The sequence below is a fragment of the Odocoileus virginianus genome, chromosome 7 (assembly GCF_023699985.2).
Source record: "Odocoileus virginianus isolate 20LAN1187 ecotype Illinois chromosome 7, Ovbor_1.2, whole genome shotgun sequence".
In the NCBI taxonomy this organism is placed as follows: domain Eukaryota; kingdom Metazoa; phylum Chordata; class Mammalia; order Artiodactyla; family Cervidae; genus Odocoileus; species Odocoileus virginianus.
In genome coordinates, this window is record NC_069680.1 from 59247141 (window position 1) to 59511141 (window position 264001).

Genomic DNA, 264001 nt, shown 5'->3' on the forward strand with positions numbered 1-264001 from the left:
TAGAATTACATTGCTTACCTTCCAAATATTTGTGGATTTTCTGACTTTTTGTTATTTCTAGTTTAATTCTGTTGTGGTTAGAGACCATATTTTAATTTCCAGCCTCTTAAATTTGAGACTTGTTTAATGACCCTGCATCACGAACTTGATGTAGTTTTGTTATGATGGGAAAACCGGTGGATTCAGACTGTCATTTTTTTTTTTCTTCTTCCTGCTTTGGTTTTGTATAGAGTGCACTGTGGTAGCGCAAAACTAAGTTCTGCTATCTTAAAACAGTGTTCCACTCAGGGGTATGTCCTCTAAATTTACACTACAATGATTAGGATGAGGTTCAAGAAAGGAGTACCTCAAGGCTGTATGTTTGTCACCCTGCTGCAGCCCACGGGGTCGCAGAGTCGGACACGACTGAGCGACTGAAATGAAAGACAGTACTTTCGAGCAGCAGCATCGGACTGTTTGGGAACGCTTTCTACCCGTCACGGAATGGCAGGGCGGTAGAACTGTTCTGAGTCCGCCACAGCTCGAGATTGACACTTTACGAGCCATCTGTGTATCTCTCGAAGCAACGGAAGTAGTACCCTCTTTTTCGGGGGTGGGGATTGACTCCTCAGAGGTGACAAAGCTAATAAGTTCTCAAAACTCAGAAGCTCTCTGAGGGAGAGGATATAAGTTAGGCAAAGCTCGAGAATGGTGGCAGAATGCCTCTTCCCGGCATTGAGACAGCAGTCTCTTGCGACGTCTAACGAAACAGGGCCTCGGGTAACAGCTAGCCTTCAACTCCGCGGCCCCATAACCCATCCGCAGGGAGAGCCTCCCGCAAGAACCTTTTCTACCTTTTTTCCCAGCAGCTCAAATTTCCAAGAAGAGGAACTGGGTGTGGCAAAAAAAAAGTCAGTCAGGGAACCGCCTGTCACATGACAGGAGGGAGGACCTGGGGAGCCTCTGTCCGCCCTGGCCCCGCCCCCTTGACGCCACCGCAGTGACCCCGCCCCCTCCGCCGTGGGGTGGAGCACGAGGCCCCTCCTCCAAACGGCCTCGCCTCCGAGGGCCAGTCTGGCCCGTAGGGCGGGGCGAGAGGCCCAGAGGGGGCCTGGTCTAGGAGAGGGCAGGAAAGGACGGGTCACGTGCGGCCGGCGGCCTGAGGTCACGTGACGGGCGCCTGGGAGGAGGGAGCTGGGGCTAGGAGTTCTCCTGAGGGAAGAGGCGTGAAGTTGGGGGGGACGCGGCGCGGCGGCGGCGGCAGCGCTGACAATGGTGAGTGCACGGCGGCCCGCGCGCTCGCCCGCAGCCTTTGTCCCGGAGCGCGCGGCGGGACGGCCATCGGCGGGCCCGATGTCGCGGGAGCGGCTCTTGGGAGCGGCAGGAGGGGGTAGGCGGGCTGGGCGGGGAGCAGGGTTAGGCCTGTCTGGCCGCCGCGGGGCTTGGGAAGAGCGGGCTGCGCCGCTTCTTCCCGGTCTCGGCGAGGCCCGAGTACCTGCAGGTGACGAGGCGTTCTCCTGGCTTTGTCGGAGCCTCTGCCAGCGTTCTTCGATCGGCTATGGGGGGCCGTGGCTGGGTACTCGGACCCCGCCTCTGCGGGCCCGCCGCCGCCTCCCCTTCCAAGGTAGCCAGACCTTCTGCTCCTCCTGGGGAGCCTCGCTTCCTTTCAGATGGGGTGACCCAAGAGTCCCCCAGTTCCGGACTCGGTGGACTTGGTCACTGTCTTCCAATGTTGATCAGGCGCTTGATAAACTCCTTGAATCTTTTTTTTTTTCCTCTTCCTCTCTTCTTAAACTAGCATATGGTGATACCCTGCGATTTCCTGACCCCAGGTTAGCCTTAACGTTGACACTTGTAGAATGAGAGAGAAAAAGAAAAGGACGTTGGAGGGGAGGACGTGTTTAAGTCAAAGGCAGTAGTTTCGTGCCCGTTGGTTTAGACTTTGGCTCTCATTTCCTTCACCAAGCCATTCTGGAAACTTGTCTCTTTGGGATGTTGAACTGGCCTAGGGAGCAGAGGAGGGAGGGAAATCAGTACTTTAACCACAATTAGTGGGAAGCACAAGCGTGAGCACGATGGCGTTTAGCTTTGTGTGTGTTGGCGATTTCCTCTAGATTGGATCTCATTTGACTCATTTATGGTAATATTCATTTACTTGGTTCACTTAGCATGCATATGTTGAGCGCCTACTGTGTACTTTCCTTTAATAGTACCTGGTTTCCCAGAGCTCACCCAGTTCCATAATCTGCTTGAGATTTTTGGTTTAAAGACTAAGCTAGGTTTATTTTTTGAAAAAGTTATATTTGATAAATACATTTTAAAGTCAGGAATCGAGTTGCTTTAAATTAAAAAAAAGAAAAGGAGCACAGAAATGTTCATTCTTAAACTTCGAGCCCTTTTCTCTTTTTTTCCTCAGATATACTTAGGCGCTCCCAGGGGCTCTGAGCAAGTGAATCAGCCCTTGCTCTCTTGTAGCTTATAGTCCAGAAGGAGATAAACATTTATTTGTGTGATTATTTGTTTAACGTGGAAACAAAACAGCTGTGATAAGAAGGAAGTATTGGGGGACCTTGACTAGTCAGGGGGTTAGAGATGGCTTCTTTAATTGAATATAATTTGCAAAGAAAACGTAAAAGGCCCTCCTATTTTTTGCTTACATTTAAAATTACTCCTTTAATGCATTATTTTCAAGAACAATTTTTATTTTCAAGTTACTCGTGAAACAAATACAGTTGTAAAGCTTGAAAACACTGAAATAGGCACAAGTGAAATAATATATGTATGAAAATTTGCTGTTTCATTGCTCCTGTATGCACTAAGTGAATAGATTTTGAGAGCTTCTCTTCTGCCTCAGCTTGAGTTGCCTTTCTTTACATCCGAAGGATGTAGTGAAATTTCCTCAGTGAGGGCTATAAAATTCGTCTTTTAACATCCACTTGTAATTTTGCTAGATAGTAATGCTCAATGTTGGGTTACAAATTACGTGAAAAATCTTAGATTAAAGTTAGTGATGTGAAGTTTAGGATATGATTAGAAAACTGTGAAAATAATTGTTCTAATATTTAATTAGTCATATATATTGCCCTGTAGTTATTTAAAGGCTACCTAAGAGTTTTAATTTGTATAATTTCTAGTATTGCTCCTGAAAATCCCATATTTTGAATACACACTTGAAGATATCTTTTCTAAAAGATCTTGGCAGTCTTTCTCTTAAGATTTCAGAAGTGCCTCTTGTAATCTCAGCAGAAGTGTATGTTAATATATCCTAACCTTCTTTACAGCTTTTATTACTTTGCCTTGTAGTCTTCACTATTCTGACAGTTCTGTATTTTCCCCTCTTTATATGAATTAGAAGTATTATCATTTGACTGTGAATAATTTTTAAAAGATTTAAATTTTGTAACTTTTTGTTTGAAATGACAGAATGTGCAAGAAGATGCACATCTTGAAATAAAAACTTTGTTTAATTTTTGGCTACACAAGGTGGCTTGTGGGATCTTAGATCCCTGACCAGGGATGGATCAAACCTGTGCCCTTGGCAGTGAAAGTGCTGAGTCCTAACCACTATTTATGAAATACGTCATGCATGCAGAAAATGATTGAGGACAACAGATAGTTTTTACATATTTTTAATGCCTAACAATTTATAAGTTTTACATATGGTGTCAAAACAAGACTTACTGTTTACAATTACTAATTGTCATTAGTTAATTGTGAAGAGTATGTACTTTTAAGTCTGTTTTATACCATTTTAATTAGTGGAAACTTTGATATTTTATTTTTGATTATTGATCTTTTAATATCAACTCTCAAATCCCAATTCAGTTGTATATGTTAAGCATTATGTATGTGGGAAAAAGTGACCATAATATTTTGTTTCATTTGTAAAACAGTTCTTACAGTTTTCAAATCTCATTTTTCTTGGAACTAACTCTAAGGGGGAATAAGAAAAATAAAATATTTTCCTGCTTCGGTTTTATAATTCAAATTTTGAGACTGACATCGTCTATTCTTTGATAATTGTTTCTCTCATGGCAGCTCCCCACTACCTGCCCCCTTTGCTGGATCAGTGCTTTACAGCTAGTTGATGATTAGTAAATATCAGCTGACTGATTTTGACCTGCTATACATTCTCATATTTGTAGCTCTTAGGAGAATGTACATCATTTTGAGCAAGTTGTGAGTTTAAAACTAGGGGTATGAAAGCTAACCAGGAAGGGACAAAACGTCTTGTCAAAAGGAAAATTTGCTCTTTGTTGATTTGGAGTATAAGTACTAATCTGGTAATTCATTGAATTGCTTTCTTGAAATTATAATCCTTTTGTTAATAAAGGACTAATAAAAATAAAGAAGCAGGAATTTCCTTGTGGTCCAGTGGTTGCGACTCTGTTTTCACTGCCAAGGGCCCAGGTTTGATAACCAAGGTCCCACAAGCAGTGTGGTGTAGCCAAAAAAAAAAAAACACCCCAAAACAAAGAAGCAAACTCAGAATTTAGGAAAACACAGTCTCTGTTGATCATATTAATAGTATCACCCTGTGATCCACATAGCCTTAGCAGGATTGTTAACTTGTTTGCCATTACCCTTCCTCCTGAGCACAGAACTGAGCCTTAACTCAAGCTCCTTGCTCTAGACTTTACTACTGCATCAATGCCAACTTCCTGGGGGAGGGCTAGTCTTACCAAACATGCTAAGTTATGTATCCATTTATTTTTTATTATCAGGACAGTATGTGTTTTACTCAAAATTAACAATCAACAAGTATTTGAATGCCTTCTACTAAATGCCACATGCTGCCTCTGGCCACTGTGTCTTCAGTGTTGAGCAAAGGATAAGGTCTCTGTCCTCATGAAGTTTATAGTTCAGTTGGGGAGTCAGGTACTCAGTAAGTACACAGATTATAATAAATGGGCTTCCCTGGTGGCTCAGACGGTAAATAATTTGCCTGCAATGCAGGAGACCTGGGTTCAGTTCCTGGGTTGGAAAGATCCCATGGAGAGGGAAATGGCAACCCACTCCAGTACGCTTGCCTGGAAAATTTCACGGACAGAGAAGCCTGGTGGGCTAGAGTCCGTGGGGTTGCAGAGTTGGACATGACTGAGTGGCTAACATTTTTATAATAAATGATGAAGTAAACCTACATGGTGTTGCACTTCCCAAATTTGGAGAATTCAGTTTTGATTAGGAAGTTAGGGAAGGCCTCTTTATGGAGGTGAGTCACAGTGAAAGGACGACTTTGTTAGGATTACTTGGTCTAGGACAAGAGACTGGGCGGATTTGAGAACTTGGATCATTTGAGGCTGGTGTGGCTGGAGGGATGAATAGAGCAAGATATGCATAAGCCATGTTAGGGAATACATTGTATATGTGTATGTTTAAAATAGCATTTCATTAAAGTAAGTGTTAACTATAGAAGGGTGCAGAAATAAGTGTACAGCCTGATGAACTTTCACAAAGGCAATATACCTGTGTATTAAGCACTCAGATAAAACCAAACAGAACATTAACAGTACCCCCAATGCTTTCTTCCAACCACTTCCTGACTTCTAATGCCACCATAATGTGCATCACGTTTTTGATTTTTTAATAAATGGAATAATACAGTGTGTATTTTTGTGTTTGGTCTCTTTCACTCAACGTGTATGTGAGATTCATCTTTGTTTTCTGTAGCTGTAATTCATTCCATTGCCCACTGTATGAATATAGATAAAAATGTATGTATCCATTTTCTCATTGATAAATATTTGGATTATTTCCTAATTGGGCCTGTTGTGAACAATGATGTTATGAACATTCTTATATTGGTCTCCTGGTTTATGTGTGTAAGTTTCTGTTTAGGGTAGATATCTAGGGGTATAATTGATGGATCATTGATGTGTGTGTGTGTATATATATATATATATATATATATATATATATATCTTTAGCTTTCCCAGATAATGCCAACTAGTTTTTAAAGTAGTTGTTCCAATTTATACTGCCACCAGCACATTGAAGGATATGATTGGGTTTTCTGTTGCACTGCACAGCATTCCAAATCTTAGTTCCCCAGCCAGGGATTGAACCTGTGCGGGTGCAATGGAAGCGTGGCATCCAAACCACTGAGCCTCCAAGGAAGTCCCCAGATTTATGTTTTTAAGAAATAACTCTGTGTAAATTAAAAAAAAAACAACAACAACTAGAAAACTAGCTTTTATAGCAGACAAAAAATAGTCCACAACTATATCTGACATTGGAATAGCCAATGGATTCTGTATTATTTCCAGCTAATGCGTTTTGCCATTCATAAGCAATTGACCTTTGCTCCTTTACTTCTGTCATATTCAGGATTTACAGAACAAGGCTTATACACTCTGCTTAGAAAAATTAACAAATTTAATTAGTCTCCTCTATTAGAGCCAGTTTTATTTCAAGGGTTTACACAATGTAATATATCCTATTCAGACTTATATAGCAGTAGGTTTTCCATATGCAGTACATTGTAATAATTCATGAGTATTTGGGATTGTATGAGTTTCATTATAGCAGTATAATGAAAGAACCTCAAAGATGTATAACTAAAGGCAACTTTTCAAATCCAGATGATAAGATTAATTTTTTAGATTTTTGGGGTATGTTAGTATTTAATTATTTATAGTGGTTACTTTTGGAAATGATTGAAATTATAGTGTGTTTCAATTTGTTTAGTTTTGAGGGGGGCTTTTTATTTTATTGTGGTAGAAAACAAATTTATCTGCAATAAATTTTTAAGGGTACATTGCAACATTAGCTATATGCATATTTTACAAAATTTATTTAGTTTTGATGCAGTATTTGGTATGAATTCTTCCTTCATCCTGAATTCATAGGTTAACTTTAGGTTATAGGTAATCAAGTTTGAATTTTAAACTGTAGTGACTGACAAAACAATTGTGAGAATTTTTCTTTTATTTTAGAGTTTTCTTGGAGGATTTTTTGGTCCCATTTGTGAGATCGACGTTGTCCTTAATGATGGGGAAACCAGGAAAATGGCGGAAATGAAAACTGAAGATGGCAAAGTAGAAAAGCACTATCTTTTCTATGATGGAGAATCTGTTTCAGGAAAGGTAAATATTTTGTTTGGAGAATTATCTAGTTGTAGAATATTAGAATTAGTCGTGAAAGTGCCTTGTGCTGTATCTAAATTTGAATGATTTTATTAGAGATGGAAAATGTTTTTCAGAAGGTCAGCTAAAAGCTTTGATTCAACAGAACACTTGCAGGAAAGAGTCTTAAACTGAAATGGTTACTGGGCAGAGTCTAAAACTGTGTGGAGAATTTTGTGTTTGTGACCATGTGAATCTGTTTAACCTCAGACAGTTTCTACAGTGGGGCTGTGACCCACTCACAGTTTGTTTCTCCTTGAATTGAGTTATGGAGATTGGGGATAATTCTCTAGTGCCGCTTTCTAAAAGTGTTTTCTCATTCTTTGTAGGTTATCAGTCTGTACTACTGTCATTGTGTCTGTTGATCTCATTTCTTGATACTCTATAGAGGATTTAAGCACATTTAGAATGTGTCCATGCGTGGTCAGATACATTTGTGATACCTTATGTGGTTTAACTTTTTCCCCCTTTTCCTTGCCAAGGATTATTCTTATACCTTATGGAATATGATTACTACTCATTAATTTGTGATACTGAAGAATGGTAATATCCTAGATAAAATCAAATCATAAAACGTTTGAAATAATTTTTATAAATATAAAAGATTAAAAAAACATTAAGAGTTTTTCTCTCCTGCTTGTTAAGGTAATACATACACATGGCAAACCGTTTGGGAAATAAAATAATTATCTATAGTCCCATCATATGGAAATAACTCACTATTAAAATTTGAATGTGTTTCTTCCTAGTCTCTCTGCATTAGTTAATGTTTATGTATATGTAATATATTAAACATACCTTTTCCCTACTGTTGGATATTTAACTAGTTTCTATTTTTCAAATTGCTTGTAGTACATCCCCGTATCTTTAGTAATACAGACATTTTATACATAAGTTTTTCTTCAGATTTCTGTAGGATAAGATTATTTCCTTGGAATGAATTCCTAGGAGTGGCTGGACATGAATATTTGACATGAATATTTGAAGGGTATTGATACATCTTAACCTGGAAAATTTGTATGAAATCTCATGTTCACTTAATACCTTGTTTGACTCAGGGTAGAGTTGAATATGGTCACTTTTTAACCTTTGCTATTTCTGTAGGCAAAAATGATACTATTCTTTGATAGCATTCTTTGGTTACTAGATAGGTTGAATTTAGGTTTACTAGCTGTTTTACTGCATCATCTATTCTGGTCCTTTGCTACTTACTGGTGTCTTAGTATTAAGTCTGAAATAAATGTTTTGCTTTTCTGCTTTGCCCTTCCTTTAAAATGATGGGGAGAAAGAGAAGAAATCTGAAAGAGAGTGACAAATTCATTAAAAGGATGGAACACATCAAACAAGTAAATAGTGTTTGATCTATGGAAAAGATGAGTTGTTAATATGGTGGGATTAGAAGGGGTGGAAGGAAATGGCAACCCACTCCAATACTCTTGCCTAGAAAATTCCATGGATGGAGGAGCCTGGTGGGCTACAGTCCATGGGGTTGCAAAGAGTTGGACACGACTGAGCGACTTCACTTTGACTTTGACTAGAAGGAGTAGAGATACCAATCTAGTTTTTCTAGGGAGAGACTGAACCTCAGATTTTCAAAATTTATAGACATAACACCACCAAAAACAAGTCTTACCACACTAGTTTAGGCTTTGTAAAATGTCTGAATATAGTTAAAAGATCTTTGGGCTAGGGTTGGAAGATCTAGCCTTGGACTTTACCACTGTCTTGATAGGTAGCTCTGGGCAGTCATTTACCTTTCTGGATCTCACCTGTAAGTTGATGTTGGACTAAATCATTGATTTCCAAACTTTGTTATGCATTGTAGGAAGAATACTTCATGTATTAGAAAAAAAAATCTTAGAGACTGGAAGACCTGACATCCTACCCAGAGCAAGAATATTCCTGACTTGTGAGCTGTCTATGTATACCTTTTTTTCCAGGTTTTTGCTAAGAGTAGTTTTAGATTTATGTAAAATTGAGAAGGAGGTATAGAGATTTCCCATTATCGACATCAACCCCTAGAATGGTACATTTTTTATCAAGGATGAACTTACATTGACACATTATAGTCACCCAAAGTCTGTAGTTTACCTAAGGGTTTACTTGTGGTGATGTATATACTTCTATAGGTTTGGACAAATGTATAATGTATAATATATAATAATAATATACTCTACAAATGTTGTGTTTCCTTTTCATTAGTGCTTTTTGTATCCTATTTAAGACATCTTTGCCTACCTTGTGGGCATGAAGATATTCTCCTGTTCCCCCTATAATTTTAAGTAGTTTTATATTTCACATTTAGATTCTCTGTTTCTTTAAATTGATTTTGTCTTTATGACATGAGTCAGGGCTACTTATTATTTTTTTCCCCATATGGATATCTAATTGACCCAGGACATTTATTGAAAAAGCCATCCTTTCCACCACTGCATTGTAGCATCACCTTTGTCATTAACCAGAGGTTGTATGAGTCTGTTTCAGCCTCTCTGTTCTATTCCATTGTTTTATTTGTGATATATACTTTCATTTCTTTTTTAAAAAAAATAGCTTTATTGAGTTATAATTCACATATCATAAATTTACCCTATTGAGTATATACAGTTAAGAGATTTTCACTACTTTTGCAGAGTTGCGCAGCTGTCATCACTAGCTAATTCCATAATGTTTTCATCACCCAGAGGAAACACCATAACATCAGCAGTCATTCACTTGGCACCATATACTCAATGTTTGTGTCCTCATAAGATTCATGTGTTGAAACCCAATGCCTAGTATGATGTACTTGTAGGTGGGGTGGGGCCGAGTGGAGGGGGAAGGGGAGAGGCTTTGGGATTAGCATCCTCAAAGAAATCTTGTGTGCATCTTCTGACATGTGAGGACATAGTGAAAAGGCAGCCATCTGTGAACCAGAAAGCAAACTCTCCCAGACACCAAATCTGCTGGTGCTTTGATCTTGAACTTCACAGGTTCCAGAACTGTTAGCAGTAAATTTGTGTTGTTTTTAAGCCACCTAGTCTGTGGTTTTTTTGTTACAGCAGCCTGAGTGAACTAAGACACCTAACATCCACTAATCTACAGATGTACTTTCTTTCTCTGTGGATTTGGCCTGTTCTGGACATTTGTTGTAAATAGAATCATACCACATGCCGCCTTTGTGTTTGGCTTCTTTCACTTAGCATGATGTCTTCAAGGTTTATTACTTTTAAGAAAATTTTTGGTCAATAATATAATAAAATATGCTGTTTTAACCATTTTTAATGTATATAATTCAGTAGCATTAATCACATTCACAGTGTTGTACAATCATCACCACTATTTTGAAATTTTTTCATCATCCTGAACTGAAACTTTGTACTCATTAAGCAATAGCTGTCCTTTTCCCTTTTCTCCCAGTCCATGAATACCTCTAGCCTACTATTTTTCCCTGTAAATTTGTCTGTTCTGGGCTGCTTCTATTTCATGTAAGTGGTTACACAATATATGTCTTTTTGTGTCTGCCTCATTTCATGTAGCGTAATGTTTTCAAAGTTCTTTCATGTTGTAGCATTTATCAAAGCAGGATTCTTTTTTATGGCTGAATGATATTTTAGTATATATCTGTCTAGTATGTGGATGTACATTTCTTCATCCTTCAGTAGAGGACATTTCAGTTGAGTATACTTGGGTTTCTATTTATTGATCATTAACATTTCTGTACATTTGTGTATATGTTTTTGTGTGACTGTGTTTTCATTTCTCTGGAGTGTAGACTTAAGAATGGAATTGCTGGGTCATGTGTTAACTTTTAGGGGAACTTCCAGACTTTTCCAGAGCAGCTGTGCCATTTTATATTCTCTCCAGCAGTGTATGAGAGTTCGTTTCTTCACATTCTTGACAATACTTATTATTGTCTGTATTATTTTTTTGTGGGTAAAAAGTGGTCATATGGTTTTTATTTGCATTTCCTTTAATGATGAATAATATTGAGCATCTTTTCATGTGCTTATTGCTGTTTGTATATCATCTCTGGATAAAAGTCTGTTCATTTATTTGACCATTTTTAATTGGGTTATTTGTCTTTTGATCATTGAGTTGTAAGAGTTCTTTATGTATTCTTGATACAAGTCCTTTATCAGTAATATTTTGCAGACATTTTCTCTACTTCTGTAAGTTGTCTTTTCACTTTCTTGATGGTATTTTGAAGCACTAGTTTTTTGTTTGATGATGTCCAATATATCTTTTTTTAAAATTTCACTTCTCATGCTTTTGGTGTCATTTGAGAAAGTTTCCCATCAGAGATAATGAAGATTTACACCTGTGTTTTCTTCTAAGAATTTCATAACTGTAGCTCTTACATTTAGGCCTTTGCTACATTTTGAATTAATATTTGTGTATAATGTGAGGTAGGGATCCAATTTCTTTGTTTTGTATGTTGAGATTGAGTTGTTCTACCATTTGTTGAAAAGAATGTTCTTTCCCCATTGAATTGTCTTGGGACTCCTGTAGCATATACTTTTTTAAAGTTAAACTTAATTGCTGTTTGTCAAAAAAAAGGCTGCAAAGAAGGAAACACAATTACCCATAGAATTTTTCTTTTCTGTAGTTTAAAATATATAATTGGCATTATACTTGTATACAATTTGACCATGCTTCCTACATGTAACATATCATGCACATCTTCCCACATCATTAAAAATTCTTTGACTGTATTATTTTTATACTTTAATTATACTCCATCATGTGATATACTCCAATTTAATTATTTACTTCTTTTTCTGACATATTAGTTTGGAAGGTGAGTAACTTAACTCATCCTGGTTATAGATGTAGAAGATATAGAAGCATGAATATTTTAATTACATAGTTTATAAACAGAAGTATTTGAACTTCTTTTTATTGGTTCTTGATTTCTATTGAGAAGCATTGTTTGAAAGAACAGCTTTTAAGAGTCACATTACCAATATTTTTTACAGTAAAGAACAAACCTGGGAGTATATATTTTTTTGTATTTTAGCTAATCCGTAAATGGTTGAAATTTTGTTTTTAATATCTGTGTACTTTATATTTTGTCAAAATATATAATATTAAGGTTTCCATTTAGCAGATACAAATTTAGGGATTTTAGATTATATACTTTATTTCAAAAGTATGTAAGCTATATCATACTCAAAATTTAAATCTTTAGACATTCTATTTTTAGGATGTGTAGCAGACTCAGGGCAATAACTGTTGCTTTTAATATCAAAAATTATAGCAATATATGCTTGGTTATAAAAAGCTGAAAGTGATCTTTTAGGTCAGTTCTTGGAATTATTAATAACCTTTATATTAAGATGCTATTATAGAATTGTTTAACTATTTGACCAGAAAACATATTTGAATAGTTGAAAGTTTTCCCTTTTATTGATTCTTTGTAGTTCTCCAGCTCTAAAGAAAGATTCCTTCCTAACAAAGCAGATGCTTTAAATGTATGTATAAGTAATAAGTTCATTAGTGATTGTATAGGAGTAAGTTTTACCTTCTCTGGAGCTATAAGGTCATCATAATCTAGGTATGTGGTGGTTTCTCAGACTTCAGAAATGAACACCTGAAGTATTTATATATTATATTCATCTGGAAGCAAGCTGTTAGTAGGCCCACAAAGGATTAACATCTCTTATAATTTCATGTTTTGGCAGGTGAACCTAGCCTTTAAGCAACCTGGAAAGAGGCTAGAGCACCAAGGAATTAGAATTGAATTTGTAGGTCAAATTGGTGAGTTTTAAAATAGTATTACTTTTTTTGTTGTTAACTGAGTTTGAAGAGGCAGTTAAATAATTGAATTAGAGTTTAGCTTTATGGAAAGAAGGAATTGATTTTGCATAATAAAAGGATTTATTTTATAAACATTAAATAATCATGTTTCTTTTAATTCTATTAAATGATATTTGACTCATGCTGCATTTACTTGTGATGAAATCTGATTATTAAAGGTGTGAGGAATTATGTAAGCTACCAGTCTTGAAAAATAATTCAAGTAAATTAGGTGACTCCCTGAAATTTCCATCTGCCTAGGTTTTTCACCAGCTTTATTCACAATTAGCAGTGTCACCTTCATCCTTCACTTGCTAATTACTCATGCCATTTGTCTTCCGAACTTTTATACCTGTAGCCAGACTCACCTGTCAACAGAAAATTTCATGTGAAAAGGAAAGTTGTAATTTCTTCTTAACTTAGATCAACTTGTGTATGTTTCCATACATATATTTCTTGCTTTAGCAGGAGTTAAACTATATTGGGCAAATCCTAACTACACTAAAGGAATGAATTCTTTCATAACAGAAATTTTCATTTTGCTATACCACTTGAATTTTTTTATGCCTATGTGGAGCAAAATAGGATAATGGAATTCAAATCATAGCTCTGATATTTAAAGTGAAGGCAAATCCAAGTAATTTTTTTGATAAAAATTACTTGCTTTGGAAGTAGAAGTTTGGGTTTTGATGAGATGGATATCAAACATAATTGGTCTTTCACTTTTTAAAATTTCTTAGAGCTTTTCAATGACAAGAGTAATACTCACGAATTTGTAAACCTAGTGAAAGAACTAGCCTTACCTGGAGAACTGACTCAGAGCAGAAGTTATGATTTTGAATTTATGCAAGTTGAAAAGCCATATGAATCTTACATCGGTGCCAATGTCCGCTTAAGGTATGAATTGATTTTGTCTACATTTTATGTTATGCAAACCAGAAGGTAATGACTATTATTGAATGTCTTGAACTTCTAATTATAATTTTGGACTGGAAGACTTAAGATTTTGAAAATTCTTTCAAATATATATATATTTTTTGTCTGGCTAATCCATATCTGATGTAATAAGATCCTTCTATCAGGGGTGTGTGCGTGTGTGTGCGCGTGTGTGTGCACGCGCACTTAGTCATGTGCAACTCTTTGCGACCCCATGGACTGTAGCCTGCCGGCTCCTCTGTCCATGGAACTTTCTGGGTAAGAATACCAGAGTGGGTTGCCATGTCCTACTGTAGGGGATCCTCCTGACCCAGGGATCGAACCTGCATCTCTTGGGTCTCCTGCATTGGCAAGCGGATTCTTTACCACTGTTCCACCTGGGAAGCCCTCTATAGGATTCAGAGAATCCCATTAGAAGTTTTAGTCATATACTTCCCTTGTATGTACCTTAGTTTCTTAGATACTTCATTTGTCTTGTAAATGGAATTACCCTCTAAATCCATTAGTTTTTCAATGAATCTCATTTAGTCTATGGTTAAGAAGTGATGTAGAAAAAAAAAATAATCGATCTAGAGAGATGTCCTCAAATAAGCTTGATGGTAGTACTCCAAATTGATTTAAAAAGTATGTCCACTATTCTTAAAATTGAACTTTGTATTTTTTCCATGGTGAAGGCATTTATTTAAAAATGAAAACTTCTTCATGAAGTAAATTGATCCCTAAGGAATTTCAGCAAGGAGAAAGCTAATGTTTGCTTATTTAAAACATTGAGATATCTCACAGGAGATTTAACTTGTTCTCTCCATTAACTTTTGTAGGTATTTTCTTAAAGTGACAATAGTAAGAAGACTGACAGACTTGGTAAAAGAATATGATCTTATTGTTCACCAGCTTGCTACCTATCCTGATGTCAACAACTCTATTAAGATGGAAGTGGGCATTGAAGATTGTCTACACATTGAATTTGAATATAATAAATCAAAGTAAGTACCTTTTACAAACATAAATAGTCAGGGAAAATTAAGAAATAAACCTTTTATGTCTTTGTAAATTGGTCAAAGAAAGGATAAAATAGACATTAATCTGATGTTAACAGATCATCAGAATCTGTGAACTGAAAGAAACTTTAGTAGGAATTTGGTTTTGTTTTAGTAGGAATTTGACTTGGTGTAGATGTCTTTAGTATTCTATTCCTGGTAAGACTCCGCTTGGCCGTATTTTAATAGAGGATCTCACCATCTCAGAAGGCAGCTAATTCTGTAAATCTGTGAAAATTTATCTTACTCTTTTGGCATCATTTTAGCTGGTCATCTCTTTAAAAATAAGCAAAAATGCTCTTTTTTTCTGACTACATTTCAGTACTTTTTTATTATTAAAAAAATTGACAATGTAGAAAAGTCAAGGGAAATAAAAATACCACATATTTTCACCTTTACCACTTAACCACTATTAATATACTCTTGTATAGCTTTCCATGGGAGGGGGCATATATATTTATATATATTTTTTTTTTTTTTTTCAGAAATGGGCTGTTAATTTTATTTATTAATGTCTTTTTAAACTTTCACCAAAGTATATATCTAAAAATATTAATAATTTCTTAACATGTTCACATATCTAGTCAGTATTCATTTCCTTAAATGACTTATAAAGTTTGTTCATGTCAGTATCCAAACAAGATTTGTTCAAATCCAATGGATCCAAACTCACTTAACAAACACACTAATCAAAAAACATTTGGTTTTCTGATACTTAAATCTGTTTTATGTTTTCCGTTTTTATTTATTTTTTCATTAAAGTTTGTTTGTTGAAGAATGGTCATTCTTTTATCCTTTTCCTGTGCACTCTTCTGGTATATGAATTTTAAAAAATATATCTGTGTATTATTGACTGTGCTGGCTCTTTGTTGCTGCGGGCGGGGTCTCCTCTCTAGTTGATGTGTGTGGGCTTCTCATTGCAGTGGATTCTCTTGACATGGAGCACGGGTTTTATGGTGAGCACGCTTCAGTAGTTGGGACTCACAGACTTAGTTGCCCCATAGCATGTGAGATGGTCCCAGACCAGGTATCAAACCTGTGTCCTATGGATTGCAAGGTGGATTCTTAACCACTGGGCCACCAGGGAAGCCCTACATGATTTTAATTGCTTGTCATGTCCCAGTTTATATCACTGAAATTGTGATATACATGTGTTCAGAGTCTTAAATGATATTGTTGAAAAAATGATTAGGACCTAAAACTTGTCACTGGAAGTCTCCCTTCAGAGCGACATAATTGCATTAGTCAACTCTGGGGATATTATTTTGAGATTCAAACCTGAGAGAAGGTTTAAAAAAAAAAAAGCCCTCTGGGAATTACAGAAGTTCCCAGGTTTATTACCACATTATTTCAAGATTCTTGGGAAAATTCTTTGATTATTAGGTATTACAGCAAAAAACTCAAGTCTATGGAGTCTCTTTGTGACCAGGTGATTTTTTAACTGTACTATTCTAGCACTTGGAATAATACACTAAACAAATGTATAAAGTTTTAAATGTTTGGAACATCTTCATATGCCAAACATTTTCAGGCATAAAAATCTTAATTTTCCTCGCTTAAGTTCTTTAGAAATGAAGTTGACCTCTAAAGAGGTGACTAACAATTACTCTGGCTAATTTTTCCCTCTGAGGTTTACTGATGATTGAGTAAAAGTTTTTTTTTCCCCTAATTTTTATAGTAAAATGATGAATACTCTTTTGAAAAAAAAGGAACATTAAATACATGAATAGCCAGAATGTTATTCTTAAATAGTAATTATCCTAAGTGAAGTCACTCAGTCGTGTCTGACTCTTTGTGACCCGGTGGACTGTAGCCTACCAGTCTTCTCCATCCATGGGATTCTCCAAGCAAGAATACTGGAATGGGTTGCCATTTCCTTCTCCAGGTGATCTTCCCAGCCTAGGGATCAAACCCAGGTCTCCTGCATTGCAGGCAGACGCTTTACCCTCTGAGCCATCAGGGAACTCAGTAATTATCCTACAGATATCTAATAAACCTTTTCAGGACATATTTCACTCTTTGTTTTGTAAACTGATATTTAGTAAGTGACAAATATTCTTTCCTTAAAGGTATCATTTAAAGGATGTGATTGTTGGAAAAATTTACTTCTTATTAGTAAGAATAAAAATCCAACATATGGAGTTACAACTGATTAAAAAAGAGATCACAGGAATTGGTAAGTTAAAGGGTACTTGAAGTTCATTTTAGTTGAAATTTTAAAATCTTAAAATACTGTTTAAACTTAAATATCCACCTTGGCTACTAACTTTGATACTTAATATTGCTGGCAGTGAGTTACTCATTTATGTTTTGAAAAATTAGTTTTTGAGTAGATAATTCAAATGGTTCAAAAATAAAATGTGAATGATCATACAGTAATAAGTGTCCTATTTGTGTATTCCAGCTACTCATAGGTGATACAAGTTGTAAAGTCGTTTAAACATTTATTCATACACATGCAAGTGCCTCTTTATTACACCCTTCCTTTTAGTCAAGTGGTTATGTACAGTGCATACTGTAGAGACACTTCAGTTAACAATATCATTTCACATATGTTGGTTTATGTGCAAAATAAAATCTTAGAAGTGGAATTGCTGTTTCCAAGGATATATTCATTTGTAATTTTGATTATTGCTATCAGTTTGTCCTCTTTACGGACCGTACCAATTTGCATTACTACCAGCAATGAATGTAGGAAGGTGCCTTTTTTGCCATGTGTTCTCATAAGCACAATGTTATAGAACTTTTAGCTGATCTCATGGGAGTTGGGAAGAGGTTCCCCATTGTAGTTTTGATTCATTTTTCTCATTCTGAGTGAGGGTGAACATCTTTTCACGTGTATAAAAGCCGTTTGTATTTCTTTCCTATAAACTGCCCACCCATATCCTTTGCCCCATCTCTATTGAATTATTAGTCTTTTCCCTTTGATGTGTAGAAACTCTTTATATATTAGAGAAATCAACCCCATTTTCTGTATTAAGAGCAGCAAAATTTCCCCAGTTTGTCTTGCTTATGGTAGTTTTTACCATGTAGAAGTTCTTGACATTTGTGTAAGTCACATTTGTCAGTTTTTCCTTTTACGGATTCTGGCTTTTGTACCACAGTGAGAAAGGCCTTTTTTACATTGAGGTTCTAAAAATAATTTTCTGTGCTTGATTCTACTAAAGTAATACATTATAGTTTAGGAATTTTGTTTAAAGTTTTAATTCATTTGGAATTTGTTCTGATGTAAGCAAGAAACACCTATGGGTCCAGCTTTACTTTTCTCCAGATAGCTGATGAGTTACTCCAAATCATTTATTGGTTCATAACTGCTTTTTAAATTTTCTTTCTTTTTTTTTTTTTTTGGCTGCACTGTGGGGCTTCTGAGATCTCAGTTCCTTGACCAGGGATCAAACCCATGCCTCCTGCAGTGGAAGTGCAAAGTGTTAACCACTGGATCTCCAAGGAACTACCTATTTTTTCCCCTAGTTTTAATTAGTATATAGATTTAATTTGTTCCCTTTAACTTTCCTGGTTTTCTGCTAAAAAGAATTTTAGGCACCACTTTTTAAGAATTTATAATTGATGTCATAAACATCTGTAGTTTCTTAATCTCCATTTTTTACCTGCTAAAGTGATTTAAAGATATTAAAACCAAACTCAAGTTCCCCATTTGTTGTTTAAAAAATTATTTAAACATTTTTTCTAGTTATAAAAATTATGTTTGGGTGTTGTAGAAAATTTTAAATAAGAAACAATTTGTACTCATAATCCAGAAAAGAACTTAGTCTTTGTATGTTATATACTTTACAACATTGGGATCATTACTATATGTTTTGCTGTACTTTTTAAACTTGTATCATTGACTCTTTATAAAGAACTATATGTCAATTAAGTATTCACTTTGATATTTTATCTCTGTTAAAGTTAACAAGAGAAGACATTTTGGGTGTTAGAGAGAAAACCAGCATGTTGGTGCACTGCTGTGCCTTTCTGGTTTCTATTTTAGCAGATGTTAGAAATGATGGAAGGAAGTCTGAAGATTATTTCTGAGCGTATACAGTTGACCTGTGAATAACACGAGGTTTGAAATGCGTGGGTCCACTTACAGTGGATTTTGTTTAGTAGTAGATTTTACACTACTATATGATCTGCAGTTGGTTGAATCTGCATAGAAAGGACTTCAGCCCCTGCAGTTTTTCAGGTGTCTACTGAATTACCTTTGAGAAGAAGGGAGTGAGACCTCAGTTGGGTGGTAAATAAGTGTAGATCAAGAAATAGAAAAGAATGATCAACATTTTCACAAAAGGGGGAGTCAGGACTAAAATAATGTAGTCAGAAAATAGGAAGAAGGTGTAAGCCTAGAAATTATATTCTAGCAACATTTAATATCATTTACATTATTGCCCTAGGACCCAGTACCACAACAGAAACAGAAACAATCGCTAAATATGAAATAATGGATGGTGCACCAGTTAAAGGTAATAAACTTTTCTTTTACTTCTTTTGTGTTACAGGTAGTACATATAGCAGTGTTCATGGCAGTTTAGCTTGAAAGTATTTATTCAGTATGAATATGTGAATTCTTAAAATGATTTTTACAATGATTTTTAAGATCATCTTTGTATAAATACTGAGGAGACTGTAGTAGTACTTTCTGGTTTGAAATAAGGTTTAATTTTTTACTCAGCTTAAATTTAGGATTTAGAAAAGACATTTATGTATATCTGTTCCCTAGTTCTGAATTTATAATATTTTGTCTTCTGTTACAAGAGTTTCTCTCTAAATCTTTTTTTACTCATGCTGAACATAAGGTACAGTATAGCTGAGCATTTGTTCTGTGGGATTTTGGAGTTCTATATAGCCCCCAAGAAAATAAGCAGCTCCCTTACTAAATAATTTGCAGTATCTAAGATAATGAAGCCAGTATTTATCATTTTAAATTTTTGTCTTTGGCTTTTTCTCACTCTGTTAGTAATTACTTCAGAGAGTAGTTAACCATTTATTGAGTGCCAACTATTGATGAGGCATTGTATTCTCAGGTGCTCTAAAGTTCCCTTCCATATACACTTTGAGTTAGGTAGTGGTAGCCCTTATTTTATCCCTGAAACTGAGATGTAGAGGTTAAAAACTTGTTAGGGTAGGCAGAACTACCTCTATCCACTTAGATTTTCAGCTAGAATTCTTTAACAAAAGGTTAATAAGAGAAAAACAGTTTATGTGCATGCATTGCACATCACGCAGGAGAAACCTCGACAAAAAAGTAACTCAAAGCAGTGACTTAGCATTTCAGCTTATATAGCATCTTCAGAAGAACAATAAATTTGGAGAGAAACAATTAGGCAAATGAAAGCAGCTTAGGCTTCCAAGGGTGCAACTATGGGAAGGTAAATATGTGGGAGGAAACTAGCTGAGCAGGCTTGTTTGCAGATTCCTCTGGTGCCATCCCTGGGCTGAAGAGAGGCTGTCTCCAATCAAAGAATTTATATCCTGCCTTTAGGCAGAATAGGGGAATTCTTTTTTGCTTTCACTGCTGTTTAATTGCCTTCAGCTCTGAAATAATTTTAATGTCGAAGAGGCACATTTTTTGGTGACATACTCTTGGTTTCCTTCAAGAGATAATCATTGCAGAGCTGGCGTTTGAGCCCAGGCCTTTCTGACTTCGAGACTCATGCCTCTGTTACTTGGGTGTTATGCAACATTACTTAGTAAAATTCCAGCAGCCACAAATTTTTATGTAAAGAAACCAGTTGTATATCCTTTTACCCCCCTCTGGTTACAGCTTAGTTTTATTTGGTAAACAAAGGATGGAATACCCCCAAGGCATGACGGTGGGCTGACCCCTGAAGGAGTGGCCCCAACCCATCTGGCCCCCTCTTGTACTTTTTGTCTCCTCCCTCCAGCCTGCCCTACATAAATTAGGGCTAGCACCCATCATTGATCAGGAACAAGGCATGTTTGTTTCACCTGAGGTTTCTCCTTTGTTCCCTTTCCATGCCCTCGGTTGTATATCTTTAAGGAAATAGATACACATAAGAAAAATATTACATAAAAAGAATTCAAAACAGAATATGCCAGTAATTACTCTTAGGAAAAGAGAAGCCATCAAGTCACCAGAAATAGCAATCTAATAAGTATTCAAGAATTTATACACATGATGAGAAACGGCAAAATTCATGAAAGCAGAAAGTAACAAAAGTGCTAGGGTAGAACTTAACTGCTGGCACTGTTTTAAGCTTTTACATATATTAGCCCATATAGTCCTTACAAATTCTTTATAAGATGGATACGCTTGACTGGGAGTTAGAATTCGAATCCAGGCATTTGACTTTAGAGCTGGTGGTTTTCAACTAGTTTCGCTTTTACTCCCTCCTCCCCACAGGAAATTTGGCAATGTCTGGAGACATATTTGGTTGTCATATTTGGGGACTGTTAACTGGCATCTTGTGGGTAGAAACCAGGAATGCCCTGAACTTCCTACAGTGTATATGACCTTACCCACAACATAGAATTATTGGGCCTAAAATGTCAGTAGTGTCAAGACTAAGAAACTCTGGTCTAAAGTTTTTGTTATGCTCCCGTCTCAGGAGGAACTGAAGCGTAGTGTCTTTATAATGCTTAGTATTAAGTGTTATGTAACTGTATTTGGTCATCCTTTAGAACTAAACAGAAATTGCTTTTCTTTTAGGTGAATCAATTCCAATAAGACTATTTTTAGCAGGATATGACCCAACTCCAACAATGAGAGATGTGAACAAAAAATTTTCAGTAAGGTACTTTTTGAATCTAGTCCTTGTTGATGAAGAAGACAGAAGGTACTTCAAGCAGCAGGTATGGTGCCACCTACATGGTATTTTGTTCTGTGGTGGTTCTAGAAAAGCACTCACTTTTCTAAGCTTTACTGTACTGAACAAGTGGGGATTTCTAAGTGAATGAAAACACTGAAAATGTGACACAGAAGTAAGGCATGAATGGATCTCTGTTGTGATCAGTCTCCTCCCAGTCATTCTGCAGGATTCCAGGATGGGCTATAATTTGGCAGGGCTTTTATTTTTTTCTCTTGAAACTTTTGTTTTTTATAAAAACAATATCTGCTATTTGTTTTTTAAAAAAATCAGGCAAAAAACAATGAATTAAAGGTCAACAGAAATTCCACCACCATTGTGATAGTTTTCCGGACAAATTTGTGTATTTGTTTTTAGATCATATTATGCATGTTGATCTTTAATTTGCTTTTTCATTCAGTACTGTCTTGAAAAGATTTCCTTTATCAACAAATAAAGATTTCATTTTTCATGACTGTATCCACTTGATGGATTTTAGGTTTCCATTTTTCCCTAATTAAACAATCCTCTTATAAATGTCTTTGAGATGACCCAAATGTTTATCATAAAATTTGTTCTCATTTGAAAATCAGTTAAAAGCTTTTGGTGAATTCTGAGTAAAACCTGTGATTAGAATGGTCTTCTCTGTTCTGTATTGGAGTAATAAATATTCGAATGTCAGTTGAATGCTCAAAGCTAAATTGGAAATTATTCTGGGGGGAGAAAAGAAAGCATTCTGTGCTGAGGACTGTGAAGAATATAAAAGCTACCTTTTTACACATGGTTTTTCCTCACAATTCTCACATTGCATATATGTGGAAAAAGAAAAATTATATAATTAACGGAAAACTTATGGTTTGACAGCAATTTGAAAGAGAGAAAACTTATTCTGCTAATGCTGCCATAATGCTATATAATTAAACATAGGTGATTTATAACTTCAAATTAGATTATGTGAAATTTACAATTTAAAATCAATTACATATTATGACCTTATTGAGTAGTATATGCCTCCCATGGTCATTCATTTAGATGTTTAAATTCTGCTGTGTTGGTTAAAAAACAAACAGCCTGCTATGACTTCATGAAGCAAGTAATCTTAAGACTTTAGAAGATGAACCCCCCTGGTGGCTCAGGGGTAAAGAATCTGCCTGCTGACGCAGTGTCTGATCCCTGGTCTGGGAAGACCCCACATGCCGAGGAGCAGCTTAGCCTGTGTGCCCTGACTGTTGAGCCTGTGCTCTGGAGCCTGCGTGCCGCAGCTGCTGAAGCCCGCACGCCCTGCAGCCTGTGCTTCGCAGCAGAAGTCACCACAATGAGAAGCCTGTACACAGCAACTAGAGGGGGCTGCCCTCCTAGCTTAGGCGGTCAAGAATCTGCCTGCAACGCAGGAGATTGGGGTGCGATCCCTGGGTCGGGAAGATCCCCTGGAGAAGGAAATGGCAACCCACTCCAGTATTCTTGCCTGGAGAAAATCCCATGGACAGAGGAGCCTGGCGGGCTACAGTCCATGGGGTCACAAGAGTCAGACACAACTTAGCCACTACACCACCACCACCACCTGCTCGCTGAATCTTGAGAAAAAGCCTGTGCAGCAACAAAGACCAGGCACTGCCAAAAATAAAATTATTATTTTAAAAAAAGTTTAGAAGAGATCTCAGGATGGATTGGTTAGGGTAAGACAGGCAGAGGAATCAAGATTAGAAGAATATAAAGGGGAGGATGAAGGGAAGGTTTAATTTAAGGTGTGTTAGAGGAAGAGTGTAACCCAGTTTGGCTGGCGGGGTACTGGGACCTTGGTAGGGAAGAGTGATGTTAGTAAATTGGATAAAGGTTGTGGAGGACCTTGAACACTGGGTTGGAGATTTATCCTGGAGGAACTGAGAGCTACTGAAGAGTCATCCAAGCAATGTTTTACACTAGGCTGGCAATGATAGGTAGGACAGGTTAAAAAAGGGTTTCAGGCAAGGGAGGGAGAGCCATCTATCAGGAATCTAAAATATTTAGTGACAAGGGCTTGAATTTGGATACGGACAGGGGAAACAAACTAAATAACAGATTTTAGGGATTCTTTAAAGCAGTAGTAGCTAGAACTTTGTGTCAGTTTGGATTCATAGTGGTGGTGTACATAGGTGTTGGTGGGAGTAGCAGAGTTGGCAGAAGGGGAGACCCATTATTAGAATAGTATTAGAATTGGAAAAAAGGTCCATCAGGAAAAGAGTAGAGCTTTTGTAGGGAAGAAGTTAGTTTTCTTATGGTTAAAATTGAAGTGCATTATTTCTGTGGTGAAAATTTAAGGCATAATATGAGAATATTAATTTGAGTATATTTGTTATCATGCATTTATTTTCTAGGAGATCATTTTGTGGAGAAAAGCTCCTGAAAAACTGAGGAAACAGAGAACAAACTTTCACCAGCGATTTGAATCACCAGAATCACAGGCTTCTGCTGAGCAGCCTGAAATGTGAACTGAAAAAAAGAAAAAAAACCTCCTATATCCGTGGAGGTTTAGGTTTGGCTGGTTAGAGATGGTGGCAGCGTGCAGGCAGGGAAAAGGCCAAAACTCCATTTATAATAGTCTTCCTTTATCTTACAGTGCTGAATTTATTTTATGACATAACTGTTCTTCGTGTATATACATTTAAAACGCTTTCTTTGAAACACTGGAACTTTCTTAAACTGCAGTTTTTTGGGTTTTTGTTCGTTTTTTTAACTGCACACTTTGATAACAAGCACTCAGATATACGTCAGCATAAACATTATAAAGATTTTCATCTGAGTAGGTTGGTATTTGTACTTGTGCTTTTTTTCTGCATAATGTTGATTATAAATTTTCTTCTCCTTTCTCATGCTATGATTACCTCTTACTCTTTCTACATGCAAAAAAAATTTGTGTTCAAATAAAATTAGAAAACCTGAGTGGCCCTTACAGCCTGCAAAGATTTAAAACATGGCATCTCAATATTTTTGAAAACTACATTTATGTTTTTCTATATGTGTTTGAGAAATGCATACGAGTGTTTCGCTGTAGGTGCCTCTGAGTCTACCACTCCATGGCTCCCTGGATTTTGTTTTCTTTGAAATCTTCTGTGGCACATTAAATTGTCCCCCTAAGGGATCACGTAGCATGTCATTGCAGCTTTTTTTTGGGGGGGGGGGGACATATTAAGTAACCAATTTGCTACTGCTGTCCAACAGGTACCACTGTATGTTTTCTGCAGTGTGGAGTGGATTCTATGTTGGCAGTTTAGAATTTGTTAAAACTATATGATTGTTCCATAATACTTTGAAAAAAGTTTTTTTTGATTTAAGGAATCTTTTTAGCACTTGTACGCAAATATAAAGTTTCTTGCAAATATTCTCTTTTCAGGAGAAAATTGAGGATGAGGGCACTCAGGAGAACTGGTGAAGCATGTAGTTATCCAGATCTGGACAATTTCACACTTGTTAAATCAGAACCTTGACTAGTTCAAACTCAAATTTAAACTTCTTTGTCCACTATGTTTAAATTTTTTTAACATTAAATTCAAGCATTGTTCAAAGCCTCTAAAAAAGAAGGTTACAGTCATCTGTTTTTATGCTATGCATGGGGTATGATCTCAGATACACTAAATATGGGGCGTAGGAACTAAAACCTGATGTATGAAACTACTTTCACTTATGGTTCATTGGTTTTTGTACCAATATTTTTTTATACACTTCAGTGCAAGTCTTGTTAGTTAACCTTACTTTATGAGTAAACTAAGTAACCCAAATTACATTTCTTTAAGCCTATTTTACTACTGTGGCTCTTTGAAAAATGGTCAGTAACCAACTTCTTAACTGGCAAAAAGTTCCATGTGCTGGAGCACCAGTTATAAATGTGGATATCTGTGAATGATGATGTTTTCCTTCATGTAAGTGCCTGTTCAGAGTTTCAAAATTTTAAAATGCCAAATATTTTCATGGTCACTTGCATGTAGTAATCTGGAAAATATTCAAAGAAAAATTGAAAACCAATTGTATTTAACCAGCCTCAAATTGTGCAACCATGATGTATAATAAAGAATTTGAAACATATTAAGCTTGCTGTTTGAATGATTAAAATATTTATATTCTGAAATCTCTTCTCATTGTCATATTTATCTTTGAGGACAAAATTGCTCACTAGTTTAAGAAGCTGTAATTGTGATGATTAGAAGTTTTTACAAATATCAATTTCAATTTTAAATATATAATTACTTTTAACTAGATGGCTTAAAACACTGTCATAAATAGGATGCTTATTCAGCTTGCTTGAGAGTTTGTGCATAACCAATTTGAAAAATAAAAATTTGAACAGCATTTGGTGAACTGTAAATAAGTAAATCTGTTAATTAGAAATGAACTGAAAAAAATTTGTGTCTATTAGAGTACAGTATCTAATGCAGTGGTTCTCAACCCTGGCTGCATGTTCTTTCTTTTTTTCATTTATTTTTATTAGTTGGAGGCTAATTACTTTACAAATAATACTTTACAAACTGTTTTTTAAAAATAATCATGCCAAATCCTATCCAGGCCAATAAAATCAGAATTTCAGGGGCTCGGACATCAGCGTTTAAAAACTACCCAGTTATGAGAACCATTGTTCAAACCATTTAATTAGTTATTTCTCTCACTGGTGAAGTTTTCATTGTTTTGAATTGCTAGGGAGGAAAAACTTCTCTCTGCTGTCTTTTGTGTTTGAGAGCCTACTATTAAACTGACAGATTAGCAAAAGAAAAGGATTCTAATTGAGTTAGAGGACATTCACAAAAATGTGACTTACAGGGGTGGTTAGAATTTGAGAGTTGTTTACCATCTTGCTAGAGGAATGGGGGTGAAGGATACAACTGACTTAGTAGGGGAAGCTGTGGGGAGAAAGGAGCACTAATGGGAAAGTGGATGACTTTTAGGAAAGATAAAGGGTCCTTAGGAGAACAGATGGTAGATACGAGCATTCTGTAACCAAAGTCTGTTTAGGTGTTATGCCAGTTTCTCACAGTGATGAGTTAATCCTTCATTTTGCTCCCTGTGAGGGGATTTATGGCAGTGGAGTTCTGGGAGGCTCTGTACTTAGGCAGCCAGGATTTCAGGAACTCAAATGCATTCTATTAAGAATTTTATGCCACAGTGGTGTATTCTGGATCCCTTCAATGTGGATCAAGTAGTTGGAATATTCTAATTACTCTGTGAGTCAGCAGTGTTTAATTCCTTTGATATTCAGCTGAATCTGAACATACATAAAGGCCCTCTCGAGCAGGTTTATACGTGCCTGGATTGAAATGTAACACATTTTACAGTTTCAAATCAGATAAAATCAGAGTGAGGAAAATGTGCACCCTTAAAAAACATTGTTTTTTATTTAGGCTTGAGGTCTTATGTCACTTCCCTGTTCAGAATCTTTTAGTTAACCCAATTGCAGGAAAGGTTCTAAATCTATATTACAAAACACCTTCAGCTCCAGTTATGTCAGATTTCTTGGAGAATACGTTCCCTTATGCCGGCCCTTCAGTTAAGACTCCAGACCATTTTTGTCTGAAACCATCTCTCTCTCTTAAGTCAAAGTGTTACATGTCCCTTCATTGTGCTGACAAGTCATGCCAGGCACATCTCCAAGACTGTTTACCCCACTTTTAGAAGAGTTTTTAATTGTATGGACTTAGTATGGCTCTTGGGGGTTCAGCCTGTTTTGTTCTGCTATACTTTGTGCTTATAATACACATTAAAATATCTGAGAGAATGGATGACGCTTATTTTCCTAGAGTGATTATAAAATTAAAGTGGCCTCCTTTAGAAAAAAAATTGTCTACATGTAGTAACATTATGGTAAGAACTGTTAATGCAACTTAGAATTGTTAGAATAAAGGAAATAGACTAGATTCTAGGGATCTTATCAGGTTCTGGAGAAAAAGCAAGGCAGCAGAGCAGCACCATGTGGACACTACAAGGTCTACAAATGCACTTGACAGTTGGCTCCCTTCCTGACAGGGAGCCTGGACCAGATAAGCTCTGAGACCCCGTCCATGATTCTAAGGGATAAACAATTTGGCATCTAGATCATGATAACCTTACATTAGAAAAAGGCCAGAAATGTCAAAGTACAGAATTTGTAGGGAGATGTGAGGGGGAGAAATCTAGAATGCATTTTTGGGAAACTCATAAACCAGGTTTTGTTAACAGCAAAGACAAAGAAGAGAGAACTTGCTTATTTTATTCCCTACCACAAGAGACATCTTTATTTCTCCCACTTCCCTTCCCTGTCCCACATTTGTTTGTTTTCACACACACATTCAGCATTTTCCTGAGTGTTTCTTTAGTGCTGTTTTATTGGCCCTACCCTGAAGGAACTATAACCCAGAGCACTGGTTCCCAAAGTATGGTCCCCAAACCATCAGGATCAGTATCACCTGAAAACATAAATTCCAACCTTGGGCACTAGGACAAACATTCTGAATCAGAAACTCCATAAGTAGGGCCCTAACAATTTTAACAAAATTTCCAGATGACTCTTATGCACCCTAAAGCTTGAGAACTACTACTCAAGAGACACAATTAAGATACAATTTTAGTGCTGTAACAGCAGTTGCACTTGACACTCTATGAGATATGGACTTGAGAAATGATGGCATAACTTAACTGGCTTGTAGTTTTGACATGAATCATTCTTTGACCTCTCATTAGCTTATATATTATATAATTAGCTTATATATCATATAATTAATTTTGCATTAGTTAACATTAACCCTTCATATGACCAAAACCAGATCAGAAACTCTTTGAGGGCAAGAGGCTGTCTACTTGAATCCCTGATGTTTAGAAAGTATCCAGTGCATCAAAGGCACATAACATTGTTACTGAAATCCTACTTGACACAAACTATTACAGGTCACATGACATATTTCTTCAAGTTGCAAGACCTTGATGTTTTAAGTATAATAAAGAGATACAAAAAATCCAACGGCCTACCTTGAATTTAATGTTTCAACTTCATATGAAACAGTATCCAACTAATGCAAAAGAAACTGAACTTTGGCCTGGGTACGGGACATATTTTTGCTATGCGGTTGTAACATAGCAGCATATGATGTACACACACTACTATTAAAGTATAAGAATTTACACGCATGTCATACAAAGGGTTTACCTAAGAACTCAGAATTTCTACGGTCCTGAGGGTAGATCAAGTTATGTTCTCTAACGCTATTCTATCCGGAAACTAAAGTTAATTATCCAAGGAACTTAAGGGAAATGCTCTGCAGTTTCCAATCCGCAAGGAACGCTGGCGCTACATCCCAGTACCCGCATCTCCACCAGAGGCATCCACACAGCTCACAGCTCTGCCCACGTGCTTTGAACACACACCGGTTCACGGCCAGTTTGTTAACATCACGTGACACACTTCACAGGCCCCCGTCTCTCATCTGTGACATCCCCAAAGGTGCCTGATTATTTTCTTTAAAGAAAGCTGTCTCCAATCGCCGATAAAAGAGAACAAGGACTTACAGGAACGTATCTTTTCTAATTTTCACTTCGAGGTTTTTACCCCCCCTTTATGAGCAATTTTCCGGCTCTGCTTTTTCCTTATTGATCGGGCCTCTTCTAGGGCAGCTCCCCTGCTCTGGGTCTTTGAGGGCTTCCGGCACTGGCGGTTTGCGTCACTGTCGGTGGCCGCGCGTCACTGCCCGCCGCCGCGTCCCCCGGCTGCTCCAGCCCGCCTCCTTTGGAGCCTGCAGTCTCGATGTCCTTACCCCGGTGTGCCCTGTTGTGGGCTCGGCTCCCCGCGGGGCGCCAGGCTGGCCACCGGGCAGCCGTCTGCTCTGCCCTTCGTGCCCACACCGGGCCCTTTCCTGGGGCTCTGGGGCGCGTTCCTGCTATTGCCTGCGCCTCTTCCTCCGCCTCCGGAGGCTCCAAAGCGCCAAACACGTCCTTGTTCGTGCCGCTGACTGTGAAACCTCAGGGTCCTAGCGCAGATGGCGACGTCGGGGCTGAGCTAACCCGCCCTCTGGACAAGAGTGAGTGCAGGAGCCGGAGAGGGCGGCTAGGGTGCTTGGTGCAGGGCTGAGACGCTTCTCCGGGGAAGCTGCTTTTCCATCCCCTGGAGACCCAGGTCCCTTCGACCTTTGTCATTGTGCCTGTCAGTGCCTGCCTCCCTTGCTGGTTTTAAGCCCCTCAAGACTTGGGATTGTGTCTGATTGATCCTTTGATGTGCTGCCCTTGAACTGGCCTTCTCCCTTTCACTGTTACCCTGGGAATGGTCTAAGTCCCCTTGTAACGGGACGATTCATCTTTTTTGATCCGTTGGGTGCACGACCGACTTTCTAGAATAGTCTTTCTCCCCCCCCCCCCCCATGCTTATAACTGTTGCTCCCAGAAGGGACACGGGAGTGGGGTGGTGAAAAGCCAGAGGAAGACTTCTTTCAGGACTTTTTGTCCTTGACTGGGTACCTACGCAAACCAGACACTGTTAGGCTGTATGGTGGTTGCCAAGAGGAACCAGACTCAGATCCAGATCTCTTCCGCTCCAGAAACTTACAGCCTTGTGGGAGGAAGGACCGATGGATGACCAACTATACTACAAGGTAGAACACGATAAGGGTGAGCTTACCAAAGGTGGAAGGTACCCTGATCATCCAGGGCTCCAGAGAGAAAGCACTGGCTTAGCATCAGCAAATGGCAAGATCTAATCCTGTGGCACCCCTGCAAAAAATTGCTTAATGCTTTTCCATTGTCCCCAGTTTGAAAGGGTCCTCACCCCCTTCCTGATCTGGCCTGGGTAACTCTTGGAGAAGCTTTGTTGCACACCACTCTCCTTTCAGCCAGATTGATGAAATGGGCACTTGTGTTCCAGGGCTTTTTAGATATGCTACTCCCGCTGCCTAGAATATCCCTGTGGTTCCTTCTTTTTCTGAAAAATAACATTGGCTAACACTGAGTGTTAGAGACAGGTACTGTTCTAAACACGTGACCCATTTAATCTTCCTAAAAACCCTTATGAAGTACAGTTTTTATCCTTGACAAATCTTATTGAATGCCTACTATGTGCTACTTTCCAAGCACACTTCTAGTCACACAGTAGGTGTCTATGTATGTGTGTGTATATATATATATATATGAAAGTTACATATAATAATTAATATATATGTATAAAATATACATATTTTTCTGGTTGATTGTAACACATATATATAAGTATATGTATATATCATATATATACACATATATAAGTAAATGTATAAATCTTTTTTTTTCTGGTTGATCATAATACAATTAGGCAAGTAAGGGTAGACTGACTACAAGTAGAAAATGTTGCACATTTGTGATAGTCATATATCACTTAACTGACTGGAACAGTTTACAGTTTACTTAACCTTTTGTCCGTTTCCCAAATGCTAAAATATAAATAATATTTTCTCTGCCTGTATCTCTGGATTGTGAAAATCATGATAGCATGTTTGGCAAAGCACTTTGAAAAGTGTGAAGGGATGAATAAATGTAAACTAGTATCACTTGTACTAAACATTTGCTATTTAAAAAATGGAATTACCCTGCAGTAGAATCTGATGTGTGGAAGCTGGGAAAATTGTTTCCCTAGGAGGCCAGATAGTCTACCCCAACTATATAACATAGGTTGATGTGAGGATTTAACAAAATAAGTATTTTTAGGTTACTGTGTAAATAAATGTTCTAAGCCTCTCTTTCTTTTTAGGTTGTTAATGCAATCTCAGCTTGATTAATTTAAAATATTTTCACCTGTAAAATGAGTGATTGACAGTGGCATTTCAGCAGGCATCTAATTCAATCTCCTTTGCAGCATAGTAATTTCTCTGCTGTCACCCTTGAAATACAGTCATCTAAGCCTTACTTGAGTACTTTCAGTGACATGGAGCTGGTCCTTTTGTCAGGCAACCTCTTTTCTTATTCTAATTATTAGGAAGTTCTTATATAAATTCCACTGAAATCTGTTTCCCTCACTTCCCACTGACTTTAGTTATGCCGCCTAGAACAAACTACATGTAATTTGTTCTCCCTAAAATCATCTTCGAACTAGAGGTCATCCATGACTCCTTTAGTCATTCACATAAAAGCATGATGATCTGGCCCTTGCAGTATTGGTTATCTTTCAGCTAAAAGATACCTTTTAGCTGCTCACTATTAGATGTGCAGAATGGTTGTGAGTAAACCAAACAGAACATGGGTATCTAACAGTGACCTGGTGGAGGATAGAGTGATGCCAGTCCTATGGCACCTTGCTTAGTCTTCTGCAGTATAACGGGAATATTGATTGCATTGTTTGACTTTATACTTTTTCTTGACACTATTAAACCATAAAGAGTTTGTGATCAACTAACCTACCTTGAAGTTCTTGCAACACTCAGTAGACCACTGCCTTGAGTGTTAGGACTTCAAATTTCTTTTGCTTTGGAGGTATTTCTCTGTCTAGAAGACAAATGTTAAACGTATGTTCAATTTTGTTATCTTTCTTCCAGATGAAGTAAAGAAGATCTTAGACAAGTTTTACAAAAGAAAAGAAATTCAGAAACTGAGTGCTGATTATGGACTCGATGGTAAGGCTAATACCATTTCCATTAGAGATACCTTATTGGTGCTTAGATTACAGCTTTTTCATTATTGTGTGGGACCTTGTGTGGCTTGGACATAAGTTCATAGTTGTAATGTGGAGAATGTCCCTGATTTTTGCCTCTGTCCGGGCAGGAGATCGTCAGGATGCAATTGGTGAGCCAGACACATGGCAGAGGAGCTATGTGTTCAGCTTTCCTCCGTGTTGTACTAGAATTTCAGTTTTAGCCCAGATCACAACAAACCAGCTCTACTACAGGAAAGGAAAAAGACACTCTGATGAGTTAGGTGTGATGTGTATATGTACTTTTTAAAATGAGAAAATGAAATGAATAATGAAATGAAAGATAAAATGAAAACTAAGTTCTACCTGTTTTGATTTTGTGTTTCCCACAGCTCGTCTCTTCCACCAAGCTTTCATAAGCTTTCGAAATTATATCATGCAGTCTCATTCTCTGGATGTGGACATTCACATTATTCTGAATGATATTTGCTTCAGTGCAGGCAAGTGTTTAGAGACATTTTAAAATCCTTTGAACATACTTGCTAAAAAAAAAAAAAACATATTTGCTATTTCTTTCTTTTTTCTAGTTAGCTTATTTGCTTTAGCATAAGCCCTGTTAACATCCTCTAAATAATTCAGTGCTTTCATAGGAGGCCTTCTAGGTCTTTTTGCTTTATAGTAGGCCTGGGTTGGTTATTAAGTCACCCATGTGTCTTAGTCTGGAGAAAGACTGGGACCTCGATCTGTCACCATCTGCTCTTCACTAGTATAGGCCTCGGTGAGATGAATTCTCACGCAAGGTAGAGTTAACACGTAACAGCTTCCATCTGTTTTTGCCACTGACTTCTTTCTCCCTCATACTTTGACAGACCTCTTGCTGTAAAAGAAAAACAATGAGGAAATATATTATTTTATTCCTATAGGCAGTTTGACTTTGGTTATGTTTTTATGTATTTGACTATTAGACCATTGCCCTGGGCCAGGCACTGAGGTAGAACTGGGACACAAAGCAGAATGGAACTCAGCCCACCCTCATCAAAGCCATAAGGTGTGGAGATTTCTTGCTGAGAAGTCAGTTCACTTACATGTTTTGTTTCTCAGTGGTATCTGTAGTCTAAAAAAGACTGGTATCTGGGTCCTGTATTTTGCTTCGGTAACCATGGAGCCTTCTTGCTAATGTATATTACCAGGTTTTTTGTTTTGTTTTGTTTTCCATCCATGATCCTACTTTCCCAGCTAGGAATACATCCCGGGGCACTGGCAGTGTGAGCACTGAGTCCTAAGCACTGGACTGTCAGGGAGTTACCCCCTGGTTCTTTGTTTTTAATTTAACTTTCGTCAGTGCTGATCTTTACCTATTGCATTGAAGAAGTGGAACATGGTTGTTGACAGCCAGTTTTCTCCTTTCTTAGAAAATACAAATGAAATAAGGAAGAAAACATAAGGCAAAGCAGGATCTCAGGAAAGGATAGCATTCCTTGTTCTAGGGTTTACCTTTTTATCCTGACAACATCCCCTTAATGTAGCTCACTAAGAATAAAGTTTTCATTAAGTTCAGTTGTGAATAACATTTAGATTGCACATATTAATGCAATGTTTTATTTTCCAGCTCATGTGGATGACTTATTTCCATTTTTCTTGAGACATGCAAAACAAATATTTCCTGTGTTGGAATGTAAGGATGACCTACGTAAAATCAGTGACCTAAGAATACCACCTAACTGGTTAGTTTCTTTATTGTGGATTTGAAGTTTTCAGTTTCTGATCTTGGGAGATTAGTGATCACTATATATTTTTTTATTGTATACTAGATGATAAATCAAGTAGTCTAGATTGTTTTGTTTTCTCTAGAAATATACACAATTAATTTTGGCAGGCAGTTAGCTGGTATCTCCTCGTAAATCCTAATCAAGCTTGGTTTAAGGCTTTATTAGGGCAGATCTAGAGTAGGTCTTTAGGTTGTCCTTACAATTCAAGTGTGACTTTCTGGTGTCTCAACTGAATATGCTGTTAATAAGTTCTCTCCACCACCACTGTGCCTGGAACTCTAACATCTCCTAGCACTTGCCATTTCTTTGAGACTTTCCACTTACACTCTTAGCAAGCTCTCCTCTGCTATGCCCTGCATGTGTTCAGCCCAGCTGTTGGCCAAGGACCCAAGGAGCCCCCACACAGACTTCAAGGCTGTCTCTCTGTTGCACCTTTCTTCTCTTCCACACTCAGACCTTCAGATTCCAGCTGCTTCAGCAGCTTTACTCTTGATCGCTACTGCTCAGCTCAGTGGGACTGTTTTAACTTGCTTGGGTTCCACCTCCCTGTGCCCTCTTGGGGGCCAGTAGGGCTCATCTCAAGTGTTTCTTTCTTTTGGAGCTTATAGTCCTGCACTGCCTCTTGTCCATGTCCCCAGGGAGCTGCTATATATACTTTGTCCAGTTTTGTAGTTGTTTATTGTAATAGGTCAATGCCAGTACCATTCATGCTGGCCAGAAGCAGAAGATTCAGTCAGTTTATTGTGTATGCTAAAATTCAGAAGTCTGGGAATAGTCACTTCTAGGGCAAATGTAGAGAATGTGAAAATAATGTGAACATGTCTTTGGAGCTGATAGCAGTTTAAATTTATTTTAAGTAACTCCTGGGGAAAAGAAATTTGTACAATGGCAAGAATATCCAAGAAATTAATCTGCATTAGGGTTTCTCTGTCCTCTTGTTAGTAAATGCCATTCTTGGAAAGCAGTCATTTTGGTGTGGACATGAAACTCATCATTTAATTTAGTTTTTCAAAGATGCTGCTATTTTGTGAATGTTAAGAGGATGTTTCATTGGAAGTTTTTTCAGTTAAAACCTTTGCCAGGATTTGGAGGTTAATGAAATTAAGCTGTTTATCTACTCATGTTTTAGGTACCCAGAAGCTAGAGCCATACATCGGAAGATAATATTCCATTCAGGTCCCACAAACAGTGGAAAGACTTATCATGCAATCCAGAAATACTTGTCAGCAAAATCTGGAGTGTATTGTGGCCCTTTAAAACTACTGGCACATGAGATCTTCGAAAAGAGTAATGCTGCTGTTAGTATATTACCAAATATTCTCTTTTTCTTGCTAATTTGGGGGAAAGTAGAGTGAAGTGGGTGGAGGGAGAGGGTGTGTGTAGTAGTAATTTACTTTTAACAAAAAGTGCCATATTTCATTGCCTAGTTTAACTTAAGGCCATCATTTGTAAGATGTACTATTATTTTATGCAAAACTGAGAAAGAAGTTGATGCTGCCAACTGAATTCTGACGTGCCACCCATTGTTAAGAGATGTCTTGGTTTCAGAGATACTAAAATGTGAAAAAAATGTGTGTATTAGAATGAGTGAAATACAATATTATAGAATATTTTATATATACAGAGAAGTGAAGGAGTGACATTCAAATAACTTGAGTCCACTACCCAGCTCCCATCAGGTTCTAACATTTTGCCATACTTACTTATGTTCTTAACTTTTTAAAGAAATAAAATATTGGGGAATTTCCTGGTGGTCCTGTGGTTAGGACTCCATGCTTTCACTACTGTGGGCCTGGGTTCAATCCCTGGTTAAAACTAAGATCCCACAAGTTGTGTGGCATGACCAGGGGGAAAAAAAAAGCAGGAAATAAAATATTATTGATATAGATGAAACTCCCTCTGAACCCCTCCTTTACCCCCACAAAGTTACCCACTACTCTGTTGTATTCAGTTTACCTTTTTTTTTTTTTTTTATGATTAAACCTTTGATGTGATTGCTAGAACTAGTGATAAAGACTGAAGCCAGCTTTCCAAACTGAAAAGGACTGAATGCTCTGTGGTCTGAGGCATCATTTCAGAAAAGGGGCCACATTTTGGTTCATTGTTTTATTATGACTATAATGTGAGATTAACCAGTTTTGTAGGTAGTTTGCATCATGTTCTGGATAATTTGTATAATTTGCATACATAATACCTTCTTATTTATAAATACTTAGAAGTATTTCTGCAAAACAAAGACTTTCTTTTACAAAACTTAAGGATATTCATGTAAAGCAGGACATTTAATATTGATAGAATGCCATTATTTAGTCCACTGTCCATACTCAAATTTTGCCAGTTGTTCAGTAACACCACCACTACACCCCCTCCCTTCCCCCTGTGCCCCTGCCACCTCCAGCATTCTGTTAAGGGTCTCCTGCTATATTTTATTGTCATGTCTCCGGTCTCACCATTAATCTGGGACAGTTCCTCAGTCTTTGCCTTTTATAACTTGTACAGTTCGAAAGATTACAGGTCAGTCGTGTTGTAAGCTGTCACTCGGTTTGGATATGTCTGATGTTTCCTCATTAGTTTCAGGCCATTAGGGAGACCACCTGTTCAAGTTTGCCTGGACTTTCCCACATTTATTACCAAATGGTCTTTGTCCTGGGTTATCCCTCGGTTCTGAGTGGATTGGGATAGTTGACTACTCACATATATATACCATAGCACTGATATTAGTCCTTCTCAAAGAAATGTATTAGGAGGACTTTATATTCTTAAATTTTATTCATAATGTTTTTCTTGAACATAGAAACAATTTCATTTTAATAAACTAAAATAGTACAGGAACTATTGACATAATACACAGTGTATTTATTTATTTATTTAGTTGTGCCGTTGCCTTAGTTTGGAAGGCTCTTGTTGTGGAGCATGAGCTCTAGGCACAAGGGCTCCTTTAGTTGCAGCATTCAGGCTCAGTAGTTGGGGCTCACGGGCCCTGGATCACCGGCTCAGTTGCTCCATGGCATGTGGAATCTTCCTGGGCCAGGGATCGAACCTTTGTCCCCTGCATTGGCAGGCAGACTCCCAGCCAGTGTGCCACCAAGAAAGTTCAGTACAAAGTTTAAAAAATAAAAGTGCTTCAATTTCTCATGCTTTTGTTACCTGAGAATTTAGCTGATTTGAGATGTTCCAAGTTTACATAGGTTATATGAAAGTGGCTTTTATTTTTTATTTCAAATTTTTTAGAGGATTGGGAATATTTGTTTCAAGTATTAGACAAATAAATTTGATGTAATGGAAGGAAATGAAAAGAAAAACAAATGCAAGTGTTAATCACTCAGTCGGGTCCAACTCTTTGCGACCCCATGGACTGTAGCCTGCCAGGCTCCTCTGTCCTTGGAATTCTCCAGGCAAGAATACTGGAGTGGTAGCCATTCCCTTCTCTAGAGGATCTTTCTGACCTACTCTATTAAATACTCTATATTTAATAGAAGGAATACTCTATTAAACATCCACATCTTCTTTTTGCTGTTGTTTTCAAGGTGGAAATAATTCCAGTTTTCTCTTTGTCGTCCTAGGGGGTGCCATGTGACTTGGTAACAGGTGAAGAGCGTGTTACAGTAGACCCAGATGGTAAACAGGCTGCCCATGTTGCTTGTACTGTTGAGATGTGCAGTGTTACAACTCCTTGTATGTATATACTATTTTAAAACTTCATGGTTCAGTATTTTTTTATTTTAAAATACAGATGAACATGTGGAATGTGTTTTTTACTGTGAAAAAAATTTGTAATTGAGGCAAAGAAAAGACTAGTAACAGCAAATACCCAGTATTTAACTGCTACTTAAAAATGTCAAACTTTCCATCATCTTTGCTTTTGAATTTTCTTTCCATTTTTCTCTTAAAAGAACTGAAATGTTAACACATATGAATTTTCCTTTGTATCACTCCACAGTTCAATTCCTCTCCCCTTTGTGATCCAGTTGCTGTCAGATATTTGTTGTATACCTTTCCTGTCCTGTCTGTTTTGGCGTCACTTTTATATATTACCTATCAATACTACAGTTTGTGTGTTTTGAAATGTTTACATGACAATCATATTGTATTATTGCTCCACAGCTTGCTTTTTTTCTACACATGCATTTAGATCTAGTCTTGTTTACATGTATATATATCATAAATATATACATTGCATATATTCATTTAAACTGTTACATAGTATTCCATATTATGACTAAATTTATTTATTCCTTAATCTTCTATTAAATAGTATTTAGGTTGTTTTAAAGTTTTTCACTATTATATATAGTACCACAATATACTTCTGTATAAGTATGGTAGTTTTGAAAACATTTAAAATGAAAATTAACTTTTTCCTTACTATATAGACAATCATTCCTTCATTATAGAAAATGTAAAAATAAATGCAAAGAGAAGAAAAAAGTATTAACCTCCTAATTCCATCCATCCAGAATCAATAAGTATTAACCTGTGGTATGTATTTTCTAGGTTGTGTTCATATGCATATATTTACATGTGCATTCTGGGTGTGTATATTAAAATAGGGATTATACATTATGTACTGTTTAGTAGCTTGCTTTTTTCATTTTAATAATCTTAACTTTCTGAGTAAATGGATAGTTTTTAAAAATCAATTTATTGTAAAAGTAATACATTATAAATATTAAAATAGCACTTATAAATCAAAATTCCCTCTTCTGCCCCCTCTTTTCTAATTTTATTTGTATACACTCAGATATGCTAAGTAATTTTTAATCTGATGGTTTTCAGTATAAAATCAGCTTTCTTTTGTTTCCTCAGTGTCATTGTGGGCATATTAAATTTTTCTTTAAAACTTGTTCCTCTCAAATCTTTGGTATTTTGGGAAGAGAACTAAAATATAATTTATGTGACTTAGAAAAAATAAAATCATATGGTTGGAAGCATTTTGGCATTAGAAAATAAAATGAGGCTTTTTTTTTTTTTTAATCATAGTAATGAACTTTAAAGCCCCAAAGAATGAGCAGAGCTGTAGCTCAGGGAATTACACTTTCCACTCCACTTCTCCTAACGCCCATCTGAGTTCCTAAGGTGCTTTGTTTACAGCAGGGTTATCTATTCCTTGGTCCTGGGAGCTGCTTTCACTGCTGTGTGGATGTATTCTTACTAGGCAGATTCTGCAGGTTTCTTCTGAGATTGCAAAAAATAGGACAACTGAATGTGCTCAGTTTGGGAGGCAGTAAGAGTAGAGCCGGTCTGGGTTTGAATTTTATGTTTTAAAAAAAATGTTACACTTTGGTCAGTGATTTAACTTCTCTGGGTCTCAATTTATTCTTCTTTAAAATGTAAATGTAGGGGAAGTCCCTGGCAGTCCAGTGGTTAGGACACCACACTTGCACTGCCGAGGGTATGGGTTCAATCCTTGATCAAGGAACTAAGATCCTGCAAGCTGGATGGTGCTGCCAAAATTTTGTTAAATTAATCAATCATTTATTTGGCTGCATTGAATCCTAATTGTGGCACACGGGGTCTGTGAGCTTTAGTGTGGCACGTGAACTGTTAGGTGCAGCATGTGGGGTCTAGTTTCCTGACCAAGGATTGAACTCGAGCCCCCTGCTTTGGGAGCACAGAGTTTTAGCCACTGGACCACCAGGGAAGTTGCCCCCCCCCAATTTTTTTAAATTAAAAATACAAGTATGAGATTTTTTTAAAAAGGAAATGTAAGTAATGATGACACTTAGTGGGTGTATTGTAAGGATTAAATGAGTTGTAGTTATAAAGCTCTTAGGACAAGCCTGCCAGCAAAGAAGCACATAGTAAGTAATGATGATGATTATGGTGGTGTTGAAAGCTTCAATTTTGATATTGTTATTTGTTTATAATACTATTGAAGTAGATTGTCTTGCTCATGATAACTTTCTATTTTAAGATGAAGTGGCCGTGATTGATGAAATTCAAATGATTAAAGATCCAGCCAGAGGATGGGCCTGGACCAGGGCACTACTAGGTTGGTGGTTAATACTGTAAAATCTGTGCTTTGTGACATCTGCACTGGGATGCATTTATCTGCTTGGCATTGCCAAATAGAGCCAGCTAGATCCTGTCTTGACACAAATGAAACAAAAAAGTCAGCTAGGTGTGAGTTTTAATTTTCTAAATATTTTAATTATAGTCCATTTTTTCTGTTATAAAAGCATAATCATTTAATAAAAGTGTTCAAATCTTACTGTATTTACACAACCACTATTAACATTTTGGTGTTTCATGACAAGCTTTTTTCTCGTTTTTATGGTGTTTTGTGAATATATGGACTTCCCTGGTGGCTCAGATGGTAAAGCGTCTGCCTACAATGTGGGAGACCCGGGTTCAATCCCTGGGTCGGGAAGATCTGGAGAAGGAAATGGCAACCCACTCCAGTACTCTTGCCTGGAAAATCCTATGGATGGAGGAGCCTGGTGGGCTACACTCCATGGGGTCACAAAGAGTTGGACATGACTGAGCGACTTCACTTTTCTTTTCACTTTTGTGAATATATAAATTTTGTATTTTTTTTATTCCAGTGCATTTTCATAGACTTTTTTTTCATACCACATATTAATGTTGTATATTATCCATTGAAGAACTGTGCTATAGCCTTCCCTCAGTATCTGTGGAATATTGGTTCCTGGACCTCTGCAGATGCTCAAATCCCTTCCAGGTAGATAGGTTCTGCATCCATGAATCTGCAAATATGAAACCTGTGGATGTGGGAGACCAGTTGTGATTTGTCTCAGAGTTGAACATTTTTCCCTTTTATTAGTGATGCAATAAAAAATCTTTGTAGTCATAACTTTTTATTTATTATTTCTTTAAGATAGGCTCCTGGAAGTGGACTTCTTGAAGTCCACGAACATGAATGAATATTTCTTCTGCTCAATCTTTGGAGTGAATTTTTGATCAGCATGTTGTAGGGCAAGTGTTTTCAAATTTAAAAACAAATAGGTGAACTCTTTCTTTAAACCAACAGTGTACACTAAAGCCTGTAATATAAAATAGGTGAAAGTGTATATGCTAAGTGGTAAGGATCTTGGAGTTTCTTCTACCCAGCAGCCCCCACCCCCCACCCCCGAGTCACCTCAGTGATTCCATGGAGCCTGATTTGAAAAGAAAAGTATAGGACTGATGTTCAGTACTAACCATCAAAATGCCAGATTCTAGTTCAGACTGGCTTCACCATATGGTAGACTCAAAACCTTGGCTTCAGCAATTTAAAAACCCCAAGATTTATAAAAATAGTGATGATTTTTGCCCATTAGAAGATTTTTGTTTTCAGGGTTGAATCACAGAGATCACACTTATGAAAACACTTGTTAAAGTTGTAAAGCAGTAGGTAAGCAAAGTATTTTGGGTATGTGAAGTATTACATATTTACTTTTGTATCTTTAAAATTAAAAAAAAAAAATCCCAATTTTGCATTTAACAGGACTCTGTGCTGAAGAAATCCATTTGTGTGGAGAATCTGCTGCAATTGACCTGGTTACCGAGCTTATGTACACAACTGGGGAGGATGTGGAGGTACTCAGTTATATGCCTTGTTCTCAAGGTGGCATAGCAGATAGCCAGAGTACCCAGGCAGTGGCTTCATAGGCTCCAGATGATGGCAAATCTTTCAGAACTTGAAAGATTAGCTTCATTTTCCTGTAGTTGACTAGATCATGCATAGTTGGTTGAACCTCATGATCTAAAGTTCTGACCGAGTGGTTCTCACACCCTAAGTCTTCAAAAGTCCAAGCAGATTCCTTACCTTTTCTTGACAGAACCTTTTGGAATTTGAACAGATCTCTTTAGAATTAAATAAATCTGGAATGTCAGAAATTTGAGGCTCAGCAAAAGTTTGTAATTTTCAAAGTCTCAACTGTCAGATACTGGGGACTCTGATAGGTATCTAATTGCTAGAGATAGTTTGTATCCTTTTTTCACATTCCTAAAATAGGAAGCAACTCATTTCTGCTTACTCCTACTTTTTGCTTTCTTTACCAGACTTCTATAATAAAATGAAATATTTAAAAACTGGTCCATTACTTTAGTTTTGTACACAGCTTTCAAGGAGAAATAGTGGAGTATAGTGGAAGAAATTCTGGGTTTTAGTCTTGGTTTTGCTGTTAACTCACTTTGTTTTTAGGCAAATCACAGAAGGCTACAACTGGAAAGATCCTCATCAGACCTGATCTTTTCTTTTTTGGCTTGATCACTTATTAGACTCTATTTTGCTTTTTTCATAAAATGGAAGTAACAGTTAATAAACCTTCTGAACTTAGCAAGTTCCTGTACAAATCAAATATATATGAAAGTGCTTTGAAAATTTATGAAATCCTCTGTAACATTTTACTAATTTAGAAATACCAATGAGAACTGATGTTAACACTTGTAATATCAAAATAAATGTTCTTCTGTATTTTCTCTTGAAAATGTTGGAACTTGTCTAACTTTAGCAGTTTTTAGCTACTCAGCTGCTTTGTGAGTTTTTCACAATGCTTAGTCATAAGAAGTTCTGTTAGGTATGCTGTTTTACAGTATCATGTCCTTTATTGTAGGTGCGAACCTATAAAAGGCTTACCCCCATTTCTGTGCTGGATCACGCGCTAGAATCTTTAGACAACCTTCGGCCCGGAGACTGCATTGTCTGCTTTAGCAAGAATGATATTTATTCTGTGAGTCGACAGATTGAAATTCGGGGATTGGAATCAGCTGTTATATATGGCAGTCTCCCTCCTGGTAATTATTGACTTTTCTCATGATAGGATATGAAGTCTCTTGTTTTTACCATTTATTTTGAGATATATATAGAAAACACATTAAGATACTGAATTAAGTTGCTTGGTGTATAATTCGTTATAGGTCATATAAAGTACACACTTCTCTAGTCATCTTTATGGTGATAGAAGTGTTTTGATTATCTATAGCTCTTGTTAATTGTTGCTATTAGTAGACTGTATTTTAAATGTTGAGCTGATGAATGTCACTAAAATATGAAATCTGTTAAAAGTGTCCTCAGAAACGATATAGCTAGTGTGGTAGGAGATTATGTTGCTCTTTATGAGGTTATTTAGAGGAATAGAAATAAAAGGATAAGTGGCTATTTGAGAATAAAAAGAAATAAGTTTGAAACAGTGAGAGTTTTATCCATAAAAACGGAGAGTAAGAGGTGAGGGTTTCCAAGACACTACAAGGTACTACTTAATGTGATGTAGTAAAAGACAGAGAACATTAATTTAACATAAACTGTTCTTATTTTAGGGACCAAACTTGCTCAAGCAAAAAAGTTTAATGATCCTGATGATCCATGCAAAATCCTGGTTGCTACAGATGCAATTGGCATGGGACTTAATTTGTAAGTAATTTGTTTTTAATAATCATGGATATTCAGTGGTTTAGATAGCAATTTAAACACTTCTCAATGGCATTAGAATGACCAAACTCTTTGGCTTACGTGAATGGGTATTATAGTATAGATCATAGATTTATCTTGCTCACACCTGAAGGAATAAAATTAAAATATCACATAATGCTTGTACTTTTGAGTGCTGCTCCCTACCACTGCTAACCTATTATGTTCAATTCAGTTCAGTTCAGTTGCTTAGTCGTGTCCAACTCTTGCAACCCCACGGACTGCAGCATGCTAGGCCTCCCTGTCCATCACCAACTCCTGGAGTTTACTCGAACTAATGTCCACCGAGTCAGTGATGCCATCCAACCATCTCATCCTCTGTCATCCCCTTCTCCTCCCGCCTTCAATCTTTCCCAGCATCAGTCTTTTCCAATGAGTTCTTTGCATCAGGTGGCCGAAGTATTGGAGTCTCAGCTTCAGCATCAGTCCTTCCGATGAATATTCAGGACTGATTTCCTTTAGGATGGACTGATTGGATCTCCTTGCAGTCCAACGGACTCTCAAGTCTTCTCCAGCCCTATAGTTCAAAAGCATCAATTCTTTGGTGCTCAGCTTTCCTAATCGTCCAACTCTCACTTCCATACGTGACTACTAGAAAAACCATAACTTTGACTATATGGACCTTTATACCGTCCAAAGTACTGTCTCTGCTTTTAATATGCTGTCTAGTTTGGTCATAACTTTTCTTCCAAGGAGCAAGCGTCTTTTAATTTCGTGGCTGCAGTCACCATCTACAGTGATTTTGGAGCCCAGAAAAATAAAGTCTGACACTATGCCCATTGTTTCCCCATGTATTTGCCATGAAGTGATGGAACTGGATGCCATGATCTTAGTTTTCTGAATGTTGAGCTCTAAGCCAACTTTTTCACTCTCCTCTTTCACTTTCACAAGGGGCTCTTTAGTTCTTCACTTTCTGCGGTAAGAGTGGTGTCATCTCTATATCTGAGGTTATTGATATTTCTCCTAGCAGTCTTGATTCCAGCTTGTACTTCATCCAGCCCAGTGTTTCTCATGATGTACTCTGCATATAAGTTAAATAAGCAGGGTGACAATATACAGCCTTGATGTACTCCTTTCCCAATTTGGAACCAGTCTCTGTTCCATGTCCAGTTCTAACTGCAGTTCTAACTTCTTGACCTGCATACAGATTTCTCAGGAGGCAGGTCAGGTGGTCTGGTATGCCCATCTCTTTCAGAATTTTCCGCAGTTTGTTGTGATCCACACAGTCAAAGGCTCTGGCATAGTTAGTAAAGCAGAAGTAGATGTTTTTCTGGAACTCTCTTGCTTTTTTGATGATCCAGCAGATGTCGGCAATTTGATCTCTGGTTCCTCTGCCTTTCCTAAATCCAGCTTGAACATCTGGAAGTTCACAGTTCATGTTCTGTTGAAGCCTAGCTTGGAGAATTTTGAGCGTTACTTTGCTAGCGTGTGAGATGAGTGCAACTGTGTGGTAATTTGAACATTCTTTGGTTTTGCCTTTCTTTTGGGATTGGAATGAAAACTGACCTTTTCCAGTCCTGTGGCCACTGCTGAGTTTTCCAAATTTGCTGGCATATTGAGTGCAGCACTTTCACAGCATCATCTTTCAGGATTTGAAATAGCTCAACTGGAATTCGATCCATCACCTCCACTAGCTTTGTTTGTAGTGATGCTTCATAAGGCCCACTTGACTTCGCATTCCAGGATGTCTAGCTCTAGGTTGATGATCACACCATCGTGATTATCTGGGTCATGAAGGTCTTTTTTTGTGTAGTTCTTCTGTGTCTTCTTGCCACCTCTTCTTAATATCTTAATACCGATTATGTTTCCTTACTGTTTTCAGCGTCTCAGTCGGCTAGTGTGTATGCCTGTTAGGCGTGTCGGGCCAGCCGTTATCTTTAGGGGTTAACAATAGTAAGGCTAAATATTCCTCTGTGGGGAATGAAAGCAGCTATACCTTTATGAATGTGCTATTCAAAGCCATTAATTGAAGCTAGCATTTAAGAGTAGCCTAAGAAGACCTTGTGTGGTTTATTTGTAAAAAGAGTTATTAAAGAGCCTTACTGAAGTATAATTTACGTATTATACTTTTAACCCACTTTAAATGAATAATTTGATGATTTTTAGTACATGAACAGAGTTGTTAAAAAATGCTATTTAAAGGGAAGAAAAATAATTACTGACAAACCCCTTTACCTTACTTTGTAAACAGTGGGCAATATTGCAAGTAGGCCTAACAAGAATTAGAGTGAGCCTTTCTACAATGAACCAAATGATGGACGACTTTTCAGACAGCAGCTCATGAGATCATCTTTATTTCTATTTCAGGAGCATAAGAAGAATCATTTTTTACTCCCTTATGAAGCCAAGTATCAATGAAAAGGGAGAGAAAGAAATAGAACCAATCACTACCTCTCAAGCCTTGCAGATTGCTGGCAGAGCTGGTAGGTTCAGTTCAAAATTTAAAGAAGGAGAAGTTACAACAATGAATCGGGAAGACCTCAGTTTATTAAAGGAAATTTTGAATAGGCCTGTGGATCCTATAAGGGTAAGGTTTAATTAACATAGTAATTAATTACCTCTTCTCTGTGAAGGACAGTCCTTCCTTCCTTCACTCCCTTTCCAGACTTTCACCTCAGGTACCTGGAAACCAATAAGCCAAAGAAAATTTTGTGCCATGAAAATCACGTCAAGAAAGCCCTGCTTAGGAACTTCCCTGATGGTCCAGTGGCTGACTCCTCGCTCCTGGTGCAGGGGGCCTGGGTTCGATCCCTGGTCAGGGAACTAGATCCCACATGCCACAACTGAGAGATCCCACATGTGGTAATTAAGACCCAGTGCAGCCAAATGAGTAAAAATATTTAAGATGAAAGAACACCCTGCTTTATTGCTTTTGAGAGGCCTAATAGAGAGCCCGTGGTTAGAGAATGGTATGCAAGTGAATGATCCAGATTTTATAAATGTAGCAATAATGTAACAAGTTTAGTAAACCTGATTTTACTTAAATTTTTCCTGTAATTTAACAGGTGGGGATTGGGGCATGGTTGCTTCAGGTGGGCACATAGCTTTGTCAGCAGACTGAAAATTGCCAGAAACCTGATGTAGAAGAAAGCTCTGCATGTTGGGTAAAAACAGCATTAAGCTATACAGCTTTGAACCATTAAGGACAAGGTTAAATTTTGGTTAATGCAGTTAATGAGGCAGAAGTGTATGTATTTTAAACAAACTGTTACAATTTAAAGTTTGCCTGGAAAATTCACTTAATAAGGCTTATCTTACTTTTAGGGATCTGAGGTAAAAGGGTATATAAATGAGATAACACAAGGGAAAGTTCCTGGAGGAAAGCTGTGGCTGGAATCATTTCTGTAGCTTTTGTTAAGAGTGTAGCTGTGGGACTTCCCTGGAGGTTTGATGGCTGAGACTCAATGCATTGGGCCCAGATTCGATCCCATGTCAGGGAACTACATTCCATGTGCTGCCATTAAGACCTGATGTAGCCAAATAAATATATTTTTTTTAATGTTTTAAAAAAAAGAGTGCGGCTGATAATGGACCTCCCCATCTCCCTCCCGGGTACCTCCTTTTTTGTGTTTATTCTCTTCTTCCTTCCCATGATTCATCTCTCTCTTCTTTTCCTCTTTCTTTTTCCCATTCTCTTTCTTTTTCCTTTCTAATACTTAACTGTGGGCAATTCTTGAAATTGTAAATATTCAGGGAAAGAGATAACTGGCCTCCAGTTTAGACATTTTCTCTTCTGTATGTGTATGTCAATTTTATTGCCCTGGTTAAAGCGATTGGATTTTCCTTTTTTGTTCAGTGGAGAGAATTGAGACCCTGGAATGTACTTGTGTATGCTATCAGATCACCATAGATTTTAAGAATATAAGTAAAATATAAGCAAAAGATTAATTGCTCAGTGGGTGTGCTTGGTTAGTTTTACTGAATTATCTCATCAGCTTTCCTAGTTGGTAATAAATGGCAAAATATGATGCTTGTCTCTGTTTTACTCAAATTCTTGTCCCTTAACTCATTTGGCAAGGGCCTAACTCAAATATAGGACTTTTATCTTGAAATAACTTAAGAAAACTTAACGCTTAAAAAAAATAACCTTGTGGTTGTTTTTTCTTTTACTCAAGGCAGCTGGTCTTCATCCAACTGCTGAACAGATTGAAATGTTTGCCTACCATCTCCCTGACACAACGCTTTCTAATCTTATTGTAAGTAGAAACTGCTAAATCTCTTTCCTAAAAAAGTCAGTGTGTGATTTCCCCAGTGGCCCGGTGGTTAAGACTGCTCCCAGTGCAGGGGCATGAGTTCAGTCCTCTGTTGGGAAAAATAAAAACGTTTAAAAGGTGGTATGTCAGACAGTTACTGCTTAACCTCGTGAACGTGAATGGATAGTCTGTTTTTATGAAGTTGCTATTCATGAAGTTTATCTTGAAAATGGAAACTTTCTCTCAGAAGTTTTAGGGCTTTTATCCTGAGGAATTTTCTAAGTATTTCAGGTTGAGAAGGCTGGTAAGGACGTCTGTTAGCTTGAGGAGGCAGTGAATTAAGCAAGCCTTTCTAGACGTCTGTTAATGTATTAAAGTGATGATCTTTTATAGACTTGAGTACTTTATTCATGCCCAACTAGGTAGTTCAGTAATTTAATGTATTTTCCCCCCGCAGGATATTTTTGTAGACTTTTCACAAGTTGATGGGCAGTATTTTGTCTGCAATATGGATGATTTTAAATTTTCTGCAGAGTTGATCCAGCATATTCCGTTAAGTCTCCGAGTGAGGTATGTTTTCTGCACAGCCCCTATCAATAAGAAGCAGCCTTTTGTCTGTTCTTCATTGCTGCAGGTAAGCTTTTGTCTTTTTGATATTTTGATATTTTGAGTTGTTTCGGGTTGATGCATTTTCCCCAAACAATATTTTATTAATCAGAATAAAGAAATAAGGGAGTGTACCCTTTAATATGAAATACTGTGTAAGAACTTAAATAAAAAATGACTCTTTCGTTCTTTCAGATAATTTTTTGGGGGAAAGAGAATTCTTGCTTTGTATTTGGTTTTATGTGGTAGCCTTTTTGCAGAAGCTAAAATAAAAATAATTAAACATAATATTTTGAGAGAAAGGAGTCTCTGCCTGGTGGTAGATACACTTTTTCCTTGCTGGTATTGGGGAATATATCCTGGAAGGGAAGGGGCTTAGGAGTCAGTAGTGGCAATAGTATTCAGTTCTGTTAACTGCCAGGGACGGCTGTTTGTGTGATTTTGGTGCCAGGGTTCCAGCCCCTTTTCTTTTAACTCATTTGGGTAGAGAGACAAATCTCTGACTTCGGATCACAGGAGTCCCCCAAACAAGGAGCCAGGAAAGGCAGGAGAAGCTAAACTTGCAGTCTCCCACCATGTTCTCTCCTATCTCTGGGCCGCTGCTCTCCCTGTTGCCTCTGCGTGCTCTCCCTTCCCCACTGTGCCCAGAGGTCATCTCTTTAAATCTTTTCCTGATTCATTGTTGTCACTTCACTGCCATCTTTTTTAGAGCTGTTAACATTCTGCATGTTAGCTTTGTTTGGATCAAATCTATTTCTAAGTTTATGTTTTAATTATTTAAAAACTATGTAAATAATACACAAGTAGGTTTTTGCACAAAATTAAAACATTAGAGAAGATTAAATTGGGCTGCTACCCTGACATAACTGCTATTATCAGCTTTGCTATAATAGGTGATATCAGCTGTTGTCCTTGCAGACCTTTTCTGTTACATTTGCCTACATACCCATCGGAGTAGAAATTCTAGTTTTTGTTGAGTAGGTGTGTTCTCCCATAAATGCCATAATGAGTTAGTCTGCAGCTTGTCTTTTTCCTTTAATATGTCTTAGAGGTGTTCCATGTCCAGGTATTTACCTAGGAAATATGTTTCTTAGAGCTGGTGTTTGTGAGAGAGCTAACTAGTATAAGATTGAAGTTTATGGAACAAAATCTTAAACGTAAAAGACCCGAGGACTTCCTTGGTGGTCCGGTGGTTAAGACTCTGTGCTGCCAGTACAGGGGGTGTGGGTTTGATCCCTGGTTGGGGAACTGATCTCACATGCCGTGCAGTGCTGCCAGAATATTAAAAACATAACAACTGACCTGGATGGAACTGGAGCCCATGGACCTGACCCCATTTAAACCATCCTTCAAACTGCTAATAAAATAGCAGCATGTTACTAAGGAATAAGGAGTCTGGAAGCCAGTAGTTGCTTATGTGTTGTGTTTACAGGTTAAAATGTGAAATCTGGAGATTTTCCTTTTTCCTTAATCTCCATTATTACTGAATAAAAGAGCTCAATTCCGCTAATGGTCTCTGATGCCCCTTAGGAAGTAGTTTAGGAACTGTTCCCTGGAGCTCCTTTAGGTCTGTCTGTTGGATGGATCTCTCTCCCTCTCTGTCTCTGAGTAGCTCCATACTCACATACTGGGCTTCCACTAGTTGTTTGTGGCCTAAAATGTTAAACCACTGCTTGTGTAAGAGAACTGTGTTTGGCATGTTCTGCTTATTAGCAAGTTAATGTGGTCATGTTTCCATTCTTCATGGCCATCTTACTTGGCATGTATTAAACAGCAGAATGAACCAGACTGAAACTAATAAAATTGTAACATTATTTAACCACAGTTGTTCGAAAACTACCCTGTATTTTTAAAGTTTTGACCTTGCTTAGGTTAAATATTTGGAGATAATTTTCCCTAATTAGGAAATGAACCTTTCAGAATCACCTTATCCTTGAAGCTAAAGATTGTAAACTTATGCTTGCTAGTTTTTGCATGGTTTTATTATCTCTGTAGATATTGTGATGCATAATAGCATCTAGTGTTGTTTGGGAGGCAGCATGATTTGAGTGTCTTGGGGTTCAAGAAGGTGTGGTGACATGGTATTGAAGAAGCTGAATCACAGTGATGACTTGGCCAGAACTCTATAACTGGACAGCTGGTGAAGAGGCAGAGTCTCTTTACTAGTTTGATCAACTCATGGCCAACCTTGCACCAAGTCACCTGAAAGAGTTTCTTTTTCTTTTTTTCTGTATTTTTCTGGCCATGCCATGTGGCATAGGGGAACTTAGTTCCCCAACCAAGGATTGAACCCAACCCCCTTGCAGTGGAACCATGGAGCCTGAACCCCTGGACCTCCAGGGAAATCCCTCAAAGACTTTTTAATATAATAAGGGATGATATTGACAAAATACAAGCTCCTATTTAAGGCTATAGGACTGTTACATGAAGGGACAGAAGTCTCTGGGTACTGTCTGCCTGAAACTTGGAACTTAGCACATAAAATGTTCATAAATGTTAACAGGCAGTCCCTGGAAAGTTAGTTTATAGGCGTTTTATTGCCCTGGTTTTGGAAAAAGAAGGAAATCATTCCTTTCAAAAACAAAAATACCCCCCAAACTTTAAAGAGCATGAAATGTTCTTTAAAATATAGAAAGTGTAAAGGAGGAGAGAAACCAGCCTGCCTATTGATATAACAGCCACAGTTAACATTTTGTTGTGCTGTCTTTTTTGGGGGTTGGGGAGGGGTCACAGACCAAAGTGAATTTTGATTCTTTTGCCAAATTCCTTTCTTCTGTCTCTCTCAGTTTGCCAGACAGTATAGCAGGAATGAGCCCCTAACCTTCTCATGGTTACGCCGATATATTAAATGGCCATTACTTCCACCTAAGAATATTAAAGACCTCATGGATCTTGAAGCTGTCCACGATGTCTTGGATCTTTACCTGTGGCTAAGGTACCAAATTTTTCCATTACGTGCTCTCATTTTTCCAAGTAATAGGGCAAATCAAAAGTTTTTATGATAGTCTTTTACACTTTCAAATTAGGCACATACTTACAAGGTGTTTTATTGTCTATTTAGGCAGTTGAGCCTGGTTTATACCCATTCCAAAAATGACTTAAGAGTTCTTATGATTCTAGCTAAGCTAAGTAGGTGAGAAACTCTACTAGATCCTTGCTATGCAAATAGTAGTCCCTGGACCAAAAGCATTGGTATTGATTGGGAGCTTGTTAAAAATAGAGAATATTGGGCCCACTCCAGCTTTAATAAAATTCTACATTTTAGTAAAATTTCAAGGTGATTCACGTGTGTATCATGATTTAAGAGGGACTGCTGTAGATCAATGATTCCCAAAGGAGGGGCATGTCCCACTAGGGGAGCATATCAGAATCACTTAAGATAGGAATAGTGAGCAACTCTCATAACAACATATTCCTTAGGTGTGCTGGGGGCAGACGTAAAGGTTGAGCAAAGGCACTGGACATAGTTTGCAAAAACAGAATATTTGGAATTAATCAGTGTCAAGATTTAGTGACTTCATTGACAATAGTCCAGCAACTGCCCTAAGAACTCTTCCTATCATGTTACGTGTTTTTTTTCTTTCCAGCTACCGGTTTTTAGATATGTTTCCAGATGCCAGCCTGGTTCGAGATCTCCAGAAACAACTGGATGGCATTATCCAAGATGGTGTACACAACATCACCAAACTGATTAAAATTTCAGAGACACATAAACTGCTGAATTTGCAGAACTTGTCAGCAGAGAGCCAGTCCCGTTTGTCAGGCGCCACAAAGAGCCAAAGCAGAAGGAATCGGGGCACCAAAGCTTTGGGGAGTAAAGCTGCGGAGCCCCTCGGCCCTGATGCGGAAGAGAAATCCCTCGCTTCCAGGCTGGTGCAGCAAGGACTCCTTACTGCAGACATGCTGAAGCAGCTGGAAAGAGAGTGGATGACACAACAGGCCGAGCAGGGCAAAGCGAGACTGGAAACTGGGACTTCCTTAAAAGGCACAAGAAGAAAGAAGAAAGACCCTGATTCAGATTAGCTTTATTTCTATTTTTACAAATAAAAATATTTTAAGCTCCTTTTATCTTTATATGCATTTACTGCCTGCTATGGTATTGTGGCTATCTTTTACTGTGGTTTTTGGCTAAGAAAAATGAACTCTTAAGGGTAGCTATTTGTTTCATGTCTTAGAGGTTTATTCAAAGCTTTATTTAATGGCCTGTAGTATAGTACTCTTGACAATGCATTCTGAGGAACTCTGCATGGGGATAAAATCAGCATGGTGAATTGTTTTTACCAGTTTCCCTACACCTTTGTGAGGATGTCACAGGTGGCATTCTTTGGCAAACATTGCTGTCTGTTGTACCCACACACCAGAGGCTCTTCTGTGTGCTGGAAATATGTAATAAATGAAACAGTTAATATTCATGCCCTCATGGAGATTATATTTGTTATGGTGACAGATAAGAATGAGTTAACAAATAAACAATGTCAGCTCTATGAGGGCAAATATTGTTGACTGTACAGTTCACAGCTATATGTATGGTGCCTAGAATAGAGTAGAAGCACAAATGAATGTGAAATTAATAGATGTGATTTCAGAGATAAATGCTAGAAAGTAGTAGAATAAAGAAAGAGAATGGTAGTAGTTCGTGGGCTATTTCACACGGAATAAGGGGTCTTCTCACGTCCAAAGGCCAGTCTGATGCACAGTGGCCTTCGCTTGTCCAGTAGTGTTTTAAGCGTTGTTTGGAGACAGCTAGTAGGAGCCCAGAGACTTAGGCTTTGGAGTTGGGCAGATCGTGGTGTAGCTTCTGTCATCACTACCAGCTCAGTGACCTTGCCCTCTCTATGGCCTGGTCCCTACATTCAAAAAAGATGGATAGTAATGCCTACTTAGAGTTGTTTGGGAGGTTAAGTGGCATCTCATGACATTTAAGTCCTGGTATACAGGAAGTGTTTTATAAAGGAACCTGAAAGTTTGAGTTTGTTTTGGGCTGTGAATTGAGCTCTTAGGTCATTGGAAGAACTTACTTCTTGAGCAACTGCTAAGTTGAGGCTGATTACGGCCTGGGGATTAAAGTGATTTGGTGGCATTTGGGTCAAGGAATAGCCAAGTTTGCAGTTAGTCATCTCTCTCTGACTTTTTCTTCAATAGTTCAGAGTTCAGATGGTATTTAATTGAGATAGCAATGTTTATTCGTCTAACCTTTGCCTTCATAGACATAAAGGCTGAACAGGTGGCACCTACTATCTTTCTCCCTTACTCGTGTGTAATCAATCGTGAAATGCCTGGAAGGGCATGTTTCTTTTAATATTTTGTGCTTGAGCAACTTTAACTTATAGAACTTGCTTTCCACTGTGACTTACATCATAGCAGACATAGCCCATTCTTGCCCAGGTGGTGTCAAGAAATACCTGTGAACTGAATTGGATAATGGATTTGGTTTCATATTTAAGTGAGGATATACATCACTTGGGCTTCCCAGGTGTTGCTAATGGAAGAGAACCTGCCTGCCGGTGTAGGAGACATAACAGACGTGGGTTTGATCCTTGGGTTGGGAAGATCCCATGGAGGAGGGCATGGTAACCCACTGCAGTATTCTTGCTTGGAGAATCCATGGACAGAGGAGCCTGGCGGGCTACAGTCCATGGGGTCGCAAGAGTCAGACAGGACTGTGCACGCATGCACACGTACGTCACTTAGAGTGTTATTAATTCTCCCACTTTCTCCAGTTTGGAAGCCAGAATTGGTAAGTCAGCGAAGACGCTTTAGGCAAGACACTTGCAGACTCGGGCAAGTTTAAATGTTAGTGAAACCTCAGATAAGGTGGGCGCAGGGGGTGCTGTAAGCTGCTTGTACATTGAGCTAAAGTGTATTTATAAATGCTAGTGATAGTTTACTTTTCACCTGTCCTGTCTGGAGGGGAGGAAGAGCTCTGTGGTTAGGCAGAATAAGATTAAAGAAAGATGAAATCAGATGAAACAAACAAGGAAAAACATCATTGGAGTGGCCCTAATTAATTCTCTGCAGTGTGTTTAAAATTGTCACTGTGAAAACAAATCTTCCTTCTCTGCTACAAGTTGGACATGTCACCTTCTTTGGCCTTATGGGCAAGCTAAGTTCAAGGCATACTTTTCACTAAGGTGATGTTTTCAGTCTTTCCAAAACACAACTTTTTTTTGTTCTTGAAGTTTTCTAACAGATTTTGAAACACTTGTCTGAAAACCCTCCTTGGACTATTGTGGATTCAGCTCGACATCAGCACTGAATATGGACTAAGGCTTAGATACTGACTTCAGTTCTGTCAGTATAGATCTAGGTAACTTGGTAAAATGTGGTTAATACATAACTGGTTAACAATAATAACCAATGACTTGTAAAGCGTTGTATATTGTGTTTATGGACAAGTGTGAATCTACAAAATGGAATTGAATCTTTTGAAAAATGACTTCTTGTGAATCACAATGCTATCATCAGGAACCACCAAAGATTCTTAACACCTCGAAATTGGGAGTCTGTAATGATGTAGTCATTCTTTGTCCAATTCGAAACAAACCTATGAGTATATAATGAAAAGTTGTGGTTTAATAAGAAGAAAATGGATAAATGAATTAGGCTATTTCCTTTCTGTATTTCAAAGGTTATAAAATACATACACTTGAATAGAGATAGCAATGTTTGTAAACATCCTTCTGAATTAGCACTATTATCTAAAAGCTTGTCACTCAATGTAATAGGACATGTCCACACAGAGGTGATAAGCGATAGTTGTCTTTATGGGCAAAAAAGATGCCAGAGACGGGAAAAAAAGCTTTGTAAATAGGATCAGGCTTTAAAGATTGAATTTAAGAAGTTACTTTTGGCAAATTGGGGTTGAAGAGGCGATTTTGAAGTCCTTTAAGGCTGCACTCTTAGAATCTGTCCAGAGACTCAATATCAAGTGCTCCCTGAGCAATCCAGGCCCTTGAAAAGCCACTGGTGCTTGTAGAGGCGTGGTAAAGGCTTGTAACCTCAGTGACTACTTTGAACTGCTATTTGACACACCTCTAAAATGCAGCAAAACTGATAATTTCCTGCTGGGAAATCGCTTTCTTCTCAAGTGCTTGTAATTCGGTCAAGATCATATATATTTTTTAAAGTCCCTTAAGTAATTTGTAATGTTCACAAATTGCCTTTTTCTCTCCTCTTAACAGCTACATTTTCATTTTCTTAGCATGTTCATCACTCACTGTTATTCTTTAGCCACTTTTTAAAAAGTAATTTTTGTCAAGGGAATACATAGACATCTTTATTTATTTATTTGAGTAAAATTTTGGGTTTTTTTAAAATATAAATTCATTTTATTTATGTATTTATTTATTTTTTATTTATTTTTTTCCATTTATTTTTATTAGTTGGAGGCTAATTACTTTATAACATTGCAGTGGTTTTTGTCATACATTGAAATGAATTAGCCATGGATTTACATGTATTCCCCATCCCGGTCCCCCCTCCCACCTCCCTCTCCACCCGATCCCTCTGGGTCTTCCCAGTGCACCAGGCCCGAGCACTTGTCTCATGCATCCAACCTGAGCTGGTGATCTGTTTCACCCTAGATAATATACATGTTTCGATGCTGTTCTCTTGAAACATCCCACCCTCGCCTTCTCCCACAGAGTCCACAAGTCTGTTCTATACATCTGAGTCTCTTTTTCTGTTTTGCATATAGGGTTATCATTACCATCTTTCTAAATTCCATATATGTGTGTTAGTATACTATAATGGTCTTTATCTTTCTGGCTTACTTCGCTCTAAATTCATTTATTTTAATTGGAGGATAATTACTTTACAACATTGTATTGGTTTTGCCATACACTGACATGAATCTGCCACGGGTGTGCATGTGTTCCCCATCCTGAACCCCCTCTCACCTCCCTCCCCATCCCATCCCTCTTGGGTCTTCCCAGTGCACCCTGTCTCATGCTGGCGATTCATTTCACATATGATAATATACATGTTTCAATGCCATTCTCCCAAATCATCCCACTCTCGCCCTCTCCCACAGAGTCCAAAAGACTGTTCTATACATCTGTGTCTCTTTTGCTGTCTCTCATACAGCGTTATCATTACCATCTTTCTAAATTCCATATATATGCGTTAGTATACTGTATTGGTGTTTTTCTTTCTGGCTTATTTCACTGTGTATAATAGCCTCCAGTTTCATCCATCTCATTAGAACTGATTCAAATGTATTCTTTTTCACACACAACTTTAAAAACCACAAACAAGAACTTTCAACTCTATTATTTATTTCTTCTAATATTTACCTCATTGCCTGCATAATATACATTGTCTGCTAACTCTTGAGTCATTTTAAAGCATCAGCTACTGATTTCTTGTTATGTTAGGTGAGGATTTAGCTTTCTTAAATCACTCCTTTTCTCCATTTCTCTTTTGATATAGCTGTTATTCCTTTTTGTTTTGTTATTAATAAATAAATTATTAATTTTAAATCTGTATTTAAAATTATGTTCATGACCTTTTGGCTACTTTCTAGACAGTTTTTCCAATTTTATCTTCTAACCCCTTGAAGATTTAATTTTTTCTGTGAGAGTTTTCATTTCTTAGACATCCTTATTATTTGATAGTTCTTTATTTTTTATTTTGAAAATAAGAGGAGTAACAATAAACAGTGTAATGTCTGCATCTGAGAAGAGATTCAGATACACATTTGCTAAGAATCACAATTCAGAAGAATAAAGTGGAGTGTGGCAATGTGAGAGAAAAAAGGTAAGACTTTTATGGCTTGTTATGAGAATGTTGGCATTCTTAAAAAAAACGAAGTATAGTTGATTTACAATGTTGTGTTTCAGGAGTAAAGCAGTGATTCAGTTATATATACATTATATATACATATACTTTTCCAGATTCTTTCCTCTTATAGGTTATTACAAAATATTGAGTATAGTTCCCTGTGCTATATAGGAGGTCCTCACTGGTTATTTGTTTTGTGTATAGTAGTGTGTATGTGTTAATCCCAAACTCCTAATTTATTCTTCCCCCTTCCTTTCGCCTTTGGTAACCATAAGTTTTGTTTTCTATGTCTGTGAGTCTATTTCTGTTTTGTACATAAGTGCATTTGTTTCATTTTTTTTAGATTCTACATATAAGCAATATCATATGGTATTTGATATTTTGGCTGGCTTCACTTAGGATGATAATCTCTAGGTCCATTGTGTTGCTTCAAATGGCATTATTTCATTCTTTTTATGGCTCAGTAATATTCTATCATATGTATTTACCATATCCTCTTTAATCTATTCATTTGTTAGTGGACACTTAGGTTGCCTCCATGTCTTGACGGTTGTAAATAGTGCCGCAATAAACATTGGGGTGCATGGTATCTTTTCAAGTTATGGTTTTCTACAGATGTGTGCCCAGGAGTGGGATCCTTGGATCCTATGGTAATTTTTTTTTTTTTAGTGTTTTAAGGAACCCCCAACTGTTCTCCATAGTGACTATACCAATTTATATTCTTACCAACAGTGTAGGAGGGTTTCTTTGAGAATGCTGGCATTCTGACAGTCCCGAGTTCTTAGACAAGGAGGGGCTTTCAGCACTGGCCTTTTCTGGGTGGCTGTCAGCCACGAGCAGAGTCTCTGTCTTGAGGTGATAGAAGAATAAACTCCTGTGATTTAGTCTCCTAAATTCTGCACAGTGATTTAATTTCATCACCACCTGGTCCAGATGCTGTGACTTTTTATCCACTTATATATATAAATTCACATAAATTATTTCAGCTGAATTGTCAATTCTGACTCCTATTTAATTTTTAGTAATACTAGAACTCATGTGTTTTCACATATTCTTTTAACTATAATTCTTGCCCTGATCTTGAAAGTTTTTAGCTTTTCTTGCTTATTTTCTGGGCTTCCCTGGTGGCTCAGTGGTAAAGAATCCACCTGCAGTGCAGGAGACCCAGCTTCCATCCCTGAATCAGGAAGATCCCCTGGAGGAGGACATGGCAACCCACTCCAGTATTCTTGCCTGGAGAATCCCATGGACAGAGGAGCCTGGCAGGAGCAGTCCCTAGTATCTCAAAGAGTTGGACACAACTGAAGCAACTGGGCATGCCTATTTTCTAGGGTAATGCTCTTCTTCCCTTACCAACTTAATACATCATATCTTGTTGCAACAGTTTACAATGTATGGGTGTGTGTCTTATCCTTATTTCATTTGCAGACAGTTGTGGTACAGTATAGTATTTCTCAGGCCATTATCTTACTAGCAGAATTTAAACTGCTCAAAGCTAATTAAGGGCTATAAAATGTAACCAGAGAATATGAAAGTTTAACACTATCAAAAATAATTGGGAAAGGTGTTAGAGTATATCCTTATTCTCCAAAGTTTTATTAGGATGTTCTCTAAAAATTCATATAAACTTTTTATCAGTTATGGCTCAAAGTTAAATTTCTCTTTTTGAGCTTAAAATTCTTGCTAGGAAAAAAGTACAGAATTTTTTTGTGTGTGTGTGTCATATAATTCCTCTCCCACCCCCTGCTCCCACTCTTATTTTTGGTTATTATCTTGTTCTTGTTTCATGAATGTAATAATATCTTTTATTTCCCTAATGATATTATAGTTTTTGTCTTAAATTTTCTTGTTTCCTTTTTTCTTTCTTTCTCCTGTGGTTTCTGCCTTTGTTGTTGGAAACTTGTCTTGAGTGTCTAGTAGTCTTTGGCTATGTTCCTATATAAAAGTGAATTAAATTAATAGGAAGCTCTGTTTACACAGGTAATGATTTTGGGTTTTGATGCAGGTTGATTGACTCATAAGCTGGCTTTTTTAAAAACTGAGGAATAATTGACACATGATATTGTTTAATTTTAAGGTATGCAGCGTGTTAGTTTGGTACATTTATAAATTTCAATATGATTATTTTCGAGTCTAACACTAATACCTTTATCATGTCACATGTTTATCACTTCTTTTTTATATTAAGAGTAGTTAAGATTTACTCTCATAGTAACTTTAAACTTTATAACACAGTACTATTGTTATAATCACTATGTTGTACCTTAGATCTCCAGAACTTATTTATCAACTAGTTACAAATTTGTACCTTTAACATCTCCCCAGTTCCCCCATCCCTAGCACCTGATAACTGCCATTCTACTCTGTTTTTTATAAGTTCAAGTTTTAAAGATTGCATATATAAGTGAGACCATAAAGTATTTGTCCTCTGACTTATCTCACTTTGTATAATGTCTTTAAAGTCCATCTAGGGGCTTCCCTGGTTGTTCAGTGGTTAGGGCTTGGTGCTTTCACTGCTGTGGCCCCAGGTTCAGTCCCTGGCCAGGGAACTGAAATCCTGCAAGCTGCATAGCATGGCTAAATAAATAAAAATCTATCTTCATTGTCTCAAATGGCATGATTTCCTTCTTTCTCATGGCCATATATTATTACTTGTATAAATATACCACATCTTTATACATTCAGCTGCTGACCGATACTTAGATTGTTTTCATATCTTGACTATTGTGAGTAAAGATAAAATGAACTGGGTAGGCACATATGCTTTCCAGATACTGATTTCAATTCCTTTGGATGTATACCAAGGAATGGGATTGTTGATCATATGGTAGTTCAGTTTTTAGTTTTTTGAGAAACTGCCATACTGTTTTCCATTATAATGGTTGTCTCAATTTATAATCCCACCAACCATGCACAAAGGTCTCCTTTTTTTCCATATCCTCACCAATGTTGTTATCTCTTGTCTTTTTCAAAAAGCCATCCTGACAGGTGTGAGATGAAATCTCACTGTGGTTTTGGTTTGCATATCCCTGATGATTAGTGATATTGACCATCGTTTCATAGATCTGTTGGACATTTGTATGTCTCCTTTGGAAAAATGCCTATTCAAGTCCTTTGCCCATTTTTTATTAGATTATTTTCTTTTTTTGCTGTTGAATTGCATGAGTTCTTTATATATTTTGGTTGTTAGTGCTTTATCAGATACATAGTTTATGAATATTTTCTCCCATTCTATAGGTTGTCTTTTCAATTTATTGACTGTTTCCTTTGCTATTCAGAAGCTCTTTAGTTTAATGTAGTTCCACATGTTTATTTTAGTTTTTGTTTCCTGTGTTTTGGTGACTAATCTAGGAAATCACTGCCTGGACCAGTGTCAAGGATCTTTTCCCCTATGTTTTCTTCTGGGAGTTTTATGGCTTCAGGTATTGATTTTGAGTTAATTTTTGTGAATGGTATAGGGTAAGTCTCCTGGGTATTTTTGAGGGGTCATGCAACTAATCCCCCACAGATACTAAGAGATGACTGTACATGTATGATTCCAGAGTTATTAAGTCATGCTCTTGGGGAAAGCAGCTTTATCAACCATAGTACTCACTCATTTCCAAAGTTACTCAGGTCAGTGTCTTTTCTTCCCATCCCCTTCAGGGAGGCTATTTTTATACATTTGTAACATTGTTATTTTGTCATTCCCATTACATGCTTGAGCTCCTAAGTATTCTCTTAGATTCACATACATTAAATTCACTCTTCATGCTATAAAGTTGTATGGATTTTGGCAAATGGTTTTATTTATTTATTTATTTATTTTCCCCATCCCGAGCCCCCCTCCCACCTCCCTCCCCATCCCGCCCCTCTGGGTCATCCCAGTGCACCAGCCCTGAGCACTCTCGTGTCGGGTACTTACCGTCAGAGCATCATACAGAATAGCGTCACTGCCCTGGAAAGTTCTGAGTGCTCTCTCAGTCCTCCTCTCCAACCCCTTGCAAACACTGGTCTGTTTACTCTCTCTACGGTTTTGTCTTTTCCATGCCTGAGGTCATTTAGTTTCACCAGAAGAAAAACTGGATTCCCCAGCTCTTCCCAGTGGGGGAAGAAAGGGATATATACAGATAAATCCTTGCTGGTGGAAATGGGAAATAAGTGGTCTGGGTCTCACTGTGGACGTGAGGGTTTGATCTGTGGCCCTATTTCCTGTCTCGTGCCTCACTCCCACTTCCCATGGCGCCTAAGGGTCCCAGGTCCAGAGGCTGTTGGACTCAATCTCCCCAGAGAATAAACACCTGTTCTCCCCCAGGGGGTGAGATGCAATGGTCACTCATTGCTCTAGGCAGAGGAGCATACCTGGGGCCTAACTGCCTTTTTATATACAGTTTCAGCCAATCCCTTTTTTCCTTTCCTCTTGCTTTTTTGAAGTATCAAGGCCTCCAGTTTCTGAGCAGTTCTAGAGTTACTGATGTCATTATTCGTTTCTTGGTGGAATCACTCTCTGCACGCACTTAGGTATCGGTGTTTTCCCTGCTAATCTCTGTCAGCTTTCAGTCTTCCAAAATCAGTTAAGTTCTCTTGTTTGTGTGGATTTATGCCAAGCTTATGTATTTTGCAAATACATCTCTTAATGTATAGTTGTGATAAAAAATAATGTACAGTTGATTTCATTTTAAAAAATCAAATTTAGGTATCATTTATATAATATGCATCTATTTTTAAAATTAATAAAAAAGAAATCAACTATATTATTTTTATCGCAACTGTACATAGAGCTGTGTTATTTAATTAATTTTTTGTTTTAAGAACTATAGTTAACATACATGCTCATTTCTTCACGGGTGTTCCCTGGATGCTCTTGGGTCGGGAATAAACCTGTAAAAAAAAACAAAACTATCAGTAGTATTCTTTTGAAACTTGCTGAAGTTAACATTTCAGCTTCATTTGTGGTTGCTCCCATGGACACACCACAGTAACTGCAACTGCCGGCAGTTCGGAAGCTTCTACACTGACTTTCTTTTACGGCAGTTTGCTCTTTCACACACTCTCTTTCTTGTTCTTTGGCAGCAAGTGGAATACCAGCAGGTCAGACTGACTTATATTAGGTACATCTTAACTTTGTACATATTGTTAGAAAAAATCAAGGACAGAATTCAAGACCTGTTTTCTGTAGTAACAGGAATAAAATAGTTATAAAATTACTAATTGTTTCTATAATTCCAGTAAGTGAAACTGGTAACTTTTAGTGGTTTTGGTTATGGAATATTTTTAGGTTTATTCAAGTTATTTATTAATATTTATTATTGAGGTATAATTGGTGCACAATATTATATACAAGTTTCAGGTGTACAACTAGTGAGTCACAATTTTTAAAATGTTACATTCCACTTGTAGTTATTATAAAATATTAGCTGCATTCCCTATGTTATACAATATATCCTCATAACTCATTTCTTTCTCTCTTTTTTAATAATGATTTCACTAGACCTTTATTATCCTTTACTGTTTTCTAGGATTCTCTGCCATAGAACTTTCACCTTAGACTTTTAAAAAAATTTGCATTTATGTCATACATAATAGTTTGTACTTACTCTCCCTACTCCTATCTTGTCTCCCCCATTCTCTCTCCCCTCAGATAATCACTTGTTTATCTTCCATATCTGTGAGTCTGTTTCCTTTTTGTTTTATTCACTAATTTATATTTTGGATTCCATAAATAAGTAATATCATGGTTTGTAGTTATGTTTTACTGAATGTACTGAAAGGGTGGCATGTATTTTCGTATCCTAAGGGCTTTAATGGGATGAGATGAAAGCAATTTTAAGAAGGGGTACCTAGCTAGGTGAAGGCTTAAAGAGGTGCTTTTAGCGTGCCCACTGTGGGATGCATGGCTTCTCTTATGTGATTTCATTTAGTTTTATTCTCCAAATGACCACTGAGGGAACTATGAACACTTTACAAATACAAACTTGGACCCTTTGTCTTCAAACAGGGCAGAGCCAAACTGGGAACCCAGGGCCTGTGCACTTTCCACTGAGCACGTTTCCGTAGCTTGCGTTCCCTATTTCCTCTGTGCTTTGCTTCCAGGTCCCCTGGTGGCTCAGATGGTAAAGCATCTTTCTAAGATGCGGGAGACCTGGGTTCGATCCCTGGGTTGGGAAGATTCCCTGGAGAAGGAAACGGCAACCCACTCCAGTCCTCTTGCCTAGAAAATCCCATGGACAGAGGAGCCTGGTGTCCATGGGGTCGCAAAGAGTCGGACACAACTGAGCGACTTCATTTCACTTTCTTTCACTTTTGCTTCCAGGTTAGCAAGAGCCAGTGGAGGACAGTGGATGAGCATGGATCCTGAAGTCATACTGCCTGCATTTAAAGATCTATTCCATGTAATACCACTTGGGCTCTCTGCCTGTTTATTTGTAAAATAGAAGAGAGTGATAGCTGTTATGGGAATTAATATTGTAAAACATCCAGTAAACATTACACAAGTGTTTCCTAAATAATAGGTAAATTCTGCTGGATTTCTTATCTTTCTGCTATGCTCAGTACTTAAAGGAAAGTAGATATTATCTTCATGCCTTCCCCTAGGGGCCAGCTCTATGGAAACAGAAGTGTGTATAGATATCAGAGTTCCTTCTTACATGGAATGTTTGGGCCAGACAGATAATACATTTTCACTAAAATGTTACTTGGTTTCCCTGGTGACTCAGCCATGAAGAATCCACCTGCCAATGCAGGAAACAGTGGGTTTGATCCCTGGGTCAGGAAGATCCCCTGGAGAAGGAAATGGCAACCCACTCCAGTGTTCTTGCCTGGGAAATCCCATGGACAGAGGAGCCTGGCAGGCTAGTCCTTGGGGTTGCAAAAGAGTCACACATGACTTAGCGACTGAACAAAGAGAAAAAAAATGGTCACTTAGCTGGCCAACCCTCAAATAGTGTTCTTAAGCAAAATCTAAGTGCTTCTAAGACATGCATATCATTGAATAGCTACATAGAGCTTTTTTTTTTTTTTATTTAATTTTGCTGTGGCTTGTGGCGTGCAAGATCTTAATTCCCTGACCAGGGACCAAACCTGTGCTCCCAGCAGTGGCAGTGTAGAGTCTTAACCACTGGTCTGCCAGGGAAGTCCCCCACAGAGCTTTAATAAGGCTGAAAAATTCCAGTGGTTGTGCTGAAATAATCAGATGAAGGATGGCAAAATGATCTAATTACTTGGTCTTTATAAGTTGAGAGGGCTGAGCTAGATGACTCCAAATACATATGATCTTTATAGTCATTAGGCTTCTTGATTTAGTCACCCAATTCCAGACCTGGAATGTATGAATAGATGCCAATGTGCTCAGCTTGAAAAATGGAATGATGCAACAGATGAAAACCCTCTGGTGTCTTTTGCCTGATTAAAATTCCAGAGGCTGCCTATCTGGCACATAGAAGCAACCACAAGATTGCAGAGATCTTTGCTTATAGCTTTGTGTCCTTTTCTCCACGAGTCATCGTAACCCCTATCCCCATGTTGAATAGATTAATGACCTCGGTGCCACACTGCGTCTCAGAGGTTACTTTTTAAATGAAGGAATTAGGACAATGCTGTTATCCCTCGTGGGCAGGTGACCTGCCCGGGATGTTATCCTCACCCAGTGTAGACTCAGGGACAACATGATCCGTCTCAGGAAACCAACAATTCCACCTGTTGAGTCATGTCAACAACTGAAGATTAATCTTTGCTCGTAGGAATGACCAAGGAGCTGAGAGCATTCAGAGTCTGAGGGGCACACTCTGAAAAGGACAGTGTTTCTCCACCTGGGAGAGGGTTTTATACCAATCTGAGAAAAGCACGTGAGTCATTATAATCAAGCATGCTGGGCTCAGGCTAGACCTCTAGTGGCTCATCCACAGGATGGAGGGGTAGCGAGCACTGATTGGAGAATCAGTGCCTTCAGAAGAGGCAGCTGTTGAAGGTTCTTATCCTGGCAATTGTCTGGAAATTGTCTTGATTAATGAGATTATGCTGCTGAAAAGCAAACAAAACTGAAGCTGTTGAGCTGACCAGGAAACAGTGTTTTCCCTTTGTGTTGTAGAGCACGTGCCTATGGGAGCAGAGAAACACCGGGGTGCCCATCTGACCCTCCTTAACATCAGTCAGCTACTAATTTTAGGAAGCATTTGGTTAGTGTTTGGGACGTTATGCTCAGAAATTTCCTTATTTAGTCATTTCCCGCCACTGGGAAGATCCTGTTGTAGTAATATCTCTGTGTTTAGTTTTCCAAGTACTGTTGACCCTTGAACAACTCAGAGGTTAGGGGCACCAGGCCTTCCATGCAGTCTAAAATTTAACAGCTAACAGCCGGCCCACCATGTATGTGGTTCCCCCGTATCTGTGATTCCACATCTGCAGGATTCAACCAGCCCTGGATCATGGAGTACTGTAGTATTTACTGTTGAGATAAATCCCCATGTAAGTGGACCCATTCAGTTCAAACCCCGTGTTATTCAAGGGTCAACTGTAGTTGGAATTCTTGACAATAACCCAACAGAATGCTGCTGCTAGTAGTAGCTATTAATTATCCATCACATGGAAAAAGAAGAAAGGCAATGTTATGTATTGGTTAAGAGTTGGGCCATGAAATGAAACTCCTGAATTTGATTCTTCATTGTACTGTTTGCAAGCTTTGTGATTTTGAGTAAATTAACCTTTCTGGGCCTCAGTGTTCACATTTATAAAATGGAAATAGTAAGTGTTCCATCCATGTTAGCTACTGTTGTTAACGTTGTTGTTGGTTTTATTAGCTGACCAATGACGGTAGGAAGAATGCAAGGTCTGTTGTACCCATACATTGGATCCTTTATGGGCTCTTCTCACATCAAGTATGATGAGTGAGATACGTGAACCAAATATCCGAGTGGCCTGAGACATTTCCTGCTTGTGAGTTCTATTTTTCTCGCCAATAGCACAGTGAGTGCAATGAGTACAGTGATTTCATTCCTTCTCATGGGTATTTTTTCCCTAGGTCCTTATCTGGGAAATCAAGGTTTTCCGGCTTACCATTCTGAAAAGATAAACCTTTATTGATTTTTTTTTCCATTACCACAGGCTGTTAGCTAAGAGATCTTGATCTGTCACAAATGAAGGAATTTGCCCCAACATTCTTGAAATCTTCTGACCAAGGCAATACTTAGTCTTAATTAAGATAGTGCTCTAGAAGAGCAGGGATCCAAGAGTTACGTCCCTGTGTCGGGAAGAAAGGACCAAAGGGAAAAGCCTGAGACCAGACTTTTGGAGAGCAGCTCGGCTAGTTAGGAATTGGCTTTGTTTAATGGTCAACTCCTCAGAAGATTTTCCTTGGCTGAGTGGGCTTGGTGGGGCACTAGCTTGAGCATGTTGCTTAGCAACAAGATTTTGTGACAGCCAGTTCTCAAAGAGTCAAGCAACCCACCCCTTGCCTGCCCTCCACCAACCCTCAGCTACCACCCCGAGCCTCCTATTAGTGTGTGCCGGAGGGAGGGACCAGAGAGTGGGGGCGAAGTTTAATCATTGAACTAAGCAGCCCGCAAGTATTTAATCTGTAGCACCTAGTTCCCCGGAAGCCTCCAGGCTGGACTGGAAGTGGGCAGCTCTCCAGAGACGTGGGAGTAACCCTGCACGGAAACCTCCGCTCACCTCAGGAGAAACCAAACTTGGAGAAAATGTTTGCGGTACACTTGATGGCGTTTTACTTCACCAAGCTGAAGGAGGATCAGATCAAGAAGGTAAGCACTCTCAGAGCTGAGAGACACCTGGTTCTGTCTTCCCTGATAGAATTAACTGACCCCTACACATGGAAAGATTTGAGAGAGCTTATTAGAATAGGCACGAGGCACACAGGAGCAGTTAAAGAAAAACAACAACTCAGAAGGGGACAAAGAGGTAAATCTCCCACCAGCTGTACATTGCATACTGTCCTGAGCCTTCAGTTTCACTCGAAAACTCCTGGCAGACACCAGACAGGAAAGGGATGAGGAGAAAGTCTTTGGAAAGCCTGGAGATTATTGTGTTTGATGTGAGAGATGTTTAGGGGGGAGGGCTACAAAGGAGAATCATTTTGTTTTTGTTTTTTAAAGAGTTTGAGAACTTTAGAAGTAATTCACATGATTCTTCACATGCTTGAAAAGATATAAATGCAAACACCAAAAGGGGTGTGAGATTCCACATATAGTAATCGAAACATAAATTATTGGTATGTGCTGTTTGCCAGGGGTGTGCTATTAATGATGTGCATTATTTTGCCACTTTGCCCAAGAAACCTGTCTACGAAACTGATTCCAAGGTGGGCTGATTAAAAGTTGCCAAGGCTGGAGGCCAGCAGCATTCTCTCCTGGTAGCCTGGAATGAGCCCAGCCTGCCACTCTAGCCACACCAGTGGCAGGGCTCTAGGCACGAGAATCTCTCAATTTATAGATACCAGAGGTTCTCCCAGCAGGTCAGTTCAGTTCAGTTGCTCAGTCTTGTCTGACTCTTTGCAACCCCATGGACTGCAGCACACCAGGCTTCCCAATTCCCAACTTCCATCACCGACTCCTGAAGCTTGCTCAAACTCATGTCCATCAAGTTGGTGATGCCATTCAATCATCTCATCCTCTGTTCTCCTCTTCTTCTGCCAGTAGGTTGGTTTAGCCAAGATTACCCAGGTATTTAAGGTGGAGTAGGGATTAAACCCAAGACCCTGACTCCTCCTCCAGCATTCTTTCCATTGTGTCATGATGCTTCCTAGCCTTTCAAACTGAAAGGCTAGGAAGCATGGCACCTTTGTGCAGCTCCCTGCACTGGGTGGGATAACCTCCCACTACATTCTGTTCATTAGGGAGCTGGCTTGCAGTTTGCAGCAAATCTAAAATGTTGTAAATCAGTCAGAGTTAAGTTATCTGACTTTCCATTTGTCAATTAGATTCATGGAGCCCTCTACGAGCTTAAGGAGGTGGAAAAGTGCTAAACAACACTGCTTAAGAATTCATTTACTTCTTAGTCAAGAAGCAAGCTGCATGGTGTCTCTCCAGCCCCCAAGGGAAGTCTTTGCAACCTCTATACCTCCAATTCTAGCAAATGAGTTTCGTTTCTGTGGGCCCCTTTGTGGTGGTTAACCTTTAGTCACACCCTGGAATCAGGCTGGACATGTTTGTCCACCAGCGCAGGTGTAAGCCCAGGAGGCAAGGTACGCAGCCTCCACCAAAATCTGTTCTCGGTCCTTCTGGGAGGAGGATTGGTGTTTGTCAAGGCCTGGAGGTGAACCCTCTCTCTCCGGGAAGAAAGCTAAGGGTGAGGTGAGCAAGGATAGTCAGGAGCTTTTTCCAGCCACCTGAAGTGAGTGGGCCAGCAGGTGTCTGGCATAGGAAGGTTTTATGAGCTGCTTGGATGAGTCACAGGTTCAGAAAAACAACTCATTCACCCTCCTCATGGTGACAATACATCTGGTCAAAAGGCATGGGCTCCTTCTCCCTCCTGGTCAAGCAGCCAGTCCCCTCCAGGGTTTCTGTGCTTCCTGCATCGAGAGTTGTCAAGATCCTGGGCCCTACTTGCCTGCAAGTGTTAGTATTCAGAACCTGGGACGAGTTTTGAAACCTGCTTCTATCAACATTAAAATGAAAACAAAACAGGAAGAAGAAAGGGAAAGAGAGAGAGAGGGAAGATAAGAGAAAGGAGAAACCACTCTTAGAGCTGCTTTTCCAATTCCATGTATTGACATTATCTGACCTATTGATAGCATTGAGCTGAGCTTGGTCAGCATTGTTCATTCATAAGAGAAGGACTGGCTAGGGTTTTCTATGTGTACTTTTTACAGTTTAGTAAGTCAACATTGCAAAAGGTGGAGATGTTACCTTTAGTCCCATCCTTCTCATAAACACTGTCATATTTGCCATGTGGAAGACTTTGTAGTCGTTTTCCACAGTGGATGTTTTTATAGTTATATGGTGCATATTGTTCTGGATCTGTGTCCTTCACTTACTGTTATATCATAGCCATGTGTACAGATTTCTCCATAATTATCATTTTAATATCTTCCTAATATTCTGTTGAGGCTTTCCTGGTGTCTCAGTGGTAAAGAATCCACCTGCCACAATTAAAAAATAAATAAAAATTTAAAAAAAGAATCCATCTGCCAATGCAAGAGACATGGGTTCAATTCTGGGTCAGGAAGATTCCCCTGGAGCAGAATATGGCAACCCACTCCAGTATTCTTGCCCAGAAAATTCCATGGACAGAGGAGTCACTGGGCTACAGTTCATGGGGCTGTAAAAGAGTCTTAGTGACTAAACAATAACAATATTCAATTAAGTTGGATATGCCATAATTTAAACTTCCCCGTCTTTTTGGACATTCAGCTACTTTCACATTTTTTTTTGCCAATTAATATATTGCTATGTTAAACATAGACATGCATTTAATATTCTCCATGTTTGGGATTATTTCCTAAGGGTAGGTTTCCAGAAGTGAAATCACTGGGTCCAAGAGTTGAACCGTTTTATGACTCTCGATTCATAATATGGGACCTTTGGACTAAGTGATCTGTAAAGTCCCTTCCAGCTCCCACATTCTCTAATTCAGCAGCTTTGAGTTTACATTTTTGAATTTGCTCTTTATATGTTAATTGTGCTACTTGTTGGTTCTTTTGTTTAGAAAAATGTCTCATGTCACATGATTTGTGAGTCACTCCAAGAGTAGGCTTGGTTTTCTGAACTCAAGTACCTTCCTTGGTGCCTGCAGTGTGTGTTCCTGGTTATATAGTCCTCAAATCACCTGTTTGGGTTTAAAATATAGCCTTTTTGTCCCAGTATAGGTTTCATTCTTGCCTGGAGAATCCCAGGGATGGGGGAGCCTGGTGGGCTGCCATCTCTGGGGTCGCACAGAGTCGGACACGACTGAAGTGACTTAGCAGCAGGTTTCATTCTTCTTTTCTAGCTACTTTACCAGGTGTTGTGGAAGATTAAAAAATATATACAAAACAAGAAAGCCATGCTAGTTGACATTTTTTTGGGGGGCATAACTTTAACTTATTGAAACAGCAGGAGTAGTAACCCCAAGTCCTAAATGACTCTTTTAAACGTCAGCTGGCAAACGACTGCCAAAGGGCCTCAAAACCATTACTTACTTACAAAGGATGATGCTATGGGAATGCCTAGAGAAGCTCATTATTCTCTGGGGATGGGAAGAAATGAACAGTAGATTCAGGCCACTGTCTGAAGGGCCTTGGGGGTGGTAAATAAGCAGGTTTAGTTTCTGAGGGACACATCTCACCCTTGAGCCCCAGTTACTTGGGTCACGTCCTTTCTGTCGGTGGCCTCCTTGTCTGTTGCTGTGCCAACCAGTTAGTCATCAGCAGACTCAGAGTGAACAGAAGGCCCTTAATGAAGCATGACCTGGTTCTATCCTATCTCCTCAAATACTCTGACAGCCTAATTGTCCTCTTTTGTTAATGGCTCTCTGATGGTCTTCTGGCCTCTTTCTGGCCCCCAGGCCTCCAAAGCCATGGACCACTTCACTGGCATAGGACTCCATGCTGGCCCTGGACTGAACTGCGATGCCTGCCCTCTAGGCTTGGCTGAAGGCTGGGTACCTGTCTTGTGATAAACGTCATGTGACCCCCGGCTTTGGTATAATTTGTCTGTTGGACTTGCGGGCCCTGCACAAAGCTGTGAAGCTAAACCAGCCCATGGGAGTGAGGAACGTGCAGGAATTAGAGCCCCAGTGCCGCCCCTGACCCGCAGCTCTCCTAGTGCCTCTGAGCCTTGGGGTCCCCGTCTCTCAGTTAGGAGCCATCATCTTGGCCTTAGCTGGCTGCCTCAACGGGCTTCCCTGGTGGTTCAGACGGTAAAGGATCTGCCCACAATGCAGGAGACTCAAATGGGTATCTTGGAGATCAGATGAGGTATCATACACAAAAGCATTTTTTATTTATTTTTTTTACACAAAAGCATTTTTCAGACTGCAACCAATGTTCTTAGCCTCAGGGAAATGTGTGGGGAAGCAATTCCTACAGGAATGTGCCCAGATCAAGCCTTCTCTGACCTGGATGAATAGAGAGGCTGTTTAGTATATAAAGCAAGGTGGCAATACAGGGCGCCTGTCCCACTGTCCCTTCTCCTAATCCTCCAACCCAGCGAGCCCCGGGAGTCCAAGCCACACCACCGAGTGACCAGTGTTAGCAGGGGAGGTGGAAAGATGTGACTTCCTACCTTAAAATGGACTGTGTACAGCAAGAATAATTTTTACATCTTTCCTCCATTGGGGCATTTGTCCTATGTCCTGATTTTCTGATTATATGAGTGACATCCACTCATTTCCAATAGCAATTTGAGCTGGCTTTAAAAATTAAGCTTCATCTTAGTTAGAACAACCTCAGTTAAAAAGGAAATTTAAAGCACTGTACTTCAGAGATTGTACTCGGAAATTGAATTTAGCTTTGAGCTTCCTAGCAGCCCATAAACAAGGGGAGACATGTGAATATCTATTATTATCATTGCATAAAAGAAAGCTTCCCTGTTTTGGAATTTAAGCTTCACTCTATAAGTTAGTCTCTTCCAGTGGAGAGGCAATGGGAAAATGGTGAGGACCTTGAACTGGGAATTAGAAACTGAGTCCTTATTTTTGCTCCTCTATTTTCCCATCAGAAAAGTGGGGGAACCATTTTTTCCTCAGAGCTTGTCCTTCAGAGGAAGAAGTCCCTGTCCTCACCCCTCAGTTTTCCATTCCATTCTGTCCTTCTAAGCTCAGTGAGGGGTCAGGAAAGGGACCTTTGGGGATCCACATCAAGAAGCTGTCCCAGGGACTTCCCTGGTGGTCTAGTGGTTGAGAGTCTGCCTGCCGATGCAGGGGACATGGGTTCGGTTCCTGCTTTGGGGGGATCCCACGTGCCATATGGCAGCTGAGCCCATGAGCCACAGCTACTCAGCCGAGAGCCTGTGCTCCTCAAGAGAAGCCACCACAGTGAAAAGCCTGCTCGCCACAGCTGGAGAGTGACCCCTGCTCCCCGCAACTAGAGAAAGCCCGGGCACAGCAACGAAGACCTGGCAGAGACAAAAATAAATACATAAATCTTAAAAAAAAAAAAAAAAAAGAAGCTGTCCTGAGTCAGGAATGCAGCTTTCTGCCTGGAGTGGGAATTAACAGCGTTGAATGGAGGGCAGGTGCCCCCAGCAGCCAACCCTGATCACTCTGCACTCTGTTCCAGGTGGACAGGTTCCTGTACCACATGCGCCTCTCCGATGAGACCCTTTTGGACATCATGGCTCGGTTCCAGGCAGAAATGCAGAAGGGCCTAGGGAAGGACACCAACCCCACAGCGTCGGTGAAGATGCTGCCCACCTTTGTCAGGGCCATTCCAGACGGCTCAGGTGAGTGAGGCTGGGGGCGGCTGGAGACACTGCTCCCCCGGGTCCCTTTTGACGGATGGGTACCTGAAGTTGTCTCCTGTTTCCTGGCTTACCTCTCCAAGCCCTCTCTCCACACTCCCTCTCCCACCTTCCTGACTCTCCTATGTTTCAATCATGTTCCATATCAAAAGTTGTGAGCCAAAGTTCAAATGCATCTTGCTTTCTCCCTGTCTGCCTTGGCCCCTAAGCATTCTGTTCCCTCTCCTGCTAGAGCATCCCAACACTCTTCCCCTTATGAACACCAGCCTGGCCTTTCCACCTTAGTGTAGAGATCACTGGCTTCACCTGGGAAGCATCCCCATGCTGGGTTAGGTCCTTGTCACCCCGCTGTGTATGAGAGTCTCCCCACTGGACCAGTGCTCCCCGGGGGCTGAGTCTGCATCTTCTTCACCGCAGTGCTCTGAGCGCTGCACAGTCCTAGATGCATACTGGGCCTGAAATGTTTGCAGAACAGATAGTAAATGGCATTTCACACCTAAGTACCCAGGTTCTGGGCTACAGATGGCAAGTAGTGGAAGATAGTATAGTGGAAAAAATATTAAATGGTAATTGAAGAAACCTGAGTTCTAGGCCCAGGTCTGTCATTCATCAGTGACCTTTGGCAACATGTTTAATTTTTCTATCTGTAAAATGTGTTCTCTCTTGGTGCTGTAATAAGTTAGCACACACTTATTTGTGTTAAACAACACAAATTTATTCTCTTGCAGCCTCAGAGGTCAGAAGTCTGAGATGGGTCTATAATCAAGGGCTATCATCAAGATGTGGCTGAGCTGCGTTCCTTGTGGAGGCTTTAGGGAAGAGTCTCTGTTTCCTCACATTTCCCAGCTTTTCCTATGTTCCCTGGCTCATGCCCTTCCCATCTTCAAGCCCCAGTGTAGCGTCTTCAGATCTCTGACTCTGATCCTTCAGCCTCCCTCTTCCATACTTTAAAACCCTGTGATTATATTAGGCCAACTGATGAGCAATTTTGATTCTATCATCAACCTTCATTCCTTCTTGTCACAGAACCTAGTATATTCATAGGACCCATGATCAGGATGTAAACATCTTGTGGGAACTATTATTTTGCCATCAAATTGCTCTACTCTCAGCCTCTGGGTAAAGCCATAGGAAGGAAAGAAATTGGTATCTACTACACACCTCCTGTGGTCATGGGGTGCTAGGGACTCGCTGTCTTATACAATCCCCATAAGAACCCCATGGTGGAGCTCTTATCCCCAAGTCAAATGACAGCAGTGGGGACCCAGGGACTCCCCCCAATGTCAGAGTCCCAGTGCTCCAACCAAGCTCCAGCAGGGGCTTTGGGGCTTTCAAGGGAGCAAGGACTAAAGTTTAGGGAGCTCTCAGGGACCTTTGATTGGATTAGCAGTGCTCAGGGCCCCTCTGGGAGAACACCTAGGCCAAAGTTGCTTGACTCTGCTATTTGAGAGGCTCCTGGGAACTGTGATGGGAAAGACCCATTCCCTTGCTGGTGGGGGCTGGGTGGCATGGGTTCTGTACCATGTGGAGAAACACAAGCTCTGAAGAGAGACAGTCCTGCTTTGAAATCTCTGCTGAGTTCTGACACTGCTCTTTGAGAATGCTGAGAAGACTGTGGTCCTTGATGGGTCCTCTGGGGCCCTTCTGAGAAGCACCTGAGTCGTGAGGTGTGTGTGTGTTGGGGAGCACCGGGTCAGAGTCCTCCTGACTTCCAGCGCTTTGGCTCTTCTTGCAGAGGTGTGTCCCCAGAAGCAAGGGAAAGCGGCCTTCAATGGTCTGGAGGCTGTTGGCTGCTTCAGGAAGGTTTGGAATTGAAACTGACCAAGTTTTAGAAATTACCTCCTCATCAGGCCAGGAGACACCACCTCCTGACTTCATGGTCTCCTCAGAACCTCTCACTACACAATCAGTCTCACCAGGGATTCTGCAGCAGTGAGGTCCCTGGGCCCAGAGTGCCTGTGGAGCCACGTGCCTTTGTCAAGTCCCAGAACCACTGTTCTCATTAGTAAAAGAGATGTGGCCAGTTTGTCCACCAACTTGTAGGTTAATTAGCATCAGATGAGGTCATGTGCAAGGAATGCTTGAAACTCTCCAAAATGTCCCAAGTTCTATGGAGCTCCCGTGAGCTCCTGGTCTGATTTCAGGATTATTTCCTAATCTCTCGGGGCCTCCATTTCTGAAATGTGTGCAGTTTCCAGAAGAAATCCTTCAGTGTTGGCCTGCTCTCTAGTTTCCCCTCCTTCATCTGAACCTGACTGAGGCGGGTAACCGGATAGAGCCTGAGTTAGCTCCCAGCTGTCAGTCAGGGAGCTGTGCTTGACTGTTCACAAGAGCCTTAAAAGCATGGTGGTCATTTGTGCCTTCTCCTCCACCACTCACAAGGGAAGGGGGACAGGAAGTGCCCATCTTGTGATCTGAATGTGTCAGTGATTCTTTAGGCCCGTCTTCATTGGCCTTTCTTCTTGACCTGTGCCTCCAGGCAGCCTGGAGGCTGAGCCCTGTGGGTGAGGCCAGCAGCCTCTGTGTTATCAGCTGAGGGCCCCAGATGTCTGCACTGGGACAAAGGTCCCACACTTGTCTAAGCATAAGACTCACCTGGGGTAACTCCTGGGGGACTTACCCTAGGGGTCACCTGGGGGACTTCCCCAGTGGCTCAGACGGTAAAGCATCTGCCTGCAATGCGGGAGACCTGGGTTCAATCCCTGGGTTGGGAAGATCCTCTGGAGAAGAAAATGGCACCCCACTCCAGCATTCTTGCCTGGAAAATCCCATGGACAGAGGAGCCTGGTAGGCTATAGTCCATGGGGTGGCAAAGAGTCAGACACAACTGAGCCACTTCACTTTCACTTCAATGGGGTAATTCCTAAATATAGTTTCCCAGGCTTCTCCCCTTGGAGATCGTGAATCTCCAGAAATCTACCCATTCGGTCCCTGCGTACCTTTGGGAGATGCCACGCTAGAGAGTGGAGAAGGATCAGGGGCACAAGCCAGACACTGCAGAAGCCAGGGCAGGAAAGCCCAATGTCTATGGTTTCAGCCTACATCCATGTGGCCACCTTGGCTACCAGCTGACCTCTGGTGTGCAGGACACTTCCATTTCTGCTTTTACCACCCACTAGCAATTGCCCTGTGTTCTATGTCACACTTTACAAGCAGTGACTCCGAATGGCCAGCTGGTCCCTTAGATTCAGGCAGCTGTGTCTAGGGTCACATGGTACCAAAAAAAGGCCATTTGGGTGACCAGATTGGTGTGCACAGAATTTCATTTATACGTGACTTGGGTATGTGTCATGACGCATGCCTGGTACATGCAGCCAATTTTCCAGCACAGTTAATTCTGTACGAAGACTTGGTTCGAGGGTCTGCACACATGAGCTCCCATCGCATATCTGTGGCTAATGCTAAAGACACTGGCAGGTCCTAGGCAGAAATTCTGGCTGGCTGGATGCTGATGACTGAGTTGAAGTCATCAGGATGGGCCACATCACCCCAACACATGTGTCATTTCTACCTTCTTATTAATAGCATCTGTCTTATACTGGCCGAGGTCATGTTACATTTTCTCCTTTTGGAATGACTCTGGCCCAAAATATTAAGCATCCTTGGCCCCTTAAGGGCCAGGATTAGGTGTTTGTCTCCCTTCCCTCCTAGAGTATTTTCTCTCTGTCCATGAGACAGAGGCTGGTATGAAGCTGGTGTTTCTCTTCCCTGAAATCCTCCTGTCTTTTCTGCCTTATTTGCATTTTGTGGAGTATCAACTCTCCCTTCCTGGTTGTGGTGGTTGTGGTGTGCTAGAATAAGCTCCATCCTCAAGGCTCATTTCTTTCTTTCTTTCTTTTTAATTTTTGGTTGTGCTGGTCTTTTTGCTGCCTCCTGGCTTTCTCTAGTCACGGTGTGCAGGCTTCTCACTGCAGCATGTTGCCTTGTTGCGGGGCGCAGGCTCTGTGTGCATGGGCGTCAGTGGTTACAGGGCGCGGGCTCAGCTGAGGTGCATGGTCTTAGCTGCTGTGCAGCATGTGGAATCTTCCCAGACCAGGGATTGAACCCGTGTCCTTGCATCAGCAGGCAGATTCTTATCCACTCTACCACCAGAGAAGTCTCTCAAGGCACGTTTCTAATACCACCTGCCTAAAGTGCATTCACATTTGCCCTCTCCTGATGAACACGTTCATTCCTTACAGGATGGCCCAGTGGGCAGGGCTGAGGCAGGCAGACTTGGGTCACACCCCAACTTTGCCCCTCACTGGGAGGGTGCAAATCAACAGTCACACTTCTAGAGCCTTGGCGCACAGGCATACCTGGCTTGTGGGGGTGTGAGATTTCATGTTTATCACAGTCCAACTTCTAAGGAGCTTGTGTATAGCAGACTCTCAGTAAATGATAACTTTTGGGGGTTTATATTTTTCATAGAAAATGGGGAATTTCTCTCTCTGGATCTTGGAGGATCCAAGTTTCGAGTCTTGAAGGTGCAAGTCTCTGAAGAGGGGAAACGAAATGTCCAGATGGAGAGTCAGTTTTACCCAACACCCAATGAAATCATCCGAGGGAATGGCACAGAGGTACCAAGACCGGGGGCTCTTCAAAGGTGGTCCTTGGTACCAAGTTTCTGGATGACCTTAGCCCTGTGTCCTGTGCTTTCTCTTCCCTGCAGCTGTTTGAATACGTAGCTGACTGTCTGGCAGATTTCATGAAGACCAAAGAGTTGATGCAGAAGAAATTACCTCTTGGCTTAACCTTTTCCTTTCCCTGCAAACAGACTAAATTAGATGAGGTAAGGCTGGTGCAAGGAAGGGAATAAGCTGTGTAGGATTTGGGTTTGGGGCTGGAGAATGTGGCATGTGAGGGGGTCAGTCTGGGAACAGGAAAGATCAGCAGGACTTTTCTTGTTTGTGTTTTGTCTTTAAACAGTGAGGTGGATGTGTGAGGCAGAGAATATGGTAACACGGCTGCCTTGAGTTTACATTTACCCTGGGCATGGCACAAGGAATGAAATGTTTTCACCACCAAGCTCAGTGGTTCTCAGACCTTGGTTTAGTTGGAACCCCTGGAGGGCTTGTTAAACACAGATTGCTTGCCCCATGCGGGAGTTTCTTAACTAATGGAGCCTTAGATTTGTGTTTTTAATAGTTGCTGGGTGGCATGGATGCTGCTGTTCCGGCGACCATACTCGGAAGCACTGACATAGTTAACTAGAATAAGAAGGGGAAGGCTGGGGGAGTCTCCCTCTACAGTGAGCCCTTAGGAGGAGGCCTGAGGCGGGGTCACTGGAGTGACAGTGTTACTGAGCAGCCCTGGTGTCTGGGATGCAAGTAGCCAGCTGGGCACTTGGGCAATCCACCTCTCTGTGCCTCAGAGTATCAGTTTGTAAATGGGGAGAAGGTAAACCTGATCTTGCATGTATCTGTGAAAATAAATAAAGGGCCATATAACAGGACAGTGAGCTTTCTGGGGCCAGGAGGCTATTGTCTTGAATCAGGTCTCCTGCCTGGAGTGATGGTCCCTGAACTCTTGCTGCCCAGACTGGTCATGGCACCCAGTTCACAGCCAATTCATGGACCAACCTGACTTGGGATGTGTTTGATGTTGTTGGCTTGAGATGTTTGTTGATTATGGGATAGTGGAAAGGGAGTGGGTTTTCACATTTTATAGACCTGGCTTTGAATCATGGCTCAAGACATGTTTTGTCCCCTGGGCAAGTTACTTAACTTCTTGGGTCCCTTGTTTTCTTATCTGTAAAACAGGGATACTGTCTACTCACTGGGCTGAGGTGAAGCTTAGACAGAGCTTCTGTAATGTGCTGAGCACTGTGCCTGGTGCATCGATGGTAGCTTCAAAGTTTTAATGAATGTCTACAACTTGTCTCTTCATGCTTTTGTACCTTGTCCCTCAACTGAACAGATATTTCCGGAGGGCAGGCACTATTTTATATTGTTCTTCCTGTCCATTTCTAGGGTCTCAAGCACAGTGTCTTATATTTAATAGCTGCTTGATAACTATCTGACAATTGAAAGGTGCAATCAATCATTTACTGGATTCCATTGAATGGGAATTTACCATCGTCTATCTATATGGGATATGGGCTGAGGTTTACTGATGAGTTATTTTCTAAAGAAACAATTGGGAGGAAATTAGTGTAAAGGTTTCAGGGAAGTTAGGAGAGGACAGGTGGAGCTTTGCTTATCTTTGCACGCTGAAAGAACAGAGTTCCCCCAAGTCAGTAAGGGAAGTGGGGGGAAGTCAGGAAATCAGGCCTCAATTCTCCAGATAGTTAAACACCTCTTATTTGAGCTTAGGAACAGAGACCTTAAGAAGAAGGAAGATTATGATAATGATGATAGACTACACCTCAGATGTTTACACTTGTACTATGTTGAACTCTTCATGTGTATAACCTCACTAAAATCCCAAAGCAATCATATGAGGCAGATAAAATTATTTCTATTTTATAGTCAAAGAAACTGCAGTTCAGAAAGTTTAAGAGACTTATCCAAGGCCACACAGCCAAGAATTTCTCAGCCCAAGCTTACAAACTCTCTGACCACACTGATTTTCCAAACAGACACAGCTCTAGAAAGTTGTTTAAAATGCCAGCAGGGGACTCCCTGGTGATCCAGTGGTTCATCCTCTCTGCTCCCAGTGTAGGGGGGTTGCAGGCTTGATCAGTGGTCAGAGAACTAAGATTTTACATGCTATGCAGCATGCCACACACCCCCACGCCCCGCCCAAAAGTAAGTAAATAAAATTGTTTTTTAAAAAAAATACCAACAGTTGCCTGAAAGCATTTTGACCCATTTTGTGTTGTATCCCAAGGAGAGTTTTCAGATGACATTTAAACTAGGCAAGGATGGCTTGATTATATCAAGTGAAGGTGAAAATATTTCTCTTCAAAGTCTAGTTGAATTAGCCTGCATTTTATAAAATTTCCTCCCAGGCTGCCTTTCAGAGAAGTCTAAAGTAGAAAAGTTTCAGTCACAAGGAAATGCATTAGTAATAACAACCGAGAGTGGGCATAGCTGTTTAACCACGATTCTGCTGCATGTAAATTTGTGACATGAAAGTAAGGGCTTTGGAGAAGATGGAGTCTGATCAGCCATGTAGGTGCAGAAGGAGGTGGGAAAGGGAAGACTTCACGAGGACGTGTGACTGAGGAGGATTCTTAGTGACACTAAAAAATGATTAAAGAAGATCAGGGCATTGGACTTAAAGGAGAAGGTCATTTTGGTTTTGTTTTGTTTGTTTAAATGAGGAAACAGAAAAGTCTTAAAGAAAAATTTCTGTGTGTGTATGTGTGTTTCTGATGATAAAATGGCAATAATTCTTAAAGGTAGGGGGGAAAAGAGAGAGAAAAGAGGGTTGGAATTGAAAACTTTAAAGAAGAAAATAGAAATCTCCTCTAATCCCAACCTTCAGAGATACCCACTACTAGAATTATTGGGTTTTCCTTGCAGTCATGAATGTGTTAGTCACTCAGTCATGTCCGACTCTTTGGGACCCCATGGACTATAGCCTGTTAACCTCCTCTGTCCATAGCAATATCCAGGCAAGAATACTGGAGTGGGTAGCCATTCCCTTCTCCAGGGGAATCTTCCTCAACCAGAGACTGAGCCTGGGTTTCCTGAATTGCAGGCGGATTTTTTACCGTCTGAGCCCCTTGCAATCGTATCTATATTGAATACTGGTGTTAAGCTGTATGTACAGCTTTTTTCCCCCACTTAACAATATGTCACATGCATTTATTCACCACTCCCCTGTATATCTCCCTTTAACAGGTCCCACATTGTCCCTGGTGTCGTTTTTGCGGGGACACCACCAAACAATCTCTCCCTCTTCTGTCCAGGGGGCAGGAGATACCGTGGCCCAAGAGGGCAGAAGTTAGGGGGAGCTACCACTAGGCGGCGCTGTGGTGCAGGGGAAAAAACCTGATCTCTGAAGTGCGGTGGGGGGTTAGAGGGATGTGGGGAGGGGGTTAGCGTCAGAAACCTTTGTTCCAATTGGGCTCTCTCCTTCACTGACTATGCGACTCGGAGCAACTTCTTCTTTTCTGAAGCTTGTCTGCTTTATTCATAAGCTGAGGGGGTGGGGCTCGTCAGGGAGTTTGTAAGTTTGGGCTCAACCCCTCTCCACTAGGTAACCTTGGGCATCTTTTAATCTTCAAGTTCTCCTTCAGTCTGAAAAATCCTGTGATTATTTGCTATGTTAGACATGAAACTCTTTGAGAAGCACCACTTGTAAGCAGATAATTGATAATGCATATTGAGATCCATTTTTCCAAGTTGAAATTAAGTCCCCAAAAGAGTCTTACAAGGTAACATATTGGTTCTGCTTTGTGGGCCTTGCAAACTTGACATTCTGCACACATCACGTGTCTACCACATTCCGGGTACTTCCATCAGAACACTCCTGTGACAGAGGCAGGGAGGTGATGTTTCCACTTCCAGGTGAGTAAACTGAGGCTAAATGACTTGGACAGTGTATTGTGAACCCAAGCATTCTGACCCTGCAGCCATTGTTCTTTCTGCCGCTGTGTATAATATTTTAAACTGCTCAGATGAGAGTAATAAGCATGTCGAAATTATTAGAAAAGGCCTCTAAGGAAATGAAAGAATCAGTGCGACTCAACTTAAAGAGAAGGCTACAGGGGACCCACTGTAGTAAGCATGAAATTTCTGCAGCTCATTTTCAGAACCGAGTGCCTTCTTTGTTTTCTCTGGATCTAATATCTTCCCCCAGGGTATCCTGCTTTCATGGACGAAGAAGTTTAAGGCGAGGGGAGTTCAGGGTACAGACGTAGTGCGCTCCCTGACCAATGCTATGAAAAGACACCAGGTAAGGAACCCCTCTGAGTGTGGGGAGCTCTACTAGTTCTGGCCCTTATCTCTTGTGGGGGTGGGGAAGTGTTGTCTTCTACTGTGCCTGCCCTTGAAGGAGAATCAGAGAAGGACCTGATCCTAAGAAAGTTCTCACTGTAGCACAGACGTAGCCAATTTGGATAAACCCTTCTGTGGGACTGGTATGTGGCCAGTGTTCTAATCACTGTTGAAGGGAGGTCCCTGGGACCTCCCCAGCTGCCACAGCCTCTTAAGGGGGTCTTGGTTAGATTCGATGCTGTGTGTGATGCTCTGACCCTCACCTTTCCTCTCTGAGGCATGAAAGGTCATTTTCTTTCCTGTCTGGCTCTCTGTCCCATTTTCTACACCCTACTCATTGAATATCTCTATTTGTTGGATACGTTTTACAATAATTTAAAAAACTATTAAAGCAAGCCATGCTCCTGGCTGAGCTGAGTACACAAATTAACCCAATTGACTTGTTACACTGACAATGTGAGAAATATTTTGAAGTATACCCTTCCAGTCTTTTTTCTCTTTAAAGTTGCTATCATAGTCTTTTGTATACTTTTTCTCTTATTGTTTTCATTTTGCTTTAAAATACTCTCCCAAACCTTGTGGAATTGTGGTGCAATAACCCTGGTTGACTTGATAGAACAGGAAACCCCTGATGCTGCTCACAGAGAGGACTTGGCTGAGGCTGGTTAAAATGTCCCTGTGGGCGAGGACTTTGGTGTTTTTTCCTGGAAGCACCATTGCTGCTAGGATAAACATGATTCCTCAGGGTTCTTCAAGCATTGGCTGGAGTCTTGGAGATCTGTCCCTCATGTTTTCATTGCTCAGAGGCCTTCACCCATGAAACAGCAGCATGGGTTTCATTCATTCTTCAGTCTCAACTGCTCTTTTTCTCCCCTGGACCTTAAACCTTGACAAAGTCCTTCCTTCTTTTTTTTTTTTTAACAATTTAAATTTTTTCTAGAAGATTATTTAACTTAATTTTAATGTACAGTCATTAGAAGAAACAGAAACAATAGAGAGGAATAGCAGTGTATACATCACCAAATTGGGCCGGCAACCTACATCCATACTTGAACAACACTGGGAAGTCCCAAGTAATAGCAATCTGGAGCCCCAGTTGGGGAAAGGGTCCAAGGTGGTGCATCCACACCATGGCCGAGACTTCAAGTCGCAGTTCTGGGGGCTTCTGCTTATAATCCCAGCCTGCAAACTGATACTATTAATCGGTTTTCATGTAAAAATGCAGCTCTGGTTTTCCTTTAACTTTTACAATGCTATTCATTTCAACTTGTGAATCTTAAGATTCCTTAGACCCTGGGGACTAGTGAGATCTCCAGGGCCTTAAGAAAGTCCAACACCCACTCCTTTTCTTATCTAAAATGCCACTTGACTTGCTGGTAACCACCAGTGTGCTTGCAAGCAGACATGCAGTTCTGCCAAGGTCGGAAGTCAGTCAGAGGCCTGCTCCCCTAATTTTGAATCCTGAACAAGACTACCTCCATTTTAATTTCCCTAATAGTTCTTTCCTGTTTTGCTAGTTCATTTTGAGTCGAAGGTGTGTAGGATCTAGGGGTCAGCAGGAAAAGTCAGAACATCGTGACTGAAGGCAGACAACTGCTGTGGGACAAAGGCCTTATTTCTTACAGGCAGGCCCAGAAGGCAGGATCTGGTGATTCTCTGAACCAGGCACCTTCATTACTTTTGCTTCCCTGATGGGGAAAAATAAGGGAATAGCGCCTCCCTCCCACACACTGATGCCCTCTGCGACTTGTGTTCCAGCAGGACTTAGATGTGGACATCCTGGCTTTGGTCAACGATACCGTGGGGACCATGATGACGTGTGCCTATGACGATCCCTACTGCGAAGTTGGTGTCATCATTGGTAACTCAATTTGCCTTGCTCTTTGGAGGTGGGTTGCAAGGGGCTGGTTTGGGGCTTAGTTTCAGGAAACTCTGAGTAAATTCTGTGGGAAGAGTGTTGGCATTTTCTACTTAGAAGAAGCAACATAGGGAGATAGAAAATTAATACACGCATTCATTCACAAGTGTTTACTGAGTAACCATTGCGTGCTAGGCCTTGGGCTCTGTGTCAGATTCTCGATGGTGAGAGTTCCAAAGATTCCTGTACTTGTGAAACTTTCAGTGCAGAGGTGGAGGAGAGACCAGAAAGGCCTAAACAAATCATATCTCAGGTGGTTAGTGTGATGAGGAATATAAAGCGGGGTGATGTGACTGAGAGTGTGTGTAGTGGGGTTGTGAGGTGAGACCTCCCTGAGGGGTGACATTTGAGCAGGGACCTCAGTGGTGAGGAGGAGGGAGCAAAGCAGAGATGGAGAGGAAGTGAATCCTGCGGACTGTGAGAGGGGAATGAGTCTGGCCTCGAGGAGCCCTAAAAGGCTGAATGGTTGTGAATCAAAGGGGGTGAGGCTGAGAGTAGAAGGCCATTCAGGTGAGAAAGAGTGGCTGGGACCCGGCAGATCACCGAAGACATGGGACACGGTCCCTGGAAGGTCTCTGACTTTAAACCCATGGGAGACAGGGCACTAGAGGACTTTGGGTGGTGGATGGGCAAGAGGGGTGTCCACTTTGAAAAAGCTTGTTTGGCTGCTCTGTAGAGAATCAACTACCAAGGGTAAGGCCAGCCAAGGGGCCACGGCATAGTGGGAGTGTCTGTGGGTGGTCTCAACACCTGAGCTGGAAGGGGGCCCTCCCGGAGGGGTCCATGAAAAGGCTGTGTGGGGTCAGTAAGGCCAAATGGACCGGATTTATAAGCTGTTCTCAAATGTCCCTTCAACCCTCCTATTCCTTTGCTACTATTGGGGAAAGTTTTCTGAATTGCTTTTTCCTAATTTGCATCTCACTCCCCTCAGTCTGACTTTCCCAAAGAGCAGGATCTTTACATCTGGGGGTCTTGATTTGCCTTCCAGTTTCTGGAGCCCCACACCTCAGAATGGACCGGGCGCTTGCCCGGCATGGCATCTGCTACAGTCCGCTGTGTCTGTCTTACTGACTCTGTCTGATAACCTGCCAGTTGGGTGCCACTGTCTGTGCTTTTCTGAGAAAAGCCTTTCCCAAATATTGTATTGCAATCTGATTGCCTACATCTCTTATTTCTCATGTTGCTTTAAAATCCTGAGAACTAAACATCAGCCAGGGAAAGATACTTAAAATTAAAACAACAATAACAACAACGAAACAGCTTTATTGGGACTTCCCTGGTAATCCTGTGGTTAAGACCCCACATTTCCACTACAGGGGGCACAGGTTTGGCCCCTGGTTGGCCAACCAAGACCCCACATGCCACGTGTCATGGCCAAAGACTACCTTTATTGAAGCATAAAACCCCTCTCATTTAGGTAATAATTAGTGATTTTAGTGAATTTATAGAGTTTTGTAATTATCACCACAGTCCAGCTGGAACATTTCCATCATCCCAATCTGTCTCAAACAGGTTGTGCCTATCTGCAGCCTCTCCTCACTTCTCAAGTGTTTGAGGCATTTCCTTGGAGTGAATTTATGTTTGAATAATGGCATGTTACTGTCTTATGTGATAGCTCATCACTGTCAAAGATAAGGATGTAGCTTATGCTAGGAAGGATTTGTGGCAGGCTATGAGTAAGGAATATTTTTAGTATCAAATAGAGAAAAGGCCAAGTAGCACAGGGAAAGAATTAAAAATATTAGTGAGTCGGTGAATTTTTAAAAACATAAGATTCAGTTAACTCATCCTCCTCTCCGTAAATGTGCTCTGTCAGCTTTCATACATATTCATCAGGGACTTCTTCACAATCGACTCCATTCATAACAGCAAACCATTAACACCCTGACAAGTGTGGACTTGACATGTCAGCTTTATTCCTCATGAACTCCCGGGCTTGCCAAAGCTGCTTCCCTCAGCAAGAACCAGCCCCGGGAGTGGATCAAAAGCACTTTGTGGCGCATTCAGAGGACTCTCGGGCGGTTGAGAGTTTCCTGTCTTTGCCCAGCCGGGCGCCCTCGCGGCTGTCCGTTTTCTCTCTGATCCCTCGTCCAGGTACCGGCACCAACGCGTGCTACATGGAGGACATGAGCAACATCGACCTGGTGGAGGGCGACGAGGGGAGGATGTGCATCAGCACCGAGTGGGGGGCCTTCGGGGACGACGGGGCCCTGGAGGACATCCGCACTGAGTTCGACCGGGAGCTGGACCTCGGCTCCCTCAACCCCGGGAAGCAGCTGTGAGTACCGCGTGCTGTAATCTGGGCACCGGCGCCGGTGACTGTCCTCATGCAGATGCGCTGCGTACCTGGGAGACGTCTTAGCTGTCACTTGTTCTCCATCATGCGAGTTTAAGAGGCAAGGCTTGTATTGATATTTCAGTTTCACCAGATAGATAAGGAAAGGGAAGCCAAAGAAATCGAGTGATTTCTCCCAGGTCATATCGCTGATCAGATTCAATCCAGATGCAGGGGAGATACAGCTGTGAACCTGGTGACTCAAGTCCTGCGTTTTTGGCCCATTGGAATGAATGGTCACAGAACAGATCAGTGCAGCCCGAGGAAGCACACATTCCTCGCTAGTTTCAGGGCTCCGCTGCACCTCACTTCCTCCGAGGCCTCGTCACGAAGCGCCTGGTGGGACTTCCCCCCGGCCTGGGGTCTCACGCGGATGTCCTGCACTCTCACCCCACGCTCACATGTACTGTGAGCCTTCAGGTTCTGCCTCAGCTCTGACTGCATGCTGAACTCCGGGAGGGCAGCTACACTTGGGATTTCCTTCCCTTTCTACACATAGTGTCTTTACACATTGCTGCAACTTTAAGTGTTTGTTAAAAAACAAACAAAAAGTGTCTGTTGAATGAAAAAATGTTTACAATTTTTAAAAATAATTTCAGATTTATAGAAAAGTAATGAGACTAGTACAACCTTCAGTCAAATACCCAAATAGTAACATTCTATCTGTGTGTAAATGTATATACACAGACACATAAAATATACACCTGTATAAAATACACATATGTCTGAATAAAATTATTTTTCTGAACCATCTGAAACTATAATTGCAAATGTAATATCCCCTCACCCCTAAATACTTCAGAGTATTACCTGAGAACAGGTGCATTCTCTTATATAACCAAAGTGTAATTATCAAAATTAGGACATTAGCATTTAATCAGTTCTAATATCTAATTTATAGATCTTACTCAAAACTCACCTGCTGCCCCACTAATGTCCTTTATTTAAAAAGAAAAATTTTCCAGGTCCAGGATCACACATTACATGTTGCTGCTGTGTCTCTTCAGCCGCTTTCAATCTTCTGTAATATATTTTTGCTTTTCATGGTCTTCAAGAATACAGACCATGTATTTCACAGCATGTCTCTCAGCTTGTATTTGTCTGACGTTTCCCATGATTAGATTCAGGTGATACATTTTCAGCAGGACTATCACACAAGTGGTGTGTGTCCTTCCCAGGGCATCAGATCTGGAAGTGTATAATATTTCTTCAGTTACTGATGACTCAAATTCAAATCACTTGGTTAAGGGAATATTTGAGAAGCTTTTCCACCCCAAGGTTATTCCCTCTGTAATGAATAAGTATCTGGTGAAGAGATACTTTGAGACTATGCAATTATCCTGTGTCTCATTAAACTTTTACTCTCTAGTTTTAGCATCCATTGATGAATTTCTAGATCCATCATTCTCTCTGCAGTTATTAGTTGCTATTCTACTGTAAGGAATACTGTAAGGAAGAGCTATCTCCTCCACTTACTTCCTTATACTAATACAGATTCTTTTATAATTTAATGAGCTATAATTTTTTCCTATCATTATTTAATCATTCCTTCCTATCAAATTTTTTTTCAGATTTAGCCAGTGGAAGCTTCCTCAGGTAGTCCCTAAGAGCTTCTGACATGTTCCCGTCACTCTAAGTACCTCCTTATTTTCTTGCACAGTAAGACGCTCCAGGCTCACCATGTACTTTCCCAGTCCCAGCAATGGAATCAACCATTTTCCCAAGAAGCCCTGGTGAATAAACATTTTAAGTGCCTCCTGGAAACCACTCAACACTAGAAGTGAATATCTGAGGAACAAATTTCTGCTTTAGATGTACTTGTTCCCCAGCACACACCCATTCTGCTGGTGACACAGAACAGTCACAGCCTAAGGAACTGGGTCCATTGTGGTGACTTTAGCATCCTCACACTATTCATTTCACTTAACATAATTCCACTATCCCAAGCTCAGCTGGGATTTCTTTTTATTGTCTTCTATTTTTGTAATGTTTTACGACATTTTATAATGAAATGGATAAAGTTAATTAGGAAACTGGTTGTCCTCGATTTTGTATTTTATTATGTTTGCAGAATAAAAATTATATTTAATAGTTTACTTGGGAAACAGTAATTGCTTGTTGTATGCAGACTGAAAGTCCACATGTGGGTAACCTGGTGGGACATTTCACCCATATTATTTTGTGTGTGTGTCTTTAGATTTTATTTTATTACTATGTTTAAAAGTTTTATTGGAGTATGGTAGATTTATAGTGTTAGTTGCAGGTGTACAACAAAGTGATTCAGTTATACATATACATATATTCATTCTTTTTCAGATTTTTTCCCATATAGATTATTACAGACTATTGATAGAGTTCCCTGTTCTGTACAGTAGGTCCTTGTTGGTTATCCAGGTGACTCATATTATTGTAGAACCTCTCTGAGGCTATCTTAGCCCAATTAATAGATACAACATCTTTTTCTCTTGGGAAGGAACATGTAGGAGTTGGAAACATTTCAAATTTGGATTTGTCATGCTGTGGTTAGTGATCTTGGGAAAGTACCTAAATTCTCTGAAGTTGAGATTCCTTATATCTAATGTGAGACTGGCACCTCCATGGCCAAGGGTGATTTGAAGTAGAGATTCTTGGATTCAAGCACTTTGTGATCAGAAAAGAATCATAGGTTTCCTCTAGTTCAGTGCTCCTCTTTTATAAGTGGGGATAATGCAGCTCAGAGAGCTGCAGTGGGCTCTGAAGGGCCTCTCAAGGTGGGGCAAGGACTGAGGCCTCCTGACCCAGAAAGAGGCCTTTCCACTACTTGTGTTCCTGACTCTGGGCCATGGCTCATGGGCTTGGGAAAGGAATGCTGCATAACCAAAGGCATTGCTGCTACTTATCTGTTCACCAAATTGTAGGTTTGAAAAAATGATCAGCGGCCTATACTTGGGTGAACTCGTCAGGCTCATCTTGCTGAAGATGGCCAAGGCAGGCCTCCTGTTTGGCGGCGAGAAATCCTCTGCTCTTCACATTAAAGGCAAGATTGAAACACGGCATGTGGCTGCCATGGAGAGGTGAGCTACTGGCAGGGTCCCTCCCACCTTGACTCTGAAGGGGGTAGTGCGGGCAACCAAGGCATGGTATGCTCATGGGAGTAGTGCATAGGAGGAACCAGATCTTCCTTCTTCACCGGGACAATTTCAGACCTGCGCATGGCTTCAGGTGGATTAGCAGTGCCTGTCATGCCTCACATGTGGCTTCTGGTTGGTTTCAATAGCCAGGGATTCTGCTGTTGGAGGTTTACCCTCTTCTCATGTTTTGTTGCCTTTTTCCTCCCTAAACTGGTGATATAACCTTTTTAGGCTTGCAGACCCCTTGGAGAGTCTAAGTTCTGGACCCTTTACCCCCAAAATGCACACTTGCACACAATTTTGCTCATAATATCAGGGCATCCTTGGAACCATTAAGGCCCAAGCATGGAATCCAAGTTAAGAATTCCCACTACAGCAATAATCTTCTCTACCTGCTGCTGTCAGGGACTGCATTTGGTTTTCGCTTTGGCGGTTAGAGGGAAGAGCTCACACAAAGGTCTGCAGTAGGGAGCTGACTGCTGAGGGTGACTGGCCCGGGTTGACTCAAGATCCTATTCCTCAAGCTTAGAAACCCTGGCACTGCCCTGAGCTTTGCAATCAGCTTAGATTCTGAGCTCAGCAGGGTGACATCTGACTTCCAGAGTGTGTGTTTATGCAGAGCTTGGCAGGGACTGAGTTTCTATGGAAGGCAGTGCAGTACAGGGTGCCTAAGAGGGCGGACTCCTTAACCTAACTGGCTGAGTTCAAATCTTGACCCTTGCGCTCACCAGCTGTGTGCCTATGGACAGGTTACCTACCCTGTCTGTGCCTCAGATCCCTCTTCTGCACAGTGGGATAATGACGGTCCTCCCCCCAGGTTTGTTGTGAGGACTGAGTTAACACATGTCAAGTCCTTGGACGAGCATCTGGCACATAGTAAATGAGCAATAAGTGGTGGCCGCCATGATCATTGTTGAAATCATTATTATTATTATATGACGATGTGCCAGCCTGTGTATGTTCACAGTCCTGAGAGGTGGGAACACTCTCTCTGAGGGGGCTTCCCATGGGATGGGGGCAGTGTGGTCCTCTCATTCCTGTCCCCTGGCCAGGTACAAAGAAGGCCTAGCCAATACGAGAGAGATCTTGACAGATCTGGGCCTGGAACCTTCGGATGCAGATTGCATTGCGGTCCAGCACGTCTGCACCATCGTCTCCTTCCGCTCAGCAAATCTCTGCGCAGCCGCCCTGGCAGCCATCCTGACACGCCTCCGGGAGAACAAGAAGCTGGTACGGCTCCGGACCACGGTGGGCATGGACGGCACACTCTACAAGATCCACCCCCAGTGAGTACTGGCCGCCGGCCCACACCCTCCGCAAGCAATCTCCCCGGGAGCAGAGTCCAGTTTCCTTTCTAAACTATGCTGCTTCTCTGGGTTGCCAGAACCAACCATATTCTATGGTTCTGAGATTATACAGCAAAGGGTGAATTTAGAGATTACATTCATCTAGCTAGCAGGGCTGCTTTAGGGGCTCATTCTTAAAGGAATGTTTTGCTAAAGTCAATAGTCTGACTAGCAAGGCCATCCATCCATGTGCTTATCTATCTATATATCCCTATATTCATCTATCTATTATTATTGAATACTCACTATGTTAAGATAGGAAAGTAAGATATGTCCAGTTATAAATGGGGAAATATCTGGATGGCAGAGGTTGCCATGTTCACATGAAGGATACTGGTAGGAAAACACAGAAGAAGGGAGAATGAAAGCCCCTCTGACTCACAGAGGTGTAATTGAAAGTTAGGCGTGTAGACCTGGGAAGAGCTGGGGGAAAAAACCTTTCCCTATGGGCAGAGATGATGTTCAATCAATATATTATGAGCGTATGCACGCTAAGTTGCTTCAGTTGTGTCTGACTCTTTGTGACCCTATGGACTGTAGCCCACCAGGCTCCCCTATCCATGGGATTCTCCAGGCAAGAATACTGGAGTGGGTTGCCATGCCCTCCTCAAGGGCATCTTCATGACCTGGGAATTGAACCTGCGTCTCCTGCAGCTCCTGCATTGCAGGCAGATTCTTTACTGCTGAGTCACCATGGAAGTCCATATATTATGTGTGGATATGCCCTACTAGTTGTAATGTTAGTGATAAAATAACCACTTCTTTGAGGCTTCCAAGGGTCCCTTCCACTCCCTCAGATGATCTGGACCCTATGCTAGTCACCCCCATCGTCTCCCTCCATCCAGCAACTAGAGGGGTGAGCCTTGGCCCAGCAGGGCTCCCCAGGATGCTGTTCCACTGCTCCACTTGTATCTGTTTCTATTGGCTGGTCCCGGGCCTTTATGGTTTTTACATATTTTGCCATCACCCCTGCCTTCAGGTACCCGAAACGCCTGCACAAGGTGGTGAGGAAACTGGTCCCAAACTGTGACGTCCGCTTCCTCCTGTCGGAGAGTGGCAGCACCAAGGGCGCTGCCATGGTGACCGCAGTGGCCTCCCGCGTGCAGGCCCAGCGGAAGCAGATTGACAAGGTGCTGGCTCTGTTCCAGCTGACCCAAGAGCAACTGGTGGGCATTCAGAACAAGATGCGGGTTGAGTTCGAGTGTGGGCTGAAGAAGGATACCCACCCGCTGGCCACAGTCAAGATGCTGCCCACCTACGTCTGTGGGATGCCGGATGGCACAGGTGGGGCCCTGCGCCACTCCCTTCTCTGATGGGCCACCCAGAGCTCCATCCAAGCTCCTTAAAACCCAGTTAGGATCTTTGTTTCAAGAGCCTTGGGTTCGTGTCTATAATGGAGGGAGGGAGAGTACTCTGCTGAATCGGTTCTTTGGTTGATCCAGGGCACTGGCAGTGAAGAATGCCTAAGTTCGGTTCCATGTGTGTGAAGAACCAGGCACTGTCCCCGGGAGCTCCCATCTGGACACTGTGGCGTGTCTGGCTTGTCTTCTGCCCTTTCTTCTGGCTTTCTTCTTTCCTGGGGCTTGGCTGTCTTCCCCTCCCCTCTCTTCATTTTCTGCCCCTGACTTTTCTGATACTGGATCCTTTTCCTGGTCCTCTGTGCTCAGCTGACAGGAGCTACACAACAGTGAAGTCAGTTCTTCAGACAAGTAATTCCACCTCTTTGCATCTCATGAATCTCACCAAGATACAATGATCTTTGTAAAATGCTTCATCTCTTTAGTTTGCTTTTGGCTCTTTAATTTCATTTTGTGCTCACAACCACTCTGTATGTTATGTAAAGAGAGAATGATTCCCATTTTATGGATGCCAAAACTGAGACTCAGAGAAGTTAGGTGACATACTTAAGGTTATACAGCTGTACTTGGAATCTCTCAACAACAAAGATCTTTTCCAGAGCCAGTATCCTTCGAGTCTACTTGGGGGGAGAAAATGAGAGCAGGAAAAAACACTATTCGATTATTCATCCTTTCATCTCTTTTTTCCTTTTGCCTCCATTCCTTGAAATTTCATTAAGTACTTGCTATAGGTCAGGCTCTGTTGTAGGCACAGTGGCAGAACAGTAAAGAAAACACAGTCCCTACCTTTATGGAGCCTTTGTTCTGTTGGGCTGACAGACAGTAAACGAATAAACACCAGATGATGCCGTGTCATAACAGGGCTATGAAGACAAATAGAGCAGAGTCAGGAGTAAGAGAGCTGGCCGGGGGTGAGGGCTTTGGCAAATGCAAGCAACAGCAAGATGACCAGTGTGATTATAACAGAGTGAATGAGGCAGTCAGCGAGGGGAGGGATCACCAGAACAGACTATGATGCTCTGAGATGTCAGAGAAGCAAGAGGTGGTAATGGATGTTGGACTTGATATGGTTTCTTGTCAGTCTGGTGGGGATGTGGGAATCCAGGAATGGGAAGAGTGGGCCAGAGAATCATTTCATGCTTGGGATGAGCAGTTCCTCTAGGCCCTACAGACAGAATGGAAGTACCTTCCTGAGTCCACTGTAGTCAGGTAGCCTGACCTGGATTCACCCTCAGAGGTTCCTTGAGCATAAGTATCATGAGTGGCCGTTAGCAGACACTGAGGAAAGCAAGCTGGCCTCAGATGGGCTCAGGATGCCTGCCCAGGGCTCTGACACCATGCTTGCTGACCACCACGCCCCTGTGGCCCCTGAACTCAGGCCAGCAAGCTCTAGGGCTGTTCTCTTTCGGCATCTCTTCTTCCTCCCAATGCCTGCACACGAGGCCCTGCTCAGTGCATGCTGGTGGGATGCCACCCTCGCTTCCTCTACCACAGAGAAAGGAAAGTTCCTCGCCCTGGATCTGGGCGGGACCAACTTCCGGGTCCTCCTGGTAAAGATCAGAAGTGGACGACGGTCAGTGCGGATGTACAACAAGATCTTCGCCATCCCCTTGGAGATCATGCAGGGCACAGGGGAGGAGGTAAATGCCGGCCGGGGGTTCACCCTCCGAGGGGCCAGCCTGCCATCCACCCCGTACAGTGCAGGTCCAGCATGCTGCTCTCTCTTTCCCTGCAGCTGTTTGACCACATCGTGCAGTGCATCGCCGACTTCCTGGACTACATGGGCCTCAAGGGAGCCCAGCTGCCTTTGGGCTTCACGTTCTCGTTTCCCTGCAGGCAGACGAGCATTGACAAGGTACGACGGTCCAGCCTGGCGGGCCTCCCTCCTGCACCTGGGGTCTCAAGGCAGCTCTGAGTCACCGTTCACTTTATTTAGGGGTCTCAGGTTCAGGGCAGCTGGGGAGACATGATCAAGAATTTCGACTATTTAATTTTTTATATTTATTGTGTTCCATTTTCCCTATTACTGTTTCATGGACTGAAGTTTACAAAATGCTTTAGGGTTGTATAAAAGGACACGTGGATAAAATTACTGTTAAAAGAGAGGTCAAGTCATATTATCAAGAGATAAGAGGTAATGACCAGTTAAGGCAAGTTATAACTCTTAGTCTGTAATATTGCATGTGTCTTCCGGGGTGGTCAGTGTAAACAGGGAAACACAGTAGGTTGTAAGGCTTTTATTGTCTGATGAACAAAAGCTTACCAGTGCTTCTGAAGAAATGCATTTCTTTCCTGATATTAGACTCTCAGGAGACATTGATCACATTGACACATATTTTGTTGCCACTGAAGAACTTCATGGATGATAATTTTAATAAATTGTTCATAATAATTTAAAAATGCATATCACATGACTTTTCATGGATAAAAGCACCATTCACCTGCTCAAGGAGAACAGAGTACCCTCTTGCTCTCTAATAGGCTTATGTCAGTCAAGCTATCTGATCTGGTGTAAAAGCAGAACACCACTTTCAATTTACCGAGAGAACCCTGGTCAGCACAGCAAGTCAGGCAGAGAGCTCATGGCAATGATAAGAATGGCACCAAAATTTTAAGACTTTGTCTGATCCAGTCAGTCTCCATGATGTACACATTATTTTTGTTTTGTTTATTTTACCATCTTTTATTGTGGCAAAATTTATATAACATTTACCATTTTGACTGTTTTTAAGTGTACATTGGTTTTAAGTATACACTGGAACATTTAAAAAGTATGGCTGTGCTGTGGCATTAAGTACATCACATCATTGTGAACTATCACCATTATCCATCTTCTGAAGTCTTTCATCTTCCCAAACTGAAACTCTATACTCATTAAACAATCTCTCTCCATTTGCCCTTCTCCTAGCCCCTGACAGCCTTTATTTTGCTTTCTGTTTCTATGAATTTGACTATCTTAGGTACCTCATCTAAGTAGAATCATAACAGTATTTGTCATTTTGTGACTGGCTTATTTCATTTAGCATAATGTTCTCAAGGGTGATTCACATAGAATTCCATTCCTTTTTAAAGCTGAATGATATTTTATTGTATGTTTACATGCAATTTTTAATCACCGTTTTGTAGTTAAGAAAAGCAGAGGCACAGAGAAGTTAAGTTGTCCAGGTTACCATGTCTATAAACAGTGGTGGAGGGGTCAGTCCAGGACACCGACCTGAGAGCCCAGGTTCTTGCACTTTGCCCTCAGGACCTGGAACCCAGTGTTTTTGGACCATTTCAGCTATAATGCCCAGTATACTTACATATATATATATATGTAATTAAGACCAAAAAATCAAGAAATAGTACCTACCCTTGTTCTGTGCATTTTATTTTCTATCCTGTTCTTCATATGAGGAAATTGAGGCATACAGTCTCATCCAAACAGCAGTTGCAAAACCAGAACTGAAACAGAACTCTCCAGGGTTCTGAGAATGCCATGAAAACCCACTCACCAGGCTTACCTCTCACACCTAATCATTCAGAGAACAGGAAGAGTTCAGAAGGTGGAATTATCTGGTAATATGGCTAGATCTCTCAAAATTAAAAATGCTAGAATGCTAAGAGCCATAAGATCCATTTCTCAAGATTAATGAACAAGGATGTTCACTAAACCATCACTTTTTAATAATGAAAAATTAGAAATAACCCAAATGCCTGGCAATGGAAAATGACAAATAAAAAATGGACATAAATTTTCATTTCCCCTAAAATGAAAAATGACTAAATATAGTATATCACTCACATGAGATTACTGGATTTTTATTTAGCAAACACATACATAGTGCTTGTTTGGTGCCTGGTGCTGTACTAAATGCTTCACAGACATTACCTACCCAGTCAGGAGGCCAGCAGAGTGCAATGGTTTGAGAGCATGGGTCTGGAACCAGATTGCCTCAATTTGCATCTTGGCTTCTCCACACTTACTGGCTGTATGACCATGGGTGAATTACTTAACCTCTCTGCACCTTTTACTTCCTTACTTGAAAAATAGGGATTAAAATAGTACTCATAGGTATGTTTTGTGGCTTTTTAAATTTCTGTGCAGTTATACTTGAGGAGTATTTTCCATGTTAACTGACCAGCAATGGTATGAAAGATATATTACTGAGTGAGAAAAACAAGGGCTTCACCAGTGGCTCAGGGGAAAGAATCTGCCTGACAATGCAGGAGACACAGGAGATGTGGTTTCGATCCCTGGGTCAGGAAGATCCCTGGAGAAGGAAATGGCCACCCACTCCAGTATTCTTACCTGGGAAATCCCATGGACAGAGGAGCCTGGTGGGCTACAGTTTATGGATAAAAACAAATTGCAGTAGTCCACACACAGTGTGAATTTGAAAGCACACATAAATAGAGAGAAAAAATCTGTAAAGGTTCATTATTGGGCTGATAATAGAGGTTACCTCCCACATTTAGGGGGATGGGGAGTTAAAGGAGACTTTGTTGTTATCAGTAGCACTGAGTTTTTACAAAGGTAATGCATTCTTGTATTACTGCTGCCGTTAAAAATTAATACACATGGAAATGGAAGTTGGGGGTGGAGAGGGGAAAGCCACGTGCAGCTGTCCATGGTCCTGAGTGGTCCGCAGGCACCAGTACACAGCTGCTCCTCCTGACTTGGGCCACTGGGCCTCCAGGCCTCCCTCCCAGCAGTTCTGACAGGTTCATGAAGACATAACTAAGAAGGAAGGGAGACCAATGGAGAGCTTGGAGCAAAGACACCAATGGCTGAGGAGAAAAAAAACAACTTTCTTTAAAAATAATTGAAATGTAGTTGATTTACAATACTATATTAGTTTCAGGTATATAACATAATGGTTTGATATTTTTATAGGTTGTACTCTATACAAAATTATTGTAAAATACTGACTATATTCTCTTGCCATACATTGCATCCTTGTAACTTATTTATTTTATACCTAGTAATTTATATCTTTAAATCCCTTTTACCTATTTTGCCCCTCTCCTCACCCCTCTTCATTTTGGTAACCAGTAGTTTTTCAAAAAAGAGAGACTTTAAAAAAATATGATTTGGTATAATTGCAACTAATTAGAAAGATTTTTCAACTGGGGTTGAATCTCTAAGGCTCTACTTATATTCACCAGGAAAGAAGCAAGGAAGCCCAGCTTCCCAAGGACTGTGGAGAGAAGGGGGGAGCCCGGAGCTGAGGGCCTCAGGGTGAGGTGGCCGTTCATGCCCTGGGGTTCAGGTGCTGCCATTAGAGTTTCTGGCCATCTCTCCTATCCCAGCCACTCTCCTGGTCTAGACACCCCAGCTTTCCCTGCACTCACCCACCTCCAGCTCTAGGCTATGGAGTTTGAGGCTAGATACCTCTTGCTTCTGGCCAACAGTGTAACCATCTTCTTAAAAATTAGATATACTTCTTGGTATTATAAAAAGTTAGACATATTGATTTTAGGAAAATTAGAAAATATGGACAAGCGAAAAGGAGAGACCAAAGGTACCTGTAATCTTACATCTAAAGAGAACCACTGTCAACCCTCTGGTGTATGCATTGTTCCAGACCTGTTTCCAGATTTGAGTGTGTGTGTGGTATGTGTGTGGTTTTTAAAAGAATAATAGAATAGTTCACCATCTGTATTTGTTTAATGCGAGTTCACCTAACAGTGTGTGGTAAACATCTTCCTCTAACGGCTAACATTCTCTTAAAGTTTTATGTTTCTCTGACTCTAGAGCATTTCCTATATTGATATACAATGATAGATCCATATTGTTGGAAAGACAGAATGTGTGTGTGTGTGTGTGTTATTTACTCAGTTGTGTCTGACTCTTTGCGACCCCATGAACTGTAGTCCACCAGGCTCCTCTGTCCATGGAATTTTCCAGGCAAGAATACTGGAGTGGGTAGTCATTCCCTTCTCCAGGGGATTCTCCCAACCCAGGGATCAAACCCACATCTCTCACATTGCAGGCAGATTCTTTGCTGCCTTAGCCACCCATTTTTCCTGTAAAACCATGCTTTGACGAACATTTTGTAGCTCTTTGATCATGAAGATGTGATTGATTGGATAAATCAGAAGTGGTCTTTGTTCTGTGCAGTCATGGCCAGGGAACGTGAGTTGATGTAAATTTCTGCAGTTATTCTACTCAGCAGTAGACCTTGTCTGAGCATCATGCTTCATGGTGCCTCTGGGTCCAGTGTTAGGGATCCAGATGGAAGCACAGTGAAAAGCGTTTGGCCAGCAGTTAGCTGTAGTCCCCTGCGTCTATTTGATGCTGAGATTGTGCAGTGGTTCCAGCAAACTATTGCTCAAGTGAATTTGCCTTCCTTTCTTTCAGGGAACACTCATTGAGTGGACCAAAGGCTTCAAAGCTACTGACTGTGAAGGGGAAGATGTGGTGGATATGCTCAGGGAGGCCATCAAGAGGAGAAATGTATGATATGGTGTTGAAGCTCATACCTGACCTTGTCCCTTCCCCAAGGCCCCTGGGCTGTGTCATCAGACACCAGCCCTGCGACTCTGGCCTCTGCCCACCTCAGTCTGATGTGCCCCTCTTGAGACTGTTGGCCTGCCCATCCTACTTACAGTAGAGCTCTCTTCCTTTGCAGGAATTTGACCTGGACATTGTTGCAGTTGTGAATGACACAGTGGGGACCATGATGACCTGTGGCTATGAAGATCGTAATTGTGAGGTTGGCCTGATTGCAGGTGAGTGATCAGGCATGTCCCATTGGCCTGCTCCCATCTGATCTTTTGGAAGTTACCTTTTAACATACTGAGGGGCAGGGAGCCATTGTTCCTTTACATAGGGGCTCTGAAGCCAGCTTGTCCATGGCTGAGATGAAGTTAACATTGGGATTTCAGGTCTCCTAATTCCCAAGTCTTTACTTAATATCTTTTTCCCTAAGGGTTCTAAGCCAAGATTGTCCTTTCTGTTGAGGAAGAATAACTTGGAAAGAGGGAACTTTCACATTTGGGCCTTGGGGCAGATTTTACTGGGTGGAGGGAGACCACAGTTGGATCATGTTGGTTGGCCTGGAGCTGAGAGAGCTAGATTTCATTCCAGCTCCAACTTGTACCTCCTCTGTTCTCTGACCTCTTCTGGCTGTCAGAAGGTGCACAGGATGGGGAAGAGTTGGAAAGAAACCTAGGAGAGGAGCAGGGAGTGGCCCAAGGTATGATACGGGCATTTTAGGAGTCTTCTGGAAAAACGTGGCAGTGATTAAGGCAAGGGTAGATTCCAGAGGGATGACTGTAAGTGGTGAGGGGACAGGTGCATTTGAACAGGTGGAGACAGGGGCGGTGGGCATTCCAAGTGACAGACACTGGTTAAGTAATCCCAGAATCTGAGAAAGTTGTTCCAGCTGGATGTCTGGGTTTCCTGAGGGTAAGTAGTACATAGCACACAGAGATGGGGATATATTGAGATGTCTTCAGTGCCAAGGAGAGGTTTCATCTCACTCTAAACCTCACCTGCTTTGTGACCTTGGGCAGGTTACTTATTCTGTCTGGACTTGAGCTTCCTCATCCATGGGAAGGGTTGGGCTAGATCTGGGAGGTCAAAGAGGTGAGATTTGTTTGACTGAAGATGATAATCGCCTGGACTGTTGTCTTGAGAATAGTTCTGAGACCAGGTCATGGACAAAGGAGAAGAGGGTGGTGTTCAGATACCAAGTGTCTGCTTATCCAAGACTAGATGGTTCCTCATGGTCCCTGCCAGCTCTGTTAACTCTGTGACTACTTGGAGCTCACTTTGTGTGCCTATGGCTTATCAATAACGAGGAGGGTGAGGAGGAGGATAATGGTATCACAAGTACAAATTCTATGTGGAGGAAACTTACAGATATCATCTCATTTTTTTCTTGATAACAAATCTATAAGACAGCTGCTAGTTCCTTTTTACAGATGAAGAAATTGGATCTATGAAAGATGAAATACTTGCCTGTAGTCACCCAACTATAAGTATAAAGCTGAAGTCCACACCCAGTTGTATCTGACTCCAAACCTAAATTCCTATCTACTGCACCCTGCTGGCTCTGTAAGACCTAGTGGTGTCTTCTGAAGACTAAAGTCCCTTCATGATTCCTTCTAGGAACAGGCAGCAACATGTGCTACATGGAGGAAATGAGAAACATTGAACTGGTGGAAGGGGATGAAGGGAAGATGTGCATTAATACCGAGTGGGGAGGATTTGGAGATAATGGCTGCCTAGATGATATCCAGACCCAATATGACAAGGAGGTGGATGAGGGGTCCTTGAATCCTGGCAAACAGAGGTGAGAAGGGTGTGTGTGTACATTTCTGTAGGTCGTCCAACTTCAGCACATCTATGGGGGTGCCCTTTTCATATTACAGATATGTGTATAGCTTGTATATTTATGACAACTCTTCATCAGATGTCAGTGAAGTGTCTAATTTGAACAAAAGCAAAGGTGGCCCAGTGGAAAAGAATCCTCGTACAATGCAAGAGACGCAAGAGACAGGTTCTATCCCTGGGTCAGGAAGATTCCCTAGAGAAGGAAATGGCAACCCACTCCAGTATTCTTGCCTGGGAAATCCCATGGACAGAGGAACCTGACAGTTTACAGCCCCTGGGGTCACAAAGAGTCTGACACAACCAGAGCATGGACACAGAAGCAGCAAAATGTTATGATAAGTTTCCAACAAACAGAAAGTGTGCCTTTTTCTAATTACCATAAAGTTACCATAAGGTCTAGAGGTGGCTTTGGAAATGAGGCCAAGGTTGTCAGGAAGTCTATTCACTGTGGCCTTGATGTCACATGGCAAGGGCATGGTGGGCCTCTCAAGATGGTTTTCTAGTAAGTCCTGTTTAGAGGTCAACATCCTCAGTCCTTCAAGAGCAGGCTGCCAGGTTGCTGACCTTTGTGGTTCTGGGGTTGGGGAAGTAACTGCAAGTGAAGGATGGGAATCCTGGTTCTCAGTCATGACATCATGTCCCAGCATGGGTCACAATCACTTGTAAGCGTTATTCCAATTGCTAACCATACTAAAAATACAACAATGAATGGTTAAAAAAATAAACAGAAAACAGAATACATTTTCATTTGCATTCTCATACAGCTTCTTTAGTCGGAGAGAAAGGGGTGGAGCTAGCATGGGGGGGACTGATTATTAGCCTGGGCCCATCTATTTCTGGAGGCGTTGGCATGCTTTTTCTGTAAAGGATCAGAGAGTAAATGTTTTACTCTCAGACCATGTGGTCTTTGTCACGACTAAGCTCAGTGTCTTTCTATATAAAATAAGATGAAAATATAGATTTACTGTGAGAAAATATCCAGGTGGAAAAGTTGAGCTAGGAAATGGGATGGGATGCCTGGGTCTCAGATGCCTTGCTGACTATTCAACTGAGAACACTCAGTAGGAAGAGGCTTGACAAGACCAAGACCAGCCCTGTTGGTCCCACATCTTCCTTTGGCACTAATCTTGGTAGCTGGGAGGCGGGTGAGTTACCATTAGCCCAGCTGAACCAGGGGCCCAAATCACAAGGGACCTGAATCCCAAGTTGGGGCATCCAAGTTTTGTGTCTGAATCCTTTGGAGGTTCTCATTTCTGGAGTGGAGAGTGTTAGGGGGCAACATACTTGGATTTACTTTGCTGTCCCCATTGTTTGTCTAAGTGTTGGTTCCTTAGACTGATGAAATCCTGAGCAGTTAAGAGAACACAAGTCCAGCATATAAGTCTCAGGCACACTCAGATTTTCATTTGACCCTGCAGGCAGTGGGAGTCCAGCTGCACCTCATTGTTATTAATACTGTCACACATACCTGGGCAGAGTGCCTGGTCAGTGCCTGTTGATTGTAGAGCTTCTCTTGCCCCTTCCATCGTGGAGCTCACAGCCTGGTAGGAAGAGGGAAGGGAGCTAACATTTTGAACCATGCATGGTGTGTGTATACAGTTCAAATATGTTATCTCATGGAGCAGAAGCTCTGGTGGAGATTTCTTCAAATACAAAGCCAAGGTAAACTAGCTTTGGGGCCAGAAAAGGGACTTATTTTAGCTTCGGGTCTACCGTGCACCAGATGCATGGCTCCCAACAGCCTTGTGGGGTCAGTGATTTGCTCCCTGTTTCATAGATGATGGCTTATAGTCCTTACTCAGGTCATGCAGCTAATGTGTGGCAGAGCTGGAACTTGACTTCTGCTCAACATGTCTCCAAAGCCTGGCCTTCCCACATCATACTGTCTGTTGCATGCACTTCTCTGGGCCTGCTGCCCACTCTACCCCACTGTGACCCAGGCAGCTAGTGGATGCCAGTGGCACGCCTTCCATGGTCTGACGTGTGATCCTCTTGGAAACCACTCACCAGCACTGATTTTCCTGCTCTCACCAACCTTGTCTCTCCTTCTCTCAACAGATATGAGAAAATGACCAGTGGGATGTACCTGGGGGAGATTGTGCGGCAGATCCTGATCGACTTGACCAAGCAGGGTCTCCTCTTCCGCGGCCAGATTTCAGAACGTCTCCGGACCAGGGGCATCTTTGAAACCAAGTTCTTGTCTCAGATTGAAAGGTGACTCATGGTCAATTTCACCTGCTTGATGTAAAAGATCCTATATTGGGACATGCTGCTGTATCACCAGGCTCCAGCAGATTTGAAATTTAAAAATAGAGAGTAATAGCCTGGCTGGGCCAAGAGTTGCCTCCTGGGGCTGCTCCCACTCTCCAGCTACATCAGTACTAAGCACCCAGCTGAAGAGCCAGAAGCTTGTCTGGGCCCCTAGATTCCTAAATGGTTACGGAAGAGTTAGGTTAGGTTAAAAAATGATCCTCTTCTGGGACTTCCCTGGTGGCCTGGTGGCTAAGCCTCTGTGCTCCCAGTGCAAGGAGCCTGGGTTCCATCCCTGGTCAGGAAAATAGATCCCACATGCTGCAACTAAAACCTGGTGCAGCTAAATAAATAATAAAAAATGATCCTCTTTTGATTCTGAAAAGATGATGTGCTCATACTTTATTCTTTAAAGATGATGGAACTTTCTGGGGGTGACAGACCTTCTAGAATCTCAGCTTCTAAGGCATCCTGCTCCACCCTTGCCTCTGCTGGGACCATTTCTTCTCCTGCTCAGGCACCTAGGGATGGGGGGCTGTGAGTCCTGGGGAGCAGGTTCCAGGGCTCCAGCAATAGGTCTTGACATCCTGCTCTGCTTGCTGGCAGCGACCGGCTGGCCCTCCTCCAGGTCAGGAGGATCCTGCAGCAGCTCGGCCTGGACAGCACGTGTGAGGACAGCATCGTGGTGAAGGAGGTGTGCGGCGCTGTGTCCCGGCGGGCGGCCCAGCTTTATGGCGCTGGCCTGGCTGCCATCGTGGAGAAGAGGAGGGAAGACCAGGGACTTGAGCACATGAGGATCACCGTGGGTGTGGACGGCACCCTCTACAAGCTGCACCCACAGTGAGTGCTCCAGAGACTCAGGGCTGGGGGCTGAGGCTGAATGCGGACCCCTTTGGGGCTGACAGACAAAGTGGCTCTGCTTCCTAGTGCTGTGATGTGTGAGTGTTCACCACCCTCCCCAAACCCCAGGCTCCTCATCTGTATCAGGCAGGCAGAAATAATCTCTGCATCAGGGGCCTGCATGAGGATTGGGTGAGTTCATACATGAAAAGTGTTTTACACAGTCCTAGGGTGGTGCTAGTGGAACCCGCCTGCCAATGCAGGAGACAGAAGAGACATGGGTTCGATTTGTGGGCCAGAAAGATCCCTGGAGGAGGGCACGGCAACAGTATTCTTGCCAACTCCAGTATTCTTGCTTGGAGAATCCCATGGACGGAGGAGCCTGGCAGGCTGCAGTCCATAGCGTCACAAAGAGTCAGACATGACTGAAGCACCTTAGCACACATGCAGTAAATACAGGTGGTTATCATTAACACAGTCCAAACTGACCTCACAGGGAGCAATGAGAACTGAGTAGTTTGCACATCACAGAGAGTGTGTCAAGTATGAGCTCAGAATCAGCAGGCAGAAGGATGAAGAGTGAATTTGAATCCTGGCTCCACTGCTTAGAAGCTGGGAGGCCCAAGGCCAGTTTCTTAACCTCTTTGAGCCTAGTTCTTTATCTGTAAAAGGATGATAAAAATCATATCTACCTCATAGGTTGTCAGAATTCAGTTAGTGTCTGTAGACTATGTGACATATTACAAAGATGGCAATGATGGCAGCTTTTATTTTTATTTAATGTTTCACATTTTACCTTGGTTGGTAGCCAGCTTGTAAAAATTTCTAATCATGCTGAAATATATAGATAAACATATTATTACTATAGTCCTTGATGCTTAGCCCTTCCTATGATGCTGACTAATCCAGGATAACTGACTGACTTCTTTTCTTAATTCTTCCCTTGAAGTCACAGATTTTTGCTGTGATTCCTGCAAGCCTCTTCCTTTGAACCAACACCTGACCAAAGGACAAAAACCATATAATCATTTCAATAGGTGCAGATAAAACTTTTGATAAAATCTAGCACAACAGACTGGTTCCAAATAGGAAAAGGAGTATGTCAAGGCTGTATATTGTCACCCTGCTTATTTGACTCATATGCAGAGTACATCATGAGAAATGCTGGGCTGGAAGAAGCACCAGTTGGAATCAAGATTGCTGGGAGAAATATCAGTAACCTCAGATATGCAGATGACACCACACTTATGGCAGAAAGGAAAGAAGAACTAAAGAACCTCTTGATGAAAGTGAAAGAGGAGAGTGAAAAAGTTGGCTTAAAGCTCAATATTCAGAAAACGAATATCATGGCATCTGGTCCCATCACTTAATGGCAAATAGATGGGGAAACAGTGGAAACAGTGACACACTTTACTTTTTTGGGCTCCAAAATCATTGCAGATGATGACTTCAGCCATGAAATTAAAAGACATTTGCTCCTTGGAAGAAAAGCTATGACCAAGATAGACAGCATATTATAAAGCAGAGACATTACTTCGCTAACAAAGGTCTGTCTCATCAAAGCTATGGTTTTTCCAGTAGTCATATATAGATGTGAGAGTTGGACTATTAAGAAAGCTGAGTGCTGAAGAATTGATGCTTTTGAACTGTGGTGTTGGATAAGACTCTTGTGAGTCCCTTGGACTGCAAGGCGATCCAATCAGTCCATCCTAAAGGAGATCAGTCCTGGGTGTTCATTGGAAGGACTGATGCTAAAGCTGAAACTCCAGTACTTTGGCCACCTGATGTGAAGAGCTGATTCATTTGAAAAGACCCTGATGCTGGGAAAGATTGAAGGCAGGAAAGAGAAGGGGATGGCAGAGGATGAGATAGTTGGATGGCACCACTGACTCAATGGACATAAGTTTGAGTAAACTCCGGGAGTTAGTGATGGACAGGGAAGCCTGGCTTGCTGCAGTCCATGGGGTCGCAAAGAGTTGGACACAACTGAGCGAGTGAACTGAGCACCTTTTATGATAAGAGCACTCAACAAACTAAGAATAAAGGAACTCCTTCAACCTGATAAAAGCATCTGTGAAAAACCCACAGTTGATGCCATGCTTACTGAGAAGCACTGGATGGATTATTTCACCTTAGAGTTAGGAACAAGACAAGGATGTCCACTTTGCCACTGTTCTTCAACATTGTACTGTTTCTAACACTGCCTACAGATGATTGTGTGGTTTTTGTCTCTCAGTCAAGTCTTTAAAGAAGGGAGAGGCTTATAGGATCCAGGTCAAAAAATTATGTGACCTCAAAGGGAGAATCAAGTGTAAGTCTAGACAGGCAGTTAGGCAAGAAAAAGAACTAAAAGGCATCTATATTGGAAAAGTAAAACTACCAACTATCTTTGTTTGCAGATGACATGATTTTGTATATAGAAATCCTAAGGAATCACGAAAAACTATTGGAACTAAGAAACAAATTCAGTCAAGTTTCAGGATGTAAGATCAGTATACAAAAATCAACTGCATTTCTATGCATTAACAATGAATAATCTGAAAATGAAATTAAGAAAACAATTCCATTGAAATAGCATCAAAAAGAATAAAATACTTAACAATAAATTAACAAAAGAGGTATAAGATTTGTACACTGAAAACTACAAAACATTGTTGAAATTAGGAAAGACCTAAATAATTGGAAAAATATCCTATACTAGTGGGTTGAAAGGCTTAAGGTTGTTAAGGGAACAATTTACCATCTTTTTGTCTAACTGAAGTATAGTTGAGGGACTTCCCTGCTGGCCCAGTGGTTAAGACTCTGAGCTCCCAATGCAGGGGGCCCAGGTTCGATCCCTGGTCAGGGAACTAGATCCCACATGCTGCAACTAAGACCTGGTACAGCCAAATAAATGAATAAATATTAAAAAAAAAAATGAAGTATAGTTGACATGCAATATTATATTAGTTTTAGGTATACAACATAATTATTTGATATTTATATACATTGCAAATTGATCACCACCATAAGTCTAGTAACCATCTGTCACTGTCTAAAGTTACTGCAATATTATTGACTATATTTTCTATGCTGTATATTATATCCCACTGACTTACTTATTTTATAACTGAAAGTTTGTACCTCTTAATCCCCTTTACCTGTTTTGCCTGATCCTCTAGTCCCCTCCCTTCTGACGACCACCAGTGGTTTGTTCTCTGTATCTGTAACTCTGTTTGTTTTGTTTTTTTACATATAAGTGAAATCATGCTGTATGTCTTTCTTTGTTTGACTTACTTCACTTAGCATAATTCCCTCTAGATCCTTTCATCTTTTTGCAAATGGCAAGATTTCATCCTTTTTATAACTAATATACCATTGTGTGTATATGTGTGTGTATGTATCATATTTCTTTATCCATTCAGCTATTGATGGACAGTTGGGTTGCTTCCATATTTTGGCTGTTGTAAATAATGCTGCAATGACCATAGGAATACATGTATCTTTTCTACTTAGTGTTTTGTTTTCTTTGGTTGAATACCCAGAAGTGGAATTAGTGGGTCATGTGCTGGTTCTACTTTTAAATTTTTGAAGACCCTCCATACTGTTTTCTATAATGGCTATGCAAGTTTACAGTCTCACCATCAATTGATGAATGGATAAACAAAATGTGGCACATCTGTACAGTGGAACATTACTCATAAAAAGGCATGAACTACTGATACATGCTACAACTAAGTGCCAATGATGTTTTCCCTTTCTCTTTTTCTATAGCTTTTCTCGGATACTGCAGGAAACTGTGAAAGAACTGGCTCCTCAATGTGATGTGATGTTCATGCTGTCAGAAGATGGGAGTGGAAAGGGAGCAGCTCTGATCACTGCTGTGGCCAAGAGGCTACAGCAGGCACAAAGGGAGCACTAGGAAGCCCCTGGGGTTGGGCATGGTGTTCTTTGGCTACTGACCAGCCTTTCCTCTGGCAGATGTCGAGACCAACATGCAAGCTTCTGGCTGGCTTCACCTTCTGGATGGCCAAAAGAGAACCCCAGGTTCTTGGGTACTCTTAGAATTTTGTTACTGGCTTTCAACGGCATTAAATGACTCTCTATTTGCCATCTTTGTACCAAAGATGGGCCAACTTGTAAAACCAAAGCACTGGTCCCGAGAGATTCCGTTTCAGCAAATTTCTCAATTGAGAGCTGAGCTGTTAATTATCTGTGGCTTAGGGTCCTGTGACTGCTGGACTTGGAAGCAAACACACAATCTGCCCAGGTGGCCTGGCTGGCTGAATTCCTTATGGGAGTGCTTCAGTCATGGCTTGTAGCAGATTGGGCCATCTACTGGGAATGCACATTTCAGAAGGATAATCACCTGGAGATCTAATCTAACTTGTCATGTTGACTTCAAGCATGAAGTAAGAACAAAAACTTTGGAGTATTCAGCCCCAGGAAGAAACGTTGATTGCCAGGGATCCCAGAGGAAACTCTTCATGCTTAAAGTGAGTTATATCAGCGCTCTGTAGGATTTGTTTCTCAATACACATGAGTGACAGGGAGGATGCTGTTCGGGGCACATGTTAATCATTTTACAGGTGGTTTGTGCCACTGCTAATGATAGCTTTATAAAGAATATCAGGTATATGAAATCCAGTAAATAAAAAAATATTTGATTTCCCAAGAATCTTTGAATGAAGAGTTAATATTTCATCTGGGAATGAAATGATTTCATCCCTTGGGAACTCGATGCTCTGTTGGTGGAAGAAGAGACACACAGAGTCAGAAGTTGTGGTTTAAACTCTCTAGTTTAAACCTCTTACCAACAAGGAGAAAGTATATGGACTATTTTCTATAATATCTTCAACAAATTATCTGAATTTGATTTGAATGAATACTTCCTGTGACCAGGGCATTTACCACATGATCCTACAGCTCTTGCTTTGGAACAGCAGGAGTTGACCAGAAGAACTTTCATCTTCCAAACTGACCCCTACCTCTCTGGAACTCGGCCCCTCCTACATGCTCCATCTGTCTATTCTATCCTCCAGAACTAAGAGGAATTGGCCTGTCCTTGACCTTTTTCCCACTGGATGTCCTTTCTCTTTTTCTTTCTATTCATTTAATTCCCTGCTCTCATTCTCTAAACCACCTGTAACCTTCTACCTTATCACAGAGTTATCTGTACACATTTCTTTTCAGGCCTGGTAGATTTTAAGTGCTTTGTTAGATACATTTTTGTTCTGGCCCAGTGAACCCAGCACTGTGCCATTCCTATTAAATATTTCCTAGATAGAGGCATGATTGAAATAAAGTCTTCCAAGAAATTTTTCTTAGAATAAGTGTAGGCCATTATCATGGGTAACAAACTGAATAGAATGATATTTGATATTCCAGACCATGCAGGTTGATTTATTTCATGTACTTAATGGTGCTAATTGTCTCCATTTGCTAAAGCAGGACATTCAAACAGATAGAATGGAGGAGGATGGAGGGAGGGTAAGAGAGAGTTCAGTTGAGGCTTGGGGACAGATGAGGGAGTTCCCCAGGAAATATTTTTTCACACATTTATGAAATAGGTATGGAGAATACTGTTGTGGACAGGTTTTAGATTTACGAAAATGAACTTTTTTTTTTTTTGCATTGGCATTATACCTCTCTTCAAGGATGTTGTGTGGGTTTGTTAAAATTATCTTTTTGCATTTTGAGGTTATGCCTCTTTGGGGAAATGTTTCACCTTAACAGATTTTGCTTAGTTAGCCCCAGACCTTGTTGTCCTTATTATCCTTTCCCCAGTTCTGCTATTCCTAAGATACCCCCAGCTCCAAGTCCCTTTCTCTCCTGATTCTACTGGGGTCTCTCCCTTTGCCATCCTGCCTGGATGGATGACCTGGCCCAGAGATTCAGGGATCTGTACCACCACCTTTTCCTACCACCTAGTCTTTCAGCACATGTTTGGCAGGTTCGAAAGTCACCTGGCCTTCTTGTCTCTCGGGTTGGTTTCTTGCAAGAAAGAGAAGCCCCAAGGTATCTAGGCAACATTCTGACTACTGATAGCATCATAGAATCCTTGAACCAAAACGGAACTGCAGAGAGGGCAGATACCCTTTTTGCCGTCTTTGGACTGGCCAGCCCCAGAAACACCCGGGGCAATGGAGGGCTAACTTCTCGCAGTTTACTAGGCAGGACCAGCAACCACACAAGGTAAACTGTCCTCACGCCGCCCCCACAGGCTTGTCCTCTTAGAACAGGCATTGTTGTCTACCTTTTCTACCTCTGTGGGGACTCTCCCAGTCACCTTTTGTCCAGAAACAACTGATGAATGTAAGTGTAAGAACTAGAGTTTCCCCATAACTATGACCCCAGAACAAATGGGGTCATTCCCACTCTCTCTCTTCAGAAATCTTGTTTTCTCTCCTCTCCATCAGACGGAATGGGTGCTCCATGAGAATAAGGAGTTGGGTTTCATTTTTCCTGTTGTCCCCAGAGCCTACCCCAGTGGCTGGCATTGAGTACCACTGGACAGTTCTCTAAACGAACAAATGAATGAATGCTCAAACAAGCATGTGAATGAATTTTTGCTCTCCTTTGAATCACTCCATTCTTCTACCCCACCCAATGGGACTTGAGCCTTACACAAAATAGATACTCTATAAATGATAGCTCAACAAATGCTGAGCCCTGTTCTAGGCACTGAGGAGCCAAGGAATATAAGGTACCATTCCTGCTTCATGAGGACTCACAGGCTACCAGGGAAGGAAAGGTATATAAATATATGATACAATATGATAAACAGGAACAAGGTGAACATGCAATTCATGACCATGTGCTGCATCCTTTAGATCAGGAACTCAGTCTGTGTGTGTGCATGCATGTGTGTGAACGTGACCATAAACACCTTTGGCAATCATGAGAAATCTATGGGTCCTTTCTCAGAATGTTTTAAAATGCATTAAATACCTAGGATTACAAAGAAAGTCAGTGGTAGTGAATTAGAGTTATTAGAATATTACATTGGCAGTGTATTAATAGACGTGCTTATTGTTAATGCATTCTATGACAAACCTAATAACAATCATAGTCTTCCTGATGAGTGTAAACAATATTTTGAGACATTTGCAACAATAGCTCGTAAATGAAAATTTCCATGGTTTTCACTGGAGAGAAAGTTACAGGTGCAGTTGTTGCTCATATTTGTAATGGAAGGAAAGGCTAAATTTTAATTAGAAATGATTAAAATAAAGTTGAAACCCTTTCCCAAAGAAGTTTATGAACTCCTTGCTTTGAGAGTCATTGCGCCCTCCACCCCCCATCCCTCACCATGGGGTCCAGGTTAATAATCTCTGATCAAAATAGAAGTGGTGCTTACTTAGGGATAGCATATTAGATGGCAAAGAGGCAGTATGGTTTGAATTCAGAAGAACTAGACATGCTATTTAAACTTCCTGAGCTTCAACTTCCTCATGTGAGAAAGGAGAATACTATAACAGCCTAACACAGTTGTGTGAGCAACGCAAGCTGAACATGTGGACTTGTGGATAAGCTACAAGCCATTTGTACACATGTGAGGTGGTTGTGTTATGGTCATCATGGTTGTTATGGGCATCTTACCAGTGGTGTGATCAACTCAAATGTCAGCATCAAGGTCCTTCCAAGCCCATTGTCTGGACATATAAATGGCTAATGACTGGCAACTGAAGCAAATGCATTTCTCACAACCCCTTCTTTCCATCTCTACTGCCTTGTTATTCCCTCTCTTGCCATTTCACAGTTGAAATTCCTAGTGAACTATATTTTATTAAAGAAAGCAGGGGACTTGGGAGAAGTTGGAAAATAAATAATAGAGGAATCTGGTAGCTCATATTTAGGGTGAAGTAAGAGGTGATTAAAGTAAAAGAGTTGGGTTATTTTCCACTCCAGTCAGGGGAGGAATGAAGCTGGGGTGAAAGTGAAAATACAAAAACTCTTCCAGTTTTTTTTCTTTAATTTTTTGTTTTTCTAACGAGAAGGAGAGAGAGATAGGAAGAAAGGTAGGTTATTGACAAGCTTGGGAATCAGAATGGCTTGAGGGATTGACCTCAAGAGCAGGGATGGATTAACAGCACAAGAGACAACTGCAAGGTCTGCAGTTCACATCATGATCTGTATGTGACCCAGTTCCTTTCGAGTCACCTGTGTTAGCTCACATGGTCTCAAGTGGCCTTTCACAAGGTATGTTCTAAGTTTAACTGGATATTCCCAAGTTCACTAGTCCCTGGAGTCAGTCACTGTTTCCTTTAATACTTGAATGAAATGACTTATTTCTCCATACTTATTTCCAGATACTGCAGAAAGCTCTGTCCCCCAGCCCTAGTATTTCAGCAGTTCCTAAAAGGAATGCTTATATCCTCCCATTACTTCTCTAACTCCTGCCTCCAGTTTGCTTCCCACTCATCTCAGCTGATCTCACAATTCCTACAGCTGCTGCCTCTCTGTTTTGCCTGATCTGTGGGTCTGTCCCTTTTTGATTCCCCAGAACACCATTAACTCGAGGCCAGTGACTGGAACACACTTAGCTAAACATCTGGGGACTGTGGAGGGGGACTCCATCACAGAATAGGAAACAATTAATTGATGGCATAAGATGGCAGAATAGAAGGACATGTGCTCATTTTCTCCTGCAATAACTCCAAAACTACAACTTGTTGCTGAACAATCATTGACTGGAGAATGTTGGGTCCCACCAAAAAAAGATACCCCACACCCAAGGGCAAAGGAGTAGCCCCAGCAAGACAGGAGGGGTGAAATACCATTTAGAATCAAACCCCTTACCCACCAGAGATGCCAGGAGGGCTCAAACAAACCTTGTGCCCACCAGGACCCAGAGACCTCACAGAGACTGAGCCAGAACTATGTTTGAGTGTCTTCTGCAAAGGTACAGGTCAGCAGTGGCCTACCACAGGGGCAGGGACTCTGGGTGCAGCAGACCTGGGTATGGCATAAGCCCTCTTGGAGGAGGTTGCCATTAACCCCACCACAGAGCTGCCAGAACTCACACAGGACTGGGTAAACAGACTCTTGGAGGGCACAAACAGAACCTTGTGTGCACCAGGACCCAGGAGAAAGGAGCAGTGACCCCACAAGAGACTGACTCAGACTTGCCTGTGAGTGTCCAGGAGTCTCCAGCAGAGGCGTGGGTCGGCGGTGGCCTGCTGCAGTGTTGGGGGCACTGAGTGCAGCAGTGATGCATGGGACATTTTGAAAGAAGTTTCCATTATTTTCATTACCTCCATCACAGTTTGGCCTTGGGTCAAACAACAGGGAGAGAACACAGCCTCGCCCATCAAAAGAAAATTGGATTAAAGATTTACTGAGCATGGCCCCACCCATCAGAACAAGACCCAGTTTCCCCCTCAGTCAGTCTCTCCCATCAGGAAGCTTCCTATGAACCTCCTATCCTTATCCATCAGAGGGAAGACAATGAAAACCACAACCACAGAAAACTAACTAAATTGGTCACATGGACCATAGCCTTGTCTAACTCAATGAAACTATGAGATGCCATGTAGGGCCACTCAAGATGGACAGATCATGCTGGAGAGTTCTGACAAAACATGCTCCACTGGAGAAGGGAATGGCAAACCACTTCAAACCACTTGCTTGAGAACCCCATGAACAGCATGAAAAGGCAAAAAGATAGGACACTGAAAGATTAACTCCCCAGGTTGGTAGTTCCCAAATATGCTACAGGAGATCAGTGGAGAAATAACTCCAGAAAGAATGAAGAGATGGAGCCAAAGCAAAAACAACACCCAGCTGTGGATGTGACTGGTGATAGAAGTAAAGTCCGATGTTGTAAAAAACAACGTTGCATAGGAACCTGGAATGTTAAGTCCATGAATCAAGGCAAATTGGAAGTGGTCAAACAGGAGATGGCAAGAGTGAGCATCGACATTTTAGGAATCAGTGAACTAAAATGGACTGGAATAGGTGAATTTAACTCAGATGATCATTAAGATCATGGCATCCAGTCCCATCACTTCATGGCAAATAGATAGGGAGACAGTGGAAACAGTGGCTGACTTTATTTTGGGGGGCTCCAAAATCACTGCAGATGGTGACTGCAACCATGAAATTAAAAGACACTTGCTCCTTGGAAGGAAAGTTATGACCAACCTAGACAGCATACTAAAAAGCAGAGACATTACTTTGCCAACAAAGGTCCATCTAGTCAAGACTATGGTTTTTCCAGTAGTCCTGTATGGATGTGAGAGTTGGACTGTAAAGAAAGCTGAGTGCTGAAGAATTGATGTTTTTGAACAGTGGTGTTGGAGAAGACTTGTGAGTCCGTTGGACTGCAAGGAGATCCAACCAGTCCATTCTGAAGGAGATCAGTCCTGGGAGTTCATTGGAGGGACTGATGTTGATCCTCAAACTCCAAAACTTTGGCCACCTGATGTGGAGAGCTGACTCATTTGAAAAGACCCTGATGCTGGGAAAGATTGAGGGCAGGAGGAGAAGGGGATGACAAAGGATGAGATTGTTGGATGGCATCACCAACTCAATGGACATGAGTTTGAGTAATCTCCAGGAGTTGGTGATGGACAGGGAGGCCTGGCAGGCTGCAGTCCATGGGGTCGCAAAGAGTTGGACACGACTGAGCGAATGAACTGAACTATGGGCAAGAATCCCTTAGATGAAATGAAATAGCCATCATAGTCAACAAAAGAGTCCAAAATGCAGTACTTGGATGCAATCTCAAAAATGACAGAATGATCTCTGTTTGTTTCCAAGGCAAACCATTCAACATCATAGTAATCCAAGTCTATGCCCCAAACAGTAATGCTGAAGAAGCTGAAGTTGAATGGTTCTATGAAGACTTACAAGACCTTTTAGAACTAACACCCAAAAAAGATGTCGTTTTCATTACAGGGGTCCGGAATGCAAAAGTAGGAAGTCAAGAACTACCAGGAGTAACAGGCAAATTTGGCCTTGGAGTACAAAACAAAGCATGTCAAAGGCTAACAGAGTTTTGCCAAGAGAAGGCACTGGTCACAGCAAACACCATCCTCCAACAACACAAGAGAAGATTCTACACATGGACATCACCAGATGGTCAATACCAAAATCAGACTGATTACATCCTTTGGAGCTGAAGATGGAGAAGCTCTATACAGACAGCAAAAACAAGACCAGGAGCTGACTGTGGCTCAGAACATGAACTCCCTATTGCCAAATTCAGACTGAAATTGGAGAAAACCACTAGGTCTAGGGAAAACCACTAGACCATTCAGGTGTGACCTAAGTCAAATCCCTTATGATTATACAGTGGAAGTGACAAATATATTCAAGGGGTTAGATCTGATAGAGAGAGTGCCTGAAGAACTATGGACAGAGGTTCGTGACATTGTACAGGAGGCAGTGCTCAAGACCATCCCCAAGAAAAAGAAATGCAAAAAGGCAAAATGGTTGTCTGAGGAGGCGTTACAAATAGCTGAGAAAAGAAGAGAAGCTAAAGGCAAAGGAGAATGCAGAGTTTGAACGCATTTGAATGCAGAGTTCCAAAGAATAGTAAGAGAGATAAGAAAGCCTTCCTCAATGATCAGTGCAAAGAAAGAGAGGAAAATAATAGAATTGGAAAGACTAGAGATCTCTTCAAGAATGTTCAAACTACCATACAATTGCACTCATCTCACATGCTTGCTAGCATCACTTTGTTAAGTGATGCTCAAAATTCTTCAAGCCAAGCTTCAATAGTATGTGAATCATGAACTTCCAGATGTTCAAGCTGGATTTAGAAAAGGCAGAGGAACCAGAGATCAAGTTGCCAACATCTGCTGGATCATTGAAAAAGCAAGAGAGTTCCAGAAAAACATCAACTTCTGCTTTATTGGCTACACAAAAGCCTTTGACTGTGTGGATCACAACAAACTGTGGAAAATTTTTAAAGAGATGGGAATACCAGACCACCTAACCTGCCTCCTGAGAAATCTGTATGCAGGTCAAGAAGCAACAGTTAGAACTGGACATGGAACAACAGACTGGTTCCAAATTGGGAAAGGAGTACATCAAGGTTGTATATTGTCACACTGCTTATTTAACTTATATGCAGAGTACATCATGCAAAATGCCAGACTGGATGAAGCACAAGATGGAATCAAGATCACTGGGAAAAATCAATAATCTCAGATATGCAGATGACACCACCCTTATGGCAGAAAGTGAAGAACTAAAGAGCCTCTTGAAGAAAGTGAAAGAGGTGAGTGAAAAAATCGGCTTAAAACTGAACATTCAGAAAACTAAGATCATGGCATCTGGTCCCATCACTTCAGGGCAAATAGATGGGGAAATAATGGAAACAGTGACAGTCTTTATTTTTTTGGGCTCCAAAATCACTGCAGATGGTGACTGTAGCCATGAAATTAAAAGATGGATGCTCCTTGGAAGAAAAGTTATGACCAACCTAGACAGCATATTAAAAAGCAGAGACATTACTTTCCCAAAAAAGGTCCATCTAATCGAAGCTATGGTTTTTCCAGTAGTCATGTATGGATGTGAGAGTTGAACTATAAAGAAAACTGAGCACCGAAGAATTGATGCATTTGAACTGTGGTGTTGGAGAGAGTCCCTTGGACTGCAAGGAGATCCAACTACTCAATCCTAAAGGAAATCAGTCCTGACTATTCATTGGAAGGACTGATGTTGAAGCTGAAACTCCAGTACTTTGACCCCCTGATGCAAAGAACCGACTCATTGGAAAAGACCCTGATGCTGGGAAAGATTGAAGGCGGGAGAAGGGGATGACAGAGGATGAGATGGTTGGATGGCATCACTGACTCGATGGACATGAGTTTGAGTAAAGTCTGGAAGTTGGTGGACAGGGAGGACTGGCATGCTGCAATCCATGGTGTCACAAAAAGTTGGACACGACTGAGCGACTGGACTGAACTGAATTAATTAATTAATTATTTGGCTATAACACACAGCTTGCAGGATCTTAGGTCCCTGACCAGGGACTGAACCCTGACCCTGGCAGCAAGAGCACTGAGTCCTAACCACAGGACCGCCAGGGAAATCCCAGGAAAAAAAATAAATATGAATATCGAAGTTCTGTCACCATCTCTGCCCCAGAGAATTTCTCACCAGCCATCTTTCTCCATAGGCTGTGCTGGCTACATGTTTTTTTTTTTTTTTTGTTTTTTTTTTTTTTTTTTTAAATGTATTTCAAATTTACTTTAAATATTTAAAAAGTCAGTTATAAACACATACATACACACAAAACTGAGCTGGTCAATGAGCTGCCTCATCCAGCTGGGGATAACAGATGACCAGTCGGGGATTCGTAAAGCAGGGTTTTTCCAAAGGTGGTTCTGGCAACAGTGGCATCAACATTATGGGAACACCTGGGAACTTGTTAGAAACGAAAACTCTGAGTTAACCCCAACTTACTGAATTTGAAACTCTGGGGATGGGGTTCAGCAATTTGTTTTAGAAAGTTCACCAAGTGATTCTGATGCCTGTCCAAGCTTGAAAGCACTTCTCTCATGTATCTTCCCAGTCTGATATTCTGTGATTTCCATAAGTCTACAAAGGGTCCATCGTACACACCTATGTTGTCTCCCCCAAACACCACTCTCACTATAAGAGTGCCACACTACTTATTAGATCAGGTTCAAAGTCTTCACCTGAGAGTCAACATCCTACTTGTGCTACCAAATTTCTTCTTTCCCACTATGGTTAGTTTTTTTTTTCTTTTTTTTTTTTTTTTGTTTACTTTGTCAACAATTCCTATCTTTATTTTATTTTTTTTTTTTTTAGGCTAATTACTTTACATCATTACAGTAGTTTTTGTTATACATTGATTTGAATTAGCCATGGATTTACATGTATTCCCCATCCCAGTCCCCCCTCCCACCTCCCTCTCCACCCGATCCCTCTGGGTCTTCCCAGTGCACCAGGCCCGAGCACTAGTCTCATGTACCCAACATGAGCTGGTTATCCGTTTCACCCTAGATAATACACATGTTTCAATGCTGTTCTCCTGAAACATCCCACCCTCGCCTTCTCCCAGAGTCCACAAGTCTGTTCCATACATCTGAGTCTCTTTTTCTGTTTTGCATATAGGGTTATCGTTACCATCTTTCTAAAGTCCATATATATGTGTTAGTATACTGTAATGGTCTTTATCTTTCTGGCTTACTTCGCTCTGTATAATGGGCTCCAGTTTCATCCATCTCATTAGAAGTGATTCAAATGAATTCTTTTTAATGGCTGATGGCTACATGTTTTATGGATTCTTCCCACTTTCTCTGGAGACTTCTTTCTCCTCTTTTCTTAATTCTGGACTCCTCCATAAAGTGAAAACTTTCTATAATTTTTTTTTAACAGAGTAAATGATTTCTCCTGTGGTCTCCACCTACTTCTAGGACAGCCTAAGGAACCTCACCTTTCCCAACCAAAAAGACCCATTGAGGTATTTGAATAAAAAGGATTTTCTCCCTAAAAGGAAATCATTCTGCTCTCTTATCGTCAAGTTACAACAAGCACTTTTTCTTGACATGCAGTAAACTGCATCTATTTAAAGTGTATAATTTGATATAATCTGATGACCTCATTACTAAAATTAAGACAGTGAACATTATCCATTACCAAAACTTTCCTTGTGACCTTTTATGATCTCTCCTTTCTATCCCTCTCTTCCTCATCCATATTTGGGTAACTACTGATTTGCTTTGTTTTTAAATAATTTCTTCTGCATTTGCTAGAATTTTATATAAATGGAAGCATTTGTTGTTGCTGTTCAGTTGCTCAGTCATGTCCGACTGTTTGCGACCACATGGACTGCAGCACTCCAGACTTCCCTGTCCTTCATCATCTCCTGGAGCTTGCTCAAACACATGTCCATTGAATTCATGATGCCATCCAACCATCTTGTCCTCCACTGTCCCCTTCTCCTGTATTTTTACTACATCTATTGATGTACTTAAAATTTTTTCTCAATTACTTACAATAATGAGTATCACCTATTAATTTAATAATATTAAACCATCCCTGCAACACTGGAATAGACTCATCTTAGGCATGGTTTATTACCATTTTTTATAACTATTGAATTTGATTTGCTAATATTTTATTTAGAAATTATGCATCTTTTCAAGTGGAATAAGCTTATAATCTTTCTTTTTCGTATTGTCATTGTCTTGTTTTTGTAAGGTTATACTAGTCTCATAGAGTTTTTATTTTCTGGAAGAGTTAATTGAAAGTTTTGTGAAACCCGCCTGTAAAGCCGTTTTAACTACTTCTGCAATTATTTTGAATAATCAGACTATCTAGGCTTGCCATTTTTTTCTTGAATCAAATTTTAGATTATATTTTTCCAAGAATTATCCATTTTGTCTTATTTTTTAAGTATATTTGCATAATTTTTTAGATTTATGTAATTCATATGACATAAAAAGCACCAGTTTAAAGTGTAAAATTCAGTGGGTTTTAGAGTATTAACAAGTTGTGAGACCATCACCACTATGTAATCCCAGAACATATCCATCACCCTAAAAACTCCTCTCTGTGGATTTGCCTATTTTGAAAATTTCATATCATGGAATCACACAATATGTGCCCTCATGGGTCTGACTTCTCTCAACATAATGTTTTCAAGGTATTTATCCATGTTGTAGCATGTATCAGAATCCATTCCTGTTAAATGCCAAATAAGTTTGTTTGTCCGTTCATAAGTTGATGGACATATGCTTGTTTCTACCTTTGGCTATTAGAAATAATACTACTATGAACATTTTAAAATAAGTTCTTGTGTGAACATATGATTTTGAATCTCGCAGATATATATCTAGGGTGCAATTGCTGGGCCAAATGATAATTCTGTGTTTCAACTTTTTGAGGAACTTTCAAATTGTTTCCCTAACTGACTGCATCATTTTACATTCCCACCGCAGCAGTGTGTGTGTGTGTGGTGTGGCATCACACCACCACATCCTCACCAACACTTGTTACTATCAGTCTTTTTGTTTACAGCCATCCTAGTTGGTATGAAATAATATCTCAGTATGGCTTAGATTTTCGTTTCCCTAGTGACTAATGATACTGAGCGTCTTATGTGCTCTAGGGCTATTTGCCTATCTTCTTTGGAGTCATGTCTACTAAAATCCTTAGCCCATTAAAAAAAAAAAGTTATTCCTCTCTTTATTGTTGAGTTTTTAAGTGTTCTTTATATTCAGATGTATGGTTTACAAATAATTTCTCTCATTTTGGTGAGTTATCTTTTCATTTTCTTGATAGTGTCCTTTGAAGCAAACAACATAAATGATTTTATTATTTCTTCTGTTTCTGCGTTTGGTGTTATGTCTTGAAAACCACTTCCTAACCCAAAGCCAAGAAGATTTGCCCTTCTGTTTTCTTTTGTAAATTTTACCTAATTTGCCTTAACCCTACTCAACGAATTCTTTTTCTTCCTTTCCTCCTTTCTCCATTCCTTTCTTTCTTCCTTTCATTCTTTTTCTTTTTTTGTTTTTTACAAAATATTATATGAAAAAAACTCTTATCACAGGACTTGAAAAGGGGAGTGCACAATAAATTATCATTAGGGTGGGTTAAGAGAAAATGTTTTTTGTTATTTTTATATTGATTTCTAGTTTTATTGGGTAATGATAGTAGAATGTCTTTATGGCAACATAAGTTGATATTTATAAATAAAAATTTTATTGACATAATAGTGTTGTATTACTTTCAGATATATAACATGACTTGATATATATACATATTGTAAAATGATTACCACAATAAATTTAGTTAAAATTCTATACCATACATAGTTAACAATTTTTTTCTTGTGATGAGAACTTTAAAAATTTAGTCTTTGTAACTTTCAAATATACACCATGATATTAACTATAGTCATCATGTTGTACATTCCATCGCCAGGAATTATTTATCTCATAACTGGAAGTTTGTACTTTTTGATCACCTTCACCTATTTTGCCCATCCCTTATGCCTCGTGTTTTGTAACCACACAAAGGTTGTATCTGTGAGTATTTAAGATTCTGCACATAATTGAGGTCATACGGTATTTGTCTCTCTCTATCTGATTTACTTAGCTCAGCATAATGCCCTCAAGGTCCATCCATGTTGTCACAAATGGCAGGGTTTCTTTCTTTTTTATGGCTGAATAAGATTCCATTCAGTATACATGAATACCACATTTTCTTTATCCATTCATCAACTGATGGGTACTTAATTTCTATGCCTTGACTGTTGTAAATAAGGCTGCAATGAATATGAAAGTGCAGATTATCTTTTCAAGATAGTGATTTCATCTCCTTCAGATAACTGCCCAGGAATAGAATTGCTGATTCATGTAACATTCCTATTTTCAATTTTTTGAGGTATCTCCATATTGTTTTTCCTAGTAGCTGAACTGATTTATATTCCCATCAACAATGCACAAAGATTCCCTTTTCTCCATATTCTTTCCAACACTTATTTCTTGTTTTTGGGGGGGAATGGGGAAGAATGAGGGCAGGAGGAAAAGGAGGCAGAGGATGAGATGGTTGGATGGTATCATCGACTCAATGGACATGAGTTTGAGCGAACTCTGTGAGATGGTGAAGGACAGGAAAGCCTGGTATACTGCAATCCACAGGGTTGCAAAGAGTCAGGCATGACTGAGCGACTGAACAACAAGCCTACATATTACCCTGTATCTAGCTTTTTTGGCTTAATAATATATCATGGATAACTATTAGAATCTATGTCTTTTTTTTATAGCTCCTGATAAGCTTAAATAAAATAACACTCACCAGCTACCTCAGTGCTAATGAAAAACAGTTATGTTTTACAGGGAACTATAGAGGAACAGGGCATAGGGCTGGGCACAAAAATAAATCTGCAGGAGCAGAGGAAAGGAGGTTGACATTTCCCAGAGAAACTGACATGTTTGACCCATGTCCCAGGTCAAATCTATCTTCTTGCAACCACCCAGCAGTTCCTCTGACACCTAAAGCACTTGGTGCAAAGCTCACTGCTCACACGGTGGCTGCGTGGCTCGTTTTTAGATGCATGCTTAATCTGTTCTACCAGCTCTTCAAGTGCCTCAGAGTCTATTCTGCCCTCCCACTCCCCACCACTCACCCATGCCCTTCCCCTATTGTGTCTGGTACACAGAAGGCAGCACGTACTGGCTGAAATTGGAGATCCATCTATCCTCTCAGAGAAGGCTGGAGCAAAGTGGTCAGCCTCTGGGCCCCAGATTCTCGTCTATCTAGATTTCTGAGTCTGTTAATGAAGCCGGGGAATTCTTTGAGGGGGAACACAGGGTGGACTGTCCTGGGACCGAAGCTTGGATCTGAATGGTTGGAGAGTATCTGGAGTTTTGTACAAAAGAGAATTGAATTGTGAATGGGCTGGGAGGTTATTGTGATAGCCCTGGTGCCCTGCGCCTCCAGGGGACTGGAAGCCTGTGGGAGCACATAGCTGGCATTTTTTGCTTGAGATTACGAAGCCTTTTGCTTACTCTGAGTAGAGGCTTGAATTCAATGAACTGTTGTGGTGGGATAGAGTCTTATTTTTAGGAAAAATGAAACAGAGATTTGGCTCCAGTTATTACGAGGTGGTGGGCAAATGAGCTGACTCTATGGCGTTCGGTGGAAAGCCAGTGTAAGAGCATGTGGTCACATTTTTGTTCGGCATCATCAAGAGCACGGAGAAGCTGTGATTCCAGCCTCAGAGGAAGGAGCTTTTATCTCGATGTGATTCTCCAAAGATCATCTTTATGCAAGAAATGTCAGAGCCCCATTTCATAGTAAGTTTCTTTTGATGCTTTATTTTGGTTGAAGATAAATTTCATATCATCACTCAAAGACTGACATCATCTTCAGAAAGTGGTGTTTGGAGAGCCTTCCCATGCCTGGGAGGTGCTGAGTGGTGGTGGGATGACCAGGCTGGGAGGCTGATCCCTGTGTTGTATTCTAGGTTTCTGTCTGGCTTTCCCTGGGCTGATCATCTTTCTACCCTCTTCCTCGTGTTGCGAAGAAAGTTGGGAGAGCATGAAAATGCAGATTCAAAAGCGAATTTAAGTTACTCTTTCACACACTGTCACATGTCTGTTTCTCCAGCTCTTTCGTTAGCAACAGCTTTGGAGTAGAACTTACCTAGAGTTCTCTTAGGTTTTTCAGCTTGGAGAAGAAATTGGGTAGTGCCCAACTACAAGTTGATTGAGGAGGCTAGACTGGACTGGACGTGCAGAATGGTTAAATGAATGTGTGAATGAACATACAATTGGTAGAATGTGATCGAGAACCTTAGACTGACACAAGAAACATGTTCTGAGGGATGTTTATTCCAGAAACTAAGTAGATACTAGCTGTTAAGTAGTTAATACCCATAAGCATTGATAGTTTACATATATAGTCCAAAAACTTCTTCCTAGCCAGCCAAGTCATGAATGCAGGACTTGAAATAAACCACAGGCTAGGTGTCATGGGAAGCTTGGGCCAGAGTTTGCAATCAGATCCTTGTAACTTTTGTTGAACATTCTCCAGAATGTGAGACAGTCTGCAAATCCACCTTCATGTCAGTCGGCCCAGCTGAAAGGCACGTGTACTTGTAGTTGTCTCTATCGTGTTCACTCTTGCTTTAATAAAAGCATTTATAAGTCTGGGATCTTCTCTTATATTTCAGTTGGTCAATTATTGTGTCTTCACTAAGAATCTTAAATAAACAAGATTATCATCCTTGGGAGGTCATAGGAAAGAAGACTTCTTTGCAAGAATCCAGAGAACTAAGGTTGATTAAAGGAAGTCAAAAGGAGGCAGATTTTGGGGCTTCCCTGCTGGTCCAGTGGTTAAGAATCTGCCTGCCAATTCAGGGGGCATGGGTTTGATCCCTGCTATGGGAAGTTCCCACATGCCGTGAGGCAGCTAAGCCTGCGTGCTGCAACTTCTGAGCCCAAGCTCTAGAGTTCGAGGGCTGCAACTACTGAAGCTCATGTGTGGCCTGGAGCCCAAGCTCTGCAATAAGAGAAGCCTACCACAATGAGAAGCCTGCGCATCACAGTGAAGAGTAGCCTCCACTTGCCACAACTAGAGAAAACCTGCAGACAGCAACAAAGATCCAACACTGCCAAAAATAAAAATAAATCTTTTTTTATAAAGAAAAAAGAAAAGGAGGCAGATTTCATCCCAGACATGATTAGCCATCAATGGAAAAGACTACTTTAAAGGGTGGGGTATCACCTACCCAGATCTTGTCTTGAATGGGGTTAGGAATAGGATATGATATGCCAGTTCTTTCCAGTTTTCAAAGAATCTGATTTTACCTCCTGGAGTCTCATGTCTGGGGCAATGGATCTCAGACTTGCTAAAATGTTCGTATTTTATCCCCCATTCTCAACACCATCAAATCACTTGTCCCATTTCTCTCTATAGCTGCAGATCCCTATCAGGCCTACTTGCAGAAGATCATCTGTGAATTCCTCTTCCATAGGGAACACATGAGAAAGTGGGAGAGACCCAGAACCTATCATACTTTTAGTGGGTGAATCCACTTCACTGTAGGTATCTGGAACATAGCTCTCCACTTCATTGGTTGCAGAATGGCCATGAGGTCTTGTTAAACACAGATGGTTGGCTCCATCCTCAAAGTTTTCAGTTCGATAGTTCTGCAACAGGGCCTAAGAATGTACACTTTAAACAAGTTCCCAGATAATGCTGCTACCACTGGCCCAGGGAGAAGAATTTGAGAACCGTTTGAGAAACCTAGAGGCCCAAGCCAGTTCACTCTCAGTAAGACCCAAATCTGGAGGGATAGATTAATAATAAGTTTTAGGGCACACCCTTCTTCATCCTTCTCTCCTATTCTTTCCTTTCATCGAGATTCACTTCTCCCTGGCTCAGAGGCCTCAGAGAAAACTCTGAGGACTTCCCTTGTGGTCTGGTGGTTAAGACTTCGCCCTCCAATGCAGGGGATTCAAGTTCAATACCTGGTCAGAGAGCTAGGATCCCACATGCCAAAAAACAAAAATGTTAAACAGGAGCAATATTGTATCAGATTCAATAAAGAATTTTAAAATGGTCCACAACAAAAAAAATCTTTTTTTTTTTTTTTTAAAGAAAACTCTGACCCAGACCAATGTGTCCCAGATCCAAAGTTTGTAATGTGTGACTTTTAAAAAACTTTCTATTATTATTTTTGGCCATGCTGCTTGGTTTATGGGATTTTAGTTCCCTGACCAGGGGCTGAATCCACACCTCAGCATTGAAAGCGCCAAGTTCTAACCACTGGATTGCTAGGGAATTTCTGACTTCTTTTCTGAGTTGCTTTATTATTTATTCTTTACAGTTATATTATTGAAGTATTATTAATGTATAATATTATATGTTGCAGGTGTACAAAATAGCGATGTACAATTTGAAAGGCTATACTCCAGTCAGAGAAAGCCACTTAAAATTTTTTTTAATTTTCTTTTTTTTTTGGTCCCAAGGTGTGGCATGCAGGATCTTAGTTCCCCAACCAGGGATTGAATCCTTGCCCTCAGCAGTGAAAGTGAAGAGTTCTAACCACTGGAGCCAGGGCATTCCTTCATGTGATTTCTTAATTAATCTCTCTCTCTTCCAAAGATTCTAAGCTCCATGAGGGCAGGATTTAAGCAGGAAAGAGGTGGAGGGACAGTAGTAGATTACTCCCAGGATTGTGAAAGAAGGTGGAAGAACAGGGGGTTTTGTCCTGAAAGAAGGGCCTGTTGATGGAAGGAGGAAAGAAGGAGGTGGCCTGGGACAGTAACTGGGACTTTTGGCTCAGGTCTACCTCAGCTCAGTCTGGCACCAACAGATGAGGTTGGTGTGTGTATGCTTGCTAAGTTGCTTCAGTAGTGTCTGACTCTTTGCAACCCTATGGACATATAGCCCCCCAGGCTCTTCTGGTCATGGGATTCTCCAGGCAAAAACACTGGAGTGGGTTGTTATGCCCTTCTCCAGGGAGTCTTCCCAACCCAGGGATCAAACCCGTATCTCCTGTGGCTCCTGAATTGCAGGCAGATTCTTTACCACTGAGTCACCAGGAAAGCCCAGATGAGGTTTACCTTCTCTATTTTTTTCCACCAACCTGAGCACTTCATTTCTTCCCAGATTTAAAAACCTGAGTTGGTTTTACTAATTCTGAGCCACTTGCTAGCTCTAAGCCTCAGCTACTGGACCCATAAAATGCAGAAGTCAAGTCCCAGGATGGAAGAGATCCGAGTTCAAAAGCCAGCTCTGCTTTTTCTGCTGTGTTTCCATGAGCACCTAACTCAGCATCTCTAAGCTTCAGCTTCCCTAGGCATAAGGAAAAAGTTTCTACTTCCTAAGGCTGTTGGGAAGCCTCTGGAAATCTTTAGCATAGAGCCTGGCACAAGTGAGGGCTCAGTGCAATGGGCTTCCACTGTCATTACCATCCTCTTCACCACGGTCACCATTCCTGTCCTCCCCACCCAAGGCTTCTGTGAGATCCCAGTGGGACAAAGAACTTTACAACCATAAAGCACAACCATAACCTTGACCTCTGAACGCCAAGGGCACCAAGGTCCCCAGCCCCTGCCCATAAGGCCATAGTAACATCCCCTTCGTTGGAAACAAGGCCTGTGTCCTTCCATCCTCAGGATGCTGGAGCAGCCTCTACCCCTCCCAGTACTTCACTGGGTGACCCTTGATACAGCGACAAATGCATCTCTTGTCCCTTTCTGTTCTCAGGACTCCAACTAACCAGCTGAAGAACTGTTACCCAGCGCATTGTTCCCAAGGAAGAAAAGAACCAAACATCCACCCACACTTGCTTTGTGCCAAGAATCTACAGTTGGGTTGCCAGGCAGCACATGTTGTCCTTTTGGAAAAATGAAAGTGAGACCAGGTGAAGAGCCAGCAGAGGTGTCTCAAGTCATCCCAAGGCAAGTGAGTGGGCGGCCAAACCCTGGTGGTCTCACTCCACCCGGAGCGGCGCCCTCCCTGACCTTTGTATTAGACAGCTTCCTGTCCTGCGTAAAACAGGATGAATAAAGAGATACAATGATCTCAAAGGGTAGATCCTGGAGCTCAAACCCACTTACTTGACTAAGGGCTTCCCTGGTGGCTCAGTCAAGAATTCGCCTGCAATGCAGGAGCCGCAGGTTCGATCCCTGGGTCAGAAAGATCCCCTGGAGAAGAGAACGGCAACCCACTCCAGTATTCTTGCCAGGAGAATGCCATGGACAAAGGAGCCTGGCAGGCTACAATCCATGGGGTTGCAAAGAGTCGGACACGACTGAGAGACTAACACTCACTTACTTGACTAAAGAAGCCCAGAGAGGGACAAAGACTTTCCTAAGTTTACACAGTGATATATTTATTTATTTCTGACTGCACTGACTGGGTCTTCATTGCTTTGCGCAGGCTTTTCTCTAGTTGCAGCAAGTAGGGGCTACTCTTCGTTGCAGTGCACGGGTTTCTCACTGCAGTGGCTTCTCTCGTTGCAGAGTATGGGCTCTAGGTGCGTGGGCTTCAGCAGTTGTGGCACATAGGCTCAGTAGTTGTGTCACAGAGGCTTAGCTGTTCCACAGCATGTGAAATCTTCCTGGACCAGGGATCGAACCCATGTCCCCTGCATTGGTAGGCAGATTCTTAATTCCTGAACCACCAGGAAAGCCCTACACAGTGATTTTTCAACTGGACCCAAACTCACTTAAGTCTTCTGGTTTTAAATAACTGGGCTAACTGTGATTTTTTTTTTTAAGGTAAAAACTGTACTGGTATTCATCATAGCTTAATAAACTGTAAAGTGTCTCTCTCCCCTGAGTAACATTTGCCCTTCTTATTAATGTCAGCGTTTGAGCTGACGCTCTGCTGTTGAGGGAGAGTATAGTACAGAGGTGAAAAGTGCAAGAGCTGGAGCCAATCTGATCTCCAATCTCAGCTATGCTACTTACTTGCTGTGTGACCTTGGGAAGTTACTTGATCTCTTTGAGCCTCAGTTTCTTCATCTGTAAAATGGGATAATATTACTTATGATATGTTCTTGTGAATTAGTGTCTTATTTGTAGCAGTGCCTGAAAAATAATATGCTCTCAATAACTGCTAGTTACAGTCACCTCCAAGTGAGTTGTTTAAGGGAAAGATTTGAAGTCAGTTGATTAGAAGATTTGTGCTCTTTCATAAAGTCTCAGATGATGCCATCTGAGAAACCAACAAGGAATCTGATCACTGGTATGTGCAAATGAATTGTGGATTTTTTTTTGTTGTTGTTATTAAATTCAGGTAAATGACTTAAATTGACTTAAATTTAATGACTTAAATTCAGATAAATGACTCAAGAAATGAAGCATCTGTTTGGAAGTTGTGTTAAGATGTTGACTGTGCCAGGTTTTTTGGGAAGGGCAACTCTCAGTTTACACAGATGTAAACTGTGTAAACTCCCTCCTCTAAATTCTGAGGAGGGAGTTGAAGGAGACTGTGTGAGTCCCAGAAAGAGGACTTATGGGCTTACAGGGTAATACCAGCTCCTAGAAGGAAGGAGGGTGTTTGTGCTGATAGAACCACAGTGGGCCAGTGGAAATGCAACCAATTTCCACATTAGCTCTGGGCCAAAGCAGTTTCTTGACAAAAAGAAACACTGCTTTGAATGACCTTCACACTGAGTGCCCTGGGCCAGTCCCGAGGGTTTCTTTCTCCCCTCATTCCCATCTCCTGGGTAACAGCAGATAGGAAGCCAGCAAAGAAGAGGATGAGAGCATAATCTTCTCAGTCACATGACAGACCCGTAGTGTCTTTAAGAAACAAATACCAATGGGAAAGATGGACGTTTATTCCCTGTTAGGTTGCTTTGGTGATCCAGGGTAGTGTTTGAACTAGACTTGGGAAGCTGCCTGGGTATCAGAAAGGGTGCATGTAGAATGTGTTGATGAACTGCTTTGAATGCTAGTGGGCAACTCAGCTCCTGCAGACTCTCCTTGGGGAGGGCCTGGGCCTGGGGAATGTGTGATTCACTCCACTCCAGCCTTTAGGAGGATGAGGCATGAGGAAGCGTGGGTGACATGACAGAGACTCTGGAGGACAGGCAGCTTGTGGAGGGGGACAGGGTCTCAGGAGTCTGTGAGATCTTCCTCCATGCTTGTTTCCCTGTGTCCTGCCGTGTGACCTTGAACAAGTTACAGCACCTCTCCGAATGTCCGCATCTTCTTACAACTGAGTGTTGGTCATATTATCCCCCTTCCAAAGCTGTTACCAGGATCAAAGGAAAAAATGTATAAGAGGTGCAAATGCAGCTCTTTCTTCTTATAGCACTATTAATTATTGGAAGGCAAAGTTTCTTTATGGCCAGCTGCCATTCAGGCCATGCTGATAGCTCCCTTGAGGGATACAAGTAGTTGGATGAGATCTTTGCAATGACCTACTGAAGTAGACAGGAGAGCAGCTGTGATCAGGTGACACTCTGAGGCTTGCAGGGGTTAAGCATCTTCTCCAAGACTATTTAGGTAGCAGCTGGTAGAACCAGGCTAGAGGGAGGCAGTTCGCTGACTCCTGGCTCAGCACTCTCCTGTTATAGATGCTCCTGGAGGGCTCAGTTATTTATTGCAATGTTAAAAAAACACCCCCAGGGACTTCCCTGGAGGTCCTGTGGTTAAGACTCCATGCTTCCACTGAAGGGGGCACAGGTTCAATCCCTGGTCAAGGAACTAAGATCCTGCATGATATGTGGCATGGCCAAGAAATTAAAAAGGAAAAACACCATTCTTTGTGGCTTACAAAAATAAACTTGAGATTCTGTGTTACAGCAATGTAGGCTGGGCTGAGCTGGGTGGTTGTAAAGGAAGATCCATTTTATTTCTGTATCTTCTACTCACTCCAAACTCTTCTGGTCACCAGGTGGATGGGGTTTCTCTCCCAAATCAAACAATTCCATGACACCAGAATTATAGACTGTCCTGTAACTTAATTCTGACACCATCTACCAACTCCATGGGTTAAGGGCTCAATCCCACAAGGCCACCTCTGTACCCCCACATCAATGCCAGTCACAAATCCAGGTTGTCATCTGTGCTTCTGACCAAATGATTCTGTAGATTGGAATTTCCCACAATCCTCTTTTCAAGTTCAAGTTTCTAGAGCAGCTCACAGGACTCAGGGAAACAGTTTACTTGTTAGACGACCTGTTTATTATAAAAGGCTGTAACTTGGGAATACCCTTGTGGTCCAGTGGTTAGGACTCCGTGCTTTCACTGCTGAGGATGCAGGTTCAATCCCTGGTCAGGAAACTAAGGTCTCTCAAGCTGTGTGGCATGACCAAAAGAAAAAAAATTATGAGTATTACTCAGGAACAACGAAATGGAAAAGATCCATAGGGCAGGGTAGGTGGGAAGGGGCATCCGGCTTCCATGCCCTCTCCGGGCACACCTTCCTCACAGAACCTCCATGTGTTCATCAACCTGGAAGCTATCTGAACCCCATCCTTTCAGGTTTTCAAGGAGTCTTCAATACACAGACATGACTGATTAAATCACTGATATTAATTCATCTTCTAGCCCCTGTCCCTTCCCCATGGGTGGTGTGGCAGTGGGGTGGGGAGGGGCCTGAAATTCCAATCCTCAAATCACAGGGTTGGTTCCCCCTGGCAACCAGCCCCATCCTCATTAAGATAAACTCTAAAGGGGCTTGTGAATAATAAGGCACTCCCCTTTATCACTTGAGTTGTTTCTGGAATTGGAGCTATTTGAGGACAAAAGACCAAATATTGTAACAAAAGAGTCTCCCATTGTTTTTATCACTTTGGAAATTACAAGGGTTTTAGGAACTATGTGCCAGTAACAGAGACAAAGACCAAATGTATATTTCTTATTGTAAATCACATTATCACAGTGGTACTGCAGATCTGAGGCACATGTGGCTGGTATTGGTCAGACTCACTTCTGCATTTTTGTCAACTCCCTGGTTGGCTGGGGGCTGGCCAGCCACAGATACTCAACTAGGATGGCTGTTTCTGCCCCATTGTAGCTCCTCATTAGCCAGTAGGCCAGCAGGGGCTTCTTCCCATGACAGCAGTGGCAGGGCTCCCAAGAGCAACAAGAGAAAGCCCCTTATGTGTAGGCAATTTTCAAGTCTTTTCCTGTGGCACAGTTACTGTTGGCCAATTGCCCAAGGCAAGTCATTGGTGAAACTTGGGTCTTTGTGTATGGGAACTATCCAAGGGCATGGATACAAAGAAATCTATCCACAGTTGCAGCATTCTGCCATGTGTACAGTGACGAAAGGGAGAAGATGAGTGCCAGGGCTCCAGTTTTTATTCAACCTGGGATTCTGTGCCATGGGCCAGAGGCTGGTGTTCTTACTCTGAGAAGTCTCCTTGGATTCCTAAAATATAGTTCAAAATATAGTTCCTCATTCTTCCGCATCACAGTGCACTACTGTGATGGGAGTAGTGTGATTGGGGGAGTTTGTAATTTCTTCAGTTCTGTCTTGCCACAGCAAAAATTTGAATCGACAGACGGATCGGTGTCACAGCTCAATTTTATTTGGCATGCAAAGAAAAATACATCCTCAAGGCGTGAGGGTGGGCTGACCCAAAAGACGTGAAGAGAAGAGAAGCTCAATTTTGGCTCCTCTTTTTATGTTTTTTCCTCCTCCCCCTGAGCCTGCCCTATGTAAATTGGGCTAGCCAGGAGGGCTGTTTGTTTCACTGAGGTCAGTCCTCGGAACTTCCTTTGTTCTATTTTTGCGGGCTTTTCCCTTCTTTGTCTTTTAGCTATCCCATTCTGGACTCCTTTTCCTTATTCTAACTACCTAACATTCTCCCCTCAAGAGAAGGAGGCCCAATTCTTTGGGAATTGGGGCATCAAAGTCTCTCTGGCTACTTCCTGCAGAGCTGGGATGGCGAAGGGGCATTGGGCCTCCTCCTCTTGCTAGTCTCAAGCCTCAGAGTCCTTATAGCAGTGTCCATCTAAGGGTGAGTGATATTTTCTGTGATCGGGTGTAGTTTTATATATCCTTGTTGAACTGGCACTGCATGTTTTAGCTTGTTGACCTGGGCAGAGACAAAATGGGTTAGACAATTGATAATACATGAGGCAATCTTAAGCAGCATCAATATGGTGATAATAAGGATTAGTAGGGGCATTAGCCAACTCCAAATTCCCTCTCGCCATGAGAAGGATCTCTCAAAGAGAGATCGTAGTCACTCCAAGAACTCTCCAGCTCATTCTTTGAGATCCTGTAGGATCTGAAGGTTTTTCTTGAGCACTGTAAGACTTTCTTTAACTTAGTTGGAAGTATTTACCCAGAAACAACACGTCTCATTCAAGATGTCTCAAGTCTCTCCTTGTTTGGGGATCAAGAGATCCCAGTTCAGTCACTCAGTCATGTCCAACTCTTTGTGACCCAATGGGTTGCAGCACACCATGCTTCCCTGTCCATCACCAACTCCCAAAGCCTACTCAAACTCATGTCCATTGCGTTGGTGATGCATCTCCTGTCTATTTGGAGTACAACCCCTGCCAAGCTGTGTTGGCTCTTTAGAGCTGTCCTGAGAAATCTTATCCCTAGAAACTTAATTTTGGGGTTGTTCATTAGAATGGCACTCATTTGTAGTCCTGAATAGGTATCTGAGAGCTCCCAGCGGCTCACAGGTATATTGAGTGTCTTCTTTTGTTTTCTTCCATGGTTTGACTCATGAGTAGTGAATCCAGGAGTCATGTCCTGGTGCCTTAACTGCTGTGGGGGTAGAAAGTATTACAGGGTAGGGGCCCTTCCATGTGAGCTGGAGTTCAAGCCTTTGGGGACCCATCTTTACAGACTTTAATTAGGACTTGAGTCCCTGGAGCATATAGTGGTGACTCTTTAGAATCTTTCGGGTCCTGGTTGACACCCCACAAGTGTATATTTGTTGGAATTGCCCAATAGTCATGGTAAAGACTGGAGGGTCTGAGCCTCTGGATCTAGGAAGAGGTCATTGACATAAACAAAAGGTCTCCCATAGAGCATCTCCTAAGGACTAAGACCAACCTGTTCCTTAAGGGTAATAAAGGTGCAGAGGAGAGCGATTGGTAAGCCTCCTTCCATCCCAGGGAGGTCTCCTGGATTATCTTTTTTACCGCTCATTTTAAGAATTTGTTGATTCTCTCTACTTTTCCTGAAGACTGAGGAAAATGGAGATAAAGACTCCAGGCAAAATGGAGATAAAAGGTAATGCCCAATGCTTTAGAGACCCCTTGGGTGACCTTAGTAAATGTGTCCCATTGTCACTTTGTAATGACCTGGGCAGACCAAATCTCAGAATGATTGCATGGAGTAGTTTTTTTTTTTACCCCTCCTCAGCCTTCTCAGTGTGGGTGGGAAAGCCTTCAATCCATCCTGTGAATGTATCTATCCTAACTAGCAGGGGTTTATATCCTTGAAAAACTGGCATCTGTGTGAAGTCCATCTGCCAGTCCTCTCCTGGGTAGGTCCCATGTCATTGGACGGGCTGGGCCAGCTGGGGTCTTCGAGCTCCTTGGGGGTTGTTTAACTGGCAAGTGGGACAAGAGGAGACCACTTGCCTCATAGTTGTTTGGAGGCCTGCTCCTCTGAAGGACCTGTCTAGTCATCTTTGGAGGACCTTTTCCTCTAAATGAGTGGTGGCATGTAAGGAGTTAACCAACCTCCATTGGAGGTTCCCAGGCAGAAAAAGAAGTCCCTCCTTGTGGAACCACCCCATATGATCTTCTTGAAAGCCCTCACTCTTAGCTTTAAGAGTTTCACCTTCAGTATATGAAGGAGTTTCTGGCAAGTTAGTCTGTGGAACTAAGGTGGCAACCCCATTAGGTCATGGTTCTGTAATGCTGCTCTCTTAGCTGCCTGATCAGCTGCTTGGCTCCCTCGTGCCACTTCCATGTTCCCTTCTCTGGTGTCCTTTACAGTGGGAGACTGAAACCTCAGCGGGCAGATGGACTGCCTCCAAGAGTCTAAGGATTTGATCACCATATTTGATTGGGGACCCTCGGGTGGTCAAGTGGCCCCTTTCTTTCCAAATAGCAGCATGTGCATGTAGCACCAGAAAGGCATACTTGGGGTCAGTGTCAATAGCTACTCTTTCTCCTTTTCCTAGCTCTAAAGCTCAAGTCAGGGCTATGAGCTCAGACAATTGGGCTGAAGTACCTGGTGGCAAAGGTTTAGCCTCTGTGGTCTCAAAATTGGAGACTACTGCATACCCAGCTCTTCTTTTTCCATCCAAGACAAAGCTACTTCCATCAGTGTACCAGATTTCCTCAGGATCAGAGGGTCTTCAGAGGATAGTCTGACAATTCCTCTTGGGGTTTTGTCCAGTGGTCCAAGGTTTCTAGGCAAGAGTGAAAGGGGAGAGAGTCCTCAGGGATAGGCAAGAGGGTGGCTGGGTTAAGAACCTCACAAGGGGATATAGTCAGGCCCGGATGTTCCATCAGCACTATTTGATATTTGAGGAATATTTGATCAGACATCCATAAATGGCCTCTCCATTCAGGAGTTGTTTCACTTGGTGGCTGATAAAAATAGTTTGTCCGCAAGAGAGAGTTTTAAAGCATCTTCTAACAGGACTGCAATAATTGCAAGATTTTGAAGCAGAGAAAGATCTCTTCCCAATAAGGGAATAGGGCACTCAGGGACCACCAGAAACTGGTGGGAAAATATTTGTCTGTCCCAGCAATGAAGAAGTGCTCGGGTGAATCTTTTTGTAAGTGTTTTTCCTGTAGCACCCTAAATGGTACAGCTTTGGGAGGAGAAGGCTCCAGAGTAGGAGGTCAGGACAGAGTAGGTAGGCGCTGTGTCAGTCAAGCAATTCTTGGACCTATCTGCCACATCCTGTTGCACCCTTGGCTCCAGCCCCGTGATGGTTACCTGTGAGAGGCGGGTTGGCTGGTGTGGGCCGCTTCAGTCCTGTTGAACCATCGTGAGGGAAGGCTTGGCGCTTGACCTTGAGGCTCTTGGGTCCTGAGGGCAGAGTACCTCCCAATGTCCCAACTGATGGCATTTGTAGCACGTTTTAGGAGACTTGTCACAGTTTGGACACTCTTAGGCCCAATGTCCTGCCTGTGTACATATTAGGCATTTGCCTTGTGCTTTGTCCTTTAAGGACTCGGGGTTTGCCATAGGGCTTCCCTGGAGGGCGTCCAGCATGCTTTGTCTCTTTCCTTTTCTCCCTTTCCTGGACCTTGGCCTCTCTCTCCTGTTCTCTGTTATAAAGGCTATTGGTGGCTGTCTGGATGATCTCATCTAAAGAGGCAGCACAGTCCTGCTACTGTAGCTGTTGTAACTTTATCCTGACATCTGATGAACACTGGGACAGGAAATTTGTCCTTTAAAATCACCTGTCTGTCATAAAAGTCTAAGTCCAGATTGGCAAACTTCTGGAGGGTCTCTTTTAACCTTTCCAGAAAGGCAATGGGGTTCTCATCGGGCTCTGGAGTTATTGCTGAGCCCTGGTCATAGCTGATTACTTTCTGCTGGGCTGCTTTTAGTCCTGCCTTTACACAGATAAGAGAATGATCCCTTTCCCAGATGTGCTCAGGGTCATTATAATTCCAATTAGGATCTGAGAAGGGTACTGCATTTCCCCCCGCTGGGTATTTATCTCTTGACATGTGAAGCCCCATAACATACCTTCGGGCTTCCTTTAAGACCCTAGCATGCTCAGGCTCAGATAAAGTTTTACTAAAGATGACCATGATATCCTTCCAGGTCAAGTCAAAGGCCAAGGGAATGTGTTGGAATGTATCTATATATTTGCCTGGTCTTGTTTGATTTGTCTTAGTTCTAAGAGGGAGAAGGGCGTATGACCTGGGTTGGTCTGAATTCTCCAGTTTCAACTAAGGGGCACACTCATGTTGGCTTTCATGGAGGGGGTACTCCTGGATATGGGGGCACGTTTGGATACAAGGAAGGCGTGCCAGGCAACTTGGGAGCCATGGGAGGTGAGCCTTCACGAGGAGCTTCCCTTTCTTGGTTCTCTGTGCCTCACACCATTTGCCTAGTAGGCTCATTTTAGGGCATACAACAATCCCATACTTAAGACAGAGTTCCTGCGTGTCTCTTAGTTGGAGGGAAATTTGGACATAGGGGATCTCCGTCCATTTCCCTTGTCTTTTGCAGAATAATTCTAGCTGCATGCTGGTATTGTAATTTAAGCTCTCATCCTCAGGCCAGTGTTCCTTGTCCCCCAGAGGATACTGTGGCCATACAGTGGCACAAAAGAATTTTAAGTGAGTTCTCCTTGGGGTTAGAGGATCGAACAGCTTCCAGTTATCAAGGATGTATCTCAAGGGCATCTATTGGGAAGTGGATTGCTTATTTCCCATCTGAAAGACAGTGATGACAGGCAGGAAAAGAAAAAAAAAACTAATAGGCCTACTTCTATTTTTATGGGTTGACTTCATTAGGGGTGAGTCTTTCTAAAGTTTATCCTACCAGTATTGTTGCAACCTGAGAGCCAGGCATCCCTGGGTCAGGGTGCAGATCCCCAGGTAGGCTGAGACCTGACAGCCTCCTGGAGATCTAATCCCCAGGCAGGTTGAGGCATGTCGACCTCCTGGGACCCCTGAACTGGCAGATCCCCAAGTAGGTTGAGGCATGACAACCTTCCGAGGACCAGATCCCTAGGCAGGTCAAGGCAGGTCGACTTCCTGGGGACCCTGGACTGGAGTTGGGCATCCCCAAGGTCTCCGGCATGACCTTGGTAGCTCCAGCGTGACCTTGGTAGTCTCCAGTGCTGGGTAGAATTAAGGGGTTGTAATATTAACTCATTACTGGTTTGTCCACTGTGGATGGGAATAGATACCATGATATAAAGCAATCCAAGTCAGTGCCCTGAGGCTGAGAACCTAATTAAACAGCCATAAGCCTTATCCTCTTATTGCTCTGAGGGAATGTAAATCACTGATTTGCTCTCCTAGTCTTCCATAAGAGCAGTTTAGGGTGTTTTCAGTGGTAAACATTTCATTGTCATAGACCCACTCTAGGTAATAACAGAAGTAATGACAAAGGAGTGGGTTATCTGGTCCTGTTAGAGGCATTAAGAGTATTTTAATAATAAGTGGGATGGAGCAATGTTACCTACAAGGGGGGACGGTCCTGGTTGTAGGAGTTAGTGGCTTAAGAACAAATTGATAAGAGGCAACAAACCAGATGTTCCATAAAAGTGGAGTGGATATTTGATCTGGGGGTATGTTTGTAACTTTAGGAGAAGGATGGTAAGGATCTGGGCCCAAAGAGCCTGCAGGGCTAACTCCCAAAGTGGCAAACATTATCCCTTGAAGCCCAATTGCCCTTGAAGGGATGCCACCAACAGATGGACTTCTAGCAGGCATTGTGTGCCTGTCACCCACCGTAGCGGGCTCACTGAGAGATGCTGTTGTTGCACATGTTGTAGGAAACATGGAAGATGAAGGCCTGAATATCTAGAAAGATTGGATATTATGCAGTATTCCTCTTGCAAGGCCTAGCTATCTTCTGTTTGTCCATCCAGAAGATTGTAGAGGCAACATTGTGAACCCAGACAACATTATGGGCTCAGGAAAACAGTATGTAACAGGAGAGAAGGGCGAAGGGCACAACTTTTGAAAGAATGACATGGCCCAAGGGCATTACATAAACTGATTAAAATCAAATGGGTTCAAGATGACAAGTCAAATTCAACTAAACCTTGATCCTTAATCTGCAAGCTAAATGACACACCCAGAGGTGCCAGGACAGTTCCAAGGCACTGTCTAAAGACCAAGAAGTCGGTGGTTCCCCAATTGTTGGGATGGTCCTCCCACTCATTAGCATATGAAATCACCCAGCTTGGAAAAACTAACCATACCACATTCCATGGCCACCACACTCATCCTCTTTGATGGCCCACATCCTGTGGACTATACTTCTCTCTAAATCCTAACAAACCCACCTCTCACCTATTGCTGTGTCTCTCACTGAATTTTTTTGCAATGAGCCATCAGAAGCCTGGGCTTCATTAGGCCTTAAAACCAGGCACCATGGGTTTTGGCCAGGCTCAAGTCCCAGGAGAGAGGACCTGAAGGATAGGAGGGAAAAGCAGTGGGAAAAAACGTGCTGAGGAATCCCCTTCATAACCTGCTGGAAAATCTACTAAATACCTGACCTGTGCTCACAGTTGTCATTGGCCTGATCCTTGGCACAAAGAAGATTAAGGACAGAAGAACCCCCACCCGCTTGGGCAACAGCTACAAGAGCGCAGAGGATAGTGGAGCCTTTGTGACACACTGGGGAGTAGCCTCTCCAGAGTCCCTCAGTTGCACCCACTGCCACTGGCCTGTTTGCGGGGGAGTTCAAGGAGACAAGAAACAAGAGATTGTAAAGGAATTAAGATTTTGTTAGCCATATGTCCTTCAAGCCATAGGGGCGAGGACTTCCTACTGCAACCAGAGGCCTTCTGGAATCTGGGACTGAGCTGCATGAGCTTTCTGCTGAGTTTGTTTTTGTTGTCCCGGTTTCCAGCATGCTGGGCTTCTTGTCACTTCCACTGCACTGAGGTTTCTTTGCATTCAGCTTCCACTGCAGGAGCATTTGCTGATTTGGGCTTCTGCTGTGTTTGGCCTCTGCCTTGCGGGAACCAAGCTGAGCTTGTTTCAGCCAGGTTAAATCCGAGAAATGGCACCATAGATGTCAGGGGAGTTTGTAATTTCCTCGGTTCTGTATCATGGCAGCAAAAATATGAAGTGACGGATGAATCAGTGTTATAGCTCAGATTTATTTGGCAAGCAAAGGAAAATACGACCCAAAAGATGTGAAGAGAAGAGAAGCTCAATTTTGGTTCCTATTTTTATGTTTGTTCTCCTCCCCCTGAGCCTGCCCTATGCAAATTGGGCTAGCCAGGAGGGCTGTTTTACCTGAGGTCCTCAATCTGGTCCTCAGAACTTCCTTTGTTCTATTTTCACTGACTTTTCCCTTTGTCTTTTAGCCACCACCATTCTAGACTCCTTTTTCCTATTCTAACTACCTAACACTATCATTGCTCTCTAATTGTTATAAACTCTGCAAGGCAGGGACTGTGTCAATCTTTTTCACTATGGTGCTCCTAACATCTAGTACAAATAAATTGTCGGTGAATGGATATCTTTATAATTTCAGTTTTGAGAATTACAGAGAGGTGTTCTCTCATGCTTCATAATGGGGCTACATCTGGCAGCTTGATACCCACACCTGGGTTTCTCTGGGTTAGAATAATCTGTTGCCCGCTCTGAGTTGGTAAGTGTAGATATAACATTAATAATAATAATGGCCATATTTATTTAGTACTAATATTTGTCACTTATTAAGTACTTATGTATGCCAGGCTTTCCACATTACTTAATCTGCAACGCACATCAGGAGAGTTCCTAGACGCTACTAAACCTCCAGATTTAAAGACTGCCACAGGCCACACTTGGCCCCATTCTGCATGCAAGACTATAAGACAGGAACCACAACTTGCCTGCAGGACAAGTCCGAGCGCTTCTTTTCTAAAGGAGTCTGTGTCGCAGTTCACAGATAGGAGGAGACAAAATCTCATCAGGCAGGTGCAGGATTCCTCTTAGCTTAAAATCCCCCTTCCCCACAGGAGACAAATTCTCTTGTAACAATTCCACGGAGACATCTTCCAGGGTCCCTGTGGGGACAGGACAAGAATCACCTTTCTGAGGGACGCCCAAAGCTATGGCATTCTATCTAGTGTTTATAGTTCATCCAACCAAAAGCAATCTACCAATCAGGGATGATCTTTATCCTAGGAGATGTTGCTTAGAAATAAATTTGACATACTACCCTTACCAGGTAAGTAGGGGAACAGAGCTAGAGCACTAACTAAGGCCATGTTCTAGTGCAAATAGGAGTGTACCCTGGTGGTTTAGTGGTTGGGATTTCAGGCATTCACTGCTGAGGTCTGAATTCAATCCCTGGTGAGAGAGCTCAGGGGCTTCCCAGGTAAATAATCCATCTGCCAATGCAGGAGATGCAGGACACTTGGGTTTGATTCCTGGGTCGGGAAGATCCCCTGGAGGAGGAAATGGCAGCCCACCACAGTATTCTTGTCTGGACATTTCCATGGGCAGAGGAACCTGGCGGGCTACAGTTCATGTGGCTGCAGAGTCAGACACAACTGAGCATGCACACACGCAAGCATGAGAAAACAGATTCCGCAAGCCATGTGGTGCAGCCAGGAAAGAAAGTAGAGGAGGGTCATTCACTCTCACCTATTATGACCTCCACTGTATAGACAAGCAAACATAGAGAAGTTCAGTAAGTAGCAGAGCAAGGATTGAGCCCAGGTCCTAGGCTGCATTGCTATTCTGTTAGTCTACCTAGCATTCTTTTTATAAAAATAGAATTAAATCATAAATTACAAAGCAAGCTGTTTGTTGCCCATAGGTCATACTTTTCTTTGGACTGTGCCAAAGATTGGAATTTCATTAGTGCTAGATTGATAGCGCCTATTACCTTTTGTTAGTGCCTGTGGAGCAAACTAAGAGGAACCAGGCATAGAACTAAGCTGGCTTTACACTCCCAGCTGGATGTCTCCAAACTTTTTTGGTCATGCACTCTATTGGTAAGATACTTTTGCAGGCACATTCCCAAATGCATGTATTTTAATTATTTTGAGATTGTATACACATATGATACCACATATGTGGAATGTTCAAAATAGGCAAATCCACAGAGAAGAAAGTAGCTTAGTGGGTGCCAGGAACTAGGGTGGGGAGAGTGAATGGGGAGTACCTGCTGATGGGTACAAGGTATTTTTCTTTGTTTTTTTTGGCTGCACCACCCTGAGTGTTCATTGGAAGCACTGATGTTGAAACTAAAACTCCAATACTTTGGCCACCTGATGCGAAGAGCTGACTCATTGGAAAAGACCTTGATTCTGGGAAAGATTGAGGGCAGGAGGAGAAGGAGAAGATGACAGAGGATGAGATGGTTGGATGGCATCATCGACTTGATGGACATGGGTTTGGGTGGACCCTGGGAGTTGGTGATGGACAGGGAGGCCTGGTGTGCTGCGATTCATGGGGTTACAAAGGGTCAGACATAACTGAGCGACTGACTCTTCTTTTGGGATCTTAGTTCCCTGACCAGATGTGGAACCTGTGCCCTCAGCAGCGAAATCAGGGAGTCCTAACTACTGGACAGCCAGGGGATTCCCTACAGGGTTTCTTTGAGGGTGATGAAAATATTCTGGAATTAAATAGTGGTGATGTTTGCACAACCTTATGCACACACTAAAACCACCGAAGTATACATATACTTTGAAATGTGAATTTTTTGGTATGTGAGTTATATCTCAATTTTTTAAAAATTATATACATTTAGTAAGGTACTAAAATAATGTACACATTATAAAGACTAGCCTAAAAAAAGTTACAGGGTGAGATTTAAAAAGTTGTAAATAAAAGTCCTGATAGCATCTTCAGTCACCCCAACAGACTGTCTTGTGTTCCCTGTGGACTCACTTCTTTAAACCATCTCTGAACAGGCTGTGCCCCTAATTATAAGTCTTTTCTGGCTCTCAATAAAAGCCCTTTCTACTTTCATGGCTGTTTTGAATTTCAGTAAATTTGCTTATCAATCAACAGGAATGATGGTTAACTAACATATCTTGAGTATGCACTAGATACCAAGCTTCTAAGTTTATGTACCTCATTCCTATGTGGCTCTATTATTATTCTCCCCATTTTACAGTTGAGGAAACTGAGACTCAGATAGGCCAAGTAACTTTTCCAGAGTCAAGGCTATTATGTGGTTGAATAGGGCTCCAAACCAAGTAGCCCAACCTCTAGACTATGTTCGACACCTACTATGTACCTAGAACCAGGGAATGCACAAAGTCCCCATATCCTGGGAGCTTATCCTCTGATGGAAGAGCTGGGGGGGGGGGGGCAAATTATCAAGTAAGTGTCAAAGTACTGATATTTCTAAATTCTCTGAAAGATATTTGATAGCCAAGTTCGTGTCTTTTCTCTTCCAGAAATTCTTGGGATAAAGGAATTAAGTGTGAACTTTAAATCAAACTTTGTTGAAGTAAACAAATAACAAAGCAACCCCACAAGTTTTGTTTATGCCTCTGAGCTGAGCCAGGGAGGCTTTGGGGTGTCAGGGGTGCCCCAGATATCCTGCCAAGACCAATTCTGGCAGAATTCACACACCCTGAACTGTTGGGATTCAGTGGCTGCATGCCCAGCTTACGCTAGTGTTTAGAAGCTTGGACTCTTGGCTTATCCTCTGAGAACTGAAAAGGCCTCAAATTGTAGGGAGGCTTTGGATTTGCTGCAGGACCCTAATTGCTAGGCAAATCACATTATATTTGTAAGCTCTTCATGATATGTAGAGACAATAATATTGCTATGAATTTTAACTTTAGGCTATTGAATAAGGATTCTTGAATTAGCCTTTCTGTATACAAATTCTAAATCTCTACCCAGTGTAACAAACAAAAATGATGAGATCTTGATTATTGTTGTTGTTGTTTAGTCGCTCAGTCATGTCCTACTCTTTTGCAACCCCGTGGACTTTAGTCCAGCAAGCTCTTCTGTCTATGGAATTTCCCAGGCAAGAATATTGGAGTGGGTTGCCACTTCTTTCTCCAGGGGATCTTCCTGACCCAGGAATCGAACCCACATCTCCTGCATTGGCAGGCAGATTCTTTACCACTGAGTCACCAGAGAAGCCACTGAGATCTTGATTAATTGACATGAAAGGATTTTCATAATATAGCATTCCACGGAAAAAAGTAGATTTCAAAAGTATATTATAGCATGATTCCATCTTTGTATTCATATTGGTATGTAGTTATCTGGAGAAAAATATAAGGAAAGGGCAGGTACCACAGTGTTAATAGAGCTTGTTTCTGTAGGAATGAAACTGATCCATAATTTTAAACTACTTGTCTGTATTTTCTGACTTTTATTGTGATGAGTGTACATTGCTTTTGTAATTAGAAAATTATTTTTTTACACAGAGATACTCCCTGAAAGTCACTCAGTCATGTCCGACTCTTTGCGACCCCATGGACTGTACAGTCCATGGAATTCTCCAGGCCAGAACACTGGAATGGATAACTGCTCCCTTCTCCAGGAGATCTTCCCAACCCAGGGGTCAAACCCAGGTCTCCCGGGTTGCAGGTGGATTCTTAACCAGCTGAGCAACCAGGGAAGCCCAGAGATACTCTCTACCCTATTTGTTTATTTTTTTATATGGACTATTTTTAAAGTATTTATTAAATTTGTTACACCACTGCTCCTGTTTTATATTTTGGTTTTTTGGCCACTAGGCATGTGGGAACTTAGGTCTCCAGCCAGGGATTGAACCTGCACCCCTTACATTGGAAGGTGAAGTCTTAACCACCGGACCACCAGGAAAGTCGCTACCCCATTTTAGACATGGGAGAAGAATGATACTGTGATGAAGATCACACTTCTGAAACATTGGAGTTATCTTGGCTAATTTCTGTTCCTACTTGGTTCCTTCCCCAAAGGAGCACCCAAGACCAGACCTCTTTCTAATCAGAGGAGGCTAAGGCTGGGATGAGACACCACCTGCAGACTAGGTTCCTGGGAATTTCTTATGGGATGGTAACCTGCCAGAAATCTTAGGACAGTTTACTTTTGGAGGCATGGGCCTACATTCAGTCCCTAGTCCTCAGTATCTGCCTGTTTAGCATCCCAGCTGGTGAGGACAGGAACAAGGTTGACAAGCCCCTGACGCTGCATCCTCTGGGCTTTGCTTTTCTCCAGGCGTCACTGCCCCTGCTGCTGAGAGTGGAAGAGAGGAAAGGACCTCCAGACAGCAAGCGTCCTCCCCACCATGGGGCAGACCTGCCAGCGAGGATGGGTAAGAGCTCCTCTAGCTTTCCTCTGACTTCACAAGGTCACATGCGCCCCTTCCTGCTCAGCCCACTCACTCTGGCAGGAGTTACATTAGGGTCCATTTTACAATGGAAGCCCCAGACCAAGAGCCCTGCAGGGACTTGTTATGGAACAAGTCAGGAACCCCTCAGATACAGCCTTTTTCTGTGCAGTTTAATTTTCACTTGAGCTGGAAATGTCCTGACTAAGGCGAGCCCAGAGGATTATTCATGTAACCCCTCTGTTTAATTACTTCCTAGATAGTCATCTGCAAAGTCACAGATGCGTGATGTAAATAAGACTGTGACCTTTTTCTAAGAGAAGACTTCTAGGGCTGTTTTCCATGTTGCCATGTAAAAGCTAAAGCCCTTTCTTGCCTCTTACAGACAGCTTTGCTGCTCCTCTGGATGTTGAAACACATCCTGGAAGATGTTTACAGGACAATGTTCTAAGTGGGCTGGCTCATTTTAAATTAACTTGTACTGCAGATGGCCCCTCTGGGCAAGGGCACACTTGCTCCTTTTTAAAGTTATGGAAATAGAGGCACTGCCGGGTTTTAAGCCCAACAGACAGTCAGACAATCGCAGAGCTAAAGTTTTGGGGACAGAACTCTCACACCAGCATCTTACATCTCAAACACTCCTGTGGCCCCAGCACTCCTGGGTGTCAAATTAATTCCCAAATAGTGTTTGAAAGTGGGGAAGTGTGTATGAGCTTGTGGGCTGCGTTAGCCTCTAGGTGAGGGGCTTCGGCACACAGGAGTGGGGTGAGGTGAGGACTTTTTCCCTCAGGCCTGCAGGACTGGTTTAAAATGTGCCGTTCTTCATCTCTGAGATGGACTTTGCAAAGTGTAGCCCAGACACGTCCTTCCTATGTCGCAGGGTGTTGAGAGAATTGGATTTCATCTCATTTCTGACTCCCCAGTGGAAGCTCAGTCTCTGTCTTCTGTGGAATCTGAGGCACCTGTCTGGTTACAGTCAGAGACTGTGAGTCCCTGGTCTTCAACTTCTTTTCCTTCCCTTATCTCCTTTACTCCACAACCAGAACGAGGCAAGTTGTGTCTGCTCAGAGGACGAGGCCCTCCCAACTGGAAGGTTTGTCTGGGGTGTCGTTGCCGCCTCTCCTGGTCCCCACTGTCCCTTTCCTGTGCCCCTGCCTGATTTTGCCAGCTCCAGGCAGAATGCCACTGAGTGTTTAAAGCAGGCCAGGCCAGCCTCGGAGAGGGTCACAAAGCAGCCAGTGTCAGAGGTGCCAGGTGGCAGTCAGCAGGCTTGGCCACTTGCACTTGGAATTCGAGGTCAATCCGTGGGTCTAGGACTGGTCCTCCATGGTACTTGGGGGCCCAGAGAGAGGAACATGGGCTCCGGGGTCTCAGACACAAGCTGAAAACTGCCGAGTTGGAGGCCGCTTTGACCTCTCAAGTAGCCCGGAGTGAGTTGGGGTAAGTTGGTGTTGTTGCCCTGTGCTTCTGTATAAATCCATGATCCATAAATCCATACAGCCGCTGCCATTTCAGGAGCAGTACCCCATGCCAGCCACTTCAGTTTTCATTCCTTTAATTTTCAAAAAGGCCCAACAAAGCAGGTGTTATTCCTATTTTACAGATGGAGAAACTGAGGCTTGGAGAGGTTAAATTACTTGCCTAATTTTGCACAGTTAGTCAGTGGAAGATCTAGGATATAAATTCAGGTCTCTCTGACCCAAAACTTATGCTTTTTGTAACTTCACATCAACCTTAAGGCTCAGGGCAAGGCATGCCACTCAAACCATAACTTCCTCAGGGCAGTTCTATTTCCAGTTGTTTCAAGCTTAGGAATGTTGTGCTTGGAATATTGCATTCCTACTCTTCATCTAACAAAGGGCCAAAAATTATATGGTTCATTCAGTTTCTTTTTCTTTGGTTCCCTGGCTATCCCAAGCCCCAGACAATATTTTTTATTGACCGCTCTCTCTTCTTTCTAGGCCTACAAATATTTGTAAGATATTTGCAAGATTTCATGAGAGTCCTTTCAGGGAAGCTTGCTCTCATGGAGTATCAATGTAAAGCCTAGACTGTTTGGGTCTTGGGCATGCAGAAGACATGCCTGGATTGTCCTGGTCATGGCTTTTCTTGTTTTCCCAACTTCCCTAGGACAATGATTTATTTATTTCTTTTAGTATTTATTTATTTATTTTATTTGGCTGCACCTGGTCTTCGTTGCAGCTCACAGGATCTTTGATTTTTGTTGTAGCATGAGGGATCTTTTAGTTATGGCCTGAGGGATCTAGTTTCCTGACCTGGGATTGAACCCAGGACCCCTGCATGGGGAGCGTGGAATCTTAGCCACTGGACCACCGGGGATGTCCCAGGGACCATTATATAAGGGCTTCTTTGGTTTGGAATCTGCTTAGAAGAGGGTGTGGCTTCTCAATTTATAACCGCCAACATTAATTGAGCACCTACTCTCTACTTGAGGCAGGATAAGAAATGCTGAAAAGATAGGGGTTGCCTTTCGGAGGGACGCAAATTTTCCTGCTGGTTCTCACAGGGTCTTGCTGCATGTCTGCAGGCTGCCATGCGACTTTCTCGAAATCTCAGTCTCCTTCCTTGAAAGGAGGATTTCCTCTTGTGCTCTGTCACTCTGGATTCCATTCCCTCTCACCCACTGAGAGTGGTGTTTGCAGGAGTCCCAAGAGCAGCAGGAGGGAGCAGGCCCCAGCACAAGCCATTTTTCAAGTGCTTGCATGCTGATACCCCTGTCCTTCTGGCCAAAGCAAGTCACAGAGCCAGTCTCAGAGTCACTGTGGGAGGAGACAACGCCAGCGCATAGATACAGAGAGGCCAACTCTTGTGGCTGGTTTTTTTTTTTTTGGTGAACAATTTACTACTTATGTCCTCCTTATCACCGCAGCTGCCATGATGAAGAAATCCACATGAGCCTGTCTTGTTTGGCAGTCCAGTTCAGTCACTCAGTCGTGTCCGACTCTTTGCGACCCCATGGACCGCAGCATACCAGGCCTCCCTGTCCATCACCAACTCCCAGAGTTTACCCCAACTCATGTCCATTGAGTCAGTGATGCCATCCAACCATTTTATCCTGTCGTCCCCTTCTCCTCCTGCCCTCAATCTCGCCCAGGATCAGGGTCTTTTCCAATGGGTCAGCTCTTTGCATCAGGTGGCCAAAGTATTGGAGTTTCAGCTATAACATCAGTCCTTCCAATGAAGGACTTGATTGGCAGCAGCTCCCCAAATCTGTTTGGCAGGGGAAATTGTTAGAGGGTTATGGGAGGGCGGGGTGCTAACTGCAGGGCTGAGATCTGGGAAGCGTCTCACTCTGCAGTCTTGGGGATTCGGTGGGGCCAGTGGCTCAGCAGAGACAGACTCCTGTGTTCCCACGGCTTCCCTACCCACCTCTCTAGCAGCTAGCTCAGCCAGCTGTGCTTTCATTACTGATGAGCATGTCTGTCTTCTCTTGTGGACTGTGGCTCCCTGAGGGCAGAGCCACTGTCCTTTTTCATCTTTGCACCTCCACCTTCTGGCACAGTGCCTAGCACATTTGTAAATACCTAATAAAGGCCGATATGAATGAATTCATGAATCGAAGATTTCTGAGCTCGGCTGCATTTCATCCAGAGGCTCATTTGCCACTATAGGATATGCTTAGGTATTTCAAGGTTACGTATAATTACTTTCACTTTCTGAGCATAGTTGGTTAATTACAAGCGCCAATGTGCTGTGAATGCAAGTTGCATGCCTCTATAACACCTTATCTTGTCTTGTCTTTAAGGGCACAGAAACTGAAAATTCAATCCGGCCTCCACTTACTGAAAATAAGGTAAGAGACCTCAATGTTATTTCCATTTCCTTCTGTAATGTTTTCTGTAGAAGAGACTTAGTGTATGGCAATTCCCTTTGGAAACTCTGATCATAGTTTTACTGAGAAGCCCTGCAATAGATTCTGGGGTGAGGGCCCAGACCACCCCTCCAGGCAGAGGCTTTTGGAGAGGACTTTGTTCCTAGGCTCCCTTCTTAACGCCCCCCCCCCTTTTTAAAAAATATTATTGGGTTTTCCTGGAGTGTAGCTGCTTTACGGTGCTGTGTTAATCAGCCATACATACACATATATCCACTCTTGTTTGGATTTCCTTCCCATTTAGGTCACCACAAAGCACTGAATTAGGGCTCCCTGAACTATACAGTAGGTTCTCATTAGTTATCTATTTTACACATAGTATCAATAGGGTATATGTGTCAACCCCAATCTTCTAATTCATCCCACCCACCCCCTTCCCCTCTTGGTGTCCATACATTTGTTCTCTATGTCTGTGTCTCTATTATCATTTTGCAAATAAGACCATCTATACCATTTTTCTAGATTCCACATATATGCGTTAATATATGACACCTGTGCCCTTTCTTAGAAGCAAAATGCTAAGCATCAGAGCAAAACATGGTGCTCCCCAGCCTTGGAGCTGTGTGGCATGCTGACTGTGGGAGACCCCGGGAGATGGAACGGAAGGGTCTCGCGCCTCTCTTGTCTCTTCCAGTATGTCAGGGAACTGATGCCCACTCCTCCAACCCAGAGGATGGATGGGTCTCAGATCTTCCCTACTGGCATCACCCATGTGCTCCCCAAACAGAATGTTCTGTGCCATTTGAGGCGGGCATCCCTCTCTCATTCTACAAGCTGGCACTTCACAGTGCCTTTAAAATTGCAACAGGGAGTTCCCTGATGGCCTAGTAGTTATGATTCTGGGCTTTCACCGTCATGGCCTGGGTTCACTCCCTGGTTGAGGAACTGAGATGCTGCAAGTCATGCTGGTGTGGCCAAAAAAAAAAAAAAAAGCAACAGAGTAGATCTGAGGTGGATTGCTTCATGCAAAGCTGGTAAATTAGAGTCCTTAAGAGCCAATTTGCTGGAAGAAAAGCAGAATAATTCGATTTCTCCTGCATCTGGGTCCACTATCTGGTCCTAGGTGAGGCTCAAGTCTGGGTTGGCATTCATAGCCATCTCTGCCCTGACCCCTATTCCACTGATAGTACAGCTCTATTTTTCTCCTTTCCAAAATAAATAAGAGTCTCCAGTGTTGAGGATTTATGGTTGAGAAGTGAAGCTCAACAGAAAAAAGTTATAACATAGGGTGACATGTGACTTAAGAACCAGATGATGGAGGAATCAGTCGTGTCTTGGGAAGAGAAGGAAGGTTGAATAGAAGGGGTGAGATTTGCAGAGGGTCTTGGTTGAGGAAGGAATTTTTAAGGGCAAGATAGACATGCCCAGCAGGGAGTCGAGCCTGTAGCAGATGGAAGGGGCCTGGAGAGGCTGTCTGGTGTGACGCTGGTGTGGAAGACACAAGGGGAGGCTGATGAAGCTGGGGAGGGGGCGGGCACTGGGTGTCTGGTTAAGGACCTCTAGCGACTGAGTCCAAAAGATCTTTAGGCTGAGGCATCATGTGATTACATTGTATTCTATCAGGTAGTGGCAAGGAGCATGAGCCTTGGGCATCCAGGAAACTCAGACATGGGGATGAGGGGATATGTCTAGAGAGATCCCCAGAGGTGTGTGTGCAACATAATCCACTCAGAGTGGGAAGAAAATGTTACAAGTTCCATTGTAACCAATTTCTTGATGGTAACCTTGCTTGGTTAGACTTTCAGATGGTTAGTAGTATCATCTTGTACCTAGGGTCTCTCACAATGAGAAGTGGTTGTTAGCGGCCCCTTGCTTTGTTTCCTGAACCATTTTAAGCGTCTTATGAGGCTTTATATCTTCAAACTGCTTGGTTGAAGATTTTTTGTTCTTTATTTTTGTTTTTTTCATATGTTTTGTTTTTCAGTTTTCTGGGCAATGTTTTATTTTTATATAATTCCAAACTTAAACTAGTTGAAGTTTTATGTATGACATTATCTGGCTTTAACTAGAACTGACCCTTACGAAACAAGCAAGTGGCTGAGAAAGATTTCTACATAAAAACTGGATTAAAGCTAATGAACAGTGAGAAAACAAGAGTGCTGATTACTTTCCTGTCTCTAATACAAGCTACTCATCAGTCACACCTTGGGGTTAAAAGAAACAAAAGGTCTGACCAAATATAATAAGTAATCAGTCAAAACAATTAAAATGAGCAAGGCTATTTGAATTCTGTCTCTACTTCATATATCACTAATGATGAGCTAGTCCCTATATACATAGAAGGCCTTGAAATAATTAGCTAGTGATACATTAGGCCACAGCCTTTTAAAATAGTTTATTTCATCTTTATCTCTTTATTTTTATTAAAGTATAATTGACTCGCAGTCAAATGCATAAATCCTAAGTGTTAGATCAATAAGTTTGAATACATGTATGCACCTGTATGTGCTTCAGTTGGTGAAGAATCCACCTGCAATGCAGGAGACTCTGGTTTGATCCCTGGGTTGGGAAGATCCCCTGGAGAACGGAAAGGCTACCCACTCCAATATTCTGGCCTGGAGAATTTCATGGAGTGTATAGTCCATGGGGTTGCAAAGAGTCTGACACGACTGAGCAACTTTCACTCACTCACTCACTCAGTGCAGCTGTATGGGCTTCCAGGTGGCTCAGCTGGTAAAGAATCTGCCTGCAATGCAGGAGACCCGGGTTCGATCCCCAGGGAGGGAAAATCCCCCGGAGAAGGGGATGACAACTCACTCCAGTATTCTTGCCTGGGAAATCCCATGGACACAGGAGTCTGGTGGGCTACAGTCCATGGGGTCCTCACAAAGAGTTGGACATGACTGAACGACTATGACTCACACTCATATGCACCTATATAACCATCATGCAGTTCAAAATATAGAACATTTCCATCACTCCCCAAAATCTCCTCATGCCCCTTTCCAGTCACTGCTTCCCCATCCCCTGTCCTGAAGTTAACCTTGTTTTGATTTCTAGCACCACACGTTGGGTTTCTTGTTCTTGAACCTCATGTAAATATAATCATATACATGTCCTCTTTGGTACCTGGCTTTAGTGTTTTTATATTGCTGCATATATTCATTCCTACATGATTTTGTATATAGAAGATCCTAAGATACACACACACATACCAAAACTGTTAGAATTAACAAACACATCCAGCAAGGATAGAAAATCCATACACAAAAATCAGTGGATTTCTAAATCAAAATTTATTCTCTGCTCAAATGTCACACACTCAGAGAGGCTTCCCTTATCCAGCCTATCTAAAATGATACTCAGATTCTCTATTGTTTTCTATTGTAATTTAGTTTTTCTCTCTCAAGTTCTGGAAATCTGGAGGTCATCAGTGTGGGGTTGATATGGGATCCCTGGGTGAGAGGGAAATAAGCTCTTTCTATTTCATTTGTTGCTTTGTTTTGTGTGGCTGCCAATCTCAAGGTTATCTCTTAATCCAAGTGTAGATTGGTTATCACCAAAGATTGTATGATTCCATTTATACAAAATGTCCAGAATAGGCAAATTTGTAGAGACAGAAAGCAGATTAGAGCTTGCTTGGGGCTGGGGAGTGTGGAGTTTGGATGGGAAGGGACAGCTAATGGATATAGGGTTTCTTTAGGGGGTGAAGAAAATGTTCTAAAATTGACTGTGGTGAGGATATCACAACTCTGCAACTGTATTAAAAATCATTGAATTTTACATTTTAAATGTGCATGGACGGTAGTCAATTATATCTCAATAATATTGTTACCCCTAAAAAAGCACTTGTTTTTTATACCTGAGAAGTATAAAGTATGTATGGGTGTACTACAATTTGTTTATCCCCTCTCTTGCTCATGGACACTTGGGGCTTCTAGTTTTGGCTGTTACTGATAAAATGTTATGAATATTTGTACACAAATCTTTGTAGGGACATATACCTTAATTTCTCTTGGGTAAATCCCAAGAAAAGGTATTGCTGGGTCATGGGGTCAGTGTCTATGAGACTTTACCAGAAACAAACAAACAGTTCTAAAGTGGCTGTATTGTTTTACACTCCCATCTGTCTCATCCATTTTCACGTCTAGCATAGACATTTAGGTGTGTTTTACAACATACTTATTAGTATAGTAGTATGCACTAATAGTTGTAAAACATTTTTACTACATTGAGATACATGATCAAAACGTTTTTACTACAGGGATTTCTAAACAGATAAGTTATGGAGCCTGGAGCTAAGAGAGAGTAGATATTGTGCTAAAGAAAGTGTATTCATTTCCTAGGGCCACAAGAACAAATTGCCACAATCTTGGTGACTTAAAAAAAACAGGAATATATTGTCTTACACTTCTAGAGGGCCAGAAGACCAAAATCAAGGTGTCAGCAGAGCCAGGTTCCTACCATGGGCTCTAGGGAACTTCTTCCACTGCAGGGGGCTCTAGGCATCCTCTGGCTGGTTTTCACGTGGCATCTGCCTCTGCCCGCACCTGGCACTTTCCTTTCTCCTCCTTATGTCTTGTCTTCTGCCTCTTAATGAGGACAGTCATGGGATTTAGGGCCCATCAGTAATCCAGGATAATCTTGAGATCTTTAATTTAATTACATATGCAAAGACCTTTCTTCCAAATAAGGTCACATTCACAGGTTGTGGGGATCAGGCCATGCCTTGGGGGGAGGGGGGTGCCATTCAACCCACTCCAGTCCTGCTCCAGCAGAATGAATCAGAAGGAGGAGATGGATTCAAGACAGTCTGTAGGTTTGATTTGTGTTGTGTTTGTTCTCAAGACCCAAGTATAAGTAGACTTGATGGGGTTTGGTGACAGATTCTATGTGGGGCACTTGGGAAGGGAAAGGGCTCAAGGATGGTGTTCAGGTTTCCAGCTTGGGTGGCAGGGAGTTGGTTCTGTCTGGAACATTCTTTTCCCAAGAGAGAAGAGAAAGCGCAGGCATGGCATACTCCCTCCTTTTATTCTGGTCTCTGCTCAAATGTCACACACGCAGAGAGGCTTCCCTTATCCATCCTATCTAAAATGATACTCAGATTCTCTATTGTTTTCTATTGTAATTTAGTTTTTTTCTCTCCAGTTCTGGAAATCTGGAGGTCACCAGTGTGGGGCTGATATGGGATCCCTGGGTGAGGGGGAAACAAGCTCTTTCTATTTTATTTTGTTGCTTTGTTTTGGGTGGCTGCCATTCTCAAGGTTATCTCTTAATCCAACACAGTTCCTGGATCTCCAGCCAGTCTGTCTGCCAGCACGAGGGAAGGAGGCGGGATGGCAGAGGGGAAGCTGCGCAGTCAGGAACAGCTCTGGGAAGCTTCCATGAGATGTTCTCACTTTCCTTTTGTTACTGATGGAACTTGGGTCCTTCCACCTGATGTGCAGCAAAAACAATCTACAGACAGCGGGTGGGTGGTAGAGAACAAAGTGCCAAATACCGCCTGTACAATGTTTACTGTGGGACACCAAGGGGCAGCACGTGCTCGGCAGACTTTTAGGCAAGGGTTTTTTGTTGTTTTTTTTCCAGGCAAGGGCTTTTTTAAAGGGAGCATTAGGGGTAAGGGTAGCAGGGTGTGTGATAGGTTACCAGACATTCTTCTGATTGGTTGGTGGTGAATTAACAGATGTTTCAGGAGTCTTATTCATCAGGCTTCTAGTTCCAATCAGCCTGGGGTGTACATGATTGGGGTCAGTAAGTTACCACCCTCCTGAGTGGGGGTCTTACTTTCTGCAGAAGTACTCAAAGATATACACATGCTTCAGATGTTATCTTGGTCCCTTCAGGAGGCCCAGGACCATTGTTCTAATCATTAACTCCAGGAGTTGGTGATGGACAGAGAGGCCTGGTGTGCTGCAGTCCATGGGGTCACAGAGTCAGACACAACTGAGTGACTGAACTGAACTGAAATACTTTTTGGGGCTCAGGGAAAGCCAAACAAGAAGGCGGATGGGGATTTCTGCCTGGGAAGACCCTATAGGGTCCCATTCAGTTTCAGACCCCCTTTTCTTGGATATTCCTCAAGCCTGAGGGGAACAGGGATGGGAGAAGAAAGGGAATAAAGTTTTGCTTAGGTTAATGATAAACTTGGCAAGGGAACTCAGTTTTGGGGGACTCAGGGACAAGGTGAAATAGAAATTGTAGGAGGTAGTTGTGTGGCCAACACTTTGCTTTATTTTTCCTCCTACCACCTGATATAAGGTATCTTTAATTTGTGATTTGTTTACTGTCTCTCCCCGCAGAATGTAGGCAGAGACTGTCTTGCTCACCTACACATTTCTAGTGAACTAGGAAGTACAGGGCATCTTAAGTGTTTCACAAGTATTTGTTGAGTGAATAAATGACAAGGAGAGGAACCGAGAAGAAAATAAATTTAAGAAGAAATGACTGTGATGGGAGACGAATTGAGTTTCAGGTGCCTGTGGGAGCTAGGACTGGATATTTACAGGCAGTTGGAAATGTGAACCTGGAGCTCAGGAGAGGTGGGGGCTGCAGCTCTTGGCAAACTAGAGTGATTCTTTGGGTAGGGCAGGCTGGGATGCACCCACAGGAGACTCAGAGAGCAGGGAACGCTCAGCTCCTTTCACCAAACGAGATGCCCCACCTCCATCGCACTGGGAGGGGCCGCTGCTTCCCCACCCCCCTTACAGGCCCCTCTGTCACTGGATCGGCCTCAGCACTTGGTCTGAAAATGCCCTTTATAAGATGGCTCTGCAGAGCTGGGCTCCACGCGCTATGTTTTATACATCTAACCAAGAATGGCTCAGTACACTAGGGGAGACAGGCTCCCCAACTCAAGTGCTTGGACCCAGCTGTGACTGAGCCATCACTGGGCTTGGCTGAAATAAGAGAAATAAGGACAACTTCTTAGAGCAGCAGGGTGGTTTTGAGTCAGACTGCCTGGGCTTGGATCCCAGCTCTTCCATCAGTAGCCCTGTAACCTTGGAGAAGTCACTTAGTCTCCCTGTGACTTGGTGTTTGCACCTATAAAATGGGGATAAAATTGGTTTTTACCTCACTGGATTGTTCTGTGGATCAAGCATGTTAACACATGTAAAGATTTTAGAACAATACCTGGTGTGTAGTAAATCCTACCCAAACACTATTATTATAAAGGGGGCTTCCCAGGTGGTTTAGTGGTAAAGAATCTGCCTGCCAAGTGGGAGATACAGGTTTGATTCCTGGGTTGGGAAGATCCCCTGGAGAAGGAAATGGCAACCCACTCCAGTATTCTTGCCTGGGAGAATCCCATGTACAGAGAAGCCTGCTGGGCTACGGTCCACAGGTGGTAAAGAGTCAGACATGACTTAGTAACTGTGTGTGTGTTGGTCCCTCAGTTGTGTCCAACTCTTTGTGACCCCATGGCCTGTAGCCTATCAGGCTCCTCTGCCCATAGGATTTTCCAGGCAATAATACTGGGGTAGGTTGCCATTCCTTTCTCCAGAGATCTTCCTGACCCAGGGTTTGAACCCAGGTCTCCCACATTGCAGGCAGATTCTTTACCAACTGAGCCACTGGCGAAACCTCAGTTTCATGACTAAACAGCAGTAAACATTATTATAAAACCAAAGTATTCAATTTAAAAAGCAGCCCTTATTTTTACTTCTCTGGGATAAAATGTATTTTTCTTTAGGATATTATGGTGAGAGGAGATGGAAATTACAATGAAAAAAAAAAATCTTTCAGCAAAACAAAAAGCCAGTGCCTAGGTTTTGTTTGTGTTTAATTGGCTGGCCTGTGTGATCGCACAGGCTGGGGACCCTGCCTAGGTGTTGACATGGACTCTCCCATGGAAGCGTTTCCCTCTATATTTTGGAGCTAATTCCAAGAGGCAGGATTGAGAAACTTTTTTTGGACACATGAGGGTGGTTTGTGTGGGGGCACTGGGGAGAAATAGCCCAGGAAACTCAGGGTAGCCAGCAGGGTGATTTAAGATTGCTCTGTTCCAACATGATATGGGTGTCCTTTGGGGAAGGAGCTGGCCTCAGATAAGGAGCAGGCCTGAGGCCAGGCAGGCCTCAGCAGTCTCGTTAACCCTTCTTCCTCCAGGCCATTATTCTTTAAGCACAGGAGGCTCGTAGGGTTCAGAGGTAATGGGAGGAGAATGGGATGTCCGGGGATTGACAAGACTGGATTGGGTTTCCCTTGGCATCCCTGAGGGAGTCATCCTTAAAGGAGAATAGAGGCCTTTGGGGAAAGAAGTGGAACAAGGTATCTCAGAGGTGGGGGGTGGTTTCAGGCCCTTTCTGAACCAGGTAAACAAGTCAGAGGTGAACAGAAGCAGGCATGCAGGGACTTGGATGATACCTGAGAGGGCTGGGACTTGGGTGAAGCCAAAGAGGTGCTAAGAGTAAAGAACTGGAGATGACAGAGCGACTGAGCATGCATGCACACATGTGGGTGCGAGGCCTCTCTGACCTCGGTCCCGGCTCTGACACCTGAGGCCTTGGGTCTATAAATTCCAGTTATCAGTTGAAAGTTGAAATGCCTACTGGGGCCAGTCAACTGTGTGTACCAGTAAAGCAGGTGGACTGGGTGGGGTCTGGGGCAAGCTGCAGTATCTCGGCCTTGTCTGAAGGGGGCAGTGGTGCTCAGTGCCCGCTGATTGTTGCCAGTAATAACATGGGCTCTGTGAGGCTAGACTTTAGATGCCAGCAACCTGGATTTTAAAGTGACATCTGGGACTTCCCTGGCGGTCCAGTGGGCAGACCATGCTTTCAACATAGGGAATGTGGGTTCAAACCTCTGTGGGAGAATTAAGATTCCGCAAGCCAGGCAGTACAGCCTAAAACAACTTAAAAAATAAGGTGACATCTCCTAATTTTCAAGGGTTGACCCATACATATAAAACATTGTGTATGTGTGCTCAGTCATGTCTGACTCTTTGCACCCCTTGGACTGTAGCCCACCAGGCTCCTCTGTCCACAGAATTTCCCAAGCAAGAATACCAGAATGGGTTGCCATTTCCTTCTCTGGGGAATCTTGTTGACCCAGGGATCAAACCTGTGTCTCCTGCATTGGCAGGCAGACTCTTTACCACTGCGCCACCAGGGAAGCACATAAAACATTAGGTGGGTCCAATATGATGCTTCAGCCTGGCAGATTGCCAATTTGTAACTTCTGTTTTGAGGTTGTTGGAAGGCAGCACTTTAGGCAAATGAAGGAGGAAGGGAGGCAAGCTGAGGTGATTTTACGACCCCAGCCACTCCTTACCCTTCTCATGCAAGAAGCAGAACTGTGCAAAGTTGACAAGAAAGTCACAATGAACTTTCACCCCAGTGTTCTTCAGATCAACAGGATCACTAGGACCCTGGAGGAACCACGGCTGGAGGTGTCTGAGGGAGCCTGGTAAAAGTATCACCGATCAATTCATTTCAGACATTTCCTTCAGATGTCCCCTTAGAAAGTTAGGGTCTAAATCAGTCATTCTCATTCGTGACAGTCCCTGGCATTCACCTAGGGGGCCTTTAAAAGGCTGTTTGGACTGCACCACAGATCAATTCAGCCATCATCTCTGGGATTACGGCCTGGACATTAGCATTTATAAAAACTCTCCAGGTGATTATTATTATTATTTTGCTGCACTGCCTGGCTTGAGGGATCTTAAGTTCTCCAACCAGGGATCGAACCAGGGCCCACAGTAGTGAAAGTGTTGAGTCCTAACTGCTTTCACCACCAGGGAATTCCCTCCAGGTGATTCTTTTAGGCACCTAAGTTGAACACCACAGATCTAACTAACAGAAACACTGGGTCAGTTTCCCCTCCTGGTGGTGCTTTTCAGAATGTGTTGTGCATGTATGACAGGCCCCCCCACTGTCAGTATTCCAAGATGCTGCCCTAGTGTGGGTTTTCTTTCTTCGCTTTCTCTTTCTCTTTGAGAACTTAAACAAGTTCTATAAGCCCCATAACCCTCATTGATTAAGTGGGGATAATGATATTTGCCCTTCTAACCTCACCAGCCTGTTATCAGGAGAAATGAGGCAATAAATGAGAAATTACTTTGTAAACTGTCAACATTACGCAAGCATCGCTGTTACAAATGTGCTGCCAGATGCTGGGATACAGCTTTGATCCTCTGCAGAGAATTTCTGGAGTAAAGTTCCTAATGCCCATGGGGTTGATGCGAATGGTTTCATTCTGACTTAGCTGCAGCTCTCACTTTCTTACCAGCAGGGGTGTTTCATGGCTTGGTAATCCAGCAGTCTGATCCTCTACCCCCACCCCAACTTGAACAGAGAAACCCAGCAGTCTTGCAGGAAAGGGGGGGGGGCATCTAGAGGGGAGACCTATGGAACGAGGTTTCCCGTGGTCCAGATCTTTGCTGCTCTTCCTCAGGGTCTGTAAAGTAATTAGCAAAGGACTTCACTGGGGTCCAAGAGATCTGTGACAGCAATAAAAAAGAGGCAGAATAATAAAGGCGTACAAGGGGTGATAAATGGCATGACATAAAGGGGAAATTCTGAGCCCAGTATGGGACACAGCAGCATGGGCCCAGCCTTAGGAAGCTGTCTGATTGGGGCAGATAAGGCCGCCCAGCCCCAGGCCACCCAGCCCCCAGAAGACAGCCAATATCAGGCAGACTGTCGTGACTCAGTGTTACTTATCTGTGGGCCAGGCTCACAGTGAGGTGGTGAGAAAGGATGAACAGGACACTGGCTGGGCATCCGGACTGGGTTTGAGTCCCAGCTCCAAACTCTACCACAACCTGACGCTGGGCAAGATGGACCACCTACTGCTCCTCACGTTCTTACTCTGTAAAGAAGAGCCTTGGTCTAGATCTAGATGGACTCTGACCACAGTCTGAGTTTGCCCTGTGGAAGTGCTGAGGCCTGGGAAACTGCAGTGAGTAGCCATGGTCAGGGAAGGCTTTATGGGGAGGGTGGGAGAGCTGGGTTTCTGGCGAGAGGGACACTGGTCAGGTGGAGGTGAGTGGAGAAGGCTGAGCAAGCAAGGAAATAGTGCAGGGACTCAAACAAGATGGACCTGGTGTGGGCCAAGGACAGGGGGAAGTGGCCTCCTTGGGGTGGAGAAAAGATATGTGGGGAAGAGTGGAGTCAGATCACATAAGGCCTCAGACACCAGGCAGAGATGTTTGACTGGCTCCATCAGGACGGAGGGGGCCATCAAGGGATTTAGGGCATGGTTATGATGTGATTAGGCTGCCTTTTAGCAGGAATAATGTGGCTCAGACCTCAGAATGACTTGGATGGCAGGAAGCCAGGAGCCAGGAAGGGCAGCTAGAAGACTTGTAATATTTCTGGCATGGGCTGATGAGGACTGAGGGTTGGGAAGAAGCAGCGGGGCAGGCCTAGAGTTATTTCTCAGGAAACCTTGATAGGCCTTGGGACCTGGTTGCATTCTGGGGATGGGGAGGAGTGAGTCCCCTTAAGAAACAGATTCTCTCTCAAAGGCAGAGAAGAGAAAGTACTGGCAGCCTCCCTGCCTGCAAACAGAACATCTCAGGGTAGCCTGGCCAGTGGAAGGGTTAGTTTTTCCCTGGCTCTGGCTCAGATAAACATCTCAGTTGTGATGGGGGCTTGGTGATGATGCTGGCCGGGCCTGGGTAAAAGGGTATGTGTACTTCTGATCACTGCCCTGGACTCATTCCATCTTTGAGTGCCAGGCCCTGGGCTAAGTGTGAGATAGAGCAATTAACAAAGCACAATTCTTGGTCCTTGTGAGTCTGGCAGAATCACATTTGCAAGACTTGAATGGCACTTGAGAGCAACCAAATTGTTCTCATCCTCCCAATTTTGCTTTATGGAATTGCAGGTGGTGTGAATGTTTGGTGGCTGCCAGGAGACCTCTCTGTTCCTGGCTTATAAGGATGCTATCCATGGGGCGAGGCTTTCCTGATGGCTCAGCAGGTAGAGAAGCTGCCTGCAATGCAGGAGATACAGGAGATGCGGGTTTGATCCCTGGGTCAGGAAGATCCCCTGGAGGAAGAAATGGCAATCCACTCCAGTATTCTTGCCTGGAGAATACCATGGACAGAGGATTACAGTCCAAAGAGTTGCAAAGAGTCAAAAAGGACTGAGCAACTGAGCACACATCTAGGAGGCAGAGCCAGGTTTTGTGAGGCTTGTAGCTTAAACAATTTGGGGGAGCCTCTTTGGAAAGTAATTCAAAATTACAAAATAAAATTGTAGGCCCTCTCAGGGCCTAGACTCAGGGGAATGTGAGCAAGAAGCCTCAAAGTGTAAACCTCATCAGCTTCCAAGTCAATCTTACAATACTCACCATTTATTAATTGCATATTATAAGCAAGTATTTTATTTGTAGTATTTCACAGCAACCAAGGGAGGTAGGTGCCATTAGCATCTCCATGTTATAGACGAGGAAGCAGGCTCAGAGAGGTGACTTTGGATGCCACAACCATAAAGCAAGGGGGTGAGGGTTATGCTCTGGATTGACAGCTCTGGGCTCCAGGGCCACAACTGAGATCCTCTTCAGTTGATGATGGCAAAAATCATGCCCCTGAGGTTCCTGAGAAGTGTTCTGGTCCTAAACCATCCACTCCTGACTCCACTGTACCTTTCTCAGGCCTGGCCAGGGGCTCCCAGGATCCAGGGCTCAGGTAGAGGTTATGGGGCTGGACACTGGCCATCTTGCTGCCTTGGTTCCAGGACCATGGCCTGTTTAGGCAGAGAGGCTACCTACCACCGCGAGGACACAAAACCCAGGGGTGAGCACTGGTTTGAAAACACACAGACTCAAAGTCTAATCCTAGATCTACAGCTTTCTGGTTGTATAGCAAGACACATGGCCTCAGTGAGCCCCCACTTGCTTACCCGCTGAATCAGTAACCATTTCTCTGTATTTTGAGTTCAGTTCACGTCCTCGCGTAAGGCAGTAAAGCGCCTGGTGGTGTCTGGCACACAGAAGCAATTAATCTAAGAATCCTATGGCTGCCATCAGTCCCAGCAGCAACACAAACACCTCTGATTCCGCACCTCCCTTCCCTGTTTTAGAGCCGAATGGTTTCCCGGTGATTCCTCCCAACCCGGCCAACTTCCTTCAGGAAGTGAAAAAGATGGCATCTAAGAGGGGCGCCTAAAGGGCCCCCCACACTCCACCGAGCCTGGGTGCTCAGGAGCCCAGGGGTTGGGGCCAGTGCCTGAAGCTCAAGTCCCGCCCAGCGGCGTGCGGCGTGCGCCCTTGGGGAAGAAGGCTGAAAGAACCGGTGACTCAGGGGCGGACGCTGCGGGGAGTCGCTCTTGGTTTAGCAATGCAATCCTCCAGCCGGAGGATCAGGCCTGGAGGCGCTGCCGCTCGGGCGGGCCAGGGTGGAGTGGGGTGATGCCCCGTCTGTGAGGACCCAGGTGGGGCTCCGCGCTCGGCCCCTTGGACCCGCGAGAGCTGGCAGGCGTGGGGCCCTGGTGCGAGGACCGCCAAGCCTCCCAAGCCAGGCCCCGCTGGCTTTTCACGCCCACTTCTTCGAGTCCCCTTAGGGCGTCTCCCCTTCCCTGGAACTAACAAGGGCGAACCCTAATTTCCGAGGAAGGGACTGCCTCCCCACCCCGCAAGGCTGCCCAGTTCTCCAGCCAGCCGGGCCGGGCGGTGCCGCCTCCCTGCCTGCGCCCCGCCCAAGCAGGACGCCGCCACGCGTGGCGGTGCGCGCGCGACAAAACCTCCCGCCCCTGCGCCGGCTCCCTACGTGGGGGACGTGCCGGGAGATGCCTGGCCGTGGGGGATTTCGCAGCGTCGCCCGCCCTCTTTCAGACGCTGGGAGGAGCGGCCGCCGCGCCCCCCAGGTCCTGGCCCGCCCGCCGCCGCCGGGCGCAGCCGAGGCGCGCGGCAGCCAATGGGCGCCGAGGAGGTGGGCCGGCTGGCGACTGTCACCCTCGCGCGGACGGGAGCGCGCAGACCGGGAGCGCGTGAGCCGGCGCCGCGCTCCGGGTCGTGGGGGAGGAGCCGCCGGAGGAGGAGGAGGAGCCGCGGAGCAGCCGCCAGAGGACCACGGTTCGCCCGGGCTGCGGAGGACAGACGCCGGCCGCCCGCCTGTCGCCCCGAGCCCTCGACCGCCAGCATGATCGCCGCGCAGCTCCTAGCTTATTACTTCACCGAACTGAAGGATGACCAAGTCAAAAAGGTGAGCCGGGGCCGCTGCCGCCGCCCGGCGCTCTGCCCGCAGCCTTGCATTCCGGCATCCGCTCGCCGCCGCAGCCGCCTCCATCCTCCCGCGCCCAGCCTCCCTCAGGCCAGCACTGGTTGGATTGTCGGGCGGTGGGGAAGTCTTCGCCCTTCGAATCTTCCTGGGGTCGTCTGTGTATATGTTGGGGAAAGACCCTCGAGACTGGGCTGCCTGCTGCAGTGTCCTTGAAACGGGCTGTGGAAGTCAAATGGGCCCCCGGGCCATGCGGGGAGGTGGCCATGTGGGGACTGGTGGGCTGGTCCGCAGCGCCTGTTTGGTACGGTCCTAGCGCCGTGGGCGGAGTGATCACAGAGATGCTGGGGAGGTGAGTGCGCGGCAGGCGGGGGTGCTGGCTGGAGGCCAGGCATCCTATATTTGGGGTTCCCGGTGAAGGGCGTCGGGGGTCCTGGAAGATTGTCACCCCAGCTCTCCCAGCTATTGCTATTGCGGGTGCTCCCTTAATCTTAGGACCGAGCGACCCGCATGGCTTCCTGAAACAGGGAGGGGCGCGGAGGCCACCGGAAACTTTGCTCATAGGCCTCAGGTCTGGAGCGGTACCTCTGAATGGAATTTTTTTTTTTTTATCCCTCTACGTGACCGCTCTCTTAAGCTGTAATTTCCAGCCAGCCCAAGGGAGCTCAAATAAGAGACTGCTCTTTTGAGTCGGATGGAGGTCTTGACTTGTATGCTTGTGGCATGTGTGTTCTTGCACAAGGACACATCTCCCTCCCCTGACTTCTAACATAAAAAACTGTCAGCTGGCAGGTGTGGAAGGTGTATCTCTCTCTTCTACCAGCTTTGGCACCAAGTTTTTAAGAAACAGCCTAAGCTGTAGGGAAAGACGCCCATTTTATCATTGCCGAGCCTGGCAGATGCTCCTGACCCACACCCAAAGTGAGTGACATTATTGCTGGGATAAGGTGGGCTGGACAGCAAAGTCAACCTGACTTTGGAGTTCCAACAGGGGAGCACGTCTGTTCTCCTGGGACTCAGGATTATTAGAGACCACTTACCGTAGGGAGCCAAGGTAAGTCCTCCACTTGCAGGACTCCAAGCCCTGTTCTTCCTGTGGAGCTGGGCCCTGCTTGCAACCCGATGAGGACCCAGTAAAGACAAGCCATGATGATTCAGCCCTCCAGCCCTAGGTGGCCTCTGGAGCACTGGAGACAGCTCTGGCATCCCCCACAAATCCTCATCCATCTCCTTGCCCTCTATCCTGGGAGTGGGAAAGGGGAAGACAGAGATGGTGCCAGTGAAGGTTTATGGGATTGCTTGGGATACCAAAGTGATCATGAAAGGGTATCTCTTCTCTCCCCATTGCTTATGGGACATCAGTAATTCAACCTCATAAATACATTCTGTGTTGAAATGCGCCAAGCATCTGGCTTCCCAGCATGGATCGCTGTTTTCCATACTGTGTATGCATAGTGTTAGATGATGGGGTGCAGTGAAAAGTGTGCCCTGGCATTAGGCTTGTGTGCATTCCATCCATCAGAATTCTAGCCACCTGTTAATTCTGCAGCTAGAGCCTGTGTCTTTTGACTTCCAGGCAGCTTTTAACATACCTCTCCTCTCGCCTGCTTCCTCCACTCGGGTTAGCCATTAAAAGCCTGAAGAAAGGTGGAGGGTTACATAGTGCTCTATTCCTTCAGGAAAGGAAGATGGGCCCTGCAAGGTTAGAACTTGGCCTCTAAAGAAAGGCTAGACTTCCTTACCTCCAGGGTTGTCAGAATGGTGAGCAAATGCCAGTGGATTTTCCCTGGGAGGGATCCCCATGCTCAGATGGAATTCCCATAAGCAGGTGAGCAACAGGTGTGATTTGTCCAAAGTCCTCGAGTGCTTGGTTCGCAAAGACAGAGGAGAGTATGCTTAGCAGTTACAGGGCTGCCGAGTTCTAGTTCCCTGAGGCCCAAGTGTCCCAGTGGTGAAAGCAAGCAGTTAAGAAATGGCTGTTTCCTTATTGATTGGGGGTGGGGTGGGGGGAGTGTGAGAGAAGTGATAGAAAGCCATCACTTGCACCTTTTGATCTGGTGTTATGCAAATACCCAGTAAGAGCCTCACTCCCTGGGGAATCTTCATTACACAGCCCCTGTCCCCTCTACCCTTCGGAAGTTCCTTGGAGTTCTCCGCCCAGAAAATCCCCAACAGTTCCTTTGATTTGACAGTTTGGGATTGTCGTGAGGGAATAAACTGGGAGTGCGGGTGGGTATGAGGGACTTTCACATCTGGCCATGCTGTGCCGTCCTCCCACACTGCTCCTGTTTTCTGGAGAAAGCATGGGCAGCTTTCTCCTCGAAGGACTGTGTGCTTGTAGTCAGGGGTTCCTGCCTGGTAGAATTAGCCACTGGAGTCAGCTCTGAACATGCCTGGGGAGGCCCTGGGGGAGATGCTGGAGAGGCCAACATACAGCTCTGTGCCCAGGGAAGTAGTCCTGGCTAGACCGCCAGCATCTGCTTAATTGATTTGAGGACCTTTAGAGTCAAATCTGATCATGGGAGTGCAGTCATTTCCTCAGAAAATGTTTGAGTCCTTTAGTATGTGCAGAGTACTGTACTAGGCTGGAGTGATGACTATAAACCTGGAAGAAATAGTCCCTGTTTTCTCATGGAGTATAAATAATTATCTGCTGTCATATGATAAGTGCAAAGCATAGAATGCTATGAGAGCTCTGGGGGCCATGGTCAGATCTTTGGGTGGGAAATCACTAGCCTAGGAGTTGCTTAAAGTCATGCTCTAGGGAATTCCCTGACACTCTTGTGATTAGTACTCCATACTTTAACTGCCAAGGGCCCTGGTTTGATCCCTGGTCAGGGAACTAAGATTACACACGTGCTGCGGCAGGGGTTGGGGGGAGGTGGGGATGGCGTGGCAGGGAAGCTAGACTCTAAATGTACAAATGGGAATATTATACTTAAAAACTTCCTAAGAGTGAGTCAAATGGATAGTTACCAAAATGTAGTTTTGCCTTCTCTTTTTTTAAATGGTTCTCTTTTTAAAACACCTTCTGGGCATATGTGTTAAGTCGCTTCAGCTGTGTCCGACTCTTTGTGACCCTGTGAACCGTAGCCCACCAGGCTCCTCTGTTCGTGGGATTCTCCAGTCAAGAATACTAGTGTGTTGTCGTGCCCTCCTCCAGGAGATCTTCCCAACCCAGGGATCAAACCTGTCTCTTAACGTCTCCTGCATTGACTGGCAGGTTCTTTACCACTAGCACCACCTGGGAAGCCCTATCAGATATCAATTGTGTATGCAGATATATATGTCTGTCTGTATCTAACAATACACACAGACATACTGACACCCACATGGGCATGTGTGTGCTTTCATCTGATCTTTCAGAAACCTCAGTGAGGTTGTCACGCCGGGAAGTGTTATCCCCAAGCGTCCCAGGGCGGCTCCGTCCCCCTCACTGCTCCTTCCCTGCACATCCTGCTGCCTGTGGACAGAAGGCAGAGATTTTATTCCCCTTTTAGAAACGGGGACTGGCTGGAGGCCCAGAGGAGATAAGTAACTTTGTCAAGGTCTTAGAAAACCTGGAATGGGATCCAGAGGGCTGTTGTTTTTAGTGATTTAACTTGGAATCTGTATTTTAATTCTCTCCCCCCACCAATCAGTACATAAGAGTTAATTTTTTATTCTGAAATACTCAAGGTGCATAAAAAATGTTGAAGCTAATACAACAAACACTTGTGTATTCACTGCAGAGCTTGAAAAGTAACAGACACAATTGCAATTTTATTACAGATACAACTGAAACTGCTTCTATGCCCTTCTTCAGTCCCATTCATTTCTCCTCCCAGAGGTGACCTCTGTCCTAAATTTGGTGTTTATCATTTCCTGCATGTTTAATATTTTTTATTACATATCATGTATCTATTAAGCACTGTGTACTGTTACTTTATTTGGCTTGAACCTTTGTAAATGGTGTTATTCTGTTTTTATCCTTCTGCAACTGGCCTTCTTTAAAAGCTCAACATTGTATATTTGAGACTCTTCCATGTTGATCCATGTACCTCTGTTTCATCAATTTAAACTGCTCTTACATTGTGTGAACACACTAAACTAATTTATCAATTCTTTTGGTGTGCTTTTGAGTTTCTGATTTTTTAAAATTGCAGTGCCATAGGGATCCTCTGTCCACAAAGAAGTTGCTCTAGGCTGTGTTTCTAGGGCTGAAATTGCTTGGTGGAAGAGTGTGTATATCTTCCCATTTTTAACGTTTTGCTAGGTTGCCTTCGTCATCAGGCTTCCAGTTAGAAGTTTTGTACAGGTTCTGAACTCAGTTGCCAGGGGGAGGAAGTGGGGAAGGGATAGCTAGGAACTTTGGATTGGACATGGACGCACTGCTATATTTAAAATGGCTAACCAACAAGGACCTACTATATAGCACAAGGAGCTCTGCCCGATGTTATGTGGCAGCCTGGATGGGAGGGGAGTTTGTGGGAGAACATGTATATGTATAGCTGAGCACCTGAAACTATCACAACATTGTTAATTGGCTAAACCCCTATAAAAAATAAAAAGTTAAAAAAAAATAGAAAAAACAAAACAAAAAAAGTTTTGTACAGGTTCCTGTGGTTCCATGGCCAACCCTTGGTGCAGTAAAACCTTTAACATTTTTAATAGACAATTTTAAAACAGACTGTTTCTTCCCAGACATTTCCACGCACATGACAGCATTTGAGCTTGGTTTAAAAATGGCCATTTCCTAGTTTGCCTTACGAAGGGAGCCCTTGCTGCCAGAGTATTACTGACTGAGGCTGAAAACTCATTGTGAGCAGTGCCCGCCTCCTCGGCTGTTTCCACAATGCATGCGGAGGGGGTGGAGGGTGCAGAGACAAGCTTGTGAGGACTCTCTGTGTCCCCTTGTGCTCTAGTGTGAATCCTGTAAACTTTCCTGGGAATTGAAACACACAAGTGTGCTTTTGCCTGCGCGCCCTCTCTCTTCCTAGGTGGATCTGGGTGGGCAGGGCTGGCTTATCAGCCCCCTATACGTTTCTCTGTTAGAGAACGCTCAAAGCTGGCAGACTCAGACTGTCTTCCCTAAAAGGAGAGGGTGGCTGTGTCCCCCGCGGCAGGGAAACAAATGTGAAGTCTGCAGCCCAGCCCTTCGCAAATAGAAGCAGATCTTGTGAGCCCTGTGAGAGGCAGAAAATGTCGGATCATGTTCATCCAATTCCACGCTTAGTTACCGGCTTGCAGGCGCCGAGGCGTTGAGGGGACCTTGGAGGGAAGGTTGCACTGAATGCCTCCTAGGGGCCTGTCTTTCCTAAAATGGTTCTTATTTAACCATCAGTAGTCACAATACTAACCAAAGCCAACTTGTGATGCCTGTCCTGTTTGCTGCACCGAAGGCATTACATCCCCCCAGCTCCCCTGTTAGTGGGGATCGCTTATGATCACTGCTTTTGGATGAGAACCCTGAGGCTCAGGTATAAACAAGAAGAGTCAGCATGCAGACCCATCAGGTCTGCTGGCAGAACTCCTGCTTTTTTTTACGCTGAGATATAACTCACATACCACAAAACTTCGCATTGTAAAGAGTGCAAGTCTGTGGTGTCTAATACATTCATGAGCTTGTGCATCTGTCACCACCATGTCATTGCAGAACATTTTCATCAACCCCAGGAGAAACTCTGTACCCGTTAAGCAGTCACTCCCCATTGCTCCCTACGCCTTGGTATCTACTAATCTGTTTCTTTTTAAAATGAATTTACTTCTGAATATTTCTTATGAACAGAATTATGTAATAATGTGACCTTTGTGTGTGGCTTCTTTCAGTTAGCATGTTTTCATGGTTCATTCATACATATGTACTCATAAGTACGTGTACTTCAGTTCTTTTTATTGCTGAATAATATTCATTTGTGCTTACATACCACATTTTGTTTACACATTTGTTAGGTCAGGATGTTTGTGTTGTTTCCACTTTGAGGCTGTTATGGTAATGCTGCTGTGAGCAGTTTCCCTGTGTGGACATATTTTCATCTCTTGGGTATGTGTATAAAAGTGGACTTGCTGGAAGAGACCCTGCTTCTGTCCCTCCCGAGGAAGGAAATGAGGGAACTGAGACTCCAAGTGGTGGAGGGACTTGCTGACCACATGGCTTGTGAGTGATAGAAACACTGTCAGCTCCCCTAACTCAGAAACCTATGTTCTTTCTACCATAACACATCCAACTCTCATTTTGCTATTAAGGGAAACAGATTCAAAGGAGGAAAGAACTGGGGACAAGGCAGAGCTGGGCATAGAATCCTCAAAATCCCCCTGACTCCCATTTCCTATTCTTCCCCATCCTCCCCAGCACCAGCACTCTGGTTTGTGCCTGCCCATCGCCACCCTCCACCCCTCACCTCTCCACGCCCCACCCCTCCACCCCCATGCTGCTCAGTGTTGACCAACTCCTTCTACCTGGGAAGGAAATTGACCCAATAAAGTCTTTTACAGTGAATGTTAGGGATTTTCTCTGGTTTTCAAATTTCTCTCTGTACCCTTTGTCCCTTTGTCCTTCTCCCTCCATCCTGTTTGCATGTAAAAGAGGACATTTGGGGTGGCCAGTGCTCATGTTGCAAGACCTCCCTGTGCTCCCTGTAAGGCGTTATCAGTCTCGCTTTCTCTCCCAGCGTCTGCCTGGCCCTTCTGTAAGCAGCTGCTTTCCTTGATTGACTGATGCATGGAGTTCGTCTGCAGCCTTGTTATTCAATCTGACCTCATTTCTCTGATGTCCCCCAGTGCCTTCCAGGACCCTGCCAGGGTGGGTGCAATGAATCAAGTAGGAGACTCCAGGCCATCTTTGTAACAAAGACACTGCCTCACATTTGCAAAGTTCTGTTTCATTTTCGAAATAATTTTACATGCTTGATTCGGTGGAGTCCTTCCGGCAAGCTTGAATGTAGGTGTTTCTTCCCACCTCTTCCATGTGGGGCAGGGAAGCCTCAGGAAGTGGAATTGACATGCTCTTTGTTGGCCAGAGCTGGGATGGGGCACAGGTGTGCCAGACCCTAGTGAGTGGCTCTCACTCCTCATGCAGATCCAGGACTTTGGTCCAGGGCTTTAGGCTTCCACCGCCGTGCTTGGCAGTGGCCTCCCAGCAGAAATTGTCACTCAAGGCTCCATGATGGAGATGTGACTGGAGTGCTAGAGCCCTGCTGTCTGGAACAAGAGCCACTAGCCATGTGTGGCTATTGAGCACTTAAAATGTGGCAAGTCTGGTTTGAGCTGTGCTGTTGAACATAAAATGCAGGGTTTTGAAGACTTTGTATGACAAAGAAGATATATAAAATAGCTCATCGATAATGTAAAAGATTAATTACATGTGAGAATAATAGTTCGGATATATTGGGTTAAATAAAATGTTATTAGAATTAATGTCACCTTTTCAAAAAATGTAGGTACTAGAAAATTTTAAATTACATATGTGCCTTGCATTATATTCCTGCTGGAAGCACTCTGCTAGAAGTGAATTTTATGGCTCAGAGGTTTGGACAGAGGCGCTCTGCATTTAAAGCAGTAGGTTCCTGGGGTCCTTGGGCCTTGATTTCCTCATCTTTAAAACCAGGAGGCTGGAATCCTTTATCTCTCAAGGATCCCTGTAGCTGTAGCAGTATTGTTAGGTGGGCATCAAGCTCTTTGGGTCTCAGTTCCCTTATCTGTCAGATGAGGTGATTTGTGTCTCACTGCCCATTTATTAAATCAGAGAATGGATATGGAAACACTTGAAAAGTGTCCTGAACTACGTAAATGCCAGGTGTTATCATTGTTCATCCAGAGCACACCTGTAGGCACCTGCATAAGGAGTGCAGCTTCCTGGATAACAGAGGGCAGGTGGCCAGACCCCCGAGCTGGGCAGGAATCCTGGGTGCCATTGGCCACCATAGGATTCTGAAAAGCTTGTATTCTGAGGAATCCATGGTGTCATGGAGCTCCGGTGCCCACTGTATGTGACGACAGGAGGGTAGTTTTCAATGATGCTCTTTTACTGACAGGAAAAACACAGATGGAAGTGATGTGCCCAGGGTTATAGGAGGAATCCGTGCAGCTGGAGGAGGCCTGAGGTCCTTTGCTTTCCAGACTGTTCTGCCTCCCCCCCACTGCAGTGCTTTGGAACCATAACTCGGGGGTCTGGATGTCTCCTGGTGAAAGCAAAGCTGTCTATACTTCGGATCTTCTCTTCCCTTGCTTGGAGGCACCTGAGACGTTGGAAACTGTGAGTCTGGAGCCTGGCTCCAGCCCAAGCCATTGACCACAAGGCCCAGAATGAAGCCTGTTGTTCTTGCCCTGCCACATTCCAAGGCTGTTCTGTTCACGGTCAGGGACTGGGTACCTGCTTTATTTTTAGCTAGTTCAGTATGACATCTGTGTTCTCATCCTGGGCAAGGGCTTGGTCTCTGCCCAGCAGAAAGTGCCTCACAGCAGGAGCCAAGGTCACCAGGAGGACATTGGGCATGACCTCTGGCCTCCTGCGGTCTTCCTAGCAAGAGGAGTCTGGGGAGCACCAGGTTGGGGTCTGAAGCCAGAGCCGCCCTAGATCCTAGATGCTGGATGTTCGGGCCTTCCCCTTGGCTGCTTGACCCCAGGTCCGTCCCATGTAAAATGGGTCTGACAGCACCCACCCTTCACGTGTGCTGCTTAGATCAGGGCAGGTGGAAGTGTCCAGCAGGGCCTCCAGTGCTGCTTACTATTATCTCGGTTCCCAGAACCTCAGTTTCCAAATCAAGAATGGGGATCCCATTTTCCTCCTGATTTGTTGGGATTAAACAGAAGTGTATGAACAGTGCTTGGTGCTTAGTGGGTGCTCAGTCCATGCCCATTGAAATGGAACTAACCGTTCAGAAGCACAAAGGACCGAGAGCTGTATCTGAACCTTGGAAAGGGCCTGAGAAGGGGAGCCTCTGAGGACAGTGTTTGAACCTGCCGAAGGGACCCTGATGCTTTAGGGATGTCTGCACACACAGCTCTCACTCAGGAGCCTCTAAAATGGAATTTAGTTTCCTAAACACGTTTCCTCTCTCAGGTGTTCAGCAGCCTCTGGCCACCTTGAATAGAGGAGACTCCTGATTATCTGTAGAGCTTTTGTGTCCCCCCGGACCCCAGGGTGCAGATGTTGTGAGGGGTGGGGGGATTGGACAGCGCCTGGAGCAGTCCCTCCCTCACAGAGGGGCTGTTGGCTCCACACAAGTCACCGTGAGGCTGAAGTCAGGGGCTGGTGCTGGACAAGGGCTGTGTCATTCAGGGAAGGGGACTCTCCTGCCTTATCTGAGCTAGCAAACCCTTCCGAGAAGACCTCCTGGGTTAGGCGTCACTGGAGGCCTCCGTTCACCCAGGAGAGCAGCCCTTCAGCCCAGCTGAGAAGCCTCCTGAGGGGGTGGGGACCCCAGTGGCCTGGAAGTGTGGCCCCTGCACCCCTGGCTCTCACGGTCTGGCGGGAGGCACACACCATGAGCATGTCGCTGCGGTGCCCGGGGAGGACTCACTGCCCCTGTCCCCAGGCAGGTTGCTTCCTCCACGCTGAGCACAGGGGCCAAGGGGATGCTGAGAAGAGTGGCAGCTGGTGCCGGGCAGGCGGATCACCTCGCCCTTCGGGGGAGGTGCGTGTGGAGAAAGGAGCTGGGTGTTGAGCGGCATTGATGGGCCCAGGCAGTCAAGTGGAAGCGGATCTGTCAGGAAGGACCATCAGTGGGGCAGAAGGCAGGAGGGTGCCCGGGACAGAGGATTCTGGGAGGGAACCCAGGGCGTCCAAAATGTCTCTCTTTGTGGCCAGTGCCCTGCCTGCTCAGGGCCTAGCTGCCAAAAGTAGGATAGAAAGGTAGGTTTCCTGGGCCACCACCCTCAATGATGAGGTGGGGCTTCAGGCAGGAAGGGGGTTGGACCTGCCAGAGCAGGGCTTGGGATGGTACCCACCATGGCAGAGGGTGCCGTTAGGCCAGGACCTTTGGATTTGCTATGGCCCTTGAGCATCTTTCCCAGGATGGTGTGAAAGGGAAAATGAAATGAGCAGTTCAGATGGCTGGTGGCTGCTGGGGGGTGAACCAGTCCTCCAGAATAATCAGGCTGGAGGGTGTGCTTTTGGTGAGGCAAGGGAGCATGTACACTGCTTCTGTAGTGGATGGTATGGTGGCATTAATGCCACCGTTTTCCCACATCTCCCTGCTCTCTGACCCTGGGGCTGGGTTCGCCTGGGCTGAGCAAGAAGGGTACCGAGGAAGGGACACAGAACCAGGAACTTGGTGTCCACTCCAGTTTTCTCGCTGACCAGTGATCACCTCGAAAGTGTTCATCGCTCAGTCATGTCTGATTCTTTGTGACCTCATGGACTGTAGCCCTCCAGGCTCCTCTGTCCATGGAATTCTCCAGGCAAGAAAACTGAGTGGGTAGCCATTCCCTTCTCCAGGAGATCTTCCCGACCCAGGGATCGAACCCAGGTCTCCTGCATTGCAGGTAGATTCTTTACTGTCTGAGTCACCAGGTGGTCACCGTGGCCAGTTGAACAGCCTCTCTAGACTCTGATTTTTCCTAAGGGCATTGGATGTGATGGCACCTGCCCTGCTTCTCTGGACAGGATAGCTTAAGAATCTGCACATGAAAGCACCATGCAGAGTAGAAGGCCTTCGTAGGTCAGGGTCAGGTGAACACAGCCACATTACAGATGGGAAGACTGAGGTGCCTACAAGATGGCAAAGCTGGGGTCCGATGCAGGTGTCTACACTGTTCAGTCCATGCTGTATCCGTGAGCCAGGCAGTGTCCTAAAAATCTAAATTGGCTTAGTGTGAGTCTTAGAGGCAGTTCCCAGAAGAAACAGAGATGGAGTTAAGGTTTCAAAGGAGAAACTGTTTATAAAAAAACCAAGCTCTGTATGTATGGATGTTTAAGTAGGAAAACTGCCCTAGAACATAAAGCTGTATTAGCAAGGAACTTCTCTAGGGAGGTTGAGGGAAGAACTCAGACTCTTTATTAGCACTTCTATGCATTGTTTGTGTTTTTTAGTAAGTATATGTAACTTACTGTTAGTTTAAAAGAAAAGAATAAAACAGTCCAAACGTTTCAGAGGACTTTTGTGAGAATCTTTCATTTGCTGTGATTTCAGGCAAATGTCCACCTGCCTTTCGTTTTCTTTTCTACAAGATGGGTTAGTAATATCTGATAATCAATACTTTTCTCTAGATATTTAGATAAAGGGAATTAGGAACGTGTGATTATGAGCTAGACAGGCGAGTGAGAGGGATGGATTCCCTTTTGGTCATTTCAGTGGAAGGATGGGAAGAGTTTTTGACACATTATTAAAATCCTCCCAGTAGCTTTCTGAGGTGAAAGTATTGCGTGTGTGCTCAGTCGTGTCCGACTCTGCAATCCCATGGACTGTAGTCTGCCATGTTCCTCTGTCCATGGAATTTTCCAGGCAAAAATACCAGAGTGGGTTGCCATTTCCTAATCCAGGGGATCTTCGAAATCCAGGGGTCGAACCTGTGTCTCTTACGTCTCCTGCCTTGGCAGGTGGATTCTTTACCACTGCGCCATCTGGGAAGTGAAAATATTATTATTCCCATTTAAAAGAGGAACTCAGGAATCAGAGAGATTAAGTAACTTGTCCAAAGTCACACAGTAATAAATGGTAGGTGTTGAGCTCAGTTCTCTTCATCCACAGCCCTGTGTTCTTCCCACATGTGAGAAAGAACAGAAATCCATAAAGAGGAGCCCCAAAAGAGGTGTTGGAAGGCCTGGAGTCTCGATCCAGCTGCCACTTACAAACCACGTGACTGCGTGTGAGTCATGGGTCTCCGTTTCCTCAGCTATAAAATGAAGATAATGATATCTTTCCTGCCTGCTTCACTGACTTACTGTGCTGGGCGAAGGGGACTACCGCACTGAGCGCCCACTTCATGCCAGCCACCTGACATCCATGAGCTCGTTTCTTCCCTTTCTGTGACATCCAGATGGGATAAGATGTGAAAGGCATGTGTATAAATGGCAGAGTCCTCTGCAAACGTGAGCACTCGTTAAAATAATATTCATCACCCTGCACCCATTCTTTCTTTTCCTGAGTCAGTCCCCTTAAGAAAGAGAAGTGCATCTGATGTTGAAATCTCTGCTCTGCCCTTAAGCAAGAGTCCTTCTTAACCCTTTACTGCCTGCTCCCCAGTTTCCTCTGCGAGTAAAACATCTCACTTGGGACGTTCACTTCACAGGCCTGTGCTGAGCCACTTCGGGCACATCTGTTGCTCTGCTGAGAGAGGGAGTGGAAAATTTTCCATGGCTGTGCCCCTTCCCATGAGGGGTCAGAGTGCCCGAATCACCAGTAGTTACAGTGCCTCCTGCCACAACTGGCCTGTTCACTTGGGCATGTCCAGTCTTGAATTGTTTTTTATGCATGTCTGTTGGGAGCAGGAGGTGGTGTCGGGCACAGATACTTTTGAGTTTAGACCAGTGTGGAGCCACTGGGTACTTCCGCTGGCTGGATGGCTCAGTGGGGCTTGGTGAGGCTGTGTTCTCTTCCAGCATCCCCCCCTGCCTCTGAGCTGAGTCTGCAGGATCCAGCCCAGCGTGTGGTGTCTGGGACCCTGGCACCCCTGCCCCCATCTCCTTCCCAGTCTGACCGAGTCCTGCATGCTCGTGTCAGACACCAAGTGTGAACGTGAGCTCTCAGAGCCCAGGGAGTTGCTAGCACAGACTCCTGGGAGCCTCTGTCTGTGTCTGTGATAGACATCCTATGACAGATGGCTTGCAGCTTGAAGCCACCAGAAGAGGTGCTGTGCCCTCCTGTCCCCAAGATGTAGGGCTGGGAGCTGAAGGCACATGTGGGATGCGTTGGACACCAGCGTTTGGCCAGAGCAGCAGAGTTTGGAGGCAGTATCCTAAGGGAAGAGGAATGTGGAAATGTGAGAGGTAGGGAGAGAGAGTGGGGAGGAAAAGATCTGGAGCTGTTTGGAGAGGGACAGAAATAGAAAAGCTGAGAGGACCATGACTTTGGCCAAATCTCCCAAAGCCAGAAGTTGTCCTTCTCCGGCCCTGCTTTCCTCCCTCATTTTCCCCTCCTGGGCTTCTGGGCCCAACTTCTCTAGGAAAAACAGCTCTCACACTGGGGTTCTTGCAGAGCTCTGGAGCAGACAGGCAGGAGAACTTACTTCCTTTCTACCTCCCCCCTACCCGCTGCCCATTCCCAGCTTCTTTCCCAGGTAGACAGAGGGCAGCCCAGCCAGCTGCCAGGCAGGGCTCATCTGATGAACAGAGGAAAGAGGCCCCTTGTTTGATGAGGTTCTGGGCACTCTGGCTCCCACGGAGTATCCTGCAAGTGTCTCTTGATGTGGCTCCCATGCTTCCTGGGCTGCTTAAAGGGCCACAGTCCGTATGATGCGAGTCTGCCGAGCCCCACACCAGCTGCCTGCCTGGCCGGGCAGTGTGGGGGGTCCTGCAGCCAGCCTCGGGATCTGTGCTGTTGTTCATGCCCCCTCCTGAGCATCTGAGGACCAGGAAGGTACCACCTGAGATCCTAGAGGCTTCAGAGTCAGTTCCAGCTCTGCCCTGGGCTGTGCCCTTTTTGTGGCCCCGATTTCCACATCTCTGCTGAGAGGAGTTGTACCATGTGATGATTCATGAACATGAACCAGAGGGGGAAGGCCCTTCCTTCAACACTTCGGGGCCAGGTTGTCATCTGTTCCCCGAGCCTGCTTTACTGTATGAGCTTCTTGGCTCTGTTTGGGTTTGACGGGCTGTCCTAAAACATTGGACTTCTGGGATCACTGTCGCTGTGCTGACCTGCACCTTGAGTTAGGAGGCAGGCTGGCTGTGGAGCCCTGCTCTTTCTAGAAGTTTCTCCCTGTCCAGCTAGAAAGTCTCAGCAGCTTTGCTTGGGCCTGATCCCCGCACAGTAGAGGGGACTGGCCTTCCCACTCCCCAAGGGGTGGGAACGGTGGTAGGCTCCACTTAGCTTCTTGAAGCCTCAATTTCTACAACTGGAAAATGGGGATTAAGAATGTCCCCCTGACAGGGTCATTTTGAAGGTAAAATGACGTATTGGATACGAAAGCAGTTGATATACTGTAAACCCTGATATAAAGTATTCTTGCGCCCAGCATTCGTTGAATTCCTCCTTTGTTCCAGGAAACTGGGTAGTTTCGAAGGTCTCCTTGACATGTTTCCTTTCCCTGGGAAACTCATGAGTTGTCAGAGGAGAGAGGCATGTCAGTACACAGATGATCGTAAGGAGGGTGAAGAGTGTGGTAGGGAAAACACGTGCAGATGCCAGAGCAGCGTCGTGACTCTCTCTTCTCTGCTCCCGCTCACCCATCCCCTCCCCAGCACACAGCTTGATCTTTCCGAGACACATCTCACTGTTGAATACTTGGTAGAGTCACATTTAGAGTCTAAATTTGTCCACCTGTCTTATCAGGCCCCACTCGGCTTAGCTCCTGACAGTCTTTCCAGTTGCTTCATTCTTGCACTATGTGCTCCATCATCGCACAGACCACCCTCTGTCCCTCGTCTTTGGCCTTTGCTCTTGCTTGTGCCCTGATGCGGTCTTGCACTCAGTAGCCGCCCCTGCCACCCCCCCCACCCCCGCCCCGGGCACTTCTGTGGCTCATGCACGCGCGACTGCCTCTTCTGACCAGCACCTGGTCGCCATGACTTGCAGCAAGAGCTGCCGATGGGCGCTGCCAGCCTTGGCGGTAGAACAGAGCACGTCTCCTGGGGCTGTGTCCTGGCCATTTCTATTCCAGCTCTCAGCGGTTTCTGATTGCCCTTCTCTTTATTGTGGAGGGGAAAGGAAAAGGTGGTTGTGATAGAAGCGATGGGGGTGGGGGCAGGGCCCGCAGAAGACACTGGGGGACTCCTGCCTTGTCTGGGAGACAGGAGACAGGCGGGGCCAGGAGCAGCAGGAGGCAGGAGTCCAGAGCCAGAAGGCTGCCGGAGAGCAAGATATGCAGAAATTACTCTGTGTCCTTGAGTTGAATGTTTCCAGCCACCTCGAAATGTAAGCATGACTTCCCATTCTCAGAAGCCAATCAGCATCAAAGGCCTTTTCAGCAGCCTCATTGAGTCATGAATCAGTCTCTTCATCGACCGGGAGCTTGCTATGTGTGAGGCTCCTTGTGAGGCCCTGGGAGGTCAAGGTGAATGGAGCAGACGCTGTCCCCATGACAGGTGTAGCAGGCAGTGAGCCAGGCTGGACTGTGTGGAGAGATAAGTGCTGAGGGAGCCATTATCTGTACCCTGAGGGTCTCAGACGTCTGCTGGAGGAGGTGACATTTGATTTGAACCTTGAAGGGGAGGTGAACTGCGAAGAGAAGGAAGGGTGGTTTGACAGGAGAGCCCAGGCACCTCCCAGGAATGGTAGGAGTGGTTTGGCTGGAGTTCAGAGAGCCCAGAACTGCACCTGCAGAGCGTAGGGGCCTGGGACGTGGGAGGCATTGCAAGGTTTTGAGCAGGGGAGTGAAGTGATCAGGGTCCCAGTTTAAGAAAGCGAAATATCCTGAACAAGCCCCCTGCCTCCTGCCTGCCCCCTGCAAAAGGCAAAACGTGGTCATGGTGTAGAAGATAGGTTAAAAAGGGAGAGAAATTGAAGACTAAAAACCATTGCAGTGAAGGGTCAGGAGTCAGGAGTCCAGGCACATGGTTATCAGGGCTTCCTAAAGCAGGGCGTGGCAGAAAGAATGAGCCAGGACACAGAGAGACGTCTGGTGAACTCCATGAGGACAAGTGCCTAACCCAGAGCCAGACATGGAGTAGGCAGCCAGTTAATACTTTTCGGGAGAGTCATTGGGAAGGTACTATGAAGAAAGAGAACAAATGACGACAAGGACGCCTGAGGTTGGGAGCCTGGGATCCTTGAGGAGAGTGGGTAGCCCAGGAAGAGGGGCAAGTTGGCTGAGTCCTGGTTGAGTCAGAGGTGGTCTGATCTGGAAGAGTGGGCACACAGGCATGGGAACTTGGGCTGTCCCAGACCTTTTGGGGGTAGTGAGGTTAAGGCCTCTGTGCCCTGGGCCTGGAGTGCCATGTTCTGAAGGGCTCCAGCTCTTTGCTCACCATTTCCATTCACCTAGAAGTCATGCCCAAGGAAACCCACCAGCACCACTGCCTCACGATCCTAGTAACAGCTGATGTTTATTGAGCACTTTCTGTGTTCTAAGTGCTTCTCTGTCTCCTTTGATCTTCTAACATTCCGCGAAGTAGGTTCTGCTTATCATCTCAGTTTTTCAGTTGAGGAAACTGAAATTCACACAGCTGTTAAGTGGTGGAGCTGGGATTTGATCCCCAGGTGATGGCTTGGGAGCCCTTGTTCTGCGGCACTGCCATCCATGTGAGGATGAGCCAGAGGGAAGGAGTCACGTGGAGGCTTAAGGTGCCTCTGGCATGTACTTGAGGATCAAAGGACAGTTTCCATGTAATATTCGAGGGTTGGTAGGGACCTTGGAGGTGTCTCGTTCATTTTACAAGAGAGGAACCAGGGCTCAGAGCATTTGCAAACCTGCTCTGAGCAGCATGGTTGATGGCAGCTCATTGATGGACCAGCATGGGTGCTTCAGAGCCATGGAGCTGTATTGTCTTAGATAGATGGGTACCTTACCCTGCCCGCCCTGTCCTCCTCCAGCCAGACTGGAGCTGAAATGACCTTCCTTAGCCTTGGCCTCACTTTCTTTTCTTCTCATCCTTCCTCCAGATTGACAAGTATCTCTATGCCATGCGGCTCTCTGATGAAACTCTGTTAGATATCATGAATCGTTTCAAAAAGGAGATGAAGAATGGCCTCTCCCGGGATTTTAATCCGACAGCCACAGTCAAGATGTTGCCAACGTTTGTAAGGTCCATTCCCGATGGCTCAGGTGAGTCTCTCGCCCAGAGATTGGGCTCTCAGGGCTGTGAAACCATCCTTCCAACTTTCATTCATTTGTTCATTTATTGATTTCCTTGCTCACTCATCCAGTTATTCATCCATTCACCGTTCCATCCATCTGTTCTTCCATCCGTCCATTCACCTATCCATCCATCCATCCAATTTATGTCCGTTGAGATTCTGTCATGTGATAGGGGACACCATGTTTGGATGAGGCTGACTTCCCCTGATCTTCCTGACTTGTCTAGTGACTTGCAGAAAGAAAGCAGAGTGTTCATGGATCTTCCAGATGCTGTGTGAGTTACTCTTACATCTCGAGGACATGGAAGGTTCCAGAACAAGCCAAGAGTTCATGTTAGGAGAGTCTCTCCATCAGGGCACCAGGGCCTCCCTGTACTGTCCCAGATAAGCAGCAATCCTAGTGGCCAAGTGAGTCTCAGACCCAGGGAGGAGATTCAGGTCCCCATTTGAACAAATTTCATAGATGCTAAGTCAGGGTAGCCCCTCAAGCAGCGGAATGGTGAGGGGACTAGGGTTGGAAAAGGGAAATTATCCTCTTGGTCTGCATCTGGTGGCTCATGTCCCGCAGTGGGCATTTGGGGGCTTCCTGAGGGTTGTCATTGCCCCCGCCCTAGGGGAGTGGCCTCAGTCCCTCCACTTGGCAGAGTGGAAGCTGAGAGGGTGTAGCCTGGCCTTGGCCTGCTCAGTGGAGGTCGTTCTGTCTGGCTGACCCAGTGGTGGGTGTTGTGCCTACCCCAGCTTAGCACATGCCCAGGAATCCTGCCTTGAGCTGGGTTCTGTACTCTAGGCTGGGGATCACCTGGTGTGTGCAGGGGAGGGAGAGAGATTATGAAAGTCAAGTTTCTCTTGGGGTTTTGAATACACACTCCGAGAATATGGCCCTTACACTTTCCTGCTATTTCTTCCCTGCTCTGGGGACTCATTTAAAGCTGTGATTTGAGGCATCTGATATGCAACCTTCAAACTGGACATCAGGAAAACTGTAGCTGTTTCAGCTGATGTTTATGAAAGGTGGGCAGGTGCACTGCATGTTGGAGTGACTGGCTGCAGTGGGAAGGTCCTCTTGTGCCAGCAGCTGGCCTTTAAAGTCCTGAACGAGATTGGGGCACCATGGAAGGGTGGGTGCTTTGTGTGCCCTGTGGGCACAGGTGGGGTTTGCTTCACACACACACACTGGTCCTTGTATCTCTCATGTTTCTTAACTTTTAAAAATCTACTCCACTTTTATCCTTTTGTTTTCCTTGAGGTCTTGCTTACAGCAGTTTAGGCTCTTTTATGACTACCAAAGAGATTCTGGCCATCAGAGTGACCAGACCACAGTGTCCCCTGGATTTTTTTCTGATGTCTCTGGCTTTGTAGTTTGCTCCTACTTTTCCCAACCCCGAATGGCACCCATGTCCAGAAGTATTTGTGTCTTTACCGGGTGAGTTGAATTCTATAAGAGAGATGTGGCTGTACATGCTGTCAGCTGAGAGAGGGGGGAAAAGGAGGTAAGATAGGGGGGCAGCCCCCCAGGGCCCCTGCTCTGGCTTCGCTTAGATAACTCAGAAGGATGCCTGATGCTTGGGGGACCCCTGATCCTGTGTGACTGGTCCCTGACTGGCATGTCCCATGAGAGGCTCCTTCCCTCTCCTCCTAAATGCTGCCTGCAAGCCAGCGTCCCTTCCATGGACCATGTGTCGGCAGGGGGTGCCCTGCCTCATACATTCACACACCATTTTTAGGGCTGAGGGACTCAAAGTGTGATCCAGATACACTAGTAATCTAGCCATTTGAAAACAGGGCTCCAAACGCATTCTTATTTGGGAAAAACAACATTTCCAAAGATCCCTCTTAGAGATTCAAAGCAGGGACTTGGTAGTCCCGAGGTTAGGACCCTGTGCGTCCAGTGCAGGGGGCCTGGATTTGACCCCTGGTCAGAACTGAGATCCCATATGTTACGTGGCATGGAGAAATCAAAACGAAAACAAAAGAAGAGATCGGAAGGAGATACCAGGGTGCTAAAGGCCCTGAGCAGTCCTGCAGGAGGGAAACCTGTTAAACCCGGCTATCTGCCTTTTCCCCAAACCTGTTTGTGCTTTCCCCAATATTTACTACTCTATTTCATCTATTTTGAGACCCTATTTTTGTCTTTGTTTTTGAGTCCTCTGAAATTAGCAGTGCACTGTGCAGCAGTTGCCTCTTTAAATTACTGTGAGCAGCACTTTTTTCTCTCTCCGCATTACATAAAATAATGGTATGTCCACAATCAGTGGTGTCTCAAATGTGATGATGTAGGTGGTGATTACGCCCATGTTGGGAAATGCTGTCCTAGAGTTTGTGGAGCTGGAGCCAGCAGCCTGGGCTCCATGCCTCCTTCTGAGCCTCTCTCTGTGTCCAGGGTGAAGTGAAGTGAATGGACTAAATGTTCGGGGCCTCTCGGGAGCGCAGAGCAGTGCTGCGAGCAGGAGGAGGAGGAAGGGGAGACCCGAAGCCCTGAACCCCAGGGACCCACCTGAGGCCCTGGGCCCCCTGGCCTGCACCGCTCGCCCTTCCCCAGCTCCGCCTCCCTCTGCCCGTTCTGGTGACTGCTTCTTCTGCTCTGCGTTACTTTCCAAGGCAGCCGTAATGACGCACCGTGAACCGGGTGGCTTTAAATGAGAGTGATTGTCTCACAGTTCTGGAAGCTTGAAGTCCAAAATCAAGGTGTCCGTGGGGCCGTGCTCCTTCTGAGACACTGGATTAAGTCTTTCCTTGCCCCTTCCTGGCCTCTGGTGGTGGCTGTCAGTCCCTGACCTTCCTTGGTGTGTAGCTGCATCTCTCCATTCTCAGCCTCTGTCGTCATGCGGCATTTTCCTCTAATAAGGATACCGGTCAGATTAGAACCCACACTCATGACCTCCTCTTCATCCGATTACATCATCTAAAAAGATGCTTTTCCAAATAAGGCCACATTTACAGGTGCCCAGGGTTAGGACTTCTACAGAAATACCTTTTTGGAGGGGGAGGGGATGGATACCGTGCAACCGTAATATACTGTATAGCTCTTCTCTCTATGACTGTTCCTAATATTCATGGGTGGGCTCAAGTCAGGTGTCCAGGGGCCCACACTCCTCCTGGAATGGTCCCTCCAGCCCCACATAGACACTGACACTGATGCCAAGGCCTTGGCTACCTGACACCAGTCCAGTCCCTGCCACTTTCTGATGGAAGTGCCTCCAACCTTGAGGTCCCTTGGAGGAGCCAGAATGTAGGTCTCCTTCATAGTAAACCATGGTGCCAGTCTCTTTTCGAGATGTTAATTACTGCTTCACCTGTATAATTAGTCAGTGACAGAATTAGTGGTAATCCCAAACCACCAAAGGATAAATTGGAATCACTGCAGTGGAGAGGTGGCCCTGCCCTTCAAGCAGTGATGTGACTTCCAAGTCAGAGGGAGAAACAAGCCTTTCCTTTCCTGCTGACCTTGACCCTGATGACTGGATTACTGAAAATTGTTGATTTTTGAAACTCTATTGATTTTTTTGAAAATGTTATCAGCCCATTTTTGTTAATTTCCCCCCTTTTGACAATTTTAACGGGCAGTGCTTTTTCTTTAATTGCTCTCAAGTAATCTGTACATTAGGTTAAAAAAAGACACAAAACCCTAAAGTGGCTTTTAGCTGCTGCATATCCTTTTTGCAATGGGAAAGATATGAATAATACATAAAGGAGGAAGATACTGAAGCCTTTTTATGCTGGTGACTTGGCTAAACAGAAACCCTTGATCAAAGGTGCCCAGTTTCTGGGGATAGCTGCCCACCTGTATACAGCTTCTGTCAGAAGGCCTGCCCGACTTTGGTTCTCACTTGGGAAACCTCCCCTTTTTTTCTCATCTTGTCATTTATCACTCAGGATATTGTAAGTATCAATTAGATTGTAAGCTCCTTGCGGGTAAATTGAGTTGAAGATTTCCTTGTTTCTGCTTTTTGGTTCCTTAGAGTGCTCTCACCCAAAGGATGAGCTTAGAATGTTTGATTTGCGGTGTGGTCTTGGCTTTCCCTGGTGACTCAGGTGGTAAAGAATCTGCCTGCAGTACGGGAGACCCGGGTTTGATCCCTGGGTCGGGAAGAACCCCTGGAGAAGGGAATGGTAACCCACTCCAGTATTCTTGCCTGGGAAGTCTCATGGATAGAGGAGCCTGGCAGGCTACAAGTCCATGGGGTCGCAAAGTCAGACACGACTGGATGACTAACACACTGCTTCATGGACTTCCCAGGTGGCCCTAGCAGTAAAGAACACACTTGCCGATGCGATGCTGGAGGAAGGGCATGGCAACCTACTCCAGCATCCTTGCCTGGAGAATCCTCATGGACAGAGGAGTCTGGCGGGCTATAGTCCATAGAGTTGCAAAGAGTCAGACATGACTGGAGTGACTTAGCACACTCACAGTTAAATTGGTGGGGCTTAAGATATACTGCTTTCCAGCCAAAGGAAGGAAAACATTTCCTTTTCTCCCTGCATTTGGGCTGTTGACTTACCTTTCTCTGTCCTTATGTGGGAAGATGGTTGGATTATCTCAGAAATTCTCCCATTTGATGAACTCTCCTAAATGCCTAGCGTTCCAGTTGGGTTTCTGATGAAGGTGTAAACTCTCATTGGCTAGCAGGATGGCAGACGGGAGGCTTTGTGTCTCGTGTACAGGATTAATTCACGGAGCAGGCAAAGGGAGGCATTTCATGAACGCTGAGTTTTTGTTTGCCCTGTATTCCAGCACAGGTCTGGACTCAAGAGAGACATCTGTTTCAGTGTTTGTTTTCCATTATTTGCTGGTAATAATGGCTGTCATTAGAAAGTGGAGAGTTGCCAGGGGCCCTTCAGTTGCTTTGTTTAATGAGCCTTCTATAGAAGAGCAGTTCTTCTTGGCTTCAGTGGAAATGGGAAATGTAGGATGAAGTCTCGGCAGCGGCAGGCAGAAAGGTTGAAGCCAAAGATTTGAAGAGGAAGTTAGAGGAAAGCCAACTGCTGCAAGGAGACTGAACTTGAAACTGAAGGAAAAAATAGAGTTTCAGACCACTGGATAATCTCTGCCTCTGCTGCTTATTATCTGTGTGACCTTGGAGAAGTCACTTAACTGCTCTAAGCCTCCATTTCCTCATCTGTAAAATGGGTGTGGCAGTCCTGCTGTGCCTGCCTCACAAGGCTGTCAAAAGGATCAAAGTGCTTTGGAAACTGAAAACCACCGTGAGAGTTACCAAGAGTCATTGTTCTGCTGGTCATCATTATAACTTAATGACTAACTTTCTAAGAATTCTTTATGAGCTTCTCTGGTGGCTCAGTGGTAAAGAATCTGCCTGTCAATGCAGGAGACATGGGTTCAGTCCCTGGGTCAGGAAGATCCCCTGGAGAAGGAAATGACAACCCACTCCAGTATTCTTGCCTGGGAAATCCCATGGACAGAGGAGCCTGGCAGGCTACAGTCCATGGGGTCACAAAAGAATCGGGCACAGCTTAGCGACTGAACAACAATGAAGAATTCTTTGAAAGAATTTCCCAACTTTGGAAGGCCCTTCCCATCTGATGTGGTCAAAGGACCCCTACCCATCAGACCTAAATGTAGCAGTCTAGCCCTAGAGGAAAATGTCAGAGCTTTTCAGAATTCGCCAGCATCCCTGTGATGTTATGGGAGGGAGGAGATAAAAAAAGGGGGGAAGCGAAGGCAGGCTGTCTCACCCCCACCCCAATACCCCGCATAATGTGGATGAGCCCACAGACTACAACTCTGGTTCCTCTGCAGCTGGGTGATTGAACACCACAGCTCTGACTGGGGGGACCAACTCAGATAAAGGTGAGGATACATCCTTTATGGAGGGCAAGTTGCTATTTGGAGCAGCCATTGCCTAGTAAAGAATATTGAACCCAGCAGCCTAGCAAGAAAGGGAATTCTAGGTTCACATAATGGAAAATGTAATTGTAAGTTGGCTCCTGTAACCAAGGCCTCATCTGTCTCTTAACCAAGGCTTCATTCATAGGCTGCCTCTCCCTTATGGGGGCAGAGATAGCCCCAGCAGCTGTAGCTGACACCTCATCTCCAAACTAGAGGTCCCAGGGTAGTCTTGGAGAAGGTGGTGATTGGCTGATGTGGGTCATGTGCCCACCCTGAACCAATCACATTGGCCAAAGTTGGGGACTGCTCTTGGGTCACATGTTGATTCCCCTGGAGCTGGACTAGGCAGTCGACCCCACCCCCAATTCATATGAAAAAATGGGAAGGGTGGTTATCTAAAGAGACAGACAAAAAAAAAAAATAAATAAAGAGACAGACAGCAAACAAAGCTTTCCAGAAACCTTGCTGTCCTTGCCAGAAGTTATTTCTTGGTGTCCTTTGCCTGAGAGAGGATAGGGCTGAACAGACCATGCATTTAACCCAGGTAGGGCTTCCCTGGTAGCTCAGACGGTAAAGCGTCTGCCTACAATGTGGGAGACCCGGGTTTGATCCCTGGGTCGGGAAGATCCCCTGGAGAAGGAAATGGCAACCCACTCCAGTGTTCTTGCCTGGAAAATCCCATGGACTGAGGAGCCTGGGTAGGCTACAGTCCATGGGGTCGCAAAGAGTTGGACACGACTGAGGGACTTAAACTAAACTGAGTTCTAACTGAACTAGCTGCAAACATTTTCTGATTTGCCTACTGTATGTGGGACTCAGTACTGGGGAGAAGGAAGCAAGCATGCTAAATTGCCCTTGCCTTCAAATTGCCCATCACCTAGATGAGGAAGATAAAACTTTTATGTGTATATATATGTGTGTGTATATATATGTAAATGAGCATCCCAGTATTTGCAAGTATATGAGTGACTAAGGAAAGGGAAGGGCCCTGGCCTTGCCGCAGGTGTGACCATGAGCAAGTCATTCAGCAGGTTTGGTTGGAGCTACCTTATCCATAGGTTGAGAAGGCGAGTTAATATTTGTCCCATATTTCCTGAGCTGCAAATGTGATTTACAGAAGAGATGCCAACTGCCATTTCTTTTAGCAAGCACAGACACACCCTGGAATCAGGGTCACTGCTCAGGAAAGGATCAGGGACTGCATTGGGCTTAACAGTGACCTCTTGTAAAATGCCTTCAGGGAGAGGCCCCTTCACAAATCATCTCAAGGTTAACTTTTCTGGTCTCCTTCTCTGCCCCTAATTCCCTGAAACCCTATTGACCTGTGTTTGTTAAAAAAAAAAAAAAAAAAAAAAAAAGGAGAAATGGGGTGGACAGACTGTGGTGGGAGGCTGGGATGGGGCAGGGGTCTTACAGAGCAGAAGTGTGGGCCGGCTCCATGCACCCTAAGGCCAGGTTCTTCCCTGACCTAGAGGCAGATGAGATCATTTAAACTTATCCTGCTTGAAAACTTGAGACCTGGGGCTTCAGAGGTACTGCCTGAAACTGGATTCCTTCCTGCACAAAGGGCTAAAACTCTTACCTGTTGTGTGTTGACAATGACACCAGTAAGCAAGAGATCCCCCACCATCACGTGGAACTTGAGCACAAGAACCTGCTTTTACTTAGTCCCTTGATTCAGCTGAAGATGAGACTTTTGGCCTGACTGATTTATCAAGATTTCTCAAGCTATTTTTTTAAGTTATGATGAAAGCCGGTACAAAATGTAAAATAAATAATGGGCTTTATTTTTTAAGTTAAAACAGTAAATAAATTAATTAAATAAAAATGTTAGGAAGGAAAAGCACCCATATTTTTATCCTAGCACAGTGTTCGCCTTTGTGTGTACTGTTTCCCTGTATACAAGTGGTTTATAGAGAGATGTAGCCATTCCTGACGTGCTGACATCTCACTCTAATGCCGTCCCTGGGGATCCTTGTTCCTGAGGTCTGTCCAAGAGGCAGTTGTATCCAGTGGCTATGAATTTGGGCTTTGGATTCAAATTCTGGCTCTGTCACTTACTGGCTGTGTGCTTGGGCAAGTTCCCTAACCCCTCCTAGACTTTACTTGCTCATCTGCAGAATGAGGATCATAATAGTACCTACTTCATAGAGTAGAGAGGGGTTAAAATTAAAATGAGGCATAAGAAGTACTTAGCAATTGGAGAACAGAAAGGCTCAATGAATGATAGTGAAGATAGTGTTTCTGATGTTTTAGTAATTCATTCTCCTGAGAAGGAACCCTCTCATACCAAATTTTTTTTTTTTTTTTTTACCCAGTAGTAGTGTAAGCACTATTGGAATTAGGATTATGATGGGAACTCAGGGACAACCCTAAACTAATTTGAATGACCTATAACATCAGGGTCAGAATTTCTCACAAAGCTGAGACGCCTTCTTCCTAGCATTCTCACTTGGCCTCTTTCCTTTGGAACATTGTTGTTCAGTTGCTAAGCTGTGTTCAACTCTGTGACCCGATGGACTGCAGCACACTGGACTTCTCTGTCCTTCACTATCTCCCAGAGATTGCTCAAACTCATGTCATTGAGTCAGTGATGCCATCCAACCATCTTGTCCTCTGTCGCCCCCTTCTCCTCCTGCCCTCAGTCTTTCCCAGCATCAGGGTCTTTTCCAGGAGGCTGGCTCTTCACATCAAGTGGCCAAAGTGTTGGTGCTTTAGCTTCAATATCAGTCCTTCCTGAACATTCAGGGTTGATTTCCTTTAGTACTGACTGGCTTGATCTCCTTGATGTCCAAGGGATCAAAGAGTCTCCTCCAGCACCACAGTTTGAAAGCAACAATTCTTTGGTGCTTAGCCTTCTTTATGGTCCAGCTCTCACGTCTGTACATGACTACTGTAAAAACCATAGCTTGGACTATACAGACCTTTGTTGGCAAAGCGTTGTTTCTGCTTTTTAATATACTGTCTAGGTTTGTCATAGCTTTTCTTCCAAGGAGCTAGCTTCTTAATTTCATCAGTGCAGTCACTGTCTGCAGTGATTTTGAAGCCCAAGAAAATAAAGTCTGCCATGGTTTCCATTTTTTCTGTATCTATTTGCCGTGAAGTGATGGGGCTGGATGCTGTGATCTTAGTTTTTTGAACATTGAGTTTTAAGACAACTTTTTCACTCTCCTCTTTCACCTTCATCAAGAGGCTTTTTAGTTCTTCTTTGCTTTGTGCCATTAGGGTGGTATCATCTGCATATCTGGGGTTGTTGACATTTCTCCTGGCAACCTTGTTTCCAGCTTGTGATTCAGCCAGCCTGGCATTTTGCTTGATGTACTCTGCATTCAAGTTAAATAAGCAGGGTGACAAGGAACCTTGACATACTGCTTTCCCAATTTTGAACCAGTCCATTGTTCCATGCCTGGTTCTAACTGTTGCTTCTTGACTTGCATACAGGTTTCTCAGGAGGCAGGTAAGGTGGTCTGATATTCCAATCTCTTTAAGAATTGTCCACAGTTTGTTGTGACCACAGAAGCAGTTTTAAAACAGCAGCATCATGTGGTATATCCATACTGTGGAATATAACTCATCACAGAAAGGAATGAGGTACTGGTATATGCTTCAATGCAGGTGAACCTTGAAAACATTATGGCACATGAAAGAAGTCAGCCACAGGGGACCACATATTGTATGTGTCCATTGTAATGAAATGTCCAGAATAAGGAAATCTCTTGAGACAAACAGTAGATTAGTGGTTGTTAGTAGATGAGACAGTTTGGGAGGAAATGGGGAGTGACTGCTAATGGGTATAGAGTTTCTTTTGTGGATGATGAAAAATTTCTGTAATTAGATACTGGTGATGTAAATATACTAAAACTCACCAGACTGTACACTTCAAAATGTGATAGATGGAGACTTCCTTGGCAGTCCAGTCGTGCAGTTAGGACTTCACTCTTTTATTGCAGGGGACATGGGTTTGATGCCCATGCCCTCTTGAGCCATGTGGCATGGCTAAATAATAAAAATAAAATCAAATGTGATATTTTAATTATTTCTCAGAAAAGCTATTACTAAGAAAACAAACAACTAATCAGTGGTATAACTGCTTCCTGTTTAATGAACAACAAGCCAAACTTCCTTGAATGAATGAATGGGCCACCAACCCTTGTGATCAAGCAGCTATCAAGCACTTATTGAACTACCCTGGGTACCAAGGGCACATGTAAAGAATCCTAAGTTGTGATTTTTCCCTCAAAGAGCTTGAGAGGATAAGAACAGAAATTCAGTTGTAGATGTCTTTGGTTTATTCCTCGATTCCTTTGCCACCCTCATTAATTCAAGTATCAATATTGGTTGTGTTCATACTATCTGCCAAACAACCATTCTAAGTTCCAGAAATAGAGCAGTGTGTCAGAGCCTAAAGTTTGTTGGAATCAAATACAAAGAGGGTGTCAGTTTATAAAAAAGAAGTTTAAAAAACCCAACAATCCATTACTTAAAAAAAAACTTCAAGGGGCTCAAAATAGTGAAAACAATGTTGCAAAAGAAGAACAGGGTTGGAGGACTTTTCACTTCCCAGTTTCAAATTTTCGGAAGCAGTCAGGTCAGTGTGGTACTGCTGTTAGGGTAGATATACAGGCCAATGAATCAGAATTGAGCGTTCATTATGTCAATTACATCTCAAAACTGGGGGAAAAAAAGAATTGGGAGTTCAGAAATCCATACATTTATGGTCACTTGGTTTTTGACAAGGGTGTCAAGACTTTTCAGTGAGGGAAAGAATAGTCTGTTTAGCAAATGGTGTTGTTTTTTGACATGGCTACCCCGTAGCTCAGTGGTAAAGAATCTGCCTGCGAGTGCAGGAGACATAAGAGATATGGGTTTGATCCCTGGGTTGGGAAGATCCTCTGGAGAAGGAAATGGCAACCCACTCTAGTATCCTTGCCTGGGAAATCCATGGACAGAGGAACCTGGTGGGTTATAGTCAGTTGGCTTGCAAAAAACATGACTCAGCAACTAAACAACAAAAATCCATGTGCCAAAAAAAAGCTGACCCTCTACTTCAGACCATATACACAAGTTAACTCAAAATGAATAAAATACCTCAATGTAAGAACTAAAACTATAAACCTCTCAGAAGGAAACATAGGTACAAATCTTTGTGACCTTGAATTTGGCAATGGATTTTTTAGATATGACACCAAAAGCATTAACCATAGAAGAAAAGATAAGTCGCACTTCATCAAAATTATAAACTCTTATGCTTCAAAAGTCATCATCAAGAAAATAAGGTGATAGTGAGACAGTGATAATGTAACATCAGAAGTAAAATTAACAGATTTTCATTGATTTTGGAGGGTACCTAGGATAAAGACAGATGATGGCTTAGTGGTTTGGTTTCTCATCACGGCCACCTCCATTGGTGCTCTATGGTAGTCTTGACATGCAGGCCTGTTGTCTTTCTCTAACTCACTGAGGTCCACCCCAGTCACGCTCACATTGGTCGTGAGGAATAAAACCAGTTCAAGCCAGTTCACTCTTGTGTGACCAGGAGGGACTTCTGTTAAAAACATTTCCTGGGCAGAAACAACACGAGTGTCCGGTATCTGATGAATGGATACACATACAATGAAATATCATCCAGCCTGAAAAAGGAGTGAACTACTGATATAGGCTATAACATAGATAAACCCTTGAGACTTGAAACAATGTGAAATAAGCCAGACACTAAAGGACAAATACTGTATGATTTTGTTTATGAGAAATATCTGGAGTAGGCAAATTCATAGAAATAAAAAGTAGAATAGTGTTTGCCTGGGGCTGGGGACAGGGGAAATGGGGAATTACTGCTTAATGGTTATAGAGGTTCTGTTTGGGATGATGAAAATTTTTGAGAATGGTAGTGGTATTGTGTGACATTGTAAACATATTTAATGTCAATGAGTTGTACGCTGAGAAATGGTTGCAGTGGAAAATTTTATGTTATGTGTATTTTACTATAATTAAAAAAAAAATCCCCTGGGGAATCAGTGGAGCTATGGACTAGCTGGAATTGGTGTCTCATGGGGAAGGAACTCAAGGCATGGAATAGACCTCAGATGTAGGGTTTTCTCTGAGTTGAAATGCTGTTTTTATTTTTACTTTATGTATAACATAGCCATTTGTGAGAAGGGGTAAAGAATTGGAGAATGATGGTTGGGACTTTAATGAAGTCCATACTTTGGTTCTCCTGCAGTTGGGACTGAGCAGGACTGTGTGAAGCTGTCTGCCTAGGGATGCCTGGCTGGGCGAGGGCTTCTCTTGCCCACTCTTCCAGGTGGGGCTGTAGTGTGATGGGGTCTACATGACTCCTGTTCTGTGGCCCAAAGCACAGTGCAGTGGGGCCAGACCCTGTTGAGAAGTAGGTGAAGCGTGTGGCCTTCCCAGGGCACTTGAATCTGATGTGATGTTATTGTCTCCCTAACAGAAAAGGGAGATTTCATCGCCCTGGATCTTGGCGGATCTTCCTTTCGAATTCTACGGGTGCAGGTGAATCACGAGCAGAACCAGGCTGTTCATATGGAGTCTGAGGCTTACGACACCCCAGAGAACATCATGCATGGCAGTGGAAGCCAGGTGGGTCTCTACTTCCCTTCTGACTAGCCCCTGTGGCCTAAGCGTCAGGCTCCAGGGTATCCCCAGGAACCAGCCCCAGAGCAGTGGTGGGCCAAGCCCCTGGACGAGTCCATCATAGGCACACATAGAGAAGGACTCCTGGGTGGAAGGGTATGACTGCCTGAAGAGATCCCCACCGTGTGAATGAACTGGTGGATGGGAGGGGGCTACTGGGCCTTTCAGGTGAGGGGTATAAAGAGGAGGCCCAGCGGGTAAATGCATTCATTCCCTAAGGATCCTGGGGTGGTTCCCCAGCAGAGGGAGAACAGAGCCCTTGGGTGAAAGCACTTCTTCCAAGTCATTGTCCTCCTCACCCAGTTCCCCTGAGGCCTAAGCCTTGTTGGTTGTGGCTGTCACCTTGTGGGACAGCAGGAATCTGAGTTCAGAGCCCCAGGACTATTCTAAAGGGCTCCTGGCTTCCCAACTGAATAGTCTCCTACGAGACCTTGGCGTGGAAAGCAGCGAGGGCAGGGCCTTGCCTGGAAAGTCACCATCCCTTCCTCTCACACTTGTAACCCCAGCCAACGGAAGGGCTGCCTTCCTTTGCTGGCCGAGGCCATGCGTGTGCTCAGAAGGGCCTGTCCGCCCTCCTGCGTCCCCATCTGGTTGTGGTGGGTGGTGGGCTCACTGAGAGCCCTGTGATCAGGCTGTGGGCAGCCCTGGGCAGGCTTGCAGTCATTTCTGGTCCTGTTCTGCTCCTCCCCCTCTCCTGCAGATATTCTGACCCCTCCCCTCCGTTTAGAGCTCGCCTCCTAAGTCATGGCTGCTGTCAGGATATGTATTATTCAGAGCTTGCCAAATATTTGTTTTAGGGAGGGTGTGTTCACAGCAAGGTTCATGACTAAGTTCTGCAGAAAACTTACTGGCTCTGGGCTGGACTTTGAGTTGAAGCCCAGTGCCTTCTCTTGACTCCACTTTGTTGCTGAATTCCCATGGTTGGGACCTAATGCAAACTCTGCCTTTTCTCTCTACCAGAGAAAAGGGCTAATCCTGGTCTTTAACCTGCTGCCGAGGAGGGGCGGGGGTTGTGTTCAGAGCTTTTCAGACTGTGAGCATTGATGGGGACACTGTCCTTAGGTCGCTTTTCATCAGCCACTGAAACGGGTGCGTTGCTCATCGGATGCCGGTGCCTGGAGGTCTCTCTGCTATCCCTCTGTAACAAGGCTGCAGAGGTTGGCTCATTGATTCATTGTGTGCATGAAAGCTGCCAGTCAGTGGGTCTCCTCACCCTGACCAGTGCTTGCCACATTGCTCCTTTCTGCAGGTGGCCAGCAGCCTCCAGTTGGCATCTTCCTCCTTCTGTTTGCCAACAAATACTGATTAGTCACTCTTTTCCCCATAGCCCTTGAAAGGAGCCACCTCTGCCTCCTGCCTTCGCCTTTGGGACTTGCACCCCCTCCCCCCCCATATCCCATGGGCATTCATGTGAGCCTTGCCTTGACTTTTTAGGAGCAGGGTTTGTAAATTAAGGGGATGCCCTCCTTCAGGTGCACGCTTGCTGCATCACTTCTGCAGTGACTTTTAAAAAAGATTTTTAGAAAAACATTTATTTCTTAAAAGTTAACATGTGCATACTAGGAAACCAAAAAACACAAGAAGCAGAAGACACAGTCATCCAAAATCATGAGCAGTTTACCATTTGATGTGTCCTTCTAGGTCTCGTTTGTGTATTTACACAACTAAGCATCCATTTTTATGTAATTAAGATCATACAGTTGTGTATCATACTTTCTCACACGTCATGAATATTTATTGTTTTAAAGTTCCAAAGCTAGTGACTCTTCTAATTGCTGTCCCCAGGACCTTGTCTATTCCAGCCTCCTTCCCCATCTTCCCAGCTCCAAGATTGCTTTGTTTCCAGCTGTTTCTGCAGCTGCCCCTTTCAAGCAGTTTGCTAAGAAAAGATGTTGATGTTGATGAGGATAATGATAATGTTATATTATTAGAGCAAATACTTGCATAGAACTTGTTATCTATGTCACTGATATAAGCCCTTTATACAGATTAACTCATTTAATTATCATTACAACTCTGTGGGTAGATATTATTATTCCTGTTTCACAGATGAGAAAATTGAGGTTCAGATGTTAAGTGATCAGCCCCTAGGGTCACACAGCACATAAGTGATAAAGCTGGGATTTGAACCTGGGCAGTCTGGCTCTGGATGTGACAGTTTTAGCAATGTGGGGCACTTTTAGACTGGGTCTTTGTTTTTAATTAATTAATAAATTAATTTGTACTTTTACTAAAAATTTTTGATAGTGTAGAAATGTGAGGGCATGGAGGAAGATTCAAGTGATTGAGGGAGGAGAGGGTTGGTAGTTGAAAAATAGAGATAAAACGGCAACTTCTCAGCTAGAAGTTTGGTGTGAGGTTAGCAATAAATATTGGTGGCCCATTTTTCTGATATCTCTTATTGACCTATGGAATACTCTAGTCCACAAAGGGCCCCATTTTGCCCATGAAGCAGCTCAAACTCACAGCCTGTGAATTGTGCTGAATTCTTGGGGCTGTGATCTCATTTTCAAACATAGGCAGGAATTTTTGATAGATTTTAAAACCTTTTACTCTAAATAATTTTAAACTTTCAGAAAAACTTTAAGATAAGCACAAAGAGCTTTTTATATCCTTTATCCAGTTTTCTCAACTAACTATTTGTTTTACCCTTTTTTCTCTCTTGCTCTACACACACACACATAGCACACAGAAACACAAAGTATCTTGAAAGTTTCAGCGCAGTTTTAAGCTTTAATAATGTCAGAAACATAAATGTGACCTTCTTAAAACATCACTTATTTAGCTTGGGGAATTTTGAATACTAAACAAATAACTTAAATTTATTTAAAATAAATGTGCATGTTATCGGGAAAGAAAAAAAATGGTTTTTAGTCACTAAAATTTTGAGTGCAGAGAGGCTGGGTAACTTCCCTTTCTGGTTAGTCATAGACACGGGTTAGCCTGGGGGAAGCTTCCTGTCTGTTCTGAGCAGGCTTGTCACCCCTGGGTTGGGGCATTCCACAAATGGCATTTCCTTTTTAGCAGAATGCAAAGGGGTGGGTGTGTTTGACTTCAATCCAGAGGCTGCTTCCAGCACCCCAGCCCTGTGTAACTCACTTCCCTGCCTCTTCCTGCCCGCAGCCTGCCTGCCTTCCGCCCAGCCGGCTCCCCTGAGGGCCACGGGGAGCCTGGAGCTTCTTCCGGCAGATGACGTGGGGCGAGCTGTCGGGCTTAGTAATGGGTTTACCTCGCTCAGATATGTAGGTCGCAGGAAGCTTACTTAGCTGGGTTCTCCCAGGGAGGATGGCCATGTGCCTCCTTGGTCAGAGTGGCCGCTGTCACCATGGACTCAGGGACAGAGGCTCCCAAGTCAGAGCTGACAAGTCTTCCTTTCCTTTGGCAGGACGATCAGACTGCAGGGCTGGGTCAGGGACATCTGGGGAAAGATGGGGATGGGAATATTGACTTCCGGCCTCCTCTCAAGGAGACTCTCCAGAGTGGCTGTCGGGGTAGCTGTGATGCCTGGCCCAGCTCTGGCTGGGCCCTTCCGGGGTTCCTCCTACACAATTTATCCGACGTTTTATTTTGGTTTCCTCTGTCCCCTCAACCTGTCAGGGAGCTCCGACAGAGTGGCCCGGCGTGAGGAGACTGTGGTTTTGGTGAAACTGTCTCTTCTTCCCTGGAACTGCAGCCCTAGTGGGGAGAGGAAGTGGGTGCTGCTTGTGGTCTAGTTGTGTTTTGTCTGTGAGTTCAGTCTGGAATCAGAAAGCTGTGGCTTCTGGCTAATGGTCCTTGTGCCATTCCCCCACTCCTCCCTGGTCTGGTTTCTTGTTCCTCCATGGTCCTTTATCCCGACACTGCCCCCACGGCCCAGGGACCAGCGCCCTCCCCGCGTCCCTTTAGGCGAGGAGGGAAGAGAAGGAGAGGGGAGGGAACCTGCCCCCTCCTCAGGCGTTTGGGAGCGATCTACCCCCATGGACTCCACCTTTTCCCGTGGGCTCTCTCCTCGACACATTCGTTAAAATCAAACCTGAATAGAACTATAAGTTTAATATGGGGGGAAGGACCCTGCAGAGAAAGCCTTCAGGGAGTTGGCCTTGCCTTGGCTGAGCTTGCTTCCTGTGACTGTGTGGTTCGGTCCTGCGAATGCTGCATTCTCTGGGCTTCAAGAAGCTCTGTTAGTTGTGCCAATCCCATGTACGTGGGAGGCCTGGTGTTAGATGACAGCCATGTGAAAAAAAAAGAGGGGTTACCTAGACTGTGGCACAGTTGCCAAAAGAGCATATATATGGTTTGGTTATATTAATAGAGGTAGAGAGCTAAGAGAAAGGGAGGTTCTTAATTCAACTATGCTTTTTTTTTTTTTTTTAAATCAGAACACATGTGAAATATTATATTCAGTTCTGGATATACTTTAGAGAAAGAGGGAGGTATTGGAGAAATCCAAAAAGTTGCCTTAGAGGTGATGAGCTTGCTGTCATTGACAGTATTCACACAGAGGCTAGGGAAACAGTGTTCTAACTTCTTTATAGTGGATTCTAAGATACACATGCATATCCTGGCAACATGTTGTAGAGCCAGCAAGTTCTACAACATGTCGTAGAACTTAAATTGCAGTTCACTAAATAAATCGTAGTATATTCACACCATAGAATACTGTGCAGCAGTGGGAACCAGCCCTGGATCTCACTGCTGTAGAGACGCACAACTATGTGGATGACCCACACACATAATGTAGAGGAGATGAAGGCAGACGCCATGGAGTGCCCACACTGCTGTCCTTTTATACATAGTAGACAACCATGCAAAGGGTGTTGGAAGTCAGAGTGGCTTGCGATTGGGTGGCAGTAGCAGTGACTGCACGGGAGGGTGTCTGGGTGCTGACACAGGTGGGTGCAAATTGTGAGAATCCGATGAACCCTATACTTAGGATGCATGCACTTTTTTTGCATGCATGTGGAACTTGAGTCAAAAGTAAAAATTGGATAACTTGAAGACTGTGAAATCACTCAAGTGGCCTGGAGGCTGGGGAATTGCCTCACAGAGCTTTTGGAACTGACAGAGTGAGGGAGAGAGAGATGGAGTTAGAGAGAAGGGGCCAGATGGTCACTCTGCCTGGGTGGCTGTTGGCGGTCCATGGCCTGTGTGTTGTGGGGCATGAACTGTTTTCCTCTTATTTTCACATTTCCTAAGTACCCAGATGATACATCTTAGTACCCAGGTGATACACGAGAGGCCACGTGAAGGCTTAAAAAGGCTTCCTAAGCCGTGCTGGCCCACAAGGCAGGCTATTTTCAAGGGACTCTTCTTTGTCAGTCATGCACTTCTTGGCTTCTCTTTTCCTCTTTTTTTTTTGACTGTGCTGCACATCATACATGATCTTAGTTCCTTAACAAGGGATCAAACCCACATGGAGTGGAAGCATGGGGAGTCTTAACCACTGAACCTCCAGGGAAAGCCCCACCTGCAGTGGAAGCATGGGGAGTCTTAACCACTGAACCTCCAGGGAAAGCCCCACCTGCAGTGGAAGCATGGGGAGTCTTAACCACTGAACCTCCGGGGAAAGCCCCACCTGGCCACCAGGTGCCTTGGGGATGGGCAGCTAGGGTAGCCAGGCTCTTTTCTGTGTTGGGCAGAGAATCCCTCAACATTTTTCCTGAAATGCTCAGTCCTCTTTCTCCCTTCCAACTGCTCTCTTGTGCTTCCTCCAGCTTTTTGATCATGTCGCTGAGTGCCTGGGAGACTTCATGGAGAAAAAAAAAATCAAGGACAAGAAATTACCTGTGGGATTCACGTTTTCTTTCCCTTGTCGGCAATCCAGAATAGACGAGGTAAGACATTCTGGGATTATCAGGCTTCCCAGACACCCCAGAGGGGAAATGCTAAGGAACCCTTTTCCTTTCTCTTACTGGATGGTCTGCGTATCTTGTTTTTTTTTTTTTTTTTTAAAGCATTTGTAGAAAAAAATGTAAGGTCATGATAATCATGTTTATTTTTCAGTTGCTTTAGTTATATGTGTATTTTTCATGACAAATCATGATATTTGTGGCCATTTGGTAGAGAAAACTGTTTCTTAAACTCAAGCAAGTGAAAGAAAACAAAGTAGGGTTAGTGGCCTTTCGTGAGGACTGTTGTTAGTACTGGTTTCCCTGGGCTTTTGAGAGCTGAGGCTTGACAGCCACACTCCCTGGGCAGAAGACAGGGTGAGACATCCCTGCTCCCGCCAGAAGAGGTAGGAGATGGGCTGGGAATGAAGTGGCTGCTGGCTGTTTGCTTGTCCATCAGTGGCCGTGGACTGAGTGCCATCCTTGCGGGTTGGGCTAGGCCCTGGGATAAAGCTGCACACAGATATAGCCTGTCTGGCAGAGGTGCTGTCTTCCAAGTAAGGAGGCGTGGCAGAAGTGGATGGGGAGCGTCCTCGGGGGCACGAGAGCCCCACAGGGCAGAGCAGAGCAGGTGGTGCCTGGCAGAGAAAGAGCCGAAAGAGTGGCCCCCACCTGCCAGCCTTGACCCTTCTCTGGGGGGGGCTTGCTCAGTTGGGCATGCTGCCTGCCAGGAAGCCAGTGGATCCCAGGATCTAATTACCCATCTGGAGGCCTGTGCCCACTCCTCAAGGTTGCCTGAGACCTTCAAGAGTGTCTAGACCAGCTGCCTTTTTTGACAGATGAGCAGAGTCACCCTCAGAGGAGTTGGGAAAACTGCCCACGAGGAAATGGACAGAAGTGGTGGGGATAGGATTGATGTCCTGATTTCCAATCCATGTTCTTTCCACAGCATCATGTTTGCCAAGGCTTTGGGGGGCCTGAGCATCGAAAGGGTGATAACAGTGTCTGGGGGCTTTTGGAATGCCTGGTCAGCTGCAGGCTGCTGCCTGCCCTTCCTGATGCATCCTGCATGGAGGCTACCCGGCTTTCGGAGAGCAGGGCAGCCCAACATGGACATTTCCTCATCCCTGTGTCACCCTGGAGATGATGGGGCCTAAATAGCAGCTCTTCCCAACCAAGCCGCATTTATAATGACTTCTGCACTCAGAGAATAGTCACATAGAACAATATTCTTTTCTTGGATCCTTGATTTAAAGAAAAAGATACAGAAGCAATAGGTAAAACTATTGAAATAATTTAAAGGTGTAAAGCAAAACGTAAAATTCCTATGCTTCTCTAGTCTGAAGTGAATAACCACTGGGTATCTGTCCTTAGTGTTTCTCAAGTAATATACACACAGAAATGGATTGTACTGTGTCATAGAGTCATCGCTTACAAATGGGAGTTACAGTCCAAACTTGGGAAAGAGGCATGAATCACAGTTAGTGTTATACTTTAAGCTCAGGACTTGGCTCTAAGAAGCACAGTAGCCAAGAATTATCTTAGCATTTTGTTTCTCTTCGAAATTTGACTCTGACAAAAGTTCCTTGGGGCCATGGAAACCAAGGTCTGGTTTGAAGATACAGAAAGGTGATCAGGTAATAACAGTGTTTCTCTTTCTAAATAAAGTCTGGCTGTGCAGTTGACACCAGTTAGATCTGCATGCTGTGAGACACCACTGCACTGGCCAGCCACGGACTGTGTTTGAGTGTGAGCTGCAGGGTTTTTTTTTCCTGTGGCAGCCCCCAGAGAAATGCATTGTGTGGGTGGATAAACAGGAGAGAAGAGTCTGGGTCTGTTACCCGATGGGATGTGTCCCCCCCGGGCCTTGAGCAGGCTCCCCAGGGACTTGGAGGTTGTGGAGGCCTCCTAGCCCTCTTCCAACCCCTCTGTGCTCTCCTGTGCAGGCCATCCTGATCACCTGGACAAAGAGATTTAAAGCGAGCGGCGTGGAGGGAGCCGATGTGGTGAAGCTGCTTGAAAAAGCCATCAAAAAGCGTGGGGTAACTTCTCACTAGCCACTTGCCTTGACCACCCAGAGGTGGGGGAGTGTGGGGAGAAGGCTTTGAGACTAAGGTTCTTTCGGGGTACAGTAGTGCATGGCCTGAGGCATTACATGGTGGTGGTGGTGTGGTGGGTGTGGGTCCTTGAAGACCCAGGCAGGTGAGCATTGAGAGCTCACAGTCTGGAAGGTCGCGGCTGGTTCAAAGCAGAGCCATCCGAGGTGCTACCAAAGAGCCAAACTCTTGGGCAGGGGTTGACCTCCTTTTGACAGGAGGGCAGCTGTGCAGGGAGCTGGCGTGATCGAGTGCAGCATGCCAGGGTTGCAGCAAATGCAGAAGGCACACGGATGCATTGGGATGGGCTGTGGCTCTGTGAGTGAACTCCACACTGAAAAGAATTGTAAACCAAATAATGAAGGGCACCTTTTCGTCTCCATAATGTGATCACTGGGCTTGAATCCAGTGAATTTGAGTGCCCCCAGTGATGAAAGCAGCAGTGGAGGCTATGAAATGGGAGCCCTCCAGCCAGGCTGTCTTAAAGGCTGGTGATCTCTGCTCCACGTGTGAGTGGGCAGTGACCCCCTCTTCTCTGCCTCCAGGATTATGACGCCAACATTGTGGCTGTGGTGAACGACACGGTGGGGACCATGATGACCTGTGGCTATGATGACCAGCAGTGTGAAGTCGGCCTCATCATTGGTAACGCCCACCCCGTCCTTGTCCCTTCCTGAAGCCGGCGTTTCCAGCAGGCGCTGCCGTCTCTCCCGTGACGTGGTGTGGTCACAGCTTCTGATCTCGTCTCTCTCTCCAAGGTACCGGCACCAACGCGTGCTACATGGAGGAGCTCAGGCACATCGACCTGGTGGAGGGCGACGAGGGGAGGATGTGCATCAACACCGAGTGGGGGGCCTTCGGGGACGACGGGGCCCTGGAGGACATCCGCACTGAGTTCGACCGGGAGATAGACCGGGGGTCGCTCAACCCCGGGAAGCAGCTGTGAGTCCCACCCTTTCTTACTACTCATATAGAGGACCTGTGGGACACTTAAGGGGAGATTTGGGGTGGAAGGTGAGAGGGTCAGGAAGCCAGGTGATCACCAAAGGATCACCCATCAAGTGTATGTTTTCTAACTTTTTTGGAGACACATACAGCTGTGGTGTCTGCAGCATTGAAAGCATGTTTTAAATTATTTTCTCCTTGTTAATTTTTATTGAAATATAGTTGATTTACAATGTTGTGTTAGTTTCTGCTATACAACAAAGCAAATTGCTTATATTGATACATTTATCCACTCTTTTTCAGATTCTGTTTCCATATAGGTCATTCAGTGTATTGAGTAGAGTTCCCTGTGCTATACAGTAGGTTCTTATTAGTTATCTGTTTTATATATAGTAATAACATGTATGCATCAATCCCAATCTCCCAATTTACCCCCCCCACTCCACCCCCAAATTTCTGTTTAATTACACTGTGATTGTGTCCTTGTGAATGTTTTAAAAATTAAAAGCACAGAATCATTAGCCCGAAGCTAAGGTTTAAAAACGTTTCCATATGATGTCCTCAGTAAGGTTTGCTGCTGAGGGTGGGAGAAGCCACTCAGCATGTGGGGTGTCTGGTGAGCAGGGAGAGTGAGTGAGTGTCCATTCACTCTGCACACACTTCTTGAGCAGCTGAGATGTGCCAGCTCATTGCTAGGCTCCAGGGATACAGAGTAACATCTTCCCTTCCAGAACTTAAGGTCCAGTTGGGGAGGGAGGTCACATACGCAAATATCTGTCATGCAGGGGAGTGGTTGGGAGCCATGTGAGTCATGCAGACTGTAGGGAGACCTTCTTCCATGTCATGTGTAAGCCAGATGGGTCACAACTGATAAATAACATAACATCAGGCTTCTCTGGCAAGTTGGTCTTGGCCTTGGAGAGCTCTGGCCACAGAAGTATGAGTGATATCATTCAGGCTGGTGTGGGCATTGCTTCCTATGAACTCCTTGTTTCCTGAAGTGCATATTCATATTTCTCTGTGATGCTAGCATGCTGCCCTCTTTGATTGACCTCCCAGCAGCCTTATTCTGGAGTTGGGTGCTGTCAGCACTCTGGGAGATGTTCATTGACCCTGTGAGCTTAATTGCCCTTATCCTTTGCTAGAGAGACACTGTCAGGGAGTTTGTCATTTTGAAATCTGTCACCCAAAAGATCTCAATCCCCCAGGCTGGCTGATTGGGCTTTCTACCTGAGTTAATGGAATTGCATAAATGGCCAACCTCCCTCCACTGGGAGTGGTAGTGGTGAATAAATGAGGTCTCTCACTGGGAGAATCCTGAGTTCTTAGACCCAGCATTGAACATCTGCTCTGCATGCCAAAACACCAGCTGGGTAATAAAGAGCCCCAGCTCTGATAACCAAAGGTTTATCCCTCTCAATCCATTGACCTAACCCCCAATTCTAAAAGCTGACCCCGGCTGCCTTGAAGCTATTTACTTGCATGTTTATATATGTCACTGGAGATCTGTGCTTGGTTATAGTCCTGCCTCAGGCACCTCTGGGGTTATTCTGTACTATGCGGTACGTGTACCATATTACATTTCTAAAATCCTCAAATGTCCACATTCCCAAGCAAATGTGACCCAGGGGTTTCAGATAAGAAATGATGTACCTGTAGTTACTGTCAATCACTGAATCTGAAAGTCACCCTTCTCAGCAGAGCAGGTTGGGCAGTTACCTGCGATAACTGAGCAGATAAGGCCCAGGGCCTTGGCTATTTACTTGGCCTCAATGTAGGGATCCTGCCTGGCTTGGGTGGAAACCTGGATTTTCTGTCATCCATTTTGATGTACTTCTGAATTTCTCTAAAGAGTTGAACTGTATCCTCAGGCTGAAATGTGAACTGGCCTCACAGTTGATTTTCAATAAACATATTTGAAATGGTGGATAGATAGAAGATGGACACGCAAGGATAAGTGGATGGATGGATGGATGGATGGATGGGGGTTGGAGGATGAGTATTGGATAAGAAGTGTGGCTGGGAAATGGGTGGGAAATAAGTACATGGATAAAAGAGTGAGACAGGTGGGGTAAGGTCCATCTCCATCTTCCCTGCTGACTGAACCATAGGTCAGGTCTTGGTAAGAGCAGTTCTGAAAAAATGACAGATTTTGAGTTGTATCATATGTTGCTAGAAATAGGCTATTGGTCAGAAGGTTTTTTGCCAAAGTTACTGTAGCTGGTCTCCTAGGCATCTGCCTGATTTGGAGGGTCTTCCCTGTGTCTTCTGTATAATGTCAAGTTCTTCAAAGCCGTTTTGTTTTCCTTGTACCAGGGAAAGGTGTTTGCTCCATTTGACTGATGGGGAAATTAAGACACTAGGACACAGGACAGAGCAAAGCTGGCCTAATTTGAGGTTTAATTTGGCTTAGGTTTGTGGTTTTCTGTCATGCTGGAAAGTACATGTTTTTCATAGTGAACTTCCAGAATGTCTTAAGAGGCATTTCATCATTTATGAGCAAAAATTATCATGAATGGTCTAAAGGAATATTTTTCTTTTTTTTGGCTGTGCCACACAGCATGTGGGATCTTAATTCCCTAGAAGAATTCCCCAGAAAGTCCCCTAGAGGAATGTTTTTCACTAAAATTACATTAAAACATTTTTTTTTTTTAAAGGGGAATTCCCTGGTGGTCCAGTGGTTAGGACTCTGCGCTTTCACTGCCAAGAGTCTAGGTTCAATCCCTGCTCAGGGAACTAAGATCCCACAAGCTGCATGGCATGGCCAGGAAAAACAAAGAAGAATTCCTTCGAGACCTTTAAAAAACATATTGTTGCCTAGGTATTTCCCCACCCTACCCACCTTCCCTCCCAATTCTACTTGGCCTGGGCTGAGGCCTGTCTTCAAGAGCCTGCAAGTGATTCCAGTTTTTAACCAGGGCTGAAAAACAGAGGTGTGTTAGCTCTATCTAAAGGCTCTGTGCCCAGGTGGGCTCTAGACCACTATGCATCCACTCATTTGTTTTGATTGAAGTTTACATTTGCTGAGTACTGACCATATCCAGCTGACAGCGGCTCTGTGGCTCCTGGCTTCGTTGCTGACAGCTGCTTCAGGACCCCTCCCCTCGCCCCCAGGTTAGAAGGATTCTCCCTTAAAAGGGACCGGACGTGGCCTTCCTTCCTCCCTGCTGCCCTCTGTCCTGGTTCCACCCCTGTCTCCTACTCTCGATGTAGCCCCACCCTCTTTCATTTTTCATTTTCCTTCTCCTCTTCTTGTCTTCTTAGGCCTTTTGCCCTTCGGTTTTCTTTTATTTTCTGCTTTGTTAGGAGTTTTGAATCCCATTCCCCTGTGATTCCCTCTCGCATCTTTCAGTGTGAAGGAGACACGGCCCCTCAGAGCAGCAGCAGCAGTGATGGTGACAGCAGGGAGGTCTGCCTGGATGGTGGTGGAGTAATTGCACCTCTTTTCAAGTCATCCCCCAAACACCTTCCTTGCTGTTGCTCTGCCTGACCCATAGACTCTCTCAGCAGTTCTGATCCTCTTTAGGTGCCCACAGACCTCACCCTCCTTCTCCGTCCCTGGGCTGCCCGTCGGAGCAGACCCTGGCTGCCAAAGGCACTCCTTGTTGTCCAATCCCTTGCCCACCTTTCCCAGCCTCCCCCCGGCCCTGTGGGCCACAGCACTGCCTGTGCCCACCAGCATGCAGCGAGGCTGCAACACCATGGTGCCACCCACTGGCCTGTGGGCGTAGGTATCTGACTGCTGAGCAGCAGATCTCAACTTGCTGGGTTTCTCTGGAGGCTTGTGAGAATGCTGTTTCCTTGTTCTGCTGCTCCAGCGGGGACTCTAGGGACTGGGAAAGGACAGATTCTTGGCCTCAGGCTTCCTTTATCTGAAAAGAGGGATGGCAGTGTCTATGTGTCTAAGAGATCATCGTGTAGAAAGGGGAGCAGGTCATTCTGAGTGTCTCCAGAAGGCAGAGCAAGAAGCAGTGGGTAGGACTTCCCTGGTGGTCTAGTGGTTTAGGAATCCACCTGCCAGTGCAGGGGGAGTGGTTTGATCCCTGGTCTGGGAAGATCCCACATTCTGTGGGGCAACGAAGCCTGTGCCCCACAACTGCTGAACCCCAATAGCACTAGAGCCCTTGCTCCACCAACTAGAGAGTAGCCCCTGTTCCCTGCAACTAGAGAAAGCCTGGGCACGGCAATGAGGACCTGGCGCAGCCAAAAATAATTTTTAAAAGAAGAAGCAATGGTAGGGAGGTGCCCAAGGCTGACTGTAGCTCACCTTAAGGGGGAGGAACCTTCCTGTTGTCATACTTGCCCAATAGGGGGTGCAGGCTGCCTCTAGGCGTGAGCTGGAGGTAGACAAGCAGAGGCTGGGTTGGGCTGGGGCTGGTGGCTGCCGGCATGACAGTAATACAGGTGACTTTTAATGACACTGTCCATGGGAGAGACAGAACAGTACAGTGCTTAGAGCATGGAATCTGAGGCTGGGTTTAACTGGATTGAAAATAATGAATTTGCTACTCATCAGCCCTATGACTGTGGGCAAATTATATAACCTCTCTATGCCTCAGTTTTCTCATCTGTGAAATGGGGATAATGATGATGTCTATCTCATAAGGTTTATAATAAGGATGAAATAAGTTAATACACATAAAGTGCTTAATTAGGTAGGAGACATAGCGAGGGCCATGGCTCAGTATTAGTCAAGCACTGGAGCGTTTTACCTATATCCACCTCTATCTTTCGTACAGAAACCTTATAGGTGGGCCCTGTGTGATCCCCATTAGGCAGGTAAAGAAACTGAGGCCCCAAAAGGTAAGTAGCTTAATAAAGTGGCAGGGCTGGAGTTCAGTTCAGGCACTCTGGCTCCTGTCTGCTCTGAGATTCCAGTTTGGGTGGCACTGAAGCTGTTCCCACAGGTGCTTGGGGCAGGAGCTGGGTGGGGCAGCTAGGACTCAGCAGGGTGCTCTCCTGCTAGGGATCCTCATCACAGCCGTGGCCAGGGCAGGCCCGTCTGGTCCTGTCTGAACAATGAGAGCTAGTGTTTCCCCACTCCTTGATTTGCAGGGGGGAGGGCCGCACGCTCAGGTCCCAGCAGCATCCCTGGCTCCTGCACCTGGCTCTGAATGGAACAGACTGTTTTGCTGTGTCACAGCCAGCCCTGGGTGTGCCAGCTGGGCTCCCTCAGAGGAGAGGCCAGCCGCCTGGATGTGGACCTGCTTCTGATCTGTCTTGCTCTGGGCTTCCTCCTGGCCCCTCGTCAGCCAGGACTCAGGACCTGGCTCCGGCTCCGATATGGCTTCGAGCCCTAGTCCCTGGCTGCCTCTCCCCTGCAGTGTTGGGCTCGAAATGGCTGCTGCAGTCACAGCACTCACACCGCCCACCACACCTCCCAGGGGAGGCAGGAGGGCCGATCCACTGTGATTGGCCTGTGGCTGAATGTGGCCAGAGTGGTAGGAGGAGCTGGCTGGTTTTCGGCTGCTCGGGAGCCCTCTCCTGGAGTGTAAGGGCAGGTCAGTGGGGAAGGAGTGAGTTGCACAAAGCACTTTCTTGGAGACCTTTTTTCTTGGTCTCTCTTGGTTGGAGAAGGAGAACATGGGTGCCAGGAAGGTGACCAGCGACAGAGGTCCCATGGGGAATGGCTGCATTTCAGCCCTGTCATCTTCCCTCAGAGAAGACATCTACACTTTCTGAGCTGGGAAATGGGGAGAATACTTCCTGACCACCTTGCCACAGGAATTGGAGAGCTTCCTGATAGAGGGATGAAGATGAAAACCCTTTAAAAAGTACAGTAATTGGAATTCCCTGGCAGTCCAGTGGTTAGGACTCAGTGCTTACACTGCTAGGGCATAGGTTCGATCCCTGGTCGAAGAGCTAAGATCCATGCAAGCTAAGATTCTTTAAGCCGTGTGGCATGGCCCAAAAATAATAAAAATAAAAAGTAAGGCATAAACTTTTGCACGAGATGATCGTATCCTACTCATTCCTGTCTAGGTCCCTCCTCATTATCCTCCATCTAAATCCTGATGTTCCCTCTACCTCCAGGCAGCCTTCCCTGACTGCCCCTGCCCCTTGGTGCTCTCCTCCTGTTTCCTACCTTGGGAATGGGTATGGGGTCTGGATAACCCCTGTTCCCCACGTCTGTTCATTGTTTACTCACACAGATGCATGGTCTTGCCTGCCAGTGAGACTGTGCACTTGTGAGAATTGAGGCCACGCCTTCCTCTCCTTTCACGTCTCTCCCACCAGTCATGAGCTGCCACAGTGGTGAGTACGTAGGAGGGACTGACAAGTCCCTGGTGCTTTTCTCCCACAGGTTTGAGAAGATGGTCAGTGGCATGTACATGGGCGAGCTGGTCCGACTGATCCTGGTCAAGATGGCCAAGGAGGGCCTCTTATTTGAAGGGCGGATCACCCCAGAGCTGCTCACCAGAGGGAAGTTTAACACCAGTGATGTGTCGGCCATCGAAAAGTAGGTGCCTCCCCTCGAGGCTTTCCGGGGGGCATGGGGCAGAGAAGGATGGGTCTCTTGTTACCTGCTTGAGTCCTGGTTTGCTGGGAGTGTCAGGGCGCTCTGGGCCGGTCTCCCCTCTCACTTAGCTGATCCACCCTGGGCTGCTCTCCCTATGGGCACCTGGTGGCACCAGTCAGGCAAATGTTTCTTGAATGGTGTGATTACCAAAGCATCCCCTTCTCCTTCACCCTCCCCCAACCCCACATACACCTGATTCTGGAAGTGAACAGGAACTGATTGAGCTCAGGCCTAGGTTAATTCCCCCTTGGGATATCAGGGTCTTCTCCAGACAGTGTTCCAGGGAACCCTACTGACTTCAGGATCATTAGGTGTTCCCCGAAGAAAGGGTTTTGCAGCCTCTAGGACTGGGAAATATTTAGAGAAGTATAAGTATTCATTAGCATATAAAAGAAAGTCTAGTTCACTTTGGTTAACTGGTCATTTCCCAAAATCCTTTTGTGCCTGAAGCACCCTCCCTACTCTGCCTACCCCACTCACCTCTCTGTCTCCTGCCCCCCCCCCCCCCCCCACATTCTTTCACTTGTTCACAGCCACATATGTTCCTTGGCACAAGTTTGAGAAGCATTGGTTAAAAGATGAGATAGGACAGATAGACATAGAAGGACAGAGTCCAGCCAGCAACCCTGGCTTCTATCTTTTGACCTTAACGTAAGGAACCTAGACTTCTCTGTCTCAAGTCCACTCAAGGCCTGTTATTTGCAGGCTTTGGGTGGACTTGCTGCCAGGCAGCTTGATGTAGCCAGGCAGCTCAACGTCTAAAGAGCACCTGTCCTGTAGCTGGTCCCATGTGCCACCAGGTTCTATTCCTGGTTCAGGAGACTCCACATAGCCACATGAGGCCACCTGTTTAAAGATAGGGTTAGCTTGATGCTAGAAATGCCCTTTCATTTCTGCATGAGGTGGTCATTCCACTGCCCATGCTGTGGTTCTGGAAATTCAGAGCCGGTTGGCATCATAGCTCTGACTCCAGGGAGAAGATGCTGATATAAATGGAAAGGGGTTTATCTGAACCTACTCTTTCTGAGTCCCGGCCTTTGTCCTAGAACCTCTTCTTCAGGATCTGCAGCGCTACAGTCAGTAGGGAGCCACAGTACTGAGTTTCCAACAATCCCCCTTCTTAGGGTCTCTTGATCAGCTGTTGGGAGGGGAGGGAGCCTGAGACGTGTGGCTTATCTCAGAATCATTGACAAAAGTCAGGAAATGCCTGCCTTCCTCTGGGGCTGTTTATGGTGTTGGCTCTTTGGTTACCAAGAGACAAAACCCACTTCAACTAGCTCAAGAAGGCATATGTGTTGTAATAAAGCCTATCTCAAAAAAAAAAAATCTATTAAGAACATCGTACCAGTGAAGATATATTAGAAGCATTCTCTTTAAAATCAGGACCACGATAGTATCACCTGTTTCTTTTTTTTTTTTTTTTGATTGGAGGATAATTGCTTTACAATGTTGTATTGGTTTCTGCTAGACAACAACATGAATCACTCATAAGTATACACATGTCCCTTCCCTCTTCAACCTCTCTTCCACCCCATCCCACCCCTCCGGGTTGTCATAGAGCACCAAGTTAAGCGCCCTGTGTTAGTATCACCTGTTTCTATTCAGCATTGTCCTGGAGCCTTAGCCAATAGTTTTTTAGGAAAGAAAAAAGGAAAAGAAATTAAAGGCATAAGAATCAAAAAAAGAGAAAGTAAAACTGTATTAATTGCAGATGTATTTGTATAGAATACCAAAATAATTCTAGACACATGATTAGAATGACAGAAGAGGTTAGGAATGATGTCTGGAGATAAGATACAAAGATTAATTATATTTCTATGTATTGACAGTAATTAAAATATGTATGTATTTTAAAATCTTTTAGACTATTTTTAGAATTACAGAAAAACTACAAAGATAGTATATATCTCTTAACCAGTGTTTCCCATTGTTAACATTTTAATATGGTACATTTAAAATACGTGTGTATATGTGTTTTTTTTTTTAAGACAACATCTACAATAGTAATAAAGCTATACCCTCCATGATATACTTTAAATCCAACAAAAGCTATACAAAGCATGTATGCAGCAAATTATGGACTTGCCAGGCGGCTCAGTGGTGAAGAATCCACCTGCGAAGCAGGAGATGTGGGTTCGATCCCTGGGTGAGGAAGATCCCCTGGAGAAGGAAATGGCAACCCACTCCAGCATTCTTGCCTGGGAAAACCCCATGGGCAGAGAAGCCTGGCAGGCCACAGTCCACGGGGTAGCAAAAGAGTTGGACATGCCTTAGCGACTAAATAACAAAAATGCAGGGAATTAAACTCTGAAAAAATCATGGAAGAATGTGTAAGAACCCAGGGGCACACGACAGACCCAAAGACCGTCTGATTCCCTCACCTCTCTGAAGCACTGAGCCCTGGGATGGAAGCAGCTACTCCTCCACCTGATGAGAGCCCGTGTGCCCTGGCCTCTCTTCTCCATGTGCCTGACATAACTTAGCCATAACAGTTCTTCCTCCTGCTGCTTTCCGACCTCTTATGGAGGAGACCCCTTCTCAGGGATTTTTCCTTTGCCGCACACACACACACACGATGAATGATGAGTTCACCTCCCCAGGACCTTCACGCCCTCTGCTCACAGCACTGCACCGCCTGCTGTGGTCCTCAACTAACGGGTATTGGCCTCTGACTCCACAGGAATAAGGAAGGCCTCCACAATGCCAAAGAAATCCTGACCCGCCTGGGAGTGGAGCCATCCGATGACGACTGTGTTTCGGTTCAGCACGTGTGCACCATCGTCTCATTTCGCTCTGCCAACCTGGTGGCCGCGACCCTGGGTGCCATCTTGAGCCGCCTCCGAGATAACAAGAGCACGCCCAGGCTGCGGACCACGGTTGGTGTCGACGGGTCCCTTTACAAGACGCACCCACAGTGAGTCCCCTTTGCTCTCATTGGCACTCAGTACCTGCCCTGGCGAAGGACCGTCTCCAGAGGTCAGACTTTTGCACCCAGTGAAAGTTTTTGGCAGACAAGTCAATATCTAGTGTTGGACAGAAGGATCAGAGTTGCCCACTTGGAGAAATATCTGGCTCTCAGCTGATTCCCACTGGTGTTGCTTCTGCACTGCTCTGTCATCTCTCCTCATTTCATAAGTCTTGTTAGAGACTTCTTTAACTGCCAGGAGCACTGGGTGGAATGTGTCTGTATCTTCAATTTTCTTACTTGTCTGCATTTAATCAGGACTGTCATCCTCGCTGTAGTTTGGAACATACATGTGCTGCCCATTTCCTATGTTAGCAGCTCCTGTGAGTTTCTAAAGCTCCCCAAACACTCGGATAGTACTGTTTAAAAATGGGCAGCTTGTCGACGCTTTGCATCTGTAAGCCAGTGAGAGATTAGGTTGTCAGTAGTCCTCACCTAGATGCTGCCTTCTTGTCTGTTGGACTCATTAGTGTCAGAAGCCTTCTCTGGCCACTAAGAACATGGTTTGTATTTTTTTAAAAGGCTAAAGGTGAATTCTAAGTCTTTATATACTGAGTTTTATTTATTTATTTTAATTAATTTTTTAAAGTTTTTTTTGATGTGGGTCCTTTTAAACATCTTCATTGAATTTGTTACAATGTTGCTTCTGTTTTTTTGGCCAGGAAGCATGTAGGATCTTAGACCCCCATTCAGGGATTGAACCCACACCCCTGAATTGGAAGGTGAAGTCTTAACCCCTGGACTGCCAGGGAAGTCCCAGTATTGAGTTTTAAAAATGACTGCCTATAAGATTTTTTTTTTTTTTTTCAATACATGACCTCAGATATTTCTCCCATTGTATATATAATGTGCCTGTGAAGTGGCCTTGCAGATACTGTGCCTTCATACTAGGTCTCGAAACAGTTAAATGAAGATTGACTTAAACTGAGATAATTCAGTGTTACTGAGGGGATAGGGTTTGAGCTAGTTAGCTGTTATCTGCCAGGTTCACAATTTTATTGCTTTGTATTCTTAGAGTATTTGTAAAATTCTTGATAATGCAGTTAGCCATTTTTAAAAAAAATTTCTTGGCTAGTTTTTGGACGAGAAAGCTTAGGCATTTACATCACATTAAAATAATCTAGTTGTGTTAAATACACATAATATAAAATTTACCGTCTCAACCATTTTTTGAGTGTACAGGTCAGTAAATTTAAGTTCATTCATACTGTTGTGCAGCCATCACCACCAGCAATCTCTTGAACTCTTCATCTGCAACTTTATTTTTAAAAAAATAACTGATTAAATACAGATTAAAATACAAAGTAACGTATTTTTGGTATAGAAACTTCAAATAGTTCAAAAAATGTCAGAGAGAAGTCACTTTTGATCCCATCCCCTGGAATTGACCACTGTTCATTTTGGGGCTCTAGATTCCCAGTCTCCTTTGGCAAGCAGCCTTCCATACTTACAACAGACCGCAAACCTGGAGAAAATTCTGTCTTACTGAGTCTTGTCCTAAAGTCTTCTAACCACTAAAAAATATCTCAGCTCTTGGGGACTGAGGGAAAGGGCCAAGTGAAAATGAAAAACAAGAGCAATTCTTTATTGAGCCCCTGCTTAGCGTCAGTTATTCATTGAAGCATTTGACAAACTCATTTGAGTTCCTTCCTCATCATTGTCAGCTAGATGCTGTCATCTGCATTGATTCCAGGATTAAGCAACAGGCCCAGGTCCCCTGGTGTGAAAGTGGGGACTTTTTTTTTTTTTTAAGATTTTTTTATGTGGACCATTTTTAAAGTCTTTATTGAAGTTGCTCCAACACTGCTTCTGTTTTATGTTTTGGTTTTTTAGCCCTGAGGCATGTGGAATCTTAGCTCCCTGACAAGGGATCTGACCTGTACCCCTTGCATTGGAAGGCAAAGTCTTAACCACTGGACCTCCAAGGAAGTCCCTTCTGGTCTGACTTTTAAACACTGGGCTCTTTCTTAACCAGTGTACTGTATGATCTCTTTGTCATGGTGGACAACAGATTTTTGAACCCTGAATTTTCTGTACTCGATACTCTTCTCATTTTTTTGGCTGCATGGTATGTGGGATCCTAGTTCCCTGATCAGGGATCAAACCTGTGCCCTCTGCACTGGAATCATGGAATCCTAACCATTAGACCACCAGAGAACGCCCCTGATATTCGTATAATAATGAGAGCCCACTCTTTGTGTGTGACTATGGGTGATTTCAGTTTTCCTTTTTTACCTGTCTGTGTTTGCTAACTTGTCTACAGTGGATGTGTTGTATGACGAGGAAAGTGAGTGTAGAAGATGGAATTAAAGTGTGGAAAAAGAAAGGGATCCTAGAGGTTCCTCCAGTCTGGCTCAGTCTGTCTACTGCGCGCCCCGCCCCCCAGGTATTCTCGGCGTTTCCACAAGACTCTGCGGCGCCTGGTACCCGACTGCGATGTGCGTTTCCTCCTCTCTGAGAGCGGCAGTGGCAAGGGGGCCGCCATGGTGACTGCCGTGGCCTACCGCCTGGCTGAGCAGCACCGACAGATAGAGGAGACCCTGGCCCACTTCAGTCTCACCAAGGAGATGCTGCTGGAGGTGAAAAAGAGGATGCGGGCCGAGATGGAACTGGGGCTGGGCAAGCAGACGCATGACAAGGCTGTGGTCAAGATGTTGCCCTCCTTCGTCCGGAGCACTCCTGATGGGACTGGTGAGGACCTGAGCTGGGGGCTCACACGTGCCTCCTGCTTCTCATACGAGCGGCCGAGTCACTGCGGGGCTGCTGGGAGGTTGGCTTCTCCAGGGGACACATTGACAGTGGGATGGGTAGCATGATTTTGGCAAGAGTTAGAAACTCACTCAAACCTCTCAGATTTTTTTTCGATGTGGGCCATTTTTAAAGTCTTTATTGAATTTGTTACAATGTTGCTTCTGTTTTATGTTTTGTGTTTTGACCATGAGGGATGTGGAATCTTAGCTCCCCAACCAGGGATCGAACTCACATCCCCTGCATTAGAAAGTGAAGTCTTAACCACTGGACCACCAGTGAAGTCCCTCTCTTCCATTTTTCCCACCGACTTGCTTGCTGCATGTGAGACTCAAGGCAGCTGACCTCCCCTGGTCTGGACTCCCAGGCAGGCGCTGTCTTTAAAACCACAGCCCTGATTCCGAATTAGAAAGTATTGTTTAAAGATCAGAGCTGGGTGGATTCTGAAGCACTGAGATTGCTTGTAGGTCCTTTGCTAAACACAGTAAGGCAGAAGAAGGATAAACAGTGCCGCCTTCCTAGGTGGAGAGAGTGAGAGGCCCGCAGAGGCCTGGGGAGTTTTACATCCAGGCACATTGGAGCTCCGCATCCAACCTGTACTGTGACCTTGCTGGTCCTGTTGGTTCATCCATGGGGCCTTTTGTCTTCTAGTGTGGCTTGGGACTGTGGTAGTCATGAGTTCGTGCCCACCTCTCTGAGCCTGGGCTGTATGCTGAGAAAAGACTTAACAGTTTCTCCCCTGTGTTTAATATGGGGTTCCCTCCCTCGAAAGTTTGAAGTTTCTGGCTGCCAGAAGGTGAAATTCACTCTTCTTGACCTGCTTGATATTCTTGACTGCAACAGAGAACGGTGACTTCTTGGCCCTGGATCTTGGAGGAACGAATTTCCGTGTCCTGCTGGTGAAAATCCGTAGTGGGAAGAAGAGATCGGTGGAAATGCACAATAAGATCTATGCCATTCCCATTGAAATCATGCAGGGCACTGGGGAGGAGGTAAGATAGTGTTGCTTTTCCCTCGCCAAGGCATGTGTGCGTCAAACACCTGGCCAGTGGCCTTGCTGAGCCCCAGAGCCTCCATGTGATACATGCTGCAGTGCAGTTGGGTCCGGGCAGCCCGTAAGTGTCAGGTACCTTCAGCCACGCTGGGCTGAGGATGCTCGGGCCCCTCTGAAGTTCTGAGGGAGGGCTCTGCCTGTGTCATTGTATGTTTGTGTGTGCACTGAGGGTGTGAAACCAGAGGTGCATGAGTAATCCCTTCTTTTCTTCTAAAGCTGTTTGACCACATCGTTTCCTGCATCTCTGACTTCCTGGACTACATGGGCATCAAGGGCCCTAAAATGCCTCTGGGCTTCACATTTTCGTTTCCCTGCAAGCAGACGAGCTTAGATGCGGTGAGTCTCTTTTCTCCAGACCTCAGACATCGGGCAGTGCTGACCGACTCTTGGCCAGTGTGGGTCAGCTCTTGAAGCCTCCTCCAGACCGTGGGTCACCCCTCGATTCTGGACAATTTAGCTGTCACAGAGGGTTGACCCAGCTCTTAAGCCATACCCTCCAAAACATCTACAGACTCTTCTCTACTCTTCTTTTATCATTTAAAGCATTCACCTCTTCTGGGAAGCCTTCTGGGCCTCCAGGCAACAAGAATCTCACCCTCCTCAGCATTCCCTTTTTCTTCTAATGTTGCCTGGTTGTAGCACTTTTTACCCAGTTTTTAATGCTCTCCTGTGTCTTTCTTTTCTTCAATGTCATTTGATTCTTGAGCCAAGGATCTGTGTTCCCCACAGGCCCTAGCCCAGGGTGCTAGCAGAAAAGATGCTTAATAAATGTTTATTCAGTAAATGGAATGACACAGAGTTCAAGGTCAAGGCCTGAGCACCTGCTGAGGACTGAGAACTGGGCAGGCAGTTCCTGCCCCCAGGGAGGCCCCAGTCTAGTGGAGCATCCCGGCCCTTAGACCAGCAGCTCCAGCGCCACGCTTGGGGTCCTGGTGGGGCAGGGGGACAGTCCATGTGAAAGGAGCTGACTGTGTAGAGTCGTGCAGGCAGGACCCGTCCTGTTGTTGCGGGAGCCTGCGTTTTCCCAGGTAGGGGTATGGCCAGGGAGGAAGCCGTGGTGCTGGCATCACATCACATAGGTCTTAGGCCAGGGTTTGCAGCATATGATTGGCAGTTGAGAAGCTGGGTAGGGCCACCTGCCTCTGGAAGCCAGTTAATCCAGTCACAGTGCTGACTCGGGGCTTTTTCCCTCTTAAAGGCTTTGAGATCTCAACAGGTGGATCCATGTAAACTTGGTTTTGGCAGTTTTTAAGGGTGATTTGTTAAAGGTCTGGTGGTTTTTAAAAGCAGTTCACTTGTACCATCATCATAGTGAGTACACAGCTAGCAGGTATATAAACTACAGTCCAGTCAAGCCTAAAGCTGACTTTAGGTAGTAACAGAGTTACTAAAAGTTTGTATTTCTCCACTTCTGTTTTTGGCAAACTGTTCTTCAGGGGAACTAGTTGGTTATACCACAGGCAGCACCGTTAACTTTCTATGCCTCAGTTTCTCTGTTTGTGAAGTGGGGCTCATAAACCAGACCGCTGTGAGAACTGTGAGAGGGGGCAGGCCTGGGAGGACTCTTCATATTCTACTTGTTTGTGCCTCAGATGTTCCAGCATCATCTCACTGTACTGTCTTAGCAGGTGTTTACTCTGGAAGGAGGGAGTGACATTTTGTGTTCTGCCTGGAAGGATTAATGACAAGACTCTGCGGTGCCCTTCTTGTTACAGGGTATCTTAATCACCTGGACCAAAGGTTTTAAGGCAACCGACTGCGTGGGGCACGATGTAGCAACCTTACTGCGGGAGGCGATAAAAAGGAGAGAGGTAACTGTTAAAAGGATGTTTTAAAAAATCTTGACTACTTTTTTCAGGTTATGTTTTGATTTTTTGGCTGCACCATATAGCATGTGGGATCTTACTTCCCCAAAAGCAGGGATTGAACCCTCGGCCCTTGCATTGGAAGCTCGGAGTCTTAACCACTGAACTGCTCCTTTCTTCAGATTATAAAAATTGTACTTGCTTGGGAATTCTCTGGTTACCCAGTGGTTAGGACTCCACAGTGCCACTGCAGGGGGCACAGGTTTGATACCCGGTTGCAGAACTAAGATCCCACCAGCCACTCTACAAGAAAGGTTGTACTTGTGTGTTGTATAGAATTCAGTCGATACAGAAGTATGCGACAAGGGTACTAACGGTCCTCCCAACTGATGGCAATAAAAGATCAGAACAGTTTCGTGTTATTAAGGGATGGTTTAAGGAATGGATCTCCTCTAGCTTGAAAAAGGGAAAAGCAGCTCCTGACTGCGGGGCACAGCCTGGCACTGTCGTGGGGCACAGCCCCCATCACAGGCCCCCTGCGACAGTGATGGAATCAGGTGAGATAGAAGCAGTCCATCATCACAGCAGAACTTGGCAGACATTCGGAGATGGCCCTGCCTCCTGACAGCACCCAGTCCAGAGCCAAACCCCACTTCTTGGCATCCTCCCTAAAACCACCAGCACAGACTCAAATCCTATATTTGTGCTTTCTAACACATTCTGAGTCACCCCATGGGATGTGTTTGCCTGTGTTGCAGCCACCCAGCCAGGAAGTCCAGCTTTATCCACTGTGGGTGCATTTCTGTGGGTGTGGTCTTTGGCTGGAGGACATTACCAAAATGTAAAATGAAAAATTAGCTCCTTAGTTAATGAGGGAATCAATAAGAAGTTAAAAAAAAAATTCATTCAAGTCTGTCCAGTTCAGAAGAGCAGATAAATACACAGGCAGTTAGGAAGGCTGAAATGAATGGGCACGAAGAGGAGCCGGTTGTTCCTAGAAGCATATGCTAGACAACAGTTAATGTTTCATTGAAAAGAAATCTGATGACTCATTTTGCCCATTTCACAAAATCTTAGTGTTCTTCCAATGTACTTTCCATGTGTATACAAATATATACATATTTTAAAAATGGGAGTCATTCCATATATACGATATTACAGCTGTTTGGTTTTTTTTTCTATTTAATATGAAACCAGGAGTCTTTCATGTTACTACATAGAGGCCAACCTCACTCACTTTCTTGGCTGCACAGGATTCCAGGGTTTTCCTGAATAGGGTCTTCCATAGCCCCCTTTGATCTACATTCCAGTTGTTTTTCCTGGCTCTCCTGAGTCATGGAGAAAATATGCTTGTATGTGCCTTTGTGTACTTGCTTGTCTGGACAGATTCTGAGACATGGATTTGGTATTTCCATCACGCCCTCTGAAAGCTATCATTTTTACCTGCCAAGACAAAGAGCTGCGTGGCCATTACCCCTTGGCTTTTCTCCATTCCACCTTGCTCTCTGGGCTGCTCTAGTATTCAATGCCATCTATGAAATGGGTAGAATGCATCCTTTCTTCAGAGTTCAAGCTTCAGATGCACCTTTCATAGCAGATGTTTAGTGAAGGAGCATCTCATTACCTTTCACAGGCTGGTAAGGAAACAGTTTCAGATGACGCACCAGTGACTTTCTGACTGGCATGCAGCAGAGTGAACCTGTAGACCTCAAGCTGGGCAGTGCATGTCCTTCCCCTAAAGCTAAACTTTTCTTTTCTTTCCAAAGGAATTTGACCTGGACGTGGTGGCTGTGGTCAATGACACGGTGGGCACCATGATGACCTGTGCTTACGAGGAGCCCACCTGCGAGGTTGGACTCATCGTAGGTGGGTGTCCTGGAAGGTCTTTTTCCGCGGCAGGGAAGGCTGGGTTTTCCTGTTTTGTGGGGCCCTGAGTCAACATCTCATGCTCGGTGGGTGACATCGTACATCTGTCAGCACTGTCCCCTTACACCTCCGGAGTTGCTTTGTGGACTGAGGCTGCAGGGCTCTCCAGAGCTTTCCCCTCCTAACACCCACCCCACGAGGCTGTGAACTGACCACGAGCAGATTGTCAGAAACTGAACTCTCCGGGACTGAGGCTCCTGGTGGCTCTGATGGCCCCAGTGGACAGGGTGGGAGTGCCTGGAGCCGGCCTGGTCGGCAGGGCAACTCAGAGGGCTTGTATGGAGGGACTTGGGCAGGTGTTGCAGGGCCAGGTCTGTGGCTGGGAAGGAAGCAGAGCCTGCTCTTTTCCTGACCATAGAGAAGGGCCAGAGGGCAGTCTGGATGCCATTTGGCCTTTAGCAGCAGTGGCCCGCCAGCTGCTGAAGAGGGAGGCACGTTACTGAGCCAAAACCTGGGTCCACCCGCCCAGTAAAGCCAATCTACTGACACTGGGATATGGTGAAGGAAAAACCATTTTTTTTTTAATAGAAAAAGAGGTGGTTTATTAGCATAGGATAAAAGTACAGCATTTACTGTAAGGTGCCATACAAGGAATCCAGGACAGTCAATGCTCAAAAAGCCTGAACTTCCCAGTTGGTTTCAGCAACGCCATTTTAAAGGGGGTTTAATCCCTGGGTTGGGAAGATCCTCTGAAGGAGGGCATGGCAACCCACTCCAGGATTCTTGCCTGGAGAATCCCATGGACAGAGGATCCTGGTGGGCTACAGTTCATGGGGTCCCAAAGAAGGCCAGGTGAGGGGGAGAGTCCCATAATGTGATCAGCTCATGCACAATTCTCTGACTGGTTGATGGTGAGGCAGCAGGGTGGTGTCACAGGGCTTAACGTTATCAATCCTTAGGCTCCAGCAGGCCTGTGGGCTGTGTGCCCAAGGTCAGCAAGTAGCTAGTATCTTCCATTTGGTAGGGGTTTTAGCGTTTGTAAAATAACTCAGGAAACGTATTATCTTCAGACGTATTATCTAGGCACTTCAGAGAGGCGCTAAAGCAGACAGTGTGGGGGAAGGGTATGTCCAGGGAAGGCCCCATGGGTTCCTGCTTGGTTATAGGCAGAAGGATTATCGTTTAGCTTTTCAGGTTGTTTCTTTATAATCCAAATAGGGGTCTTGGCCTTGAGAGCACAGAATTCCAGAATCATCTTGATTTAGGTTGCAAGAAAACCATTTGTCTAGCAGATCCTGCTCCTAGTCTCAGGAATGCTGAGAAAAGGCCCAGTTTCTTAGTCAACACCTACAGACCCTCCCTGGGCAGAGAGGGTTGGCACCCTGCTGCGTAGACCTGGGCGATTGAGAGAAGGCCCAAGCAGGCTGCCTTCCTGGTGCCAGGAAGACCTTGTCTTTTATTAATCCCCTCTTGGCTTCAGTGGAGATTTAAAAGACTGAGGAGCGGCTCCACGGGAAGGTTGGTTGAGGCCTGACTTTGGGGTGCTTCATTTCTTTCTTTCTTTTGCAAAGCTTGCTTTCTCCTCCTGGTCCCTTCCCCTGTCTGCTTATGAATGGCCTTAGGTGTGAAATGCAAAGCTAGAGTGACTCAGCACTTTCTCTGCTTCCGGCCTGACTGAATCAGACCCACGGATGTAGGGGCAGGGGTGTGGGGGAGGTGTAGAAGGGGTTCTGCTGCCTTCAAGGTCACTCTTTTGCCATCAATTGATCTCTGAGCAGAACTCCCCCAGCAAGAAGTATGGTTTGCATATTTTAGTTTTCTTTGTACCCCTTCCATTTCAGGGCCTCTTCTCTCAATTTTACCCTCTGGGTAAAAGGGAACTGAGAAAGCAAAAGTAATCCAGTGATGTTAATCCAAAACTGGGTTGGCTTCTTGGTGGGCATCAAGCCAAAAGACACAACCTAACCAAAGATCAGAAGGAGAACACTGGGGATCTTTCCCAAAGCAGTGTCTCCTACGACAGAAAAATTGGGGAAGTTTTAAGCTAAGGGTATTTGCATATTCATGAAATACCTTGGGCTTGGGCAGAGGAGAATTCAGTATAGAGTTGGGGCAAAGGTTGACAGAGTCCAGGCTTCATTTGATTTAAGTCCTGAGGGTCAGAAAGATCAACATCATCCCTTTAGTCAGTTCAGTTGCTCAGTCGTGTCCAACTCTTTGCGACCCCTTGGACTGCAGCACACCAGGCTTCCCTGTCCTTCACTATCTCTCTCTCGTAGATTTCTCAAACTCATATCTATCAAGTTGGGGATGCCATCCAGCCATCTCAACCTTTGTTGTCCCCTTCTCCTCCTGCCTTCAGTCTTTCCCAGCATCAGGATCTTTTCTACTGAGTCAGTTCTTTTCATCAGGTGGCCAAAGTATTGGAGCTTCAGCTTCAATGAATACTCAGGACTGATTTCTTTTAGGATTGACTGGTTTGATCTCCTTGCAGTCCCAGGGACTCTCAAAAGTCTTCTCCAACAGCACAGTTCAAAAGCATTAATTCTTTGGCGCTCAGCTTTCTTTATGATCTAACTCTCACATCCATACATGACGATCTGGCAGTTAAGTGTCTGAGGGGGGTTTAAAGTCTGCAAAACAGCTCAGGAAAGTGCTTCAGGCTAATCTTTAACATGAAACAGAACTAGGAATCTTTACAACTGATTTATTATTTTTGCTATTGTTACTTCTTTTTCCTGGTAATAATTTGTTCTTTTGTCCCTTAAGATCATTATTACTGAGACCTGTTGAAGAGCAAGAATTGTGGCCAAACTTAGATCACAAAATTCATTAGGCCAAAATGGCTTCACTAATGTCAAGAAAGTCATGCCTGTTTGTCTTTTTCTGGGGATGCCTACCCTATCTGCTTATAGTTACACAGTCAGAAGCATCTGGAAATTCTACTTAAGTTTCTTTAAAGGGCATAAAACAACCTGAGCCCACGTGTCTACTTGGTAGGGGTGTCTTTGTGTCCCTTAATAATGTTGAAAATCCATCTACCTCTGCATCCCACCCAGGGTGGGTCCATGGTGCTCTAGGGCCTGTGACTCTTATGTGTGGTCCATGGACCAGCAACATCAGCATCATCTGAGAGCATATTAGAAATGCAGGGTCTTGGGACTCACCCTTCACCTGCTGAATCAGGAAATCCATCTTCACAACTCCTCAGGGGATTAAGGTATATAGAAAAATATCTATGTGAGGGACTCCTTGGTTGGTTGGTTGGTTTTTAAATTTCCCGTCCATTCACTGAGACAAAGCCAACAACCACAAGTTTGATATCTGGCAATTAAAACTGTTACGAAAGTTTTAGAACACTTCCTCCCAGCATCTGTACCTAAATCCTCCTGGATGAGAAGAGCAAACAGTTTGGGTTCCAACCCTAGTCTTTAAGGGGCCACACTCTGAGTAGCCCTGTCCTGGGTGATCAGGGATGGAAATCAGAGGCTCCTGACTCCCTGGAATCCATTTGTCAGACTGTGTGTATACAGTGTGTGGTTACACCTGGGGAAATGTCCCTTTTCTCAGGAGCATGTGTGTGCTAAGTTGATTCAGTTGTGTCCGATTCTTTGTCAGGTTCCTCTGTCCATGGGATTCTCCAGGCAAGAATACTGGGATGGGTTTCCATTTCCTCCTCCAAGAGATCTTCCGGACCCAGAGATCAAACCCATATCTTTTATGTCTCCTGCATTGACAGGAGGGTTCTTTACCACTAGTACTACCAGTTCCCGGGCCAGGGATTGAACCCCAGCCCCCTGCGTTGGGAGCACAGAATCTTAGCCTCCCTGGACCACCAGGGAAGTTCCTTTCTCAGGAGAATCATCAGAATTTCAAAGAGATCAGTGATAACAAAATGGTGAGGAACCATTGCTTTAGAAATACACCTGGACATGCTCAGGACACTGTCCTTCTATGAACTAACCACAGGCCTCATTGTAGAACACACAGGAGAGTTTATCTAGGCAGAGTCCATGACCAAGTTTGATGAGAAAAGATATATGGATATATGTGGCTAGATAGTAGACAACCCCTCCATGTATTAATAGTATTTTATATATGCATGTGTGCTAAGTCGCTTCAGTTGTGTCCTACTCTTTGCGACCCCATGGACTATTGCCTGCCAGGCTTCTCTGCCCAAGGGATTCTCCGGGCAAGAATATTGGAGTGAATTGCCATGCCCTCCTCCAGGGGATCTTTCTGACTGATCTCCTGCTCTGGCAGGCAGGTTCTTTACCCTCTGGGAAGCCCAATTTCTTATATATATATATATATATATATATATATATATATATATATATATAGTGTGTGTGTATATATATATATATAGAGAGAGTGTGTGTGTTTGTATCTGTGGCCAGTGTGTTGGGGGGGGTAGGGGAAGAGAAATGGAGAAATACCTTTTCAATCTGAATGCTGCATAAACCTCCACCACTTTTAAGATGCATCCCTTTGCTCTAACACCATTTTGTATTAAAGTAAGCATAGCCCTGCTTGGTGGAGAAGGAAATGGCACTCCACTCCAGTACTCTTGCCTGGAAAATCCCATGGACGGAGGATCCTGGTAGGCTATGGTCCATGGGGTCGCTAAGAGTCAGACACGACTGAGCGACTTCACTTTCACTTTTCACTTTCATGCATTGAAGAAGGAAATGGCAACCCATTCCAGTATTCTTGCCTGGAGAATCCCAGGGACAGGAGAGCCTGGTGGGGTGCCGTCTATGGGGTTGGTCGCACAGAGTTGTACACGACTGAAGCAACTTAGCAGCAGCAGCAGCCCTGCTTGGACAGGTGAACATATGAGGCTGTTAGTATTGGTGCCTTGGTATAAAGTGAGTTAATCAAATGCTCTGGGCAGTTTTCACCCTAACTTTCCCATTATATTTTGAGATTTTCCTGGAAGACATAGGGAAAGTAAATGTTCATCTCAGAAGCGTGCCTCGGTGGAGCCCCAGGCCTAGTTGCAATCCTCCTCCCCACTAAGCATGGTGACATGGCCATTCATTCCCCACTTTATGTATTTCAGGAACTGGCAGCAATGCCTGCTACATGGAGGAAATGAAAAATGTCGAGACGCTAGAAGGAAACCAGGGACAAATGTGTATCAACATGGAGTGGGGTGCCTTTGGGGACAACGGGTGTCTGGATGATATCAGAACAATCTATGACAAACTGGTGGATGAGTTTTCTCTAAACTCTGGGAAGCAAAGGTAATTCCACCTGGTAGAGAAGACAGGATGGTGGCTGGGGGTGGGGGGGTGGTCAGGGCACGTGGCTGTTTCTGCCTGTGTTTATTTTTTGGCCGAGTCATGTAGCCTGTGGGATCTTAGTTCTCTGACTAGGGATTGAACCTGGGCCCCCTGCAGTAAAAGCGTGGAGTCCTAACCACTGTACTGTCAGGGAAGTCCCCTGCCTGTTACAGTGGAAGAAGTTTCTAGTGGGAGGGGCCTTTGCACAGAACCTGGAGACTCTGGTCCCTCAGGTTAACTCCTGACCTTTTCTTTTGGCCCAAAGAGAACAGAGAACTTAGGGGTGGCAGCAGCACTTGGTATAAGATGGCCCAGGTTGATGTTCTGTCCAGGTGCCTCCTCTGGGTACAGGGTGGCAGTGGTCACACCATCCTCTCAGTGACCATGTTAATTCTGGAATATTCTGGTCTTGCTGTTGCTCTGTGTTTCCTCCCCGTAGACTGATAGAAACCTCTTGGTCAGCAGGCTGTTCCCTCGTTTAGTGGAAGCAGAACACACTTGACTTGCAGTTGTTAATGGGCAAGGGAAGTTAGGATGTTGCCAGTGGGGGTGAGGATGGGAGTGGGGGGCTCCAGGTCAGGGCTGAGGCTTAGGCCTGCCGCCGTTTAGCCTTCCCACAGCAGACCTCTTGCAACACCTAGTGGCTATTTGGAGCTTTGCAGCTTGGGTTTCAGGGACCCTCCCCAAGATGGTAGTGTTCCCCCGTCCCAGCAAAGAGACAAATGATCTCTTGTCTCAGGCTTCCAGGGATCAGGCCATCCTCTGCCAAAGCCAAGATGGGGTGGTCTTAGTCACGTCCCCAGGAGCAGAATGAAGAGCTGGGATAGTACCTCTCAAACATAAGTGGCAGACCGGCTAACCTCAAGATTTATGTCTTTTCCAAATACCACCTATGCTACATGTTTTTCTTTAAATCAGCTTGTATTCTTGAGTTTAATGAGAGAGGAAAAAGCCAGTATTACCATAAAATGGATATAGTGAAGAAGAGCGTTATTTCAGTCCTACCTACTGTGCCCACCAAACGCTCTACAGGAAGACCCTCTTTGTTAAAAGGGAGATCTGTAGCGGTTGGAAGGGGCTAGAGCCATATCAGCACCAAACTGTTCCCCACCAAGGAGATGTCTCCTTGATGGACTGAGAAAGACTAGGTGAGAATTGATGATAGGTGTGCTGTTTCTTAGGTTTTTTTTTTTTTTTTCCTATGGAGCACCCCAGAGCTTCTGGAGTATCCAGATTCCAGGGGAGTCTCCCCAGCTTAGGGACCCTGAAATGGCGTGTGTGCATGGAAGCAGTTAAGCCCCTTGTCATTTCTTGAGGCCCTTGGACATGGAGAGGGCAGGAATTAAAAGCCCCAAGAAGAGGTGGCCCCCAGGGGTGTGGTGGCCGCCTGGGGCCCCCAGCCTGGGTGGCTCTGTCACTCTGGGTGCTTGACCAGCACCCTGGGTTGCGGCAGAACCTTCCAAAAATCTAGTGGAAACATTCCCCGTGTTTGCTGTTTCTACAGCAAGCTGTTTGCTAGTTCTACAGTTAGGTATTGAGTGCTTGACTGAGAGCAGCAGTGTGTTGTGCTAGGCCCTGGGACACAAACCTGAGCAAGATAATCATGCTCTGTCCCCTCGAGGCTTTCACTGCGGGGATGCCGAGAGGCGGAGGGCCCGTGTGTGTTGGGAAGAAGGGAGGGTGCCTGGAAGCTGAGACAGGCAGGTGAACCGTGGGGAGGGCAGACCCCTTGGAGCAGTGATGGTTGAACTGAGAGCTAGGAGCTTGAGTGGGACTTCACCAGGCAGAGGCAGGGAGTTGGGTGAGGAAGAGGATGATCCAGCCATGAAACAGCGCTGGTGGTAGGTATCGCGTCTGATCCTGGGAGGGTTGGGGATTCCTCAGCCGGGTCTTACACTTTGCCTCTGCCAGGGAGCACAGGGCTGGGTGCGCGGGGTGGTGATGCCCGTGAGGCACAGGAAGGAGCCCGTGGTTACTGCGAGACCAGAGGCCTAGAGATCCCCCAGCCTCCCTCCTCTCGTTCCAGGTATGAGAAGATGATCAGCGGTATGTACCTGGGTGAGATTGTCCGCAACATCCTGATCGACTTCGCCAAGAGGGGCTTCCTCTTCCGGGGGCAGATCTCTGAGCCGCTGAAGACCCGGGGCCTCTTTCAGACCAAGTATCTCTCTCAGATCGAAAGGTGAGTGGGCAGGGCCTTCAAGTCATAGGTGGACCTGGCCAGGGGGTTGTGTTGGGGGTGGTAGGCAATCTAGGGGACATTTTGGCCGTTTGTGAGGGTTTTCTTCTTCTCTGGAGTAGTATACCCTGAGCAGTTGCATGTTGAGTTTCCATAATTTTACTGTAAGTCATTCCCTTTTATTAATTCTGTATGTTAGGGCATTATATTGATTTGTTTGAAATCATCCTGTGTGTAAGTAGGTTACATTTCAGGATAGGAAAGGTGCATCACAGATATTTGAGTTGAAGGAGCATCGAGTCCAAAAGAGCCAAGCGCCACTGGTCTGACCTCACCCTCTTCTCCTCTGAAAGGCAGCTGGGGATGCAGGGCTCACCACCCACAGTGTCCCAGCAAGCTGCTTCTGTCTTCCTCCTGTTTTTCTCACATGGAGTGAACGTTTCATCTCTACCATCGCCATCTTGCAGTGTACTGTGGGAGAAAGTAGGAAAGTGCTCAGCAAAAGCACTTGTGCAGAAGCCTCCTACCTTTTAGGATGGTCATGATAGTGGCATTGGGCCAGGGCCCGCTCCTCACTTTCCCCCAAGCCTGGGTCTGTAACCTGCAGGTGAAACCCACTGTCCACCGGAACCCATGCAGTAAAGTGCTCACTGCTGTAGACAGCAACCCCGAGGCTCCGGCCTTGGAGGTCTTGAGCACCCAGAGTGGTGGCATTTCACAGCCTCAGGGGAGGGAGGGGCCTTGATAGGGAACCAAGTTTCCCACTTCCTTCTCTCTTCATTCGCAGTTCACCCATGAGCCAAGTGTGGAAAATAGCAGCCAGATAAGGAGAAGAAAATATCAGTGAATATTTCTTGTTAATACTTTTTTATCATGGTGAAGTGAAAGTCACTCAGTCGAGTCTGACTCTTTGCGACCCCATGGACTTCTTTATGACTTCTATCCGTCCATGGCATTCTCCAGGCCAGAATACTGGAGTGGGTAGCCGTTCCCTTCTCCAGGGGATCTTCCCAACCCAGGGATCAAACCCAGGTCTCCTGCATTGCAGGCAGATTCTTTACCAGCTGAGACACAAGGGAAGCCCTTTTTATTGTGGTAGATAATCTACATAACGTTAGCTTTATCATTGTGACCATTTTGGAAGTGGACAGTTCAGTGGCATTAAATACATTCACTTTGTTGTTCAACCATCAGCACCATCCATCTCCAGAACTTTTTCGTCTTCCCAAACTGAAATTCCGTACCCATTAAATACTAACTATCCATATCCCCCTCCCCCCAGCCCCTGGCAACCACTGTTCTACCTTCTGTGTCTATGACTGTGGCTTCTCTAGTGACTTCATGTAAGTGGAATCATACAGCATCTGTCCTTTCACATCTGGCTTCCTGCATTTAGCATAGTATCTTTAAGGTTCATCCATGTTGTAGCATGTATCAGAATTTCCTTTTTTTAAGGCTGAATATGAATAATTCCTTGTATTGTATACACCACATTTTGCTTATCCATTCATCCATTCATGGACACTTGGGTTGCTTACACTTTTTGGCTGTTGTGCATAATGCTGCTATGAACATGAGTGTGCAAATACACGATCACGTCCCAGCTTGCAATTCTTTTGGGTGTATACTCAGAAGTGGAATTGTTGGATCACATAATTATTTTATTTATTTATTTGGAGGAACTGCTATACTCTTCCGCAGTGGCTGTACCATTTTACATCCCACCAACAATACATACAAGGGCTCCAACTTTATATCCTCACCAACACTATTTATTTTCGGTTTTTATTTTTCTTTTAATAATAGCCATCCTGATGGGTGTGAAGTGCTGGGGAAGGTCTTTTCAAGTGTCATATCAAAGGGAGAAATAACAAAGAGAAAATTGCAAATTTTAGCTGCATGGTTTCTATAAGTTAAAAACAATATCAATCATCAAGCTTAAAAGACAAAACAGCAAACCAAAGAAAACATTTGCATTCTATATGACAAGATACAGAGCATGGCATGGTGGGTGAGAGCTTTGGTAGTTTGGTCCTGAGACCTGCTTTACGTCACTGGCTGTGAGCTCTGGGTGTTACTCAATCTCTTCCAGCCTCAATTGCCACATCTGTAAAATGGGAACAATCAAATGTGGATCAGTTGGCTGTTAGGAAGAGGCGTGAAGTGATATATATAAACACCTGTCACATAGCGAGTCCTCAAAAAAGGCTCATTGCTCTTGTCACTGTTGTCATCATCCTTGTTTCATTGTCAACTCTTTCAGTTTCATGAGGAGACAAATATCCCAGGAGACCAAGTGTCAACTTTCAGAAAGGCACTTGGCTTCTGGGTCAAAAGCCCTTTGACCCAGAAATGTATCCTAAAGGAAAAATCTGAGTTGCACACAAAGACTTATAAACAGGAATGTCACTGGAGTGTTACTTTATAGTAGCAAAAAATTTCAACTTAAATTTCTCTAAATAAATTATGGTCATTTCCAGAATGGAATACTATGGCAGCCTTTTCAATCCTGGCCTTGGATAAGGAGGTAGGAACTCCCTCAGATACATGAAGAAAAGGGCAAGAAAGAAAACCATATATAAAGGGCAAGCCCGCAACATTATTAATCAACTATGTGAAAGTGAAAGTCGCTCAGTCATGTCTGACCCTTTGTGACCCCATGGACTATCCAGTCCATGGAATTCTCCAGGCCAGAACGCTGGAGTGGGTAGCCTTTCCCTTCTGCAGGGGATCTTCCCAATCCAGGGATTGAACCCAGGTTTCCTGCATTGCCGGTGGATTCTTTACCAGCTGAGCCACAAAGGAAGCCCTAATCAACTATACTCCAGTATAAAATAAAAATTTAAACATAAATAAATGACAAGCCTATTTATATATCAGAACAAATGCAGTTTAATGATATTCAAGAAAAATAGATTGGAAGGAAATACATTTAAACCTTAATAGTGTTTTCCCCAGTGTTGGGGTTGTAGATAAGTTTTAATTTTCCAATGTTAACTTTTCTAGAGTTGCCAGTTTTTCTACAACTTGTAATACTTTGCGGGTCATTTAAAAAAAATATTATTTTGAAGGGAAGAGAAAACCCCATGACCCCTTTCGTGGATAAGCTCAGTGATTTGGGGCTGGCCCTGGCCCCTGCTGCTGTCCGGCGGGTTCCCTTTCATCTGGCCTCCTGACTTTCGTCCCCCACAGCGACCGATTAGCGCTGCTGCAGGTCCGGGCCATCCTCCAGCAGCTGGGCCTGAATAGCACGTGCGACGACAGTATCCTCGTGAAGACCGTGTGCGGGGTGGTGTCCAAGAGGGCGGCGCAGCTGTGTGGCGCAGGCATGGCCGCCGTGGTGGATAAGATCCGCGAAAACAGGGGGCTGGACCGCCTCAACGTGACTGTGGGCGTGGACGGGACGCTCTACAAGCTTCATCCGCAGTGAGTGAGGCTTCCATTGGGGTGGGCGAGGCCCCTTTTGGTGCTGGGACACCGGGATGTGATTTCCCACCGCCCAGTAAAATTCCTCACCAGGAACACAGCCGGCCTGCAGGCTGTGCCGTCAGGGCGGGGCTTGTTTGGCACGGGGAAGGGACGCAGAGAGAAGTGGCTTAACTTGGCCAGCTCATCCTGTGGTCCTGACATTTCCTGCTTGCTGCTCCTCGCGGGCCCCTTGTATCCTGAGCGGGGAGCTGGAAAGCAGGTAAGGGTGGGCGCGGGCTTACCCATCAGCCTGGGGGAGAAGCTATTTTTTAGAAGCAGGGAGAGGGAGTGAAGGAAAGGGAGAGGACCCACTGTCTTGTTAACCTGCTACATCAGATTCTGTCAAGAGCCTTGGAAGGCAGGAGCAATCGTGGCCCTGGGCTTTGGACCATGGAGGCGGGTGGGATCAACCTCCTTTTGGCCTGGAGTGCCACATCCCATGCTGCAGGAGAAAGGGTGGGCCTTTCTGCTCTCTGACCGGCCGCATGTCTCAAAGCTGGGCTCTTACGAATGGAGTGACCTTATTATTGTCGGAACAGAGGTACTTTGGCCAGTCGAGAGAGGGCTACTAATAATTACACTGGGACCGTTCCCAAGTAAACCAGCTATAATGTTACTCTACTTGAAAGCAGGCCTACCCAACACAGCATGGACATTGCCTGCTTACCTCACGGCTGTGGCTTGGGATGGAACAGGCTGTCCGGCTCCATCCCCACCTGTTTCTTCACCTTCGTCACTGTCCTTGTTGTCACTGTGTTTATTTAGAGCTAGTCTTTGGAGCCCAACATGGACAGGCTTGGGTTTAATCCTGACAGCACCCTTTATAAGCTGTGCTCAGCTGATTCATCTCTGTCAAGTCTCCTCTTCTTTGTGGGATAATAACCATTGGCAGACTGGACATTACATATATAAAGTGTGGGACACCTAGCAGATACTCAGCAGAGGGCAAGCAGTATTACCTCTAGGAGCCCTGCTGCCCTGAGCATTCTCACTTGGCCCTATCTCATTTGTAGCACAAAATGCAAGAAGCCAGAGTCGCCTCTCATTTAGAGATTATGCTTCACTTGGAGGCAGAAAGGAAGGCTCCCTGTCAGCTTCAGGTGCTGATGGGCTGGGGTCTCAGAGGGCTGCAAGCTAGGGATGGGTGATGTTTGTTTCCATGAAGCCTGCTGAGCTGAACAGCTGACCCGGCCTGGCCCGCCTCAGCGGTCCACGCCCAGGTCTTGGCATCCCCTTCTTGGATTTCGGTCCTCTAGGATCCTCAGGCTCTGAGGATGGGAGCTGTCTGGGTGTGTTACTCATGCCATTGCCCTCAGAGCTGTCCAGAGGAGCTCATTTTGGATTCTCCTTCTTGTCTCCCTGCTGCAAATTGTAATCAGATTGGCCGTAAACCCGCTTTCCTCCTAGCCATTCTCAGTAAGTCTCCGCTGCTTCAGAGCAGTCCCACCCCTCTCACTTCCCTCCTTCCCTTTGGCTGCTTCAGCATCTTCAGCTGGGTCCGGCATCTCTCCTATTCCTCTACCAACCCATCTCTATTTTTTGTCCTTTTCAGCTTCTCCAGAATCATGCACCAAACTGTGAAGGAACTGTCACCGAAGTGTAATGTGTCCTTCCTCTTATCTGAAGACGGCAGTGGCAAGGGAGCCGCCCTCATCACAGCGGTGGGCGTTCGGCTCCGGCAAGAAATGAGCAGCTAAGAGTCCTGACCCCCAGCCTGCTGCCCTTCCAGCACTTCTCTCTTCAAGCAGCAACCCCTTATTTTGCCCAGCGAGCTGTGCTGGGAGACGCCGGCACCAGAGCCCGCCTGCATCACCGCAGGGAGGAAACCAGAAGCCCACTAACGGCGCGTAACATAGGGTACAAAATAGAGTGTGCTGTTGATAATCTCCCTGCCCTCCAGGTCCCTCCTCACCTGCCCTGCCACTCTGCATGATTTGATTTCAACCCGTCGTATGTTCCCCACGTGTGAAGTTTAGTGGCGTCCGTTTCTAATTTATGCAGTCGTCCAGCAGTTATTTATTGGCCCAAGATGAAAAGTCACACCATCTGACAGGCCTTAAGGGCCTCCGCTGCCCGTCCCTGGGGACCCATCCCCCATGTGCAATGTATTATCACCAGCAGACACTGCCGGGACTTCTCCTCCCCTGGGTGCAGCGGCCGCCACTTCCTCCCGGCCCCGCACCTGCTGCTGTCTGGTGTCCCATCTGGGCATGGCAATGCCACCGAAGTGTGTGTCCGTGGAACTGGTCACAGCCACATTGTGACAGTCTTGCTTTCTGTCTGTCTTGGGGAGGGGAGGTGGGCAGTCCTGCGGGAAAGTGTCTTGTCTCCATTCAGGTAAAAGGAACCAATCAAGAAACAGTACGCTCATTGGAATTACCCATCGCTTTTGTGAGCCATGTTGTATGACCTAGTAAACTTTGTACCAATTCAAAGACCTGAGTGACGCTTGATGACTGGGGAGCAGGGAGGATGTTGGGGGATGTGGCAAAAACCAAACCCTGGGGGGTTTTGTGGCCTTCTGGGTCGGAAGTTTGAAAGGAAGGCTGTGTTCTTTAGCCCACAGCCTTCTTTTGGCTCAAGGACTTCTGTGCTCTCCCCATGTCTTCTAGCACCTGCCCTCCAGGCTCCTTGCTGCAGCCCCAGGGGCCTGCCTTGGGGAGGGATTCCTGCACCCCCGCCTTGACCCCTTTCAGAAGGTAAAGCCTCTGTCTTCCAACAGCCTGCCTTCCTCACCCGTAGCTGGAACAAAGTAGAAGCTTGGCTTGCAGGGGCTGTTTGGGTTTCCCGAGAGGACGGGGCAACACTGGCCCCCGCCGCTCCCGCTGGTCCCGAGCAAGTCCTGCCTTCATCATCCTGTCCGCCAACTCCAAACTCCAGGCCAACAGATGAAGAGACCCCCTGCTCTGAGTAGATGAAGCCTTGCAGCAGCCCTGGGGAGCAGGGTTGTGGTGCTCTCCACCCCCGCCGCCTCGAGGGTGCTGTTCCACTCAGTGGCTGCCATTTTGGATTCCTCCCCCCAAGCTGGTCAGTGGACCCCACATCTGTCCACATTCTGGTACCTGTGACTGCAGTGCCATGTGAGCATCCCCGGCCATGGTCACCCCTCTGCATGGTTTTCCCCAGGACTGACTGCATGTTCACTTGGTTGGTGAGACCAGGGTCCCTTTATTGGCACTGCCAGTGCCTACGGCACAGTGATTTTGTGAAGAACACAGGTAACATTAAACTCTAGGTGTGCGTTTACAGCATTATGTGGTTCTTCTGGAAGGGCCCGAGGCAGGGAAGGTGAGTCAGCAGGCAGGGTGAGGTGTGGACCCGGCTGGGCCTGGAGCTTTCTAGGGGATGGGACAGTTGGTGTTCTCTGCCTGCCAGCCTCTCGAGCAGAAGTAAGGGTGATGGCTGTGTTGCTGACTTGCAGAGGCATTCATGTCAGACGGCTGCCATAGTAGTAATGAAAGTCACGGCTGCTGTTTATGAGGGCTTCTCAGGTGACTCAGTGGTAAAGAATCTGCCTGTCAATGCAGGAGACACAGGTTTGATCCCTGGGTTGGGAAGATCCCCTGGAGGAAGACATGGCAGCCCACTCCAGTATTCTTGCCTGGAGAATCCCACGGACAGGAGCCTGGTGGGCTACAGTCCATGGGGTCACAAAGAGTTGGACATGACATAGTGACTGAGCACACACGCTGTTTATGAAGCACTTAACATGTATTGGACTTGCTGATTTATGGGCATCTCTCCCATCATCCTCACAGCCTCCCTGCAAAGTAGTTTTGCAACTGAAAGAAGAAGGCAATGTGAAGGTCTTTGTCTTGAGACCACCCAGCTGAGCCTCCTTCTGACCCCTTAACCATCACCTCCCCTGGGGTGGATCTGGGTTCTTAGATGCTAAAGCAGAGAAGCCCTGGATTGGCTCACAGGTTAGGGGCTTTGCAAAATTCAGAAGCTTCTTTCCTTGTGTCTTTATCCTGACAATAAATCACTGTCATGGTTGAGTACTGCCCACAGGTGTGTTTTGTTTGGTTCGCACAACATTTATAAAAATGCGAGCCAACTTTACAATTCTGGAAGTTTCACAAACTTGGATTTCTGGCTTTTCTTGAAAGATGTAGAAGATCAGTCACATGGCAGCATTTGCCAAGAACTGATCAGCTACTGTCCCCTTTGGATTCCTATGCCCTCCAGTTTGCCACAGTCCCCACCATTCCCTATTGCCCCAACACTGGAAGTCAGTTATCTTTTATCAATATATCTACAACTTTTCTTTTATACTGGGTTCAATTTACTCATTATGTTGTATGCCCCAGGAAGGCATCTGACCTTGCAACTCCTGGATTAGACAAGTGTTAGTTCACCCTGTCTTCTTTGAATTATTGGATCCCTGAAGCACTGTTTGAAGGGCTAGCTGGGAAAGATAGCACCCACTGCAGTGTTCCTGGCCCCATCTCGTCTTTCCATTGATATACTCAAGGGTGAAGCATGGGCCAAACTTTCAGATGTGGTCCTTTCGATTGGCTATTTCTCAAAGGTGCCAAGCCTCCCCCTGCAGCCAGGCACTAGACTTTAGGGCTCAGTAGACACTCCAGCCTGGGGGCTTTCAGCCTGCCCATTGACAGCCTCACAGGGGGCCACATCCCCAGACATGAAAAAAATCTCTTTAGTGTGACACCTGTTGACCCTCGTGGAGAGGGATGGAGTGTGGGTCAGCTCCATCTTGTCCTCCTCGGTTGGCGTGACCCATGGACAGCAACGGAAAGCAAGCCGGAATCCAGAGCGAAACCTGAAGAGTGGAGGATCATCTTGAGAAATGGAGTGAGGGAAACAGTATGGGAACTGCCCTGTGGCTGCCCCACCTCCAGGAGCCGATCTCCCCTTCGGAGGAAAGTTGCTTCGGAAATTCACTCCTAAGAGCTCAGGGTCTCTGGAGGACTTCCCTGGTGGTCCAGTGGTTAAGAATCCTCCTGCCGATGCAGGGGAGGAGGATTCGATCCCTGATCCGGGAACTAAGACCCCACATGCCTGTGCAGCTAAGCCCATAACCACAACTACTGAATCCCAAGCGCCCTAGAGCCTGTGCTCCACAAGAGAAGCCACTGAAATGAGACGCCTGAGCATCGCAACTAGATAGCAGTCCCTGTTCACCGCATCTAGAGAAAAGCTGGCGTGTAGCAAAAAAGACCCAGGGCAGCCAAAATAAAGAAAGAATAACAAAGAATTAGAGAAAAAAGCTCAGAGACACGTTCTTTAGAGGATTGGGGTTTTGGAAGCAGCCAGAAGTAATCTGGAGCCAAGTCCAAGTTTGAAGTGGGTGATTAAGCTGGACAAGACCATTTGTTATTACAAACAAACAAAAACAAACCAAGGACAATTATAACACAACAGATTTTCTTGTTTGATTTGTTAATTGGCTTCCAAAGGAGTATGCAAAGAGGAATCTTAAGAAATTGGGGCTTTGGCAATGTTGGCTGGAATGAGGATGCTCTCCTAGGGGACTGCTTTGAAAGGAAATATGCACATTGAACTACTAAGTTTGGGGACACTTGCTTAAAAAATAAGTGAGCTTTCCCCATGGCAGCACGAGGATCCCCATGTAAATGAGAGATCAGAGGAAGGAGAAAGTGAGTGGGAGAAGTGAGATGGAGCTGGCAGAAGGTAGACACTGTCCTGTCAGGAACAGAAATAGATGAGGCCCTGTGTGGTGCAGACAGAGGCAAACAACTGAGTGGTCTGTTCCCAGGAGATGCAAGGTTCTGTGTTTCAGAAGCACAGACCTGATGCTGGTTCTTCCCCCTGTAGCTCTAGAGATTCCATGGTGCAGCCCAATAAATGCCTTTATTATGGGAGCTTCATGGCCACTGTCCCTTATACTTACACTCAGCATGTCCCAACCTGAGCTCCCTATCCTCTTCCTCCCGTGCCCCTGACAGTCGTCCTCATCTCAGCTCCTGGTAACTGACCACCCAAGAACCTGGAGTCATCCTTGACTTCCTCTCCATCGAATTCTGTTGACTGTACCTTAGCAATCTCCAGACTCTGACCACTTCTCATGCATCTAAGCCCACCATCTCTTGCCTGGTGGGATTACTGCAACTGCCTAATCTCCCTATTCTTCCCCTTGCCATGTTCCCTCTGCCTGGAACTCTTATCTAGACAGCTACCAGGGCCCACTCAGGCCTCAAGTCTGCTCAAAAGGCCCCTCAGGAAGGACTACTCTGACCATCCTGTAAAATTGCAACCTTTATGCCCATTACTTCCCCCATTACTTTCTGTCTTCCCTTACCCAGTTCTCATTTTTCTTTTTTTCTATAGGATTTATCACCTAATACACACTGTGACTTATTGACTCATTAGGTTTGCTCATTGTCTATCTCCACCTGCTCCCCCTAGAAGGTGAGCTCCCTGAGGAAGGGGATCACTGTTTTTGTTCACCAGGGTATCCCAAAGGGCCTGGAAAAGTGCTGGCACACACAGCCACTGGAGATTATTTTCTGGAGAAGGGGAGACTGCACCAGGAGGAACAGTCCTACTGCAGGGCTGCTGTCTTCAAATACTGAACGATCAGTGGTTGTTTCAGCAACTCATAGAGCCGTGGTGTGTTCAGACTCCCATGGACTGTGTCATTGGGTACCCGTGCATAGACACAGAAGGCTGGGGGCATGATGTGACAGTCCCTGTCTAAGTTCTCACTTCTACAACTGCATGAGAGAAAAATGTGTGATGTAGGGATGAGATTACAGACCTTGGAAACACACAGAATTCTTGTTGTATGAGTTTAGGAGAGTCTTCCTTTCTGAGACTCAGTTTCTTTATCTGTAAAATGGGGATAACACCCCCATCTGATTACACGGATAGCCCTGGTGGCTCAGATGGTGAAGAATCTGCCTGCAATGCAGGAGAGGCAGGTTTCTCCCTGGAGAAGGGAATGGCAACCCACTCCAGTATTCTTGCCTGGAGAATTCCATGGACAGAGGAGCCTGGTGGGCTACAGTCCATGGGGTATACTTGCCTGTCAGGAGACAATGGAGGGTTCTGATGCCCATTAAACATTCAAAAGATAAAAGTCAGTCTCTCACTTCCTTCTGGCCTACCCCAGGGGGGTAGGATGTCTGAGCAACAAAGGCTCCACTGGCCTTATGAATGACCTGGATATCTGTGCAGAGAGGTGATAAAAAAGGCCCAGGGTCAATGTCACTCACATCACTGCCTTGTTAAGGCCAGGACTCAGTGTTCACCTCTCACCGACTCTTCCCTGGCCCCCCCGTTCCAGGCTCCTGCCTGGCCCAGCATCTCCCACCTGTGCATGTGCTCCAGAGCAAATGCCAGTCCCTCAGTGAGACTCTACTTCTCTAGAGGTACGAGAGTGGTGGGAAGTGAGAATTGGGCTCCTTCTTCCCTGGCAGTCTCTGCCAAGGTCATTTCCTAGCGCCCCTGAAAGCCCCTCCTGTGATCTTCCAGGGAGCAACCCGTTTCCCCTCCAGCCTCGGCCCCAGGCCTCAGGTTGAGTGCTTCATTCTGCTGCGGCTGGCACTGTTCTCACCCACTGACAGTCCTCAGTGCGTCCTCAATGTAGAAAGCTCTTAAAAACATCAGTACCTCCCTCCTTGGCTTTTTTTTTTTTTTCTGTCTTTATTGAATTTCTTACAATATTGTTTTTTTACATTTTGGTTTCTTTGGCTGATAGGCATGTGTGATCTTAGCTCCCCAGCCAGGGATCAAACCCACACCCCCTGCATTGGTAGGCAAAGTCTTAACCACTGGACCACTAGGGAAGTAGCCAAGTCCCTCCCTCCTTTACCTGGCTCTTTCCTTCCTCCCTCTCTGGCTGTCCTTTTGCCTCTCTGCCCCTCCCTCCATCTCTCTGTCCCCCCTTCTCTCTTCTCCTTGTCCCAGGTGCAGCCCCCAGAAGAAAGAGCAGGAGCAGACGAATGTGAAAGCGGTGGCCTGGGCATTGGGCAAAGCTTTGGGGAGGGGGTGGGGCCCAAGCGAGGCCCAGACAAGAGGGAAGATTATGCTGGGGAATCCCTGTGAGGATGGCAATCCCATGGGGTGGGTGAAGCTCTGCAGGGGGGTCCAGATGGAGTCAGGCTGAGGAGAGGGGCTGGAGTGAGGGCTCACCTGTGGTTGAGGCAGCAGTAGATGATGGGATTGTACATGGTGGAGCTCATGGCCAGCCAGAAGAGCGCCAGGTAGACCTGCTGGATGAACTTGTGGCAGTAGATGTCCTCCTGGAAGGTGCCCAGGATGAAGTAGAGGTGGTAGGGCAGCCAGCAGATAGCAAACGTCACCACCACCAGCACCATGGTCTTCACGAACTGGTCCAGGAGACACTTGGGTCACTCCTCAGCCCGGACGCCCCAAGTCCCAGTCTTCCTGAGGATGGGGGTGGGGCACCCCTCATGCCAGCCTGAGAAGCCCTCAATAATCAGGTCCCCTCTGCGTCCACAGCCTCAGACCCCCAGAACACCTGCTACCCAGGCACTCCTGGGCCCTCGACCTGAGGGCTTTTGCTCAGGCTGGTCTCTAGGCTCCCAGTGCTGTCTTTCCTTCTTAGTCCTCACTCCTCAAAGCCCAGTTCAAGGCCACCTTCTCTAAAAGGCGTCCTGGATCCTTCTTTGAGCAAACCAGCTCCCCTCTCTGGAGAGTGGATGAGCTCTCGCTCCTAACCCCATCCTTAGGAGAGACCCTGCCAGCTATGGGTCCGCAAGATCCCCACTCGCTGCAATCTGTGTTTGTCACAACCCAAAGACCAAAGGCAAGTCGGCCGGCCTGGGGAAGCAGGAATGAAGGCTCTGGCCAGAGACTTGGGACAAACGCAAGGTACACGCGGAGGCGCCCTTTCGGGCGTGGGCCCGGAACGGCCGATGCCGAGGCGGGGCCAAACTTCCGACCCCGCCCTGACCCCGCCCCCTCCGCCCCCGGAGTTCACCTTCTTCTTGGCCTGCAGGTGGCGCAAGTTGGCACCATGAGCCTGGTGCCCCGGGACAGAGCGTCTCCAAAGCGTGAGTCCGATGACGCTGTAGGCGACGAACATCACCACGAGAGGCAGGAAGTAAATGAGGGCGATCACTACGAGGTGGTACCTGGAGGGAGAATCAGGGGCCTGGGCACCTGGCGACTGCCAGAGCTCAGTTCCCAGGACTTTGCGGTGCCCCTGAGTTTTCCTAGCAGGTCATCCCGGGGCCGCCTCCCAAGACCTTGGTTTAATTTTTTTTTTTTTTTTTTTTAAGGCAAACCGACTAGCATGTGTGCCCAGTGAGGGCTTCCCCTTCCGCAAAGGGGACACCAGTGTAAGCTCTGAGTCTTTCCAAGTGGCAGACAAGTTATCAAACGAGGAAATAAAGAGGAATGAAAAAGTTAACCAATACATTTGTTAAAAATTTATAATGACATTAAGCACAAGTGAAAGTGGCTCAGTCGTGTTCGACTCTTTGCGACCCCATGGACTATACAGTCCATGGAATTCTCTAGGCTAGAATACTGGAGTGGGTAGCCTTTCCCTTCTCCAGGGGATCTTCCCAACCCAGGAATCGAACCAGTGTCTCCTGCATTGCAGGCAGATTCTTCACCAGCTGAGCTATCAAGGAAGCTCCATTAAGCACAAAGGAGGAAGTAAAATTACATATCCCACCCCCACCACTATTAACGATTTGGAATATTTTCTTCCAGAATCATGCATTGTATGTGTGTATATACACATGTATTAGATAGATTATGTATGTCGTCTATATCTGCATCTGTCTGTCTAGATAGATTTCCTGGAATAGATATGTTTCTATCCTGCACCAGCATCCCTACCAGGAAACGGGACAGTGAAGACGGGCCACACTGTCCAAGCTATCGGATCACCTCTTCCCGACCGTGAGCATTGTCGGGAACGTGGCTCACATCAGCAGACACACTTTCTGCTGTGAGCAAGTGGCCTGGAACACCACTGATGGTGCTCATCCAGTCCCCATGAGGACACCCGGGGCTGTGTTGAGGCCCTTTTATTTCCTTTGGGGTAGAGGACATGCATGCTGCCCCTTCTGGTTTCTGAGTGATGCTGCAGTCATACTCCAACAAGACCCCGGCAGGAGCATTTGGTGAATGGACCCCAGACCCCTGGCTCTATCATGTGACCTTCTTCTAGGAAAACTGAGGTGTTCCCAAGCCACTTCTCTCCTCCGCATGTGGGCCAGCCTTTCTGGGCGCCTTTCAAGAGGTGCTGCCACCTGGAGGGAGGAGAACAGGTGGGTTCTTCCCTAAGTATCTCCCCTAAAACCTGAGTTGAGAATTTGACTTTCTAATAACAAAATGTCTGGGGCCTCCTAGACACCCTGATCCCCATCTATCCTACTGTGGAGCAGGTAAGGAGAGGAGGAGCAGTGAATGTCAGGCCCCTGTCACCTCTGATTGTGAGGTCACAGCTAGACCTTGAGGGTCAGCTGAGCCATCTGCCTCAGTGTCCAGATGGAGGAACCGAGGCTCGGAAAGGCACAGGAAGTCTGTGTCACGTGAAACAGCTCTACAGACTTAACACCTAAATGATTTCCCTTTCACTGAGAATCAGCCCTGTGGAGTCAGAAGACCTGGGTTCTTGTCTAGCCTCTAATTTAAAGCATGACCTTGGGCAATCAGATCTCTCCTTCAGTCTCAGTTTCCCCGTTTGTAAAACATGGAGATAATCTCCACCATGCTTCCCAAGTATGAGTGATCCCCCTTTGTTGTCTCATTCTTTTTTGGGGGTCGGTGCAGGATAGGGATTCACTCTGGGCTAAGTTCCCACCAGAACAGAGCGCCAAGGAGTTTTGGGTACCATCTTCTAGGGCCTGCCAGAATCAGGAATGGCTTCTCTCACAGCTGAGACTGCCTTTTTTTTTTGCATTTTGATTTTGCAAGTGTATGTGCATTTTCCTGGAGAGGGCATCTGTCATTTTATCAGATTCATACATGCAGAACATGATCCTGTAAGGATGGAGCCCCCAATCTAAATCTCAGAAGCCCCCTAACCCAAGAATGAATAAGAAATTCTCACACACAAGAAACCAAGCTTTCGCCCAAATCCTCTCCGAATTCGAAGTATGGCCAAAGTATACCCTCCGAACACACCTCTGCCCTCTTGCTTCCTGCCACTGTCTGAATCAGGGTCAGAAATCACCAACCCCAGAAAACTGGTGGTTGGTATCCTGAGTTCTCACCACCCCGTGCGTCCAGGAGAAAAGCTCCATGTTGAGGTGGAGAAACATCGCCGCCCAGTGGCCAGTCTCGAAATGTCCTGCTCCCATCCCTTCCCTGAGCCAGGAAGAGGGGCGCGTCCCTACATGGACACCGCCCGTGGAGCATTGAGTCCCGAGAACGTGGGCTACAGGGTGCAGGCAAAGACCCATGGCAGGGCCTGCCCTCGAAACACAACAGCCCCCAGGAACAGGCTTCTCAGAGGAGCGGCGCCTTCTGGCCGGCGCTCGGGACTGGGGAGAGCTGGGGGCCGGCGTGGGGAGAGGGCTGTCACGGGGGGCGGGGCGGGGCCTGAATTGTCGCCGTGATCCGGCGGCTCTGGGCTCAGAGCCTGCACAGCCTTGTGCTTGCGGAGGCCAGGCTTTTCTTGGACTAAGTCTGGCAGGCTTGTTTTCGTTTGTTCCCGTTTAAACGACCACATACTGGGCGCAGGTTCTGCTGCAGGCTCGGTACCAAGGGCCTCACAACAGTCCCTGAGCAAAGTGCTCCTGCGAATCTCCTTGGAGACAGAAAGAGCCGAAGGCTCAGAGAGGTTAAGTGACTCAAAGGATCCTTGAGCCAGCAGGGGACAGAGCAGGATTCCAACCCGAATACTGTCCCCAGAACCTCAACCAATTCTTTATCCTCTATTTTGAACTTCCAAGGTGCGTGGGGATGACAGAGGCGCGTGAGGAGTAGGCGAACTGAGGCCCAGAAAAGGAAAGGACTTACCCAGGGTCACACAGCGGCTGCACCGTGTCTGAGTCCTGCTTTCTGCCCCCACCCCCTAGCCCATGGTGCTTGCCTCAACTCAAGGCTGTCTCCAGGCTCCTCCTGAAAACACCCCAGATTCCATCATCTGCCCTTTCTTTCTGCCACCCTGACACGCCCCTTATTTAAGCAAGAGTGTTGAGGAGACTGGGTTCCGAAGCAGGACTGCCTGGATTGAAATCCTTGATTTACCACTTAGCAGCTGTGTGGTCCAGGCCCTTAGTTTTTTTTAGTGCTTTGGTTTCCTCATCTGAGAAATGGGAATAATAACAGTACATACCCATACTGTTATGAGAATTAAATGGGTTCATGTATGTAAAGTGCTTAGACCAGACCTGACATTTACTGAGTGCTAAGTGTCACTTTTAGTTGATACTGTGCTCACATTATCCCCAGTTCACTCACAGATACCAGTGCACTCACTTACACACTGCACATGTGTACCCCATGAATGTGCATGCACGCACACACAGGCACATGCACACACACCGTGTTCCCCCACCCCCAGGCCTTACAAAAGGAGCATCTTGCCACCACTGTCTTCAGGCCAGGCCACCACGCACTTGGTGGCGCCCTCATCCGTGGTGACGGTGGAGTAGAAGCACTGGGGGAAGGCGAGCGCCAGGGCCACCAGCCAGATGCCGGCAATGACCGCTCTGGTGCCAGGAGCTGAGAGCCGGGGCTGGAAGGGGTGGACGATGGCCATGTACCTGTGAGCAGAGGGCAGTGTGAGTGTGGGGTGCACTCCCATCAGACCAGCCTGCATCTCCTCTTCCCACTCCAGGCCCACACTCTCCAGTCCTATTCCCCGCACCCAGCTGGTGACCTGCAGAGAGCTGCCGGGCTGGTGACTGTCTTGTAGACACACGGCACACACGTCCCTAAACCTCTGTCCACCACGTCGCCTCCTTCTGAGCGTGGACATGCTCTCAGAAGGCCACGAGAAGGCAGTGTGGCCACACCAGAAATCCATCTGGGGCATTGCCCTGCAGCTCTGCCCTGCCGAGTTCCTCAGCAACACAGCCTCTCTTCTGTTCAGAAACTTCAACAGAGCCCAAAGGTCTTCTGCACAAAGTCCAAAGCAGCTGCCCACCAGCTCTCTGCAGTGGGGGAAGTGCTGTACCTATGCAGAAATGACTTGGTCCTAGATGAACGCCCGAGTCTTCCTCCCTGGGATTCATCTGAATCTTGAGACATGGCCAGGACAATAAGACAAAGCTCAAATCCCACCCTTTAGCTGATCCTGACATGATATCTGATATACTACCTGCCCCACTCCAAAACACAAACCCTAGCACTTCAAATCCCCTATCCCCTTCCTAATATTTTCCTATAGCCCTCATGACCTCAAAATACAATATATAATTTATTTAGTCTTGTGTTTCTATTTAAATTTTCACCAGGGCAGGACATCTTTATCTGTTTTTACCTGAATGTACAGAACAGTATCTATACATAGTGGGCACTGAACGTAAGAATGAATGAAGAGATGAGTGGAAGAGTCTCCATTATTACCGTCCGGCCCTGAGCCACCATCTTCCCTCCCCTGAGTTACTAGTCAACCGCCTCCTGCCTGTCTGGACTCCTGGCTTCCACCCTGCCCTCTACAGTCCATACTACCCACCCCACACCTGACCTTTCAGGTGGAAGTTCCAGGAGACCATGCTTTTCCCACTGGTGTATATTCCCCAGTGCCTGAAACAGTGCCTCAAATACTTATTGGGAGAACGAAAAAGTCTTCAGTGACTTTCAGATCTGCCGACTGATCACTCCTCCACCCTCCTGCCCCCATCCCCTGCAGAGGCTCAGTCTGCAGCCCAGGAGATCAGCACCCAGGAGGTAATTGGCCTCATCATAGTTATGTGGTAACTGCATGCAGCGTTTAATTTCCCCCCTCATATAATCTATCTAGGAATAGGAAACAATATAAGCAATTTCCTTGTAAAAGAAAGAAACCAAAACAAAAATCAACTCCAGAGAAGAACACTGCAGAAGGTCCCTAAAACACTGTTGCTCTTCCCCTATAGCCTTGAACAGCCATCCTGGGCAAAGTTCTTTCTCATGTCTAACCTTATCCTTTCTCATCTCAGTTGCACAGTCCTCTGTGAGACTATTCCAGATGCATGGTTTAGGATCATGAACATGTTAGGAGGCAGTTAATTCCCTGGGTTCTACCCTTAAGTTGCTGTGTGACTAGGGGTGTGTTTTCAGCCCTCTCTGAAGCCAACACAGTGAGCCGGCTCCCCCCAGCTGCCCCGCTGCCCCGCTGCCCCGCTGCCCCTTCTTGCCTGTCAGCAGCAATGGCAGTCATGGAGTAGATACTGACGAACATGGCTGTGATGGGGAAGAGGTTCTGGAAGTAGCAGAAGGCACGGCCAAAGTACCAGATGTTGTGGCTGGCATAGACGAAGTTGAAGGCAGCATTGAAGGCAGCCATGCAGAGGTCGGCCAGGGCCAGGTTGACGATGAAGTAGTTGGTGACCGTGCGCATCCTCTGATGGGCCAGAATGATCCAGATGACTGTGGCATTACCCATCACAGCCACCAGCACCAGGGCCAGGTAGGCTGCGGTCCACAGTGCCAGCTGCCAGCCGGGCATGGAGAAGGCTGTGATGCCCGTGGTGTTGCTGTCAAGGCCAGATGAGATATTGATGTCGGTCGTCACGACACAGGCCCCCATGGCCGCCTCTGGGTCTGGGGACAAGGGGTAAGGCTCCTTAGCTCCCTCCAGGCCCTGGTGCCCTGTGGGAGCACACAAATCCTCTCTGAGTGTGGGGAGCAGAGGAGTGGGTGCCGAGCCAGGCGCGTCCAGGGAGCCGGGGGGTCACTCCCAAGTCTCAAACAGAGATGAGTTAGGCTGAGCAGAGAGCCGGGTCCAGAGCCCTAGGCACTTCAGATTCCCATGTCCTGGCCAGCCTTCTCCAATGTCACGTGGATATCTAGAATCCAAGACGTGGTCTGAGAGTAAGAAGCATCCTTATAAATCATCAGCCTGCGTCTTCACTGCAGAAATAGAAAAACAGATTCCAAGTGGGGACCAGCCCAGGTCATGTAGTAAGTTGGTGATAAACTCGAACCCAGGTCCCTGCTAATGTGATTCAAGGACCATTAGGGATCAGACGTGCACAAAGCAGCTGTCTGGATCCGGCAGGTCAGTTGTGCAGCAGGCGGTCTCTCCAGGCGCTGGGGTGCAGGCCGGGGCGGTCTTCCCACAGCTCTCCGGGCGGGGCCGTGTGGCGCGGGGCGGCAAGGGCCTTGGCAGAGGTGCTGTCTTCTCACGAGCTGGGGCTTTGCCTCCACCCTTCGTCCCACCTCCTGCGTGGATGGCCCGGCTTCGTCTCTTAGGAAAGATTTAGGACTGGCTGCTGAGGCAGAGAGAGACCCAGGGAAAGTGGGGGGTGGCAGGGGTGGGGCCTGGCATGGAGGGCACAGTCCTCAGTAGGGTGTTTACATTCAGCTGGGCCGCAGCTACATCTAGAATGTGACTAGGGGCACAGGCTTGGGAGCCTCCGGGACTCTAGGCAAGGACCCCTAAGCCTTTTCAAACTTCAGTTTCCCCATCTGAAAAAAAAATAAGAACGATACAGTGTGCATCTCACAGTGCATTGGTGAGTTTTAAATGAGATATTGTATGTTTAGTCTGCTTAGCACGGGAGCTGATGCATAAAAGGCGTGACAAGGAGTCGCAGCCCCATGGGAGGCCTCGGGGCCTGCTCAGGGCTCTGTGGCCAAGATGGAATGCAAAGCATGTCCAGCCCATTCTCAGGTGATGCTAATGCTGCTGGCCCAGGGGCCTCACTTTGAGAACCACTGTCTTAGGACAAGGATAGGGCTCACTGCTTCTCCTGTGAGCTCCAGAAAACCCCAAGGGGCAGCCCGCAGACTCCACTCTTCCGCCCGGACTGTGTGATGTGTCGGGCACTGCCTGAAGCTGCTGTGTCTGGGTGACTGTACGTGTATGTATCAGGCATGTGTAAGCGCATGCACATTTGTGTACCTGTGCACACCCGTGGGGGTGTAGACCATCAAGACCCGGCAGCCTCAGAAGGGCAGGGCATGTCCCTCCTGAAAGCCTGGAGGGTTCAAGTGTGCTTCACCTCCTTGGACTCCAGCCAGCCTCCGGGGACCCCTACGCCTCCTGTGGGTGTGTATACTGTAGGACCCTGGGCGCCCTGCCCTCCCAGAGTCAGCTTAGGACACAATGGCTCCCACCCCATGGCCAAGCCGTGGGGCAGAGGGAGGCCTGTTCCCTGTCTGGACTGGGCCACCAGCCTCTGTTTGGACAACTGCCTTTTGCTGAACGACCTCTGCCTCTGATGTCTTTTGGTGGGAGAGCAGCAGACACTCCAGTTTTCAAGGCTTGTCTCATGTTCCACTGACCAGGGTTTTGGAGGCAGAATGTGTAGAAATAAGGATGTAAGCTGGGGCAACCTACTCTGTTGGTGGTTCTGCCTCCTCCTTCAGGCTGTGAGAATTTGAGTTTCAGGTGCAAGCAGAGTGCAAGGATAGGACACCAGAGAGTGTATCACCCATCAGAGAACCCCCAAATAGGACCCGTTTCTCCTCCCCGCCAGCATCCCACCACCTCCAGTATTTACATGAGGATTATGTTTTGGAGCTGTTAAATCTAAGAGTTTTATTTCCCCCTTAAATCATGTGCTCTTGTAGCTTTCCAACTATGTACTGGTGGCCTCGTAGAAAGAGAGGGTGGGGCCGCCCTGGACAGAGGAGCGTGCAGAGCTGGCCTGCGAAGTCCATCACTAAACAATGGCCATGAAGGCCGGTCTTTCGCAAAACAGGAAAACATTCTGAATTCCTTTCGCATCTCTGCACACGTCCAGACTGCAGTTTGGTCTTCGAGGATTTGTAAGGGAAGTTCCCTCCACCAGGAAGTGGAGGAGAATGCTGCCCACCGGTTCTGTTGGATGGGCTGAGTGGCGGCGCAGGTTGGGTACCCTTGGGAGGCTACTCTGGTTCCGACTTTAGAGTGCTCCTTACTAAGGAGCCCATGGGATCAACCCCTGGAGAAGGGAGGGGAGAGGAGTGGGTGTGGGCAAAGAGGGTGGCTGAGCAGTGATGGTGAGACAGTGGCCTTGGACAGCCCCAGGTCGGATCACTCTGAGCTAGAAGGACCCGTTAGAGTCATGGTTTGTGCTATTGTGGTTTTAAAGCTGGAGTCCTGAAGACTAGAATGGAAGAGGAGTTGTCTATCAGGGCCTTTGGAGGCGACGGTAGGAGCTGCTGCAGGGGTAAGGGACGGGAGAAAGAAAGGGGTTACCAGGAAGCACTGTGGCCCAGGTGCCCCTCAACAGCATCCCAGAGATGCCACGTCGCCTGGTCATGGCTTCAGCGGGTCACATGTGGCTGCAGGTCATCTGGTCACCGCGAAGTTCACCTGGGCTGGGCAAAACGAGGTCGAGGACGGCACGGGGAGTTGTTTATTTGGGTAAATGAATCCCATTTGAAAAATCAGCCTTCATTCTGGAACTATGCGCTTCTTGCTTTGGGGGTTAAAATATCCTTTGTTTCATGAAATAGTGGTGATGGCAGATGGTAGTTGCCTCCGTGATTTTTTCTGTTCCTTTAATGTTTATTACTCAGTGGAATACCATGCTGCTGAGCTGTATGGTTCCCTCAGTTAGGTGTTTTGATGCTTTACTGGTCCATGAAATTCAAAGACACAGGAGCCCTGATCTAGTTTCTCCTTTGGAGAAGAGGAGGGGGAGCCCCCGAGGGGAGGAGGCTGGCCCGGGTCCTCTGGCCTGTGCAGGGGGCCGCTTCCTGATGGCTTCCCCCATCCTGCACAGTCTGCACTGGCCTGTCGGCCTCAGGTCTCATGAAGCCACTTCTTGGTCACCTCCTTGTCACACAGGTGGGGGGTTCCTTAGGGCCTGGGCTGTGTCTTTGTCTTTTTTATGTCTTTTGTCCAGGAGAGTAGCGAGCGTAACACAGGTACCCTCTAAAGGGGGACTGAATGAAAATGATGAATCAAATTTAAAATGACTCAGGGGCGAGGGATGGTAGATTGTGTATATTGCATATATCATCTGTTTATCTATCTATCTATAATGCTGTGGCTTAGTGGCTGAGGTGTGTCTGACTCTTTGTGACCCCATGGACTATAGCCTGCCAGGCTCCTCTGTCCATAGAATTTTCCAGGCAAGAGTACTGGAGTGAGTTCCCATTCCTTCTCCAGAGGATTTTCCCAACTCAGATGTCAAACCCGAGTGTCTCACATTGCAGGCAGATTCTTTACCATCTGAGCCACCATGGAAGCATCTATCTATAATAAGTAGATACATATCTAATAGAGAGATAGATACTTGACAGATAGATAGGTAGATGTGAAAACCTTTAACTAACGGGATTGGCCGTGATGGGATTTTAGGGAACTTTGAGTGGGCAGGGCAGTGTAAAACCTGGCACCTTGGCACACAGTAGGTGCTCAATAAATCTCAGATGAATACATGAATAACAAATAATGAATAAAGTTTAGAATGTAACCCAGTCAGGGATGATGGTAGTAGCATTCTTATTTTCACAGAATCTAAAGCTTAAACTAAAAAAACATGTCTGTGTGGGTCAGGCAGAGTTTTTGGAGGATGCTGAGGGTTTCCACAGCATCTCAGGATTTATTCCTCACAGTTCGCCCTGCCTTTTCCACAAACCAGAGGGTCCCAGGCTGGCCCCTTTAGAAGATGAACTCTGGGCCCCCCATCCCCCTGGCCTGTGCATCAGTGGCCCAGAATCTGGAACTTCAGCTGGGAGAGGGAGAGTTGCAGTCTGCCAAGAGCACGCGCTGCAGCTGACACCTTTTTTAAACACTGTGAGTGTGATGGGGTGGTGCCTCCCCCTAAAAGCCTGAAGTTTATCTAGCCAGAGAAGAGAGGCCGTGAGTGTTTACATCTGCCGTGGTGCTGGTATACACAGAGCTCAGAGGCTCTTAACACCAAACCGGTTCATTTCCCAACATCAGGCTTCTGCAAAATCTGCCCATTTATGGCAGGCCGAGGAGGAAGTGGGCGAGGCTTGCCTAGGAGGGGGCCCCCCAACACCCGGTTGCTAGTTAGATGCCTGGGGTCATCCCAGAGGCAGCCTGGCTGTTGTAGACAGAGGGGACTTGGTGTCTGCCCTGGTGCTGGCAATTGTGCTGTGGTGAGGAAGGGGGTAATGAGTGAGGAAAAGGGGGGGACAGAGGGTCAGGGTTTCTGCTGAAAAGTCTGAGTCCTGGGCCCTGCAAAGGGTCTCTCAACTGGACTGGGAGTTGAGAAACTCCCTGCAATCATCCCGGAGTTAGGAGAAAGCATGTCTCTACCTTCATGAAGCTTCCAGCCAAGATGGAGAGCCAAATCCTGGAAGAGCAGAGAGAACTTGCCACTCCCTGTATTATCTGTCCCTCTCCACTCCATCCTCTGCCACAGTGATCTCTTACAAACACTGACCATGCACTTCCTGCTTGAAACTCTCAATGAATTCCCACTGCTCTCTGGGTTGAAGAAAATAGCCTCATTCCCTTACTGCTAATTCTTTCTCAGGACCACTTTCCCCTTGCTTCTTTTAGCAATAAAGCCTCCCCTGTTGTTATCTATTGTCACCTGGCTTCCCAGCTAATGACTGTATTTCCAAGCCTCCCTTCCAAGCCAGATGTGGTCACATGATTAAGATCTGGCCAATAGGATGTGGCAGGAGCAATTTATATGTGTCTACAGACAACTTCAAAGTCTCATCTTTTTTTTTTAAAACAAACAGCTCGATTTTTAAAAAATTTAATTAATTGATTAATTACTTTTTGGTTGTCCTGGGCCTTCAGTGCTGCGTACAGGCTTTCTCTAGTTATGGCGAGTGGAGGCTCCTCTAGTTGTGGTATGCGGGCTTCTCACTGCCGTGGCTTCTCTTGTTGCAGGAGCACAGGCTCTAGGCGGGTGGGCTTCAGCAGTTGTGGCTCACAGGCTCAGTGGTTGGGGCCCATGGACTTAGTTACTCCACGGCATGTGGAATCTCCTGGACCAGTGATTGAACCTGTGCCCCCTGCAGTAGCAGGCCGATTTCTCTTCATAGCACCACCAGGTAAGTCCTCATCTTTTCTTTTATTTTTTATTGAGGTATAGTTGGATTACAATGTTGTGCTCATTACTGCTCTACTGCAAAGTGACTCATTATACATATATGAACATTCTTTTTCATGTATTTATATTACGGTTTATCATAGGATGTTTAATTTAATTCCCTGTGCTGTACAATAAGACTTCTGTCATTTATTCATTCTATATACACTAGTTTGCATCTGCTAATCCCAAACTCCCAATCCAACCCTCTCCCACCCGTCTCTGCCTTGGCAACCACTGGCCTGTTCTCTATGTCCCTGATTCTATTTCTGTTTCATATATAGGTTCATTTGTGTCATATTTTAGGTTCTACTTATAAGTGATGTCCTATGGTATTTGTCTGTCTTCCTTACTTCACTTAGTATGATCATCTCTAGGTCCATCTGTATTGCTGCAAATGACATTATTTCATTCTTTTTTTATGACTGAGTAGTATTCCATTATATATTGTACAACATCTTTATCCATTCATTTGTTGATGGACATTTAGGCTGTTTTCATGTCTTGGCTATTGTGAATAGTGCTGCTATGAACATAGGAATGCATGTATCTTTTTTGAATTATAGTTTTGTCTGGATATATGCCCAGGGTAGATTGCTGGATAATATGGTAGTTCAATTTTTAGTTTTCTAAATAGAATCTCTATACTATTTTCCATAGTGACTGCATCAATTTACATTCCCACAGGCAGTTTAGGAGGGTTCCCTTTTCTCCATACTATCTCCAGTATTTGTTATTTGTAGACTTTTTGATGATGGCCATTCTGAAGTTCTCATCTTTAGAGAAGGAGTTGGCTGCTTTCCACTTCCACGCCCCTCTTCCTACTGGGTGGGAAATGGTAACAACAGGAACTGACATTTTGAATCCAGAGAGGGCAGCCCTGTGTTATGGCTGGCAAAACCCAGGGTTGTTGCATGAAAAAGAAAAACAAAGCAAAACAAACTTCTCTCTTATTTAAGGCATTGCATGTTAGGCTCTATTACAGCACTTAACCCTTCATGATACACTATCCTTTAAGGATTTCCTTGATAATTACACAGGTTGACTATCTTTGTTCTATACTCCAGTAGCATTTCTGTGCTTTCCTTCTTGTTAATACCCTGACCCATGCTAAGAAATTCATGAGGCCAGGAATCCTATCTGTCTTGATTATGGTCAGATCTTCCTTTCCCTCCATTATGATTGACACACAGTGTGTGCTAGACGGTATTTGTTGGTTAAATAACCAAATTATTGGGCAAACAAATGAATATATTGGAACAGCTTGGGTGTAATAGTATAAAACTTTTTGCTATAAGCAATAGTGACTTAAACAAATGGGGGCTTATTTTCTCACATAACCGGAAGTCTGGAGGTCAGTGATTCCATGCTAAACAGTGCAACGGTTTCAAAGTTCTTTAGGAGTTTTTTTCTTTCTTGACCTTTGCCTCTTGGCTGTTAGATGGCTGCAACAGCTCCAAGTAGCAGTTTCTTACATGACATTATCCCCATTCCAGGAAGGGAGCAGGAAGGAAAATAATTCCCCTTCCAGGTATTTCTCCTTTGTTAGGGAGGGAAATCTTTTTTCAGGACCCTCCCAGCAGATGTACCTTATATAATGTGACCAGAACAAGGTCACATGACCACCATTAACTTCATGGGCAGTTGGGAGAGGAAATGTTTTCCGTTTTTAAGACCCAGCTGGGTTTTGGTACTGTGGGGCTCACTGAGGCTGGTAGGAAGAAGCCAGATCTAAGAGCCCATGCCTTTCCTTACCCAGATGGTCCCCATTCGGGAAGTCCCAGGGACTACAGGTTATCATGATGTGGTCACAAATAAAAGGATCATGCATTGTGCTTAATGCTTGCTGGAGAATGTCACTTTCTGTCTCTTGAAATTCTTTCCTAGACACTGACCTGCCCAGGAGACTGAACTCTGCCAACAAGTTTACCTGTTCCAGTAAAATCCATTGATTATCATCTCTGTGGTCACAGCAGTAACTGTCCACCAACCACGTGCCCATGTGCCTGGGGCCTGAACCAGCGAAATAATCTCTTTGTGCCTCCTCCTCCTTGTTTGTCAAATGGGGCTAGTTATCTCATAGGATTGTTGTGAGGATTAAATTAGTTAATACATTCAAAGTGCTTAGAACAGTACCTGGCACACAGGGCTAAATAAGAGTTTGCTATTGTCATTTCATTATATCCCAATTTCATACATGAGATTATATGCTCAGAAAGGTTAAAGAACTTGCCCAAGGTCATGCAGCTGGGAGAACCATCAGTCAAGCCTGATCTGTCTGACTCCAGAGCCCATACCCTTTCTTCTCCAACCACAGGCCTTCTCTGAGATGACAAGTTTCTCCTGAATGTCCCAAGGGTGGGGTGTCTGGCCACAGACACTTCAGGGCCCAGATGGAATGCTACCTTCTTCCAGAAGCCTGCCTGGAGACTTGCTCTCTATTCCTCACCGGCATGTGGCAGCCTTTCTGGAGAATGTGAAAACTGCCCCTTGTCTCTTCCTTGGAGGCAGAGAAGGTCAGTCTTGCCACTGTTGTGATCATTGACACAGATACAATGTTAGTCCTCCAGGAGAACCTCGTCCTGATAAGGACACTGATGCCCAGGTAAGGCGCTCACTGCAGGGCGGACAGCCAGTACTGGCCGAGCTGTGCCTGCAGCTCCCACCAGCAAACGCCCCATTCAGTGGTCTTTCCTCTGCTCAGGCGTCCTTCCATGAGGTGAGCACTTTGCAGGGACAGCGGCTTATCCAAAGAAGACCTAATTCAAGTTGGGCCAAGCATGGGGCTCCCTGGGAGACTTTGGCCTGAGCACTAAAAGAGATCATCTCTGATTGCTCACCTCCAGCCCCTGTTCCTACCTGGGTCCAGGTCTTGGGTCCATCTCCTGCATATGTGTCAACTGATACACAGATAGTGATGCCAGAGGGCGACATCATTACTTTAATCCGTGTGCGCACAAGGGCTTCAAGCAGCCTGTCAGACTCAGATGAAGAGGAAGATGGTGATGATGATAAACACAGCCAGGGTTAAGATATTTTAAGCCAAACCTCTTTGAAATAAGCATGCATCACCTCTAATCAGAAGGTTTTCCTGTGCGCACCCCCTTTCTCCTGCTGTGTTCTGCATCTCAGAAAATGGACCACATGCACCCAGTTACCCAAGCCTGAAACCTGGGCATCACAGTCAGCAGCTTCTTCACTTGGTCCCTCCCCAGGATCACTTATTCCTGTCCATTCTACATCCTAAATCTTAACCCATCAACTTCTCTCCATTCCCACTGTCTTCTGCCTCCAATTCCTTTTTCCATCTACAGAGACCCACAGGCTCTGGCCTCAAGCTTGGTGTAGGTCCGTGGTTCTCAAACTTTGCTGCTCATTAGAATCACCTGGGGAGCTTTGAAAATGCTTGCTGCCACATCACACCTCAGATAAGTTAAGGCAGGAGGTAGGGGGCATGGGTGCCTCCCTGATAGCTCAGCTGGTAAAGAATCTGCCTACAATGCAGGAGATCCCAGTTCAACTTCTGGGTTGGGAAGATCCCCTGGAGAAGGGCTGGGCTACCCACTCCAGTATTCTTGGGCGTCCCTGGTGGTTCAGACAGTAAAGAATCTGCCCGCAATGCAGGAGACCTGGGTTCAATTCCTGGGTTGGGAAGATCCCCTGGAGGAGGGCATGGCAACCCAGAATACTCCAGGATTCTTGCCTGGAGAATCCCCATGGACAGAGGAGCCTGGTGGGCTGCAGTCCATGGGGTCTCAAAGAGTGGGACACGACTGAGAGACTTAGCACCGCATGGGCGGTGGGAGGGCATGGGGGTGGGAGCCAGGCATCAATACTTTTTAGAGATCCCCAGGTGGTTCCAGTTTGCAGTCAAGTTGTTCTGAGACCCTCCTACACATCCTTTCACTGGGGCAATATCCACTTAATCTGGCAGGCCTCTCTTTAACATTGCTGCCTCCTGGAACCCTTCCTGCACACACAGATCTAAGCAACTGCTCCTTCCCAATGTTGATACTTACCACACTGTGTTGTTATTTCTTTTTCAAATGTCTGCCTTACCCCCCTTACCACCACCTCCTTCCCCACTGAGTGGAAACATGCATGCAACTAATCGTCACAACAAGAGGCAATTATTCACCTTATGATTTTGAACATTGCCCCAGATTTTTATTTTTGCCGTTTATCTGTTTACAGTGTTTGAAGCGTGAAGAAAATCATTTTCTTCTTTAAATTGAATATAGATATAAAGGGGGCTTCCTAGGTGGCTTCAAGCCAGTTTTTATCTGTTTTCTATTTGAAATTCCCAAGTTGTGGCTAATAATTACCCAGGGAACTTGAGACCGGGGAAAATACCCTGTATTTAAAACTGATTTGTTATTTCCTGTCGATTATCTGTTGACATTGCTTCTCTGGTGTCCAGATTCAAGAGCTAAAAATGAAAACTCTAATGTTTGTTTGATGTTTGTTTCTCTTTTAAGGAAGCTGCTCTCTGTAGCTTTTTCTCTTTTTTCTGTGGAATTCAGGTATAAGTTGACAAATTTATATCAGGTGTATAAGGGTATTGGTTTTAAATATGATACTTAGTGAGCCCTTTCAGTTTGAAAACAAGTTTTTCTTCACAGGGACATTTTCTTCTATAATTTCTTAATTTCTTCTCATATTAGGTAAGAATGTAGCAGAACACTTGTGTAAAGAATGACTTGAATAAATAGGTACTTATTTTCCTCACTTCACAGGGCTCTGGGTAGGCAGCTGCTGACTTGGGTTCTGTTGTTGGACAGCATCAGGGTTTCGACTGGTATCTCCTCGGTTCTCTTGTCCTCTTTTTTGTGGTTACAAGATGGCTGCTGCAGCTCCAGGCATCCTGTTTGCATTCAACGTAGGAAGAAAGGAGAAAAAAACTGCAACACTAATCATATCAAAAAAGACAATCTCTCTGGATGTCTGTGGCCCATGAACCAGAACAGTCTCAAACAAGGGAAGCTGGTAATAAGTATATTTCACATATCCAGCCTCCACAGTGAAGTCAGAGTAGGAAAGAGGAGGTTGGGAACAGCCTCAGCAGCAGCATCTACCACATTTCGTCCTGGACCTGGCCTCCACATCTCTTATCTTTTTCTTCTGATCCACCTCTTTGTGTTTTTCCTCTGAATTCTGAGATATTTCTCTCTGTTTGTCTTTTAGACCACTGACTCAATTTGCAGCATGGACTGTCTCTATTGGATTGTTATATTTGAAAGTCACACTTTTTAGTTTGCAGGAATCTTTGTGTGTGTGCTCCAACTACATCTTTTCATGACCCTTTTTTCTTTCTTTGAAGTTCTCTTCTGTCTGTCTTGCTAGTTCTAATTTACATGTTCACCTAGGGCTTCCTGCCTTTGTTACTGAGTCCTTTAAGCAAGTATGATTTTTCTTTACTTGCTCATATTTTTTTCCCCTTGGTCCCCCTAGGGGTCAGGCTGTCGACATGTCCAGAGCGGCGCCAAGCCAGTAAGTGGTGGAAGACACAGCCCTTTCTGCTCTCCTGGGCCTTTGGCAAAGCAAAGGTCTGGCAAACAGTCATTCCTTCGCCGTTCTACACCCGAGGCATCCTCAGATGTTCACTGGCCACCTGGGATCCATCAGTCTTCCAGTGCAGTTTCCCTCTGGTCCATGGTGGTCAGCTGAGTGGAGCAGGTCCCCCAGGACTACACACAGCTGAAGGGCAGAAGCAGCCCCCTCCCTGAGAAGAGTTAAGGTTCTGTTGTAGGAAGGGGGACCCCTTCCATGGCCCAAGTTGGGCTCTTGTCTAACACTCGGAAAAGAATTGTCCGAGGAGACACGTGCTGACAAAGCAAGAGATTTTATTGGGAAAGGGCACCCGGGTGGAGAGCAGGAGGGTAAGGGAACCCAGGAGAACTGCTCTGCTGCGTGGCTCGCAGTCTCGGGTTTATGGTGATGGGATTAGTTTCCGGGTGGTCTTTGGCCGATCATTCTAATTCAGAGTCTTTCCTGGTGGCACACGCATCACTCAGCCAAAATGGATGCTAGCAAGAGGGATTCTGGGAAGTGGATGGAAGGACAGGTAGTGTCTCCTCTCGACCTTTCCAGAACTCTTCCAGCTGGAGGTGGCTTATTAGTTCCGTATTCCTTATCAGGATCTCCTGTCATAAAACAACTCATGCAAATGGTTACTATGGTGCCTGGCCAGGGTGGGCGGTTTCAATCAGTGTGCTTCCCCTAACAACTCCCCCCTGAGAGACTTCATACTCAAGATGCTTCTTGGGAATTGGGGCGGAGGTCTCTTTCTTCTGTAACTTCTTCCTGCTGTGCCTGGGCGTAGGCCTGCCTAGCAGAGCAGAAGTCTCGCTCTACCTGATCTAAGTTGGGGTGTTCTATATTTGAAACCAGCTCCCATCCTTGTAGTAACATCAATTTGGCTTGGAACTGCTGGAGATAAACTTTGTAAGGAGTTGGAGTATACAGGGGCCAAATAGGAGGCCTAATAGGATAGTTATCACTGGACCCATGAATGGTAAGAGCCAAGAAGGGAAAGAAGAACTCCATACACCTGTTGAACTTAAATCCCGGATCTTTGTGGCCTGTTCTAAAAGCCCCTTGATATCTTCTTGGACCTGCCCAGACTGGTTATAATAAAAACAGCATTCTTCCTTTAGATATAGACAAGTGCCTCCCTGTCCTGCAGTCAATAAGTCTAGGGCCCGACGATTTTGTAGGACCATTGCGGCTAGGGAGTCTAACTGGGATTGTAGGCGTTGGAGGGTCCTCGCTGTTTTTTCTATGGATACAGCAGTGTTGGTAGAAAGCTGCTGAAATTTATGTAAAGTTCCCCCCACGGCAACTCCTGTTAAACCAGCAGTCAGTCCTAATGCCAGGAAAATAGGGGTAAGTATTACCGCACGACGTATCCTCTGGTTGGTATATACTGGTAAAGGCAAGGAGGTATTACTCCGGGCCAGATCTATTTGGGGCGTGGCATCCTAGGGAGCAAGTTCCTGACCAAAAAGGTGGTAGGGATAAATAAGCTTTATCTCCACATATGACATAGACACCATGACTAGGTTTAAGTTGGGCAGCAAAATGGGTTTGCCAAAGAGGAACAGGATTTCCATCCGCCTTACAACTGGAACATGGCATAATGGAACAGGGGCAGTCTTTTCGCAGCTGGGAGGAGACTGTCACTCCACTTGCTGCAAAACCGGCAGCAGTGAGGGCATTTAGGAACGGATTTAAGTATTGTGAGGCATCCTGGGTTTTGTCCTCAAGATAGAGAGTATTTCGTTTGAGCTCCCACCATAGGGTTAGGTTTTCAGGGGTGGGTACCCCTACAAGGGAATAACAGGGGTCAGAGTTGCCTGTCCGGTTTAGAAACCAGGACGAATGGGTGTGGTTCTTTGGTCGTCTAGAACAGAATATGGATTTTTGAGACTGGTTAATAGCATCTGAGGAGAACCTCATGTTCGGGGATAGGTATAGTGTGTCGGTTCTACCAGAACCTCTAGTTCCCAAACTTTGGGCTAAATCGTAATACCCTAGTGAAATTTCTAGGTCCCGGTTTTTCCCATCAGTTTCAACAGTGAAGGTCACCCTGCATTGTGAGTCGTCTAGATTTCCCACTGACACCCCTGTTAGGGAGTGGCTTTTTAGACAGATAGGGAAGGTCACTTGGGGGATGTTAGTCAAGAGAGAAAATAAGGGCTCAGGTGGGATTGCAGATGTCATCGAGGAGGTAAATAGAGACAGTTGTGGCTGGTACCAAGGCATGAAGTTTTTTCCCCTTTTTTCCCAAAAGGCCACACTGCGACCAGATGGGGTACGCTGAGTAACAGCCCGTAGCTCGGCTGGAAGGGTGGGCCATTGATACCCTGGGATAGGTTGGACATACCCCCAACTTCTGCCATTAATGCAGATCCAGCACGGGCTGGTTAGGTTGAGTTGAGAAGCAGTGTGGTTTGCAAGTGTATATGCCTCGTTTAGGGAGAGATCAGTAGCCATACAGGGAGATGTGATTAGAAAGAGGAAGAACATCATATGATGCATTTTACTTATCTGAGGGAGAGTTGATGGGATTCCGCCTGAACAAGAGCCTGAGATCTTCAACAGGTTCACAGGAATACCTGTCCTCTGGCTTTGGAGTCTCAGTTTCTGTCTCCCCCTCCTGTAGGCCATAGGGTTTCATTCTAGAATTGTGGACCCAGGCAGATAGACCCTTCACTTTTATAGCAGTTGAAGTCACCAGAACAACCTGATATGGCTCTGTCCATTTCTCAGACAGCTGGTTTGGACTCCCTTTTTCTTGCCAGGTCTTTACTAATACTTGATCCCCTGGCTCTACCTGGGGATTTTTCAAGTCTTCCTGTGGTTTAGGGAGGATCTGTTCTCTATACCATTGGAGTTCTTGTTGAAATCTTCCCAGGTCAATTATATGTTTTAAGAGTGTATTGGCATCCTCATCAAAAAACAAATCAGAAGTTAAGAATGGACATCCATACATCATTTCATAAGGACTTAACAATAGTGGCCATTTGGGGGATGTCCGTACCCTCATGAGGGCTATGGGTAGCATATGTGTCCACTTATTATGTGTTTCTTGACATAGCTTAGCCAGAGCCTTTTTAAGAGTCTGGTTGGCTCTCTCTACCTTTCCTGAAGCTTGAGGCCTCCAGGATGAGTGCAGCCGGTATTTTAGGCCTAAGCATGCGGCTAGGTTCTGGGATATTGTGGCTGTAAATGAGGGTCCATTGTCACTCTGAAGTGACCGAGGCAGCCCAAACCTAGGCACTATCTCCTTCAGCAGAGCTTTACAGACTTCTGTAGCTCTCTCTGTCTTAGTAGGGAACGCTTCGATCCATCCTGTGAATGTGTCAATAAAGATTAGCAAATAAGAAAACCCTTGGGTCTTTGGCATGGCTGTAAAATCTACTTGCCAGTCCTCTCCTGGGTATGATCCCCGATGTTGGACAGGTTTAATTAGAGGAGGTGGCAAGGGCCTGGTTTTTGGATTATTTCTTAGGTATCACAATTCTGTGTGACCTGTCTAACAACCTTAGCTAACTGGGGATGGTAGAGAATAGGCTTAAGCAAGATTTCTAGATTATCTTTTCCAAAATGGGTGCTCTTATGTAAGGAGTTAGTAATTTTCCAAACCTGAGAATCAGGGAGTATTATTTGGGCTTGATCAGTGTGAAACCACCCATGTGACCTAATCTCCCAGCCCCGCTCAGCATATCAGGAATGTTCTGGGGTATAATCTGGAGTCAGTGTTTCCTTGGGGAAAAGGGGGCAGATAGCAGTGGCAGGGGTAGCTTCCTTAGCAGCTCATCTTGCCTCTTGATCAGCTTTCCTATTTCCCTGGGCCTCTTTTTCCTGCCCCTTTTGGTGACTCTTGCAGTGGATGGCAGCTAATTTTGCAGGAAGTTTGACTGCCTCGAGGAGCCTGAGAATGAGCTCTTTGTGTTTAATAGGAGAGCTTCGGGCACTGGGCATCCCTCTTTCTTTCCAAATTGCTGCATGGGCATGCAGGATGAGCAAAGCATACTTAGAGTCCGTATACACATTAATCCTCTTTCCTTCTCCTAACTCCAAAGCTCTCGTCAGGGCAAAAAGTTCAGCTTTCTGGGCTGAGGTGTCTGGGGGAAGAGACCCACTTTCCTTAGTTTCTTCTAGGCTCACTACAGCATATCCTGCTTTCCTCTATCCTTTTTCTACAAAACTGCTGCCATCCGTGTACCAATTTTCCTCTGGGTCAGATAAAGGTGTCTCTGATAGATCCGGGTGAGAAGAGTATAACTCGTCTATGATTTGTATGCATTGGTGATCCAGAGGGGAAGTAGGGGGATCTGGCAGTAAGGTTGCTGGATTTAAAGTCTGGCAGACCCTCAACTTTATTTCTGGAGTGTCAAGGAGGAGGGCTTGGTATTGGGTGATCCTTCCCCCTGTCATCCACCTGTCCCCTTTAGTTTCCAAGACTGCTTGCACCTGGTGAAGCGTATACACTATGACCCAGGGTCAGCTTAGATGCCTCCTTAACCATAAGATCGGTGGCTGCCACTGCCCGGAGGCAAGTGGGCCACCCTCTGGCCACCTCATCTAGCTGTTTTGAGAGATAAGCCACGGGTTGTAATACAGGCCCCGTCATCTGCTCTAACATCCCAAGAGCAGTTCCTATCCTTTCAGAACATAGAGCCTAAAAGGCTTCTCCAGGTTTGGGAGGCCTAAAGCTGGGGCTGTAGTGATAGACTCTTTTAGGGCATTAAAGGCCACCTTGCAGGTCTCATCCCAATCGAGTGGCTCTTCCTCTTTCCCCCTTAACTTTTCATATAGGGGTCTAGCCAGACTGCCATAATTAGGAATCTAGATCCTGCAAAACCCAGTCATTCCTAAAAATCCCCTAAGCTGTTTTTTTGTTTGGGGGTACAGGGTATTTAAGATGAGGGATTTCCTCTAGGGGTCAAGCATTCTTTTTCCTTCCGTAATTATAAATCCAAGGTATTTTACTTGGGTTAAGCTAATCTGAGACTTCTTGGGGGATACTCGATAACCCTTTTCATATAGGAAATTTAGAGTTTTAATAGTGTTCATTTGAGAGCTGGTAAAATCTGGACTAGCTATGAGCAAGTCATCCACATACTGTATTAGACTACTGTTTGTTAAAGTTAATTCCCTTAGTTCTCTCCCCAAGGAAGTCCCAAAGATATGAGGGCTATCCCTAAACCCTTGTGGTAGTCGAGTCCAGCAGAGTTGTATGGTCTCTCTTGTTTCCAAGTCCCGCCACTCAAAAGCAAAGAGTTTTTGGGATTCAGGATGGAGAGGAATGCAAAAGAAAGCATCTTTAAGATCCAAGACTGAGAAGTACTTGGCATTTCCTGGGACTTGGGATAGGAGGGTATATGGGTTTGGGACTATGGGGTGGATGGGAACCACAGCTTCATTAACAGCTCTTAGATCCTGGACGAATCGATAAGATCCATCTGGTTTTTTAACGGGCAAGATTGGAGTATTGCAGGGGGACTCACAGCTGATTAGAATTCCGGTATCTCGGTATTTGTTAACTAATGGTCTAAGACCCTCAAGAGCTTCTGGTTTTAAGGGATATTGTCTTTTCCAGAGGTAGGGAGCATTTGACCTCAGAGAAATCTTTACCGGTGGAACATTTACGGCTAAACCAGGGCTGGAGACATCCCACACCTGGGGATTGACCTCATCTAGGGAAGAGACAGACTCCTCCTTTTCTACCTCTGACTGTAAATATTCAGACACTAGGCAAAGAAAATTATCGACTTCTACCTTTCCCCAAGTCACTCTGGTTTGGAGGTGGCAAAGAAGGTCTCTCCCCAGTAGGGGAGCAGGGCAACCAGGGATGTATAAGAAGGGGTGGGTTCCTTGCCAATTTCCCACCTTACAATGGAGGGGCTTAGTAAAATTCCGGCTTTGGGGTTTTCCATCTACCCCTATCACCATTTTAGTCTGGGAGTCTAAAGGTCCTAATCGGAAAGGAAGAACGGAGAAGGCAGCCCCCGTGTCTAAAAGAAAGTTCACATCCTTACCTTCTATTTGTAGAGTCACCCAAGGGTCGAGAGGAGTGATCTGGATTTCACCATTCGCGGGGGTTTCTCGAGCCGCTGGGCACCGTCAGTCCCGGTCGCCCAGAACTAACACAGAGGGAGCAGGTGTAGGGGTCGCCATACGCCTTCCCTTAGGGCGATATGGACACTCCCTTTTCCAATGCCCATCCTCTCTGCGGTAGGCACACTGGGTGTGGCCCAGCCGCGGCGGATTGTTAAGATCCTTTTTTCTTCCTTGCTCTCCCCGGATAGTGGCAGGATGAATCAAGGCCAGGATTTTAGCCTGTTGTTGGGCTAAGGCCTGGGTCTGTCTCTCTATTCTCCTATCTTTTCGGACTTCTTTTTGTTCCCTTCTTGCTTCCTTCTCCCGGTCCCTGTTCAAAAACACCCTATTTGCCTCCTCCACCAAATCGGAAATTGGGGTCTCTGGTCCTTTTCCTAGTTTTTGTAATTCTCTCCTTATGTCTGGGGCTACCTGGGTTATGAAGGAATGGGCCAACCGGACTCGTCCTTCCATACTTTTTAAATCTGCCTTGGTAAAGTTTTTAAAGGCTTCTGTGAGTCTGCCCAAAAAAAGAGCTGGATTTTCATTCTCTTCCTGTGTAACCTCTTTTATCTTATTATAATTAACAACCTTTCGCACACCCTGGGTCATTCTCTGTAGTAGGCAAGTAATGAGGTGTCTTAAGGATTCCTTTCCTGCCCTTGTATTAGGATCTCAGTCTGGCTCTGTCGAGGGAATTGCCTCTTCGGCAGGGGCCAGACTGACATCTACCCGCTGTCTTTCATTAGCCACTTTTCTAGCCTGATCTAGGATTAGAGCTTTTTTTTTCCATCATTACAACACCGGGTGAGGATGACCATTATATCCCTCCAGGTGAGGGAGAAGTTAAGGCTAAGACGCTCAAATTCACCCTTAAATTTTTGGGGGTTCTCGGAATATGAACCCAATTGTTCCTTGCATTGGGTAATGTCTTGCATAGAGAACAGAACATGAACGTGCATAGTTCCTCCCTCCCCATCTGGTACCTCTCTTAGGGGGCAGGTTTTGCCTGAGGATGACCTTTCCTTCTGTAGAGGACAAAGCTTACTTCCTGATCGTAAGTAACCCCATGGCGGGGGTGGGGGGGTGGTGGGGGTGGGGAACATATGGAGGAGGAGCCGAGACGACTGGGAGTGACTCCCCTTCGGATCCCATGACTTCCGGGCCCACCTCCTGACTTCCGGGCGTGTCTGACCCTCCCTTCCTCCTGGCCTCTCTGCTGAAGCAGGGGAGGTCAGGAGAAGGTCAAGGGGATCTTCTGTTTCAGACTTTGCTAAAAGGATTTGGGAAGAGCATTTATCAAAGTCCTCAAGCTTATATTTTCCCTTTTTTTCGGAATCCTGGTAGAGGGCCATAAAGGCCTGGACATAGGGAACTTCCTTGTATTTACCCTCATGTTTGCAGTATAGACTGAGCTGTAAAATAGCGTTGTGTCCAAGTGATCCTGACTGGGGCCATTTTTCCCCTCCTCCCAGGGAGTAAGTAGGCCAGTATTGAGTACAGTATTTGATAAGTTTTTTTTTAACCCTCCCAGTTGGTATCCCTCCCAGTTGGCCAAAAGACAACCGAGCGGGGTGTCTAGAGGGAAGCTAGGCTTATTTCCCATTTTAGCGATGGTATAGCTTATATCTCGTTCCCAAGGGACCAGTATTGGGGCGGATGCCTCTATATCTGACTCTAGAGAGACTGTAAGCTCTCTCCTGGTCCCAAAGGGCCTGATTGTATAAGCGCCAAAGGAAATGTTCAGTAGTAAGCACAATCATCGGGGCTGTAGGGCTGGTCCCAGAAGGTAAATTAACCCCTAAGGATGTATCTAGGGTGTTAATTTTCACCCAAGACCAGGTGCGACTATACTGAACCCCGTCAGTCACTTTCACGTGGAAGCACTCAGCCAAATGCTCAATTAAATGGCTGAATTTATAAATAACTTGGGTCTTCAAAGAGAGGGAAAAGGGCCAGGTTGAGAGAAAAGGAGTGGGACGGGACAGAGGTGTAGGAGTGGGGGAGAGAAAGAGAAAAAAGGGGTGGCCTTACAGATGTCTCCTGCCACCTGCAGACACCCAGGCATTACGGGACTTTTCCCTGGGCTTCCAGAGAAGGGAGGACTGGAACTTGGCCCTACCAGAACCAGAATTCGAGTTCTCTGCCAAGAGGAGGTGATCAGTCTCCAATCCTCAGCTTAAGCTGAGGCCTTTCGGCCAGATTCCTGCGTCCAGGACCGGGGGACTAGAAAAATAGGATAGGTTGAAAAGAGGGGTGAGAAAAGAGGGGTCAACAAAATCTCTTGTTCCTTACTCGGTCGGGGCACCCTGGCCAGTTGTCCGCGTCAAGAAGAGACCAGGGACTAACGAGTCCCAGTTGCGGCCGCTGGGTCAGAACGTCGGCAGGCGAGCTGGTCCTGGAGTACCCCGAGCGGTCTGGATGTCAGCCCCAGTAGAAATGGGGGAGTCCCTTCGTGGTCGCCAGTTGTTGTAGGAAGGGGGACCCCTTCCAGGGCCCAAGTTGGGCTCTTGTCTAACACTCGGAAAAGAATTGTCCGAGGAGACATGTGCTGACAAAGCAAGAGATTTTATTGGGAAAGGGCACCCGGGTGGAGAGCAGGAGGATAAGGGAACCCAGGAGAACTGCTCTGCTGCGTGGCTCACAGTCTTGGGTTTTATGGTGATGGGATTAGTTTCCGGGTGGTCTTTGGCCAATCATTCTAATTCAGAGTCTTTCCTGGTGGCACACACATCAGTCAGCCAAAATGGATGCTAGCAAGAGGGATTCTGGGAAGTGGACGGACAGGTAGTGTCTCCTCTCGACCTTTCCCAAACTCTTCTGGCTGGTGGTGGCTTATTAGTTCCATATTCCTTATCAGGATCTCCTGCCATAAAACAACTCATGCAAATAGTTACTATGGTGCCTGGCCAGGTGGGCGGTTTCAATCAGTGTGCTTCCCCTAACAGTTCCACCATGAGGGGGTTCACCTCTGGGAACCAGGAGTTCCTTTCTACCTGGTGCCAAAAGGAGCTCTGCCTTTTTTCCCACCACTGGTCCTTGAACTGTGGCTCCAGAGGGTGGGGCCCCAGACCTTCTCTTGTCCTTGGAGATGTAGGGGCTCCCTGTGGCCTTAGATGCTCTTCCCTGGCTTCCTGGTTATGTCACCCAGAGAGTGAGCGGCAGGCAGGGGGAGAGGATATGCACTCAGTGCTCAATCAAGGCAATCTCAGGATTCACTTGAGCCAAGTTTGTAAGGGTTTTGCTTTTGCTTAATACCTGAGTAGTCTCTGTATAAACAAATGTTATAATAAATCCAGGTGTAACTTACCTGTTTGCTGAAACAGGCCTGGTAGGACTTCTCTGGAGGCATTTGGTCAGCACTTTGAATTAGTGATTTCAAACAGTGGGTGATGACTACTGTTTAAAGGGAGGCCATAGAAAATATAGGAATGCATCCTGTGGCAAACGTTCCTTTGTCTCATGCAGCTTTTGCTGAGTTGTGTGTTTTGTACACTGGACTGTAACATAAAATACGGCTCTGCATCATGTTATAAAAAGTTGTTTAAGCAGGGGAATTCTCTGGCAGTCCAGTGATTAGGACTCGGTGCTTTCACTGTCACAGTTGGAGTTCAATCCCTGGTTGGGGAACTAAGATCCCACAAGCCACTGGGTGTGGCCCCCCAAAAATTATAAATGGTGTTGAATTGGAGGATGTTCTAGGGGCAGTTGTTTTGGCTTCACATGAAAATAAAAGTAGAAGAGGATTAGATCTTTTACTAAAAGAATTCCATGACTCCCTCCACCTCAGCTGATTTTAAACACAGGTTCCTACAACATACAAACTAACTAGTATTTAGCAGTCTAAATTCTCGGTATTCTTTTCCCCAGCCCCCACTTGACTCTCCAGAAGTCAGACTAGCCTGCTTCCTCTGCAGTTCTTGTGAAGGTTTGGGGTCATTTCCTGGGGGCAGAGAGGGAGCCTGCTTTGCTCCAGTGTTTGGGGGGACGATTGAGGAGGCTGAGCAGGAGGCAGAAACCAGCCCTAGCCTGCGTGGACCCTGTAGGGCTGTGTGCCTTTGGGTGCACAGTGCTCATGAATAAAGCAAGAATTATCCTCCCTGTCTAGTTTCGCACACAAGGCTATTCTGATGACCCATGGAAAAGAAAAAAATCCCTCAGTCAACACATGTGTGTAACAGAAAATGGCATTTTGCTAATGGAAAGCCTTTTATTTTCTCTGAACCAGACAGAGAGGGACTTGGGAATGTAAGACAGAGTAGGAGCTGTGGCTGATGCAAATTGCTTAGCAAACAGGAAAGAGGAAGTTGAAATGGTCTACAGGGAAATGTAGGCCTTAGGAGTCGGCTAGTCTGGGAGAAGGGAACTGGCTCCTCCCCGGACAAGTTTTACATCAAATGTCTGTGGGACTAGGTTTCTGGTGGAAGCCCCAAGGGAGGATGGAACCTGCAGTCTGAATGAAGCTGCAGGCAGAGCCGGCTCGGGTGACCAGGGACAGCCAATCCGCGGCTGCCATGTTTAATGAGCAGCTATGTGCCCAACACCCCACCAGGCCCTCAGATACCAGTTGGTGAGATGGTCCTTGCTTCATGGTGCCAACAACCGTGCAGAAGGAGGGCGATAGCCAAGTAAATCTAGGAGTGGTGAGGGCTCTAACGTGTGGGTGAAAGCACTTTGTCAGCTGTAAACTGGGTGGTCTACCCTTGCTGGGGGTCCCCTAGCAACCAGCACAGGGCAGGATGCTGTGGCTTGTAAACCTTCCTGACACAGATCAGCAGGTCCATGAATGTTTTCTGAGTGTAAAAGCCTTGCATCCCTTCCTCAGTAGCTACAGGATCAGGTCTAGACCCCAGTTCTGTGTTCCCCAAGGCCCAATCTTGGTACCTTCTGACTGCACCGGGGGCCCAGCCACCTCCTCTGAGGCTCCCCTCCCCCAGCAGCACCCAGCCTTCCAGAAGCAGCTGCCCCGCTCTTCCGCATGACAGGTGGAACCGCTGCTGCGGCCCTGATGCCCGGGAGCCCGCCACTCCCAGTGAGTCACACAGGCCTGGCCCAGCACCAGTGCACCCAGGCTGCTTTCCCAGGATTCCCGGCCGGGCCCCGGTGAGGCCAGCTCCTGAAGGTGGCCGGCTCCGAGACCCTTCCTCTGTCTGGGAGGCCAGCCTGGAGTCTTCTGCAGAAGGGCCCCTCCCCTATGGAAGAAGAGGTGGCAATGTCATTTCCCCAGTCTGTCAGCCCTTGGTGTTGCCCACTTAAAGGAACCTATTACTTAATTTTAAAATGTACAAAGGGGGAAAGGGGACTTCCCTGGAGGTCCAGTGATCAAGACTCTGTGCTCCCATTGCAGGAGGCGTGGGCTGGATCCCTGGTATGAGAAGTGAGGTCCCACATGCTTCACAGCGCAGCCAAAGAAAAAGTGTACAGAGGATAAAATCAGAAAATTTGCAAAACTACAAATGACTGATCAACATGTAAAAATACACTTGACTTCACTAGTCATAAGGGATATTCAAATTTAAAAACTGTTTTCTTTTCAAAAAACATTTTTGTTTTATTGTGCAATATAACACACATAGAAAAGGGCATTAGATGTAAATAGACAACTGTGAGCAGGATGCTAGCTTGTTTTAGCTTGAGTTCCTCTGTTCATTTATGAGGAGGGTGGACCGAATGATATCTGAAGATCCTCCCAGCTT

General features: G+C 44.7%; 5 protein-coding genes across 13 annotated transcripts; 4 read left to right on the top strand and 1 right to left on the bottom strand.

Moving 5' to 3' along the window:
• Window positions 1-593: 593 nt before the first annotated feature.
• On the top strand, window positions 594-25759 carry VPS26A (VPS26 retromer complex component A). 3 transcript variants are annotated; one of them, XM_020901425.2, is made up of 9 exons: window positions 594-613; window positions 6915-7064; window positions 12764-12839; window positions 13619-13775; window positions 14633-14797; window positions 16921-17027; window positions 19246-19314; window positions 21522-21664; window positions 24012-25759. In XM_020901425.2, the coding sequence occupies exons 2-9, from the start codon at window positions 6987-6989 to the stop codon at window positions 24123-24125; spliced, it is 909 nt and encodes a 302-aa protein (XP_020757084.2). In that variant the 5' UTR covers window positions 594-613; window positions 6915-6986; the 3' UTR covers window positions 24126-25759. The 3 variants fall into 3 exon arrangements, with proteins under 3 accessions (XP_020757084.2, XP_020757086.1, XP_020757085.1); XM_020901427.2 differs by lacking the exon at window positions 594-613 and adding an exon at window positions 1030-1254; XM_020901426.2 differs by lacking the exon at window positions 594-613 and adding an exon at window positions 1401-1603.
• A 3573-nt stretch (window positions 25760-29332) lies between these two features.
• On the top strand, window positions 29333-52631 carry SUPV3L1 (Suv3 like RNA helicase). 4 transcript variants are annotated; one of them, XM_020901424.2, is made up of 16 exons: window positions 29592-29669; window positions 30183-30236; window positions 32145-32222; window positions 32632-32739; window positions 33849-33963; window positions 35138-35306; window positions 37572-37683; window positions 39923-40000; window positions 41456-41547; window positions 42567-42747; window positions 43270-43363; window positions 45728-45947; window positions 47536-47616; window positions 48071-48247; window positions 51006-51154; window positions 51807-52631. In XM_020901424.2, exons 4-16 carry the CDS (start codon window positions 32676-32678, stop codon window positions 52240-52242), a joined length of 1968 nt encoding a protein of 655 aa, XP_020757083.2. In that variant the 5' UTR covers window positions 29592-29669; window positions 30183-30236; window positions 32145-32222; window positions 32632-32675; the 3' UTR covers window positions 52243-52631. The 4 variants fall into 4 exon arrangements, with proteins under 4 accessions (XP_020757082.2, XP_070326854.1, XP_020757083.2 ...); XM_020901423.2 differs by lacking the exon at window positions 30183-30236 and having other exon boundaries at window positions 29333-29669; XM_070470753.1 differs by lacking the exon at window positions 30183-30236 and having other exon boundaries at window positions 29333-29669; window positions 37572-37626.
• A 13391-nt stretch (window positions 52632-66022) lies between these two features.
• On the top strand, window positions 66023-107372 carry HKDC1 (hexokinase domain containing 1). 2 transcript variants are annotated; one of them, XM_020901420.2, is made up of 18 exons: window positions 66023-66734; window positions 72188-72350; window positions 76779-76927; window positions 77020-77139; window positions 81099-81194; window positions 82994-83096; window positions 85248-85431; window positions 88386-88541; window positions 89651-89884; window positions 90924-91228; window positions 92797-92942; window positions 93038-93157; window positions 97646-97741; window positions 97917-98016; window positions 99401-99584; window positions 101684-101839; window positions 102482-102715; window positions 106469-107372. In XM_020901420.2, exons 1-18 carry the CDS (start codon window positions 66672-66674, stop codon window positions 106614-106616), a joined length of 2757 nt encoding a protein of 918 aa, XP_020757079.1. In that variant the 5' UTR covers window positions 66023-66671; the 3' UTR covers window positions 106617-107372. The 2 variants fall into 2 exon arrangements, with proteins under 2 accessions (XP_020757079.1, XP_020757080.1); XM_020901421.2 differs by having other exon boundaries at window positions 82997-83096.
• A 1396-nt stretch (window positions 107373-108768) lies between these two features.
• Window positions 108769-229061, top strand: HK1 (hexokinase 1). 3 transcript variants are annotated; one of them, XM_070470756.1, is made up of 21 exons: window positions 108769-108889; window positions 125402-125595; window positions 142402-142498; window positions 146280-146327; window positions 177192-177354; window positions 189683-189831; window positions 195579-195698; window positions 197639-197734; window positions 198334-198433; window positions 198547-198730; window positions 205038-205193; window positions 207934-208167; window positions 210605-210909; window positions 211810-211958; window positions 212237-212356; window positions 213736-213831; window positions 215592-215691; window positions 220757-220940; window positions 223006-223161; window positions 226351-226584; window positions 228179-229061. In XM_070470756.1, the coding sequence occupies exons 3-21, from the start codon at window positions 142472-142474 to the stop codon at window positions 228321-228323; spliced, it is 2766 nt and encodes a 921-aa protein (XP_070326857.1). In that variant the 5' UTR covers window positions 108769-108889; window positions 125402-125595; window positions 142402-142471; the 3' UTR covers window positions 228324-229061. The 3 variants fall into 3 exon arrangements, with proteins under 3 accessions (XP_070326857.1, XP_070326858.1, XP_070326856.1); XM_070470757.1 differs by lacking the exon at window positions 125402-125595; XM_070470755.1 differs by lacking the exons at window positions 108769-108889; window positions 125402-125595; window positions 142402-142498; window positions 146280-146327 and adding an exon at window positions 160271-160497.
• Window positions 229062-229774: 713 nt separating this feature from the next.
• TACR2 (tachykinin receptor 2) lies at window positions 229775-241273 on the bottom strand. The gene is made up of 5 exons (XM_070470759.1): window positions 240882-241273; window positions 239109-239303; window positions 235556-235709; window positions 234745-234941; window positions 229775-231409 (listed from the first exon to the last, which is right to left on the bottom strand). The coding sequence occupies exons 1-5, from the start codon at window positions 241271-241273 to the stop codon at window positions 231193-231195; spliced, it is 1155 nt and encodes a 384-aa protein (XP_070326860.1). The 3' UTR covers window positions 229775-231192.
• Between the last annotated feature and the right edge of the window lie 22728 nt (window positions 241274-264001).

Bases quoted from the DNA above. Each gene is read 5' to 3' on its own strand.
- VPS26A (XM_020901426.2), top strand. From the start codon at position 1,538: ATGGGGGGCCGTGGCTGGGTACTCGGACCCCGCCTCTGCGGGCCCGCC. The intron at 1,604-6,914 runs GTAGCCAGACCT...CTTTTATTTTAG, and splicing joins CCGCCGCCTCCCCTTCCAAG to AGTTTTCTTGGAGGATTTTT. The intron at 12,840-13,618 runs GTGAGTTTTAAA...AAAATTTCTTAG, and splicing joins TGAATTTGTAGGTCAAATTG to AGCTTTTCAATGACAAGAGT.
- SUPV3L1 (XM_020901423.2), top strand. From the start codon at position 29,396: ATGTCCTTACCCCGGTGTGCCCTGTTGTGGGCTCGGCTCCCCGCGGGG. The intron at 33,964-35,137 runs GTTAGTTTCTTT...CTCATGTTTTAG, and splicing joins CTAAGAATACCACCTAACTG to GTACCCAGAAGCTAGAGCCA. The intron at 47,617-48,070 runs GTAAGTAGAAAC...TTCCCCCCGCAG, and splicing joins CAACGCTTTCTAATCTTATT to GATATTTTTGTAGACTTTTC.
- HKDC1 (XM_020901420.2), top strand. From the start codon at position 66,672: ATGTTTGCGGTACACTTGATGGCGTTTTACTTCACCAAGCTGAAGGAG. The intron at 89,885-90,923 runs GTGAGTACTGGC...CCCTGCCTTCAG, and splicing joins CTCTACAAGATCCACCCCCA to GTACCCGAAACGCCTGCACA. The intron at 99,585-101,683 runs GTGAGAAGGGTG...TTCTCTCAACAG, and splicing joins TTGAATCCTGGCAAACAGAG to ATATGAGAAAATGACCAGTG.
- HK1 (XM_070470756.1), top strand. From the start codon at position 142,472: ATGGGGCAGACCTGCCAGCGAGGATGG. The intron at 189,832-195,578 runs GTGGGTCTCTAC...TGCTTCCTCCAG, and splicing joins TGCATGGCAGTGGAAGCCAG to CTTTTTGATCATGTCGCTGA. The intron at 208,168-210,604 runs GTGAGTCCCCTT...CCCGCCCCCCAG, and splicing joins CTTTACAAGACGCACCCACA to GTATTCTCGGCGTTTCCACA.
- TACR2 (XM_070470759.1), bottom strand. From the start codon at position 241,273: ATGGGGGCCTGTGTCGTGACGACCGACATCAATATCTCATCTGGCCTT. The intron at 239,304-240,881 runs GCAAGAAGGGGC...CTCTGCTCACAG, and splicing joins ACTGCCATTGCTGCTGACAG to GTACATGGCCATCGTCCACC. The intron at 234,942-235,555 runs GTGAACTCCGGG...CTCCTGGACCAG, and splicing joins ACCTGCAGGCCAAGAAGAAG to TTCGTGAAGACCATGGTGCT.